The sequence below is a fragment of the Lepidochelys kempii genome, chromosome 3 (genome assembly GCF_965140265.1).
Source record: "Lepidochelys kempii isolate rLepKem1 chromosome 3, rLepKem1.hap2, whole genome shotgun sequence".
In the NCBI taxonomy this organism is placed as follows: domain Eukaryota; kingdom Metazoa; phylum Chordata; order Testudines; family Cheloniidae; genus Lepidochelys; species Lepidochelys kempii.
The window spans coordinates 183,391,683-183,680,040 of record NC_133258.1 but is presented as its reverse complement, the minus strand read 5'-3'; the positions used below and the strand labels follow the sequence as shown (position 1 = coordinate 183,680,040).

At 43.1% G+C, this 288,358-nt stretch overlaps 1 protein-coding gene across 1 annotated transcript; it reads right to left on the bottom strand.

The window, feature by feature from the left end:
* Positions 1-86,149: 86,149 nt before the first annotated feature.
* On the bottom strand, positions 86,150-246,513 carry LOC140908333 (follicle-stimulating hormone receptor). Its single transcript, XM_073335303.1, has 10 exons — positions 246,329-246,513; positions 183,450-183,521; positions 146,602-146,676; positions 146,080-146,154; positions 123,683-123,754; positions 119,917-119,994; positions 107,208-107,276; positions 107,034-107,108; positions 101,114-101,299; positions 86,150-87,383 (listed from the first exon to the last, which is right to left on the bottom strand). The coding sequence occupies exons 1-10, from the start codon at positions 246,511-246,513 to the stop codon at positions 86,150-86,152; spliced, it is 2,121 nt and encodes a 706-aa protein (XP_073191404.1).
* Positions 246,514-288,358: the final 41,845 nt, after the last annotated feature.

The following is a 288,358-nucleotide window of genomic DNA, read 5'->3' as shown; positions in this document are numbered from 1 at the left end:
TTACAACCACTTCATTCAGAAGCTCTAGAGTTCCCATGCTTTGGAACAGGGACTTGATATCTGGAAGGGAGGAGATATTCTGGTGTCAGATGTGCCTTTTGCCATTCATGTGAAAATCTGGCCAAGTTATAAGCCTCTGAAAAATCTTAGTTTGTGCATGCTCAGTAGAATTTGTTAGAGTTTGGCAGCTAAATTCTTCAAAGATTCCATCTGTGCTGAGCATGTTCCAGCCCTCACAACTCCTCCATGCTGATTGGATGGTGCATGCACCATCACCACAGAGACTGAGCATACTCCAGCCTGTGGTGGGGGGCAGGAGACAGGGCCAGAAACAGTGGGTGGCAGAAGATGGGAGGAGATAGGGACAGCAACAAGAGAGAAGAGGGGCAGGAGCATAGGCAGTGTGTGAAAATATTATTTGCAATGGCTGAGTAAAATGTAATAGCTGCTGTGCTATTAAGGATCCAGGGAGGGGGTGTTGGAGAATAAGGTTGCCCGACGCTCACATGCAGCAGTGGCTCCTGCCACAGTGGGCTGGTCTCAGCTCCCCCCTCTGTCCTGTTGGCTCTTGCTGCTCACAGATTCAGAGGAGGTTGCTACAGTGCCACATGATGCATGAGTCCATTCACAGGAGTACACTTCCTCCTGTCCTGGTCCTATCATAGAATATCAGGGTTTGTAAGGGACCTCAGGAGTCTAACCCTCGGCTCAAAGCAGGACCAATCCCCGCAGTTTTTGCCCCAGATCCCTAAATGGCCTCCTCAAGGATTGAACTCACAACCCTGGGTTTAGCAGGCTAATGCTCAAACCACTGAGCTATCCCTCTGTCCTGGTGTTGTTGGACATGGAGCTTCACCTGCCAGGCTGAGCATGCACATGTAGATGGTCCAGTCACAACTGGAGAAAAGTTGGTGAGCTGGTAGGTAGATTTGGCAGGGGCTGAGCTCCCTCTAGTCCTAACCACCTGCCTGCCTGAGGGCAGGAGCCAGGAATGGGGAGGATAGGAGTGGGGTATGTGGTAAAGCAGCAGCCATGGTGGGAGGAGCAGTGGGCAGGGATTAGGGCAGATGCTGGGCAGGGTCAGGACCCAGAGAGGGGGCAGGGAGGACAGAAGTAGGGGATGGAGAGGTAGAATAATTGGGCAGATGGGGATAAGCAGGTGCAGGGATAGATAGCAGGAGAGGGTGGGAGGGCAGAGACAGGGGAGGAGCTAGGGACAAGAAGATGCTGGGGTGGAGAACAAGGGCAGAAAGCACTAAACCACACTTCCTTTCAGAACCGGTAATTGCACTCATTATTCCTGAGTCTCAACATTCCTTTACTGTTTAGCAAATAGCCTTGCTGGTAAAATGTGTTTCCATCCCCCTTTAGAGGTAGGTCCCACAGAAAATAGCAGCCTACTATTACTACTAGTTACTCCTTTAGCTCAAGTGGTAGAGGATTCTTCTAAAGATCCAACCTCATGGATGACTCATTGGGGGAGGCAATATAGATTTACATGATGGAATTTTTATTTTTTCAATTTTTTTAGTTTTATAAAATGGACAACCTTAATTCTGGGATTTCCTAACTTTTGTCTTTGCTGTTCTATTAACACAGGTTTTTCTTTTTTTATTTTAATATAATGAAAATTAGTCTTTTGAGAGATGCCATTTTACAAGGTGAGAAGACCCACTGCTTACTGGATGATTGCTTACTGGATCTTAATCTTTTTATGTTAGCAATCTCCAATTAAAATTAAAATTTTCCCTTTACATTTACTATACAAGTAAGAGTAAATAATACATTGATTATAACAATGATAAGCCAGTATAATGTATTTGTGTGTGTTTCAAGAGGTTGACAGAGAATAGTTGACTTTGAAGATAAAGGCATGGAGAAAAGGGAGCAAGATTTTCTTTGCTTTGGATTGTAATACATTTTTTGCCTCCTCATGGGGCCTCTGATTGCCTGTCGCAACTCCCCTAGTGGGTTGTGACCTACCAGTTGAGAACACTGGCTTAGTTCACCTGATGGGCAGGCTTTGAAAGGGATTCTTGTGACAAGCAGAGGAAGCATGATCATCACATACTGTTTGCAGAAAAGGGGATTTTATCAATTAGACAGAATAGAAAGATCAATAAACAAGATTTCCATGGGAATTGATTTGCAGAAGATCAAATACAACATTTTAAAGTGCACCCACTGTACCCTAGTGGAGTCGTGTCACTTCTGGATTCCTGGGAACAGCCAGCTCACATATAAACCATCATTAAATTATGAGTGTTAATGGGACTTGCAAGTATGCATCCAGGGGGAAATATACTGGTACTCTCTGATCATTTATCTCATGATGGCAATGTCTAAACACACTGTATGTTTGACTACCGACAGTTCATTTTCATCTGGGATGTGCAAAACTGTATTTACAATACACCAATTTTAATTACAGATGGCACAGTGATTTTTAAAAAAAGGATACTCCATAATTGTCTGTCTCTCTCTGACCAACAGGATTTCCATTGGTTATCTCAGGATTGCTCTCTTAAGGAAGGAAATGTATAAGAAATATTGAAGAAGAGATTTAATTACTGAAAATGCATCAAAACTACCATATATTTCCATGACGGAAGCCCTCCCTGGAGGCATAAGTATCTGACAGAAAAATAAGCCTCTCATTAGTAAAGAATTACATTTATGCATAACAATATTCATTTTAATACAGTCAGAAAAGTATTGTTTTTCACACAACAAAAACTATGCTCAAACCCTAAAGTTATGAGAGGAACCCCACAAGAGGCAGTAAATTCACAGAACAGTATTAACGGCATGCTTCCAGGAGATGCTGACCACCATACACCCCTGAAGTCACTCAGCACCTCTGAGGATGATGTCCAATAGGTTAAAGTTAAAGTGATGCCTCATTGTGTCAAGGTAACAAACAGATGTTTAGGGCAGGATTCTTTGAAGTGCTAAATGCCTGCAGCTCCCAGTGAAACCAGTCTGGTATATTTGCTTTTGTAAGTTATTTCTCACCAGCCTGAGGCCCAGTCCTGCATTTCCTGTGCACCCGGAATTCCTTTTGACTTCACTGAGCAATTTGGGTCCACCGGGAATGTGGAATCAGCCTCACAATTTTTTTCCCCTGTAGCTTTAATTCGTATGACATTTCCTTGTATGTTTGTAGTTGTTTAGTTTAGATTGATGCAATTAGTGTAATTAAATGTAATTATGAATTTGGTGGAAATCCATGTAATGACATATTTACAATGTGTAATTCGATAATTACAATGTGTAATTAGCAATTACAAAATGTAATGCCATTATAAAAATCCTAATTAAACTTTGGGGAAAAAATAGTCTTGGAAAAAATCAATGGAACTTAAGGCACTGCTCTCAGTTTTGCACCTGCAGTTTCTTCAGCTGAGTTATTTTCCATTCACAGTGATGTAAGTGTGAGGATGATCAAGCCCCACAGGCTAGTAGGCCTGTAAATGTAACCTGTTCAGTCCAAAAAAGGTGGACATGGGGTCCTGGCCAGGAGATCAGTGACTGCTGCTTGGGATTCTCAAGGGCTCTCTGTACACTAGTCTGTTTCTGACCTAACTCACACCAATGTAAATCAGGACTACATCTGCTGTTGTAGTCCAGCAATGGAATGGAAGGAATGAGGCTCCACATGGGGTCCTGGCCAGGAGATCAGTGACTGCTGCTTGGGATTCTCAGGGGCTCTCTGTACACTAGTCTGTTTCTGACCTAACTCACACCAATGTAAATCAGGACTACATCTACTGATGTCAGTGGAGTACTACACCACCAGAGAAAAACTTGTGTGAATGTGTTCAGAATCAGTCACAGAGTCTTGAACCATGTCTGAAAACTAAGAGGAAGATTCTCAACTGGTCTAAATTGATGTAGGCATGTATGTATGTATGTATGCCAACTGACACCAGCTGAGCCCTGGTCTACACTAGGACTTTAGATCGAATTTAGCAGCATTAAATCGATGTAAACCTGCACCCGTCCACACAATGAAGCCCTTTATTTTGACTTAAAGGGCTCTTAAAATCGATTTCCTTACTCCACCCCTGACAAGTGGATTAGCGCTTAAATCAGCCTTGCTGGCTCCGAATTTGGGGTACTGTGGACACAATTCGACGGTATTGGCCTCCGGGAGCTATCCCAGAGTGCTCCATTGTGACCGCTCTGGACAGCACTCTCAACTCAGATGCACTGGCCAGGTAGACAGGAAAAGAACCGTGAACTTTTGAATCTCATTTCCTGTTTGGCCAGCGTGGCAAGCTGCAGGTGACCATGCAGAGCTCATCAGCAGAGGTGACCATGATGGAGTCCCAGAATCGCAAAAGAGCTCCAGCATGGACCGAACGGGAGGTATGAGATCTGATCGCTGTATGGGGAGAGGAATCCGTGCTATCAGAACTCCGTTCCAGTTTTCTAAATGCCAAAACCTTTGTCAAAATCTCCCAGGGCATGAAGGACAGAGGCCGTAACAGGGACCCGAAGCAGTGCCGCGTGAAACTGAAGGAGCTGAGGCAAGCCTACCAGAAAACCACAGAGGCGAACGGCCGCTCCGGGTCAGAGCCCCAAACATGCCGCTTCTATGATGAGCTGCATGCCATTTTAGGGGGTTCAGCCACCACTACCCCAGACATGTTGTTTGACTCCTTCAATGGAGATGGGGCCAATACGGAAGCAGGTTTTGGGGACGAAGAAGATGATGATGATGATGAGGTTGTAGATAGCTCACAGCAAGCAAGCGGAGAAACCGGTTTTCCCGACAGCCAGGAACTGTTTCTCACCCTGGACCTGGAGCCAGTACCCCCCGAACCCACCCAAGGCTGCCTCCTGGACCCAGCAGGCAGAGAAGGGACTTCCGGTGAGTGTACCTTTTAAAATACTATACATGGTTTAAAAGCAAGCATGTGAAAGGATTACTTTGCCCTGGCATTCGCGGCTCTCCTGGATATACTCCCAAAGCCTTTGCAAAAGGTTTCTGGGGAGGGCAGCCTTATTTCGTCCTTCATGGTAGGACACTTTACCACTCCAAGCCAGTAACACGTACTCGGGAATCATTGTACAACAAAGCATTGCAGTGTATGTTTGCTGGCATTCAAACAACATCCGTTCTTTATCTCTCTGTGTTATCCTCAGGAGAGTGAGATATAATTCATGGTCACCTGGTTGAAATAGAGTGCTTTTCTTCAGGGGACACTCAGAGGAGCCCATTCCTGCTGAGCTGTTTGCCTGTGGCTAAACAGAAATGTTCCCCGCTGTTAGCCACAGGGAGGGGGGAAGGTTGAGGGGGTAGCCACGCGGTGGGGGGAGGCAAAATGCGACCTTGTAACGAAAGCACATGTGCTATGTATGTAATGTTAACACCAAGGATTACCCTGAAAGAGTGTAGCCACTGTTTTATAAAATGTGTCTTTTTAAATACCGCTGTCCCTTTTTTTTTCTCCACCAGCTGCATGTGTTTCAATGATCACAGGATCTTCTCCTTCCCAGAGGCTAGTGAAGCTTAGAAAGAAAAAAAAATGCACTCGAGATGAAACGTTCTCCGAGCTCATGCTCTCCTCCCACACTGACAGAGCACAGACGAATGTGTGGAGGCAAATAATGTCAGAGTGCAGGAAAGCACAAAATGACCGGGAGGAGAGGTGGCGGGCTGAATAGAGTAAGTGGCGGGCTGAAGAGAGTAAGGGGCGGGCTGAAGACAGGGCTGAAGCTCAAATGTGGTGGCAGCATGATGAGAGGAGGCAGGATTCAATGCTGAGGCTGCTGGAGGACCAAACCAGTATGCTCCAGTGTATGGTTGAGCTGCAGCAAAGGCAGCTGGAGCACAGACTGCCACTACAGCCCCTGTGTAACCAACCGCCCTCCTCCCCAAGTTCCATAACCTCCACATCCAGATGCCCAAGAACGCGGTGGGGGGGCCACTGGCCAACCAGCCACTCCGCCACAGAGGATTGCCCCCCAAAAAGAAGGCTGGCATTCAATAAATTTTAAAGTTGTAAACTTTTAAAGTGCTGTGTGGGATTTTCCTTCCCTCCTCCACCACCCCTCCTGGGCTACCTTGGTAGTCATCCCCCTATTTGTGTGATGAATGAATAAAGAATGCATGAATGTGAAGCAACAATGACTTTATTGCCTCTGCAAGCGGTGATCGAAGGGAGGTGGGGAGGGTGGTTAGCTTACAGGGAAGTAGAGCGAACCAAGGGGCGGGGGGTTTCATCAAGGAGAAACAAACAGAACTTTCACACCGTAGCCTGGCCAGTCATGAAACTGGTTTTCAAAGCTTCTCTGATGCATACCGCGCCCTCCTGTGCTCTTCTAACCGCCCTGGTGTCTGGCTGCGCGTAACCAGCAGCCAGGTGATTTGCCTCAACCTCCCACCCCGCCATAAATGTACTCTCACAGATATTGTGGAGCACACAGCAAGCAGTAATAACAGTGGGAATATTGGTTTTGCTGAGGTCTAAGAGAGTCAGTAAACTGCGCCAGCACGCTTTTAAACGTCCAAATACACATTCTACCACCATTCTGCACTTGCTCAGCCTGTAGTTGAACAGCTCCTGACTACTGTCCAGGCTGCCTGTGTACGGCTTCATGAGCCATGGCATTAAGGGGTAGGCTGGGTCCCCAAGGATACATATAGGCATTTCAACATCCCCAACGGTTATTTTCTGGTCTGGGAATAAAGTCCCTTCCTGCAGCTTTTGAAACAGACCAGAGTTCCTGAAGATGCGAGCGTCATGTACCTTTCCCGGCCATCCCATGTTGATGTTGGTGAAACATCCCTTGTGATCCACCAGAGCTTGCAGCACTATTGAAAAGTACCCCTTGCGGTTTATGTACTCGGTGGCTTGGTGCTCCAGTGCCAAGATAGGGATATGGGTTCCGTCTATGGCCCCACCACAGTTAGGGAATCCCATTGCAGCAAAGCCATCCACTATGACCTGCAGATTTCCCAGGGTCACTACCCTTGATATCAGCAGATCTTTGATTGCGTGGGCTACTTGCATCACAGCAGCCCCAACAGTAGATTTGCCCACTCCAAATTGATTCCCAACTGACCGGTAGCTGTCTGGCGTTGCAAGCTTCCACAGGGCTATCGCCACTCGCTTCTCAACTGTGAGGGCTGCTCTCATCTTGGTATTCATGCGCCTCAGGGCAGGGGAAAGCAAGTCACAAAGTTCCATGAAAGTGCCCTTAACGCATGCGAAAGTTTCGCAGCCACTGGGAATTGTCCCAGACCTGCAACATTATGCGGTCCCACCAGTCTGTGCTTGTTTCCCGAGCCCAGAATCAGCGTTCCACAGCATGAACCTGCCCCATTAGCACCATGATGCATGCATTGGCAGGGCCCATGCTTTCAGAGAAATCTGTGTCCATGTCCTGATCACTCATGTGACCGCGCTGACGTCGCCTCCTCACCCGGGATCGCTTTGCCAGGTTCTGGTGCTGCATATACTGCTGGATAATGCGTGTGGTGTTTAATGTGCTCCTAATTACCAAAGTGAGCTGAGCAGCCTCCATGCTTGCCTTGGTATGGCGTCCTCACAGAAAAAAGGCGCGGAACGATTGTCTGCCGTTGCTCTGACGGAGGGAGGGGCGACTGACGACACGGCTTACAGGGTTGGCTTCAGGGAGCTAAAATCAACAAAAGGGGTGGCTTTACATCAAGGAGTATTTCAGGCAGGACTTCACAGAGGGTTCCAATAAGAAATGGTGCACCTAAGTTATTGTTCTTATTGGAACAAGGAGATTAGCCTGGCCTCTGATTGATACATGGCTAGATTTACCTTGCTGCACCTTCTCTGTGAGTGACTGCAGTGTGACCTAGAGGAATGAGTCCCCTAGACAGGGGAGGAGGCAAATGAGTACAAAACAAATCTGGTCTATTTCTTGTTTTGATCCACTCCATCTATCTTTTACATCTTTGGCTGGCAGCAGACGGTGCAGAAGGACTGCATGCCATCCACATCTCATGGCTGCTCAGCAGAAGATGGTGTAGTAGGACTGCTAGCCATCCTCATCTCTTGCCTGCCTGGCAGAAGATGATGCAATAGGACTGCTAGCAATCCGTATCGCCTGCCTGCTCACCATAAGACAGTTCAATAGGACTGACTGCAGGACTAAAGAGAATGACCTGGTCAAGTCACTCCAAATTTAGTCCTTGCGCCCATGTCTTCCCAGGCGCTCCCAGCCGACGTGGCCAGGAGCACCTCGGACATGATGAGGACGGCTACCAGTCGTACTGTACCATCTGCTGCCAGAAGGCAATGGGTTGCTGCTACTGTGTAGCAATGCCGTACCTCGTCTGCCAGCACCCAGGAGACATACGGTGACGGTTACCTGAGCGGGCTCCATGCTTGCCATGGTATGGCATCTGCACAGGTAACTCAGGAAAAGAGGCGCGAAACGATTGTCTGCCCTTGCTTTCACGGAGGGAGGGAGGGACGGGGGGCCTGACGATATGTACCCAGAACCACCCGTGACAATGTTTTAGCCCCATCAGGCATTGGGATCTCAACCCAGAATTCCAATGGGCAGCGGAGACTGCGGGAACTGTGGGATAGCTATCCACAGTGCAACGCTCTGGAAGTCGACTCTAGCCTCGGTACTGTGGAAGCACTCCGTCGAGTTAATGCACTTAATGCACTTAGAGCATTTTCTGTGGGGACACACACACTCAAATATATAAAACCGATTTCTAAAAAAACGACTTCTATAAATTCGACCTTATTCCGTAGTGTAGACATACCCTGAGATTCTGGCTCCAAAGGAGAATGGTTTTAAACTCAATGCCAGCTAAGCTGGCTTCCAGCATAGTTTGGCTTGCCAAAGTAAATAAGGTCAAACTATTTTCAGATTGGTATCAAAGATCATCTTTGCAGACAGCAGGTTCAAAGATGATTTTTCAAAACCATTTAAAAACAGTTTGGTCTTGTTGATATTGGCCCAAACAAACCAGTGTTTTAAACACAAATCAGATTTTTCAAACATGGTTGGAAAACCAAGTGTAGACAGGGTCATACATGGAGTGTAAAAACCAGTGAAGACTGTGGGGGGGATCTGACTTTACTGGGTGTTTATAGTAACTCCTTAGGAAAAGTGAGTAAACTTGCCATTCATAAACCTCCAACAATCCAGTGGGCAAATTCCATTAATGTTTGTGATAGCTAAATGAAAGCTCCATGGCCTGATGCCTTAGGGAGAGAAGAGAGCTCACTACTGTCACCTATTGGTGAAATGGGAGAGGAGTGGGCCAGAGCTGCTTAATTGCAGATGGTCAGGGGCTTCATTGGTGAGGGAGCTATCTGCTGGCGAGCAAAAAGTGAGTTGATTGAATGGGTCAGGCCTAATTTGCATTTCCATTTTGTGATGGTTTGGGGCATTTTGGTTAAAATTTAGTTAAATTTTGAGTTGGGGGCAGTAAAATGCAGTTGGCCTTGTTGGGAAATACAAGGATAAGACATTGACACTGAATTTACGTGGGGTCACCCTGACCAATACTGCTGTCAGGCGCAGTTGAGTAAGGCAGCATGGACAGACCTACAAGTGGGGGAGAGGGAGAGAGAAGATGACAATGACGACAATGAAGGACAAGCTCCTGCCTGCTGCTGGGACTGCCTGTTGGGTGGTGAAGTCTCTATCAAGGGGCTAGATGTCACGGATCACTCCCTAAGAGCTGAGCTTAGGGTGCTTAACAGTGGACAGTGTAGAGCAAGGACAGCTCAAGGCAGTAGTGGCAGTTCAGTGGCAACAGATGCAGTGGTGGCAGGCGCTCCAAGGTGGTAGGCAGTGCAGAGTGGTGGCGGCTGCAGCAGCTTTTCCAAGGCCATTGAAGGCACAGGGTGGTGGTGGCACCTTTGAAGGGATAGACAGTGCAGAGCAGTGGCAATCCTAGGCAGCTTGGACTGAAAATGCAGCGGGAGCAGCAGCTTACCCAAGGGACTTGTGTGGGCCTCTCTAAATCACACCAGCTGGGTTAGGTAGCATAGCCCCTGGAGCAGCCCAAGCAGCACCAGCCAGCTAGAATCATAGAATCATAGAATATCAGAGTTGGAAGGGACCTCAGGAGGTCATCTAGTCCAACCCCCTGCTCAAAGCAGGACCAATCCCCAATTAAATCATCCCGGCCAGGGCTTTGTCAAGCCTGACCTTAAAAACTTCTAAGGAAGGAGATTCTACCACCTCCCTAGGTAACGCATTCCAGTGTTTCACCACCCTCCTAGTGAAAAAGTTTTCCCTAATATCCAACCTAAACCTCCCCCACTGCAACTTGAGACCATTACTCCTTGTCCTGTCCTCTTCTACCACTGAGAATAGTCTAGAACCATCTTCTCTGGAACCACCTTTCAGGTAGTTGAAAGCAGCTATCAAATCCCCCTTCATTCTTCTCTTCTGCAGACTAAACAATCCCAGTTCCTTCAGCCTCTCCTTATAAGTCAATTAGAAATCCTTCAATTTCTTCTAAATAGGCCAGCTAGCTGTGAGTGTGAAGCTGGGAAGTGGTCAGAACGCACTGGCCACTCTCAATGGCCAAAGGAGGACTGAAGTTGGGACTACTGTTAAGACACCCTAGTGGTTGGGAGTCTTACATCGCTGAGTTTGTTAATTGCTGGTTTTCCCAAATTCATTTTGCTGGCTTCCTCTGCACCCCTCTTTCCCCCAGTAGAGTTCATTGTTGTAACCCCTGACTGAATGCTTGCGAGGGGGAAGAATTATGCATTGGAGCATGCAGGGTGGTATATATACTTTCCCAGGTTTCTGCTTGGGGCTCAAGCCAGTGTTAGTTATCTCTTTTTGAAAACATCTAGAAAATTGAACTGGGCCCTTTTTTTGCTGCCATCAACACTTGGCAGAAGGGTTACGTAAAAATGAAAATATTCTGTGCACAGATGGAAGAATAAAGTGCATAATTTTGCTATAAATTAAATGTGGATGTCACAAAAAAAAAAAAAAAGGACAGGTTTTCACAAACTGACATGCAGAGCTGCTCCTTTAAAAAGCAGTCTGCTTTCTCTGGCTGTGAAGCAAGTCAAATCACAGTGAAGCAAGTCAAAGGGAGACAGCTAAAACCAGAAAGACTTGGATGCCTGGGGAGGATTTAGAGTAAAAATAAATACAAGTAATTGAAATGGGAGGGAAATCAGCAAATTTGCTGACAGAAGAAATACATGCTAAATAAGGATGTGATAGGAACTATCAAAAATAGGAGTTGCATTTACAAGAGAAATAAAAGTCCTTCAAAATTCTGCCGCAGAAATAAGGTTATCAAGATGCCTTTGTCATTAGAAGAAAAGGAATATTAAAAGGACTAAGTTCAGTTTGAATAAAAAAGATAAAGTCAAGTAAACTGGCACAGAGTTTATCTATCGTTGGGTTTGCAGTAATAAAGTCAGTGAGGGAATAAACGGTGTGATTTACAGGCAGTAAGCTTCTGTAAAATTTACAAACTGGTGTTATAAAATGTCACTTTTTATGATGCATTCTACCCAGGCTGCATAAATAAATGGCAGTGCAATGGAAAGAGTAGCAAAGACAAAGCAATATGCTGTCCTACATGGCTACCTTTTGTTTTCTCTTAGAACAGTAACTGGGATTTATCGTAAGATGATGTTGCTGCTAGATTACAGCCATTATATTTTCTGTTTGTGTGTGTGTGTATTTGGTGTTTGGGATATTACCAGAAACATTCTAAACTTGTTTAAATAGGACATACTTCCTAAGTTTCACATGTTCACTGTACAGCTATTTTGATTGAGCTCCTACACACGGTGAATAGTCGGTTCATATTTTTGTTAAAAATTTGGTTACAAATATGACTAAAAATGAATTTGCCCAAGGCTGATATTTTACCTGTGAACTCTTCTTTCCTATTCTTCCTTGGCCAAAATCTATTCAAAGCTTGGCCCTATGGGCCCTGGAGGTCTTGCAGGCCTAGGTCCAAAATACAAACCTTTCCATGGGGCTTTGAGCCCTCTTAGCTTAAGTTTTTGTAGATTCCTCTGGACTCCAAAAATCCTGCATAGGCCAATTAGGTCCCAACTAGAGCTGCATGAACTGTTTGTAGCACACTCCGGAAACTCAGCTGGTGTCAAGTTTATTATAAATGCGAGCTGGGTTTGCTGAAAATGTCACTAAAGCCTTTTCAGTGAACCTGGACTAAGTTTTGAGCAAACTTGGGCATTTTGGATGGCAGCCAGGTGAAGCTTGGTGGTTCCAGATGGTTTCAGCCAGAAAGCCAGCTGCACGTTGGTGGATTGTTTGAACTGAAACTCAGAGCAAAACTAATAGATCCATACCACCACCTCCGTCCTAACTACTCCAAAAGTATGAACCCCAGCTGCAAGCATTGTATAGGTCTTGTTCTCATTAGATCTTCATGTGCTGTGAGTAGCAGTGGAAATGCAGAAGAGATCTGTAACTGTATTAGTGGAGGAGAGAGATGGCAGAGGGAGATGTGCATACCTGAAGGGGGTAGGGTTATTGTAGAGTAAATTCAGAAAGATCAAGTTTTCAGTGCTTATCTGAATCAGACTTACAAATCTTTCAAGATTCCCCCATTGCTAATTACTGGACCCAGTGTACTCAAGGCTCTAGGTGCTGGTGGCAAAGAGCTTGTCAAAAACAAGGAGGCATCAGAACAAGCTTCCTACAACCCTTCATTTCCTGGTGGACCTGGAGCTGGTCAGCAAAGCCCTAAAAATGGGCAGAGATGGCCCAAGAAGGAATGGAGCCAGGGTGACCAGGAAATACCTTGACTTGGAACCTCTTCCAGTAATTTCCACTGACAGAGCTCCAACAGAGTCATGGCTAGATTGTCCTTTCCCAGTAAAATCCCAGTGGGAGAGTGGCAGTGGTTCTGCCTTATGACCTTTCTTTGGGGTGAATCCCACCTCTGTACAGCTGCCCTCTAGGACATAGGGATGTATATCCCAATTGCACCCTTCCCTCCAACACACACACAGACCCAGGTCCGTTGCTGGGCAGACCTTGGCCCAATACTCCAGATTCATTGTGAAACCTCTGATGTTGTCCTACTTGGGCCTCTGCATCCTAGTCAGACCCTTCTGTCTTAGGGTACAGCTACAGTTTAAGCTGGAGGTCTGATTCCCAGCTCGAGGAGACATAAAAAAAAATAGAATGTAGCCACAGCTGCATGGGAACTGGGATAGGCTAGCTGTCCCGTCTGCATAGCATCCAAGACCCTATGCACATACTGGGGGCAGCTAGCCCCTCCCCCCACTAATGGCGTCACAGCTACACTCTATTTGTAGGTTTCAGAGTAGCAGCCATGTTAGTCTGTATCTGCAAAAAGAAAAGTACTCACTTGTGGCACCTTAGAGACTAACAAATTTATTTGAGCATAAGCTTTCGTGAGCTACAGCTCACTTCATCGGATGCATTCAGTGGAAAATACAGTGGGGAGATTTATATACACAGAGAACATGAAACAATGGGTGTTACCATACACACTGTAACAAGAGTGATCAGGTAAGGTGAGCTATTATCAGCAGGAGAGCAGTGGGGGGAAAAAAAACCTTTTGTAGTGATAATCAAGGTGGGCCATTTCCAGCAGTTGACAAGAACGTGTGAGGAACAGTGGCGGGGGTGGGGGTAAACATGGGGAAATAGTTTTAGTTTATGTAATGACACATCCACTCCCAGTCTTTATTCAAGCCTAAGTTAATTGTATCCAGTTTGCAAATTAATTCCAATTCAGCAGTCTCTTGTTGGAGTCTGTTGGTGTCCCTGATGTCTGAGTGTCTCCAAGGTCTCTGGCTCCTCGGCCTGTGCAGCTCCTGGCAGCTCCAATCCTTCTTGGGTGTATGCAGGTGTGTGGGCATCTGCCTGGGTCTCAGTGCCTCTGGCTCCTGCAGTCTGGGGCTTCAGCAGCTCCCAGGCTGGAGCCTGCAATATGCGTCCTCCCTCTTTGGCAGTCAGTCTCTACTGAGCTGAATTGCTCTCTTTTATTCCTGGTCTCCAGTGGGAGCATGCCCAGCAGGGCTGAGGGGGGGTGGCCTCCTCAGCCCATAGGATGGAGTTAAGCCTTGCAAAATTAGTGTGGGGCAAGCACACCCCATCACGCTTCGCAACAAACTATCAAACTTTATTTATGTTGTTTAGCTTTTATATATTCAGCATTTTTTCTGTCTATAGCAGAAACTCAGTGTTGTTTCTATGCATGAAGATGTCTTCTTTTCAGCTTGGGAACACCCTTAATGTCAGTGGATTAAAGGAGTGGTGCTAGAAGTCCTGTGGTCCATGGGTAGACTCTTCTTTAACTCTTGCTAAGGCATTGGCCTCACAGAAAAGCCTGAGATAAACTATTATAATAATAAACTGCCTTGGGGAATAGGAGAAACTAAAACAGCAGCTCAGAAATATGGCTGGGATTAACTGGGGTTTGATGGTTTGATAGAGTTTGAGGTTCACTGTCCTGACACCATGCACCCTCTGCTACCAAATTAAAATTCATTTTCACTCGGTTTCCAGGTTTTTATTTCTACACAACTATTTTCATTAACATACAAGCCTGTAAGCCCACAGAGGCATCTTTCCTTTTAAGCCTTTTATGGATGGAACAGGAATATGACCATGTGATGATCAGTGCAGCATCCAGTATGCTGTGTGGACAGCACACAGTGCTGGACACAGTTACAAAGGCTACAAGTTTTCATGTGCATAAAGCTGTCACATGAGATTTCCATGACAAGCTGGCATGAAATTCAAATTATGGGCAACTATTGCTTTCCATTCTGCTGACTATTTATTGGGAATCACACTAAATCTGAGCTCCAGGCCATATCTATATCTTAACTTGACCTGACAGACAGAACCCATTGCAGGGTGTCAACACTATATACCACACAGAACATTTGGAGAAAGTGAGAGGTCCTGAGGAAAAATACTTTTCAAGGTTTTCTACAAAAAGAGGAACACCAGCCAAGAAAAGCTCAGGAGGGAGAAAACTGGCTCAGATTTACTCCCAAAATGTGTGCGATTGAATACCAATGTGCAATTAATAATAAAAAAGTGTTTGGTGTATTCTCCATGTATCGCAACTGAGCATGGTTACGCTAGTCACTTGTATTACTATTATTATATATTGTTTGTATTGCAGAAGCACTTAGAAGTCCCAGTCATGGCCCAGGACCCCATTTTGCTAGTCGCTGTTCAAACACAGAAAAAAAAGACAATCCTTGCTGCTTTGGGTTCATGTCGCTTGCAAAAATAGACTGAATTTGCCACTTTTGTTTCATATAATTTAAATTTAATGTAATTTAAACCATTTCCCCCTTGAAGTGATTTAATTTGGGGAGAAAATCACAACTTTTTTTCTAGTGAAAGCAAGGCCCATGCTTGGTATTAAGAAGAGAAGAACATGCCCCAAAATTTAGGCTGGCACAAGGGGATGCCTTATATATGATATAACCAATATATTTAATTGTTCATTCCAATTTCTCTTACTCTTCCCTTCTCTAGTCTTTCTCATATTAGCTGTCTGCTATGCAGAACACAAACTCATAAGCCTTGCAGTGTGAGTCAAACTATTCAATCCATCTTGTTTGAGTGGATTTGAAATTAGATAAAACAAGTTTGTCTATCCCCAATAAATGTGTTTCAGCATAGTATTATTAAATTATTTTTAGCAAATGTGATGTTAAGGCCACTGTATCTTTTGAGATATTTTGCAGTGTATGAGGGGGTGTGGACTCCCTTTGAGATTGACAAGAAGACCATGCCTGCCCCGTTGGAAGCGGTGGGACAAAACAGGAAGTCCAAAAGGTGGGCCCAGCAACCCAGTTGGGCTAGAGTCGCTGAGGGGGACAGATGCTCCCCCACCCGCTGTTGGACCGGGAATCTGAATCATAGAAGATTAGGGTTGGAAGAGACCTCAGGAGGTCATCTAGTCCCCTGCTAAAAGCAGGACCAATTCTAACTAAATCATCCCAGCCAGGGCTTTGTCAAGCCAGGCCTTAAAAACCTCTAAGAATGGAGATTCCACCACCTCTATAGGTAGCCAATTCCAGTGCTTCACCACCCTCCTAGTGAAATAGTTTTTCCTAATATTCAATCTAGACCTCCCCCACTGCAACTTGAGACCATTGTTCCTTGTTCTGTCATCTGCCACCACTGAAAACAGCCTAGATCTATTCTCTTCGGAACCCTCCTTGAGGTAGTTGAAGGTTGCTATCAAATCCCCCCTCACTCTTCTCTTCTGCAGACTAAATAAGCCCACTTTCCTCAGCCTTTCCTCATAAGTCATGTGCCCCAGCCCGCTAATAATTTTTGTTGTCCTCCGCTGGACTCTCTCTAATTTGTCCACATCCTTTCTGTAGTGGGGGGCCCAAAACTGGGTGCAATACTTCAGATGTGACCTCACCAGTGCTGAATAGAGGAGAATAATCACTTTCCTCAATCTGCTGGCAATGCTCCTACTAATGCAGCCCAATATGTCGTTAGTCTTCTTGGCAACACGGGCATACTGTTGATTCATATCCAGCTTCTCGTCCAGGTTCTTTTCTGCAGAACTGCTGCTTAGCCAGTGTGTCCCCAGCCTGTATCAGTGTATGGGAGTCTTCCATCCTAAGTACAGGAGTCTGCACTTGTCCTTGTTGAACCTTATCAGATTTCTTTTGGCCCAATCCTCCAATTGGTCTGGGTCACTCTGGACCCTATCCCTACCCTCCAGCATATCTACCTCTCCCCCCAGTTTAGTGTCATCTGCGAACATGCTGAGGGTGCAATCCATCCCATCACCCAGATCGTTAATGAAGATGTTGAACAGAACTGGCCCCAGGACCAACTCCCAGGGCACTCCACTTGATACCGGCTGGCGACTAGACATTGAGCCGTTCATCACTACCTGTTGAGCCTGACAATCTAGCCAGCTTTCTATTCACCTTATAGTCCATTCTTCCAATCCATAGTTCTTTAACTTGCTGGCAAGAATACTGTGGGAGACTGTATCAAAAGCTTTGCTAAAGTCAAGGTATATTACGTCCACCGCTTTCCCCATATCCACAGAGCCAGTTATCTTGTCATAGAAAGCAATCTGGTTGGTTAGGCATGACTTGCCTTTGGTGAATCCATGTTGATTGTTCCTGATCACCTTCCTCTCCTCCAAGTGCTTCAAAATGGATTCCTTGAAGACCTGCTCCATGATTGTTCCGGGGATTGAGGTGAGGCTGACTGGTCTGTAGTTCCCTGATTTCTCCTTTTTCTCTTTTTTAAAGATGGGCACTATATTTGCCTTTTTCCAATCATCCAGGACCTCCCCAATTGCCACGAGTTTTCAAAGATAATGGCCAATGGCTGTGCAATCACATCAGCCAACTCCCTCAGCACACTTGGATGCGTTAGATTCAGCCCCATGAACTTGTGCATGTCCAGCTTTTCTAAATAGTCCTTACCCTGTTCTTTCACCACTGAGGGCTGCTCACCGCCTTCCCATACTGTGCTGCCCAGTGCAGTAGTCTGGGAGCTGACCTTGTCTGTGAAGACTGAGGCAAAAAAAGCATGGAGTACTTCAGCTTTTTCCACATCATCTGTCACTAGGTTGCCTCCCCCATTCAGTAAACGTTCCACACTTTCCCTGACCTTTTTCTTATTGCTAACATACCTATAGAAACCCTTCTTGTTACCCTTCATATCCCTTGCTAGCTGCAACTCCAATTTTAGTTTGGCCTTCCTGATTACACCCCTGCATGCTTGAAAAATATTTTTCTCCTTAGTCATCTGTCCATGTTTCCACTTCTTGTAAGCTTCCTTTTTGTGTTTAAGCTCACCAAAGATTTCTCTGTTAAGCCAAACTGGTTGCCTTCCATATTTGCTGTTCTTTCTGTACAACAGGATGGTTTGTTCCTGTGTCCTCAGTAAGGCTTCTTTAAAATACAGCCAGGTTTCCTGGACTCCTTTCCCCCTCATATTAGCCTCCTAGGATATCCTGCCCATCATTTCCCTGAGGAAGTCAAAGTCTGCTTTTCTGAAGTCCAGGGTCTGCATTCTGCTGCTCTCCTTTCTTCCTTTTGTCAATATCCTGAACTCGACCATCTCATGATCACTGCTGCCCAGGTTGCCACCCACTTCAACTTCTGCTACCATTTCTTCCCTGTTTGTGAGCAGTGGGTCACATGGGCAGAGGGAGAGGGGGTGCAGAGCTACAGGGGAAAGAGGATGGCTGAGGGGGGCACAGAGACACATGGAGACAGGGGTACAGAGACACATGGAGATGGGGGGAGGGGGTTGGTTGAGGGGTTGCAGGGACACATGGGCAGAGAGAGAGGGGGTGCACAGCTACAGGGGGAAGGAGAATGGCTGAGTGGGGGCACAGAGACACATAGTGATAGGGAGAGGGGCTACACAGACACATGGGGACAGGGGAAGGGGGTAAAGAGACACATGGGGATGGGGGGAGGGGTGTCTGAGTTGGGGGTAGAGGGACATTTATGGACAGGGGGTGCAAGCACACAAGGGGGTACAGAAACACATGGGGACAGGAGCAGATGTCCCTGACTGAATGGGAGATACTAGGGGTCAGCCAGGGACTGCAGGGGGAAACTCTCTAACTATCCCTCCCTGCCTGCCAACCAAAAAAATCTGTTCCATACTTTTCCCACCCATACCCAACAACCTTTCTAGTTCATATCCAGGCTCCTTCCCAGCAATTACTTCCCTCTCCCGCAGCTCCTCAATTACCCCTGACTCCCAGAAGCCTTTGCACTGCTTCTGAGGGATGCAGGAAATATGGTTCTGTAGTGTAGTTTAAATGAATTATTACTCACAGTTCTGTATTAATATGCTTACTAAGGAGTCTATTTGTCAAAAAACATTTCCTGAATCTTTTTTTATTTTCTGTATTGTTACAGACATACTTGCTGACAGGTATTTTGAAACAAATTATCAAAATAATTGAAACTGTTGTGATTATGTCATGTCATTTTGACAAATAAAATATGCAGAATTTTGCAGAATTTTAAAATATTGTGTGCAGAATTTTTAATTTTTTGGTGCAGAATTCCCCCAGGAGTAGAGGATTCAGACTGCTATTGTTTAAATGGAAATATTTTTTCTAACTAGCTTTGCAAAGACACAGAGAAAAGAAATGTTACTGTGTTTTATTTGACAAAATGCCCCAGTGCCGAAGTCCCCTCCTAAAACATGACAACTTCCATGCTTTGCCTAGGTTCAGTTTTATTTTTTGTAATATATATAAATAAACTAATAAGTGTCAAGGGAGTGGCAGGAGACACAGTACACTGCACTGTACATCTCAATGGGGTTCTCTTTTGCTTTGTTTTCCAATAGCATATTTGCTGTCAGGATGACAGATTTACTGGTCAGGTTCCCCTCATCCTCTCAGAAAACATTAGAAAAGTTGACAACAATATATTCCTATGGGGTATGTGCCAGAGCTACATCTGAGGAAGTGAGCTGTAGCTCACGAAAGCTTATGCTCTAATAAATTGGTTAGTCTCTAAGGTGCCACAAGTACTCTTTTTCTTTTTGCGAATACAGACTAACACGGCTGTTACTCTGAAAGCTACTCTTATAGTTACTCCCAAGGCTATGCAGAATTGCCTCAGGATCACCAGTTTGTTAGCAAAGTAGCCAGCAAGCAATTCACTTGGGACAGCAATGACGCAGACTCAAAGGAGCAAGGGATGGGGGAAGCACCGATTGAATACACATATCGGAGAGAAAGGATGTAGGTGTTCCAGATCCCTGTTGATGCACCAGGTTTGTATTGCAATGTCATATCTTCCTGCAGGACCTACAGATACTGGAGGAACAACTTTCCTGTGTTTTTAACTACATGGTTCATATCACAGGAAGCTATTGTGTTTAATGTTTCGTGGAGGCACATAGGACTATTGAGTACAGCAGTCATGAATTGCATGAATAGTAGTCAGTAAAAGACAGCAGTGTTCATAATCTCTGTGTAACACTGTTCATACATTATGCTTCCTGGAGATCCAAAGGGACTTTCTGACAAACATGTCATGGGCACATGGGAGGAAGGTGGCCTTTCAGCTAAAATGGCATGTAATGAAGGCTGTTACTGGAGGAAATGGGAAGAAGTAAACTTCTAACTTCTACTAAAGTTTCTACTAAACTGGGAGGAGTGGTAGATACGCTGGAGGGGAGGGATAGGATACAGAAGGACCTAGACCAATTGGAAGATTGGGCCAAAAGGAATCTGATGAGGTTCAATAAGGATAAGTGCAGGGTCCTGCACTTAGGACGGAAGAACCCAATGCACAGCTACAGACTAGGGACCGAATGGCTAGGCAGCAGTTCTGCGGAAAAGGACCTAGGGGTGACAGTGGACGAGAAGCTGGATATGAGTCAGCAGTGTGCCCTTGTTGCCAAGAAGGCCAATGGCATTTTGGGATGTATAAGTAGGGGCATAGCGAGCAGATCGAGGGACGTGATCGTTCCCCTCTATTCGACATTGGTGAGGCCTCATCTGGAGTACTGTGTCCAGTTTTGGGCCCCACACTTCAAGAAGGATGTGGATAAATTGGAGAGAGTCCAGCGAAGGGCAACAAAAATGATTAGGGGACTGGAACACATGAGTTATGAGGAGAGGCTGAGGGAGCTGGGATTGTTTAGCCTGCAGAAGAGAAGAATGAGGGGGGATTTGATAGCTGCTTTCAACTACCTGAAAGGGGGTTCCAAAGAGGATGGCTCTAGACTGTTCTCAATGGTAGGAGATGACAGAACGAGGAGTAATGGTCTCAAGTTGCAGTGGGGGAGGTTTAGATTGGATATTAGGAAAAACTTTTTCACTAAGAGGGTGGTGAAACACTGGAATGCGTTACCTAGGGAGGTGGTAGAATCTCCTTCCTTAGAGGTTTTTAAGGTCAGGCTTGACAAAGCCCTGGCTGGGATGATTTAACTGGGAATTGGTCCTGCTTTGAGCAGGGGGTTGGACTAGATGACCTTCTGGGGTCCCTTCCAACCCTGATATTCTATGATTCTATGATTCTAAGTACATTTAAGGAAGAGATTAAGCCTGATTCTCCACTTACTTGCTCCATGTTTGGTCATTGAGATCTATGCCAGGTGAGTTTAAAACAGTACCAGATGAGACAAGGAGTATTTTACACTCTCCCTGCACTCATTTTGCACAGGTGTGGATGACTCTACAAGACACAGGGAAGTGGAGAATCAGACTCACCAGGTCAGATATTCAGCTGATGTAACTCAGCATAGTTCTGGTGAAAATACAAATCTTCTGGGTAGCAGAGTAGCTGAAATAGCTAGGAGGGCTTTAAATAAGCATCTAAATGGGAGCGTTCTAAATGGATTAACACAGTACATATGCTCAACCATATAACTCGGACACAAGGAAGCGTGAATATAAGGAATCAAGGCATCAAGGGATGTAAAGAGAAGAAATTCTTCAGTTGTCTACCCATATGAGAAGCCTGGGTAATAAACACTATTCAATATTTTTATCAATGATCTGGAAGAAAATATAAAATCATTGATGGTAAAGTTTGAAGATGACTCCAAGGTTGATGAAGTAGTAAACAATGACAGGGACAGGTCAGTTATGCAGACTGATCTGGATTGCTGGATAAGATGGGCTCATTTGAACAACACATATTTTAACACAGCCACATGTGTTACACATCTAGGAATAAAGAATGTAGGTCATATTTATAAGATGGGGGATTGTATCCTGGAAAGAAGTGACTCTGAAAAGGACTAGATGTCATGGTAAATAACCAGTTGAACATGAGCTTCTAGTGCAATGCCGTTGCTAAGTGGATGAATACAATCCTTGGATGTATATGAAGGGGAATATCAAATAGAAGTGGTGGAGATATTACCTCTGTATATGGCATTAGTGAGACCATTACTGGAATGTGTGCCCAATGCTGGTGTCCACACTTCAAAAAGGGTGTTGAAAAATGGGAAAGACCTCAGAAAATAGCTACAGGAATGAATACTGGAATCATGCCTGAGAATGAGCTTCATTAGTTTCCCCTATACTTAGTTTATCAAAGAATAGGTTGAAAGGTGACTTCATCACAGTCTACAAATATCTATATGTGTAAGAGATGTCTGATAGTAGACAACTCTTTAACCTATCAGAAAAAACATAACAAAGATAAATTCAGCCAGATAAATTCAGATGAAAAATAAGGTACACATTTTTAATAGTGAAGGTAATTAACAGTTGGAACAACTATCTAGGGATATGGTGGATTTTTCCATAAATTTCAGTCATCAAGGTTAGATATTTCTGAAAGCTATATCTAACTCAAACATAAGTGATGGGCCTGATGTGGAGATTACTGGGTGAGGTTCTTTGGCCTGTGGTACAGGAGTTCAGACTATATGAGTGAAATGGTCCCTTCTGTTCTTAAAATCTATACATCAGTGAAAGTCAAGGGAGCTCTGCCAATTTAAATGGCTGAGGCTCTATTCCAATGAATGTAATAGTGCAACTCCCATGAGGTCATGAGTGCCCTCAAATTCCACCGGCCTTAATGGTAATTAAGGGTGCTCAGATGCCCAGAGAATTGAGCCCTTATGAACTGGCACTTCAGTTGTACTGCAGATTTCCTGTTTCTGAAATAGCATTAATTGATTTCTCATGCTTTAGTGCTTTAATTATGTTGTATAGGTTCAGCTTTGCCATTGCAGGGAAATACTACTTTTTTCTTACACACAGACGTGCTCAGCTTAGAATCAGTTTAAGGCTTCTTTACAATCTCAAGCCTTACAATAAAAGTATCTAGTTGGAGAAATTGTAGAATACCCTTTCAGCTTATTTGAAATCCAAGCCTTAGATATAATTTTTGAGGGAATCATTTTACTTTAAAATATCTTATTTGTAGTATATATTAAAATATGGTTTGCTGCAATCTAATTCTATACTTGCCAGCGCAATCTAAAAGAAGATATGATGCAATGAGTGCACTGACCCAATACATTCACCATCACCTTATCATACTTGTAAAAGCCAAATGAAACAAGTGTTTTCAATACTATGTAAATAAATATGTATTTTAATAACACCTAATATCAGGAGAAAGCACATTGGGAGCACTCTTGAAAGAAGAATAGCCTCAGTGCAATAGCTTTTGATAGCAAGGGCTCAAAAAACAAAATAAAAAACCCCAACAAAAACAAAAAAACAAAAAACCCAACATGCAAAATGAAGTCTGCAGTGTGAAATAAAGTTTCCAGCTCCACTTTGCTCTTTCTCCCTTATGAAAGGTTGAAAGTGGATAAGCATTATTATGGTATATCAGTCACATTGTGGTGGGACCTTTATTGCATAATATTAGCATTTTATACAGTACTGGCAATTTCCCTTCATACTGTTTATGTAGCACATCAAACTAGTGTCTGTTTTTCCTTATGTGAAAGGTATAATAATAATTTTTTAGAAGTGCAGGCCTTGAATAATGCATGTTCACAAAGTGCTCTCTGATACTTCAAAATTATCCACTTGTGATAGATATGTAGCTGTTAAATTTTCATCATAGAGAGATAGAGGAAGATCTTTTTCAGAGTGTCTCATAAACCTTACGATTACTCACGGTGAGCACTTCTCCCCACCCTTGTCTTGAAATTATACAGGTGCCTCTTGTGATTAATATATAGTGTAGGGGTGAATGGAGAACAAATTATAGGTACACAGATAACTAATTTGCAAAAAAGTCAAGAGATTGGCCTGCATCACAAATTTCAGATCAAGATCTGATCTGTTGCAAAGTTTAGGAGTGTTTGGACTCTGCGTTTTGATTCAGCTCATTATAGAGTTAAGGTCAATGCACAAAGTTTGGATCCAGGTCCCACCTTCTCCAAAATTGTTGTTATATTTATAATTTGTACAGCACCAAAAATATGCATAGTGAGTAAATGCATCATTATGATGTGGTGTGTGCGGTGACATTACTGAAAAGGCCCTACTAGCTATTCTAAACATTACTTTGGATAATCCATGTCCCCACTTATTCTCTGATGTGGATTGACAGTTGATACTGTGATTCCATTTTTGGAACTTCAACTTTTTGGATGGTACTTCTGCAAGTCCCAGAAAACCTCTGTTATAACATACCCACTCCAGATTAGAAGTGAACAGATGACCTTATGAACTGAAGGGGATTGGAGGATTCAGGAGATGTGAGCCCAATTTTCAGCTCAGCCACTGACTTCCTGTGTGATCTTGGGCAAGTCATTTAAGTTACCCTGTGCCTGTATTCACTGTGGGGGAGGGATAGCTTAGTGGTTTGAGCTTTGGCCTGCTTAAACCCAGGGTTGTGAGTTCAATCCTTGAGGGGGGCATTTAGGGATCTGGGGCAAAAATTGGGGATTGGTCCTGCTTTGAGCAGGGGGTTGGACTAGATGACCTCCTGAGGTCCCTTCCAACCCTGATATTCTATGATTCTATGATCTGTAAAATGGGGTATCCCTTCTTTGCTCTACAGGGATGCTGTGAGGATAAAGTCCATTAATAATTGGGAGGTGTTCAGATATTAGGGTGATGTAGGTCACAAAAATTCTACCTTGTTTGTAGTTTTGTGAGGCTAGACACTCCTCACCATGGTTACCCACTAACCATCAGAAAACACTTCAAATAAATAGGGAAAAATCAAATGTAAGACTATTTTTTAAAAGAAAAATCCTTACATAACCTAAATATTAAGCACAAGCTTCTTGTGGCCACACTACCTCATCAGCGTCAGAATATAGCTCTGCATCCTTAGAAGAACAACAGTCTTTGGTGCACTAATACATCATTAATGTGTCTGCTCCTTGCTCAATGAGATCACAAAAAGAAAAGGAGTACTTGTGGCACCTTAGAGACTAACCAATTTATCTGAGCATAAGCTTTCATGAGCTAGAGCTCACTTCATTGGATGCATACTGTGGAAAGTGTAGAAGATCTTTTTATACACACAAAGCATGAAAAAATACCTCCCCCCCACTCCCCTGCTGGTAATAGCTTATCTAAAGTGATCACTCTCCTTACAATGTGTATGATAATCAAGTTGGGCCATTTCCAGCACAAATCCAGGTTTTCTCACCCCCACTCCCAAACCCACTCTCCTGCTGGTAATAGCTTATCTAAAGTGACCACTCTCCTTACAATGTGTATGATAATCAAGGTGGGCCATTTCCAGCACAAATCCAGGGTTTAACAAGAACGTCTGGGGGGCGGGGGTAGGAAAAAGCAAGGGGAAATAGGTTACCTTGCATAATGACTTAGCTACTCCCAGTCTCTATTCAGGCCTATGTGAGATCACAGTGATCTTGCAGGGAGCCTCTGTCAGACACTACAAGAAGATTACTCTCCAAGAGGAAAGGCCTGCTGCTTTATGGCTCTCTGGTATTGCAAAGCAGACTTAGCCCTGATCTACACTATGAGTTTATGTCAAATTTAGCAGCGTTAGATCGATTTAACCCGGCACCTGACCACACAACGAAGCCATTTTTGTTGACTTAATGGGCTCTTAAAATCAATTTCTGTACTCCTCCCTGACGAGGGGATTAGCCCTGAAATCGACATTGCCGGGTTGAATTTGGGGTAGTGTGGATGCAATTCAACAGCATTGGCTTCTGGGAGCTATCCCAGAGTGCTCCATTGTGACCGCTCTAGACAGCACTCTCAACTCGGATGCACTGGCCGGGTAGACAGGAAAAGCCCCGCAAACTTTTGAATTTCATTTCCTGTTTGGCCACCGTGGCAAGCTGATCAGCACAGGTGACCGTCCAGATCTCATCAGCAGAGGTGACCATGGAGTCCCAGAATCACAAAAGAGCTCCAGCATGGACCGAACGGGAGGTACTGGATCTGACTGCTGTATGGGGAGATGAATCCGTGCTATCAGAACTCTGTTCCAAAAGACAAAATGCCAAAATATTTGCAAAAATCTCCAAGGGCATGAAGGACAGAGGCTATAACAGGGACCTGCAGCAATGCCGCGTGAAACTTAAGGAGCTCAGACAAGCTTACCAAAAAACCAAAGAGGCAAATGGCCGCTCCGGGTCAGAGCCCCAGACATGCCGCTTCTATGATGATCTGCATGCAATTCTAGGGGGTGCCCCTACCACTACCCCACCCCTGTCTGTGGACACCTACAAGCGGGGAGTCTCATGCAACAGGGATGAGGATTTTGGGGATGAGGAAGATGAGGAGGAAGAGGAGGAGGATAGAGCACAGCAGGCAAGTGGAGAAACCATTCTCCCCAACAGCCAGGAACTGTTTATCACTCTGGAGCCAATACTCTCCCAACCCGGGCTCCCGGACCTTGAAGGCGGAGAAGGCACTTCTGGTGAGTGTACCTTTGTAAATATAATATATGGTTTAAAAGCAAGCATGTTTAATGATTTAATTTGCTCTGAAGACTTGGGATGCATTTGCGGTCAGTACAGCTACTGGAAAAGTCTGTTAACGTGTCTGAGGATGGAGCAGAAATCCTTCAGGGACATCTCCATGAAGCTCTCTTGGAGGTAGTCCCAAAGCCTTTGCAAAAGGTTTCTGGGGAGGGCAGCCTTATTGCATCCTCCATGGTAGGACACTTTACCAAGCCAGGACAGTAGCATGTAGTCTGGAATCATTGCATAAGAAAGCATGGCAGCGAATGGTCCCAGTGTTTTCTGGCATTCAAGCAACATCCATTCTTTATCTCTCTGTGTTATCCTCAGGAGAGTGATATCATTCATGGTCACCTGGTTGAAATAGAGGAATTTTATTAAGGGGACATTCAGAGGTGGCCATTCCTGCTGGGCTGTTTTCCTGTGGGTGAAAAGAAATCATCCCCACTGTTAGCGACGCAGTGGGGGAAGGGGTGAAGCGATCATCCCAGAGAATTGGGTGTGGGAGGGGGGTTAGCTGGGTTTGTGCTGCACGTTAACCTGAAAATATCAGCCCTTCCTTTTAAATGGCCAATGTGTCTTTTTCAATTTTACTCTCCCTTTTTTCCTCCCAAAGCTGCAAATGTTTCAATGCTGCCACTAGCATCTCCATCCCAGAGGCTAGTGCAGATAAGAAAGCAAACAAAATGCACTTGCAATGAAATGTTCTGTGAGCTCATGCAGTCCTCCTGCCCTGAAAGAGCCTAGCAGAATGTGTGGAGGCAGAAAATGTCAGAGTACAGGAAAGCAGAAAATGAACGTGAGGACAGGAGGTACACGTGAGAGGATAGATGGCTGGAGCAACAGGAGAGGTGGCAGCAGCGTGATGAGAGGAGGCAGGATGCAATACTGAGGCTACTGGAGTATCAAACTGATATGCTCTGGCGTATGGTTGAGGTTCAGAAAAGTCACAGACCGCCACTGCAGCCCCTGTGTAATCAACAGCCGTCCTCCCCAAATTCCATAGCCTCCTCACCCAGACGCCCAAGAACGCGGGGTGGGGGGGACCCTCTGGGCACTCAACCACTCCACCTCAGAGGACTGCCCAAGCAACAGAAGGCTGGCATTCAATAAGTTTTGAAGTGCAGTGTGGCCTTGTCCATCCCTTCTCCCCTCCTCTTCCACCCCACCCGGTGCTTCCCTTCTCCCCCACCCCTCCCGGGCTACCTTGGCAGTTATTCCCCTATTTGTGTGACAAATTAATAAAGAATTCATGAATTTGAAACAGCAATGACTTTATTGCCTCTGCAAGTGGTGATCGAAGGGGGGAGAGGAGGGTGGTGGGCTTACAGGAAAGTAGAGTGAACCAAGGGGGCAGGTTTTCATCAAGGAGAAACAAACAGAACTGTCACACCGTAGCCTGGTCAGCCATGAAACTGGTTTTCAAAGCTTCTCTGATGCACACCATGCTCTGCTGTGCTCTTCTAATATCCCTGGTGTCTGGCTGTGCGTAATCAGTGGCCAGGTGATTTGCCTCAACCTCCAACCCCGCCAAAAACATCTCCCCCGTACTCTCACAGTTATTGTGGAGCACACAGCAAGCACCAATAACAATGGGAATATTGGTTTCGCTGAAGTCTAACCGAGTCAGTAAACTGCGCCAGCGCACTTTTAAAAGTCCAAATGCACATTCTACCACCATTCTACACTTGCTCAGTCTATAGTTGAACAGCTCCTGACTACTGTCCAGGGTGCCTGTGAAGGGCTTCATGAGCCATGGAATTAAGGGGTAGGCTGGGTCCCCAAGGATAACTACAGGCATTTCAATATCCCCAATAGTTATTTTCTGGTCTGGAAAGTAAGTTCCTTGCTGCAGCTGTTCATAGAGACCAGAGTTCCTAAAGATGCAAGCATCATGTACGTTTCCTGGCCATCCCACGTTGATGTTGGTGAAACATCCATTGTGATCCACCAGTGCTTGCAGCACCATTGAAAAGTACCCCTTTTGGTTTATGTACTGGCTGCCTTAGTGCTCCAGTCCCAAGATAGGGATATGCGTTCCATCTATCGCCCCACCACAGTTAGCGAATCCCATTGCAGCAAAGCCATCCACTATAACCTGCACATTTCCCAGAGTCACTACCCTTGATATCAGCAGCTCAGTGATTGCGCTGGCTACTTGGATCACAGCAGCCCTCACAGTAGATTTGCCCACTCCAAATTGATTCCCAACTGACCAGTAGCTGTCTGGCGTTGCAAGCTTCCACAGGGCTATCACCATTCGCTTGTGAACTGTGAGGGCTGCTCTTATCTCAGTATTCTTGTGCTTCAGGGCAGGGGAAGCAAGTCACAAAGTTCCATGAAAGTGCTCTTACACATGCAAAAGTTTTGCAGCCACTGGGAATCATCCCAGACCTGAAACAGCAGTCCCACCAGTCTGTGCTTGTTTCCTGGGCCCAGAATCGGTGTTCCATGGCATGAGCCTGCCCCATTGCCACCAGGATGTCCAAATTGCCAGGGCCCATGCTTTGAGAGAAATCTGTGTCCATGTCCTCATCACTCTTGTCATCGCGCTGCCATCACCTCCTCACCTGCTTTTGCAGGTTCTGGTTCCGCATGATAATGTGTGAGGTGTTTACAATGCTCATAACTGCCATGGTGATCTAAGCAGGTTCCATGCTTGCCGTGGTATGGCATCTGCAGGAGAGCATAGTTGAAGGGGAAGTGGTGGTTGGATGACCAGTTTTTCAGACCTACTGTACTGTCTGCTGCCAGGACACAACAGCTGAGTGGGCTGCATGCTTGCCATGGTATAGCGAGACAAGAGCAGCTGAGCAGAGTTGCAGTGGAAACAGCGGATGATGACGGTCATAAAGAGGACCTGCAAGGTGGATTCATAGCACTCGATGACGACGGTTTGCAGCCCTACTGCACCATCTGCTGAAAGCAGTATGGCGCCTGCACGGAAAAAAGGCACAAAACGATTGTCTGCCGTTGCTTTCACGGAGAGAGGGGCGACTGATGACATGTACCCAAAGCCACCCGCGACAATGTTTTTGCCCCATCAGGCATTGGGAGCTCAACCCAGAATTCCAATGGGCAATGAATACTGCGGGAACTGTGGGATTGCTACCCACAGTGCAACTCTCCAAAAGTCGACGCTAGCCACAGTACTGTGGATGCACTCCGCAGACTTAATGCGCTTAGTGTGGACACACACTATTGACTGGTTAAAATTGCTTCTTAAAAATTGACTTCTATAAATTCAACCTAATTTCATAGTGTAGACATTCCCTGAGGCTGGGCTGACATCTGTCGTAAAATAGTAGCTATCATGTTGCATCATGCATCATATATGAATGATGTATAATATATTTAAAAGATTTCTCTTGACGTGACTCACTTAATGACATTGAGCCCTTGCAGCAGTCTGGCAATGGCAGGGGTGGTGCTGGAGGTGTGGGGGGCTTGTGAGGGCTATAGCCACCTGAAATTTGTCTTAGCCCCCTCATACCCTCCTCGCAGTGCAAAGATCAAACATTATTCATAAGTAAGGGTGGTATTGCTACCCTTACTTCTCCCCTGCTGCTGGAGACAGCGCTGCCTTCAGAGCTGGGCGGGCAGAGAGCAGCAGCTGCTGGCTTGGCACCCAGCTCTGAAGGCAGCGCTGCTGCCAGTACCAGTGGAAACCACCCTTACTTCTGTGCTGCTTCTGGTGGCAGCGCTGCCTTCAGAGCTGGATGCTTGGCCAACAGCTACTGCTCTCTGGCGTCCAGCTCTGAAAGAAGAGCGGAGAGGACAGTGGCTGCTGGCTGGGCACCCAGCTCTGTAGGCAGCAACACCACCATCAGCAGCTCAGAAGTAAGGGTGGCAATGCATACCATGCCATCCTTACATCTGCAGTTCTGCGCTGCTGCTTTCACAGCTGCCAGCAGCCACTGCTGTCCAGCTGCCCAATTCTGAATGTTGACGATGTCCAGGGCTGGCCTTAGGGGAAATGGGCGAACGGGGAATGGAGGGTGCAGCTCCCTTTACAGTGACCCTTCCCCTCATGGCTGAGGAGTGATGGGGGAAGGAAGTGGGGAGGGGCGTGAGGAACTTCCTGCACCCAGGGGAGGTTCCCAGAAGTGGGTCTGATCTGACCCCAGGAGTGGCACATGTAGGGGAAGAGGAAGTTCCATCCTTCCCCAGCCTGACTGGGACTAGCAGCTGGAGCCTGGCACACAGTAGGAGCCTCTGGCTGGGGTGCCCCCAGCCCTGCCCCTCCCCAGCTCTGAGCCCAGGACTTAGAGTTAAAGGGGCCTTCAGAGATGCTAAGGATTGGCTGTCCTTAAGAGTGAGATTTACACCCCAAAGAGTGAGATTCAAGGCCAGAGAGTGAAACTTTTCAGGTGGAGTGTTAGGTCACTGCTTAAGACAGGGATTCTCATCTTTGGTCCTTGGTGACATCCAGTAGTCCAGGTTTTTAATACAACTAGCACATAATAGTTTGTTTTAGAATTTAAACTTCTTAATATTGCATATGAAACACTTAAATGTCCTAATTCATACTAAAGTCTAGGGCACGTGAGAATTCTATATGTAATGCAAACCAGTGGATTTGATTAAAAACAATTTATTTTTTATCACCTTGTCATGGTGATCATCTATTTGGAAAACACTTTACAGTACAAATATTATTTGTTTTGTATATTATTGCTCATATTACATTTGCAGCAAACTAAAGTAATCAGATTCCAAAATAAATAAATGCAAAATAAGTTAATTAAAATTAAATAATTAAAATAAAACACAACCAAACAATACATTTAATGAATGTAAAAATAAATAAAGTAATTAAATTGAATTTAACTAATTTGAAGCTAACAAACCATAGGTAAAGAATTCAGATTCCACATTTCTTTTAATATCAAATTTGGTTTCAGAGTTTATTCATGTGCTTTTTTACATTGCTATGTGCCCTCCTTTCTGTTTTTATAACTTCTTTTGGTAGCTCAAACTTGAAACATGGCTCAGGATTTGCCAGCTTCACTTGGATAATAGAGGACAGTATCCCATCTAGTCCAAGGTTTGGACTGAATGGTGTCTTATTCTTTCAAACAAGACTGAATACTCTTCTCCGGCATTTGAGTAGGTGTGATGGGATGGACTAGGCCCAGATGCTCCATGCTAGAGGCCTCAGGATCCTGCTACACCCTGTCCCAAAGAGGGCAGAAAAGAAGTCCACCAAGCAGCTTAGAGTGGCTGCAGGGAAAACACCCATACAGAGGGGCTGCAGGAGTGGCCAGCCAGGGGCCAGAAGGGCAATATAAAAAGGACCAGCAGAGACAGAGTAAGTCAGTTGCTGCCTGGAGCTGGAAGAGAGAGAACCATGTTCCTGGCTGGCTGAAAGAGCAGCAGGATCCTGGACAGCTCAGTGCAGGCAGGACTGGGGAGCTAAGAAGGAGTTCCTAACTGGTTGCAGGAGTGAGCAAGGACTCAGCCCAGGGACAGTGTCTCCAGTGGGGAAGTGCTGGAGCTGTGGCTCCATACCAGGGCCGGGACTATTTAAAGACTGTATACCCTGGAAGAGGTTTGTGCTGTTCTACCTACATACAGTGTGTGTATGACTCAGTCAGAGGTCTGAGTAATTGAAGACTGGCTGAAGAAACCATTGACCAAAGGGGTGCTTGCAAAAGGCGGGTATCACCCTATTCCACAGACTGAGTGATTGCAGGCCTGCACTCGACCAATGGGGTCCTCATGAGAGGAGGGTGCCACCCCGTTACAGCACCACAAACTGAGAGATTGTTAGGCCCACACTCAAACAAGGGGGGCACTCACAAGAGGTGGGTGCCAACCTCATTACAGTGGGGTAAAACTAAGGCTATGGCTACACTAAAAGGCTTTTAGTGACACGGCTGTGCCGCTAAGAGGTGCTGAGTGTAGCTGCCGTTTGTCGGCAGGAAAGAGCGCTCCTGCCGACAAACCACTGTTCACACCAGCGCTTTTCGTCGCTAAAACTTTTGTTGTTTGTGTGTGTGTTTTTTTAACATTCCTGAATGACAAAAGTTTTGCTGACGAAGTGCCAGCGTAGACAAAGCCTGTGACAGGGGTCAGCAACCTTCAGCACACGGCCCATCAAGGTAATCCACTGGCAGGCTATGAGACATTTTGTTTATGTTGATTGTCTGCAGGCACTGCCCCTGCAGCTCACAGTGGCCGCAGTTCACTGTTCCCAGCCAATGGGAGGTGCCGGGGCGGGGGGTGCCTGCATACGGTCAACATAAATAAAATGTCTTGTGGCCCGCCAGCAGATTACCCTGATGGGCTGTGTGCCAAAAGTTGCTGACCCCTGCCCTAAGTCAAGTCTGGCAACTCTGGCCAGTAATGGGAACTTGAGAAGACCACTGGGGCTTTTGACATTGCTAAGATATACCCACACAGTGTTCATCTTGTATTGCACAGTAGTGCTGTCTGTGTCAGTTTGTAGTGCTGCCTCATCCCATATACACTGAGGGATAGCTGATTTTTGCATCAACAAACTTCTCTTGCTGCTTCACTATCCCAGGTGGAGAGAGATTGAACATGCGCTGGCATCTGCCAACAATGTACCCAACCTGTTCAAAAGTGCAGTTTTCCCTAATCTCAAAGTTCACAAATGCTGTCATCTTCAACATTTCATCATTCAAAGGTAGGTTCTCACATGCATACTTGGCTATACTAGTATAGAATGCGCTGGCTGCACAAAAGAATTTCCATTTTGCAAGAGATCTAATATCCCCTTGCTCTTCCAACTTCTGCACAACCTGTTTTGTGACCAAATCTACAAGCACTGTTTGTTGTCTCTGTCAGCAACTGAGTAAAAATATTTTAAATCTTTATATATTTAGTCAGAACAAGTGACATGAGCTTAGGAATGTGTGTGAGAGTGAGAGAGCATGCTTATGAATTAGTCTTACACCTGAAGAGTGGGCCTTGGTATGTGTGTGTTGGGGAGGAATTATGTATAATGCCACTCCCCAAATATTCTGTCTAGCCCACCTCAGCCCACCCACCAGGAAGAGGTTGGCACTGCCCCTGGGCAATGGTTCCAAATTATTCAAAGGTTTCTTAGTGTGTGTGTGTGAGTGTGTGTGTGAAACAAAGAGGCAAGCTTCCTTGTAATCATTTCTTTTTATGATCATGGGTTGAAATAATCAAATTCAGTAACTCTTCCTCTTTCCCGCCCCCCACCTCTGTTGGTGTAAAATACTTTAAATCAAATTCAAAGCCATGTAAAACTCTCCTGGTTTCCAGTTCCTGATCACTGTAAGTTGAATTTTCTTTGAGCTTTTGAACCTCTATATCATCAGTTGAAATTGAAATTGGACTAGTTTTACTGTATCTGGAGCTAAGTTCCCCCTAAGCTGTGTGGCCGCACAGTAGCCTATTAAATGTCATGTGGGAGTTCAGGGCTGCAGCAGGGAGATATGCCTCTTCTCCAGCTCTGGACCTGCCACGGCCAGGGGAGAGGCATCCTTCCCTGGACCCCAATCCAGCCCCTGACCTACTGTGGCCGGGGAGAGGTGTCCTGGCCCCAACCCAGCCCAGCCCCAGACCTGCTGCGGCCGTGGGAGAGATGCCCCTCCCACTGCCCTCACCTAGTCCCAGCCCAGAACTGTTGCAGCTGGGGAAGAGGCGCCCTACCCTGGCCCCAACTGAGCCCCGGCCCAGACCTGCCATGGCCGGGGGAGAGGTGCCCCTTTCTTCCAGCCCAGGTGCCTCTCCCTCCCAGCCCAGGTGCTGCTGTGGGGAGAGAGAGCTCAGGGAGTCCTCTCTCCCCATCATAGCCCTGGGGCAGCCTGCCCCCCTAACCCCTCATCCCCGGCCCCACCCCATAGCCTGCACCCCCACCTGGAGCCCTCACTCCTCCACACCCTAACCCTCTGACCCAGCCCTGAGCTCGTCGATCCCAGCCCTACCCGAGAGCCCACACCCCAAGCCTCTACCCCAGCCCTGAGCCCCCTCCCACACTCTGAACTCCTCGGCCCCATCCCGCCATATGAATTTTGTTATGTGCACCAATATGGAAGTGATTTATCACACATCAGCTCCATATTGATGCACATAACAAAATTCATTCTGCATGTGTGGGAAAAATTTGACAGAACACTGATCTGGAGAAGCACAGATTTCTGGTGGCAGAGTATGGTTTACTTGTTTCAGGGTAGATTCAGGTTGATGTCTAAGACTATGTCTACACTAGAGAGCTTACAGCAGCAAAGCTGTACCAATGCAGTGGCACCGCTGTAAGATCTTTTGTGTAGCTACTCTATGCCAATGGGAGACAGGTCTCTCGCTGACATAATTAAACCACCCCTAATAAGCAGTGGTAGCTATGTTGGTGGGAGAAGCTCTCCCACTGACATAGCGCTGTGCACACTATCACTTATGCTGGCAAAACTTATGTTGCTCAGAGGTGTATTTTTTCACACCCCTGAGTGACATAAGTTTTGCTGACATAAGTGGCAGTGTAGACATTGCCTAAATGTCTCATAGCAAGTCTTTTGGTTCCTGGTAGATCAAACCTACTTACATCCATGTGATCAGGATGGATAGTCATGATGCTAGTTGTGGTTGGGGGTTCACAGTGAACCAGATTCTTCACTTCTTTGCAGTCATTTATACCTATGTCAAATAGGTGTAAAATGCTACTAAATCAGAATTCTCCACTCATTTACACCAGTGGTGGCATTAAACTAGTCATACAGAGGCAAATAGCTACACAAGGCGAGAACCTGTGAAGAATCACTATGGTTAATAATTCCAGTTTCCAAAAGAAAGCAATAGTGTAACTTCTAATTAGTTTTTACAAACAGAATTATTATTTTTGTAAATATCTAATGATGCAATTAAAGAAGGAAGGAGGGTTTTCTGAAAATTATTTCTGGCCTTAGTTGTAAGTTCAGCTAGTAATTTCACCTCTAGATAGAAAATGTAGTGGAGAAGGACATTGTTTTCCATTTGTCTATAAGGCACCATAAACATAAGCAATATTAATAATCTCGTACTTGACTGTGCTGTCCAAATTTCTCAGCTTATAATTAAGGCCTCAAATACAGTCACAGCAGCAGAAGCTCTAAGGCATTTTTATTCCTTGTATGATGGCTAGCATTAACTTCATCTCCAATTCCATCTGTATAGTATCTTGCCAATCCACAAAACCTATTATTTTCACACAGTTAAGGCCTCTTGCATGTCTCAGGAAAGACTGAATAGCAGAGACAGTGTTGTACTGCGTTCCTGTATTACCAAATTTCATTATTTTTTTTGCAAAATGTAGGGCAGAGCATTTAGTAGGTAGTATTACCAAATAACAACCTGACCACTACTATTCAAATAAATGAACAGAGAACATGTGGTGTTGCAGTTGTTAAACTTCTCCCTAATTCACAGAATTCCTCAATTTGCAATGCAATAGGTGTCTTACTCTAACAGAGCAGGGAATTGCTGTAAATTCATTTTGCAGGCCAGAATTCCCAGCCATACAGGAAACACAGCAGGTGCTAAAGTAAGCAGCAGCAAAAGCCTAAGAAATTTTCAATCCTCAGTGACCCTGTATCTGGCTGTCTCGCTAATAATTGCATTTTTAAATGGAAAATATTATTTTATTTTGCAAGCCTGAATATCCTGCCTGCTGTTAGATCACACATAAATAACTATTTAATAATCCTTGCAAAACAATAATAATAGTAATAGATGGTCAGTAATAATAGTAGCAGAGGTGGCCTTTCATGTTTGAAAAAGCCTCACAGGCAACATTCCTCAGAAAGGGGACATGCCATGAAGCAGAGTTGAGGATTGTGGCTTCATCATTGCCTTCCTCCCACTCATGCAGTTCTGCCTCCAAATGTCAGAAGATGTTGCATTAGCCTTAACATCCCTAACTAGCCATTGAGGAAGCAGGAGTAAGATGCTGCTGAAGTGGCCAACAGACGTGAGTCTGGGGATGTCTTTGTGTCACTGAATGAACAAGACATTATCTTGTATGACACAGGGGGGATGTAACTTTGGGTGGTAATACTGCAACAATGAGGACCTGGAGTGCACATCAGAGTCTGAGGAAGGAGTAGCCAGAGCTTCGCGAACCAGCTGAGCGGCGCCGAACCAGCTGAGCAGCGGGGGACAGCAGAGCAGCACACAGCAGGAGTTTGCCTGGGATTGGTGAGTATCCGAGTGTGTGTTTGCTGGGAGGGCAGTGTGAGAGCCTGAGCGAGTGTCTGATTGGCTGGTAGCCTGCAGGGGGCGGGCACTGGGGCTGTCTGTTTGTTTGTTTCAGGGGAGCCTGGCTGTTTAAAAATAGCCAGAGCTTTGCGAACCAGCTGAGCAGCGGGAGACAGCAGAGCAGCACACAGCAGGAGTTTGCCTGGGAGTTCGCCTGGAGTGAGCCCAGTGCGGCTTACATCTTGCCAACTTCTCTGAGGAAGCTCATAGTAAGAAGGTGGTATGGAAGGGAGGGGTTCAGCTATTGTGACCTGCACTGGATGTGCCATGTTTGTCTTTCTTCCACAGGACAGAAGCGACTTTGTGTGTACAAAGTGCAAGCTGGTCTCCATACTGGAAGAGAAGATTGAAGGTCTGGAGCAACAGATAACGACCCTGTGTTGCATATGAGAAACGGAGGATTTTCTGGACAAAAGTCAGGATATGCTTCTACGGGCACAAAGCTCTAAAGATTTAGAGCAGGTTGCACAGCGGAGCCAAGAGGCCAGTGAAGAAGCTTGGCAACATGTGACCTCCAGAAGAAGAAGGGGGAATGTCCGGGTTCCAGCAACGCGGACACAGGTAACTAACGGCTTTCATGTTCTCTCCACAGGTACCGTTGCGGAGAGTGGACCAGATGATATGTCTGGGGGGAGAAAGCAGAAGGAGACTCCGCTGGTTGGAAGGCATGAGATGCGCTGTCCTGAGATGGGGGGTTCTACGACCACCACTCCCAAGAGAAGGAAGCGGGTGGTGGTGGTCGGGGACTCTCTACTCCGGGGGACTGAGTCATCTATCTGCCGCCCTGTCCGGGAAAACCGAGAAGTCTGCTGCTTATCGGGGGCTAAGATTCGTGATGTGACAGAGAGACTGCCGAGACTCATCAAGCCCTCGGATCGCTACCCCTTCCTACTTCTCCACGTGGGCACCAATGATACTGCCAAGAATGACCATGAGTGGATCACTGCGGACTACGTGGCTCTGGGAAGAAGGATAAAGGAGTTTGAGGCGCAAGTGGTGTTCTCGTCCATCCTCCCCGTGGAAGGAAAAGGCCTGGGTAGGGACCGTCGAATAGTGGAAGTCAACGAATGGCTACGCAGGTGGTGTCGGAGAGAAGGCTTTGGATTCTTTGACCATGGGATGGTGTTCCATGAAGGAGGAGTGCTGGGCAGAGATGGGCTCCACCTTACGAAGAGAGGGAAGAGCATCTTTGCGAGCAGGCTGGCTAACCTAGTGAGGAGGGCTTTAAACTAGGTTCACCGTGGGAAGGAGACCAAAGCCCTGAGGTAAGTGGGAAAGCGGGATACCGGGAGGAAGCACAGGCCGGAATGTCTGTGAGGGGAGGACTCCTGCCTCATACTGAGAATGAGGGGCGATCAGCAGGTTATCTCAAGTGCTTATATAGGAATGCACAAAGCCTTGGAAACAAGCAGGGAGAACTGGAGGTCCTGGTGATGTCAAGGAATTATGACGTGACTGGAATAACAGAGACTTGGTGGGATAACTCACATGACTGGAGTACTGTCATGGATGGTTATAAACTGTTCAGGAAGGACAGGCAGGGCAGAAAAGGTGGGGGAGTAGCACTGTATGTAAGGGAGCAGTATGACTGCTCAGAGCTCCGGTATGATACTGCAGAAAAACCTGAGTGTCTCTGGATTAAGTTTAGAAGTGTGAGCAACAGGAGTGATGTAGTGGTGGGAGTCTGCTATAGACCACTGGACCAGGGGGATGAGGTGGATGAGGCTTTCTTCCGGCAGCTCGCAGAAGCTACTAGATCGCATGCCCTGGTTCTCATGGGTGACTTTAATTTTCCTGATATCTGCTGGGAGAGCAGTACAGCGGTGCATAGATAATCCAGGAAGTTTTTGGAAAGCGTAGGGGACAATTTCCTGGTGCAAGTGCTAGAGGAGCCAACTAGGGGGGGAGCTTTTCTTGACCTGCTGCTCACAAACCAGGAAGAATTAGTAGGGGAAGCAAAAGTGGATGGGAATCTGGGAGGCAGTGACCATGAGTTGGTTGAGTTCAGGATTCTGACACAGGGAAGAAAGGTAAGCAGCAGGATACGGACCCTGGACTTCAGGAAAGCAGTCTTCGACTCCCTCAGGGAATGGATGGGTAGGATCCCCTGCGGGACTAACATGAAGGGGAAAGGAGTCCAGGAGAGCTGGCTGTATTTCAAGGAATCCCTGTTGAGGTTACAGGGACAAACCATCCCGATGTGTCGAAAGAATAGTAAATATGGCAGGCGACCAGCTTGGCTTAACGGTGAAATCCTAGCAGATCTTAAGCATAAAAAAGAAGCTTACAAGAAGTGGAAGGTTGGACATATGACCAGGGAAGAGTATAAAAATATTGTTCGGGCATGTAGGAATGAAATTAGGAGGGCCAAATCGCATCTGGAGCTGCAGCTAGCGAGAGATGTTAAGAGTAACAAGAAGGGTTTCTTCAGGTATGTTGGCAACAAGAAGAAAGCCAAGGAAAGTGTGGGCCCCTTAATGAATGAGGGAGGCAACCTAGTGACAGAGGATGTGGAAAAGCTAATGTACTCAATGATTTTTTTGCCTCTGTTTTCACGAACAAGGTCAGCTCCCAGACTGCTGTGCTGGGTATCACAACATGGGGAATAGATGGCCAGCCCTCTGTGGAGAAAGAGGTGGTTAGGGACTATTTAGAAAAACTGGACGTGCACAAGTCCATGGGGCCGGATGAGTTGCATCCGAGAGTGCTAAAGGAAATGGCGGCTGTGATTGCAGAGCCATTGGCCATTATCTTTGAAAACTCGTGGCGAATGGGGGAAGTCCTGGATGACTGGAAAAAGGCTAATGTAGTGCCAATCTTTAAAAAGGGGAAGAAGGAGGATCCTGGGAACTACAGGCCAGTAAGCCTCACTTCAGTCCCCGGAAAAATCATGGAGCAGGTCCTCAAAGAATCAGTCCTGAAGCACTTACATGAGAGGAAAGTGATCAGGAACAGTCAGCATGGATTCACCAAGGGAAGGTCATGCCTGACTAATCTAATCGCCTTCTATGATGAGATTACTGGTTCTGTGGATGAAGGGAAAGCAATGGATGTATTGTATCTTGACTTTAGCAAAGCTTTTGACACGGTCTCCCATAGTATTCTTGTCAGCAAGTTAAGGAAGTATGGGCTGGATGAATGCACTATAAGGTGGGTAGAAAGTTGGCTAGATTGTCGGGCTCAAAAGGTAGTGGTCAATGGCTCCATGTCTAGTTGGCAGCCGGTGTCAAGTGGAGTGCCCCAGGGGTCGGTCCTGGAGCCGGTTTTGTTCAATATCTTCATAAATGATCTGGAGGATGGTGTGGATTGCACTCTCAGCAAATTTGCGGATGATACTAAACTGGGAGGAGTGGTAGATATGCTGGAGGGCAGGGATAGGATACAGAGGGACCTAGACAAATTGGAGGATTGGGCCAAAAGAAATCTGATGAGGTTCAATAAGGATAAGTGCAGGGTCCTGCACTTAGGACGGAAGAACCCAATGCACAGCTACAGACTAGGGACCGAATGGCTAGGCAGCAGTTCTGCAGAAAAGGACCTAGGGGTGACAGTGGACGAGAAGCTGGATATGAGTCAGCAGTGTGCCCTTGTTGCCAAGAAGGCCAATGGCATTTTGGGATGTATAAGTAGGGGCATAGCGAGCAGACCGAGGGACATGATCGTCCCCCTCTATTCGACATTGGTGAGGCCTCATCTGGAGTACTGTGTCCAGTTTTGGGCCCCACACTACAAGAAGGATGTGGATAAATTGGAGAGAATCCAGCAAAGGGCAACAAAAATGATTAGGGGTCTGGAACACATGAGTTATGAGGAGAGGCTGAGGGAACTGAGATTGTTTAGTCTGCAGAAGAGAAGAATGAGGGAGGATTTGATAGCTGCTTTCAACTACCTGAGAGGTAGTTCCAGAGAGGATGGTTCTAGACTATTCTCAGTGGTGGAAGAGGACAGGACAAGGAGTAATGGTCTCAAGTTGCAGTGGGGGAGGTTTAGGTTGGATATTAGGAAAAACTTTTTCACTAGGAGGGTGGTGAAACACTGGAATACGTTGCCTAGGGAGGTGGTGGAATCTCCTTCCTTAGACGTTTTTCAGGTCAGGCTTGACAAAGCCCTGGCTGGGATGATTTAATTGGGTATGGGTCCTGCTTTTGAGCAGGGGGTTGTACTAGATGACCTCCTGAGGTCCCTTCCAACCCTGATATTCTATGATTCTATGAGTACAAAATAGTACGCATTGAAGGAAGAGGCTGAAACCATGCACCATAATGAATTTCACTACTGTACCGCCAAATGCAAGGGAAGCGGCTGGCAGCCTTCTTTCCTGAAGACTACACCTGTGGATCTGAAGGGAGCAGGATGACCATGTAAGACCCCCCCAAAGACTGCATATGTAAGTGGGCTGGCCAGCCAGCCTCCCACCACTAAAGATGTTTGGAAGGTTGTTATTATGATTTATTTTTTCTATTACTATAGTGCCTAAGATGACTGGGGGAGAGGATACAGGCCTTCAAGTTTACCCAGAAGTCAGCCAAATATAATTGGGAGAACAATAAAGGCCTGGTGGTGGATAGTGGTCATGCTTTGGGGTTAAAACTAGGCCAAACTTAGTAGCTTCAGCTGAATTTAACTTTGAATGCTTAGGCTCTTCTGAATCTGGAGCTTTAGGTATAACCAAAAAGAAACAGAAGCACCGGCTATGAAATGAAACCAGCAAGGTAAGCATAGCTCTGTCTGCCAGTGAGACCTTTCCTGCTAACTATCCTTACAGGGAATGGAAGAGTATCAGGAAATACCAGCAATGCCTTTTTCTTCTTGCTGTTGTATTGTATGGTTTGTTCCTTTAGTGAAAAAACAAGTGCTATTTTTGCTAGTAACTTTGCAGCTGGGAGCTGTCAGTCTTGTACATTTTGCAGTGGAAGTAGCAGCATTTTGCTGAGCTTTGTGCTTTTGGCTGTCAAAAGATAAAAATATTCTCCAGAGGGTCTAGTAATTACACCTAACAAGCTGCATATTTTATGCTTTGTAATGCATCTCCCTTTTAAAAAATGTACTATTGCATTTAATCGAGCAATGTAGTAATGTTTCTGGTCTGTGTTGACGAGAGAGCTTGCATATACTCCCTCCCAGGGATTTCACATAACAATGATAACCTCTCCAATAATAACTCCAGGAACACTGGAGGGTTTGTTGGTTTTGTTGCTGTGACTGACCATGGTTTTTTAAAATTGCAACACCACCACTACCACCAACAAAAGCAGTGTTTTTGTGTCCAGACATTTCTCAGAACACTCAGAGAAAGCATATCTATGCCCCACTGTGGCTCCTAAAAAAGAAACATGAGAATGCTGGGTGGATATATGACGCTTAAGCATTAAATTAATGCTGTTCTACTGGAGAATAATAAAGCATTTAAAATTCTAGACTTAAGTTGGAATGATATACATTAAGCATAAAATATGATTTTATTTTTAAGGAGGTTTCATCCTAGTTCTCCCAAATTACCCCCATATACAATTTGATGTCACTGAATCAAGTGTGTGAGGATAAATCCTTTTTGGAGAGGATCATCTCTACGAATGATGCACTCCTAAATCTTGCAAAGTTCCACAAATATTTCCCCTCCTTTAAACCATCTCTTCTGATCAGCACTCACCCTGTAGACCACCAACTTTTGGCCATGGAGAATTGGGTACAGCTCACTTCAGAGCCCTTGCAACAAAACTTTTCAAGTCTTGTCTGTTCTTAAAAAGTGGCCATGCTTGATATTGGTGGGAGTTGAGGGCACTAAGTACCTTGTAGGAGATGTTCAGCACCTCTTAGCACTGGATCCTTAAATGGTAGTTCCACTTGGGAATATAATGCCTGATGCAAAGCCATTGAAGTCTACGGGAGTCTTTCCATTTAATTAATTGGGCTATAAATCAAGCACCCCCTTTCCCCCCAAACACAACCCCTAAGATGTTTGAAATAATTTGCATCCTACTTGAGAGGCAGAAAAATTTTGCAGCTCTTCACTGATCAACACAGAGTTTTGCTGAGAATGTGAATGTGCTCAAATGTCTATCTGGGCAAGAAATAAAATGGCCTATTATCTTGAATTCTAATTTAATTTTTCCTTCTAAGTTCATGCACGCCCTCCCTGCCATCAGATTCACAGTTTCCTCACTGATCCTCTGCTTGCATCCCAGCATTTTCAGTGCCTTTGCCTTCTTAGCTGCTGATATTATCTCCAATATAAATTCTTCATAGTCCGCATCAATGTTCTTGGTGACCTTATACTCAAGGTCCATTTCATTCACTTCCTGTGCAAATGCCTCTTTGTTGAAGTGCCATTTCACTTCGGTTTCTGGCTTCTCTTGACTCGATCTTCATAGCCATTATCAATGCAGCGTTTTGAGCACAACATATGATGATCTGAGCCTGTCCAAATTATTTGTTCTCCTATTATTGCTACATTATTGAAGATTCTTCTGGTATCTATCAATACATAATCAATCTGATTCAGTGTGACTCCATCCGGGCTTTTCCATATCCACTGCCGACGTTGATTTTTTTAAAATATCGTGTTCATTACCTGGAGATGGTTTGCCTCTGCAAATGCAACCCCAAGATGAAATTTGAATTTGCTCCAAGATGAAATTTGTCCTTTTTTGGGTAGCAAACTGACAAATTTTAGGCTGTGGAAGCCAGAAAATATGTTAAGGTGAACACACTTTACAAAGTAAATAATTGCAATAAGAATGAGATGGCTGGTTTTGCTGGTAAGTGAGAATTTTCTGCCAGGCTCTTGTAGGGGTCATTGATATGTGGTGATATAGGGCTCATTGTTAGATCTGATAAGAAGCATATTGCTTGTACAGATCTCTTAGTTCCTGCCAGCTCCAGGAAGGAGAGATACAGTACAGAAATAGAATGTGGGTATCTTTCACACAGCACAGCAGAAACCACCACTCCCTACCTCACCTGCACTGTGCTGTCTTAGCCTGGTCATTTGTTTGTTCTTATTCATTTTTTTATTCCTTTCAGATGATGTTAAAAAGTATAAAGCAAAAAATGCAAAATGTTTCCTATCCAGAGGGAATTAAATTAGTATATACAGAAAAAGGAATAGAATTAAAAAATACAGATTGTCCAAAGTGTTAGTTGTTTTGCTGAGGAAAGCATATGCCTTCTACTGCATTTGTAATGATTTGCACCTCAGTGCCCAGGCTCTGCTCAGTTTTTTGTGAGTGCCCAAGGGAGAGTGGATGCAAAGAACCTCCCAAACTTACTCCCTTGAAAAAGCCAGGGCACTATGTCCTTTCCCTATCACCCACCAGTCAGGGTGGAACGTGTGCTGCACCTTCTAACAAAGTGCCACAGTGGCTGTTCTCCCTTTGCACTGCTCAGGCCTCCAGGAGACATTGCATACCCTTTTATTTTTTTCCAAATATCAGGCACATTTTCCCTCCACTGGTCTGCTGAGCTACTATAGGTAGAAGCACTGGAAAATTCTGCTGTATAGTTCCTGGCTACTTTACTGACTCCATTGAGCATTGTTTTCAGTATACAGTAGTTTATTCATTCTCACCCACCCAGGAGAGATTTCAGGGGAGACAGAGGCACCATGTACCTTCCCCCCAACACACACAAGCACATACCTGATCATGGATTATGGAAGTTCCCATTGGCAGTAAGCAGAGAACAGTATGAGTAACATCATTACCACTCTGATTGAAGGAATCTTTAGACATAAGAACCACCTATTGGTCTAGGTATATTTTTACCATACTTGTGGTGATACGTTTTCTGTTGTTCTTCTTAACAAAGAAAGTTTCTCTGTGTGGGCATGTAATTTTGCATTTTACACATGGAAAAAATAGAGATTACAGTTTGCTTCAATAACATCTCTGTAGCTAAATTACTTGGCTCAGTCTGCAGCTGTGCGTGGGAGAGAGTGGTTTGGAATTTCATACTTTGAATGATTCATTTTGAGATTTGCCAGGGAACAACGCTGGCAAGGAAACTCCCCATATTACTAAATCAAAGAGCGCAGTGGCTGCACAGAAAGGCACAGGACTGACACTGCACTGTGATGGATGGCAACCACCCACAATGTCTGTTTAGCTAGGAGACAGCGTCATGCCAAAGATACTACCTATTAGATAGAGCCATCAGTAGTGGTTCTTACTGGGACCATCCTGACCACTGCTGATGTGATGGCAATACCTAATAGGATGATTTAAATGAAATGGCCAGACCACCTGTACAGAGCAGGTGATGGGAATACAGGACCCACAGCACCAGGGCCATGGCACAGTGACACAGCCATGTTTCCTTTTGCCTATGCTCCCACATTTTCCTCCTGAGGCTGGTGGAGTGGGACATCTCAGGAAAAGGGCTGAAGGGAGATTTATCTTGCAGTCTCTGCATGTCCTTTTCTCCTACAGTTCCCCACAGTGGAGGAACAGGCAGTACATAGGAATCTCCAGCACCACACCTGTGTCTCCTGGCCTACACCCCCATTTCTGCAGCTCACACACACAAGCATGCCTGCATGCCTCCATCCAATGGAAATGGTGTATTGGGCATGCTTCTCCTGACTTCTGGCCATGGGGAATGGTGGGACAGACCCTGATCCCATGAAGTCAATGACAAATCTTCCATCAATTTTAATGGGAGCTGGATGTATCTTGCAGACTTCCCCTGATGTTTGGGTGCACTTTAGGCCTGATCGTCTTAGGTGCTGAGCACCTACCTCTTCCACTGACTTCAGTGGCAGTTGGGGGTATCTCTGACATCATGTCATTTGTGTACAGATTGCCCAATAGACCCTGTGCTGCCAGGGCATGATTGGCATTTGCACTCAGATTTTCCTTGCCATGAACTCTGTTGTATTCCCAGAGGTAAAACATTTGAATTTTATTTTGAATAATTTTGCTCATGGGAAACAAATCTTATAAAAAGTTCTGAAGTTTTAACTAAAACTCTAAAACTTCTCTCAGCTGCTGCTGTCACAACCCTGGCTTCTATGTCCTTCTCTGAACCCGAATCTCCAACATGAAAAACTCACGTTGTGTTGCCACAAAGCAAGCCTAGAATTTATTATTATTATTATTTTACTATTATAAAGTGACTACTGTGAAAACTAATCATAATAAATTCCTCTGGGAGGTAATAGTCTGAATGTGATTAAAGAAATTTGGGAAGCACACCTGTAAGGGAACACTTTTAATCCGCTCACATGTGGAATCAATCACCGTATCTCCAAGGACCACATTACTTCCTCTGCATGGTCCTTGGGATAGAACAATAGACTTATAGCAATATACTGCCAGCATGCCTGCATCACAAGAGAGAAAGAGATGGTTGCTATGGAAAGGGCTGTAGTTTTGTAAGCACAGTACATAAAAGTGAGTGTGTGGTGTTCTGGCAGTGTTGTGGTGCTCGTTGGGGGTTTGTTTTGCTGTGGGTGGTGGTGTTTTGGTTTGGTTTGTGTGTCCCAGACTAACAGGACTTAGGTGAGAAAGCTATGACAGACACAGAGGCAGCAGTGGTAGTGACCCAAGTAGTGGAAGACACTATGAAGATGACTGAATGTAGAAGCTGTGGCATGTACATGATCCCGGGGGTGGGGGTGGGGGTACCTGAAAAGAATTTCATCTGCATGAAGTGCCGCCTGTTAGAGCTGATGGAAGAGAAGATCCTAGATTGGAGATGCAGGTGGAGACTCTGGTTGAGTTTAGAAGGGGTTCGAGCGGATGATGGAGCAAAGACATGAGGAGGCTGAAGGGAAAAGCTCAGAATTGCAGATGGAAGCAGGACTGAAGAACTCTGAGAGAATACTGCTCGGTGAGGAAAGTGGACAGTGGAAGCATTTGACTAGGAGAACTAGGAAGAGGAAAAGATGGGGCAGTGAAGGAGAAATAGAGCTCAGGAACAGGTTTGCAGAGTTAAAAAATGAAGAAGGGGCACAGCAGGTGGTCACTGAAGGTGAGAGGGCATGGAAGAAGAGACGAGCAGATAGTCCTATTGGAAGAGGGCAAGAGCCAATGGAGATAACAACACCAAATATGAGCCCCAGGAGGATACAGGATGGATTGCAGAGGATTGCAAGGGACAATAGGAATCAAGAGGACTTGCGGCCAGATGGAACAGGTGATAGACTGGAGAATCGCACCATCACCAGGAAAAGGCAGGTCTACGTGACTGGAGACTCATTACTGAGAAGAATAGACAGGCCTGTAACAAAAGCTGATCCGGAGAACAGAAGGGTGTGCTGGCCGCCGGGTGCTAAGATATGGGATGTGGACCTGAGGCTGAAGAGAATCCTAATGGGAGTGGGAAAGAATCCACTGATTATCCTTCACGTGGGAACAAATGATATGGCTAGATTCTCACTGGAATGTATCAAGGGAGACTATGCCAGGCTGGGAAAGACGCCAAAGGAAATAGAGGCTCAGGTGATCTTCAGTGGGATTCTGCCTGTTCCTAGAGAAGGGCAACAAAGGTGTGACAAGTTTATGATGCTCAACAGATGGCTCAGGCAGTGGTGCTATAAGGAGGGTTTTGGGATGTTTGGCCACTGGGAAGCATTCATGGACAGAGGACTGTTCTCTCGGGATGGACTTCACCTGAATAAGGAGGGAAATAGACTTCTAGGATGGACAATGGCACAACTGATTAAGAGAGCTTTAAACTAGGAATTTGGGGGAGATGGTTGGGAGATGTCCAGGTAATCTCCATGCCAGTTATTCTCTTTGAGAGGGAAGAAAATGAAGTAAGAAAGGATACAGCCGTGGGAAGCAGAATGGACATAAGGTGGTATCCAATCCAATCCAATTGGTAATATTGGCTGTAGAATGTCTGTGCCCAATCGGGTAAAGAATGTGAGCGAGGCGAAACACAAAAAATTAAGATGTTTGTACACTAATGCGAGGAGCCTAGGTAACAAAATGGAGAACTAGAGCTACTGGTGCAGGAAGTGAAACCAGATATTATAGGGATAAGAGAAACATGATGCAATAGTCGTCATGACTGGAGTACAGGTATTGAAGGGTATGTGCTGTTTAGGAAAGACAGAAATAAAGGCAAAGGCGGTGGAGTAGCACTGTATATCAATGCTGAGGTAGACTGTAAAGAAATAAGAAGTGATGGAATGGATAAGACAGAGTCTGTCTGGGCAAAAGTCACACTGGGGAAGAAAGCTACTAGACCCTGCCCTGGGATAGTGCTTGGGGTGTGCTATAGACTGCCGGGATCCAATGTGGTTATGGATAGAGACCTCTTTAAAGTTTTTAAAGAAGTAAATACTAATTGGAATTGTGTGATCATGGGAGACTTTAACTTCCCAGATATAGACTGGAGGACAAGTGCTAGTAATAATAATAGGGCTCAGATTTTCCTGGATACGATAGCTGATGGATTCCTTCACCAAGTAGTTGCTGAACCAACAAGAAGTAGTTGCTGAACCAACATTTTAAATTTGGTTTTGGTGAGCAGTGAGGACATCATAGAAGAAATTATTGTAAGGGAAAACCTTCTTGAGCGATCATGAGCTAATTTGAGCTAATTTGAGTGATCATGAGCTAATTCAGTTCAAACTAAATGGAAGGATAAACAAAAATAGATCTGCGACTAGGATTTTTGATTTAAAAAAGGCTTACTTAAAAATTAAGGAAATTAGTTAGGGAAGTGGATTGGATTGAAAAACTTGTGGATCTAAAGGCGGAGGAGGCCTGGAATTACTTCAAGTCAAAGTTGTAGAAACTATCAGAAGCCTGCATCCCAAGAAAGGGGAAAAAATTCATAGGCAGGCGTTGTAGACCAAGCTGGATGAGCAAGCATCTCAGAGAGGTGATTAAAAAAAAGCAGAAAGCCTACAAGGAGTGGAAGATGGGAGGGATCAGCAAGGAAAGCTACCTTACTGAGATCAGAACATGTAGGGATAAAGTGAGAAAGGCCAAAAGCCATGTAGAGTTGGACCTTGCAAAGGGAATTTAAAAAACAAAAGTAAAAGGTTCTATAGCCATATAAAGAAGAAGAAAACAAAGAAAGAAGAAGTGGGACTGCTTAACACTGAGGATGAAGTGGAGGTTAAGGATAATCTAGGCATGGCCCAATATCTAAACAAATGCTTTGCCTCAGTCTTTAACAAGGCTAATGAGGAGCTTAGAGAGAATGGTAGGACGACAAATGGGAATGAGGAAATGGAGGTAGATATTACCACATCCGAGGTAGAAGCCAAACTGGATCATCTTAATGGGACTAAATCGGAGGGCCCAGATAATCTTCATCCAAGAATATTAAAGGAACTGGCACATGAAATTGCAAGCCCATTAGCAAGAATTTTTAATGAATATATAAATTCAGGGGTTGTTACATATGACTGGAGAATTGCTAACATACTTCCTATTTTTAAGAAAGGTAAAAAAAGCGATCCGGGTAACTATAGGCCTGTTAGTTTGACATCTGTAGTATGCAAGGTCTTGGAAAAAATTTTGAAGGAGAAAGTAGTTAAAGACATTGAGGTCAATGGTAATTGGGACAAAATACAACATGGCTTTACAAAAGGTAGATCATGTCAAACCAACCTGATCTCCTTCTTTGAGAAGGTAACAGATTTTTTAGACAAAGGGAACACAGTAGATCTAATTTACCTTGACTTCAGTAAGGCATTTGATAACGGTTCCACCTGGGGAATTGTTAGCTAAATTGGAAAACATGGGGATCAATATGAAAACTGAAAGGTGGATAAGGAACTGGTTAAAGGGGAGACTACAATGGGTCACACTGAAAGGTGAACTGTCAGGCTGGAAGGAGGTTACTAGTGGAGTTCCTCAGGGATCGGTTTGGGGACCAATCTTATTTAATCTTTTTATTACCGACATTGGCACAAAAAGTGGGAATGTGCTAATAAAGTTTGTGGATGACACAAAGCTGGGAGGTATTGCCAATACAGAGATGGACTGGGATATCATACAGGAAGATCTGGATGACCTTGTAAACTAGAGTAATAGTAATAGGATGAAATTTAATAGTGAAAAGTGCAAGGTCATGCATTTAGGGATTAATAACAAGAATTTCTGTTATAAACTAAGGATGCATTACTTGGAAGTAACAGAGGAGGAGAAGGACCTCGGAGTACTGGTCTATCACAGTATGACTATGAGCCACCAATGTGATATGGCCATCAAAAAAGTTAATGTGGTCTTGGGATGCATCAGGCGAGGTATTTCCATTAGAGATAAGGAAGTGTTAGCACCATTATACAAGGCACTGGTGAGACCCCATCTGGAATACTGTGTGCAGTTCTGGTCCATGTTTAAGAAGGAAGAATTCAAACTGGAACAGGTACAGAGAAGGGCTGCTAGGATGATCCAAGGAATGTAAAACCTGTCTTATGAAAGGAGACTCAATGAGCTTGGCTTGTTTAACCTAACTAAAAGAAGGTTGAGGGGAGATATGATTGCTCTCTATAAATATATCAGAGGGATAAATACCATGGAGGGAGAAGAATTATTTAAGCTCAGTACCAATGTGGACACAAGAACAAATGGATATAAACTGGCCATCAGGAAGTTTAGACTTGAAATTAGATGAAGGTTTCTAACCATCAGAGGAGTGAAGTTCTGGAACAGCCTTTCAAGGGAAGCAGTGGGGGCAAACAACATATCTGGCTTCAAGACAAAGCTTGATAAGTTTATGGAGGAGATGATATGATGGGATAGCCTAATTTTGGCAATTAATTGATCTTCAACTACTAGCGGTAGATATGCACAATGGGCTGTGATGGGATAGGATCTGAGTTACTACACAGAATACTTTCCTGGGTGTCTGGCTGGTGAGTCTTGCCCACATGCTCAGGGTTTAGTTGACTGCCATATTTGGGGTTGGGAAGGAATTTTCCGCCAAGGCAGATTGGCAGAGGCCCTGGGTTTTTTTTGCCTTCCTCTGCAGCGTGGGGCACGGGTCACTTGCTGGAGGATTCTCTGCACCTTGAAGTCTTTAAACCACAATTTGAGGACTTCAATAGCTCAGACATAAGTTAGGGGTTAGTTACAGGAGTTTAAAGAAGAAAAGGAATACTTGTGGCACCTTAGAGACTAACACATTTATTTGAGCATAAGCTTTCGTGAGCTACAGCTCACTTCATCAGATGCATTCAGTGGAGTTCCATCCGATGAAGTGAGCTGTAGCTCATGAAAGCTTATGCTCAAATAAATTTCGTAGAATATCAGGGTAGAAAGGGACCTCAGGAGATCATCTAGTCCAACTCCCTGGTCAAAGCAAGACCAAACCCCAATTTTTGCCCCAAATCCTTAAATGGCTCCCTCAAGGATTGAACTCATAACCCTGGGTTTAGCAGGCTAATGCTCAAACCACTGAGCTATCTCTTAAATTTGTTAGTCTCTAAGGTGCCACAAGTACTCCTTTTCTTTTTGCGAATACAGACTAACACGGCTGCTACTCTGAAACCTTACAGGAGTTGGTGGGTGAGATTCTGTGGCCTGCGTTGTGCAGGGGGTCAGACTAGATGATCATAATGGTCCCTTCTGACCTTAAAGTCTATGATTCTATGAAAAGCGCTGCAAGGTCAAAAGTTCTTCTGCATAATCAATGTACACTTTCCTGAAGCATGAAAATGCATTGGCTATATAGAAACTGTTAATTCAAAATAACTATCATTTTAATTGATTTATAAATGACAACCATCGCCTGAACCCTTGGGAACCTTCTGTTTAAAGAAAAAAAATGGCATTCAGAAAATGGAGGCCAAAAGAGATCTTTGCCCCTCAGACACATGAGAGCAATTCCCAGTGGAACAAAAAACTTGAAGGTTCTGAGTAGCTGCTTTTCCCACTGGCTTTTGTTTACTTCGATCCTCAGGGCAGGAGCTCAGGAGCTCTTTCACTTCTGGGACGACTGGGTCCAAGAGTCTGAGTGCAGAACTGAGACCTCTGTAGAAGAACCTATATATCCTGTCCCTAAGGTTGCCCAGAGGTCAGTTAAGAGCTTGGACCAAACAAATGCATTTTATGTTGCACCCTGAAATGTGCCAGACTTTATAAATGTAAAACAAATATAACTGCTACATGTTGATTGCAGAGCCACTGGCCATTATCTTTGAAAACTCGTGGCGAACCGGGGAAGTCCCGGATGACTGGAAAAAGGCTAATGTAGTGCCAATCTTTAAAAAAGGGAAGAAGGAAGATCCTGGGAACTACAGGCCAGTCCGCCTCACCTCAGTCCCTGGAAAAATCATGGAGCAGGTCCTCAAAGAATCAATCCTGAAGCACTTGCATGAGAGGAAAGTGATCAGGAACAGCCAGCATGGATTCACCAAGGGAAGGTCATGCCTGACTAATCTAATCGCCTTTTATGATGAGATTACTGGTTCTGTGGATGAAGGGAAAGCAGTGGATGTATTGTTTCTTGACTTTAGCAAAGCTTTTGACACGGTCTCCCATAGTATTCTTGTCAGCAAGTTAAGGAAGTATGGGCTGGATGAATGCACTATAAGGTGGGTAGAAAGCTGGCTAAATTGTCGGGCTCAACGGGTAGTGATCAATGGCTCCATGTCTAGTTGGCAGCCGGTATCAAGTGGAGTGCCCCAAGGGTCGGTCCTGGGGCCGGTTTTATTCAATATCTTCATAAATGATCTGGAGGATGGTGTGGATTGCACTCTCAGCAAATTTGCGGATGATACTAAACTGGGAGGAGTGGTAGATACGCTGGAGGGGAGGGATAGGATACAGAAGGACCTAGACCAATTGGAAGATTGGGCCAAAAGGAATCTGATGAGGTTCAATAAGGATAAGTGCAGGGTCCTGCACTTAGGACGGAAGAACCCAATGCACAGCTACAGACTAGGGACCGAATGGCTAGGCAGCAGTTCTGCGGAAAAGGACCTAGGGGTGACAGTGGACGAGAAGCTGGATATGAGTCAGCAGTGTGCCCTTGTTGCCAAGAAGGCCAATGGCATTTTGGGATGTATAAGTAGGGGCATAGCGAGCAGATCGAGGGACGTGATCGTTCCCCTCTATTCGACATTGGTGAGGCCTCATCTGGAGTACTGTGTCCAGTTTTGGGCCCCACACTTCAAGAAGGATGTGGATAAATTGGAGAGAGTCCAGCGAAGGGCAACAAAAATGATTAGGGGACTGGAACACATGAGTTATGAGGAGAGGCTGAGGGAGCTGGGATTGTTTAGCCTGCAGAAGAGAAGAATGAGGGGGGATTTGATAGCTGCTTTCAACTACCTGAAAGGGGGTTCCAAAGAGGATGGCTCTAGACTGTTCTCAATGGTAGCAGATGACAGAATGAGGAGTAATGGTCTCAAGTTGCAGTGGGGGAGGTTTAGATTGGATATTAGGAAAAACTTTTTCACTAAGAGGGTGGTGAAACACTGGAATGCGTTACCTAGGGAGGTGGTAGAATCTCCTTCCTTAGAGGTTTTTAAGGTCAGGTTTGACAAAGCCCTGGCTGGGATGATTTAACTGGGAATTGGTCCTGCTTTGAGCAGGGGGTTGGACTAGATGACCTTCTGGGGTCCCTTCCAACCCTGATATTCTATGATTCTATGATTCTATGATTCTATGATTATTATTTTGCATGTTTTCATTGTGTATCACACAAATATCTTACCATTATTTTGTTATGTACAGAAAAAAAGGTACACATGCAAGGGCTAGGGTGTGTCTGTTTTAATTCCCACTCTGAAGAGGAGCAGACTGGAGAGGGGAGATGACAGTATTTTTAGTCTCAGTCAAGGGTGAAAGAACAAGTTAATCCATCACTGCATCACAGGATGGAATACTGCAAGGGCAGAGGAGGAAAAATACTTACTCAATGCCATCTTTTGGAATCTCTCAGAGAAGAAGGGATAAACCACTGAAGTTCATCCCTAGAAGACCTTGAGGTTGAGTCCAGAAAACTTAATGATCAGAGTATAAAAAATGCTGAAAGATGTAATGAAATCAGCATCTTATCAAGTTGTACTGTTAGAAGGTGATCATCAGTTATAGATAACTCTATCATCTTTGACCCAGCACTGGATGCCATGGAAATCTAGGAAACCTGGTTCTTGCTTTAAGTGAGCAAGGGAGAATTTCTATTTATTGCTATGATGGGTTCATGTTGGATCCTCCGCATAACTGTGGAATATTACCTTAAAGGGGCACAACTAGAAATCTGGGTGAGTGCTCATAAGTCAAATGCATTTGGTCATCTTGTTTCCCTAGTTCTGAGGAGACACTGGCCCACACCACAAAATCACCACGTAATTTGTCAAAATTCTTCATAAGTGGCAGCTGTAGAAAGAGAACAATTGGAACTTCGCACTAAGTAGAACCTGGCTTAGTCTTAGCTCACTTTACATATTGTACCATTCTCTATCTCTCATTTTTATAGTTACCAAATTAACCACCAATTCTAAAGAAAGTGTATAAAAGAAATAATTTCTGGAGAGAAAATTGGATCTTAACCCACTGCATCCCACACTTGGCATTGCAGAAATATTTCTCATTTCCAGAAAAGCCTGTTGATACTAACAATTTATAAGAATCATAGAATCATAGAATCATAGAATATCAGGGTTGGAAGGGACCTCAGGAGGTCATTTAGTCCAACCCCCTGCTCAAAGCAGGACCAATCCCCAACTAAATCATCCCAGACAGGGCTTTGTCAAGCCTGACCTTAAAAATATCTAAGGAAGGAGATTCCACCATCTCCCTAGGTAACGCATTCCAGTGTTTCACCACCCTCCTAGCGAAAAAGTTTTTCCTAATATCCAACCTAAACCTCTCTCACTGCAACATGAGACCATTACTCCTTGTTCTGTCATCTGCTACCACTGAGAACAGTCTAGATCCATCCTCTTTGGAACCCCCTTTCAGGCAGTTGAAAGCAGCTATCAGATCCCCCCTCATTCTTCTCTTCCGCAGACTAAACAATCCCAGTTCCCTCAGCCTCCCCTCATAAGTCATGTGTTCCAGTCCCTTAATCATTTTTATTGTCCTCCGCTTGACTCTTTCCAATTTTTCCACATCCTTCTTGTAGTGTGGGGCCCAAAACTGGACACAGTACTCCAGATGAGGCCTCACCAATGTCGAATAGAGGGGAACGATCATGTCCCTCAATCTGCTGGCAATGCCCCTACTTATACATCCCAAAATGCCATTGGCCTTCTTGGCAACAAGGGCACACTGTTGACTCATATCCAGCTTCTCATCCACTGTAACCCCTAGGTCCTTTTCTGTAGAACTGCTGCTGAGCCATTTGGTCCCTAGTCTGTAGCGGTGCATGGGATTCTTCCGTCCTAAGTGCAGGACTCTGCACTTGTCCTTGTTGAACCTCATCAGATTTCTTTTGGCCCAATCCTCTAATTTGTCTAGGGCCCTCTGTATCCTATCTCTATCCTCCAGCATATCTACCTCTCCTCCCAGTTTAGTGTCATCTGCAAACTTGCTGAGGGTGCAATCCACACCATCCTCCAGATCATTTATGAAGATATTGAACAAAACCAGCCCCAGGACTGACCCTTGGGGCACTCCACTTGATACCAGTTGCCAACTAGACATGGAGCCATTGATCACTACCCGTTGAGCCTGACAATCTAGCCAACTTTCTATCCACCTTATAGTCCATTCATCCAGCCAATACTTCTTTAACTTGCTGGCAAGAATACTGTGGGAGACTATGTCAAAAGCTTTGCTAAAGTCAAGGAACAACACATCCACTGCTTTCCCTTCATCCACAGAACCAGTTATCTCGTCATAGAAAACAATTAGATTAGTCAGGGATGACTTGCCCTTGGTGAATCCATGCTGACTGTTCCTGATCACTTTCCTCTCCTCTAAATGCTTCAGAATTGATTCCTTGAGGACCTGCTCCAAGATTTTTCCAAGGACTGAGGTGAGGCTTACTGGCCTGTAGTTCCCAGGATCCTCCTGCTTCCCTTTTTTTATAGATTGGCACTACATTAGCCTTTTTCCAGACGTCCGGGACTGGTATTGTTTAGTCTGCGGAAGAGAAGAATGAGGGGGGATTTGATAGCTGCTTTCAACTACCTGAAAGGGGGTTCCAAAGAGGATGGATCTAGACTTTTCTCAGTGGTAGCAGATGACAGAACAAGGAGTAATGATCTCAAGTTGCAGTGGGGGAGGTTTAGGTTGGATATTAGGAAAAACTTTTTCACTAAGAGGGTGGTGAAACACTGGAATGCGTTACCTAGGGAGGTGGTGGAATCTCCTTCCTTAGAAGTTTTTCAGGTCAGGCTTGACAAAGCCCTGTCTGGGATGATTTAGTTTGGGATTGGTCCTGCTTTGAGCAGGGAGTAGGACTAGATGACCTCCTGAGGTCCCTTCCAACCCTGATATTCTATAATTCTATGATCATAAAACTCAGAAGATTATGGTACACATGTATTTGTCTTTGTTAAAATTGGTAAATTCCCATAATGTAATTAACAATTTCAATAATAATTTATAATTACAGTAATTGGACTGGACTTTATCTCCATGAGCCTATGAACTCTTCTGGAGGAACCATATTCTTTGGTTACAAAAGTCCCTTCCAAATCAGGAATCTAAACCCTGTCGGGTTTCTCTGTGCTAGGCAGATGTGTCTCCATTTTGGTCTTCATTATGACCTTCTGGGTTTAGTTTCTCTGTGTGTCTATCTCTTTGCTTCTGAATGGAACTGTGAACAGGCTCCTGGTGAGGCATCCCTCCCAACAAACTTTCCTGCACTCTAATTATTGCACTATTTGAAAGCCATTAGCTCAGTGTTTGCTTTCAGAACTGAAGTGTCTCAAAGTTGGCACCACTCCTCAAAGACTAGTCTTGCTAAAAGACACCACAGTAGTGCAAAAATGAGAATGGGAGGAAAGTGAGGGATGAGAAAAGGAGAGAGAGCAGAGCTGCTCAGGAAATGAAAAAAAAACATTGCATGAAATATTTGGAAATTTTGAATTCGTTCCCATTTCTCAAGGCTCATTTCTCTGTGGCTTTTGCGGTACATGAAAATGTATATCCATTTAAAAAATCCAGAATGTGATTGTCCTCATTATTAAAATGGTTATCAAAGTATTTCACTTACCAAAAAAGCCAGTTTGTGGTAACTGAAAAATGTCTAACTATTTCATAAGAATTTCAAGATAATTTTTGATAAAAATATTGACAAAAACCTTGCAAAAAATTTCAAAAAAACAAAAAATTGGGTAAAAGTCAAGTTTTTCATAAAAATGTTTTTGAAAAAAGATCATACTTCAATTTGAAAAATTTATTGTGCACTGGGGTCAGAGGAGAAATGTAGCAAAATGTATCAGGAAGAGATTGGACTTGAAATGGCAACAAAAGGAAATGGAAAAGGTTGGTGTGTACATGGTGGAGTGAGGGGTATGAGAGAGAAAACATTAAGAGAAAGTACAGACAAAGGCGGTGGAGAGAAACTGTTTCTGAAAGTGGAGAATGTGATGGACTATATGAGAAAGGAGGCCAAAAAAGGAGTGAAGTATCTGAACTAACTAGATGACTTCAAAACCTTAGACAATAACAACTCTCCAGCAATCAAGGCCCTTTTGTTCCTCCTCAGCACAATAATAAATAAATGGAATAAAAAACTATGTTGCTTTTAGCTCTTAATATTATTCCCCTACTACACACATACATACAATGTACAGAATAGGCAGGAATGCATGGAGGACAGAGCCTGCAAATGCTACAAAGGTCAGGTTTCTGTGGGAAACTCTGACTCAGTCCCTCAGATTCTAGGCCAAATGTCCACAAGATCTCCTAGCCCTGGTCTACACTATGAGTTTAGGTCGAATTTAGCAGCATTATATCAATTTAACCATGCACCCGTCCACATAACAAAGCCATTTTTGTCAACTTAAAGGGCTCTTAAAATCGATTTCTGTACTCCTCCCCGACTAGGGGTTTAGCGCTGAAATCGACATCACCAGGTCAAATTTGGGATAGCGTGGACGCAATTCGATGATATTGGCCTCCGGGAGCTATTCCAGAGTGCTCCATTGTGACCACTCTGGACAGCACTTTCAACTCAGATGCACTAGACAGGTACACAGGAAAAGCACCGGGAACTTTTGAATTTCATTTCCTGTTTGGCCAGGTGATCACGCAGTCCCAGCATTGCAAAAGAGCTCCAGCATGGACCGAACGGGAGGTAGTGGTGATCACTGTAAGGGGAGACGAATCCGTGCTATCAAAACTCCTTTCCAAACGACAAAATGCCAAAATATTTGCAAAAATCTCCAAGGGCATGATGGACAGAGGCTACAACAGGGATGCGCAGCAGTGCCACGTGAAAATAAAGGAGCTCAGGCAAGCCTACCAAAAAACCAAAGAGGCAAATGACCGTTCCAGGTCAGAGCCCCAGACATGCTGCTTCTATGATGATCTGCATGCAATTCTAGGGGGTTTCCCTACCACTACCCCACCCCTGTCTGTGGACACCTGCAAGGACACCCTGTGGAGTCTCATGCAACAGGGATGAGGATTTTGGGGATGAGGAAGATGAGGAGGAGAAGGAGGATAGTGCACAGCAGACAAGCGGAGAAACTGTTCTCCCCAACAGCCAGGAACTGTTTGTCACCCTGGAGCCAATACTCTCCCAACCCGGACTCCTGGACCTTGAAGGCGGAGAAAGCACCTCTGGTGAGTGTACCTTTGTAAACATAACATTGTTTAAAAGCAAGTGTGTTTAATGATTAATTTGCTCTGAAGACTTGGGATGCATTTGCGGTCAGTACAGCTACTGGAAAAGTCTGTTAACGTGTCTGGGGATGGAGTGAAAATCCTCCAGGGACATCTCCATGAAGCTCTCCTGGAGGTAGTCCCAAAGCCTTTGCAAAAGATTTCTGGGGAGGGCAGCCTTATTGCGTCCTCTGTGGTAGGACACTTTACCACACCAGGCTAGTAGCTCGTAGTCTGGAATCATTGCATAAGAAAGCATGGCAGTGAATGGTCCCAGTGTTTTCTGGCATTCAAGCAACATCCGTTCTTTATCTCTCTGTGTTATTCTGAGGAGAGTGATTATCCCAGAGAATTGGGGGGGGGGGCGGTTTAGTTGGGTTTGTGCTGCACGTTAAGCTGAAAACTGCAACCCCTCCTTTTAAATGGCCAATGGCTTGGTATAGGAAAGGAGGGCTCTGCTGTTTGAAACCATTCCCATGTTATGGAGGTTGAAGAAGCCAAAAGACTGTGGCTTACCATGTCTGCCTGCAAGCTGAATTCTGTTGCCCTGCCCTGCGTGTGTGATCTCTCACACCAAACCGGCAGGTCCTCAATATAAGAGGCAAAATGCGACTTTGTACCGAAAGCACATGTGCTATGTAATGTTAACAGCTTGGTTCACTGTGAAAGAGTCTACCCATTGTTCTCTAAAATGTGTCTTTTTAAATACTACTCTCCCTTTTTTTCCTTCCACAGCTGCAAATGTTTCAGCACTCCCCCATCATCTCTATCCCAAAGGCTAGCGCAGATAAGAAGGTGAAAAAAACGCACTCGTGATGAAATGTTCTCTGATCTCATGCAGTCCTCCCACACTGAAAGAGCTCAGCAGAATGCGTGGAGGCAAACAATGTCCAGAAAAGCAGAAAATGAACACAAAGGCAGGAGGGACGAGTGAGATGAGAGGTGGTGGGAGCAAGATGAGAGGTGGTGGCATCGCGATGAGAGGAGGCAGAATGCAATGCTGAGGCTACTGGGGGATCAAACTGATATGCTCTGGCGTCTGGTGGAGCTGCAGGAAAGGCAGAAGGAGCACAGACTGCCACTGCAGCCCCTGTGTAACCGCTCGCCCTCCTCCCCAAGTTCCATAGCCTCCTTACCCAGACACCCATGGATGCGGTGGGAGGCCTCTGGGCACTGACGACATGTACCCAAAGCCACCCGCGACAATGTTTTTGCCCCATCAGGCATTGGAAGCTCAACCCAGAATTCCAATGGGCAATGGAGACTGCGGGAACTGTGCACCCACTGTGCACCACTCCGTAAGTCAATGCTAGCCACGGTAGTGAGGACGCACTCTGCCGACTTAATGTACTTAGTGTGGACATATGCAATCGACTGTATAAAATTGATTTCAAAAATCGACTTCTATAAAATCGACCTAATTTCATAGTGTAGACATACCCTAATTCAAGAACTTTGATTGAGCAGCAGCAGCATAGTGGACTCCTGCTTATATTAGCTTTGGCTACTAGTTACTCTCTGGGAGTCTTCTAATTATAGAATAATAAAGCTGTAGGGGTGGCAGGGACTTCAAGAGGTCATCTAGTTGGGGATTTAGTTGGGGATTGGTCCTGCTTTGAGCAGGGGGTTGGACTAGATGACCTCCTGAGGTCCCTTCCAACCCTGATATTCTATGATTCTATGATGATTCTATGATGTAGTTCATCCCCCCATAACACAGTGTAGCCAGTGCTGTCACAAAAGCTTATGCTCAAATAAATTGGTTAGTCTCTAAGGTGCCACAAGTACTCCTTTTCTTTTTGTGGATATAGACTAACACTGCTGCTACTCTGAAACTTATCTTTATTTTTTTGTCTCAGAACTTAACAACACACCACAGTGTAGGTGTGAAGAACAAACCACATGGCAGGAATCCCTGGCTTCATCTTTGCTCCCTGGTGACATCCCCTTAATATCCATGTAGATGTTTTGCAGAAAAACAGAGGAGGCTACGTGGTGCTGGAGAAAATATTCAGCCTTCTGTCTTCTCTCCTCCTTGCAGTCCTTTGTACTCTGTCAGGCATTCCCTGGTTTTACTCTCTACATACCACACAGCAGAAGGCAGATTGCAGGCCCAGTTATTTCACATGTCATAGACTGCAGCTTACTCTCATACTTTGTATGGAGAAGACTAATTTTGTAAACATGCTAAGGGCTTAGTCCTGTTTTCCAATTTATAGAACGTGTTGCTGGATACCTTGGGAAATCATTTAGTACACTTATATGCACTAGTTCAGGAGCTGATTTGCCAAGATACACAGCACTGATAATATTGGGGTTTGGAGACCAGAAATGAGATTGGTTACAAAGAAATAAAAGGTAAAACACAAGCTAATACCTAATTTAACAAGCTAAGTAAACTTCAAGCAAAAGGGTTTCTCTTAGTACATGCTTACAGCAGTGTGGCTGGATACTGTCAGCCAGGACCCCTGGGTTGGAAGAGACCTCAGGAGGTCATCTAGTCTAACCCCTGCTCAAAGCAGGACCAACACCAACTAAATCATCCCAGCCAGGGCTTTGTCAAGCCGGGCCTTAAAAACCTCTAAGGATGGAGATTCCACCACCTCCCTAGGTAACCCATTCCAGTGCTTCACCACCCTCCTAGTGAAATAGTTTTTCTTTATATGCAAACTAGACTTCCCCCACTGCAACTTGAGACCATTGCTCCTTGTTCTGTCATCTGTCACCACTGAGAACAGCCGAGCTCCATCCTCTCAAATCCCCCCTTACTCTTCTCTCTGCAGACTAAACAAACCCAGTTCCCTCAGCCTCTCCACATAAGTCATGTGCCCAAGCCCCCTGATCATTTTCATTGCCCTCCACTGGACTCTCTCCAATTTGTCCACATCCTTTCTGTACTGGGGGGACCAAAACTGGACTCAATACTCCAGATGTGGCCTCACCAGTACTGAATAGGGGGGAATAATCACTTCCCTCAGTTGTCTGGCAATGTTCCTACTAATGCAGCTCAATATGCCATTAGTCTTCTTGGCAACAAGGGCGCACTGCTGACTCATATCCATCTCATATCTACCTCTCCCGCCAGCTTAGTGTGAACTTGCTGAGGGTGCAACCCATCCCATCATCCAGATCATTAATAAAGATGTTGAACAAAACCGGACCCAGGACCGACCCCTGGGGCACTCCACTTGATACCAGCTGCCAACTAGACATCGAACCTTTGATCACTACCCGTTGAGACCAACAATCTAGCTAGCTTTGTATCCACCTTATAGTCCACCTTATAGAGGAGGAAGGGGGAGTGCTCGGTTTCTTTGAACAATTATTAATAGGCCTTAGGTATTTACTCTTGGAGATATTCACACTTGTGCACAGAGCCAGCACAGGGTCAACACATGGCTTGTGCATCACTTACGCCCTACTTTTAAGACCTTAATTTTCACTAAAGTGGTGCATAGGCTTTATGCTAGCTCTCTGAAGACGGATGCTTTTTATCTCCAGTGCAGAACATCACAAAAGTTCCTATGCACTACATAAACCTCACTTAAGAAAAGTGGGGTTTAAGTGTTGCATTGAGGTCTTCAAAAGACTTCTGCACTGGGGTGAGTTTTAACCTTCTTGAAAAATGGATTTCTTGAACTTGCTACTGTTTCATTTCAAATTGCAGAAAGTTGCTGTCAAGGTTCCTCCCCCACTCTGAACTCTAGGGTACAGATGTGGGGACCTGCATGAAAACCTCCTAAGCTTACTTTTACCAGCTTAGGTTAAAACTTCCCCAAGGTAAAAATTAATTTTATCCTTTGTCCTTGGAATATCCACTGCCACCACCAAACTCTAACTGGGTTTACTGGGAAACGTAGTTTGGACACGTCTTTCCTCCCAAAATCCTCCCAACCCTTGCACCCCACTTCCTGGGAAAGGTTTGGTAATTTTCATAGGTGACCACAGACCCAAACCCTTGGATCTGAGAACAATGAAAAAGCATTCAGTTTTCTTACAGGAAGACTTTTAATAGAAATAGAAGTAAATAGAAGTAAAGGAATCACCTCTGTAAAATCAGGATGGTAGATACCTTACAGGGTAATTGGATTCAAAACATAGAGAATCCCTCTAGGCAAAACCTTAAGTTACAAAAAAGACACACAGACAGAAATAGTCATTCTATTCAGCACAATTCTTTTCTCAGCCATTTAAAGAAATCATAATCTAACACATACCTAGCTAAATTACGTACTAAAAGTTCTAAGACTCTATTCCTGGTCTATCCCTGACAAAAGAAGCCTACAGACAGACACAGACCCTTTGTTTCTCTCCCTCCTCCCAGCTTTTGAAAGTATCTTGTCTCCTCGTTGGTCATTTTGGTCAGGTGCCAGCGAGGTTACCTTTAGCTTCTTAACCCTTTACAGGTGAGAGGATTTTTCCTCTGGCCAGGAGGGATTTTAAGGGGGTTTACCCTTCCCTTTATATTTATGACAGTTGCAGAGAAATTTCATGTGGTCTTTTTCCTCATCGATTCATTGTTTTCAAAATTACCCCAGTATTTAAAATAACAAATATTTTAAAAAAGATTTTAAAAGTCCCCACAGGATTGCCCTAAGACCCTTTCCTCCTCTTGACTAGCTGAGGTTCACAGCCCCTGCAGTTGATTGATAGCAGCATATGTGTCTGTTGGGAAAGGAGACACTAGATTGGGCACTGGAATTATCTCCTACCTACTTAAAAATGCTACAGGATCTTTAATTGCCTGGGGTGTAACTAGAAGCCATTTAGACCTGGCAAGAAACTCAAGACTAGAATTAACATGGGACAGTTATAAGACAAAAAATGTTTACTAATTAATTATTTCTAAAGAAAGAACAGACTGAGACATTCCTGAATAGTTCTCTGTCTGCTGGAAACTAGTGAACACTCTTGTTCATGCTGAGATATTTAGGGATCACTCCCTCCACTACTGAAATACTGCCATTGCTCGGGTGAAAGATGGCTGGAGTGAAACAATGCAACACTTTGCAAGAGCTTAGGGTTAGGGAGGTAGTAAAAGAGTAACAGATCCAGTTGAAACAATAGTGAGAACTTTAGGGAAGTAAAACATAATTATACATCTTGTAATTTGGCCACTTTGCCCTTAGGATGACCCCGAGCAGTCAAGATCCTAATCTTGTGTTGTCTGAAAGACAGGACTTAAAACAGCCTTTCTCAGGGGCACAAGCAAGCCACACAGGGGTTGTTGGTTGGAGGATGGGGATGCCAGGGACAGAATAGGGGCTGCTGGTTGAATGGGGATGCCAAGAGTAATGGATTGTCAAGGCTAATTCCTCACTCTGGCACTTTGAGTGCAGAAGGTGGGGGCCCACAAGGATTTTAAAAATTAATACTGGCCACTACAGGGTTGTATTAAACTCCCAAAGTTACAGCTTTTCTCAGATCTTGGATTGATAGATGCTGCCACCACCCAAGTTCAGAACACCTTTGAGAGCCCAGGAAGGCGCACTTGGAAATTCCTTCCTGTGGGGTACCCTCAAGCCCTTTCATCCCCCCCTCTGGGGAAGAGCTGAGAAAGAAAAGAAAAAAAAGGAAATCAGCTGTTGCCACCAACTAATTAAACAACATGTGCACAAACCTCTTAAGACACAAAAATCCAATTCTGTTCTAAAAAAGGTAAATTTAATTAATAAAAAAGAAAGAAAATACATCTGGGAACTCAAGCTATTGCTAGATTTTAAAAGAGCAACTACAAGGATTAAGCACCAAGAATAGCTTTCTTGAGGTCCAGCTTAAAGGTTACAAGCAAAACAAAAGCACCTGGGGTTAGCATAGGGGAATCCATACACCATAATGAAATAAAAGAGATAAACCTAACTGCATCTTCCTTGACATTCCTGATCTACTTACATATCTGGGGAAAAAACAACGAGGAGGCCTTGTGGCACCTTAGAGACTTAGTGCTAACAAGGCCCAATTCAATGACTCCCCACTTGGTAAGGCAACTCTCATCTTTTCATATGCTGTAATATATATACTGCTTACTGTATTTTTCACTCCATGCATCTGATGAAGTGGGTTTTAGCCCACGAAAGCTTATGCCCAAATAAATGTGTTAGTCTCTAAGGTGCCACAAGGACTCCGCATTGTTTTTGCTGATACAGACTAACACAGCTACCACTCTGAAACCTGTTACATATCTGGGGTTTTAAATGAGTAGTTTCTAGGTATGATACTGATGATTTTTTTCACACCTGGCCCAAGCTTCTTACAGCATAGCTGCTGCCCTGTCCCCTCTCCCCAGGAGAACAACCACAGACAGACAAAAGGGGAGTCTTGTTTCAATTTTAAAAAGTTCTAGCCTTCCCACTGGCTCTCTTGGCCAGGTGCCCACTCACTTCGTTTTACCTATGCGTAGCAGTGAGACTTTTTAACCCTTTACAGGTAGAGCAATTAGAGAACAGCTACTAAGAGGGATTTTATAGCCACTAGCTGGTTGGGTGTCCATAAAAGGGAGCTATCTGGCCTTCCATTTATCACAGGGAGCTAATGGTGAAACAGGGGTCTTGGACTGTTGGGTGAGTAGGGTTGGTAGTGCAGGGCCTGGAGGGGGTTCCTGGGGCAGCTATGTGTTTGTGTGTGAGGGGAATAGTGGTTTGTGCTGTGTGTTTATAGCAGCTGAGTGGGGTGGTTGTCTGTGACCAGGTGGGGTTGTGATGGGGGAACCTGTCACAGAGAGGTTTGTGGGGGAGTGCTTCTGGGTGAGGACTGGCTGGGTAGAGCAGCAGGATTGGAAGGTTCCTAGGACAGGAGAGACTAGTGCTCTCTCCCCGCCTTCTGTCTCTGCTGCTGTGGGTTCTACTGCCTCAGCATTCCCCCCTGCTTTGCTGCTGTTCAGTCAGAGGCATCCCCGGGGCCTGCCTGCTGTTCTGATGGACATGCAGGATCCCAGGGGGTAGGTAGGCAGGCAGGTGCAAGAAGGCTGCTAGGTGCATGAATGCCCTGTAAACTGTGTGACCCTTGGTAGTCCTGGCTCTCTTGAGGTGCTCCATTCAACTACTGATCCAGCCTAACCCTGTTTAGTTTGTCAGGTCAGAAGGAATCATAGCACAGCTTAGTACTGGGGATGGGGGGTATCAGGTGTGTCACAGACTGGTGTCTTTGCCTAGTTTAAACAGACTTTGTGTATGGCACCTAATCCTCCACATGGACAGCTGCCAAAGGCGCCTCTACTAATCACTTTGTCTGAAGGATGGGCCTCCCTAACCCCCTTCCCTGAAGTAGTAGCATCAGAGATGAGATCCAGTCTCGTGGAACTTGAAGTTAAAGTTTCAGAATCTGAGATGCATGAAAACTATTTGGAAATATCCATGATAAGGTAAGACCCTTTATCAGTAGGCGGCTTTGATTTCTCTCTCTCTCTTTCTTTTTAATTATAGCTATCAGAAAAATAATCACACAAAATTAGCCTAAAAATGCACAGATCTGCAGGAAAAAAAAAAGATTTTAGGGAGGCATCTTGTTACTATAGCAATATTATAAACAGTATAAAGTGCTGCAGCAGAAATGGATATTTAACAAAGCAGGGTTATGGAAAAAATCTTCTTACTAAAGCAATTTATTAACTTCACTGTTGCTGAATGTGCAAGGTAGGCTGGCAGCAAGCTGTGTTAATGCTGCTGGCTCTACAGCACTTGGTACTGTGGCAAGACTCAGGACTGGTCATTAGAAATTTGGGTTCTAGGACTGACTCTCCCACACCCTTCTTATACACCCTTGAGTAAATTATCTATATTTAAATTTTCAAAAGTTCTCTCTATTTTTGGGTAATTCAGACTTTGGTGTCCAGTTTGACACATTTGGGTCTTGTCTGTGGTAGAGAAATTGGGCATGCTTACCACATTTGGCATGCTGGTAACATGCCATGTGTCCTCACACATGAATGCTTCCAATGGAGACGAGGTGACCATACCAATGTTTAGATTAGACTTTGACCAAGACTAAGTACCATGTGAATCTCCAACATTCCAGCTTTCATTGGTGTAGGACTGGTGTGGCTAGAAAGCATGGGCTTAAGTATATAGTCATTTCAGGACCATCCCCCAGGGAATAGGTCACTGCCTAGGTGACCGGTCTGATCTGCCATCTGCACTCAAGTTTGGTGGAAGCCACTTACCTGCATAAATAGTGAGGAACAAGCTGTGAAGCTCATTTGTGTGCTATTTTGCCTGCATTAGCATCTTCCATATGGATTTCCATTAATAGCAAGCATATCTCAGAGGAAGCAGGAAGCATGCTACCAGCTGGTGAGAGGCAGACCTGTGGCCAATCAAAATTTTTCCACACTGATCAGTTCTCTCAGTCTCATGGTCTGGTGTTGCAATGCCAGGGCAAGCTCACCAAAAAGATACAGAAGAGGTTCCATCCTCATTCTAACGTGATGCAGCTACTACTGGTGATCTCAGGTTTTAAGATCAACTTGACCTCCATCACTCTGTGTTCATGTTTTGGACCCCAAAGTGTTGCTCCACCTTGTGACCCTAATCCTCAATCAGAATCAGTCAGTCCATGAAGGGGGGTGATCCTTGCAGCAATAAGTCCTTTTTCTGATGGGCTCAGGCTCTGGCTTCTGCAGATACTATTGGAACACCTTCCACCATCTCTCTCCTTTTTTAAAGCTCTAGACTATCCTTTCTTCCTGTGCAACAGCTGAGCATTCATCCTGACCTCCATTTTGAAAATAGAATTGGGCATGGTGCTTGTTCCTAGGGTCCTATTAGAGTGCACCATAGAATTGTGGGAGAGTTTGACCTCTTCTCCCACAATCTCTCTGGTGTCCCTGAAAGTCTTCAGAAATATGCTACAAATGCTTGTTGTAGGGAGCTGTGTTAGGGCCTGTAGTCAGAGGGCAGAGCAAACACAAGGTGCTGTCAAGTGCTAATGTGGACATGGCTGAGGCAGAACAGCACCATTAGAACTCACATCCCTGCAGCGTTTCTAGTTCAATTATAACAGTTCCATTCTCTAGTGTATAGAACTTTAGGGTGCCCAACTTAAAGCCTGAGTTTCAGAGAAGCAACAGCTTCTGTACAAGTCAATAAGAGCTATGGGTGCTCACTTCTGAAAGTCAGACCCTGACTGTTTACATTTTTATGCCCCAAAGTCATGACACCTAAAATTAGGGCTAGTTTTGACATTCAGAGGATAATGATGCTTGCTCACAAACCCTTGCTCACAGGATTGTCTGAGGTATTGAGAAGCACAGAACAAAGGTGTTATCTAGGTGGCAAATTCATTTTTTAAATTTGACTATTAATAGAATGCATCAGTGCAGACTCTGGACCTGACGATGAGCAGCAAATATATTAAATGAATGGAAAAATGATGTGTAGGCAATGTGCGACTATGCAATAAACGACACCTGAACGTGAAAAAACAGAACATGGCCTCCTTAAAACCTTCTTCAGCAACTAATGAGTGTCTCAGTTGTGACCACATTGGAGTCACGGGATTAGAACAAGTGAAAAGATGCCACCTGCCAAGCAGCAGTGAGAACTGATATTGCTATGGGTGTTTGAGGGAGGCTGAGACAGAGTGAAAAGCCATTACAACACAGTGGTGTGGTGGAGAGAAGTACAGTCGAAGGAGACATAATGGAAGCAGATAGAAGAAACAATCAGACAGGGCTTACAATCTAGGGTAGAAATAATCCCTGGATTAGTGCAGAGCCTGGCACAGGTGCTGAGAGGGGAGTGTCTGTGCCTCTCCATGAGCTGCAGTCCATAGAGCACATTGGTGCAGTTTGAGGGCTGATCTAACTTGCCCCCATTCCAGCAGCTGCCCTAGCCCTATGAGCCTTGCATTAGCAAGGAAGCACTGGATGCAGAACCTCACTGGCCCTGCTTCCTGACTGCTCCAGACCACTCCCAAACCTGCCTCTGACACACTCTGGACTATCCTGTGCCTTGAGTGGGTCTGTGGAGACCAAGCAGAGCCAGCAAGAGGCTGTTCCAGAGGCTATTTATCAGGTAGGGCATACAGCTATTTGTATCTCCTTGGTGTTAGCTGTATGGGGATTAAAAACTATTTAAATACTTAAAATAGACAGAGACAGACCCTAAAAAGCTGGCACATACAGTGCAGTGCACATAGAAGCAAGAAGGGCATTCTGTACTGCCATTTAGTATTGAGGAAGGTACCCTTCACCATGGGATCTGGGTGAATTTTACATAGGAATGTTTTGTCTAGAACATAAACTAAGTACAGAGAGCATGTACCCCATCACCTGCTCACAGCTATACAGCTTGAATGGACTAAGATGAGATAAACCTAACCTGGGGGATCGAATGCTAGGGGTGCCTGATTACAACAAGAGCCTGGATAATGGGAATGGGGCCAAGCTTGAACTTGGACATAGCAAGAGTAAACTAATAACATGAGAACTACTCAACTCAAGCCCCGCCACCCTGCTCCATCAAGCCTCTCCCAGCTAATGCATATAGCATGGCAGGGCAGAGAGGGAACAGCAAACAGCTAGCTGGGGTCTAGGCATTTAGGGCTTTGTGGATTATTAGCAGCACCTTGAAGGGTACCCAAAAGGCAATGAGGCAGCTAGTGCAGAGTGTGGGGCAGATATATGTCAGCATATGCATTCCCATCTTTTAGCTAGATGTGGTGTATGCACCCACCCACATGGACATAGCTCAAACTTGCCCTCCTTCCTGGAGTTTGCCTTTGTTGCTAACATACATAACAATGAAATAGAAAGCTTGGCTTAAGCTTTTTCACTATGTTCAATGAAGGTCTTGGCAGGTTTCTTCTACTTGTTTTCTGCATCAGAAGAGGCTCCAATTCTTCGTATAGCCTTAGATGGAACTAATAGGAACCTGCTGGCATGAGTCAGCAGAAACAGCTCCATGATACAGCATTATACCACAAGCCACTGGGGTGACTTAGGAGAAAAACCTCACATTCCAATATACAGTCCTAGAATCTGCCACCCTTTTATGAAGTGTAATATGTGCTTGTCAGTGCACCTTGCTCATTTTGCATTAGCTAACTCTTCCATGTGGTCTTTCCAATTAGTCCCAGGTACAGCTTGTTGCAGTGATTCTTCCTGGGAGGTTACAAAGTCATGGCTGACAAGTGACATGATCTTCACCAGACAGAAAAGGGTGCACTTTTTTGATAAGCTGAAGTAAAGCACTCCTCAGTGTTTAGCTCAGAAAACATATTTTTAATCACATTCTGCATCAATTCCCTTAGAAAAACAATGTTTTCTGAAAAGGTCCTTGTCATAAATATAAAGGGAAGGGTAAACACCTTTAAAATCCCTCCTGGCCAGAGGAAAAATCCTTTCACCTGCAAAGGGTTAAGAAGCTAGGATAACCTTGCTGGCACCTGACCAAAATGACCAATGAGGAGACAAGATACTTTCAAAAGCTGGGAGGAGGGAGAAAACAAAGGGTGTGTCTCTGTCTGGGTGATGCTTTTGCAGGGGACAGAACAGGAATGGAGTCTTAGAATTTAGTAAGTAATCTATCAAGATATGCGTTAGATTATTATTTTTTTAAATGGCTGAGAAAATAAGATGTGCTGAATAGAATAGAATGGTTGTTCTGTGCTGAATAGAATGGATATCCCCAACCACATCTAAGGGCCCCTTTGGTGTCTCTACCAATTATTGAAATCCCATTTGAGCGAATAGCTATGGACCTAGTAGGGCCATTGGAGAAGTCAGCCAGGGGTCATCACTACATTCTGGTAGTACTAGATTATGCCACCCGATATCCCAAGGCCGTATCCCTATGGATCACTATGTCCAAGACCATAGCCAAAGAATTAGTCCGGATTTTTTCCAGAGTAGGGATACCTAAAGGGATCCTGACAGACCAAGGGACCCCCTTTGTGTTTAAGTTAATGAAGGACCTACGTAAAATGCTCCATATACGGACCCTCCAGGACGTCAGTCTTTCATCCCCAGACCGATGGTCTTGTTGAATGCTTCAATAGAACATTGAAGAACATGCTATGGAAAGTGGTTAGTCGTGATGGGAAAGACTGGGATGCCCTGCTGCCTTACTTGCTGTTTGCTGTACGGGAGGTTCCCCAAGCTTCCACTGGATTCTCCCCATTTGAGCTGTTATATGGTTGCCACCCCAGTGGCATATTGGACATGGCCAAAGAGGGCTGGGAAGAACAGCCAAACCCTGGGACAAACATCATTGAACATGTATTGCAAATGAAAGACAGGATAGCCCAAGTTGCCCCCCTTGTGCGCAAACACCTGGAGAAGGCCCAAGGGGCCCAACAGAAATACTAAAATCACCAAGCAATGACCTGGAAGTTCCAGGTGGGAGACCGGGTAATGGTGCTCAGACCTATGGCAGAGAGCAAGCTCCTGGCCAGGTGGCAGGGGCCACATGAGATAATAGAAGCCATAGGAGAAGTTGACTATAAGGTCCGACAGCTGGATCGCCAGAAGCTAGAGCAGATCTACCATATAAACCTGCTGAAACCATGGCAGAATAGAGAAGTGCATGTATTTGTGCTAGGGGCACCATCCCCTAAAATCAACCAGCCTGACCAAGTGGGAATATCACCGGAGTTGACTCTGGAGCAACGATCTGCAGGGATCACCTGATTAAACGCAACCAAGATGTGTTCTCAGAAAAGCCAGGTAGGACTACTGAGGGTCACCATCACATCCTCACAGAGCCTAGAGTGAAGGTGAACGTCAAGCCATACCGGATCCCGGAGGCCAAAAGAGCTCAGGAAAATGCTGGCCTTAGGGGTCATTGAAGAATCTCATAGTCAATGGTCAAGTCCAGTGGTTTTAGTGCCTAAGCCAGATGGCAGCATGAGGTTCTGCAATGACTTCTGAAAGCTGAATGAGGTGTCCCAGTTTGATGCGTACCCTATACCCTGGATAGATGAGCTAATTGACAGATTGGGAAAAGCATGGTTTATGTCTACCCTTGACCTGACCAAGGGCTATTGGCAGATCCCCCTGGCCAAGGCCGACAAAGAGAAGACAGCCTTTGCAACTCCAGAGGGACTATATCAGTACACTGTCCTTCCCTTTGGGTTGCATGGGGCACCCGCTACTTTCCAAAGGCTCATGGACAAACTGTTGGGACTGCATGGCAAGTACGTGGCAGCCTACCTCGACGATGTTATCATATATAGCCCCGACTGGGAGACACACTTGGAGAAGGTGGAGGCAGTGCTGGATACCCTGAGGAAGGCAGGGCTGACGGCAAACCCCTCCAAATGTTCACTCGGGCTAGCTGAAGCCAAATACCTCAGGTATATAGTGGGGAGGGGTGCAGTGAGGCCCCAGCTCAACAAGTTAGAAGCTATACAGAAGTGGCCCCGACCACTCCGAAAAAAACAGGTCAGGGCATTCCTGGGACTAGTGGGGTACTATAGATGGTTCATTCCCCACTTTGCCACCAGGGCATGCCCATTAACGGACCTAACAAAAGCTCGGGGCCCAGACATAGTAAGATGGACGACTGCTGCTGAAGACGCTTTTTCAGATCTACGGACGGCCCTCTGCACTGACCCCATACTCGTGGCCCCAGACTGGGGGAAGGAGTTTATCCTACAAACTGATGCCTCTGATGTAGGGCTGGGGGTGGTACTTTCACAAATGGACAGGAATGACGAAAAACCCGAACACCCCATCCTCTTCCTCAGTAGGAAGCTCCTGCCTAGGTGGCGGAAATACGCCGTTGTCAAAAAAAATGCCTGGCAGTAAAATGGGCAGTAGAAAGCCTCCGCTACTATCTACTAGGATGGATGTTTACCCTTGTCACGGACCATGCCCCTCTGCAGTGGATGCACCAAAACAAAGACAAAAATGTGAGAGTAATGAGATGGTTCCTGTCACTTCAACCCTTCCACTTCAGAGTACAACATAGGTCTGGAATCCAACATGGCAATGTGGATGGCCTGTCGAGAGTGCACTGTTTGCTGACCCAAGTAGCCCAGCCCTGTAGTATTGAGCAGGGGGTGGGATTTGTGGTAATTCCAGGACAAACAGCTACAAAGTGGGGGGTTAGTAATTAGTCCCAGGGGGTTAAAAGGTCCCTCCCTATCCACTGAGGAGAGATACCAGGGGGCAATAAGGTTCAGCTGGAAAAGGAGTTGCTAGGGAACCAATTAGGTTCAGCTGACTCAAACTACTTGAGACCTTTTTAAACCCTCCCCTGGGTGGAAGGAGGAGGAGAGTGAGGGAGTGAGAGGAGTAGTAAAGCTGCCAGTAGGCTGTTTGGATGAAGACACCAGACCTTCCCAGTAGAGAGGCTGCACTCGCTCCCCAGAAAGGAAGGAAAACAAGCACAAGGGACTGACTGAGGAGAGGAGTAGCAGGACCCTGTGCCACCTATAAGGATCTGCCTTGCCCCAAACCTGAGTCTCCAAGGCTAAAAAGGACTGAGCCTGCTGAGGAGAACAAGATATTTTGCCACAGAATGGAGACTGACCACATTTAACTAACTGGGAATTCTCATGACATGGGTGAGTCTCCAGCAGGCATTGATCTGGCATAGCTGGCTTATATGCCCCAAGCATTCCCCTCTCTATCTCCGACTGCAAGGGACATGTCAGGGAAGGGAGGAAATGTGACCAGAAGGCACTGCAACTCTGGCCATCTTCAGCTGGTGGATGGTCTCTTGGGGCCCATTGCCAGCTGGCACAGGTTACAGCAGCCCCTGGGCCCTTCTAACATGAGCCAGAGATTGGCAGAGAATCAGTTCCATCATGGTCCCCCCCCACACACTTCTTCTCTGAACTTAAACTAAGTGAAGCAGAGAATCTAGTCCCTTGTTTTTAAAAAAGGTAGAGTCGAGAAATATATATAAGCAAAACTGTTTCTAAGTAAAGCTCTTTTTAAAGGTTTCAGAGTAACAGCCGTGTTAGTCTGTATTCACAAAAAGAAAAGGAGTACTTGTGGCACCTTAGAGACTAACCAATTTATTTGAGCATAAGTTTTCGTGAGCTACAGCTCACTTCATCGGATGCATACTTTTAAAGGATTTCCATGAGGAAAAAGATGTTCTTATTCCATGAATGAAAGGATTAAACCAGCTAAAACAAAGATTTTGGTGCAACTATGTCATCTATTTCCTAACTTTCCCATTTATGTTTCTATGTTTTCTTAGTGTTTCACAGCAACTATAGAGAGAGTTATCTTCAGAAAAAAGCCTTTCATAGAGTGAATTCCTTCAGTAGGTCTCAATGACCCTGCCTGTGGAGGATATGATGGATAAATGGAGCTACAGATAAGTGATAAGGTTTATTATATACTTCATCAGCATATCTGTCTTGAGCTGTGCACTTGTTCTCATGACATTTTGTTTTTTATATTAATTTTCATAAAATAGATTTCAGAAATAGAAGTGTAAAGTAATTTAAAGATAACCCATATAAGCAGATTATTCAGTGCTGAGAAAGTCTGCTCCAGGTACCAATAGGCTGTTGATATCATTCCCCACTATCTTGACTGAAATGTATTTTATTATTTATTAGTTATTTTTCTTAAAATAAAATTTAAAAAATGTAGGCTTTGTAATAACTACTATCAGGGCCAATGTTCCATACAGACAGGAAGACACAGAACACGCCGTTTGATCCATCTTCCAATTTCAGAAATCACTTAAAATTTGTATGCAAAGATTTGAAGTACACCAAAAGGGAAGGAGAGCTATGGGCTATATTGTGTGATGTTCCAATGTCTTGTTCAGAGTTTCTTGTTTCGAAAGTATATCTTTATGTTGGCTAGATGGACCCTGATCCCGTGAACATGTTTGCAAGTGCTTAACATGAAACATGTAAACAGTTCTACTGAAGTCAGTGGGACTACCCATGTGTTGAAAGTATATGTATCAGAATTTGCAGGACTGGGACCCTAGAATGTATATTTGCTTGTTTAGAGTATTTTTCAGAGGAAGGAACCTTTCATTTATTCTTGTCTTAAAGTCAATACTGTTGGCACAATGGGACTAGATTCTGCTACCCTTACTCATGCTCAATGGTACCTTATTCCCTGGCTGGTCTCGTTGATTTCAATAAGGCTGTTTATGTTTATGTTTATAGTTCAACATAAGTGTGGTAGAATCTGGCCGATAATAATTATTAACAACTACTTCCAAACCAGGGCTGTATGAAATAGTCACAACAAAATTTCACCTGAGTTTCAAGGTTTTTGTAATGTTGTGAAAATTGTCTGGTTTAGCTAAAAATTTGCAACATTCTGCAGGATTTTTTTCTCCAAAATTAGGACTTATTAACAATAATGGGTCAGAATGTGCCAAAAATCATCCTATTTTTAAAAGCCGCAATCTTATATTTTCAAAATTTCAAAACTCAGAATTTGCATTGAAATGTGGGGAAATCAAAATGTGTGAACCCATCCATTTCATGACAGGAAGATTTCTGGCCCCAAAAATGGCTTAGAAAGAATTGCAAATATAGTGTTAAAATAGCCCTTTTTAAGACAATCAGATTATAACATTTTAAAAAGCTGATTGGTCTAACCTCAGGAATTTAGACATATTTGCAAAAAATTCTGTAAAGAGGTATGGTTTTATTGTGGTTCCACTGCATGTGAAAAGTGATGGCACTATTCTTTATAGCTAACTTTGGATTATTGTTACTGCTTAGCACTTATATAGAACCTTCTGTCTGAGGATCTCAAAGCAATTTACAAACATTAATTTACTCCCACTATATACCTGTTGACATAGGAATTTTCTCTATTGCCACAGCTGAGAAAACTGAGAGAAATGTGAAAGAGACCTGTCCAAGATCACACAGACAATCTACAATAGAAAAGAAAACCCAGATTTCCTGTTTTCTTGTCTTGTGTTTTAAACACAAGACCATTCTTTCTCTCTTCCGAGAAAGTTATTATGAGAATTCTGATTATATAGTCAGTGAAGCTCCTGGTGGACTGTATGTGCACATAAAGCATTGACCAGTCAAGCTGACTATTCTGCAAAACTTGACTAATTTTCCTTTCTAGAGCATTTAGATATATTATATAAAATATGATATATATAAATGGAAGGAAAAAAAGTAAACTTCTATCCTATTCACAAAGGTGTTGGGATCCCCTGATACTCTCTTCTGCTCAGTTCCCAAAAAGTCAGTTTGACTGTGGAATTCATGACTCAGGTACTTTTATATGACATGCAGCAAAATATGGCCAAACTGGCCAGCCTCAGATGCAGGAGGTGGATGACGGGTACATCACAAATCCAAAGTTATACAACAAAAGTTTTCCTTATATACATATTTACTAAAACCTGTATTTCTGTCAATACATTGCATCACATGCTTCATGATTGACTTGGTAACCTTTCTGAACCAACCGCTGTACATTATGCACTGCCCATGTATAACCTGATCTTTACATTCCAGGTTTATCTTGTCCATTGTCTCTAGTACCAGGGTGTTTCCACTTATTTTAGCTAGACTAACTCCAGCATAATGCATGTTACATCCGTAATCTTTCATTCACCTTCCCAGTCATGTCCACTGAGCAATGAGGTCTTATGTCAAGTTACTCAGATCAAGTTAGGCCTACATTCCTCTCCTTTTGTTGTTCTTGTCTTTTATGTCAGTATTTGTTTCTTAACGCTATAGTCCAGTCTTTCTGGCTTGCTTTTTCAAGTTTACTACCCAACAACACATCCCCAAGACCACAGTCTTTATCATTATTTGAACCACCATTAACATTAAGCTCAAACTAAGAATCTGGGGCTGAAAGTTCACATTCTCTGGTATAGCCCACCAGGGTATTTCCACTGCCAATACAGTATTGTCCCCAGTTTCTTGGTACGCGGCTATGAATTGGGCAATGGGCACCAATTGCTCTATTTTTCTCAGTATTAAATAAGTGGTGTTAATAGAAAAGTGAGGTATGGCTACAAAGAGCTTGTTAGTCTCTAAGGTGCCACAAGTCCTCCTTTTCTTTTCTCTTGGTCAACAGTAATTCCCATTCAGTGTTGTCTGTCATGTTCTCCATCATGATCTCCTTGTTCTTTACACTTGGCCACAGGGCATGGGTCCCAATCTAAGTCAAGGAAATGAAGTTCAGACAAAATCCATCCAGGCTCCCCTGTCTCAACCAAAAAGCTGTGGTTTCCCAAAGCACATACTGTGTCTCGGAGCTGTACCACCACTTTCATTCACTCCTTAATGACTAGTTGGGCCCAACCTCCCTTGCCTGTGGACCGGTTCATTTGTGCAGAGTATGGCCCATCTGTTCTTTATTTCTTTACAACAAGATGTGTTTATGTAATCTCCTCCTTGTATTGCCATTTTCACACTGGGAAAATGCTATGTATACATCCCATTCTCCATTGTATCCAGATTGTTAACATATGCCAATTTTTTTAGGATTTCCTGTCCATCTAGGAAGAGCAATCATTATTGGCACAGTCATATTATTAATTTCATATGTTGCCCAAGGTCCAGGACCTTCTAGCTTTCAAATTGCAAATATTCTTCCCCAATAATGTGGTCCAGATCAGCGTGCTGTTTAATAATCTTGACCATTCGCTCCCCACCACATCCTATTCCCTGGAATATCTTGCCTCTGAAGCTGGATTCCACTCAAAGAATCTTGGCTTCTGGCACTGAGACTGATGTCTTATTTGACCCGCACCTGTGCTCGACTCTTGCTAACAAATCCTCCAAATCATTGGGATCAGGGGGCCAATAGTAGAATATACTCTTTGCATTCTGGGGGCAGCACAACTAACGATATTTCAGTATGCACTCAGTCGCCTCTCATTAATTTATTAAGTGCATTTCGCTCTTGCAGATTCCACTGCTGAAGGAGACAATCTGCTAGTTCGCTCAGACCTCCTCTGGGAGGAGCTTCACGTTGAACACCTCCACTTGAGGTGATCTCAAATTACACAGCACCCTTGCCTAAAGCTGAGTCTTCAAGGGTGTGCCCTAAAACCCATCACACGCTCCCCAGGATCTCTGCAATAACTTGTCTCAATCCTGCATAATTAATGGGTTCATTTCCTTCAAAGTCATTCTGTGACATTATCTAAATAAAATATGATCATGTAGATCATTGTTGCTACCAAAAAACAAAACAAAACAATGAGGAGTCTGGTAGCATGTTAAAGACTAACAGATTTATTTGGATATAAGCTTTCATGGGTAAAAAACCCACTTCTTCAGATGCATGTAGTACCAATTACAGATACAGGCATAAATATATGTTGTCACATGAAGAGAAGGGAGTTACCTTACAAATGGAGAACCAATGTTGAAGGCCAATTTAGTCAGGGTAGGTGTAGTCCACTCCCAATAATTGGTGAGGAGGTGTCAATACTAAGAGAGGGAAGATTGCTTTTGTAGTGAGCCAGCCACTCCCAGTCCCTATTCAAGCCCAAATTGATGGTGTTAAGTTTGCAAATGAATTGTAGCTCAGCAGTTTCTCTTTGAAGTCTGTTTTTGAAGTTTTTTTGTTGAAGTATGGCTCCTTTTAAATCTGTTATTGAGTATCCAGGGTGATTGAAGTGCTCTCCTACTGGCTTTTGTATGTTACCATTCCTGATGTCTGATTTGTGTCCATTTATCCTTTTATGTAGAGACTGTCTGATTTGGCCAATGTACATGGCAAAGGGGCATTGCTGGCACATGATGGCATATATCACATTAGTAGATGTGCAAGTGAATGAGCCTCTGATAGTGTGGCTGGTGTGGTTGGGTACTATGATGGTGTCACTAGAGTAGATAAGGGGACAGAAAAGGCAACAGTGTTTGTTACACAGATTGGTTCCTGGGTTAGCATTTCTGTAGTGTGGTGTGTAGTTGCTGGTGAGTATTTGCTTCACATTGTGGGGCTGTCTGTAAACGAGGATTGGCCTGCCTCCCAAGGCTTGAGAGAGTGGGGGATCATTTTCCTGGATAGATTGTAGATCGTTGATAATGCACTGGAAAGGTTTTATCTGGAGGCTGTACGTGATGGCCAGTGCTGTCCTGTTATTTTCCTTGTTGGGCCTGTCCTGTAGTGGGTGATTTCTGGGTACCCATCTTGCTCTGTCAATCTGTTTCCTGACTTCCCCAGGTGGATATTGTAGTTGTAAGAATGCTTGATAGAGATCTTGTAGGTATTTGTCTCTGTCTGAGGCATTGGAGCAAATGTGGTTGTATGTTAAGGCTTGGCTGTAGACAATGGATCATGTGATGTGCCCTGGGTGGAAGCTGGAGGTATGTAGGTAAGTATAGCAGTCAGTAGGTTTCCGGTATAGGGTGGTGTTTATGTGACCATCACTTATTTGCACTGTAGTGTCCAGGAAGTGGATCTCTTGTGTGGACTGGTCTACCACTATAATTGCAGAAAATATTGTACAAAGTATGTCAAGTGAGGTGTCTATGAAAATGTTATGATTTCCTAAATATGTTGATTATGCTATTTGTATGCATGTATCATTTTTGTATCTGAACTATGTACCTGTATTTGAAATGTTTGCTCATGTGGTAAGGTACTTATCCTGCACATCTTGAAGGGACTATTTAAGTTAAATGGCTCATCAAGAAACATTTAACTTACAATGGACCATGGAAGATGCCTATCTATCCTTAATGGACTTTTCTGTGATAGCCTCTACTATGACTAAGCATAGCATTCTCTGAGATGCTCCCAGTTCCATGCATAGAGCCAGTTAGACAGGCAGAACTGCAGAGTCTCAGTGTGTGGATGAGACGATAGTGTAGGAAGGAAGGGTTTACATTTATTAAGAACTGAGGAAACTTTTGGGAAACAGGGAGCCTATACAGGAAGGATGGGCTTCACCTAAAACAAAATGGAAACAGATTGCTGTCACTTAACTTTAAAAAGGTCGTAGAGCAGTTTTTAAACTAAGGACTGGGGGAAAGCTGACAGGTGCGGAGGAGCATATGGTTCGGACATCCCTGCGGGGAGGATCTATTAATAGAGAATCTCTATGTCCTAGTGAGGACAAGAGGATGGAAAATGATAAAATATAGGCAGGGTCTGATCAGAAACAGTCAAATAAAAAAGAGTCCCATTCAATTACATTGTGTAATGGCAGACAGCTAAAAGCAGACAAGATTTTAAAGTGCTTATATACCAATACTAGAAGTCTAAATAATAAAATGGGTGAACTAGAGTGCCTTGTATTAAATGAGGATATTGATATAATAGGCATCACAGAAACTTGGTGTAATGAGGATAAGCAATGGGATACAGTAATACAAGGATACAAAATATATCAGAAGGACAGAACAAGTCATGCTGGTGCGGGAGTGGCATTATAGTTGAAAGAAAGCATAGAATCAAATGAAATAAAAATTGTAAATGAATCAAACTGTACCATAGAATCTCTATGGATAGAAATTCCATGCTCTAATAATAAGAATATTATTAGGGATATATTACCCTATATATTATTATTAGGGATATATTACCGACCACCTGACCAGGATGATAGTGACTGTGAAATGCTCAGGGAGATTAGAGAGGCCATTAAAATAAAAAACTCAATAATAATAATGCGGGATTTCAATTATCCCCATATTGACTGGGTACATGTCACCTCAGGACAGGATGCAGAGATAAAGTTTCTTGACACCTTTAATGACTACTTCTTTGAGCACCTTGTCCTGGAACCCACCAGAGGAGAGGCAATTCTTGATTTAGTCCTAAGTGGAGCACAGGATCTGGTCCAAGAGGTGAATATAGCTGGACCACTTGGTAATAGTGACTATAATATAATTAAATTTAATATCCCTGTGGCAGGAAAAACACCACAGCAGCCCAACACTGTAGCATTTAATTTCAGAAAGGGAACTACACAAAATTGAGGAAGTGAGTTAAACAGAAATTAAAGGGTACAGTGCCAAAAGTGAAAACTCTGCAAGCTGTGTGGAAACTTTTTAAAGACATCATAATAGAGTCTCAACTTAAATATATACCTCAAATTAAAAAACATAGTAAGAGAACCAAAAAAAGAGACACTGTGGCTAAACAACAAATAAAAGAAGCAGTGAGAGGCAAAAAGGCATCCTTTAAAAAGTGGAGGTTAAATCCTAGAGAGGAAAATAGAAAGGAGCATAAACACTGGCAAATGAAGTGTAAAAATACAGTTAGGAAGGCCAAAAAAGAATTTGAGGAACAGTTAGCCAAAGATTCAAAAAGTAATAGCAATTTTTTTAAAGTACATCAGAAGCAGGAAGCCTACTAAACAACTAGTCAGGCCACTGGATGATTGAGGTGCTAAAGGAGCAATCAAGGATGATAAGGCCATTGCGGAGAAACTAAATGAATTCTTTGCATGAGGATGTGAGGGAGATTCCCAAATCTGAGCCATTATTTTTAGGTGACAGATCTGAGGAACTGTCCCAGATTGAGGTGTCATTAGAGGAGGTGTTGGAACAAATTGATGAATTAAACAGTAATAAGTCACCAGGACCAGATGGTATTCACTCAATAGTTCTTAAGGAACTCAAATGTGAAATTGCAGAACTACTGTACCAGATGACTGGAGGATAGCTAATGTGACACCAATTTTTAAAAAGGGCTCCAGAGGTGATCCCGGCAATTACACGCTTGTAAGCCTGACTTCAGTACCAGGCAAACGGGTTGAAACTATAATAAAGAACAATATTGTCAGACATATAAATGAACATAATTTGTTGAGGACGAGTCAACATGGTTTTAGTAAAGGGAAATCATGCCTCACCAATCTACTAGAATTCTTTAAGGGGGTCAACAAGCTTGTGGACCAAGGGGATCCATTGGATATAGTGTACTTAGATTTTTCAGAAAGCCTTTGACAAGGTCCCTCGCCAAAGGCTCTTACGCAAAGTAAGTTGTCACGGGATAAGAGAGAAGGTGCTCTCATGGATTGGTAACTGGTTAAAAGATAGGAAAAAAAGAGTAGGTATAAATGGTCAGTTTTCAGAATGGAGAGAGGTAAATAGTGGTGTCCCCCAGGGGTCTGTTCTGGGACCAGTTTATTCAACATATTCATAAATGATATGGAAAAAGGGGTAAACAGTGAGGTGACAAAATTTGCAGATGATACAAAATTATTAAAGATAGTTAAGACCGAGGCAGACTGCAAAGAGCTACAAAAAGATCTCTCAAAACTGGGTGAGTGGGCAACAAAATGGCAGATGAAATTTAATATTGATAAATGCAAAGTAATGCACATTAGAAAGCATAATCCCAACAATATATATAAAATGATGGGGTCTAAATTAGCTGTTACCACTCAAGAAAGATCTTGGAGTCATTGTGGATAGTTCTCTGAAAACATCCATTCAATGTGCAGTGGCAGTCAAAAAAGCGAACAGAATGCTGGGAATAATTAAGAAAGGGATAGATAATAGGACAGAAAATATGTTGCTTCTATATAAATCCATGATATGCCCACATCTTGAATACTGTGTGCAGGTGTGGTCGCCCCATCTCAAAAAGATATATTGGAATTGGAAAAGATACAGAGAAAGGCAACAAAAATGATTAGGGGTATGGAATGGCTTCCATATGAGGAGAGATTAATAAGACTGGGACTTTTCAGCTTGGAAAAGAAATGGCTATGAGGATATATGATTGAGGTCTATACATTATGACTGGTGTAGAGAAAGTAGATAAGGAAGTGTTGTTTACTACTTCTCATAACACAAGAACTAGGGGTCGCCAAATGAAATTAATTAAATTTCTTCACACGATGCTGTCAACCTGTGGAACTATTTCCCAGAGGACGTTGTGAAGGCCAAGACCACAACAGAGTTAAAAAAAGAACTAGATAAATTCATGGAGGATAGGTCGATCAATGGCTGTTAGCCAGGATGGGCAGGAATGGTGTCCCTAGCCTCTGTTTGCCAGAAGCTGGGAATGAGCAACAGGGGATGGATCACTTCATGATTACCTGTTCTGTTCATTCCCTCTGGGGCACCTGGCACTGTCCACTGTCAGAAGACAGGATACTGGGCTAGATGGACCTTTTGTCTGACCCAGTAGGGCCATTCTTATATTATGTTAAGCATGCACGGACATGTGACTTGCCCATATAACTCCAAACACCATCTTGTTCCTTGTAATTCTCCACAGTGAGAACAATGTGTTTCTCTTCACTTGGCTGAAGCTACAAAAGGCCCTGGAAACATCTCCATTTTGTCTCTTTCCTGCTTAAATCTCTGGACTATGGACTTATACTAATAGAAGCATTCTAATTACAGGACTGAGGACCTGCCAATGATTGGAAGCAACCAGAGACTTAACAAGTTAGCAGTTTATTCCATCGCTCCCACAAGCCTGATCCAAGAACTTTGCAATTATTGTATGTATTTGATTCCTTTAACCAATTTTAACTCTTACCTTTTTTCCTTTTTATAAATAAACCTTTAGATATTAGATATTAAAGGATTGGCAACAGCATGATTATTGGGTAAGATCTGAGTTATATATTGACCTGGGTATGTGGTTGGTCCTTTGGGATCAGAAGAACCCTTTTGTTTGATTAAATTGGTTTTAAATAACCACTCATCATTAAGTCTAGTGTCTGGGTGTTGAACCCAGGACTGGCATACCTAAGGAGGATGCATTTCTGACTTCTTGTTAGCCAGTGTGGTGAGCCAGAAGTTTACTTTTGTTGCTGGTTTGATATATCTCATGGAAGAATAACCACTAGTTTTGGGGTATGTCTGCCCTTTTTCTCAGCAGCTTGTCCTGAACTTGGTATTCTCAGTTGTAATCCTGGAGGCACAGTGGCACACTCCCTTCAACATGCACTGAGTAAACTTATTCCATCTATCCCTAAGAGGGTGTCCGAAGACCTTTACAAGGGATTCCAGCTCCTAGATGCAAAGGGAATGGGTCTCAGTAGTAACCCTTGTAGGAACCTGCATGGGTCCTGCTGCACAATTACATCCCCTAGTTATGCTATGACCTGTGGGAAACCCTCTAGGATCCCTCACAGCTTTCATTCTTTTCCAAAAATGTCTCATTAGGTTATACCACATGTATTTTGTATATCTCTTTTTGCTCCTCCAGCCATTTCTTTCCTTTCTAATTTGTGGACCTGGACTGTCAAGTTCTTTACCTGTTGATTTAAGGCTCCAATTCCCAATATTAAACTTTGTAATAACAGCTTTTCCCCCCCCCTTTCTAAATTTTCTATCCAGCACTATCTGTTGTAGTTCCTTTTAATGGAACCTTCCATTACCTTCCTTGCCATCACACTCTTTGGGAGATGACTGAATTCAGCTTCTGTTTTTTAGGACAACAGTTTAATCAGCCTTGGAAATAATGTAGCTGAAACTGAGTGAAATCTAAGTACCTTTTTTGCACCAAATGATGTCAATTTTATCTGTGGCCATTACACAAAATACTGTAAAAGATGTTCATTTGGAAAAAAAACCATATAGTTTGAATACATACTTCTGGTGCAATAACCTTAAATGATAGTGTAACACCCCTCTGGGTAAAAAAACATATTTTATCTCATGTATTAAATTCTGGCAGTTTAAGCTCCTTGGTAGATTTTTCTGAAATACCATTAGAAAGGAAATACCCTGAAATTAGATGAACACTATCCACTATGGTTTTTTGAACAGTCAAAACATATATTACTTTATGGGAGGCTTCTCTTTCTTGCTTAATAATCCTACTAGGCAAATTAGAAGGCTGGATAAGGACAGCAGCTTTCTGCTTTCCGAAAGGGGAAAAATACCCAACAAAAATAAAATGTTTTATGCAGATCAAATTCATAGGTTTTCTAAAAAAAATTAAAATCTTTGTCTCTGCTACTAAACAGAATAATAAAGCAGAGAAACACCTTTCCATGGCTGGAGATGGAACACTGGATAATGTGGGCCAGGGCTCTGAGGTGGCACTGAGCTTTCCCTCTCTCATAGGTCTTTGGCTGGCTGGTTTTTGCTCACATGCTCAGTGATCGCCATATGTGGGGTCAAGAAGGATTTTTCCCCCAGGACAGACTGGTAGTGATTTTCATCTTCCTCAGCTGCATAGAGTGCAAGTCACTTGCCAGGATTATCTGGGTATAGCTCACTTAATCATATTGCTGCCATTGCAGGGGCCTTGGGCATAGATGCACCTTGGTCACTCAGATTCTCTCTCTCTGTGGCAAATAATAGCCTGGTGTCTTGTGGGCTGTAATACTTTGGTCTAATTTTGGTTGTGAGATTTAGTGTGTGGGTATTGATTAGATAATCTGGGGTGGTCCCTTCTGGCCTTAAATTCTATGAACTCTGGGCAAATTATAATCTCAGAAAGACTAAGGTGTTGAACCTGCACTACACAGATACAAAGTTTTGCAGTTATAAAGCAGGACTTGGTGCATGAGCGGAACTTGCTCTTACGTAAATAAGAACACTGATGTGTGGTTGCTAAATTAATCCTGCCAAGTAGCAGGGGAAAAATTTAAGAAGAAATGTAGAATTAACCACCTCATTAACAAGATGAGGATTGCACCTAAGTGTAGGTCTCCCAACATGTCCAGTCTCCCTTATTAACATTTCACACTTGTGAGTAAGGAACCAAGTGCAAAGTGGACTTGAGACTAACTACAGCTCAGTGTGGAAGATAATATACTTACTACTGAGAATTTTCAAAAGGGATCCATGATTCTGGGTGTCTCAAGACACCTTGAAGGGCCTGATTTTCAGATGGCAGATATCCAGCACTTTCTGAAAATCATGTCTTTTTAAGGTTTCTTAAGTTCGGCAGTCAAAAATTAAGGCACCTAAAATCACTAATTGCTTTTGAAAATGTAAGTTCTAGTGCTTAACCGAGCTTGTACCCTTAGCTTCTCCTTGAACTTGTTCTGGAGAACAACCATCTTGCATTCACTCTTGAGCACTGTTTCATGTACCAAGTGCTGAATAATAACATGAGAGGACTCGATGTTTCAAAAACAAATTTTGCTCTTTATTAAGAGAAGTACATACAATGATGCTGCAACTGCAGCTTGCATTCAAATCATGTGCATACAGATTGGCTGTTGCCTCCTCCAAACTCTGTCCTCCTGCAGCCTGTGCTCTTCCCTCAAGTTCAATGCAGCTTGCTACAGGTGCCCACAGGGATTTGCAGGGTCAAGGTGTTTGTCCATTCACGTGTCAGAATCTGGTGGTACAAAGTCACAAATACTCTTAATCACCAGATTCAACCAATGTTTTTTTGAAATGAGAGCGACTTCTGCAACTACATTCAGCTCATTTTAAGGAAAAGTGCATCAATCATTTGCTAGTGGACTTTTATGTGCACACTGGGACACTTCCCACCACATGGATTTGGATCAGAAATGGACCAGTACTGACTTGAAGGTGCCTTTTAGCCTACTGCTTTGATGATGGAAACAAAAACAATGTGGACCAAAATCTCCTCTTCTGATATCATTGTGCGGGGGTAAGTGAAATAATCTTGCACTTTAGCTCTTGTCAGCTGAATGTATAGTATGTCAAGTTATTGTACCCTTAACAAGACCTCTAGTATGTTTCTCAGAAAAACATTTTAATTCTGTATTTTTTTCTTTCAGCCATTGATTGTCAACACTGACTTCTCAAACACAATGCATTACATAGCCTAGCACAACTTTAGAAAAGTGTGGGGAGAAAAGACATTCTCCAGAGTTTATGTAATTCTTGAGAAATTCTTCAAAGACAGTGTTAACTGAAGTTTTGTTGGTTTCCTTCAAGAACTGAAGATGATATGTCACTTTTGCTGGCTGTTCATAAAAATAAAATATACAGCAGAAAATCAAAATGTTTTTCCATTTAAAATATAACTTTACATGTTATGTTAAAATCATTTTACAAATTCACAGTTAAAAACAATCATGCTGCCATATGCGTAAATCCACACGAATATTTCAGTTCAAGTGATTCAGAGGAACTAATGAATAAATAGTTCCATCACTGGTTTTAGAAGCTGGAGTACAATGGCCATTTCTCATATGCGAATTATGGACAGATGAGGAAGTCTCTGTTCTGTAAATTTGGGCTTGCATTTCGCAGCAACCAAACTTGCTCAGTAAAATGAAGAAATCCCTGCGGAAGGTCTTTGTGAAAATCGCATACAAGAAAGGATTGGCACATGAATTGATAGGATAGAACAAAACTAGGAGGATCTTGGATTTGGACACAGTGATGAGAGGAAGCTTGAGTGATGCCGATATTGCAAAAAAAGATATTGGTGCCATGCACAGAAAATCGGTGAAGATCAGTATCGCCATGCGCTTGGCAATTTTGGTGTCACTGTTTGAAGAGATTACATTAGGGTTTCTCACTGTGAAGTAGATGCAGATGTAACAGGCACAGATGATCATAAATGCAAGAACATTCAGTACTAAAAGGAATATGATATAAGCCTGGGAAAGGGGTGTTTCTATATCCATGGGCAAGCAAATGCTGACTTTCATGTAGCTGCTGACTCCAAATATGGGAAGAAGGGCCACAGTGAAGGCAAACATCCAACCAAAAATCATAATAACCATGGCATGCCTAAATCGAACCTTGCGGTCCAGTTGCATGGCATAGGTGATTGTATGCCATCTTTCCAGAGTGATCACAGTCAGTGTGTAAACTGAAAGTTCGCTTGCAAACACAGTGAAAAACCCTGCAGCACTGCATCCCGCACCAGTCTGCCAGTCTATGGCATAGTTGTAATATTGGCTTTTGGTCTGTATATCAACAGATGCAATCAACAACAGATAGATGCCTATACATAGGTCTGCAAATGCAAGATTGCACATTAGAAACCGAGGGACAGTGAGTTTATACTGACTGCTTATTAAAATAATCAGCACAACGATGTTCCCGGTGATAGCTAGAATGTTGATAAACCATATCAGGACTCTGAGAATATTGTATCCCATGATATCTTCACAAGGATTGAAGGCATCAGGCTTAGGAGAGCAAGCCACATGGACTACTTCATTACATAAGCCGTAGTCAAAGTCAAATTCATTTTCTAGTGAGTCAAAAGCTATGTAGTCATTGGAAATGTAGTCCTCAGCTGCAGATCTTCTGTGCATCCTGTCCACAGGCTGCTCATCAGCATCTTGCATGACATCAGATTTATTACATATTGGATGCAATGCAGAACTGGAATGGAAGAACAGAATTTAGTTAGTGCCTAAAAAATACAGCAGAAGAAATAGAAGAAATAAGAGATATCATGCAGTTCCCATTAACAGTTCTGCCCCTCTTAACTGATTATTTACCCCAAGTCAAGATTTGAGGCCCCAGTCCTGCAAATCTTATGCACATGCTTAACTTTACAGAGATGATTAATCCCATTAGTTTTAGTGGGATTACTGTCATGCATAAAGTTAAGCATGTGTAAAGAAAAGGGTTTGCAGAGGCAGGGCCTATAGGTGCTAAAGTATAGCCTGGGGTGAAACCACATAAACAATGACAAAATATCATTGCAAAACATAGAGCTGGTTGAAAAATGGGGGAGAGAGGGATAATGCAAAAAAAAAAAGAGAATGTTTGTTTTAGTTTTTCATTGAAATTTTCCAATAATCTCTTTTTATGCAAAGGGACTGAAATATATATTCTCTTCCCAGAATTTGGTGTGCATCTCAAGAAACAAACCAAGGAAGCCAAGGGGTAGGGAGGGTGTATAATGGTCCAAAAGAGGGTGCCAAAAGTAGACAAATGAGACAAGATGCTCCAGCTAAGCACCTTACATTCACTACCATCTTTTCCTCAATTTATGCAGACTTGACCAGCACAATTAATTACAGGTAAATTACTTCCTCTGCTTATAGATAGCAGATTTGCATGTCTGCTAGTAAATCATTTTGCTTGTATTTTCTTAATACAGCTGAATACAAAACTTGTTCTAGCACCCAGTAAGAGTACTTATGTGGTTAAACATATTGCTGAATCAGGGTCCTAGATATCCCCAAAAAAGTACATGTTACTGTTCTACTCTTCTAAAGCAAGTCTTCCTTTATTTATACAATTCATCAATCTGCTTTCTTTGTCTCAAAATATATTCTGAATCCACTCCAGATTAATTCAACATTAATACTCTGTTGAATATGCTTAAGAAACAGTATGGAAAAATTTAAGAGTGAGGGCTCAGTTATTTGTTTTCCTCTCAGTCTGTCTCAACACACAAATACACAATTTTATCTTATGGTTCCTTTCACAACAGGATGGGCAAAATTTGAAGAACGCTGTGCAAACAACATTCAAATTATATGATTTCATGCTGGCCTTTGAGGAGGGTTTCATCAACCAAGTATTTGAATCCAGATTTAAACATTCTGTCCTGAAAAATCCTTTTTTTGTTATTATTATATATTGCAAGGGATCCATTCTAGTTTTCAGTGTGAAAGAGGGGGTACATGTTAGCTCTGCATATCCCAATTTAATTTTTCCCCCAAAAGCAAAAACTTATTTAGCATGAAAAAAGATCAAATAAAACTGCCAGTCACTCTGTAAGATTGAAATCACAGACAATTACAGTATTTCATGGTAAAGACTGAGAGTAAAAAGTTCAAAGTACCTATTGACCGTGGCAATTAAGTATAATTTTCAAAAGTGACTTAGGGAGGGCCTAAGGGTCCCAGTGGGACTTAGGAACTTAAGTCACTTTGGCATTTTTGAAAAAAAAATTACCCAGTGTCTGGAATTATTTTCTGTAATTTTTCATCACCCCAGTGCCATAGAGTAACTGATCATTTTAGTTATCTTTCATGGTAATTAAAACTCTGCTTTTTTTAAAGGAAAGGGATTTGAATTGTTCTCTGAAGTTGCTCTTCCTAAAGTATTCAGGGGCATGTCCATAGTGGAAATAGTTTATAAAGTCAACAATGTCTTGAAAACTTAACTATAATTACAAATCAGTAATTTTCCTTTGCACAGTACCATTCATAGCTACCTGTTCTTGTACAATGAAGAGCAAGAGTAAGTTTCTCTTAGAAGGCACTGATTTCCTTAAAGGAATTTGAATTGAGGCACAGTCAGATTAAGTAACTTGCTCAAGGTACAAAAGCTAGCATCAGAACTAGGATTAGAACTCAGAAATTCCTTTTTCCAGCCTTGTACTCAATCCACCAAATGAAACTGCCCAAATAAATGGGAAGAAACAACTTAGTAAATACTCCCCCTAGAAGCAGAGAAAATATATCTGTGTTTAGCAACACTATAATACACAGAATATGAACTGTTCAAAACCACAGAGCACAAATGAAGAAAAGAAAGCCAACGATATTGCAAGGCAAACAAAGAGGATAGCTGGGCCTTGAGCTCAGAAATAGACTCAGTAGAATAAATGGGCCAAATCTAGATTCCATACAAGACACTAACTCTAAGTAATTCAGCTTACTGAAAAGTGACAGCGTGAGGCCTGGTCTAAACTACAGGGTTAGGTCAACATAAGTTGCCTTGCAATTGACCTAGCTACGCAAATGTCTTCACTTAAATTTGGCTCCTGCCAATGTAAGTGCCTCTCTATGTCCATTTAGTAACACCACCTTCCTCAGTGGTGTAGATTTATAGTCAATTAGGGCTACACAGTCTGAGTGTAGATACTGTGTTTCTTACGTTGACTGTTATTGGTCTTCAGGAGCCATCCCACAGTGCCCCACACTGACAATACAATCAATACAAGTGCTCCTGCTGGGGATACAAACCACTGTCACAAAGCGTGCACACACACAAGTTTTTTAATAACTGTAATGGCTGTAAGTTAGGTCAACACAATTTTGTAGTGTAGACGTCCTCTAAAAAACAATTTCAAATGTAAGAAGAAAGTCATATCATCATGATTCTTTGAGAAAGAAGCTAATCTTTACGTCAAAAGAATCAGAACGATGGCTGAAGTTCCTGTTGAGAATTGTCAGCTTCAGGGACACATAGATAGGAGGAAATTTTTTTTTTTGAATCACAGATGAAGGAGGGCCTCCAACACAACCTGCAAAGCAAACCTTTATACAAGTTAGTTTAAAATGTAGTGTATCTTTTATTAGATCAACAGCAGACTTTTTAGTACGATGATTCTATAGACCATAATTTTTAGCCATAAGCTCTCAAAAAATTAGATCTTAGGGCCTGAGCTTATGGGCCAACTGAGCCATGTGTTGTGCAAGACCAGGGAGCTTGGGTGGGAAGGACAAAGGTGACTTATCTTTAATTCATCTTTACAAGTCCTGGATACTAAGCCTGGTCCATTTTTGATCCCCTACACAAGTTAGAAAAGCCACAGGGCTCCTGTAACTTACATTAGTTGCCCATGGCCCCATGGAATCAGGGATCACTGAGATGTGGGGGTGCTTTGCTGGGAGAGAGGATAGTGTAGGAGCCACTGTGGCAGCTTTCACCACCTAAAGATTCTCCAGTAGAGCAGATTCCTCAGAGTGTTGCTTAAGTGCTGTTAGGGTAGTTTTGAATCAGTGGAGCAGCCAGATGCGGCTGAGGATCTGACCCTGAACATCCTTTGAGGGTTTTCGTATGATAACCATAAGGCTCAAACATCCTTAAAAATGGATAATCCAGGTTATCAGGTAGATAATGTTTATTCTCCCTGACAAATCACATCCTAGCTCTAATCTTGAAAGAGAAATAATAGTCTTTGGATAATGTATGATGAAGTCAAGTGACACCAGTACTCTCATCATGATGATGAATAATCTCCCTTCCACTTATCAAGAGTAGTCCTTGATCAGACAATCATCACAGTGGGGTTGAACATGTCATTAAGGACTCTTCAAAACAACTGAACAGTCCTGAGTACACACAGAGCTTGTGTCAGACACAGAAATGCTTTGACATGGAAGCAGGTGTATTTGCTACATCCTATACCGGGGTGGGCAAACTTTTTGGCCCAAGGGCCAAATCTGGGTATGGAAATTGTACGGCGGGCCACAAATGATCACAAAATTGGGGGTTGGGGTGCGGGAGAGGGTGAGGGCTCTGAGTAGGGGTGCGGGCTCTGGGGTGGGGCGAGGGCTTTGGGGTTGGGGCGTGGGAGGGGTCCGGGGTTCAGGCTCTGGGTGGCACTTACATCAAGCAGCTCCCAGAAGCAGCAGCATGTCCCTCCTCTAGCTCCTACGCAAAGGCACAGCAGAAAGCTCTGCGTGCTGCCCCATTCACAGGTGCAGCCCCTGCAGCTTCCATTGGCTGCTGTTCCCAGCCAATGGGAGCTTGGGGGGCAGTGCTTGGGGGGGGCAGTGTGCAGAGCCCCCTGGCTGTCCCTATGTGTAGGAGCTGGAGGGGGGACATGCCGCTGCTTCCAGGAGCTGTGTGGAGCAGGGCAAGCCCCTGACCCTGCTCACCAGCTGGAGCACCAGAGCGGGGCAAGCCCCAGATCCCAATTCCCAGTGAGAGCTTGAGGGTTGGATTAATATGTCTGCAGGGCCGGATGTGGTTCCCAGGCCGTAGTTTGCCCACCCCATCCTATACCCAATATCTAAGCTAATTTGCATGCAAATTACTTTGAGGTTCAGATTCAAAGTATATCACTATTCTCCTGAATTAAAACTTTTCTGTTTTAAATCTCTATAGCCCAGGCTAGTTCTTAAGTCACCCAGTTATTTCAATATAAGGATGGGACTTCAATAGAATCCCTTCTCCATGATGCCTCTGCTTGAATGACTTGCTACAGATAAGCTTTTCTTGACTTCTCAGTAGCTTAATTAAAAATAAACAATCTGGATAAAGTTTTGAAAATTAATGTGCTCCATTTTTTTTAAATGATAAGAGTCTTGCTTTTGAAAGAGGGAATAGAGGCTAGAAAGAAGCAAATGCCACTAGCCACATACCTTAGATATAGGCCTGGTCTACACTGCAGGGTTAGGTTGCTGTAAGCTGCCTTGCATCGACCTACCTGTGGAAGTCTCTTTATTTAAATTTGGCTTCTGCCGATGTAAGTGCCTCTTTGTGCTGATTTATGCTGTGTCTACACTACGGAGTTAAATCAACATAAGTTACATTTTTCAGAGTAACAGCCGTGTTAGTCTGTATTCGCAAAAAGAAAAGGAGTACTTGTGGCACCTTAGAGACTAACCAATTTATTAGAGCATAAGCTTTCGTGAGCTACAGCTCACTTCCTCAGATGCATATCGTGGAAACTGCAGCAGGCTTTATATATACACAGAGAATATGAAACAATATCTATTCCCACCCCACTGTCCTGCTGGTCACTTTAGATAAGCTATTAAAGCTATTATTATAAGCTATTTGCAATTCACCACCCTCTGCTGCTGGGAGCTGTGGGAATGGATCGTGGTGCATTATCGGGACATCCTCACCGTCCCATGGTGCAGTTCTTTCTGTTCCATCATTCCATGGGTTTACAACTTTGTTTCACACTGTTTTTAACAGCCCATGTAAACTGTGCACCCGCCATCTCTGACTGAAAATGAGGATTCTGAATTGCTGACCACTCTTGTGATGAGTGTGATGAACACAATGTGACTGGTCCTGCAATATTTCATGAGTTCTGAATCAAAAAGTGAATCAGTGGTGCCTTCCCTGCTGTGTGCCATTGAAAGAAATAATTCAAGATTGCTGCTGGCATTCAGAGAGCACCTGCACATGGTGGACGTCAGTATTGGGCTCGGTGGTATCACACCTTGATGCATGTATGGGATGATGAGCAGTGGCTGTAGAACTTTTGGATGTGCAAATGCACCATCCTGGAACTGGGTGCAGAGTTTGTCCCAGCACCACAATGCAAGGACACCAGAATGAGAGCTGCTTTCACTGTGGAAAAATGAGTGGTGATTGCTGTGTGGAAGCTGGCAACTTTGGTGTCAGCCACAAATCAGTTTGGAGTTGGAAAGTGCATTGTGGGGGAAATGGTGATGCAAGTGTGCAGGGCCATTAATCACCTCCAGCTATGAAGGACTGTGACTCTGGGTAACATGCAGGAAATAAATGATGGCTTTGAAGCAATGGGATTCCTAAACTGCAGCTGGGTGACAGATGGAACGCATATCCAATTTTGGCCCCAAACCATCTTGCAATGGAGTACACCAACCAGAAGGGTCTTGCAGGCACTGGTGGATCACTGGGGCTGTTTCACTAACTTCAGTGCAGGGTGGTCAGGGAACGTGCATGTGTGCATCTTTAGGAACACTGGACTGTATAGAAAGCTGCACGCTGGGACTTTATTTCCAGACCAGAACATTCAAATTGGGGATGTGGAAATGCCCATGGTGCTCCTTGGAGACCCTGCATATGCCTTCCTCCCATGGCTCATGAAGCCTTACATCAGGAACCTAGATAGCAGCAAGGAGTGCTTCAACAACAGGCTCAGCCGGTGCTGAATGATCATTGAATGTGCCTTTGGCAAATTAAAGGTCACTAGCCCTGCCTTTTTTCGCAGGTTAGACCTCAATGAGGAAAATATTCGGATAGTCACAGCAGCCTGCTGTGTTCTGCATAACATTTGCGAAGCAAAGAGGGAAAAGTTTCCCCAGGAATGAAGTGCTGAGATAGATCAGCTGGCTGCTGATTTTGAGCAGCCAGATACCATGGCAATTAGAGGGGCACAGTGGGACACTATTAGAATTAGGAAGGCTTTGAAGGAGCATTTTGACAATTATTCCCAGTAATGTGTCTTTATGTGATGCATTCAGCCAGGCAATGTTTGCTTGCTCCCTTGAATGACTCCTGTTGTGCTTGCTTCCTGAGCATTAATTGTACTGAGCAAATATTCCTGCCTGTAGTCACTATGTTTGAATGTCAGAACCAACTAACATGTATAACACAAATAAAGACTCATTTTATTTCAAAGACTAAAGTTTAATAGCAGGACAATACACAAACATTTTGTCAAACAGGGGACATGGTAATGAGGCAAAGTCTCTCGGTTATTGTTCTCACAGCTGCTGGTAACTCCTGCTTTCATTATGAAACCAGTCCCTAGGGGTGGAGTGCACAGAGTACTGCAAGGGACAGGGACCATGTGAGGAATGTGGTGGGGGAGTTTGAGGAGGGCATGGAACAGAGTTCTGCACTGGGTGCAGGGGGAGTTGTGCACAGGTGTGATAAGTTTGCAGTGTAATGAGAGACTTGAGCACCTCTGTTTGGCCCTCCTTTCCAGGTTATCCAGCCTGAGTCTTTCATTGATTGTGTCTCTCCAAGTTCTTGTTTCACTATCTGCTGCATTTGTTGACTGCAGCAATTCGCAAAACATCTCCTTACTCCTCCTGGTTCACTGCCTTATCTGGTGGAGGCACTCCACCAGTGTGGAGGACTGGGTCCTCAAGGAGACAACTCCAGAAGCCAAAGACACAATGAACAGAGACAGTATTGTGAATTCGCTCACAGCTGTGAATCACAAAAGTTACATACACTTCTTTCTCATTGTCCCTTTGCTAGCACACAGCTTGGTGAGAGTCTGAAATATGGTGAGTTTGATGGTGGGGGAGAGTTGGGAAGGGTGAATGGGCAAGAAGGGACAAAGGGTTGTTTGTGAAGAGGGACACTACATACGCCTAGGGAGAGTATTCTGAACGTTGGCACCCCTTTCCAGGTGCCACTTAGGGTAATCAAACCAATATCTCCCTCTTGAGGGAACCCAGAATGCAAAGGTGCATCTCCTGCATGTGTGCGGCTTCAGACCAGGTCAGTATACTGCTCGTCTGTGTGCTGCTTTGGTCCCTGCAGAAATATTTGCTGGTTGCCATGGCAAAGTTTCCTACAGGGAATAAACAAGGCAACTCTGCCAATGGACCTTTGGCAGAGGATTGCAGAATACCTAAAGGAAAGTTTCCTAGAGATCACTATGGAGGATTCCCAAGACAAACTTTTCCACCAGCCCCCACTGCATAGCTGCATAGGCTCATTTGTTAATTTCTGTTCCTTATCCCTCCTCTACCATATAACGAAGTACATGGGAGCTCAATCTCTTCTCACAGTGCAGTATCAAAGCAAAATGCATGCTTACCAGAGCTCGCATCCCCTGCTTCATGCATGCTAGAGCTGGACTGCTGGGACTGGCTAGGCCCCTCCAGAGTCAAAAAGAGGTCCTGATGTACCATTCCACTGGACGACCCTGTCATGTGTTCCACATCCTCCTCCAACTCGATTTCGATTTCCTCATCTACCTCTTTGTCCTTGGGGTTGACTCCATTGGCCGCTACCTCTAGTCCCCCCCGAAGTGTCCACAGGGCTCTTGACGGTCAAGACGGGGTCACCACCGAAGATGGCATGCAGTTCCTTGTAGAAGCACCATGTTTTCGGCACTGCACCAGAGCAATGGTTAGCCTCCTTTGCCTTCTGGTATGCCTGCCTCAGCTCCTTGATCTTAGCACAATACTGCTGCATGTCCCTTTCATGCCCCTTCTCTTGCATCCCACTAGCAATGAGTCTGTAGGTATGAAATTTCCTACAGCTCGAGTGAAGCTGTGACTGCAAAGCCTCCTCTCCCCACAGACCCAGCAGATCCTACAGCTCCTGATGTACTTCAGGTGGGAGCTCATCCACAGAAGAAAAGCTGGCACAGTTAGCTGGGAAGATGCTGTGTGAACTGCACATGCTGAGTAAACAGGAAGAGGAATTTTTAAAGTTCCCAGGCCTTTAAATGGGGGAGGGGCAAATGGCTACGTACTTTCAGGGCAGCGATTTCAAACTGCTGACCAGAGTAGTCATGATGGGCATTGTTCCTGGAGGCTAATTAGAGTTACATAAGCAAGTGCACTGTTTACACTGACACTGCATTGATCAAGCTTTGTCACAAAAAGCTCTATGTCTCTCTTTGAGGTGGTTTTATTTTGTTGGTGTAGCAGGAGAGTTAAATCAGTGGGAGGAGCATTGTAGTCTGTACACCTCTACTGTTTTGTTGATGAAAGCTAACTTTTGTCCACAAAAACTGTGTAGTGAAGACAAGGCCTTAATAACACCACCTTCCTGAGGTGATACAAAAGGTTTTGAGCTGCTGTATTTTGTCTCCAAGCACAGCACTGAAAAAAATACTGCTTTGCTGTCATTAACTGAAAAGGGGAAAAATCAAAATAAAATTTATTAAATTGGTAAGAAATAGGGTGGCAGCAGTAGACCATAACAGTAAGATGCATGTTTTAACAAGTACAGTAACTCCTCACTTAACATTGTCCGGGTTAACATTTCATTCTTACATTGCTGATGAGTTCAAGAACATGGTTGTTTAAAGTTGCGCAATGCTCCCTTATAATGCTGTTTGGCAGCTGCCTGCTTTGTCCACTGCTTGCAGAAAGAGCAGCCCGTTGGAGCTAGCTGGTGGGGGATTGGAACCAGGATGGAGCAGCAGTCCCCCTATCAGCTCCCCTAAGTTTCCTGTGCAGCAACCACCAAGCACGCTATCAATTGCCAGGCAGTTCAGCTGACTCTCCCCATACTGCCATGTGCTGCTCCTGCCCTCTGCCTTAGAACTGATCCCATGCGCCTCCTCCTTGCTGTGCAGAGGGCAGGAGGGAAGAGGGGTGCTAATGTCAGGGTGTCCCCCTCCCTCCCGCACCCCACTCCTGCACCTCATCTCCACAGAGGAGAGGGGGAGGGGGAAGGGACACAACAGGGCTCAGTATGGAGGGAGCTTGCTGGCAGTAGCTGCTGTCTCAACTTGCTGATCTACTTAAAAAGGCAATGTACTTAGAGTTGGGTCAGTGTACTTAAAGGGGCAATGTGTGTGTGTGTCTCTCTCTCTCTCTCTCTCTCTCTCTCTCTCTCTCTCTCACACACACACACACACAGTGTGTGTCTCTGTCTCTCTCTGCCATGCTGTTTCTCCTCCCTCATTGGTGCTGCCTTGTAGAGTGTGATGCTAAAATCACAACATGTTAACTCTTGAGGGCTCAGCAGAATGCTAGTTCATTTAGCAGTAAGGCATTCCCTGGGAAATATCCCACCCTCTGACTCCACCACCTCAACCAAGCTTAAAAAAATTTCCCTGGAACCTAACCCCCCCCCCCCGCATTTACATTAATTCTTATAGGGAAATTGGATTCGCTTATCATTGTTTCGCTTAAAGTAGCATTTTTCAGGAACATAACTACAACGTTAAGCAAGGAGTTACTGTAAGTATATATTAAAGAAATAAGTTGATGGTTTATATTTTATAAGTCTGGTAATTTTAAGGGTGCGGTCAATGTTGGCACACAGCCAAGGACAGTGAGCTGGTAGTTTTAAACAGTTCTGCCAAGGACTGGTATGTTGGTAGGCAGATTGTGGACTGAGGTGAGGTAAAGGTCACTCCAAAACCTGAAGGGAGTGGTCAGTCAAGCATGGTGCAGGTTTTCAATCAGGTCTGGCTTTGATTGACAGATGAGTTCAGCGGTTGTGATTGGTTCATAAGAACAGACCAATCAGGGAAGGCTTAAAGATGATTGATGGATGGGTTTGCTAATCATAAAGATTGAGGAAACAACCAATCAGAATAGACCAAAATCTGTATATAAGGCAGAGAGCTGAGAGGCTTGAGTCAGTCAAGATAAGAGCAGGCACAGAAGCAGGAGAGGAAGAAGGAAGATCAGAAATGAGCTGAAATCACTGAAGAAGGGAAGAGCTGTGGCAGCAATAATAGTTCAGAAGTAGCCATGACAGAGCAAAAGAACCATAGACAGATGAGAGGGAAAGAAGACTGCAGAGAAGTAATTATGATGACCATAGTATAAGGAACCAATAGGATGTATGAGTGTGTATGCTTGAGATAATGAAGTTGGAAGTTTGTGCATGTATGTTTATTATAGGGCTGTTGATTAATAACAGTTAACTCATGTGATTAAGTCAAAAATTTAATTATGATTAAAAAATTAATTGTGATTAATCGTGTGATTAATCACACTGTTAAACAATAGAATACCAATTGAAATGTATTAAATATTTTGGATGTTTTTCTATATTTTCAAATATATTGATTTCAATTACAACACAGACTACAAAGTGTACACTGCTTACTTTATATTATTATTTTTGATTTGCTCTGTAAAATGATAAACCAAAGAAACAGCATTTTTCAATTAAGCTCATCCAAGTACTGTAGTGCCATCTCTTTGTCGTGAAAGTGCAAATTACAATGTAGATTTTTTGTTGTTACATAACTGCACTCAAAAACAAAACAATGTAAAACTTTAGAGCCTACAAGTTCACTCAGTCCTACTTCTTGTTCAGCCAATAGCTAATACAAACAAGTTTGTTTACATTTACAGGAGACAACACTACCCACTTCTTATTTACAATGTCACCTGAAAGTGAGAACAGGCGTTCGCATGGCACTTTTGTAGCCAGCATTGTAAGGTATTTACGTGCTAAATATGCAAAACATTCATATGCTCCTTCATGATTTTGTTGGTGTTGGTTCAGCAGGGGGTTAGACTAGATGACCTCCTGAGGTCTCTTCCAACCCTAATCTTCTATGATTCTATGCTTCAGCCACCATTCCAGAGGACATGCTTCCATGCTGATGATGTTTGTTAAAAAAATGTGTTAATTAAATTTGTGACTGAACACCTTGGAGCAGAATTATATGTCTCCTGCTCTGTTTTACCCACATTCTGCCATATATTTCATGTTATAGCAGTCTTGGATGATGACCTAGCACGTTATCATTTTAAGAACACTTTCACTGCAGATGTGACAAAACGCAAGAGGTACCAATATGTGATTTCTACAGACAGATGCTGCACTTGACATAAGGTTTAAGAATCCGAAGTGCCTTCCAAAATCTGAGAGGGACGAGGTGTGGAGCATGCTTTTGGAAGTCTTATAAAACCAACACTCCGATGGGGAAACTATAGAACCTGAACCACCAAAAAAGAAAATCAAACTTCTGCTAGTGGCATCTGACTCGGACGATGAAAATGAAGATGCGTTGGTCTGCACTGCTTTGAATCATTATTGAGCAGAATCCATCATCAGCATGGATACATGTCCTCTGGAATGGTGTTTGAAGCATGACGGGACATATGAATCTTTAGCACATCTGGCATGTAAATATCTTTGCGACGCCAGCTACAACAGTGCCATGTAAATGCCTGTGGCTGTATACCGGCCTAAGTTAGGTTGACATAATTTTGTAGTCTAGACATAGCCATTTTCTCTGGAGCCACACTAAACCACAAATTATCTTCTGTGTGAGAGAGACAAGTTCTATGATGATGTTGAGCAAATATTTGCGTTTCTTAAGACAAGGAAATATATCTTAACAAGGAAACACTTTTTCTAGTGGGAAAATTAACTGAACTTTGAGAGGTCAGTGAGAAGAATTTTAATGCAGTTCTGCTCTCTTTTGCTTTTGTAGCACTGCCTCATTTTTAGCTCCAAAGGTATTTCCTTCGTCATGAGGGACAGTTCATGCTGGAAACACCACAACACAACACAGACATGGGCATCTCTAGCTGCTGTATTACAAACACCAAATAACTGGATATTGTAGCTGATCATGAAACCTGACTAAATCCTTCTTTTGCGGGAAAGAAAAACTTAGAACTCATTAATCACCAAGTAAAGAAATTGAGTCTATTCCTATTTCCACTGAAATCAATGGCAAAGCTCCCATTAGCTTCAAGGTGGCAGGATCAGACCCATTGTTGTTTATTAACCACAGAAGCCTGGTAACTGGAGATGTAGGTGAAAATATCACCATCTGATAAACTTTCCTACCAAAGAGTCCAGTATTCTGGAGTCACTCTGGGTAATGAATAATGATTTCTGCCAGATTTTCCCCTTATTATTATAGCCTTAACCATTAAATTCACATTCTTAAGACAGATAGCACTTTAGTGTCTGAAGGTGATATTTATTATCTACCAGCACAAGGAAGGCCAAATGTTTTTCACTGCCTGATAAAATTAGTATTAATATAAAGTATAAAATTTAAATTAGTGTAGTAGTCTAAGGGCTTTGTCATTTTTATTTTGCTTTAATTTTCTGTCAAGCCCTACATATAGGCCATGTCTAAACATAGAATTCTGGACAACTAGAACGTGGATTGTTCTGACATGGCAATTCCTATCTTTTTAAGGATGTCCATCAAAAGAAAAGCTTCCATCAATATCAAGTGTTTGCATGGATCCTGAACACCACCTACAGCTTTATCAATTATATAAACTGAGGGGATTTATGGGTTGATTAAACTAATTAATGTGCAGAACTTTAAGAATACCTGATGACATGAAAATACTTGATGAGACCCCGTGAAGCCTCAATGCATCCTGCTGATGGCAAGTCAGAAGCAACAAGACAAACCGATTTAAGAGCCTGAAAAGATCACCCCCATACCTGACTTCACTGGAATTCCTCAGGGTACAGGTAGCAGATCCCATTTAAGGATCAGGGATTTAAACATGTGTATCAATGCATACATATCAGGGGCATTTAAATCTGTGGATAAATACAGTATCCCTACAACATTTATGTTAGTGCATGATCAATATGTGCATTTGTGTACTACCTTGGGTCCATTATTTCCATCACTCCTTATGACCATCCTGCTGAAGTCAAAGCCAAAACTCCTACGGACTTCAATGGGTTCAGAATTTCACCCTGTTGTCTCTCTGACTGCCTCTCACAACAGGTTAGAAAGTTGTTTCACCTGCAAGGGCTTCATTGTGGCTCCTGAAGGGCCCACCCCAGCAAAGCTCATTGGGCCTTACTGAATGCACTGCAACTAACTAATGTTAATGGAGGTATGACCATTTACACCAGCAGATTATCTGGCTCCTAATATGTACTTTGCTCTCAGAATATACAAATGTATGTATACATAAATGTATATGTATTATAAATCTTTGAGGGAACACTCCATACCTAGCTTTAATCTCTTTTCCATGGATTAAGTTTAATTATTTGATTCACCATCAAAAGTCAGAAATGCAAAGAAAAATGAAATTACTCACATTTGTCTTTTCCAATTTGTGAATGCACAGCAATGGCTAGGATACGTGAGGTTAGCCTCAATCAGTGCAACAAACTTCTCTAAGGCAGGCAGTTTTTTTAAATTGTAGGTAGATCGTGCTCTTAGCTTCTTAATATTTTCTAATCCATAGGCGGGCAGGAAACTGATTCTTGTCTTTGAAATATCCCTTAAAGACATATAATAATCTCAGCAAAAAGGTAAATTAACAACACTCTCCCGCCCCTCAATTTAGAGACAGTTTTGGCTCCTGCACATTATAAGAGACTAGTGATCGCAAAGAAGCTGTCTGGACAGCCACATTGAAAACAGGATCAGAGGATGACATTGTACTTTCTCATTTCGTATATCTGATGTCTGCCTTGGAAAGATTCTAAAAATCACCGATGTGGAACAAAATAAGAGAAGATTGGGACAGGTACAGTCATCAAAGACAATCATGGCTTGGTCTTTGAAGGGGGAATGCATGCTTAACAAATAGGATTAATTTCCTTGAGATGGTGATAATAAGAATCAACAAGTATGAAACAAAAGACCACATAGCTAGGCTTCAAGAAGGCTTGCAACACAGCAGTGCATAAAAAAGAAAGAAAGAAACTGCTTATAACATTAGAAAGCAGCTATTGATGGTGAAATCCTAGACTGGATAAAAAAATTGCTTTAGTAACCAAAGTTGAAATATACCAGCACATGGATACAAATCAGGTGGAAGGAAAATGCTAAGAAGGGAAGATCAGTAACGGACATTAAGTCCAATCTTTTTGAAACTATACATCAATGAAAAGGAGGAGGAAACAAATACAGAAGTGTGCCTGCTTGTAGATGATGAAAAAATGATTGAGTGGGTCAATACCAAAGAAAAAAAGAGAGACTGGGTTTAAAGTGGGAGACCCGAGCTGATGTTCATTGAAGACTACTGTTCAGTATTATAGATTCATTAAAAATAGAAGACAAATAATCTACAATCTGTAGTAGCAGTAAAGGATCTGGTACATAACAACTGAAAACCATTAGCTCTTTGGGAGGCAGGGTTTAGAAAATACTAAAATGCACCAATCAGTGAGGAAGATTATTATGGCACTATACAAAGGGCTGATGAAATCACACCTGAATTATTATTATGGACAATCCTGGACACCTTATTATGGGAAGGAAAGTGAGGAACTGGAACAAAATGCAGAAGGCAACAGATAGGATGATAGAGGTTCATGGGGGGGTAACAGCTGTGTGGAAAGGTTGGGAAAATTAAGTTTTGTGTTCATTAAAAATGAGATTAAAGAGGGACAGACTTCAAATTTCTAGGAGTGAAAACAACAAAATATTTCCAGAGGGTAACAGGTTCGAAAAGGAGAGAGAGAAGAGACTGAAGCTAAGAAGAGAGCGAGCATTACAGAAAGTGCAAATAAATGCATTTATGTGGAAGGCAGTTACTTTGTGAAATGGACTATCAAAGGTAGTGATGGAGGCTGTAATTATGAAGTTATTATGAAAAGAACTAGACAGGCAATGAGAGGGAAAATATTCTGTGATGCAAACACAAAATCCTTCCTTGTGCTGCACAGATACAGGAAGGAGATCTGTGGTCCTTCACCTGCTGTCAAGGAGCAGTGCAGGATTTCTCCCCAGTGTTCTAAAGAGTTATAGCTGGCATAACACATCTCATATGGGGCACTGTCTGCTAATGAGGGGGCATGCCTGGCTGGGCCACCTGCCTACTGTATATGCTGTGTCCATCAACATGGGAAAGCAGGGGAGCATGCTGCTTCCTTTAACAACAGCAGTAAAATGAACCGAGCAACATGTTGTCCAGTGCTTCCTGCAGTGCCAGGTATGTGCCCCACATTGCTCTGTTCTCTGTCTTGTGTTATCAAAGAAAAGAACTTGCCCTAATGAAGTGGATGAGCTGACCTAATTTGGAAGCATAGCTTTTCTCCATCCTCAAAACATTCAGTCTCTATTTCATTGATAACTTTCCTATATCATGGCAATATTTCATTTGATATAAATTGCACATCTAGTGGCCACCAACTGTTGGGGAGATCAAATGTCAATAATAAGTTTCCTACAATTGGTGTGAATGACAGTCACATTTAGAGTCAACTTTTCTGTGAAGGGCAAAACAAATACACCTGGAAAAGAATCACACCCAGAAAAGTTTGCATCTGAGCTCACAAACAGCGATTTGGTAACTGCACCCCTAACTACATTTGCTTAAGCAATTACCCGAGTTGCATGAGCAAACATGGGTTTTGGTGGTAGCAATTTCTGTGTCCAGATTGCACCTCTGGCTGGAAATGTAGAATGACAGTGATGAAGCGACTTGATGCTGAGTGTTGCAGAGCCTAACTTTTAGGCACATAGAAAATCACTCTACTGATACACTGCAATCAACAAAGTCTGTGATAGGCACCCAAACTCCTATATGATGAATGGGATGGATGCCTTGGAATGAGATCAATGAAGCCAGAATGGTAGGCAGCAAGCCACCCAAGCCAGCCAATGGGAGATGACGGTCAGAGTGGTATGTGCTAATCCCCCCATCCCCCATGGAGATAGGATTGCATCTCTACCACCTGAACTCTCTCTGCTTCACAGTGCACAAACTGTGGAAGAGAGGTGTTTGGCCTCCTATATTGAGTGTGGGATCCAAATCAAAACAACTGGGGTCGAGCAGGACCTCCCTGATAATATTTAACCCAAAGGTTAGGGTACTCAGTCAGGATGTGGGAAATCCCCAGTTCAAGTCCTTCCTCCACCTGAGGGGGAGAAGGAATCTATGGCTCACAGAGAGGTAGGGATTGGGATACCCCTCAAGAGCCTCCTGTGACTCATCGACCTGGTAGCAACAAAGGAAGCTTCACTGCTAATGCCATGAAATGGCTGAATGTTGACGCTAGAAACATTCAGCTGGAAATAAAATGCACATTTTTAACAGTAAGGATGATTATCCATTAGAACTTACTTAAGGATGTGAGGGATTCTCTATCATTTGAAGTCTTTAAATCAAGATTGGATGTCTTTTTTAAAGATATGCTCTATTGCAACCAGACGTTATGGGCTTGATGCTGGAATTACTGGGTGAAATTTTATGGCCTGTGCTATACAGGAGCTCAGATTAGATTATCACAATGATCCCTTCTGATCTTAACATCTATGACTCTCTGAACCTTTTACATTATTTCAATATTTTAAGATGTAAGATACAAGGAGATGCTAATTGCCAACTAGATACTGTTTCAGACAAGAGACAAAACAACAAGATGTACCATCTAATAAAATCTTGCAGTCTGCACCACAAATTTGATATGAGCAATTCTGTTTTTCCCAGCATAGATGTTGTCATAAATATAAAGGGAAGGGTAAATCCCTTTAAAATCCCTCCTGGCCAGAGGAAATATCCTCTCACCTGTAAAGGGTTAAGAAGCTAAAGGTAACCTCGCTGGCACCTGACCAAAATGACCAATGAGGAAACAAGATACTTTCAAAAGCTGGGAGGAGGGAGAAAAACAAAGGGTCTGGGTCTGTCTGTGTGATGCTTTTGCCAGGAACAGAACAGGAATGGAGTTTTAGAACTTAGTAAGTAATCTAGCTAGGTATGTGTTAGATTATGATTTCTTTAAATGGCTAAGAAAATAGCTGTGCTGAATAGAATGAATATTCCTGTCTGTGTGTCTTTTTTGTAACTTAAGGTTTTGCCTGGAGGGATTCTCTATGTTTTGAATCTAATTATCCTGTAAGGTATTGATCATCCTGATTTTACAGAGGTGATTCTTTTTTTACTTCTATTAAAAGTCTTCTTGTAAGGAAACCAAATGCTTTTTCATTGTTCTAAGATCCAAGGGTTTGGGTCTGTGGTCACCTATGCAAATTAGTGAGGATTTTTACCAAACCTTCCCCAGGAAGTGGGGTGCAAGGTTTGGGAGGATTTTGGGGGGAAAGACGTTTCCAAACAACGGTTTCTCAGAAACCCAGATAAAGTTTGGTGGGTGGCAGTGGAAGTCCAAGGGCAAAGGGTAAAATAGTTTGTACCTTGGGGAAGTTTTAACCTAAGCTGGTAAAAGTAAGCTTAGGAGGTTTTTATGCAGGTCCCCACATCTGTACCCTACAGTTCAGAGTGGGGAAGGAACCTTGACAGATGTTATTACAGGTCAATCACTTCCATAAGTGAAAACATATTTCTGGTGTACACTATGGTGACAGATGACTGGAAGACCTTTCTTTCACGATCTCAGTCAGGATAAAAAGGCAATATACCATCCATATAACTGTGGATGCACTACTAATAGAACAGAATAATTCCTGTACAAATAATTCAGTGTCTGAATTTGAACTATCAAATGAATCTGAACTACAGCCAAATCAATTCGCTAAACCATCAGAATATAATTGTATTGGCTTCAGCTTGAAAAGGTAATGCATTAGTTTTTCACTACAGGAAACTATGTTCCCCCCTCCCAAAAGAAACAGCAATTGTGTTGGTGCTAAGAAGATGCTTCAATAAGAAATTTATCCAAAAGTTAAAGGCATGTATATGGACTGGTAGCTATCCAGTGTTGAAAGTGGGAGGAAAAAATATGGAGGAACTTCTAAGGTAGTGCTTTATACTAGGTCTTTATTGAGCATCCCAGCATGGAGGGAGGGTATGGCAAGCACAGATATAAGCACTACAGAAGAGTTCTTATCTGATTTTGAAGTTAAATGTTCTATTTTTCTCTCTCATTTTTATATTTTCTAGCCACTCTAACATCTTTTCTGCCACTGAAATAATAAAATTTCCTTCCCACAATTCTAAGGGCAGCTGTTGCTAATATGGGCTAGGGGAGGGCACAAGGAGCTTGGCAACACCCATGGGCATTGCCACCCACAATTACAGCCTCCCCCCGGCTTTCTCACTTGAGTAACCCACGCCTCTCTCCTGCCAGCCTGAGGCATGCTGGATGTGAGCCCTGAGGGAAGAGAGACAGATACATAGATGGGCTGGTGCTGAAAAAGGAATCATGCACTTTCTGTTGCTGCTCACATGAAATTGTGAATAGAAGCATGAGCAATGGCTCACACTTGCAAATAAGTCTCAGAGCTGTACTAAACCTGGGCCTGAGATAATGTTACCAGCTGCCCTCTGCTTCCCAGTGTCAGCCATGTATACGACAATTAATAAAATAAAGTGTTACAATAAGAAGTAAAAGCAGTTGAGCACAGTATTTTAGGGGGCACACAAAGAGTTGATAACAGTGAGTACTGCTGCAGGGCACTTGATGACAGCTTTGAGGTTGTAGAAAATTTAGAAGTGCATTGTTAAATGCATTAAAAAGAACGGACAGAGATCTGTGAGAATTCTACAGCTATGGAACCTTTCTGCACAGCTTACTTTCTCCTAAATAACATGTGCAGAAAAGAAGAGACTAGTGAAATTGTGCAAGGTGCAGGGTACAATTTTCAGCTTTAGACCTAGACTCCAAAGATGTAAGGGTAGATTTTCAGCTGGTTCAAGTTGTCCTAGCACCATTGAAGTTAATGGAGTAGGACAATGTCCAACCGCTGAGGATCTCCCCATTTTGGATTGGATCAAAACAACAAAGGAAAATAAGCAGTGTCTCATTTTGCATAAATTGCATTATAGCCACTTTCTAACAGAGGTTAATAAAAAGTGGAGATAAACATGGATTCAAACTCTCCTAAACGTTGTGCGGGAGTATGAAATCTGAACCTGATCCATATCTATAAAATCTGAACCTGGCTCCAGATCCACATTTTACATCTAGAAACAAACCTCCAAACCTGAACACTCTTGAATTTTTGGGTATTTGAAATTCAGATCTGCCACCAAATTTTAATTTTGTGTCTAGAGCCCATCTCTAATAGAGAGTTAATAATGAGGAAAAGAACATCTGGCTGTTACTTACAGAACAACTGGGCCATTGGCTCCTTGAAAAACCTCATTAGGTAATTTTTCTAGATTGTGATTATCACTAAGATTTCTGTAAAACATAACAAGACAATCAGGGATAAATAACTCTGCTACAGTTACTATTTCCCAGTAATTGTTTTGCTGAATACCAAATAATAAGAATAGTTACAGCTCATCCAAGTAGGTTCCATTAAATGCATGATTCTGAATTTCCCGAATTCCATTTTTATTCAGTCGTCTGCAACAAAGAGACACATTTTAAAACACTGATTACAAAAAAACTATGCTTGTTTTGAAGCATCAGTAGAATTACTGGGTGATATAAAATTAGTTAAACAAATAAATGGTGATCTCTAGGATTAACAGAAAGCTATTATAAAATCCCAGCCACTGTTGTTGGGATAAATTGGATTAAATGTGCTGGGCCAGGTTCTGCTTTCACTAATACTGATGTAAAACCAAATTAGCTGCAATGAAGTCAAAGGTGATCCTCCAGATTTATACCAGAGTAAGTGTGATCAGAATCTTTCTGATTGTTAGCATTAAAGCCATACAAACTTTGCATTTGCAACGTGCTGTTCAAACCTTGGGCTAACTGCTGCTCATTACTGCAGAGAGGAGCAAAATGCAACAGGAAAGACTCCAAAGAGGTGGAAGGGGAAGAGCAGGAGCTTCACTGAAAGCATTCACTTGCCTCCAGAAACTGTGAAGGACTCACTGACCCAGTGCTGCAAGATTGGGGTTCAGAGGCTTTGGCATGGAGAAATAGCTGGGGAATAAAAAAGGGGACTCTCAGGAGCCATCAGACTTTTTAGCAATCTCTTCTAACAGGCAAACTTCTCATGAAAATCTGCTGGCACATTAGTGCTGCTGGGACCAGCAGTAACTCCCCATCTGTGCCCTCTCTCCCCCTCTGAGAGATCATAGAATCATAGAATCATAGAATATCAGGGTTGGAAGGGACCTCAGGAGGTCATCTAGTCCAACCCTCTGCTCAAAAGCAGGACCCATACCCAATTAAATCATCCCAGCCAGGGCTTTGTCAAGCCTGACCTGAAAAACGTCTAAGGAAGGAGATTCCACCACCTCCCTAGGCAACACATTCCAGTGTATCACCACCCTCCTAGTGAAAAAGTTTTTCCTAATATCCAACCTGAACCTCCCCCACTGCAACTTGAGACCATTACTCCTTGTCCTGTCCTCTTCCACCACTGAGAATAGTCTAGAACCATCCTCTCTGGAACTACCTCTCAGGTAGTTGAAAGCAGCTATCAAATCCCCCCTCATTCTTCTTTTCTGCAGACTAAACAATCCCAGTTCCCTCAGCCTCTCCTCATAACTCATGTGTTCCAGACCCCTAATCATTTTTGTTGCCCTTTGCTGGACTCTCTCCAATTCATCCACATCCTTCTTGTAGTGTGGGGCCCAAAACTGGACACAGTACTCCAGATGAGGCCTCACCAATGTCGAATAGAGGGGGACGATCACGTCCCTCGATCTGCTGGCTATGCCCCTACTTATACATCCCAAAATGCCATTGGCCTTCTTGGCAACAAGGGCACACTGCTGGCTCATATCCAGCTTATCGTCCACTGTCACCCCAGGTCCTTTTCCGCAGAACTGCTGCCTAGCCATTCGGTCCCTAGTCTGTAGCTGTGCATTGGGTTCTTCCGTCCTAAGTGCAGGACCCTGCACTTATCCTTATTGAACCTCATCAGATTTCTTTTGGCCCAATCCTCCAATTTGTCTAGGTCCCTCTGTATCCTATCCCTGCCCTCCAGCGTATCTACCACTCCTCCCAGGTTAGTATCATCCGCAAATTTGCTGAGAGTGCAATCCACACCATCCTCCAGATCATTTATGAAGATATTGAACAAAACCAGCCCCAGGACCGACCCCTGGGGCACTCCACTTGACACCGGCTGCCAACTAGACATGTAGCCATTGATCATTACCCGTTGAGCCCGACAATCTAGCCAACTTTCTACCCACCTTATGGTGCATTCATCCAGCCCATACTTCCTTAACTCGCTGACAAGAATACTGTGGGAGACCGTGTCAAAAGCTTTGCTAAAGTCAAGATACAATACATCCACTGCTTTCCCTTCATCCACAGAACCAGTAATCTCACCATAGAAGGCGATTAGATTAGTCAGGCATGACCTTCCCTTGGTGAATCCATGCTGACTGTTCCTGATTACTTTCCTCTCATGTAAGTGCTTCAGGATTGATTCTTTGAGGACCTGCTCCATGATTTTTCCGGGGACTGAAGTGAGGCTGACTGGCCTGTAGTTCCCAGGATCCTCCTTCTTCCCTTTTTTAAAGATTGGCACTACATTAGCCTTTTTCCAGTCATCCGGGACTTCCCCCGTTCGCCACGAGTTTTCAAAGATAATGGCCAATGGCTCTGCAATCACAGCCGCCAGTTCCTTTAGCACTTTCGGATGCAACTCATCTGGCCCCATGGACTTATGCACGTCCAGTTTTTCTAAATAGTCCCTAACCACCTCTTTCTCCACAGAGGGCTGGCCACCTATTCCCCATGTTGTGATGCCCAGCACAGCAGTCTGGGAGCTGACCTTGTTCGTGAAGACAGAGGCAAAAAAAATCATTGAGTACATTAGCTTTTTCCACATCCTCCGTCACTAGGTTGCCTCCCTCATTCGTTAAGGGGTCCACACTTTCCTTGGCTTTCTTCTTGTTGCCAACATACCTGAAGAAACCCTTCTTGTTACTCTTAACATCTCTCGCTAGCTGCAGCTCCAGGTGCGATTTGGCCCTCCTAATTTCATTCCTACATGCCCGAGCAATATTTTTATACTCTTCCCTGGTCATATGTCCAACCTTCCACTTCTTGTAAGCTTCTTTTTTATGCTTAAGATCTGCTAGGATTTTACCGTTAAGCCAAGCTGGTCGCCTGCCATATTTACTATTCTTTCAACACATCGGGATGGTTTGTCCCTGTAACCTCAACAGGGATTCCTTGAAATACAGCCAGCTCTCCTGGACTCCTTTCCCCTTCATGTTAGTCCCCCAGGGGATCCTACCCATCCATTCCCTGAGGGAGTCGAAGTCTGCTTTCCTGAAGTCCAGGGTCCGTATCCTGCTGCTTACCTTTCTTCCCTGTGTCAGGATCCTGAACTCAACCAACTCATGGTCACTGCCTCCCAGATTCCCATCCACTTTTGCTTCCCCTAAGATAAGGGCAGTGGCAGAGGAGTGGAACTAGCTGCACATCAAGGCAGTGGGAGGCCACTGGGTGGAAATAGTGCAGAATTTGCTAAGATAGATGCTGAGTTTCTAATGCACCTGCTGCCTTCACAGAGTACATCCCCTATATGCTCCACAGCCCCCCTACTCTCATGTTCTCCCCTCTGAGAAAAGAATTAGGCAGCAATTCCATGAGTTTAAATTCATGGAGTTCTCTGATGAGTTTTAACTGTGGTTCTTTAACAAATTAACGTTTAATGTCCCTATCCCATGCTCCCTCCATGATCCAAAAAATTTACATTTGGGTCAGTTATATTTATCATTTATACAGTATGGTTTTTCATCTCCTTTATTGTTACTCTGTACCACTCACCCCCTCTGGCACTGAATGACCGCCCTGACTAATGGCACGAAACAAACAATTAAATTAAACTTTCAGAAAACCTACACATTTTACTTCTCGTTCACAGTGAAAGCATGCGAACGACCCACTAATCTAAGGTTCAAGATGGTGGACTTAGGTTAACAAGAAAATCAATTATAGGCCTGGCTGGAAAGATTACCCTTTTGACCATGAAAGACAAATGTACATGGCTCAATGTCTGCAGTGTGTGTTAGATCAGATCATGGAAACTGTCTCCCATCCCATCCACTCACAGGTGCTATTAGAAATGAGTGAGCCAACACAGAAAGGCAAGATAATCAGATGCTGTTTTTACCATCTGACATATTTATTATCTTACATCATTCATATTAGTTAGCATCTGCCACTTTGACCTGGAGGAAAAATACAGCCACCATTTCAAGCAAAAAATATATAAAAATTATATGTTCACCTTTGAGCTAAACCCTGGAGTCCTCAGTCACTTTTTACTCAACTGTCACATAACCAACCTCCCAAACCTCCCAACCTTTGGCCCAAATTCTTCTCTTATTTAAATCAGCACATATCCTGAGCAACTTCAAAATAAAATGGAAGTCTTGCCTGAGTAAGCTGAGTAAACATGACTTAAAAGCTCTGGGATTTGTCTTCTTGTGTTTATGTTTGATCACTGTATTGGTACATTTACAGTATAAGGGCGAAATTCACTCCTGTGCAGAAGGCCAGCACAAAGCCTACAGCACCACTTAAGTCTCATTTATGCTGAATTGTGAATGTTTAAGGCGGGGCATAGATTTTGTGTTGGGGTGAATTTCAATCTTATATATTTTTAGGCATTCTTAACTGACTTTACATAAAATTTCAGTTTGCCTTCCCCCTCAGATCTTAAGATGTGGTTTGACTTTTAGCTCTAAACACACTATTAACTTCTAGGGAGAAATCCTAGAACAATGAAATCAATAACGATTAGTGGGTATTTAAAAGGATCTGACTGAGAAAGCTGTTGAAGCATAAAAACGACTGGAGAGTGTAAGTGATTCACATTATGCCTTTCCTTTTTGAAAACATCCTTCTGATAATATAATTTTGGGGATTTTTTCTTTGTGAAGTATTTCCTCAACAATGCAGAATGTTAATTAAACATTAATTAACATTAAAAATACAATAAAAGAACTAAAAAAGAGCCACCGTGGCTTAACAACCATATAAAAGAAGCAGTGAGAGATAAAAAGGCATCTTTTAAAAAGTGGAAGTCAAATCCTAGCGAGGTAAATAGAAAGGAACACAAACACTGCCAAATTAAATGTAAAAATAAGAACATAAGAATGGCCATACTGGGTGAAACCAAAGGTCCATCCAGCCCAGGATCCTGTCTACCAACAGTGGCCAATGCCAGGTGCCCCAGAGGGAGTGAACCTAACAGAAATGATCTAGTGATCTCTCTCCTACCATCCATCTCCACCCTCTGACAAACAAAGGCTAGGGACACTATTCCTCACCCATCCTGGCTAATAGCCATTAATGGACTTAACCTCCATGAATTTACCCAGTTCTCTTTTAAACCCTGTTATAGTCCTAGCCTTCATAACCTTCTCAGGCAAAGAGTTCCACAGGTTGACTGTGCGCTGAACGAAGAAGAACTTCCTTTTATTATTTTTAAACCTGCTGCCCATTAATTTCTTTGGTGGCCCCTAGTTCTTATATTGTGGGAACAAGTAAATAACTTTTCCTTATTCACTTTCTCCACACCACTCATGATTTTATATACCTCTATCATATTCCCCCCAGTCTCCTCTTTTCCAAGCTGAAAAGTCCTAGCCTCTTTAATCTCTCCTCATATGGGACCCGTTCCAAACCCCTAATCATTTTAGTTGCCCTTTTCTGAACCTTTTCTAATGCCAGTATATCTTTTTTGAGATGAGGGGACCACATCTGTATGCAGTATTTAAGATGTCGGCCTACCATGGATTTATATAAGGGCAATAAAATATTCTCCGTCTTATTCTCTATCCCCTTTTTAATGATTCCTAACATCCCATTTGCTTTTTTGACTGCCGCTGCACACTGTGTGGACGTCTTCAGAGAACTATCCACGATGACTCCAAGATCTTTCTCCTGATTAGTTGTAGCTAAATTAGCCCCCATCATATTGTATGTATAGTTGGGGTTATTTTTTCCAATGTGTATTACTTTACATTTATCCACATTAAATTTCATTTGCCATTTTGTTGCCCAATCACTTAGTTTTGTGAGATCTTTTTGCAGTTCTTCACAGTCTACTTTGGTCTTAACTATCTTGAGCAGTTTAGTATCATCTGCAAACTTTGCCACCTCACTGTTTACCCCTTTCTCCAGATCATTTATGAATAAGTTGAATAGGATTGGTCCTAGGACTGATGCTTGGGGAACACCATCAGTTACCCCTCTCCATTCTGAAAAATTACCATTTATTCCTACCCTTTGTTCTCTGTCTTTTAACCAGTTCTCAATCCATGAAAGGATCTTTGCTTTTATCCCATTACAACTTAATTTACGTAAGAGCCGTTGGTGAGGGACCTGGTCAAAGGCTTTCTGGAAATCTAAGCACACTATGTCCACTGGATCCCCCTTGTCCACATGTTTGTTGACCCCCTCAAAGAACTCTAATAGATTAGTAAGACATGATCTCCCTTTACAGAAACCATGCTGACTTTTGTGCAACAATTTATGTTCGTCTATGTGTCTGACAATTTTATTCTTTACTATTGTTTCAACTAATTTGCCCGATACTGACGTTAGACTTACCGGTCTGTAATTGCGAGGATCACCTCTAGAGCCCTTCTTAAATATTGGCATTACATTAGCTATCTTCCAGTCACTGGGTACAGTAGCTGATTTAAATGACAGGTTACAAACCATAGTTAATAGTTCCGCAATTTCACATTTGAGTTCTTTCAGAACTCTTGGGTGAATGCCATCTGGTCCAGGTGACTTGTTCCTGTTAAGTTTCTCAGTTAATTCCAAAATCTCCTCTAGTGACACTTCAATCTGTGACAATTCCTCAGATTTGTCACCTACAAAAGACAACTCAGGTTTGGGAAACTCCCTAACATCCTCAGCCATGAAGACTGAAGAAAAGTATTCATTTAGATTCTCTGCGATGACTTTATCGTCTTTAAGTGCTCCTTTTGTATCTCGATCGTCCAGGGGCCTCACTGGCTGTTTAGCAGGCTTCCTGCTTTTGATGTACTTAAAATACATTTTGTTATGACCTTTTGAGTTTTTGGCTAGCTGTTCTTCAAACTCCTTTTTGGCTTTTCTTATTACATTTTTACATTTAATTTGGCAGTGTTTATGCTCCTTTCTATTTACCTCACTAGGATTTGATTTCCACTTTTTAAAAGATGCCTTTTTATCTCTCACTGCTTCTTTTACATGGTTGTTAAGCCATGGTGGCTCTTTTTTAGTTCTTTTACTGTGTTTTTTAATTTGGGGTACACATTTAAGTTGAGCCTCTATTATGGTGTCTTTGAAAAGTGTCCATGCAGCTTGCAGGGATTTCATTCTAGTCACTGTATCTTTTAATTTCTGTTTAACTAACCTCCTCATTTTTGCATAGTTCCCCTTTCTGAAATTAAATGCCACAGTGTTGGGCTGTTGAGGTGTTCTTCCCACTAATGGAATGTTAAATGTTATTATATTATGGTCACTATTTCCAAGTGGTCCTGTTATAGTTACCTCTTGGACCAGATCCTGCGCTCCACTCAGGACTAGATTGAGAGTTGCCTCTCCCCTTGTGGGTTCCTGTACCAGCTGCTCCAAGAAGCAGTCTCTGCATTTCGTCTTGAGGTGACATGTACCCAGTCAATATGGGGATATGGAGATAATTGAAATCCCCCACTATAATTGACTTTTTAATTTTGATAGCTTCTCTAATCTCCCTTAGCATTTCATCGTTAATATCACTGTCCTGGTCAGGTGGTTGATAATAGATCCCTACTGTTATATTCTTATTAGAGCATGGAATTACTATCCATAGGGATTCTATGGAACATGTGGATTTATTAAAGATTTTTATTTCATTTGATTCTACATTTTTTTCACATGTAGTGCCACTCCCCCGCCTCCGCATGACCTGTTCTATCCTTCCGATATATTTTGTACCCCAGAATGATTGTGTCCCATTGATTGTCGTCACTCCACCAGGTTTCTCTAATGCCTATTATATCAATATCCTCCTTTAATGTAATAAGAAAAGCCCAAAAGGAGTTTGAAGAACAGCTACCCAAAAACTCAAAAGGTCATAACAAAACGTTTTTTAAGTACATCAGAAGCAGGAAGCCTGCTAAACAACCAGTGGGGCCCCTGGATGATCAAGATACAAAAGGAGCACTTAAAGATGATAAAGTAATCCCAGAGAAACTAAATGAATTCTTTGCTTCAGTCTTCACAGCTGACCAAAGACCAAAGCAGACTGTGAAGAACTTCAAGAAGATCTCACAAAATTAAGTGATTGGACAACAAAATGGCAAATGAAATGTAATGTGGATAAATGTAAAGTAATACAAATTGGAAAAAATAACCCCAATTATACATACAATAAGATGGGGGCTAATTTAGCTTCAATTAATCAGGAGAAAGATCTTGGAGTTGCCGTGGATAGTTCTCTGAAGATGTCCACACAATGTGAAGTGGCAGTCAGAAGAGCAAATGGGATGTTAGGAATCATTAAAAAGGGGATAGAGAATAAGACGGAGAATATCTTATTGCCCTTATATAAATCCATGGTAGGCCGACATCTTAAATACTGCGTACAGATGTGGTCCCCTCATCTCAAAAAAGATATACTGGCATTAGAAAAGGTTCAGAAAAGGGCAACTAAAATGATTAGGGGTTTGGAACAGGTGCCATATGAGGAGAGATTAAAGAGGCTAGGACTTTTCAGCTTGGAAAAGAGGAGACTAAGGGGGGATATAAAATCATGTGTTGTGTGGAGAAAGTGAATAAGGAAAAGTTATTTACTTATTCCCACAATATAAGAACTAGGGGCCACCAAAGAAATTAATGGGCAGCAGGTTTAAAAATAATAAAAGGAAGTTCTGCTTCACACAGTGCACAGTCAACCTGTGGAACTCCTTGCCTGAGGAGGTTGTGAAGGCTAGGACTATAACAAGGTTTAAAAAAGAACTGGATAAATTCATGGAGGTTAAGTCCATTAATGGCTATTAGCCAGGATGGGTAAGGAATGGTGTCCCTAGCCTCTGTTTGTCAGAGGGTGGAGATGGATGGTAGGAGAGAGATCACTAGATCATTACCTGTTAGGTTCACTCCCTCTGGGGCACCTGGCATTGGGCATTGTCAGTAGAAAGGATCCTGGGCTGGATGGACCTTTGGTCTGACCCAGTATGGCCATTCTTATGTTCTTATGATCTTTTTAGTTGGTCTATATTGGCTAAAATGTGCAGCAGTGATCAGATATGCCTGCCAAGGCTGGAATATGGAATACAAATAACATAGTGATGCTGGGGGCTTTACATGATGTAGGATCTATTTTTTTAATATAATAAACTTCGTTCCATAGATTACTATTTCTGATATAAATATTTCACAATAGTGCAAGTGAAGGAACATTAAGGTTATGTGGGGATGGAGGCAAATTTGGGTTTAAAATGAGGTATTTCTTTCCTATGGAGAGATATGCAATACTGCGAGGTATACCAGAAGAAGATCTTATTAAAGGTATACCAGAAACTGAATAAACTAAATACTATACTTGTCATAAATATAAAGGGAAGGGTAACAACCTGTATGTATGCAGTATCATAACATCCCTCCTGGCCATAGGTACAGAATCCCCCTACCTGTAAGGGGTTAATCAGTTCAATTAACCTAGTTGGCACCTGACCAGAAGGACCAATGGGAAAGGAAGATACTTCCAAATTGGGGAGGGAGGGGGAAGATTTTGTTTGTGCTCTCTTTGTTGGTTCTCTCTCAGGACAAAGAGAGAGACCAAGCAGGTAATCCAGCTCCTTCTGAAATGATACATCTAAAATTACAGAAATTGTAAATTATAGCAAGGAAATGCATTAGATTATCTTTTGTTTTAGCTTGTGAATTTTCCCTATGCTAAGAGGGAGGTTTATTCATGTTTTTGTAACTTTGAAGTTGAGCCTAGTGGGGAATCCTCTGTGTTTTAAATCTTTTTATTACCCTTTAAAATTACCTTCCATCCTGATTTTACAGAGGTGCTTCTTTTACTTTTTTCTTTATAATAAAATTCTTTTAAGAACCTGATTGATTTTAGTGTCCAAAACGTAAAGGGTCTGGTCTGTACTTTTATTAAAACCTATTGGTTGGTATATTATTCTCAAGCCTCCCTAGGAAAAGGGATGAAGGTGTTTGGGGAGATATTTGGGGGGGGGGGGTAGGGCTCCAAGTGGCCCTCCCTGAATGTTTGTTGAAATCACTTCGTGGTAGTAGCAATATCATCCAAAGACAAGAAAAGGAATTTGTGCCTTGGGGAAGTTTTGAACCTAAGCTGGTGGAATATAAGATTAGGGTGTCTTTCATCCGGGTCCCCGCATCTGTATCCCAGGGTTCAGAGTGGGGAGGGAACCCTGACAGTACTTCATTCCTGGAAGAAATTAGCTCTACTTTCTGTATAAAAGCAGAGTAGCTGCAATGAAGTCAAAGGTGTGTAAAAGCAGCTTTCTCCTATTTTAATGTGGCCCATCCATGATATTCCCTGTGGGTGAAATTCACCCGTGTAGAGGGCTACCATGGAACTATGCACAATTTTAGGGGATGTTGATATGAATACTTAGTTTGTGGCAAGCTGCAGTGTAATCTACCTTGTTCTATCCTGCCACACAATAACTGTCTGTGTGGACTCTCCTGCCATGCAATAATAGTTCTGTAGTGCACTTTTAATCTATTCCTATTTCAAAGCAGGGAAGATCAAAGTGCACTATTAATCTTTTAGTGCACTGCAGCAGGGTCCACATGGATACTCAGTGTACAGGCAGGATTTACACCCCAGTTTTCTGCAAACTAAGTGTTTGTGTAGACAAGCCCTAAGGGCTACCTCTGAACTCCATCAGCCTCATATCCCAAAATCATCCCATGTAGCAGCATGAGACCATCTTACCCATCTTGTCTTCATGTTATGGGTCACAGTCCAAAAAAAAAAACAACCTGAGATCCACTGGTCTAGTTAAGTGAGAATGGGGCTGGGAGTCACAGACTCTTGAATTCTAATCCTAGCTGTGTCATTGGTTCATTTTGTGGCCTTGGATAGATCACCTAACCTGTGTGTCTGTTTTCTCTCTATAAAATAAAAATAGTGGGCTGGATTTTCAGCTGCACCCATTGTCCATTGGATGCAATTTTTTGGTAAGGCAACTTGAAAAGGAACATCAAAGGTTGATGTCCAGGTTTGTCATCTACTTTTTCACTCTTCAGAGAATACTGTCCACATTTAGTAGATTGGGGATGGATGGATAAATGGTGGGGTAGACTAGTGGTTCTCAGCCAGGGCTCCGGGGCCCCCTAGGGGACCTCTAGCAGGTTTCAGGGGGCTTCCAAGCAGAGCCAACATTAGACTTGCTGGGGCACAGGCAGAAAGCTGAAGCCCCATCGCATGGGGCTGAAGCCCAGGTCCCTGAACCCCGCCACCAGGGGCTGAAGCTGAAGCCTGAACAATGTAGCCTCGTAGGGGCCCCTGTGGCATGGGGCCTCAGGTAATTGCCCTGCTTGCTACACACTAACCCCAGCCCTGGCTTTTATATGCACAAAACCAGTTACTGTGACACAGGTAGACCATGGAGTTTTTATAGCATGTTTGGGGCAGGGGGGGCCGCTCAGGAGGAAAAAGGTTGAGAATCTGTGGGGTAGACAATGGAGGGGTGATAGTAGTTAATCTTGCTATAGTTCTATTTTCAAATATTGAGGCTCTTATCCTGCTTCCATCCTAATCAGTAAGATCAGAATTGGTCCCTTGCTGCATGACCCCTGCTTCCTGAATTTGAGTCAAGCTGCAGGGAGTAATGGGTAAATTTTCCAAACTAGGCATTTGCCTAGGTGGAATGAAAGCAGCTTTTTAGTAGAGCAAACAAACTTTCAATGTTCCTATAAAAGGGATCAGGAAACCCAGCTTGTTCATTAAAAAACATCATTGTTAAGTCAAATGAGAAGTCATCTAACTACACAGCATGAAACTGCATTGTGAAGTGGCCTGTAACAATACATTAATTTATGTACAAGTATACCATATTTTACACATATCTACATGTAATTTGCTTGAATAATGAATGTCTTTGAATGATGTATCTTACTGCAAATATGGATGAGCTATGCGTCCTTTGGAACACAATTTGTATTATGTGGAACCATCATGGTCTTTAACCTTGGTACCATTAATTATTAAATTTTCTCTATGGTCTGCTCTGATTCTAAAATACAGAGCTGACATGAAAAGGCCGGAGGGAGAGAGCGATTACTGAATATTGAAAGTATAAAAGAAGACAGGAGATATTTCTTAGTTAGGAGCTTTGCCCATTTGCAAACCCATTTAAATATGGAGGGGAGGGGTTTAAAGTGGGCTCTGGGTTCAATTTCTACTTAGGAAAAACTGGGGGGGAAGGAGCAGAAAGGGGTCAGAGAGAAGAAGCCCAGTGAAAAATGAGGGTGTCAAATGGAATAGAGCACAGACAGAGTGAAGAATAAACAAAGGCTGTGTAAAAAGAGCAGTGATAATAGGGGAGATGGAAAAAAAGAGGCTACCTAATGATTCTCTGCTGTCCTGAGTTTATACTTGGAGGAGACAGCCATCAGGCTTATTGGTTCCATGATGCTCTGCTGGCCCTATTTGTATGCTTGCCAGCTTAACTTTTGGGGGGCAGTTCTATCCCTGATGCACAGCACATATATAGCTCTCGCTGTTGCCCCATCCCGCTGGCTTCCTCCCATCTGTTTCCTGTATCTACATGTTGTCTCCTGTTACATACTTTGACAAATATGTAGGACAAGAATCATCTTTTTGTTCAGTGTGTGTCGCACTGGGGCTCCAATCCCTGCCTGGTGTCTTGAGGTGCTGCACAAAACAAATATTTAACAACAAGACAGGTTTCTTCCAGCCAGAATTTGTTATAAATGAATTTCATCTTCTTGGGGTAAAAAACCCCACATGGGTTTGAATTACAGGCTAAAATTAGTTTTGCAAAACTATAAAATAGCACTCAACAAGGTTTCTCAGGCTCTATTCTGGAGAAGATGTAAACTAACGTGATATTTGCCAGTTCTTACTCACATAATGACGCTTTCAGAACTCAGGCCCATGAAGGAATTCCTTTCAATTGTACGTATATTTATATTATCTTGAATATCTCTGAAAAAGAAAGTAAAGTAAAAATTAAAGAGTTTTGTAGCTCTGTGATCCTTTAATTTCTTTGACAGGAAATGATGCTTCAAACACCAAAATGATTTTTCTTCATATTAGATCTGAGAAAATATTTTACATGTAGGTTTCCTGAATGATATCACTAAGTTTGTCCAAGTACTGCTGGGGAGTGAAATGGGAGTAATCACTTCCATACCATTGCTTTTTGCTTTCTAGATCCAGGAAAGAGACCAAAGCCCTGAGGTAAGTGGGGAAGTGGGATACCGGGAGGAAGCAGGAGCACACGAGAGGGGAGGGCTCCTGCCTCATACTGAGAAAGAGGGACGATCAGCGAGTTATTTCAAGTGCCTACACACAAATGCAAGAAGCCTGGGAACCGAGCAGGGAGAACTGGAAGTCCTGGCACAGTCATAGAATCATAGAATCATAGAATATCAGGGTTGGAAGGGACCTAAGGAGGTCATCTAGTCCAACCCCCTGCTCAGAACAGGACCAATCCCCAACTAAATCATCCCAGCCAGGGCTTTGTCAAGTTTGACCTTAAAAATATTTAAGGAAAGAGATTCCACCACCTTCCTAGGTAACGCATTCCAATGTTTCACCACCCTCCTAGTGAAAAAGTTTTTCCTAATATCCAACCTAAAGCTGCCCCACTGCAACTGAAACCATTACTCCTTGTTCTGTCATCAGCTACCACTGAGAACAGTCTAGATCCATCCTCTTTGGAACCCCCTTTCAGGGAGTTGAAAGCAGCTATCAAATCCCCCCTCTTTCTTCTCTTCCGCAGACTAAACAATCCCAGTTCCCTCAGCCTCTCCTCATAAGTCATGTGTTCTAGTCCCCTAATCATTTTTGTTGTCCTCCGCTGGACTCTTTCCAATGTTTCCACATTCTTCCGTCCTAAGGACAAGGACAAGTGCAGAATCCTGCACTTAGGAAGGAAGAATCCCATGCACCGCTACAGAGTAGGGACCGAATGGCTCGGCAGCAATTCTGCAGAAAAGGACCTAGGGGTTACAGTGGACGAGAAGCTGGATATGAGTCAACAGTGTGCCCTTGTTGCCAAGAAGGCCAATGGCATTTTCGGATGTATATGTAGGGGCATTGCCAGCAGATCGAGGGATGTGATCGTTCCCCTCTATTCTACATTGGTGAGACCTCATCTGGAGTACTGTGTCCAGTTTTGGGCCCCACACTACAAGAAGGAAGTGGAAAAATTGGAAAACCTCCAGTGGAGGGCAACAAAAATGATTAGGGGACTGGAACACATGAGTTATGAGGAGAGGCTGAGGGAACTGGGATTGTTTAGTCTGCGGAAGAGAAGAATGAGAGGGGATTTGATAGCTGCTTTCAACTCCCTGAAAGGGGGTTCCAAAGAGGATGGATCTAGATTGTTCTCATTGGTAGCTGATGACAGAACAAGGAGTAATGGTCTCAAGTTGCAGTGGGGGAGGTTTAGGTTGGATATTAGGAAAAACTTTTTCACTAGGAGGGTGGTGAAATACTGCAATCCGTTACCTAGAGAGGTGGTGGAATCTCCTTCCTTAGATATTTTTAAGGTCAGGCTTGACAAAGCTCTGGCTGGGATGATTTAGTTGGGGATTGGTCCTGCTTTGAGCAGGGGGTTGGACTAGATGACCTCCTTAGGTCCCTTCCAACCCTGATATTCTATGATTCTATCTTAAGCAAGACAATATCAACAGTATGCACTTAGGGTTGGATCCTACGACCCTCAGACCCATGAATAATACTGCCACAACAAATAATTAAAGAAGTTGCAGGATTGGCCCCTAAACTAATGTAGAAAAGAGTGGTCTTTTTTGGCCCTGATTCATGAAGGTACTTAAGCATGTAAGTAATTTCTCCACTAATGTCAACTACTTGTGCTTAAAACTAGGCCAGGCTAAACTGGGGCTTCTGACAGTCTATTGCATTGACAAGTATTCATTTCAGTCAGTTCCACAGTAATATATTTTTGACTGATATATAAAATGATATACTCATACACATTTCTGTTACTTGCTCAAAATACAGTTCCAAGCAGTTATACAGTATCACTCATAATTTAGACAGGGAGAATTGTTGTTTTCATGCTGTTTTTAATGCAAAGCAGTGAACATAATGAATTGCTTGCAATGCCTGAAACCTATTGCAGCTCTAAACTTGTCTCATTCTGAACGCTGTATATGGCCATGATACTGAATTATCTGATAGTTAAACAGGGGCCTCATTCTGCAAGTGTAACTCCGATTGAAATCAACAGGAGCATCAGTAAGTGAAATTCACACCTGTACAAAGAGCCAGGACAAGGCCTTATAACATTTATACATACATACACACACACACATGCGTGCACGCACACACACACACCACTAAATTCCCACTTATGGAGTGAAATCCTGCCCCTCTGAAGTCAACAGGAGTGTTGCAATTGACTTTAAGAGTGCCAGGATTTCAACCAACATCTATTTTGGGACTTAAATGGTGTGTAGGCCTCATGCTGGCCTTCTGCAAAGGGAGGAATTTCACCTCAGGCAAAGAACCCATGATTCACTAGCACAGGTCGATCCAGAGTAACTAAGTCTGAAGATGATTACAAAGCTTCCTAGAAAAAAGGTTACATAGGTCCTTGCATGCTGTACCTGCTATATGGATTCACAAAGAGCTAGAGTGCAATTCCAGAAACTCCATACTTGACAAAACACAGTACCAATATATTTGCATAGCAGTACCCAAAATAGGTGGTGGATTAATATTGCTGAAGATTAATGTCATATAAGATTTAAATCTAAGCAAGAGTAATTGAAACATACCCCAGCTTTCTATTAATATACCTCAACGCCAGCCACCTGTAAGGGTAAAACAAGAGTGCCTATTCATTCCCTGGCTGTTCTGCTTGTGACTGCCAACTAGGGCTGCTGAAAAATTTCTATCAAAACTGTGTTTTTGATAGTGAATTCCTATGAAAGTCAATTGCAAAATTCCTACTGACTTCAAGGGGTCAGGATTATCAAAGCTGGTTTTTGATGGAAAATTTGGGTTTTTGACTAAATGAAAATTTTCACAGAGAGTGCCTGCTTTCCATGGAAAGTGTTGACTTTTTGTTGGAAGAAAAGAAAAGAAAAGAAAAATGTTTGTGTTTTTGGTTTTTCAACAAAAAGTCAAAATTTTCCATGGAAAAGTTTAAATTAATGATTTGTTCTCCATTTTTGTTGAAATTTTCTAAGGGAAAAATTATCCTATTTTCCAACCACCTCTGTGGCCAACACGGGTGTTGACTGCAGTGATTTTTTGTGACCTGTCCACTGGGAAGTGGATTGAGACCAACTCATTTCACACTGATCATAGAACAGTCACCAGATGACAACAAATTTCTGTCTCTACCAGCCTGGCTTGAATATAAATTGGTGACTTAAAAGTTAAAGGCTATTGTCGGTCCCATGAACCAAATGAAAAGTTCTCTGTCACACGCCATATATCAAATCTGGTATAGAGAAGTCACAGGAACAATCAAATAATGTAAAACAAATGATCAAAGCACACAAGATTACAACTGGTGATGAAGTGACAAAGTCACTAAACAAATGCAAAGGAAAACGTGTCCAAGATCTTATTAGAGAAGCAGACCATTCGAATGGAGATAACAAAAAGTTAAAAGCAGCCAATATAAACTTACAATAAAACTTTCTGGAGAGATTGTAGCTTATGTACAGTAGGTAAAAACTTAATGCCAGTGTTTGATATTGACCTAAAGAGGGAGAGAACAAATGAAGATTATTAGCTGTGGCTCAAGAATAAAATAAAACTAACAAAGAAGAAATACTGGAATAAAATTGGCAATCATGTAGGGTATAATTAATCCGTGTGCAGAAGGCCTATACACCAGGGAAGCCATACTTATGTTGTATAGTATGGGTGGGATATTCAAAAGTAGTGGCCTAACCATGAAGTCAGGAGTAAAACTCTCACTGATTTCAATGGGAGAGGAGTAAGGGCAATGCTGACTGCTTTCTGAAATGCTACTCTCAGGACTTAAACTGGTGTTGTCTAGGGGCCTTTCACTGATCCCCTGCACAGGGGTGCATTTCAGCCTTCATTTGTTAGGTTTCAGAAATGTATTTTGCTTAGATGTCAGTTCATCAATAGTGTTTTAGTTCAGCAACTGAAAGATCCAGGTTAGGGATTGATTTTAGGATACCCAAAATAAAATGAAAGAAGGGCATGCCTATTATACAGATTGGGGGGACCTAAGAATCAAGAGTAGAAAGCACTCGATTTCTAGTTTTACAACTTTTATTGATTTAATAAAGACATGAACTACCAGACTGAGAATAATTAAAGTACCTGACCTTCTGGAGTGAAGAAAGATTCTGTCATGGTGTTTGTTTCTCCACTATCTTTTAAGCTGATTAATCACAGTGATACAGAATAACATATTTTTATAATATGCGTTTGTAAATATGAACTAATTTTTAAACACAATTTTTAATCTTCACTTTAGTGGAATTGTCATTTCCACTGGAAAATGCCAGGTTTCTTGCAACAGGGGTTGTGGTTGAGGCCTGTGAACATGCTCTTCAGAGTCCAAGACAAATTAGCTGGCAGACTTGAGTAGGACTCAAGGGCTTGTCTATTCTTATGGCTAGATCAGCACTGCTGCGATTGATGGCAGAGTGCTCTCCCATTGACTCTTGTGTTTCAGCTCCCCAAGAAGAGTAAGGTAAGTAAGTGGGAGAGCATCTCTCGTTGACACAGTGCAGTGTAGACACCGCTGTAAGTCAATCTAACTTAAGTCGACTTATGTAACTGAAGTAGCATAACTTAGGACGACTTACAGCTGTAGTGTAGACCAGTCCCCAGAAGTCCACAGGTTTTATTTGGCAAGGGTTACCCTGCCACAGTCTACTTAGATCCTTCAGGCTAGTCACAGGTGGCACAGAAAAGCCCTATGGTCTTTTGCAGCAGAACAAAGAACTAGTCCCATGGAGAAAACAAACACAATAATCCTGTCCCAGGCCTACCTTTCTCTGGGGAGACTCTGGCAATCAATCTTAGGAGAGGTACTGAGCATGCCCTTTCCTCTTATTCAGCTTTCCTCTTTCCTTTTTAACTGTCCCCCTTACTACCTGACAGCAAGTGCAAATGTGGCAGGGCAGGGCCGAGTGGGCTCCGAGCAGCTGGTTAACCCTTGCTGGCCCAGGATGGGGATGACACACCCCAACACAAGGCAAAACCAGAATATTACAGAACACAATACTTTTTTTGGCTCATAACATTTTATCCAGTTTGATAACATTGATGATATATTGATCACCTATAAACAGTGAAAGGACAGTGCCACAGGTATCAGCAAAGCTGCCTGGGCTTCTGGCTTAGGACAGATGCGTTACCAGACAAAGAGAAGAGCGGACTTCAGTTAAGGCAAATTGCCTGTATGTATCTACTATGTGAGGTGGTATTGGAGGTAACCTTGAACTGAGAATACTGTTTTTTTGTTTTGTTTTGTTTTTAAAGAAATATATTAGTGGTATATCGAATGTTTTGGGTATGTCTACATTAGACACTTCAAGAGGTTATTCTATCACTGTAATAAATCTACCTCTTTGAGTGGCAGTAGCTAGGCTCATAGAAGACTTCTTAGGCTTAGGTTGGCTTCATTACATTGCAGAGGGTATGACATTTTTCACAGTCCGGAGCAATGTAGTTAAGCCAACTTAATGTCGTAGGCTAGACCAGGCCTTTGTATTAGCATCTACACAGAATAGTGGTCTTCTGTTATTGGATGTAATTTTTTTTGCACACTTACATTCTTGAATAATTAAATGATGATGAAAAACTCTGGCTGAGACGCTGGAAAACATAACGAGCATTCATATAATGTTCAATGTGAACCTGAAATGTTCCTGAAAAGTTGTTAAAAGACCCTTCAGGTATTCATGACCAAACGCGGAAATCTAAACAGGACATCCAAATCCCACATTTGGGCATTTAAATTGACACTTAGGTCCATAAAATGGCCATTTACACGCCTAAGTGTTGATTCAAGCTCTCAAATGCGGAATATGGATACGCTATTTAGACATGATGAAAAATGGGTTCCTTGGCGGTCTCATTTTATAACCACAAGCCTTTGCATTACATGAAAGAACATTTAAAGGGATGGCACTGAATATGCAAGAATACACCTCGGGGACAATTTCTTAAATGTCACAATTACTTCGTCTTGGGAACAGGCATGCTTGTACTGGATAAAAACAACTCCAACTTGTCACAAGTGATCAAGAAAGTGCAACAAAATGTACTTTGCAAAACTAACATATACTGATAAATCGAAAGGCATTATTAATGCAGCAGGTGAGTCATTACAAGATTTTTATTTTTAATGTACATCTTGCAGTGCTGTACCCTGAATAGACTTAGCAAAACAACCATTAAAAAAGGTAGAAAGACACTGCCTCTATCACCTTCCTTACAGTACTTAAAGTTCAATCCCTAAATAAGCTGAGAATTGTGTGGGGTTTGAGCTCCACAGCTGCCTTTGATTTTTCAATGAGAGTCCTATGGCTACAGTTCCATGCAATTGTTTAAGGTGTTAAATGTGAGAATCACTTATATTTAAATACAAATTATATCATGCATTTGTTTTAATAACATCTGTGCTGAGGCAGATAACAACCTGTTGCCAGATTGCGTAGGGGTATAGTAGGGCAGAGGGGAGGGAATTAATAGCTTTCCTCCCCACATCACACCCCATAGCTTAGCTTGGTCCTTGTGTTCAGACAGTGCAAGGACTACAGTACTCTCGCACCACCACCATCACCACCACCACTAGGTCCCCCAAAGGGTGGGTCATGTTGGTCAGCAGAGCTTGCACCCCACAAGTGGGAAGAGGAACTTGTAATGTCTGCATGATACAGCAGTCACTATCCTTCTGTTTTCCCAAAGGTATTGGGCAGGATTCTGTTCTCACATCAGGTATGTGTAACTCGACTGGTTTTAATGGCATGGGATTATGGAGTATAAAATTTAGAAAATCGTAACACTTTTATTAAATCTACAGGTGGTGCAGTGTGTGGAGTGCACTGGTGGACAGGACAATGATTAGAAACAGGAGAGACTGTTTTTAGCAACTCATGTGGCAGAAAAACTAAAAACACTGGTTAAAGCATAGTTCTGTCGGGCCTCACTCTCTCTTTTGTACTCAGACAACAAATCTCTAGAGTGGATAATCTTGTAATCTTGTTAGAATGTAGATAATCCCATTTACTGGATATCCGTCCTGCAGGACAGTGTTGTCAATATATTTACCATGTAATATATATGTTCTGTTGATGCTACCTTTAAACAAGTGTCTCCTTTAATCTACATTATAACTGAATCCCATCTACCATACATATAAATAGCTCTGTAGCAGCTCGCTTCTCCTCAGATTGTCAATGGCTACATTCCAAAGTCATAGTTGTCTTTTAAAAAAGATTACACAGGATGGAGTGTTTTTTCCAAAAAACAAAACACCCACCCACATCTCTCTTGGGTTTTCTGGCACTCATTTGCAGATATTGAGCCAAATTCCACTCTTATTTATGCAACCATAGGAGATGCCCCATGAAATTGAGAGCATGGTTTAACTTATTAACTTATTGTACATATTTGTTAAAGGAACCAAATTCTTAAGTCAGAGACAAAGATGAGATTTCTAAATATTTCATACTGGTTTATATTATAAACATACATATATATATATATATATGTGTGTGTACACATACATATCCTAATAAAATAAACAAACTAAGATCAGAAGTTAGTTTTAAATGCAGAAGCCATTTGAGATATAAGTCAAGAATTCAGCAGTTAAGAACACACTCAAATAACCTTTCAGAACAAAAAGTCAGATCGGCCAGATCCTCAGCGGAAGCAAATTGACATAGCTCCAGATCTGGCCCTGTATGTTACATGCAAATCCCAAAAGATAGTTACATATAATGTGGATGAAAATTTCTAAACGAAGTGGGAAAACCTCAGACATTTTGGTTGGAGTGTTTCAATTCTAATTCTTGAAAATGATCCAGTGGAATGTCAGTTCTATAATGAAGCTCTAGCAGGCAAACACGAACCAAGTAATTTGGTATATGCTAACATTCCACAGGAAGGTGCGTAGTGTGTAGGGAAGATTACCATAAAACTCTCAGGGGCAGACTGAGCCACTTAGCCACAGTCCTGAGTTGGAAGAACTGCAGAGTCACCATCCCTCAGGGGGAGCTTGTGGAAGGGATTGTACCTCAGGGAAACATAATTAATTTCGTTTGAAGCTCCTTAAGGTATCTTTCAGGTGGTGCAGCCTGCTCCTTTACAATGTGCTCAGCCCAGTCCATGGACTGGTACAGTCAGAGCTGTATAGTCAAAGTGCTTTCCCAAGTGCAAGGGCTACAAATGACCTTGAACCTAGAGCAGAGCATGCATATAGGTGGGGAATGTCTCTTTGTGCCTGCCTGCATTCCCTTCCTCCCCTGAGGACACACTTAAGGACCAGGGGTTATGTGGAATTCAGTGTTAATCATCATTATGCTGTACTGTATCCTTGTAGCAAGGCCAAAGATCTCTGTATTTAGGAAGCATGCTATTAATTGTGTGTGCCAGCTCTTCCAAGAAGTCATGTCCTGCATGCACAAACACAGTGATGGAAAGCCTGTGACAGTAGGTTTGCCATCTACAAAGCAAACTAGTTTACGCATAACCTGAACATTGTTTCCACTTTTTCCTGAGACCTAGTTATACAGCCACAATCATGTTCTGAAAATGTTATATTTAAATACTGTTTTCCTTTTAAATTGAAATAATTCAAGGTGGGAGCTGGACATACCCACTGTAACAGCATCATAGGACCTAGATTACATATGTGAACTAATTTTGGAAAGAAAAGAGAGGTTTGAAAAGGCATTATGACATGCCAATGTATAATACCTCATCTTACTATCCTTCCCCCATATGACAGTTAGATAAATTATCTTGTACCTGTGAAAAGGTCAACAAGTTACCATTTTGAAACAGACTCTCTCTCTTTGGCATGCATATACCCAAGAAAGCCAATTAACAATTCTGTCTCTGCTTGAGAAAGACTGGTGAGGAAGTTCATGGTGTGTTTTTTAGTTTGATGATGTCTGACCCAGAAAAGTTTATTATATTTGAGTACAGGATTTTTTCTCAGACTTTTTTCCAGTGATAATATAGGATGTTAATGGGCTGCAGTGGACTCCATTACTGCACGTGGGGATGTACTTCTACCAGAGCTGACAGGCAATACCATATTAATATTCGGTACTTAGAAAATGTAATTATCCCATAGGTTGATGGGAGCACTGAGAAATCTAGCCATCACTTCTTCCCTAGCCATAATAAAGAGCTAGTAATAGTATTCATATGTTTGAAGAATCTTACAGAAAACCCCTTAAGCAGCATACTGCAAAGTTCATTAAATTGATGGGCTACTGCTATTTTAATACTTTGCCCAGTGTCTCTCCATCTCATGCATTGACAATGTTCTGTGTTTTATATTGTCTTCTGCAAACTGACAATAAGTACCTATTTTTGCTTTAGTTTTTTTGAACTGGGTTTTGACGATCCGATCACAGACAACGTACTGGCTGTGGATCTCAGAACACACGATTTGGCATACTGAACAGGCCAGTAACCCATTTAGTCTGATATCCTGTCATTGACATTGACCAATATCAGAACCTTCAGAAGAAGGTACAAGACTCGCAATAATGGGCAATTATATAACAACCTACAATTTCTTCCTAGCTTCTGATGGTTAGTCTGAGTTATGTTATGGTGCGTGAGGGTTTGTTACTCCCCTTACAATTTTTCTCCTATTTTATGAGTTGTGGATGTTCTCCACATATATAGTCATATACATGCCCAATCCTTTTTTGACTCCTACTAAGCACTTGGCTTGAATGGAATCATATGGCAGGGAGCCCCACAGATTAATTATGCAGTGAGTAAAAAAAGTATTCCCTTGTCTCAGTTTTAAATTTCTTGCTTTCCATTTTCATTGACTATCCCCTTGATCTTGTATTATGAGAAAGGGTAAACAGGAGAAGCTGATTTACCTTCTTTTTATCAGTTGTTCTTTTGTACATTTCTATTGTGTCCCCTCTGAGCAATTTCCTCCCTAAACAAAACTATCCCGATCTTTTCATCATTAAAATAAATGTATCTCTGTCCTCTAAAGAGAGGTTGAGAAAAAGGCAAATGGTAGCCTGTGAAACAGTCAAGAGCATGGAGAATGTTGGGGAGAACGTTCATCTAGAAATGTGCCAAGGAAGGACATCTGGGTATCATTGTAGGCATAGGAGGGCATAAACAGCTTGAAAGTATAAGGGTCCATCACCATCACAGCACTCATTCTTTCTCTCTTTCTCGTTCTCAACAAATGACTATTCCAGGGTGGATACATATTAAATAGACACTGGGCTAGAGAGAGGAGGTGGGAAGCCTTGAGTCCAGTGCTCTGAGGCTACCTACCAGATCAAGCCCCACATGGAACTTGGGCAACTGAATGTCTATCTTCCCCAGGTTTGCAAATTGCTCAGAGATTTAATGGAAGATAGGCTACAGTGGGGCAGAAGTGTGCATACCACAGGGTCCAAAACTTAGGGTGCCTAGGAAACTTTGACAGCAGAAAGTTAGCGTGAGTTTATGTACCGACAGGGCTAGACAGAAGCCAACCAGGAGTTTTGTGGATCGCAGTGGTGCTGTGCACAGGTACTTAGATGTCTAACTCTGGAGTTTAGGTGCCCAAGGTGCTTTGTGAATTGTACCCAGGCAATTAGAAATCATCAGAACTGGTTGAACAAATCGTTATGTAAATCAGCACAGCTCCATGCTGCTACAGTGATTTACACCAGCTGAGAATCTGGACCAACATTCATACCAACTTTTGGCAATTTCTATTGAGTAATTATTCAAGTTTATAACTGAATAATACTGCAAGGTTTGGCATTTTAGCAATCAAATAACTGTTTGGAAATATCTTTCCCCCCATTAAACTGTAGTAAGCACTGTCCCAAAGGTGCTGTGGAGGGGAACTTTAAGGAGAAATTGAACAAAGGTTTAGGGAAAATAAGGGAAAGGAACACAAAGAGATGGAAAGGAAAAAAGGAACCAGAATGTGAAAGAGCTGTTGGCAGGATTAATACTAGTGACAGGTCAGGCTATGACAGCTATGTGGAGAGAGAACAAGCACAACAGTCAGTGCCCTATAGTGAGCAGGGAATTGGGTGGGTTTGATAGCTTTGAGTTCAGTTTCCACGCATTCATAAGTGTGGATGTTTTCTTTGTTACACATGACTGTCTTGTAGCTATCTCACTTGGGCCATAATTCAGCGCCCTTTGAAGTCAAAGGAAAGAGTCCCAATGGTGCCAACATATAACTGGGCTGGGGAGGCTTACCCTTTCCTTGAGCATCCTATTTCATGCATTCCTACTTGGAAAAAGAGTGAAAACAGTGTATTGATATCTATGCAAAGACAGATGCTTTTCTGTTTCCATATATCAGTTAGTTATATTTGAGAAAATATGCTGTTGTTCACTCTTTTTTGTAGGCATTGCTAGTCCTGCCAAGTAAACTATATTTGGCATAGGCTATGCATTCTTTGCTGCTTGTTGTGAGGATTTTATTTAGGGTAAACAATGACAGACTTTTGCACCTATGTAGCCGTCTATAGTCAAACATAAAGGTGTAGTAGTTCATAGAGTATGGGGTAACATTCAGTCTGGCAGCCAAAGGAAAAAGGCATGTGAATTCTACTCATGACAACTGGAATATCATTCATTTTCCCCATTGCCAAGTAAATATGCCTTTACCCCACAAGAAGATGTTTGCATTGTTATTTCCCAGTTAAACACCCTGACATTCAGTTAGTCAAATTTCATTGTGGCTTCAGCTAGTTTTTGTACAGCAGACACTCAGCCAGACTCTAGCCAGGTTACAGCCCCATTGCTTCTCAGTGGCAAATGCCCAGCACAGCACAGCATCCCACTGGAGAAGGGGAACTCTCTGCTGGAACACTGCGCAGCATCAGGCCTGTGCCTCTGCCTACTTCCTTGTACAGAAGTTGGGGATATGGTGTGATGGAGGCTGTGCTCTGCTACAACAATCCTCCACTGCGGCAGAGTCCATTACGGTTCCTCTATCACTGGCACAATTCAGAGCTGCTTGGCTGCAACTGGAAGTGGCTTCGAGGCTGCCTCTGGCCCTTTGGATTAGGGAACTATAAATTGCTTCATGACACGTGCCCCCACCTCTTGCACTGAGTGAATTTAGTTCTAGAACTTCATCTCCACTCATTAAAGGAATGCTGCACAACAGCCCAGCAGGGGCATACTATGGGGACAGAGAGGACTCCAGCAACACACAACTCAAAAGAGGGGATTTTTTTTTTAAAATATCTTGGGTCAGATCAGATCTATAAGATGTCTAGTGAACTGAAATGCACAGAATAGACAAACTTCATTAGCATTACATGAAGGTCCAAGATCTTAATTAGCAGACAATTGTGATGGCATTGCTCCTTAATGACAAGAAGCTTGCAACAAAATATCAGTGATACGGCTAACCTTTAGAGGAGAGCATTCTGAAGCTCCAGTGGCAGAATCACTGTGTCTGATTCCCTTCTCACACCATTGATTCCTATAGAGTTACTACTGATTTACATCACTGTGAGAGGCAGCTCAGGGCCCACTATTTTATTAAATCAGTGGTGAATCCCAGCAGGTGAAGATTCCTCACAGTCTGAAAAGGTGTTTATTTAGGGCTGTCGATTAATCGCAGTTAACTCACGCGATTAATTTAAAAAAATTAATTGTGATTAAAAAATTAATAGCAATTAATCGCACTGTTAAACAATAGAATACCAATTTAAATGTATTACATATTTTGGATGTTTTTCTATATTTTCATATATATTGTATTCTGTGTTGTAATTGAAATCAAAGTGTATATTATTTTAATTCAAATATTTGCATTGTAAAAATGATAAACAAAAGAGAGTATTTTTCAATTCACCTCATACAAGTACTGTAGTGCAATCTCTTTGTCATGAAAGTACAACTTACGAATGTAGATTTTGTTGTTGTTACATAACTGCACTCAAAAACAAAACAACGTAAAACTTCAGAGCCTACAAGTCCACTCAGTCCTACTTCATGTTCAGACAATCGCTAAAACAAACAAGTTTGTTTACATTTACGGGAGATAATGCTGCCCACTTCTTATTTACAATGTAACCAGTAAGTGAGAACAGGCATTTGCATGGCACTTTTGTATCCGCCAATCCACATCTGAGATTTCCTGGGAAAGGTCAAACTAAAATGTAAACAAAGGCATCGTCTGAATCATTCATGGACATGTGACTTGCCCAGGTGGCTACAAACTCCATCCTGTTGCTGTGATTTTGCACAGGAGAACAAAGGGGTTCCACCCACAAGAGAAAGAATATAAAAGGCCCTGGAAACCCCTCCCCCATTTTGTCTTCAGCTGGCTTAAGAGATGGCCTCTCCACACCAAAGAGATGCCTGAAAGAAACTGGAACAAAGGACAGTAACTATGGGAGTGTGAGTGATTGCTGGACCCAGACTAGGAAGGAATCCAGTCTGTGAAAGAAGCTTATTGGAACATCTCTGGGGGTGAGATTTCATCAGTAATCAGTTTCTTAAATTATTAGGCTCAGACTTGTGTATTTTGTTTTATTTTGGTTGGTAACTTACTTTCTTCTGTCTGTTATTACTTGGAATCATATAAATACTACTTTTTATATTTAATAAAATCATGTTTGCTTATTAATTAACCCAGAGTAAGTAATTAATATCTGGAGGAGCAGACAGCTATGCATATCTTTCTATCAGTGTTATAGAGGGCAGACAATTTATGAGTTTACCCTGTATACACTTTATACAGGGTAGAATGGATTTATTTGGGGTTTGGATCCCATTGGGAGCTGGGTGTCTCAGTGCTAGAGACAGGAGCACTTCCTAAACTGTTTTCAGTTAAGTCTGCAGCTTTGGGGATGTGGTTCAGACCTGGGTCTGTGTTGGAGCTGTGGCATGTCTGGCTCAACAAGACAGGGTTCTGAAGTCCCAAGCTGCAGGGGAAATGGGCTCAGAGGTAGTCTCAGCATATCGGGTGGCAGTCTTAACTTGTCACAGTCCCCTGTACTGATTTACCTGCATTCTGTCATATATTTCATGTTATAGCAGTCTCAGATGATGACCCAGCACATGTTGTTCATTTTAAGAACACTTTCACTGCAGATTTTACAAAACACAAAGAAGGTACCAATGTGAGATTTCTAAAGATATCTACAGCACTTGACCCAAGGGTTAAGAATCTGAAGTGCCTTCCAAAATTTGAGAGGGATGACGTGTGCATCATACTTTCAGACGTCTTAAAAGAGCAACACTCCAATGCGGAAACTACAGAACCCGAACCAACGAAAGAGAAAATCAACCTTCTGCTGGTGGCATCTGGCTCAGGTGATGAAAATGAACATGCGTTGGTCCTCACTGCTTTGGATCATTATCGAGCAGAACCCATCATCAGCATGATCGCATGTCCTCTAGAATGGTGGTTGAAGATGAAGGGACATATGAATCTTTACCGCATCTGACATGTAAAGATCTTGCAATGCCTGCTATAAAAGTGCCATGAGAATGCCTGTTCTCACTTTCAGGTGACAATGTAAACAAGAAGTGAGCAGCGTTATCTCCTGCAAATGTAAACAAACTTCTTTGTCTGAGAGATTGGCTGAACAAAAAGTAGGACTGAGTGGACTTGCAGGCTCAAAATTTTACATTGTTTTATTTTTGAATGTGGGCTTTTTTCTACATAATTCTACATTTGTAAGTTCAATTTTCATGATAAAGAGATTGCACTACAGTACATGTATTTGGTGAATTGAAAAATACAATTTCTTTTGTTTTTTTACAGTGCAAGTACTTGAAATCAAAAATAAATATAAAGTGAGCACTGTATACTTTGTATTCTGTGTTGTAACTGAATTCAGTATATTTGAAAATGTAGAAAACATCCAAAAATATTTAAATAAATGGTATTCTATTATTAACAGTACGATTAATTGTGTGGTTAATCACAATTAAACATGATTAATTGTTTTAATAGCTATTAATTATGTGATTAATCCCAATTAATTGTTTTAATCACTTGACAGCCCTAGTTTACTTATCGGCTTGACAAGTATGATTTAACAGGGCTGCCTAGAACACTAATGTGACCACAGAATGCTGCAAAAGCACTTCCAAGCTGCTCAGCAGGACAATCTTGCACCTGCACTGCACAATGAGAAGGCCCATTAAACATCAGACACCGAGTCATCTTTCAGCTGCCTTCACAACTGGAATAAGGATTTATTTACTGATACTCATACAACTGGAATTTCTGGTAATTCCCTGTGAAGATTATTTCAGTTTAACATAATTGTGGGACTGTTACAGGAACTTGCTCATAGAGTGGAATGTGGGGTTGGAGTGCAGATAGGCCATAGGATCTGATACTGAAAGGTACTGTGGGCCTTGAAACATAGAATCATAGAAAATTAGTGATGGAAGAGACCTCAAGAGGTCATCTAGTCCAACCCCCCACTCAAAGCAGGACCAACCCCAACTAAATCATCCCAGCCAGAGTTTTGTCAAGCCAGGCCTTAAAAACCTCTAAGGATGGAGATTCCACCACCTCCCTAGGTAACCCATTTCACTCTCGTAGTGAAATAGTTTTTTCTAATATCCAACCTAGACCTCCCCCACTGCAACTTGAGACCATTGCTCCTTGTTCTGTCATCTGCCACCATGGAGAACAGCCGAGCTCCATCCTCTTTGGAACCCCCCCTTCAGGTACTTGAAGGCTGCTAACAAATCCCCCCTCACTCTTCTTTTCTGCAGACTAAATAAGCCCAGTTCTCTCAGCCTCTCCTCATAAGTCATGTGGCCCAGCCCTCTAATCATTTTTGTTGCCCTCCGCTTGACTCTATCCTATTGGTCCACATCCTTTCTGTAGTAGGTGCCTCAAAACTGGATGCAATACTCCAGATGTGGCCTCACCAGTGCAGAATAGAGGGGAATAATCACTTCCCTCAATCTGTTGGCAATGCTCCTACTAATGCAGCCCAATGTGCCATTAGCTTTCTTGGCAATAAGGGCACACTGCTGACTCATATCCAGTTTCTTGTCCACTGTAATCCCCAGGTCCTTTCCTGGAGAACTTCCACTTAACTAGTTGGTCCCCAGCCTGTAGCAGTGCATGGGATTCTTTCATCGTAAGTGCAGGATGCTGCACTTGTCCTTGTTGAACCTAATCAAATTTCTTTTGGCCCAATCCTCCAATTTGTCTAGGTCACTCTGGACTCTATTGCTACCCTCCAGCATATCTACCTCTTCCCTCAGCTTAGTGTCATCCGTGAACTTGCTGAGGGTGCAATCCATCCCATCACCCAGATCATTAATGAAGATGTTGAACAAAATCAGCCCCAGGATTGACCCCTGGGGCACTTCACTTGATACTAGCTGCCAACCAGACGTCGAGCCGTTGATCACTACCCATTGAGGCCGATGATCTAGCTAGCTTTCTATCCACCTTATAATCCATTCATCTTGGACTATACTGTAATTCTTTAACTTGCTGACAAAAATACTGTGGTTGACCGTATCAAAAGCTTTGCTAAAGTCAAGGTATATCACATCCACCGCTTTCCCCATACCCACAGAGCCAGTTATCTCATCATAGAAGGCAATCAGGTTGGTTAGGCATGACTTCGATCATCACCTCTTCCTTGGCTGAACAAGTTTGTTTTGTCTCTAAAACAAAATTGAGTATGCTGGCAGAAGAAGATTTCATACCACATTTTAATGAAATCAGTGAAAAGAATAAAATTCACCACTTTTTGTTCTACTCGTGAAACTTCTTACAATCTTTATTGACTGGAAGCACAGCTGCAATTCGAGTGCAAAGATTGTGCTGTGCCAAGAGGAGACAAGGTAACTTTTACAACAAATAATAGAAAAGTTACTAGTGATAAACCCTTCTCTTTTTATGTTCCCGAACATTCTGGCACTTAATGAGATTATTTCCTCTTGTCAATTACAGCAGTTATTTTATTAGGTAAATATAAGTTGATCTAATATAATGAAATGACTGGAGATAATTCACCATCTTTCACAGTACCACATATTAAAACTAAGGTATAAGAGTCTATTCTTTATTGATTTTGTACGTACGTAGCCCTTTTTGTTCATTGTTTTTCATATTTCCTCTCTATTAATAACTTCTTCTATTTGCCATATATAATGTAGCTTCTTTCATCCCAAGGAAATACACATTTAAGACTATGGGAACATAAGGGTAGCCTTACTGGATCAGATTAGTCCACTATCCTGTCTCCTACAGCAGCAAGCATACAATGCTTCACATGAAGGTGCAAGAAACTCTGTAGTATGCAGACATGGGATGATCTATCCCCATGAAAGTCTCCTCTTCCTAACAAAAATTACCATAGGGCCTGAAGTATGAGGTTTCATATCCCTTCCAATGTTTAGCAGTAATTATGACAACTCTCGATATTCTTGTTATCCATATATATTTCCAGCCCCCCTTTGAATTATCCTAAATTCTTGAACATACCCATATCATGTGGCAATGAGTTCTGCAGTCTAATTAGACACTGCATGAAAAAATATTTGCTTTTATCAGTTTTGAATTTGCCACCTTTCAATTTCATGGCATGGCCTCTTGTTCTTCTGTTATGGGACAGCAAGGACAGAAGGGAGGACAGAAGCTCTCCATTTACCTGCTCCAAACCCTTCAGCATTTTATATACTTTTATCATGTTCCCTATTTCTCTCTTTTCTAAGGTGAATGCTGTCAGAGCCAGGGAATGAGGGGTCCTAGCTGGCAGGGCCTGGGAAAGAAGCAGAACCAGAAGCTTTGAAGAAGCTGCCCTTGGGCAAGCACATCAGTTTGGGTTTTGGCTTCAGGAGTGATGGAGATAACACTCCAGGGGCACCAGCAGCAAGGGGTGGGGCTGTTTTCCAGCTTCCTTAGCATCTGGAGGGGGCCAAATGTGACCTGTACTCTCAGTACTGGCTACAGTCCTCTGTGCCATGCTCCACTGAATGGCCACAGGGAAACAGTGGAAGTTTTGGGGAGGAATGATGCACTAACCAACCTGGCGGATGGCAAACTCTTTTCTGTTCTATGTAGGTTCTTATACCCACCCCCTCATCATCATTGTCTCTGAGAACCTAAAAGGATGTTACCCTTTTCACTTGGCAGCCCAAAGGAAGGCAGTGAGATTGTGAAACTGCTCATCCACCAGGGACCCTTAAACTCTAAAGTGAACAGAATGCTCTTTGAGAGCAGAGAACTCAAAAAGTACAACTCCTACATCAATCCCAAGAATAAGAGTAATGAAAGCACACTGCCCCATGCTGCCCAGCACAGCCATACAGGTGAAGGTTCTCCTGGAGGAGCTGATTGACTCAACTGATTCTGAAGTAAAAATATCACTGCCTGAAGTTTTATCTTGGAGTTTTCCATTCAACTGTCAGCCAAGACAAAGCAGCCTTAGCTTGAGAGATAAAATGATATCATAGTCCAAACTGATGTTCTAGATTTCTTCTATGTATATTTCATATGAACATATACCACTAATCATAATCAATAAGTGCAGTGAATTATTTTATAGTGAAAACAAATATTCTTATTGTAAAAGAAACATGAGAATAAATGATGATAAATTGAATAGATTATTCCAGCAGCCTGTGATTTCTTTTACAGTGATAGGGCTAGTCTTTTCCATTGTGAAAATTCTAGTGGAAAATTTTCAACTGGTTTCAGTTGGCACAATAATTTATACTAAAGAAGTAGGTAGATTTTGAATTATAGGGGTGAAATCTGGGATCTCGTGGTCAGTAACAAAACTCCCATTGACTTCAGTGGAGCCAGATTTTCACCATAAGTATTTAAGTTCTACATTGAGAAGATGCAAATGGGTTCCAAACAAATAACTGTGCACGCAAAATATGCAGTAGATATTGGCATGTGCAGTTACTGGTTTTGTATGTGCAACTGTATATTTTTGGATTAACTATCACTTTGCACCTCCATTTGCATGTTTTGGCCTAAAGTGCACTTTTGAGGCACAGCCATGCATATGAATTGGTGTGGTGTTGGGGGTGGTGTGGAGCCATACTGACCTAGTGGGACTTCAGGGATGCACAATCCTCCCCTGAGCTCTCTGATGCATGCTGGCAGGTGAAGGGGACGTGTTGCTTTGTTTGACTACATAACTGATAGAAAACATCCTCTAACTAAAAGGAAGTAAGAGAGGGGTGGAACATGGCTCCACCCAGTATATGCTGAGTAACTCAGTTAACCTCTTGATGACCCCTTTACTACAATCTGTGTGATCAAAACATAGGCTCCCATCCTTCAAAATGTAATCCTAAATGTTTACATAAAAGCAGTTACGTTTTGTCCAGTTGGGATTTTTCTAAAGTGCTGGCCAGTCAATGCTTTCTGTCCTTTTCCTGTCTTGCTCTCGTGTCTCTTTCTCCTTTCTCATATTGCCTCCATCTAACATGTTTAGTAGAAAGAGAAATCTTAATAGCTCCTCTAGTTCTCTAGTGAAAGGTGCTTGTAGAAGGAAAATAAAATCCAGATTTGGCAGCGATACCAGAAACAACCTCTTCTCTTTCCAAAGGTACTTGGAAATGACAGAAAGATGTTCTAGTCTGACGCTTTGCTTATCAAAGAACAGTTTGTCCTTCCCAGCTCACTGTGGACCATACAATCTGCTAAAATACATAGCAAAGTATCTGGTAAGAAGAGACACATCTCCTTTGCTAAGCCCCTCAGCTGGGAGTTTGTAGAGACAACACAGCCTGAAATGAAACACAGCATTATGTTGAAAGACAGCAGACTGACAAGGTTTCCTTTTCTCACTCCATAATGTAGGCTTGTGGTTCCAGGTGGCTGCTGAGCTTGTACTAACACGCTTAAATTCCACATATTGCAGTTATCCCACGGTTCCTTCCTACTGCCATTCACAAGCTGAAATGCCAGAACCCCAAATAGACAGGAGAAATTGAAAAATTACTAAAGGGGGAAAAATGACAAAATTTCATCAGGATTTCACTGAATACATGACAGCACAGAAAAGAGGTGTCATCTTCTGTCTCCAGATTCTTCTATCCACCTGACATATGCCACTGCTGCTGGATATGCTGGTAGCTGATTTATTACACTGTACTCCTGTGGCTAAGGCATGGGTTCTGGTTAGAAGAGTGAGAGGCACAATGTGACTTCCACTATTTGTTGAAGAGTGTGCTAAAGTCTTAGAAATATCAAACTCCAGGTGTGTCATTTTGATGGATGAACTAGATGAGAAAGTATTCTACAAAGGAGATCCATTGAAGCAAATGATGTTTACAAAAGTGTAATCCTCTGAGGCTTGTTACTGTTTTAAAATGCTTTCCCAAGCTTTAACTCATACGGAAATGAGTTTAAATATGACTTGGGTCTTGGAACTTGAAAAGGAAAGCACAGATGGAGGATAGCATTCAATTAACTAATCATACAAGTATGGCTAATGCTTTCTCTACCACCCTTGACTCTTTTGACCCTTTCCTCTATGCAAAGTCTGCCTCACAATTCCCCAGCATCCATATCCTCAGCTCCTGTTCCATGTCACTGAATGCCTCTGCAGAAAGTCCGATGAGCAGGTGGATTTTCTCCACAAATCTGTTTTTTTTTTCTTTTTAAGTTCTGCAGTCTTCCATATCACCCTTATTCTCCTATGCCCACAAGTACTGTCACCTTTTGGCTACTTTTGATTCCAGTTTCAATCATCCTTCTCTGCTTTCTGTGCAAGATCTTCTCTTGAGGGAGTCAGGAAGATAAAAACCTGCTATAGCCTTCCTCTTGCTCCTCTTCCCCTTGAATACTCTCCCCTTTCTTCCTTCTTACTGCCATTGACATTTCTTGTCAGGTTTCCACCACCTCTGATTCCTTTATCCATTCCAAAGACTCTTTCCCCTTCTGTCTCTTAACCTCCCTTGCTAACATTCTCTCCCTTACCTTCCTCATTAACCTTTGGTTCCTGTAAACAAATGCAAGCATCTTTGTTCTTCCCCCACTCCTGAAAAACTGACCTCTCCATCTTCATCCTTGAGTTCATCTTCATTATTTGCCCCCCCCCACTTCTCACTTCACACCTTTTTTGGGGCAGTGCCTTGTATCATTCCCCTTCTGATTGCTGGCTATGGGGGAAGGGCATCCCTTCACTCTAATGCTCTGGCTGCAATAATGTCCCCCGAGGATAGCTGTGTGAAAGTTAGAGCAGGCACCAGGGAATTACATTGGCCCCAGGACTGGGGGAGCACAATTAAGAAAGAAATGCTTTCAGCTGTATTTCCATTATTGTAGTGGGACAAAAACAGGACTGGATCTCCTTTCATTTGCACCAGTTTCATGCTGGTCTAACTCCATTACAATTACTCCTGATTAACATCACTGGGAGAGGAGAATCAGGCTTTTTGCATGCACGTTAAGGTTGATCTAATTTATGCTGACTATCGTCAGTTACAAGGAGCTGTTTTGGCAGTTGGGAATCACTGGGCTTAAGGGAATTCTGGCCAACCTCCTTTTCCAGATCTGTTGTACCAACTGCCAGGAGTGGGAGGTGAAGCAGGAGATACCCAAAGGAATCCTCTAGTGGGTGTCTAAAAGGCCTCCAGGGCAGGTTCTGGGCCAGGAAATAAGTGGGAGGGGCTGATTCCACAAAGAGTGGCACTAGGTTCAGGAATTAATAAAAGAATACTGTCTTTTTAGGAAAACACTGTGATGAGCTTCTTCTGTTGGTCCTGGGGCCGGTTTTGTTCAATATCTTCATTATTGATCTGGAGGATGGCGTGGACTGCACCCTCAGCAAGTTTGCAGATGACGCTAAACTGGGAGGAGTGGTAGATACGCTGGAGGTTAGGGATAGGATACAGAGGGACCTAGACAAATTAGAGGGTTGGGCCAAAAGAAATCTGATGAGGTTCAACAAGGACAAGTGCAGAGTCCTGCACTTAGGACTGAAGAATCCCATGCACTGCTACAGACTAGGGACCGAATGGCTAGGCAGCAGTTCTGCAGAAAAGGATCTAGAGGTTACAGTGGACGAGAAGCTGGATATGAGTCAACAATGTGTCCTTGTTGCCAAGAAGGCTATCGGCATTTTTAGCTGTATAAGTAAGGGCATTGCCAGCAGATCGAGGGACGTGATCGTTCCCATCTATTTGACATTGGTGAGGCCTCATCTGGAGTACTGTGTCCAGTTTTGGGCCCCACACTACAAGAAGGATGTAGAAAAATTGGAAAGCATCCAGTGGAGGGCAACAAAACTGATTAGGGGACTGGAACACATGAGTTATGAGGAGAGGTTGAGGGAACTGGGATTGTTTAGTCTGCAGAAGAGAAGAATGAGGGGGGATTTGATAGCTGCTTTCAATTTCCTGAAAAGGGGTTCCAAAGAGGATGGCTCTAGACAGTTCTCAATGGTAGCAGATGGCAGAACAAGGAGTAATGGTCTCGAGTTGCAGTGGGGGAGGTTTAGGTTGGATATTAGGAAAAACTTTTTCACTAGGAGGGTGGTGAAGCACTGGAATAGGTTACCTAGGGAGGTGGTGGAATCTCCTTCCTTTGACGTTTTTAAGCTCAGGCTTGACAAAGCCCTGTCTGGGATGATTTAGTTGGGGATTGGTCCTGCTTTGAGCAGGGGATTGGACTAGATGACCTCCTGAAGTCCCTTCCAACCCTGATATTCTATGATTCTGTGTCACTACCTGGGCTGCAGGCATTTGAGGTTAGGTGGGAGCAGGGCATGGGGTGTGAACAAGGAAGAGATTTAGAAGATGGTGCTGCCAGTGACTCAGGGATTCAACCCTTGCCTCATTCATTTGGATACTTCTGATGCTATACCTGATGGAGCAAGAGGTAGGTGTCCTATTCATCTTATTAATGGCACACCATAATAGTAGAGATGGAACTTTGGCTACTGAATCTTGCCTTAGAAAAGTAAAATGTTCTGACCTGAGTATAACTGATTCTACCAACTGAAACTATATGCTAGAGCAAAACCTTATAATTTCTTATCTTAAGGGAAAAAATCTAATTCCCAATTTAATTCAAAACTCTGAACAAAAATGAAAAGTGGGGGGAGCTTGTCAGTAGAATTCGAGCTGGCAGAGGTTCTCTGGATTCTATAGATTAGATAAACCTGACAGAATAACTGACATTAGTAGAATGAAACAACATCATAACAAGGTCTAAAAGCTACAAAATGAAACAGGAAGATAACACTTATTAGGGGTGCGGAGCAGCAGGGTATGCGAAAGGGTTGCTGAGATTAAACTATAATTTACTGAATGAAAAAGAGCAAAATCCAGCTGGCTGACAATTACAGCAACTAGACATGATGGGAAGGGAATGTAGTGTAAACCTTATTTAAAAATCAATAGATAATTTTCCCACGTGTTGCAATATGAAAGGCCAGAAGTTAAGGTAAAGGGAAAAAGTACCTGCCCACAAACACTATTTGGAGAAAATAAAAATCAGATCAACAAATTTACTCTTAGTTCTGTAGTTTAAGCACATTTAATGAGTTTTTTAAAAATCACTTTTGGTTTCTCAGTGAAGTGTGTAACATTCTGATGAACTACACTAGTTTTTCATCTATGCTATCACCTGATCAGCATGAAATAAAATCACAACCAAGACTATATTGGTGCAACATTTGTAAATATATAACTACAATGCAATAAAGATAATACAGAAATCACAGAGTACAGCAGCTCAAGCCATGTATTTCCATTTACCAGGGTTTAAATAATGAATGTTTGTGCAGCTTTAAATTGCCACAACTCAGCCCAAAGTCTATGATACCATCTGCTGGACAGAACTTAGCAGTGGCTTATGAGGCAGAAAGTCCATTAAGGGGAGGCTACTGCTGCCTCAAATGTCCACAATTACTTCGCTGTTCAGGAGGCCAGTGTAGCAACCAGAAAATGGGCATTAAAAAGACCTGTCCAGGGGTATGTTGACTCAGCTGTCAGCAGATATCTAAAGTGGTATCCATGTAAACAGGGATCAATTTTGAACAAGTGATGGTGCTGTCCCAAGAGCCAACAAAAACCCAAGCTCCCATAGAGGAGAAAATTGAGTAGGTGTACAAAGATGATATTACTCAGTGCTTAAGATGCTTGCAAGAGCTTTTCTTTATTACGGTCCAGTTCCAACTGACTATGTATAACAAGAGCTTCACACCAGATCATGATTGGTATCAGGGACAGACAACTCAGAGAGAGACTACTAGAAGATCCCAAAATAACCCTTGAGAAAGCAATTAGCATTTCCAAGCAAAATAAGTCACCTAGTCCAGACTGGAGTTTATGGAGGGTGGACACTGCTCTGACACTGTGGACATGGTAAAGAATTCATAATACTACAGGAAAAGAGACCTAAAGCAGAAAGGCTTGTGGAGCTCAAAGCTGGAAACCACCAAAGACAGAACATGGCACTGCACACACTGTGGCAAACAACACAAGCCACAAAAACCCATGGCATATGGAAAAAGATGCAAGAACTACAATGGATTACAACACTTTGCAAAAGCTCTGCTTTATTCTAAGTCCAGTCCCAACTAGCTGTGCTAAACAACAACAAGAGCTTCTCAGCACCCTGCCCAGACTCTCTTTAAGGGCTGAGCTTCCCAAACAGACACAATCCCACAACTGTAAGAATGATTTGATGTCTAGTGAATGTGTCCTTCAGTGACTTGTGAGGATCAAAACATTTTGCTTATGACAAAACAAGTTCAGAGGTACTTTAACAGGGTAATAATGAGCTATCTACTGGTACCTCTCAAGGTTCACAGCACTTGGAGTCTGATCCAAATCCCACTGAAGTCAAAGAAAGTCTTTCCATTGACATCAGTGGGCTTTAGATCAGGCCCTTCATTGACCAGATAATTTTAATCGCCTGTCCATATTGCACATTATATTTTTCTGGTTGCAACAATGGGACCAAATCCATTCAGGAGAGCCCAACCTGACAAGGAAAGGGTAACTTTTCATGTATGTCTGTGCAGATGCCTTTAAGGATTTTTTCTATCTAGTAACCAGTTGTAATACAGAATTTAGTGGCCTTGGATTTCTAAAATTAGCTCGCTAACTCCCTATTTACACTCCTAACTAAAAGAAGTCTCAGCTGAAGATGTATTGTGCACCCACAATGTTTACTGAAGTAAATGGGAAATGTGCCTGCTCAGTTTCTGAAAGTCAGTCCACTTTTACCTAGGAGCCTAAACAATGGTTTAGGTGTCTAAACGTAGACACCCACATTTGAAAACTGTGGCCAGTGGGACTGCTTACATGAGTAAGGCAAGCAATTTTAGGCTTTTATCTTTAGGGGTGTGGGTTAGGGCATGAAAAAATTAATGTGATATCCTGGACTATCTCTGGCTGTACATCAAAGATGACCCAGGGATCTTATTTAAATTTGCAGCCACTAAACACAATTACTGTTAAATAGAGTCCATTGGATTTCATTTGTTTTCTAATACACAGCTGTGGAGAGATCATCAGTCAGATTATGGTCTCATGCTAAAAGATGCAAGAATATTTTTGGATTATACTTCATTTTAAGGGCAAATTTAATTATCACTGAATTATGATGACATCCCCATGGGAGCAGATATGGCAACTGCAGTAGTGCAAGCGACATTCACAATGAGGAGCGCTATTTAAATGAAAATAAAATTAAGCTGAATACCAAATGAACTCATATTAAAAGGATTTAATCATCCAATGCCATGTATAAATGAAAGCCATTGCTGAAACACTGCCATTGTTGAAAGGAAGCAGAGTGAAAATGTTTATGAACATTTGTATAAAAGATAATTGAAATACATTCATATTGTTTCAAACAATTATCATAATTACAAGTAGAAAAATTCTTACAGATATTTGAGGCTTGGAAGATTCTGAAAGGCGTCTTGGTCAATGTATACAAGGTTATTTGCTTTTTCAATTCTTCTACAAAAGGAGAAAATAAAACATTACAGCAAATGGATCAGTGCCTTTTTAAATAGATCCAGGGCTTTTTTTAGATAGAGGAGAGCAATAAATTTGGGGGCATTTCTGACAGGGGATAACTCTACATGCCTCCAAAGGAGCAGCCAGTCAGAACCTAGCAGAGTCAGAATCCCAGCCCTCTACCTATTTTACCATATTGCCAATAGTTGAGGAAGTGTTTTAGATCAAAGAGTGAGAGTGTTGAGGGCAAGAGATGAGGGAAGCATCTGGTTGAAAAAAGAAAGGGGCAGTGGGAAGAGAAGGACGTAGACAGATGAAAAGAGAGATCCCAAACATACATGTGTGCATTTGAATTTTTAAAGTACATCTGAACCAAACCCTTTGATATCTGGCCACCACTAGTCTTTAGATTTCTATCCTATGATCTTATGTTGCTCACTTACTTACATTTCATGTAGTTTGGGAAGGTTGGAAAACACATTAGCTTCTATGACTTCCAAGGCATCATTCTGGGAGATCTCTCTGTGGAGAAAAGAAGTTGAGATATTTCATGCAATGCTACAAGTGAAAAGATAAACCAAAGAAGTATGGGTATTTGGTGAAGAATGATACCTAGAATTTATATGGCACCTTTCATCCACAGGCCTCAAAGTACTTTATGAAGGAGGTAAGTATCATTAGTCCCATTTTATAGATGAGGAAACGGGCCCAGAGAGGTGAAGCAGGCATGTGGCAGAGCTGGGAACAGATGCAGGTCTGCTGAGTCCCAGTCATGTGCTCTATTCACTAGACCATACTGCCTCCTAAAGGTATTCTAAATTTTGACAGGTGCCTGCACATATGAAATTACAGTGCAGGATCTATGGGCCACAGACTGTTTACTGGATCTCACTGACTTTCACTGGATCTCACTGTTTACTGGATCATCACTGAATGTTAATATTGATTTAGCCAAAACTTTCATAACCTTGTGATGGGGAGACGGGAACTTTAAATGTAACAGCTCTGAAGAGGTAGGATTTTTGATTCCATAGTAACACATACTATGATTTCGTCCTGGTGTAAAATGTTCAGCTTACTTTAAAAATGTTATAGCAAACACATTTCCAGAGTTCTGCTGTCAGAAGGCAGGAAGCCACAGAGGTGGTACAGCTCTCCCGTCCCCAGCAGAAAAATGTGAAGAAAGCTCCACCTAATCTAGCTCATGATATTTATATGTGAGTGATGCCTCTTATGTATAGTTTCAAAATCGCAGAACAAAAATGGGTACAGTTTTCTTTTATGAGCTGAAACTGCAGCTGTGCCAGAATACATGCAGCTGAACACCACCCTTTGCTCCACTTATCTCTGGGGAGTTTCAGCCCATGGTGTAACTTAGAGTAGCCACAGGACTGCTTTATATTACACCAGTTTGTTATGGTCACCAAAAGGCTACCAGAGAGAAATTGCCATACTGCAACATGCTCTGGCCAAGCCCTCTATGTTGAGGGGCATCAGGAGAGGCAGGCTAGAGCTGGCTATTCCAGAGGGTTACCAATCTGCCAGTTTAGAGATCAGAACAAAGGATCCATTTCTCAGGCTTGGAACTGGTGCATGAAGTACATTTTGAGATTCGGATATAACTCACTAATGGGAGGACACACCGGCACACAGCTGCCAAATGAAGCCCTGTGAAATGGGTCATATTGTATATTGGATACCCCTGATTTATGGTTATTTTGTTCTTTTGAAATTAAGGTAGCTATTGCAAATGGATTCATACAAGGCCCAAAGTAAAAGAGTAAGAGACAGTAACTATAGGTAAGAGATCAATTATAAAAATAGTTAAAAACTAATATATATGAAATATCCCTCTTTGTTTTGAGCAGCCACTGAACTATGCCTACCAAGTAGGCTGCCCATTAAAAAAAAAAAATCTTGCCTGCCTCTTTATTATGTATTTTGTTTGTTTGTATTTAAATAAAAAAACACCACTTTTTTTAAACATTAGCAATTCAGATCTTGTCTACTCTCAAAAACTCTACAGTGACTGGAGAACAAATGAATTTATGGTATCCCAAGAGACTGACTGATGAACAATTGAGAAAGGACATGATTTTACCCACACTGCAATGGTAATTGCATTTATTTAGCTGAGGGCTTTATTGCTACAGAATCCTCACCTCACATACCAGCTCCTCCTTATTATTTATTTATATTACAGTTGCACCAATATGCCTCAGCTGAGTTTGGGGCTCCACTGTGATATGAATTATAGGAACATATAGTAAGAGACCCTGCCCCAGGGATCCTACAACCCAAATAGACAAAACTTTGGAGGGAAGACAGAGGCACAGAAAAGTGAAATGGCCATCAAGGGTTAAAATCAGTAAGTTAATGACACAGCTGGGAACAGAAACCAGGTGAGTCCTGATCTACTGTCCTAGCCATTGGATTATGATGCCTCCAGAGTTTACTATAGTGTACAGAATTAAATCCAACCAAAATATTTTCCATTCCATTCTCATCTTCTCACGATGACATATAAAATACGCATGATGAGTAATCACCTTTTATTGTATATTTATATGATACTGCAAACTGCTTGCTCAAGTACACTTTAAAAGACTGAATGAAACCAATGTTGTTTGAAGCAGCCTTTTAAGAGTTCCTTTTATTAATTATTAATTTATTATATTATTATTATTATTTGTGAACAGCACATTTGCTGCTTTGGGCAATCTAAAAATCTGTCATCTACAAAAAGGCAAATCCACAGAAAACGCAGAACATTTTACACCTCCAAATGAGATTAGTCAGGAGAAGTCCATGCTGCAAAACAGCACAGAGACAAGGGCTGCAGATTTATTTGCCCTTTGTGATGTAGGTTTTTTGCAGGGTACAATAAAGGCACTGAGATACAGTAATCTATACTATATGAGCTCTCCAACAGATGCTGCTGCTGAGGTTAATAATGTTTCATGAGTTGACCCAATAAAATGTGTGAATCCAGTGCTGTGACAGGGCTGGAAAGTCTTATCTGGCATATATTTTGGGTATGTTTTTAGAAGAATGCTTATTTATTAAATGGTTCTGTGCCAGAAGTATGCTTTTGACTTTGGGAAATTACAGAGGGTTTTGTGTTACTTTTAAGAAAACTGTTTAAAGGAGGTCAGGCTAAAGCTTGGGCTAAGCAGTCCACAATGTTTTCAAAAGGGGAGAGGAGACTAAATGATTAAAAAAAGAAAGGAAAGGAAGGAAGACAGAAATCTCTGGTTTTCTTTTAAAATATTATTTTAAAAAAAATCTAACCACACCATTTGCACAAAATGGGGTTTTGTTCACCAAATGTTTGGGGAATAAATATTCACATTCACATGCATATAACGGTATTTGTGTGCAAGAAAGAGTATTTGTTATTAGTTATCCACTGTCTGTCATTTGTTATTCTCCTGTTTAAAATTTTAATTCAACCAGGTAAGGATGAGAAACAACAGCACGATTTAGGTGACCAATCACACCCCACGAATAGCAAATGGAAGTGAGCAGTTTGCAAACAGCGCAATTGATGATGTTTGTTTTCACTAATTGATGAATAGTGATTAAATTAGTCACACTCCTAATCTGTTGATGGACAAAACACAAACATGTAACAATTGTTCTCTTGGCTGACACCGGGGATTGAACAGGGGAATCTCAAGAACTAAGAGTACGTAGCGCTAGACCTTAAGTGAAAGGACCGTCTGAAAACAACCACCTCCTTTGTCGGTCAGGCACTGATGAGAACAGGTAATACACTAATAGCATATAATAGTGAGCTATGAACAGAAAAAAGGACTACATTTACTGGATAATTTATGTGCAATAAATAATACTATCTATTTTAGTACCAGCAATCATTGCAAATCCAGATAGGAATTGAGGCATCATTTCTGATTTATACAAGTTTTTGCATAGGTATGTGCAGACAATCAGGAACAATTTCCAAAATATCAAAGGGGAAACAAACTAAAGCCCTGTTCTTGCAAAGCACCTACATGCATGCTTATAGAATCATAGAATATCAGGGTTGGAAGGGACCTCTGGAGGTCATCTAGTCCAACGCCCTGCTCAAAGCAGGACCAATCCCCAATTTTTGCCCCAGATCCCTAAATGGCCCCCTCAAGGATTGAACTCACAACCCTGGATTGAGCAGGCCAATGCTCAAACCACAGAGCTATCCTTAGTTTGCACTGTAAGTTTAAGTACACAAGTTGTTTCATTGAAATCAATAGCACTACTCATAGTCTTCAAATTAATCATGTGTATTAAGTGCTCTGTTGGATCAGGGCCTAAACCAAGAAAGAGAATACAAGACAGATGTTTGTCAGAAGACATAATGCACGTGTGTTTCTATGATTCTATTACTCAGGTACTTTGCTATGATTCTATTATTCTATGTTACCAAATGGGCTCAAAATTATGTTACTAGCTATGGACTATTACATTCACGTTGGCAATACAAAGGCACTCTCTTGGCTGAAAGACTATATTTGTCTGGCAGGTTAAAGCCTCAAAAGTCTTTCAATTCCAGCATGTTTCAAGAAAGAAGTGTCTCTTCTGTGGTGGACGTTTGTATTTTGTAGGAAACGGGTTTTACTTGCCTCTCCCAAAAGCCCACATCTTCACAATCATCTTCTCCAAACCAATTAATAGAATCATAGAAGATTAGGGTTAGAAGAGACCTCAGGATGTCATCTAGTCCAACCCCCTGCTCAAAGCAGGACCAATCCCCAACTAAATCATCCCAGCCAGGGCTTTGTCAAGCCAGGCCTTAAAAACATCTAAGGATGGAGATTCCACCACCTCCCTAAGTAACCCAGTCCATTGCTTCACCACCCTTCTAGTAAAATAATTTTTCCTAATATCTAACCTAGACCTCCCCCACTGCAACTTGAGACCATTGCTCCTTGTTCCGTCTTCTGCCACCACTGAGAACAGCCAAACTCCATCCTCTTTGGAACCCCCCTTCAGGTAGTTGAAGGCTGTTATCAAATCTTCCCTCACTCTTCTCTTCTGCAGACTAAATAAGTCCAGTTCTCTCAGCCTCTCCTTATAAGTCATGTGCCCCAACCCCTAATCATTTTTGTTGGCCTCCGCTGGACTCTCTCCAATTTGTCCACATCCCTTCTCTAGTGGGGGGCTCAAAACTGGATGCAATACTCCAGATGTGGCCTCACCAATTTCGAATAGAGGGAAATAATCACTTTCCTTGATCTGTTGGTATAGGGGCAAGTTTGCAGAAGATTGGCGAGGAGCTAAGTGGTGGACTGAGTATGTGACTGGATGTAAGCGGAGGATGCAGGCAGTTTCAATTAACTTTGTCCAACAGACCCTGCCAAAAGACATTGTAGCATAGCTCAGCATATTTTTGCCTGTAAACAATTCAGTTTATGTAATAAGCATAAATCGTACATACAAGAATGTAGCCAGCTGTTGACCCCATCTAACCCTGAGATAAGCACGGAGAATATAGCACTGCAGAGGACTTCCCCCAGTGGAATCCTGCCTGGTCAACTGCCCCGAACGGCCAGAGTCCCCTGCAGCCCCTCCGCGCATCCTAGGGGCTCCCCGTGCAGATTGGAGTATAAGTTCTTCCTTCCTTCAATAAAGCATAGTTTACTATTCTTAGGCCTGAGTGTCCTCCTTTCACTGGTATCTTCCCCCCCAGCCCTTGCGGGCACAGTTGGCAATGTTCCTACTAATGCATTTCAGAGTATGTGACTAGATTAATTTATTGCCACTTATCTTTTATTTTGTTACTTTTCCTCTTTGTTTTGATGGTTTGTCTATAATAATTTAGAAAATTTTGGTCAGAAAAAAACCAAATGTCAAATTATTGAAATCCTCCAGGAAATGGAATTACCTTTCTCTGCCCAACTCTTGTGTAGTGTTATTTGTTTTCACTGTGATGGCTTCACTCTTTATAATCAGATAATTATCCCTTGCATCCCATTCCCCTTTTCACATCCTGTCCCAATATTTCCTAACCTAATTCTCAAATAATTGGCTCTAGATATTGCCAAACATTCAAAAATCATGAGTCAGAACTGCTCACCCTCCCCCACAAAAGAATGAGGTTGATGTTTAAAAAAGAGAGAGTTATAGATGATTCTTTTTATTTGCATTTGGGTTGTTGAGCTGCTAGGGTTCACGCAAGTCACATTTTCCAGTTATCCTCTACAACTATGAGAGCTGAGATTCTCATGAATGCTCCAGGAGCTGTGGCTTTTGTAAGAACACCAAATATCATGAGACACAGGATAGAATCACAAGAGTAGACAATACTGACTTAACCAGGAGATCTTCAGTGATCTAAAAATTAAAAAAAAAGAGTCCTACAAAAAGTTGAAACTAGGTCAAATTACAAAGGATGAATATAAAAAAATAACAAGTATGTAGGGACAAAATCAGAATGGCCAAGGCACAAAATGAGATCAAACTAGCTAGAGACATAAAGGGTAACAAGAAAACATTCTACAAATATTTTAGAAGCAAGAGGACGACCAAGGACAGGGTAGGCCCATTACTCAATGGGGGTGTGGGGGGGAATAATAACAGAAAATGTGGAAATGTCAGAGGTGCTTAATGACTTCTTTGTTTTGCTTTTCACCAAGAAGGTTGGTGGTGATCGGATGTCTAACATAGTGAATGCCAGTGAAAATGAGGTAGGATCAGAGGCTAAAATAGGAAAAGAACAAGTTAAAAATTACTTAGACAAATTAGATGTCTTCAGGTCACCAGGCCTGATGAAATGCATCCTAGAATACTCAAGGAGCTGACTGAGGAGATATCTGAGCCATTAGTGATTATCTTTGAAAAGTCATGGAAGATGGGAGAGATTCCAGAAGACTGGAAAAGGGCAAATATAGTGCCAATCTAAAAAAAGGGAAATAAAGATAACCCAGGGAATTACAGACCAGTCATCTTAACGTCTGTACCCGGAAAAATAGAGCAAATAATTAAGGAATCAATTTGCAAACATCTAGAAGATAATAAGGTGATAAGTAATAGTCCGCATGGATTTGTCAAGAACAAATTGTGTCAAAGCAACCTGATAGCTTTCTTTGGCAGGGTAACAAGCCTTGTGGACGGGGCAGGGGGAGTGGCAGATGTGGTATATCTTGACTTTAGTAAAACTTTTGATACTGTCTCACGTGACCTTCTCATAAACAAACTAGGGAAATGCAACCTAGATGGAGCTACTATAAGGTGGGTGCAAAACTGGTTGGAAAACCATTCTCAAAGAGTAGTTATCAGTCGTTCACAGTCATGCTGGAAAGGCATAATCAGTGGGGTCCTGCAGGGATCAGTTCTGGGTCTGGTTCTGTTCAATATCTTCATCAATGATTTTGATAATGGCATAGAGAGTACACTTATAAAGTTTCTGGATAATAGCAAGCTGGGAGGGGTTGCAAGAGCTTTGGAGGATAGAATTAAAATTCAAAATGATCTCGACAAACTGGAGAAATGGACTGAAGTAAATAGGGTGAAATTCAATAAGGACAAATACAAAGTACTTAATTTAATAAGGAACAATAAGTTGCACACATACAAAATGGGAAATGACTGCCTGGGAAAGAGTACTGCAGAAAGGGATATGGGGGTCATAGTGGACCACAAGCTAAATATGAGTCAATAGTGTAATACTGTTGCAAAAAAAAAAAGCGATGTATTAGCTGGAGTGTTGTAAGCAAGACACGAGAAGTAATTGTTCTGCTCTACTCCGTGATTAAGCCTCAACTGGAGTATTGTATCCAATTCTGGACGCCACATTTCAGGAAATATGTGGACAAATTGGAGAAAGTCAAGAGAAGAGCAACAAAAATGATTAAAGGTCGAGAAAACATGACCTATGAGGGAAGATGGAAAAAATTGGGTTTGTTTAGTCTGGAAAAGAGAAGACTGAGAGGGGACATGATAGCAGTTTTCAAGTACATACAAGGCTGTTACAAGGAGGAGGGAGAAGAATTGTTCTTCTTAACCTCTGAGGATAGGACAAGAAGCAATAGGCTTAAATTGTAGAAAGGGAGGTTTAGGTTGGACATTAGGAAAAACTTCCTAACTGTCAGGGCGGTTAAGCACTGGAATAAATTGCCTAGGGAGGGAGTGGAATCTCCATCAATGGAAATTTTTAAGAGCAGGTTAGACAAACACCTGTCAGGAATGGTCTAGATAATACTTAGTCCTGCCATGAGTGTAGGGAACTGGACTAGATGACCTCTCGAGGTCCCTTCCCATCCTATGATTCTGTGATCATATAGGAAGAACAGTACAAAAGAATGGCATCTAGTTTTTTATAGCAGTACACATACATACAAACACCATTAGGGGAAAGTTCTATTACTAATTCTAATACATTACACGAAGTAGTGAAGTTGAGAACAGCAGGTGCCTCATATTGGCACAGTATACTCTCAGAAGGAAAACTGAAAACCTCTTACTCTTCTGATTTGGCTGTAAAACTAACTTCCCAAGTTTATGAGCAGACTTTGAATATTCACCAAAGCTGAACATACAAGTGTGTCACCCCCACATTAGTGAAAATAAATCACAAGAGATTTTTTTTAACCATTTCAGACATTAGTTCATGTTTTCTTAATTAATCATTGTGACATAAAAGAAGGAGTTGATTAAGAGTGGCCAGTCTGGTGCCTCTTAAGCCAATCATGGGAAAAACAGTATATATGAATAAATATATTAACAACAACAATTGCAAACTTGTTGCACAAAGATTTTTTGTCAGATGCCAACCTTATGTTCTTTCTACAAACATCTCTAAAGCAGTGGTTTTCAACCTGTGGTCCGTGGACCCTGGGAGTCTGCAGATCATGCCTAATATTTCCAAAGGGGTCTGCACCTCCTTTTGAAATTTTTTAGTTGTCTGTGAATGAAAAAAACATTGAAAACCATGGCCCTAAAAAGCCTTCAGCCTCCCTTAGTCTGAGTAACACTTTCTCTGCGCAGTGCCTATTTCTGGCACAAGGATTCCCCTTTTGTTTGTTCTCTACAGACTCATTTTCTCCCTCCACAATAATAAGTAATTATTCTGGTCTTTTCTGCCTTATTTATGACTTGTTCCTGCAAACATTTATACACAAGCTTAACTTTAGGCTCAGTGAGTAACTTTAGTGAGTTATCTCACTGAAATCCTATTGCATCGATATCTACAGAATTGGGGCATTTGGTTGTAATCTCCTTCAGAGAACGACCTCTTCTTTTATTCTTGTAAAGTGATTTCCACATTTATGCCATTATATTATAATACACAGACACAATAAAATCCTAGCAAAGAGCTAGTGTGCATTTCAAAGACTTTGGGAAGAAGGAGGACTATAATGATGACATACAAACTGCAACACTGCACTTGGGACAAAACTGTGTCCAGCCGTCACCCAGAAACCTGGGACAACTAAACACACCTCCTACAGCATGCCCTTTACAGGCAGAACTTCCCCACTCACAAGCACTCCGAGACTTCATACAAACAAAGAAACCTTTATTAGAGGAAAAGGGACACAATCAAAACCTGGGGAAAACACAGTAAAAGAAATATATATGTAATGAAAGAGGAAAATACATTCCCCCTCCCAGTAACTTGGCAGTAATGTATCTAAATCCCTTCCCTCCTGCCAGAGAGAACATTCCACAGGTAATAGTCCATTGACCAAACCTCACCCACCCACCAAACCCACGCTCAGTTTGGATCTGCAAGTAGCACTAGTCCAAGAGTCTCCTTGTAGGGGTGTCTCCCGTCTACCACCTAGCTTAGTGAGCAAACTTTATTAAGGGGCTGGGTAGGCGGGAATTTACCATAGTCCACTGACCTCTGTTGCTGTCCTCTGCATCTCTTGCTACAGAGTCTCTGCACCATCTCTCACAGCAAAGTCCTCACTCTTTGTGGTCTCCCACAGCACAGTACACATGGGAGGACAGTCAGGAACACTTAGGCTCTTTGAACAGAGTCCTCACTGCTTAGAAGCAGGTGTTTTGCCACAAAGCAAAACTCTGTCCCTTCTCTGGGAGCACACTACTCGCCCCCCCCCCCCCCCCCGAATCCACATTTATACCTAGTTATGGTGACTCCCAAAGTGTCACAAGAGGAATTGTGGGTAGGTAACTTATACAAGTGAAGTTCTCCAGGACAGCACTTTTCTCTTTTCAAGACTTGAGGGAGTAGAAAGCTCTTTCCCATCTGGAGCTTCTGGCAATAGGGTTTACAGAAAGAGTTGCTTGCTTATAGCACTGAACAAGAAACTTTATTAGAATACCGAACACAGCACTGTCCCCAGTGTTGCCATGTCTCATTCCCTGCTGCACAGGACATTTCCCAACCCACTCCTGACTTTCCGCTACCGATTTAAAGAGAGACTCCAATTATGGTATCCTTACATCACACCAACCTGGTAGAACAATGAGGTTTTCTATAACATTTTGAAAAAAAAAGACATTTTTCATGAGAAACCAATAAATTTGATGTCAACAATTTTGAGAAAATTTTAATTAAATAAACCCATTTTTAATCAAAAATAGTTTTTGTTAAAAAAATTCCTATTAGCTCTAATAAATAACTGCAATTGTCTGCATTGGAGAAAGTAAAATCAGCACTTAATTTGGGCTGTGGGAGATTGTACATGTTGTGGTAGTACACACAGAGCCCAACTGATTTCAGTGGTTTGGGGTCTGTATTTACACTGACATTCTTAACTTTAGAAAATGGCACTCTTTTCTGGACCATGACCCCCTGCTTTTAAAAAAATAAATAAATGAAAGCTGCTGCATCGTTTTTGTGGAGAATCCCTTGAGATTTAGGCTGTGTCTTCACTAGAGACCTTACCGTGGCACAGCTATATCGATGTAACTGTGCTGCTCTAAGATCTCTTGTGTAGCCACTCTATGCTGATGGGTGAGAGCTCTCCCATCAACATAATTAAACCACCCCTAATGAGCAGTGGGAGCTATGTTGATGGGACAAGCTAAGACATGATCTTAGTAAAGCTCAGTTACCCAAAGTACTATACACACACATATTCAGAAAAGCAAAATACAACTCAGCAGATGAACTATGGGAGCAGTTGAGTTTTCAGATTCTCAGGAATGTTTTATGCATGCATGTGTTTTAGAAAAACACTGCATGCCTAATTAAAAAATAAAGGCTAATTGCTACATCATCCATCCATGTTGTCGAAAATAGTGATACATTCCACACACAAAGAGCTACCCATATACTTTGAGACTAGGTAACTTATTTTAGATTAAGGAAAACGAAGAACAAATATAAAACTCCAGTATATTTCTCATGCTGTAAGATCATTTTCAATTAATTAACATCCCTCCAGAAAGGTGGCCCTTTTAAATTTAAAGTGTACGTACACAAAAGACAAAAACAGAAATAGCTACGTACTCTTCATTCTTTGATAGAATAAAGTAAAGGTTAAAGTCTTTATGCTACTAATCAATTAGCTATGGGGACATTATGCTTTTTTTACAAGCTTGGTTCCCATTCAATATTAATGTACAGCAGAGCTCCAAAATGGTGCAAAACCCTAAAAAGGTGCTCTTCTTTTGGGGGGAACAGTGACTTGATTTTGATTTAGCTTAAACACAGTCCTAATTGATTTAAGATAAATCAATATAGGGCAGGTTTATATTGATTTCAGAGTGTCCAGACAACCTTTTGTAGTGATTTAACTAAATCAATTTTAAATCCCACCTTTAATTAAACCAGTGAAATTTAGCATGTATGCCAGCCCTGATTTGCAAAAGAGGGTATCTAAGGCATTTAATTCGGAAAATACATTAAAGGCAATTTTAAGTTGACAACAGTGACTGCATTTTTGCTCACCTACTGCTGTAAACTTTGCCAGCCTACAAGTGCATTTAAGGACTTGAGTGGTATATAGGACTTTATGTGAACTTTTTGCAACAGCATACAGTAAGTTCAAGTATTTCTGCTGTTCAGTACAATACCATCTACAAGACAGACATGTGATCCTGCTGAATGCATTTAATCTCTCAGTTCTCTCCACTTCAAGGAGAACAGCAAGCTCATATACCATGTGAGACCACTAATTTGTTATAATTTAGTTTTTCTTATAAACAGGTGCTCACATACTTAGCATGAGTGGCATGTTTTTTGTGTGCATGTATTTTTAAATGTTTTTTGGCAAGGGAAGGAAGTGGCAGTTCTGTGCTCAATAGTGACAGAAATACCCTTTTTGTTTGTGCTCATATTTGAAAAATAATGTAAAGTGAAGGTATTACTTGTGACAGGAACTGGACCAGCAGCCCTGGAGACTGAAGTCCTCCATTTATCCCCAGAAGAGGCAAGGCCGAGCCAGTGACAGGGCAAGCTTCCGATAATGCCTCATTAGTATGATTGGAGCACACTAATGGGTGGGAGGCTAGCCTTTCAACCTTTGGCCAACAAGGTTGCCAATTCGTGTCAATTGTGGCAGTGAGTTGAGATATGGACAACTGCTCACTAGGCATTCCTGCTTTGAGCAGGGGGTTGGACTAGATGACCTCCTGAGGTCTCTTCCAACCCTAATCTTCTATGATTCTATGAATTGGATTGAGATCATCAACTCATTTTACACAGGCCACTGTGTAATTTTCCATCAGAAAATAAACTTTATGGCCCAGCAACCTGAGCTGTATTTGAGAAGGTGACTTAGAAATGCAAGACTCTGTATTCCATTATCTCTTACCTAAGTTATCTGTCATTTATCAAACTTATTCTAATATGTTTTGTGTATTTTTTTAAAAAACCCTTTTTTATCCTTTAGCTCTAAAATTATACATAAATTAAAGAACAGAAAAATAAAAGAGTAAAAATGAGGATGGAGGGAAAATGTGGTAGCAAAGGAAAAACTTCCTTGTTGCATATTACAACTTCATATGAATTTGAATGAATTATATTTTTAATTTGTACAGTCTAGCTGCATAAGTGGTTTTCTAGCAGTATTGTCTCTTTAAATATATGACTCCATCCAGAATTGCCATCGTAACTTGCTTTCTAATTAGCCTTCCATCGCTAACCATCAATACAGTTAGACAAGGTCAGCGCTGGAGTAAGCCCTATAGATTTTTTTAAAAGCCTATAGAGAGTCAGTAACAGCAAGAAAGAAGCAGACTATTGAACAATCTCTACTCAAGGCTGGATACTATTCCTTTATTACTTGCTGTCTGTGTAAACAAAAAGACATGTCCAAAGGCAGAAGGCTTTTAACCTGCCAACAACTACACAAGATATGGAGATGAGAAGTGTAATTAAGATTTGCACTTTTAAAAGGAGACATCTCCCTTTTATTATGCTGGGCCTGATTCTGATCTCACATTAGCATAACTCAGGAGTAACTACTAAAATCAGTGGAGTTACACTGTGTAATTCTAATGTAATGAAATCCTCTGTGTTTGGAGGATTTAACTCTAGGGAGTGTGACACTGGAGAGCTTCTGTCCTCACTGCATCATAGCACTTATATATTTCTTGTCTTCAATATTGACCTCTTTGGGTGGCTTTCCTTTTTGTGACCAGGAGCAGTTGCTATCACTGGCATAATATTCTACTCACATTACAGTGATTCTTCCTGTTGCTGATATGCTACATCTCATCCTGAAAGTACAGCACCTGGTAACACAGTAGTCTGAAAACATATGGTCTTAACCTATGTCTACTTTGCAATTGGGGTATGTTTTTGCAGCCTGTGTAGACATACCAGAGTTAGCCTTAATCTACCTAGTTTAGGTACCAACATCAGTGAAGTTGTAACAGTATGGGCTTCAGGATAGGCTGTAAAAGTTTGCCTGGGACGCTGGGTCAGGGTTCTCTCTAATTTTCCCCATGTGTAGACATAATTTTGTTATGTGCACCAATATGGAGGTGATGTGTGGCACATCACCTCCATATTGGTGCATATAACAAAATCCATGTGGCAGAGATGGGGCCGAGGGGTTCGGAGTGTGGGAGGGGACTCAGGACTGAGGCAGAGGGTTGGGGTGGGGGGAGGTGAGGGTTCTGGCTGGGGGTGTGAGCTCTGGGATGGGGCCGGGGATGAGGGACTAAGGGCTGGGGCAGAGGGTTGGGGTGCAGGGGAGGTGAGGTGGTGGATCTCCTTCCTTAGAAGTTTTTAAGGTCAGGCTTGACAAAGCCCTGGCTGGGATGATTTAATTGGGGATCGGTCCTGCTTTGAGCAGGGGGTTGGACTAGATAACCTCCTGAGGTCCCTTCCAACCCTGATATTCTATGATTCTATGAGGGCTCCATCTGGGGCTGCGGCCTCTGGGGTGGGGATGAGGGGTATGAGGTGTGGAAGGGGGCTCTGGGCTGGGGCAGGGGGTTGGGGTGCAGGGGGGAAGGGCTCCCGCTGAGGGTAAGGGATCTGGGGTGGGGCCAGAGATGACAGGCTGCCCCGGGGCTATGGCGAGGAGAGAAGACTCCTTCCATCTCTCTCTCTCCCTGCAGCAGCACCTGGGTTGGGGGGGAGAGGCGCCTTTCCCCACCGTGGCAGCTTTGGGGCTGGGGCTGCAGGATAGGCACCTCTCTCCCAGCTGCAGCAGATCTGGGGCTGGGTAGAGCATCTCCCCTCGCTGCAGCAGCTCCAGTGTTGGGTGCTTAATAAGCCGCTGTGTGGCCACGCAGCTTAGAGGGTACTTAGACCTGGGTACTTACTCAGGTAGGTTGCTCACACTACTGAGGCTTTGCTGCTATTGGTTTCTCAACTAACTTGAATCTTGCTAACTTGGTTATGTTAACATGCACTGCAATCACTCCTGTGATTATGATACAACTATACTGGTAGAGGCTTTCCTTGTACTCTAGGTTCCATTAATATGAAAGAGGCAACTTGTACAGCCAGATATCATGAATACATATGGTAGCTGGGAACACATGGAAAAATAGACTCGCTTTTAAAAAATGATGTGTGTCTAGGTTCAGATTTTAAACGCTGGGGAGAGTTCCATTGAGAGCCTTTCAAGAAACACACCTTATAATACGAAAGAGAGCAAATACTGCATTCTGCTTCTAAAATCTTTTGTTTTGGTGATTAAAAATTTGGGAACAATTCAACAGGAGCCATAGAAATGGTCGAATTTAGGACATCCTAGTTAGTTTTCCAGTGCTTGAAAGATTTTTCACATCTGGCCGACTCTTTAAAGCCAGTTCTGAAAACACATGTGCTTAACTTTAAACATGCAAGTGGTCCCACTGTATTCAGTGTGCTGTTAGAATGCTTAAGCACATGCATAAATCTTTGCAGGATTGGGGGTTCAAAGTCTGAGGCCTGAATCTCCTTTCACTTATATCAGTCAAATATCAGTGTAAGTGAGATCAGAATAAGGGAATTCACTGCCAAAAAGTATTAGTTAAAGATTTCATGAAGGACATTTCATAACTAATTATAATATAATGTCCCTACCTTTAAAGAAGTAGCTAGAAAAATGCTTGGAATTGTGGACTGTTAAACCTCACTTCAGTTCCAGGTAAATTGCTAAAAGTGATAATTAAAAATAAAATTATAAAACATGTAGATGAAGATGATATGATGAGGATAAGCCAGCATGACTTCTGTAAAGGAAAATCATGCCTCTCTAATCTACAATAATTCTTTGAACAGGTCACACAGATTCTGGAGAAAAGAGAACAAACTGATATATTTTATATGGACTTTCAGAAAATCTTAGAGAGAGTCCTTCAAAAGAGGGTAAGAGATAAGAAACAGCAGAGATAAATGAAGATTTTTCAACATGATCAATGTTTAACAGAATTGGTACTCTTATTAATTTATATATTTATTAATGATCAGGGAAAGATAGAATGCACAATTAGCAAAATATGCAGGTGTGACGCAGCAGGGAGCAGGGTGGACTGACCGGGGAATGCCGTCTTGGTCTGCTGGGACTGCCTGCATGGGGATGGGAGAGCAGGGGATGACTCCACTGGAGTGACAGGTTTCAGAGTAGCAGCCTGAGCCTGTAATCTGAGTTGGGAGGGGGTTGGACCCAGGTGACACCTTTGCCTGGGAAACTGGAGGAGGAGCCGGCGGGAAGAGGAGTGAGACTGGAGGAGGGGGGTTTTGGTTTCAGTTTTTTTGGTCGAATGCAGGGAACCCCAAGGCTGGGATCTAAACTCCCTGCCCCCCAGAAGGACTTGACTGAGTGGTCCTCGTTGTACCCACAAGCTCTGTTTTAGACTGTGTTCCTATTGTCCAATAAACCTTACATTTTACTGGCTGGCTGAGAGTCACGGTGAATCCCAGGAAGAGGGGTGCAGGGCCTGGACTCCCGCACACTCTGTGACAGCAGGGGACATAAAATTATGTAGGTAAGCCAGGTCTAAAATTCAGAGAGTGGATTAAATTCAGTGTCAATAAATGCAACTTAATGGATACAGAAAAGAATGATTTAGACTATAATATTCATGCACATTGATGGGGTCTAAATTAACCGTATCTACTAAGGAAAAATATGCCTTTCACAGTGGACAGAAAACTGAAATCCTCTGCTCAACATGCTGAAGTGGGCAATATTCAACAATGTTAGACTGTATAAAGAATAGAAAATAATTCTCGAAATATTCTAGCACCACTATGTAAATCAACTGTATGCCACTCTGTTTAGTTTTGGTCACTATCTCAGAAAGCATTTAGCAGAAAAAGCAGAGGTTCAGAGAAGTCTAACAAAAATGATGAGGGGTCTGGAGAGACCTTTGTATAAGGCAACATTGACAAGATTTGTGTGTGTGTATGTGTGTGTTTAGCTTAGGACCTGATTCAGCAAGATATTTAAGCACATGCCTAACTGTGAGTAGGACTAGTGACTTCAGTGGGGGGGGGGTCCTTAAGGCTTGAGTCTGTAAAAAAAAACAACAACAAGCAGTCTGACCCCAGTCAAGCAAAGCACTTTATCATATAGAATATTAGGGTTGGAAGAGACCTCAGGAGGTCATCCGAGGGTGCTAAAGGAGTTGGCGGGTGTGATTGCAGACCCATTGGCCATTATCTTTGAAAACTCAAGGCATCGGGGGAGGTCCCGGATGACTGGAAAAAGGCTAATGTACTGCCCATCTTTAAAAAAAGGAAGAAGTAGGATCTGGGGAACTACAGGCCAGTCAGCTTCACCTCAGTCCCTGGAAAAATCATGGAGCAGGTCCTCAAGGAATCAATTCTGAAGCATCTAGAGGAGAGGAAAGTGATCAGGAACAGTCAGCATGGATTCACCAAGGGCAAGTCATGCCTGACTAACCTAATTGCATTCTATGATGAGATAACTGGCTCTGTGGATGAGGGGAAAGCAGTGGACGTGTTATTCCTTGACTTTAGCAAAGCTTTTGACACGGTCTCCCATAGTATTCTTGCTAGCAAGTTAAAGAAGTATGGGCTGGATGAATGGACTATATGGTGGATAGAAAGTTGGCTAGATAGTCGGGCTCAACAGGTAGTGAACAATGGCTCCATGTCTAGTTGGCAGCCGGTATCAAGTGGAGTGCCCCAAGGGTCGGTCCTGGGGCTGCTTTTGTTCAATATCTTCATTAATGATCTGGAGGATGGCGTGGATTGCACCTTCAGCAAGTTTGCAGATGAGACTAAACTGGGAGGAGTGGTAGATATGCTGGAGGGTAGGGATAGGATACAGAGGGACCTAGATAAAATAGAGGATTGGGCCAAAAGAAATCTGATGAGGTTCAACAAGGACAATTGCAGACTCCAACACTTAGAACGGAAGAATCCCATGCACTGCTACAGATTAGGTACTGAGTGGCTAGGCAGCAGTCCCGCAGGAAAGGACCTAGTAGTTACAGTGGAGAAGAAGCTGGATATGAGTCAACAGTGTGCCCTTGCTGCCAAGAAGGCTAATGGCATTTTGGGCTGTATAAGTAGGAGCACTACCAGCAGATTGAGGGACATGATCATTCCCCTCTATTCGGCATTGGTGAGGCCTCATCTGGAGTACTGTGTCCAGTTTTGGGCCCCACAATACAGGAAGGATGTGGAAAAATTGGAAAGAGTCCAGTGGAGGGCAACAAAAATTATTAGGGAGCTGGAGCACATGATTTATGAGGAGAAGCTGAGGGAGCTGGGATTATTTAGTCTGCAGAAGAGAAGAATGAGGTAGGATTTGATAGCTGCTTTCAATTACCTGAAAGGGGGTTCCTAAGAGGATGGATCCAGACTGTTCTCAGTGTTACCATATGACAGAACAAGGAGTAATGGTCTCAAGTTGCAGTGGGGGAGGTTTAGGTTGGATATTAGGAAAAACTTTTTCACTAGGAGGGTGGTGAAGCACTGGAATGAGTTACCTAGGGAGGTGGTGGAATCTTCTTCCTTTGAGATTTTTAAGGTCAGACTGGACAAAGCCCTGTCTGTGATGATTTAGTTGGGGATTTGTCCTGCTTTGAGTAAGGGATTGGACTAGATGACCTCCTGAGGTCCCTTCCACCCCTGATATTCTATGATTCTAGGAGCTAATCCAGGGGTCTCAAACACGTGGCCCATGGGGTTCTTTCATGTGGCCCGCCAAGCTCCCGCATGCCCCCCCGCTCTTCTGCCTACCCCGTGGTGCCACGAGCCCCACACCGCTCCCTGAAGCGGCCAGAACTGTTAGGATATAGATATTCAGGCCTGTCTGTAAAGGCCTATACTTTAAGAATTTAGGTATATGTTTATCATTTAGCTAGTTATAGAGGTATAAAAGAATCAAAATCACTGTCTGCTGGTGTAAGGGCCTTCTCTTACTGTGATAGTCTGAGGCCCTGTTCTTAGGCTAAGATCTTGTGGCTCCGGCTGCTTCCTGGAGCAGAGAAGAGCAGAGTGGCGCAGGGCCAGGGCAGGCAGGCAGCAAAACTGCCCTGGCCCCGGTGTGCGCTGCTGCCACCCAGGAGTTGCTGTAGGTGAGCTGCGCCGGGCCAGAGCCAGCACCCCAAACCCCTCCTGCACCCCACACCTCAACTCCCTGCCCACCCCCTGCCGCATTCCACACCCCTCCTGCACCCCAACTCCATGCCCTGAGCCCCCTGCCACACCCCACACCCCTCCTGCAGCCCAACCCCCTGCCCGGAGCCCCCTGCCACACTCTGTACCCCGACCTTCTGCTGCACCCCTCCTGCACCCCACACCCCAACTCCCTGTCCTGAGCCCCCTGCAGCACCCTGCACACCTCCTGCTCTCCCTGCCCTGAGCCCTCTGCCACACCCTGTACCCCAACCCCCTGCCACACCCCTCACCCCTCCTGTACCCCACACCCAAACTCCATGCCCTGCCATATCCTGCACCCCTCCTGCACCTCAACTCCATGCTCTGAACCCCCACCGCATCCCGCACCCCTTCTGAACCCTCTGGGGGCTGGGAGGGGCGGAGTTGTGGTGGGGACTTCAGGGAAGGGGTTGGAATAGGGACAGGGAAGGGGTGGGAAGAGGTGGGGCAGGGGCGGGGCCTCATGGAAGGGGTGGAGTGGGGGCAGGGCTGAGGCAGCAAGTGGGGGGTGTCAGTGATGTGGCCCTCAGGCCAATGCACTAGTCCTCATGTGGCCCTCGTGGTCATTTGAGTTTGAGACCCCTGATCTAGTCCAATCCCCTCATCAAAGCAGGACCAACACCAACTAAATCATCCCAGCCAAGGCTTTGCCAAGCTGGGCCTTCAAAACCTCTAAGGATGGAGATTCCACCACCTCCCTAGGTAACCCCTTCCAGTGCTTCACTACCCTCCTAGTGAAATAGTGTTTCCTAATAGCCAACCTAGACATCCCCCACTGCAACTTCAGACCATTGCTCCTTGTTCTGTCATCTGCCACCACTGAGAACAGCCGACCTCTATCCTCTTTGGAAGCCCCCTTCAGGTAGTTGAAGACTGCTATCAAATCCCCCCTCATTCTTCTCTTCTGCAGACTAAATAACCCCAGTTCCCGCAGCTTCTCCTCGTAAGTCATGTGCTCCATGCTTAACTTTAAGCACGTGAATAGGCCCATTGAGGTCAACAACAGTACTTAAACATATGCTTAAAGTGTTTTGCTGGATCAGAGCCAGAGTTAGTGTTCAGTATCTGGCAGAATGCTGCCCTTATAAGAAGGGACACACAACATAATAAAAAAAGGATAGAGAAGGAAATTGGGGTTATCCTATTTATCTTTTCTCATAATAAACTATTTTTTATAAACATATAAATCTTCATGCTTTAGGACACAAACCAGCCACAAAATGATGGGGAATTAGAGGAAAAAAACCTCTCCCTCTCGACAGGTAATTCCCTAATGGTTCAATACAAGGCTTCATACTTTTATTGGAAGCAACTGGTATTAGACATTGTAAGAAACAAGATCCTAGACTAGACAGACTTCTGGTCTGTTACTCTATGTCAATAAGTAAGTTCTAATAAGCTGCTGAATATATTTTAAAGTGCACAGCCAGTAGTATTTGTCAATATTTTACATTATTCTCCTGTTAATTTGTAATTTCAAACTCATATTTGCCTTGTTAAACATGTCAGACTGCTTTCATTCTAAACCATAACAACTAGAATTTGTGCAAGTTAGCCAAGTAAACCTTAAAACATATTCTATTCTTAAATGTACTTTTTATATTTTATATTTTATTATTTATTAGGTATAGATTACCAGCAATGTGCCTGGTGCTTTACAGACAAAACATAATGTACCTGTCCCACAGGGACTATGTATGCTAGGCATATAAGGCAACTGAACAGTTACCATCTGTGATGCCTGCACCAGATACTGAAAATAAAGTGCGAAGACAAAATACCAAACACAGAGGTGCTGGAGCACACAAGACCGACACATTTAGAAACCATTATTAAGCAGATGAGGTTGCAATTGCTTGGTCATATCAGAACAACGGGAGGAGACAATATCCCCAACAATATTTTATACAGCGAGATTTGTGATGGCTCTAGAAAGCAGGGTCTCTCTTTCTGGCAGTACCATGATGTGTGTAAAAATTATATGAAGTTGTCCAACATCAATGTAGAAAGCTGGGAGGAGTGTGCAGAATCCTGTCCAATCCAGAGGCAGTATTTGGCACTGAGTGCAGCTCAGAGTATGGAAGCAAAGCGAGAAAGAAAAAAGCAGCGTGCTATATCTTGGATTCCAACTCAGACAATACATGGATCTGTGAAACTTGTAACAAGCTGTGTCACTCTCAAATTGGGCTTGTCAGCCATAAGCAGATTATGACTAGCCCTCTTACGCGTACACCATGATCTAGGTGACTAACAGTTGCCTAGACCTGTCCCAAAAATCTAAACAAACTAACTATTTTATGAGTAAGCTGTTCTGAGATTGGCTAAAGTGCACAGCGGGCTAATTTCATTCTTGCTGTACACTCATTGAAGTCAGTAGATGTACACGTAGGATGAATTTTGTCCAGTGAGTCTCTTTTATAGAACAATCAGAATACACCTTACTAATAATGGTAGAATAATTACCTGCCACTCCACTTAATCAGGTCAGAATTGAGAACCTGCTACCGCTCTGACCATACAGTACAACCTGTATTGGTCGGTGCCGAGTGCTGGGTGGCTGTTAATTAATGAAGAAACTTCAGGAAGTGCCAACAGCAGCAGCATATGAGTGCCTGAGAAGGGTAGTGGAACCCCTGATGGAGGAAATGCCATCAAAAGGCGGGTGAGCACATTCACTCAGTGTATTTGACAACGGCATCCATGCAGGTCAGATTCAGCCTTTCAGCTGTGGCTGACAACCAATCTAGGAGTGGAGCCTTGAAAGGCAGGCAGATGGAATATCTCCTCTGCACTGGCAACTCCTTCATCATAGCTGGTTCCAAATGTATCAACTCCCACCCTTCCTTTGGTCCAAACCAGTGAAGTCAGGAGGGGAACGCTGACACATGGGCAAAGCAGCACCTCCATATTAATTGCCCAAGCTATTGCAGCCACATTACATGGAGAAGGCACTCCATCCTTTCTGGTAGCATGGAAGGTGGCAGTTACGGGTTATAAACTCTCACTTGACTGATGTAGAGGAGGGTCACCTTGGACAGTGGGAGGAATTATTGCATTCCACTGGTCAGCCATGGCCCGCCACAAAGCTGGGCAGCCCCTGGACAGTTAGGTGGTGACCCGCCACTGTCTGTCTGCCTCATGGGGTGCATGGGGCTAGACCAAAAGTTGCAAGGAGGATGGAAACCTTGCACCCAGCAAAAATAAGAAACCAAGAACTTTCTGGCTTCGAAGCTGGAATGTCAGGACCATGTGCCAAGGACTGATAGATGTTGATGACCTACAATACACAAGCAGCAAACAGAAGTCTGCTTTACTAGACCGTGAGCTGTACAATCTCAACCTTGACATTGCAGCACTCCAGGAAACAAGACTGGCAAATGCTCGTTCTGTCCAAGAGGCCAATTATACCTTCTTTTGGCAAAGTAAAAGTAGCAAAGAAAATCATCTGCATGGTGTCGGTTTTACTTTGATAAACAAATGTGTAAAGCTCCTACAAACACCCATTGGGAAGTCAGAGCGTATTATCTCACTTAAATTTCAGGTGACCATCGGTTCTGTGAACATCATCAGTGCTTAAACTCAAATCTAGCCCGGAGGAAAAGGATACATTTTACAGCTCTCTGCATCAACTCATCAAAAGAATACCATCAACTGAACAACTTTTCCTCCTCGGTGACTTCAATGCAAGGATCAGCACAGACAACAACTCATGGCAAGACTGCCTAGGACATTTTGGCATCAGAAAGATAAACGAGAGTGGTCAACAACTTCTTGAATTCTGCGCTCAAAATCAAATGTGCGTTACCAATTCATATTTTACGGGAAAAGTGTCTTGGCGAAATCCATGATCAGGCCACTGGCACCAACTAGACCTTGTTATTGTCAGGAGGAAAGACCTACCCTCAGTACAGAACACTTGCACGTTCCTCAGTGCTTACTGTGACACTGAACACTCTTTGATTATTAGCAAAGTGAAGGTTACAGCCAAGAAATTACATATAGTGAAACCTAGGAGCAAACCCAAAATCAACACTACTAACACCAAAAATCAGAGGAAATGCCAGGAATTTGTGAAGGCTTCTGAACTCAGTATGCATAGGAAGTCACTACCAGAGAAGGAAGAGGAATTTTGGGAAGATTTAAAAACAACAATCTGTTAGAGAGCTTATTCCTTCACTCTCCCACTTCCCTGGTCCTTCTCACATGAACAGAGAGCAACAATACCCGAAGTCCGAAGGTGCAAACAATTCGATGTTTATTTCCAACTTACTTCCTGTTTGCCCCTAATTTATATAGTAATATTCTTAGCCATACCTTAACCAATCATTCTACTAAAATTTAACTAACCAATCCTAACATATTGTAACATGATTATGTAACCAATTATATCCCACCACCTTAATTAGTTTACACCCAGCAAAATTAATTATACAGCAGACAGGAACAATCACAGAACCAGACAGAGATTATACAGACAACCAATAGCAAAGTGGGAACTATAATGGCAAGACAATACAGAAGTGAGAATTTCACATCCCAGTATTGATAAGTGAGTTCTTGCCAGACAGGATGCTATCAAACTAAGTTTTCTTTTACATTTTCTAGGCACTTCCTTTTCTCTGGAGCTGATAGGCACTATCAGGACAGGATTGTATTCCTAACAGCCCAATAGCACCTTCTTTCCATGTGACTACTTTGGAATGTGAGGATGTGACCAGTCGCTTTCCAGCTTATGGCTGCCTCTGTCGCTTAGCCAAAGGCCTTAGCCTAAGAACAGGGCCCCAGACTGTCACAGTAAGAGAAGGACCTTACATTGGCAGACAGTGATTTTGATTCTTTCTTTTATACCTCTAACTAGCCAAGTGATAAAAATACGCCTAAATTCTTAAAGTACAGGCCTTTACAGACAGGCCTGAATATCTATATCCTAACACAATCCATGAAACAGCTTTAGCTACATTTGGGGGAATGTATTCAACATACACACAGGAAGGTGAGTATCCCCTATTCTGGCTACCTGTTTTTGTATTGTGAAGTTCGTAAAATAGGAACCATAAATGATGTTCTGGGTGATTTTTCTGTCAAACACACTTCAATTTTTACTGTCAGCTTTGTATTAGAACAATTAAATTATGACACTACTAAAAATTAAAACAAAACAGTCATTCTTGCTAAATAGAAGAAAACAATAGGAAAACATATTTGTATTTCTTTCTAAATATATTTTATCCAGGTAGCAAGTAGCAGTAGTAAAATACATAATCATATGGAAGTAACTATGAAATTAAAATAAAAAAAAATGGAAATATGTGCTTTAATTTACATATGCAAATACAAACATAATATTGCAATCAGGGCTTTCTTGTAGATTTTTTTAAAGTAAAAAATTGGAAAAAACAATAGTATTGACATTGTGAACTGATTTTATATTTACTCTATTCAACTCTATTTTTAAGGAACATTATTTTATTTTTAATACCGTTCACTCCAAAAATTAGCAAAAGCATGGAGATCAGGTTAGGTGAAGATGTTATGTATTTACTGAAACAATGAGGAGTCCAGTGGCACCTTAAAGACTAACAGATGTATTTGGGCATAAGCTTTTGTGGGTAAAAAAACCCCATTTCTTCAGATGCATGGAGTGAAAATTACAGATACCTATGTATTTATGGGGATATTATAATACTCTGACTGAAATCTCTGCTCTGGGACATCACTTGTGAGTTACTGGCACTGGTAATTAAAGAGCAGTTCACTTTTCCGTATGTCTGTGAGGAATGACAAAAGTAACACAAACTTCAAGGTCTCTCCCACAGATAGGCCTTGGCAAGAAAAGGCAGAATACCAGGTGGTGTTGTAGCACAAGCATTCTACAGATTAAAATTTTAAAAAGATAGTCTTAATCCATTATTGATTGCATTTAGAATACAGCACATATCCTTTATTCCCAGACAATAAACTTAATTAAGATAACAACATGCCACCTGTATTCCTACATGCAGAAAACTTAAGATAACTATCCTAAAAGGAGTATTTGCAGGAGCAGGAGACAGAGCATTATTGGTAGTGAGCCCACATCTTGAGAATTTAAGGTTGATCAAAATACAACTCAACCAAATCCAATCACATTGAGAAGCAGCAGCAAAATGAATCTCAGTCTAGGTTTTGCACTGACAGTATATTGTGGAACCCTTGAGAAAGTGGAGCATAGCCATTCACCCAGCCAAAATAGGAATAAACTTCAAAGGGGAGCATGTGGTGTCAGGGGAGGTGACGATTCTACGCTTATCTGTGTGTGTGCATGCCATACAGGACACTGTTTATCTAACAGAGCAAATACACTGCCCCTGTGTTTGTATGTACGTATATATATATGTATGTATGTATATATGTATAGTAGTAATGAACGCTTCCTTACATTGTTTTGCTATTGAACTACAGGCCTGAATCAGAGGTATCATAGAATCATAGAATATCAGGGTTGGAAGGGACCCCAGAAGGTCATCTAGTCCAACCCCCTGCTCAAAGCAGGACCAATTCCCAGTTAAATCATCCCAGCCAGGGCTTTGTCAAGCCTGACCTTAAAAACCTCTAAGGAAGGAGATTCTACCACCTCCCTAAGTAACGCATTTCAGTGTTTCACCACCCTCTTAGTGAAATAGTTTTTCCTAATATCCAATCTAAACCTCCCCCACTGCAACTTGAGACCATTACTCCTCGTTCTGTCATCTGCTACCATTGAGAACAGTCTAGAGCCATCCTCTTTGGAACCCCCTTTCAGGTAGTTGAAAGCAGCTATCAAATCCCCCCTCATTCTTCTCTTCTGCAGGCTAAACAATCCCAGCTCCCTCAGCCTCTCCTCATAAGTCATGTGTTCCAGACCCCTAATCATTTTTGTTGCCCTTCGCTGGTATGTTGGCAACAAGAAGAAAGCCAAGGAAAGTGTGGGCCCCTTACTGAATGAGGGAGGCAACCTAGTGACAGAGGATGTGGAATAAGCTAATGTACTCAATGCTTTTTTTGCCTCTGTTTTCACTAACAAGGTCAGCTCCCAGACTGCTGCGCTGGGCATCACAAAATGGGGAAGAGATGGCCAGCCCTCTGTGGAGATAGAGGTGGTTAGGGACTATTTAGAAAAGCTGGACGTGCACAAGTCCATGGGGCCGGACGAGTTGCATCCGAGAGTGCTGAAGGAATTGGCGGCTGTGATTGCAGAGCCATTGGCCATTATCTTTGAAAACTCGTGGCGAACGGGGGAAGTCCCGGATGACTGGAAAAAGGCTAATGTAGTGCCAATCTTTAAAAAAGGGAAGAAGGAGGATCCTGGGAACTACAGGCCAGTCAGCCTCACTTCAGTCCCCGGAAAAATCATGGAGCAGGTCCTCAAAGAATCAATCCTGAAGCACTTAGAGGAGAGGAAAGTGATCAGGAACAGTCAGCATGGATTCACCAAGGGAAGGTCATGCCTGACTAATCTAATCGCCTTCTATGATGAGATTACTGGTTCTGTGGATGAAGGGAAAGCAGTGGATGTATTGTATCTTGACTTTAGCAAAGCTTTTGACACTGTCTCCCACAGTATTCTTGCCAGCAAGTTAAAGAACTATGGGCTGGATGAATGCACCATAAGGTGGGTAGAAAGTTGGCTAGATTGTCGGGCTCAACGGGTAGTGATCAATGGCTCCATGTCTAGTTGGCAGCCGGTATCAAGTGGAGTGCCCCAAGGGTCGGTCCTGGGGCCGGTTTTGTTCAATATCTTCATAAATGATCTGGAGGATGGTGTGGATTGCACTCTCAGCAAATTTGCGGATGATACTAACCTGGGAGGAGTGGTAGATACGCTGGAGGGCAGGGATAGGATACAGAGGGACCTAGACAAATTGGAGGATTGGGCCAAAAGAAATCTGATGAGGTTCAATAAGGATAAGTGCAGGGTCCTGCACTTAGGACGGAAGAACCCAATGCACAGCTACAGACTAGGGACCGAATGGCTAGGCAGCAGTTCTGCGGAAAAGGACCTGGGGTGACAGTGGACGAGAAGCTGGATATGAGCCAGCAGTGTGCCCTTGTTGCCAAGAAGGCCAATGGCATTTTGGGATGTATATGTAGGGGCATAGCGAGCAGATCGAGGGACATGATCGTCCCCCTCTATTCAACATTGGTGAGGCCTCATCTGGAGTACTATGTCCAGTTTTGGGCCCCACACTACAAGAAGGATGTGGATGAATTGGAGAGAGTCCAGCGAAGGGCAACAAAAATGATTAGGGGTCTGGAACACATGACTTATGAGGAGAGGCTGAGGGAACTGGGATTGTTTAGTCTGCAGAAAAGAAGAATGAGGGGGGATTTGATAGCTGCTTTCAACTACCTGAGAGGTAGTTCCAGAGAGGATGGTTCTAGACTATTCTCAGTGGTGGAAGAGGACAGGACAAGGAGTAATGGTCTCAAGTTGCAGTGGGGGAGGTTCAGGTTGGATATTAGGAAAAACTTTTTCACTAAGAGGGTGGTGAAACACTGGAATGCGTTGCCTAGGGAGGTGGTGGAATCTCCTTCCTTAGACGTTTTTAAGGTCAGGCTTGACAAAGCCCTGGCTGGGATGATTTAATTGGGTATGGGTCCTGCTTTTGAGCAGGGGGTTGGACTAGATGACCTCCTGAGGTCCCTTCCAACCCTGATATTCTATGATTCTATGATTCTCAGGGGAGGAGGCAGAGAAGAGGAGGGACCAGGGTGGGGATTTGGGGAAGGGGTTGGAATGGGGGCAGGGAAGGGGTGGAAAGAGGTGGGGCAGGAGCAGGGCCTCATGGACTAGATGAGCAGTCTGAGGTATGAAGTTCAGCATGTATGATTCTTTGCTGTGAGTAGTTAGGAAGAATGTTTGTTAAAAGTGGCAACTTATTTTGTATGAATAGTTACTTTAAAAAGTTCCTGCCATTACAGCTATGTTGATAGACTGTTAGTGTAGATCATCATCAGAGTTACTGACCACATAAAGAATAGTTATAGGTGTTTATGTTTTATTAAAACCCCTCTTCACATTACAGTTTTTAAAAAGTTAATACATTGACTTTTAATAGCATAGTATATTACTCTTCATTTTTAAAATTTTTGACTATACTTTTATATCGTTGTATGAAAAGATTTCAGTGATGCGGCCCTTGGGCCAATGTACGAGTCCTCATGTGGCCCTCATGGTGATTTGAGTTTGAGATCCCAGGTCCAGAGGGACCATAATTGTCCAGAATGTCTCTGCTATCTAGAACCAGTTTCCAGGGGTCTCTGTTACATTCATGTTTTAAAAGTCCTCAAAATAATTCAAATTACTATTTTCTTTATTACCTGACCCACCACTACCAAAAGATGAGGTACACAATAAATTCTGAAGGAAAAATAAAAAGGACTGGTAACATTGCAATTTCCAAAACTGAAGCATTTTTGGTAGCACCAGACTCAGGCTGCCCGTCCTTGCCTGATGATGTATGTGTTATCCCTTATTTGGGACATACATCATAGAATCATAGAATAATAGAATATCAGGGTTGGAAGGGACCTCAGGAGGCATCTAGTCCAACCCCCTGCTCAAAGCAGGACCAATCCCCAACTAAATCATCCCAGCCAGAGCTTTGTCAAGCCTGACCTTAAAAATATCTAAGGAAGGAGATTCTACCACCTCCCTAGGTAATGCATTCCAGTGTTTCACCACATTCCTAGTGAAAAGGTTATTCCTAATATCCAACCTAAACCTCCCCCAATGCAACTTGAGACCATTACTCCTTGTTCTATCATCAGCTACCACTGAGAACAGTCTAGATCCATCCTTTTTGGAACCCCCTTTCAGGTAGTCGAAAGCAGCTATCAAATCCCCCCTCATTCTTCTCTTCCGCAAACTAAACAATCCCAGTTCCCTCAGCCTCTCCTCATAACTCATGTGTTCCAGTCCCCTAATCAGTTGTCTTGCCCTCTGCTGGACTCTTTCCAATTTTTCCACATCCTTCTTGTAGTGTGGGGCCCAAAACTGGACACAGTACTCCAGATGAGGCCTCACCAATGTCCAATAGAGGGGAATGATCACGTCCCTCGATCTGCTGGCAATCCATACATATACATCCCAAAATGCCATTGGCCTTCTTGGCAACAAGGGTACACTGTTGACTCATATTCAGCTTCTCGTCCACTGTAACCACTAGGTCCTTTTCTGCAGAACTGCTGCCGAGCCATTCGGTCCCTAGTCTGTAGCAGTGCATGGGATTCATCCGTCCTTAGTGCAGGAGTCTGCACTTTGTCCTTGTTGAACCTCATCAGATTTCTTTTGGCCCAATCCTCTAATTTGTCTAGGGCCCTCTGTATCCTATCCCTACCCTCCAGCGTATCTACCTCTCCTCCCAGTTTAGTGTCATCTGCAAACTTGCTGAGGGTGAAATCCACACCATCCTCCAGATCATTTATGAAGATATTGAACAAAACCGGCCCCAGGACCAACCCTTGGGGCACTCCATTTGATACCGACTGCCAACTAGACATGGAGCCATTGATCACTACCCGTTGAGCCCGACAATCTAGCCAACTTTCTATCCACCTTATAGTCCATTCATCCAGCCCATAGTTCTTTAACTTGCTGGCAAGAATACTGTGGGAGACCGTGTCAAAAGCTTTGCTAAAGTCAAGGAATAACACATCCACCGCTTTCCCCTCATCCAGAGAGCCAGTTATCTTGTCATAGAAGGCAATTGGATTAGTCAGGCATGACTTGCCCTTGGTGAATCCGTGCCCTTGGTGAATCCGTGGTTAGTCTCTAAGGTGCCACAAGTACTCATTTTCTTTTTGCGAATACAGACTAACACGGCTGTTACTCTGAAACCATGCTGACTGTTCCTGATCACTTTCCTCTCCTCTAGATGCTTCAGAAACGATTCCTTGAGGACCTGCTCCATGATTTTTCCAGGGACTGAGGTGAGGCTGACTGGCCTGTAGTTCCCAGAATCCTCCTTCTTTCCTACACTACATGTAATGTAGATGGGCACTATATTAGCCTTTTTCCAGTCTTCTGGGACTTCCCCAGATCGCCATGAATTTTCAAAGATAATGGCCAATGGCTCTGCAATCACATCCACCGACTCCTTTAGCACTCTCGGATGCAGCACATCCAGCCCCATGGACCTGTGCTCATCCAGCTTTTCTAAACAGTTTTCTAAATAGCCCCGAACCACTTCTTTCTCCACAGAGAATTTAGTGCAAGATTGTGCCACTATGCTGGGTCTGTGTGAAGTTGCAACTGATTACAACTGATAATCTTTGAAACAAGAATGCTAAATAAATAAAAAAAAGAACTGATTTTATAATTTTATTAAGATAATGTTGAAGTAAAAAGAAAATGGTACAGAGTTTAGGCATAGAAGTTTCTGGTTATCAGGGAATAAGGTACAGATTATCAAGGGGTGTGAAATTCGGTTTAGGAGTGGGTGGCATAAAGAAAACATAATCTGCAATCTTACTACTAGTGACACTATCCTGTGTGCCAAGTTGCAGCCATGGCAAGCATTTTACAGTCAAGGTAGAAATGCTTAAAACTAGGGAGTTTTAGGCTCATATTCAGCAAAGTACTTAAGCATGTGCCTAATTATAAGCACATAAGTGGACACATTGTCATCATGAAACTTGCCATTTAATGCCTTGATTCAGCAATCACTTGGTTTTAAACAATTTTTTTTGTTAAAAAATGCAGTTGTGTCTAATCCAAAGCCCACTGAAATCAGTGGAAAGAGTCCTCAACTTCAGTGAGTTTGGGATTCGGATCTTGTGGAATGAACATTTATGGGAGACTGGATAGCTCAAGTTTCAGCCAGGATGGAAGTTTCATAGAGTTTCATAGATATTAAGGTCAGAAGGGACCATTATGGTCATCTAGTCTGACCTCCTGCACAACGCAGGCCACAGAATCTCACCCACCCACTCCTGCGATAAACCTCTCACCTATGTCTGAGCTATTGAAGTCGTCAAATTGTGACTTCTTAGCACTGTGCAGCCGCTTAGTTGCCTTATATAAAATATTTGTGGTCTCAGTCATGTCTTGTTCCTAGAAGATCAATATAAATCACCATGAAATGTGGCGCTAATTGTCACTTTGTTGGTAGTCCCAGCAGAGAAGCTAAAGGACTGAATACGCCTAGTGACAAAATTAGCCTCTTATCCACAGATGACACCTCTAGACTACTGGTGAAGGACATTAGTGGGGAGATGAAGAGAAACCAGTGCTTGTATTGCCACTGTCTGTTCTACAGACAAGAGGACTTCGATCTTGAGGAGTGCTGATCTGCCAGTTTCCTTGAGCTCTGAGGTTTTCATGATTTTCAAGATTTAGGAGCACAACTCCCATTGTCCTCCAATATAATCTGTGCTCCTAAATCCCTCAGGAACTTTTTGAAAATCTTTGTTAGGACACAGATATTCAGGCCTGTCTATAAAGGCCTATACTCTAAGAATTTAGGTGTATTCTTATCACTTGGTTAGTTATAGAGATATAAAAGAAAGAATCAAAATCACTGTCTGCCGGTGTAAGGGCCTTCTCTTACCGCGACAGTCTGCAGCCCTCTTCTTAAGCTAAGGCCTTTGGCTAAACAGCAGAGGCAGCCATAAGCAGGGAAGTGAATGGTCATATCCTTACATTCCAAACTAGTCACATTGAAATAACGTGCTATTGGGCTATTAGGAATACAATCCTGTCCTAATAATGCCTATCACCTCCAGAGAAAGGGAATTGCCAAGGAGATGTAAAAGGAAACTTAGTTTGATAGCATCTTGTCTGGCAAGAATCCTCATTTCTGTGTTGTTCTATCACTGTAGTCCCCATTTCCCTATTGTTTGTTTGTATAATCTCTGTCTGGTTCTGTGATTGTTTCTGTCTGCTGTATAATTAAGTTTGCTGGGTGTAAACTAAGGTTAGCATTTCCCTCCCGACTTCAGGTCAACTATTTAGTATCAGGCCTAATTACCTCTAAACAGCTATGGTATCTGGGGTTAGACTAGGCATTGTCACATCTGCATTCAGCACTCCTGCCATGCTAAACTCTGGAAACATGAGGAAACTGCAAAGAGAACCTTCTTTTATATGCCTCAGATTTTCTCTCTTTCTAATTAAGAACTTTTCAGCCCACACTAAGTAAATAGCTTATAGTGCACCTAGGTCAGCAGCAGCAGCACACATACAGGAGTTTATAGGAACAGATAAATTCCTATTGGCTAGAAGTGGAACAGAAAAAAAGGTGTAACTGGTATAACTATTGTTTTTGACTGTATTCCTATTTACTAAATTAGAGTGGAGACACAGCAGAAGAGAAGCTTGAGAGCAGCTGGTGAGAAGGTCACCCGTTTCCAAGCTGGTTAGGCTGCTGTTTAGATCTCTCGTTCTTTGAAATAGCCTTCTGTGAGAAAATAAATTCCTTCATATCCCTAATTTTCTGCTAAATACAGGTATGATGGCCCTAATCAAAACTTTTTTTGAGTCTGCATGAGAGTATAAGACTTAGGATTCTTATCCAGATTTTCTGGAGGACCATCTATTTCTCCCCGCCCTAGTTTCCCAGAATACTTCAGTATACTGGCAGGCCCTCTCTCTGTGGCAGCTCCACTTCTAATAGCAGGTAAGCTGGTGTCCAAGGTAGGTAATTACCTGCTAAATTATGGGCCTTAAGACCAACCCCATTCGCAAAAGCACAGTCGCAAATGGTTCTGACAATCTCGCTAATAGACACATTGTAAATAAATTAAAATGGTCTTTTAGGCTGTGGGAAATCTGATTTTCCCTTACATGTCTCATTCACTAATATACACAGCAAATTTAGTCAGTCTCTTGATTTTTAATCTTTCAGTTCCATGTAAGCACAGTATGTACAGTATAGAAAAGTATCTAATTTGTATACATCAGGCAAACCAAATTTGACCATATTAAGATATCACATTATTAATAGCTGTTTCCTTTAAATAGCCTTCAGTTTGCTTTAATCTTCTTTTTTGTGCATGATCTTGTGTGAGAAAAGAGGCTTTCATTCAGAGTTCTATTTTTATATGCAAATATACCATTTGATTATATATATATTTTTGTCCCTGTGTTATCATGAATATTTGCAATGAATGATATATGGGTTATATTTATGATTTGTGAGCTATTTCATACTATACCTGCTTGCCTGCTCATCTGCATATACAACATCCCTGTTGATATTGATTTGTCTCATATACATATTAATCACACTTCTATTTTCAAAGATACTTTGTTATAAACAGTTTTTCCCCCAGAGTTATAGTAGCACAAAGATGTATTTTCAACTGAACTCATCTCCATATATAATTTTTTGTTAACAATAAATCACCACTTTGTTACAGCCACCATATTCAATATTGACACACATTATATAGCTCTGACATATGGCTTCTGAGTAATTAAAGACCATGTAAACAGTTTACAGCTCACTTTGCAAGCCACTTCACAGTCCAATGACTTTAATAATATTCTGCAAATACCAAACAAAAAAAGGAAACCAGCAGAGTCTGTGAGAAGCAAGTGCCAGCAAAACAAACTGCATGATCAGAGCTGGTTTTATTCCTAACTGGTAAACTCCATGACCATACAAAATGATGACTGTTTGCTGCATTCAAGCGATGAGCACAGTGCAGGAAATCCTTTGAAATAAAATTTAGTAGGTCAGATTAGCCATTGTGTTACTCCAATTTAATGCTCATTGAGTTCAATGCACTGATGTAAAGCAGCTGGAGTAAAGCAGGGGAGAATCAGGCCCTCTAACTGGGGTGAACAGATGTCTCAGGGTATTGCTATAAGGTTCCCTTCTATGGGACCATCTGCACCAATAACTTCTGTATACATGCCCCTTGACTGCAATACAGTTTTCCTCCCAACATGGTTTAATCTTGCTGTGTAGGTGGACCAAATTGTGTTTTAACTAGGGCTGTCAAGTGATTAAAAAAATTAATCACGATTAGTCTCACTGTTAAACAATAAAATACCATTTATTTAAATATTTTTCGATGTTTTCTACATTTTCAAATATATTTATTTCAGTTACAACACAGAATACAAAGTGTAAAGTGCTCACTTTATATTTATTTACGCTTACAAATATTTGCACTGTAAAAAACAAAAGAAATAGTATTTTTCAATTCACCTAATACAAGTACTGCAGTGCAATCTCTTTATCATGAACGCTGAACTTACAAATGTAGAATTATATACAAAAAATGCATTCAAAAACAAAACAATGTAAAACTTTAGAGCTTACAAGTCCACTCAGTCCTATTTCTTGTTCAGCCAATTGCTCAGATAAAGAAGTTTGTTTACATTTTCAGGCGATAATGCTGCCTGCTTCTTGTTTACAATGTCACCTGAGAGTGAGAACAGGCATTCACAGGGCACTGTTGCAGCTGGCATTGCAAGATATTTGCATGCCAGCTGCGCTAAAGATTCAAATGTTCATTCATACTTCATCCACCATTCCAGAGGACGTGTCCATGCTGATGACAGGTTCTGCTCGATAACAATCCAAAGCAGTGGGGACCAACACATGTTCATTTTCATAACCTGAGTCAGATGCCACTAGCAGAAGGTTGGTTTTCTTTTTTAGTTGTTCAGGTTCTGTAGTTTCCACATCAGAGCGTTGCTCTTTTAAGACTTCTGAAAGCATGTTCCACACCTCGTCCCTAACAGATTTTGGAAGGCACTTCAGATTCTTAAACCTTGGGTTGAGTGCTGTAGCTATCTTTAGAAATCTCACATTGGTACCTTCTTTGTGTTTTGTCACATCTGCAGTGAAAGTGTTCTTAAAATTAACATGTGCTGAGTCATCATCTGAGACTGCTATAACATGAAATATATGGCAGAATGCAGGTAAAACAGAGCCGGAGACATACAATCCTTCCCCAAGGAGTTCAGTCACAAATTTAATTAACACATTTTTTTTTAACGAGCGTCATCAGCATGGAAGCATGTCCTCTGGAATGGTGGCTGAAGTATGAAGGGGCATATGAAGCATTAGCAGCATTATCTCCCATAAATGTAAACAAACTTGTTTCTCTTAGCGATTGGTTGAACAAGTAGTAGTACTGAGTGGACTTGTAGGCTCCAAAGTTTTTCATTATTTTGTTTTTGAGTGCAGTTATGTAACAAAAAATATCTACATTTGTAAGTTCCAGTTTAACAATAAAGAGATTGCACTAAAATACTTGTATGAGATGAACTGAAAAATACTATTTCTTTTACCATTTTACAGTGCAAATATTTGTAATAAAAATAATATAAAATGAACAGTGTACACTTTGTATTCTGTGCTGTAACTGAAATCAATGTATTTGAAAATGTAAAAAAATTCCCAAAATATTTAATAAATTTCAATTGGTAATCTATTGTTTAACAGTGTGATTAAATTGCGAGTAATTTTTTTAATCATGTTTAATTTTTTGAGTTAACTGCAATTAAATTGACAGCCCTCATTTTAACTATGCTCCTGAACCATGAACATGAGCACGGATGAGGATCTCATCAGAACTAAAAGACCAAATAGTATTTTAAACGTGTTGAGAGCTACTGAGTTGTAATCAGGTACCCTAACATGGTGGTAGTTACACATTATGGTGCAGGTGGGACATACAGTATCAGTTGTAATTCAGCCCTTTTTTCATGATGGAAAGCTGTTACTATGTGACCACTGTTCAGTGACTTATATTGAAATGTGCTGATGGTCTGTGTGTAGGACCTAGTTTACATATGTCCACTTCCACAAAAGCACTTCTGGCATTAATTAGTATCCACCCTGGCAGTGTGAAAAGAGAGACAAACACTGAATGGGCCATGGAGTCTGGGCTGCACTATCACCCTTAGAGGTAGTCCCTCTACTACTTCATAGCTGAGGCTGCACTGGTGGGTTGTTATAGAGAAATGTGTAACTGCTTCGTAGTCAAAAAGTCAATTTATTATTTCATCCTCTTTTAAAAGAAAAAAATGTTATTTTTATGAAGAACCCAATCTAATTGCATGAAGTGAATTGGAAGCTTTTATATTGACTTCATTTCGGAGTTGAATTGGAGATAAGAGGGGAAACACATTTAATCAAAATCAAGTACACGTTATTTTGCTAAGGGTCTGAAGTCACATTACAGTGTGTTACAGAAAATTCAAAACTGCCAATCAAATAGACTTTTTTTTTCTTCCAATGGGACTTAAACATGCACTTAAAATTAAGCATATCCTTTAAGTGTTTTGCTAAACTGGGATGGTACCACCAACATGCTTAGAGTTAAGCAAATGCTTAAGTGCCTTGATGAATCAGGGAGTCTGCCAGTTTAGGCTCTGTGATACTTAGAGAACTGGACAAACAATACTACTGGGCAGAGGGATTTAGTCTCAAGAGAAAGTCAAAGGGTTGCATGTAAGAATGAACAACATGCTGGAGGCAATATTCTGGGAGCTGGGGCAAGGAGGATGGTGAGGAGCCAAGTAAGGAAACAGAGTAGATGATCACAATGGTCCCTTCTGATCTTATAAGCTGAGTCTATGACTTTCAACAGCAAAAGAACACTGGTCAGACTACTTGTTCTTTTTCCTCCAGTGGTGGAGGTGCACTGGGAACAAGGCTGTGTCAGAGAAATAGCGCAGAAACGGGTGCATTACACACCTGTTTACCAGATTAATTACACTCATAATTAATCAGACTGATTAATAACAGCTCAAGCCCTCTGTAATTATATGTGCTTATTCATCATGGTATCTGAACACTAATTACTAATTACTAATTACATTAATAGGAAGTGGACATCTCTATCCTGTGGATGGCTTTGTAAAATCTCAGCACAAATCAGTAACTTCCCTTGCTTCCCATAAAACATACAGCAAACTAGTCCAATTATTCACTGGTGAAAGGGAAATTGGTTGACCCATAGTTCTGAACAGCAGTGCTGATTCTGAGTTGACATACTGTAATGAAGCACTGTAATGAATTCTCAGATTGCCATGGACTTTTGCTATAACATTTTCCTCATTAATTATGCTGACATTGTGTGCTGATCTCAACCCTTGCCCAAACACTATTTCTTGCAGATGTATTTGTGACAATGTTGTTTTGGAATGCTGGTTTATCTTTATTGTTTCAATTTTTCACAGATCTGTAACTAGATGAAAAACATATCCCTGCAGTGCAGAGAGAGAGAGTGGCTTGCTTGCAGAACAGGACAGTAAAAGAATCTGCAACCCCAAATCACTGTTTAAAATAACAGGTTGGTTCCTAGTGAATGCAATACGTACATTTTCTCTAGGTCACCGAGTCCTGAGAAAGCTCCTTTTGCAACGACTCTCACCTTGGTGAGGACAAATCTCCTGAAAATAAAGAAAATTCATGCTGATTATTTATTATGTATATCACAATACTGCCCAGTGGCCCCAGTCAGGATCGTCGTTCCACTGTTCTCTGGATGGCACAAACACAGAGGCAGAGAAGATTTTTGCCCCAAAGAATTTACAATTTAAGATGTTGAGCTGTCATTGTCATCATCAGTATGGATAACTCCCCATGTAGCCCTTACGCTTTAACAGTTTGCCCTGAGCAAGGGGCAGCATGCTGTTGTGCTGCCACTGAAGCATCCCAGGAGGCCAAATGTCACTCAATGAGTCACAGTTTCCCTTTTGGTCTCCACTGCTTTGGCAGGGAGTAAACAGTACTGGGTCCACACCTGGGATAACTATACTGTCCAATGCTTGGTGAGGCAGGGGATGGAGACATTCCCCATCCCCTTCTGCCCTCTCCCGCCCACCTGCATGTGGTGGTGGAAGAAATGGTTCTGTGGGGCCTTATTCACCTTCTGTACTGTGAGTGGTGGGATAGGTCACTGACACAAGGCACTAAAGGGTTGCCTTATACTCCCTGTACCTTGCACACAAGTCAGGCCACAATCTGACCCTAAATAATAGAAGTGCACAGACAATAGGGTGTCCGGTAATATCTGCTGTGGATATAACTTTAGGAATCTATAGGGAATACTGTGTTTAACAGTTTGTGCTGATAATTACGCAGAGTATTCCACAGAATGGTGGTGGAACTAATGAGAACTTCAGAAAGTACTGCATGGTTCATGGAAGACTCTTTTCCACAAAAAAAATGTAAGAACATAAATGTCAGTGCACTGCTTTAGGCCCCTTCTACTAATGAAGGTTCATCTCTTTTAGCAGAGTAAACACAGGAAAATACAGAAATGTGCTGTAGTGCTTGACAAACAAAAAGGAGGGGTATCTACTGGTCCTTGGATAAATAACATTATCCTAATTAAAGGATTTTCCCCACAAATTTAATTATGTATAGTGGTGAAAAAATAATGAATTACTTATGCTAAAATTACCTGTTTATAAGGTTATTTAATACTACCTGAAAGGCCATTATGTGTTAGAAGCCAGAACAAGCAGCTGTGATATGGAGGGAATGAACCACACATCATACAGTGTGTTGGTAAAGGTTTCAGAGTGGTAGCCATGTTAGTCTGTAGAGACTAACAAATTTATTTGAGCATAAGCTTTCGTGGGCTAAAACCCACTTCATTAGATGCACAGAGTGAAAAACACAGTAAGCAGTATACAGCTTATATATACAGTATATATCTTTTACAGCACATGAAAAGATGGGAGTTGCCTTACCAAGTGGAGGGTCAGTGCTAACTAGACCAATTCAATTAAGGGAGAAGTAGCCTATTCTGAACAGTTGACAAAAAGGTGTGAGTATCAAAGGAGGGGAAATTACTTTTTGTAGTGACCCATCCACTCCTAGTCTTAAGTCAGGCCTAATTTGATGATGTCCAGTTTGCAAATTAATTCCACTTTTGCAGTTTCTTGTTGAAGTCTGTTTTTGAAGTTTTTTTGTTGAAGAATTGCCACTTTTAAGTCTGTTATTGAGTGTCCAGGGAGATTGAAGTGCTCTCCTACTGGTTTTTGAATGTTACAATTCTTAATGTCTGATTTGTGTCCATTTATTCTTTTGCATAGAGACTTGTCCAGTTTGGCCAATGTACATGGCAGAGGGGCATTGCTGGCACATGATGGCATATATCACATTGATAGATGTGCAGGTGAATGAGCCCCTGATTGTGTGGCTGATGTGGTTAGGTCCTATGATGGTGTCCCTTGAATAGATATGCAGACAGAGTTCGCAACGGGGTTTGTTGCAGGGATTGGGTCCTGGTTTCATGTGCTGTAATATTTATATTGCTTACTGTATGTTTCACTCCATGCATCTGATGAAGTGGGTTTTAGCCCACGAAAAAGTATGCCCAAATAAATTTGTTAGTCTCTAAGATGCCACAAGGACTCCTCATTTTTGTGTTGGTAAAGGAATTTATCCTTATTTCCAGAACTGCTGTTGGCAACTGAAATCACACTCAAACCCTTTCAGGTACAAAGACAGATGCTGGCCATAAAAGAAAAAAAAAAGGACCTTTTTAATCAAAAAGCCACACACAGGTATGTCAAATATGCAATTCTCTCTCTCAGTCTATTTTTCCCCAGGAATGACATCTAATTGTTTCTTGAATTACCACAGAGGTTTTGTCTCAACAGCCTCACCTAATAGCAATTCCTTGCTTTTATCATCTCAGGGCCAAGAACTGTTTCCTAATGGTTGTTTTAAATCTGTTACCTTTTCATTTCCATTGATGTTGCCTTATTTTAATATCTGTACAGGGCTGGAAACAGGAACTTAGATTGATATTACCTACTGTACACCATTGCAGTTTATACCTATCTTTTAATAATCTGCACTTCAAGGCTAGAGAGACTTTCTATCCCATTGTTCACATCAAGTATTCACAGAATCTACTGTCCTCATTATGCTATGTAATTAGTCTAGAATTTCCATACGATGATCTTGTTTTAATTAAAATCTCAGGTAAGGATATTATCTTGCTGGAATTCCACTATAATGAATTTTTACTATGTAGCTGCATATCTTTGGTGGAATATGGCTCCTCATTTAGATCTCTGAATTTAAGTAGTTCAATATTTAAATACCTTGGGTGAAATTCATGTCTGGTTTAACTCCATTAACTTCCATGGGGTTATACCAGGAATGAATTCGCCGTCTCATATTTTCATTTAGTGAAAGATGATTGATTAAATCTATTTTGGACTTCATCATTCTCCTATTATTAATTATTATTATTATTAATTGAAACTGTTCAGAAATTGCTTCCATACACAGTGTCGCATAAGAATTGAGGCACTGAGATCATTATGCAAATGTTGAAGGATTAAAGAGCTTCCAGAAAAGGCCTAACCTGGATTAGGCAATTTGTAAAGCTTTCCCCAAAACACGGTGAAGGTAGTTCATTCAAAGCTATGTCTGGACTTTCATAGTTCAGCTAAATACAATATAAGCCTCCAAAATACCCAGTACGCTTAGTGTTACATAGCTGAACCAATTAGGGAACTGTTTAGCTTTGATCTACTTTGAAACCTGTTCCAAACACCATTTTGTAGCAATAATTCCTTGACTAGGGATCCCTAGAAGGCATGTTCAGTATGAACAGCCATATATATTTTTGCCAGTATATAGAAATGCTCTAAATCAAATCCTCTTGATATGGATGCAGAGCATCAAGATGTGTATATACCTCTAATTAAGAGCTGGATTCTGCTACTCTTTAGTTACCCATGGTTCATACAATTACACACATGTAACTACATTCATGTGAGTAGGCCCATTGAACTCAGTGACACTACTCATATGAGTAAAACTACTTGTGTGGATATAAGTGTTTGCAGAATCAGGACCTTACTTTGCAACTTTAATCTGAATAAGTCATTTTGTCAAGTAAAGTGCTACTCAGTGTGAGTAAGGATGCCAGAATCAGACTGTTCTTTAATGTATTGGAGCTGTTAAAATTTAATTGGTGTTTAATAGCTAAATCTTGAACATCACTTAGAAAAATTTAGGACCAATTGTTCAATAAACCAATGTGCCTAACTAGGCTGTAATAAAGTTAGTCTTATTGATGCAAATAACATTGAAGGCATGTCTACACTGCAAGAAAATACCTGTGGCCGGCCTATGTCAGCTGACATATCTACATAAAATATAACCAACGACCGACCACTTCTTTAGTTTTTTTTTTTAGAATAATTTTAGTAGGGTCACATCTGACTAACATAAGTAGATGTTATGTTACTTAAGCTTAAGCATTTTTATGCCAAAACACAGAATAAGTCATAAGAGTCAAACTAAAAGATTAGAAAGGTTTATATACAATGGAAAGAAGCACATCTCTAATCACTGTACAACAGCCCTAGCCTGTGGGTGTTTTTATTTTGTGTTTATTTTTAGTAGCTGTATATGTTTTTTTCAATACTTAGTTGATTTTTATTAATTGCATTGTATAATAGCTGTGTGTGCAAATTGGATTATATATTTGTTTAGTGAAGTGTCTAATTTGCAATTTAAAAGTTTATATGAATAGCGTCTACACACTAATGGCCATAGCTCAAGCCCATTGGAGTGAACGGAAAGACTCCCAATGACTTCAAAGGATTTTTGGATCAGAAAAGAAATGGAACAATATAAAAAACACAATAAAACTTGAGTCTTGGGCACAATTTATCAGAGTTCTGTTTCCTAATCCAGTTTCGTCTTTCAGTACAATCAGTGACGAGTAGCCAAGTGTCCAGGTACTTGTTGTACTTTTTTTTTGTTAGGCAAATCATGGTGTCTAACCTCCATATACAGACTATCAGTCTTGCAAGTTGGAAGACACCTCTAATAGGTCATCTGGTCCCCTTCTGGGGTTTTATGGTAAGATTTTATCAGTAAGCCAGATTCTGATTTCACTTACCACGGTGTAAGTTTTAAAAAAACTCTAGTGACACTAAAGCTTTTATTATTATTTGTATTATGGAAATGCCTACTGGCCTCAACTGAGATTAGAGTCCCATTGTGCTAGGCATTGTACAAACACAGCAAATATCCCTGCCCCAAATATATTACAATCTACATAGACAAGACAGGCAAATGTGGGAGGAGAAATAAGCACAGAGAGGTGAAATGATTTGCCCAAAATCACACAGCAAATCAGTTAATTAGCCATAAATGGTTCTCCAGGGTCCTGACTCCAGGAATTCCAGATTTACAGTATGTAACATAACTGAATCTGGCACATTATTCCTAAACCATCCCTAATATACAGTATGTTTCTCTATCAAGCCTTAAATATCTCCACTGATGGTGACACTGCAGTCTGCTGTGGAAGCTTGTTTCATTGCATAATTGTTTTTTTATAGTTAATGTTCTAATATTTAACATATATTTCCTACTCCAGCCTAAACCTGTTTTTGCGACTAATAAGGATAATTGATTTCTACTCTATTTGTAACATCCTTTTGTGTCTTTATGTACAATTATGTCTCTCCTCATACTTAGTTTCTTTGCACTGAATATGCTCAGGTCTCTCAATGGTTTTCCCAAACCTTTTATCATTTTAGTTACTTTCCTATGAACTGAAGGTCTGTCTTTTAGGAAAAATGGATGCAACAGTGTTCCATTTAAGGCCTGATCAGTGCAGAGTGGAAAAGAACCTTCACTTGTTGATTTATTCAGGATATAATACAGATATATCTAGATGTAGTTATTTAAAACATTTCAGAGGCACTATTGATAAGAATCTAAATGCTGTTCAATAATCAATATACAACTTTATGTCACAATGAAAGAACAAACAGCTCAAGCACACAACTAACTAGAACCAGAGGATCTGGTGTAACCAAAATGCCGAAGCTACAGGTAAACCACCCAGCCAATGAAAAAGTTACCTGACACAGAAGATGGGAATTAAAAGGAGGTAGCAAATGATCATGAATAAGCTCACCTAAACACATGAGGCATGCCTCATGCTCTGAAGGCAGCAATCAAAGGATTCTATTGAACCTTCTCCTGGAGAAAGAGTTTTACAGCTGAAGATCCTCAGGCATGACAGACAAGAGATAGATGGTGTCAAGGACAGGGAAAGGGGCAGTCTTGTCTAATGGTTAGAACAAGAGCCCAGCCAAATGGTTAGAGCTGAGAACAGGAACCGGGAACCAGAGCCAGAGCCAGAAGCTGGGCAAAGGCACAGGGCCAGAACAGATGGGAGCGGAACAGGAACAAGGCTAGGAACAAGACAGTCACAGAAGAGATCACAGCCAAGGCAGAAGTGTTGAGTAGCTGCTGAGCTTAAATGCAGACCTGTTGTCTCCTTGCATCCAGTCCATCAGGCAATTCTGCCACTGCCCAGCTGGGCTTATTAACTGGCCTGAGAGCTGAGCTGACTAGCCCCAGCCTCAAGTGAGAGAACTCAAGTTCACAGTTCCTGACAGAAGGAAAAGCAGAGGCACAGAGAAGAAAAGTGAATGTCCCGACCTCCACCTGGTCCAAACTGAACTAATGATGGAAAGCAGACCCATCCCAGCATATAACAACTCTCAAGAAGGAATAGAGGGCAAGAAGTAATCATGCAAACACCTGGGACCTATATTATGAATAAGTCTTTAAAAAGCAGATAAATCAGAATGCAACAAAACTGGCATTTCAGGGCCAATTTTTTTTAAGTACCAAAGTTGGATATGCAAACCATGCATGGGTGCATAGACAAGTATTTGTGCATGCAAAACATGTAGTTTATGCACCAATAGGCATTTACACATGCAGATATATGTTTTGTGTGCACTGTTAACTGTTTATGCCTGAATGCAAATATATTTTGCATGTCTAACATAGACACCTAGTTTGGAGGACTTGGTCCTAAAATATCTTCTTGGCTGGCACCTGGAAGGCCATTTAGGCAAAGGCCTTTACCTAACCATGAGCTAGATTCTTATCCTTACTTCACAAAGTAGCTAAACTGAAATCAAACTACCAAATCCTATAGCAACTATTTCCAACAACTGCCAATAACCTTGTAGAATGAAGGACTTTCGCTTATTATCATAAGTTATATTAGCAAGAAAAGATTAATCTCTGCATCATAAAGCAAACATGAATTTAGGTCTTTCAAAATACTCTTTAAAACTTATTTTACTGACCTATTTAAAAGTCACATACAGTTAATCAGAAAGCATATGTGTTGTAGAATTATCTTCCTTGGCTCATGTAAAATGCAAATTCATGATGTTAAAATGAACTACATAAAGCATGTACCTAAACTTTAGAATTTAAGTAAAGTACCACAATAAAAAGAAAGAGCCAAGACTCAGTGACCATAATGCCAAATCACCAGATTCCGTTCCAAAGAAATAAATATGATAGAATTTGAAGAACATTTTACTTCAATTTCTGAGGTAATAGACTGATGTTATCACCTTCTAATCCTCTGCAGAAATGTGTATTTTGTCAGAAAGAAAGATTTACTGAGAAATTTAATTTCCTCTCTTTGCAAGTTTTCCCTCCGCTTTGTGCTCCAGCACAAACAACAACAAATGAGTCTCCACTTTACAACAAAAGCCATGAACCCTTTTCTGTACACTATTTCTTTCTCTTGCTAATATGCAAAAAAGAAAAAAAACTGTTCCAAATTGTTATATTTTTTTCTTGATTGACCACTGGAACACTTTACTTTTTATGTAACAACATTAGGAAAATAGACGTGATGGACAAGAGCCACAAGTGATGTAATTCAGTGTAGCTTCATTGATCTGGCTCTAAGCTTATGATCTTATTTCCACTGAAGTCAATGGAAAATTCCTTTGGGCCCAATTCTGATCTCACTCAAACTTGTGAAAATCATGAGTAACTCTACTACATTAAATAGAGTGAGATCAGAACCAGTCCTACTGACATCGATAGGATTAAGGTCGGGGCAATGAACATAATTTTGCTAGAAAGGCCTATAAGTACAAATACATTAGCATAAGGATATTTTCCTCAACAGTATAGGAAAGGACCAGTATTTTCAGTAAGAAAAATACCTTATTAACAAATGTAATGTGACAAGTCCTGCTGCTCCTATGGTGAAGTAGGTTTTCGGGTCCAAGAAGCCAGGGCTATGATTTTGGATTGGAAAGTCATATGATCAATTTAGAGGTTTTTATTGGAGAGTGTTTGTTGTTTTTGGCAATGCCTATTAATATGTAAAAAAATCATTCAGCACGTGTTCTAAGTTTCCCTTTAAACCAACCATACAAACCCAACAGGAGTCTCTGAACTTCATTACACCATCAGTTTTTAAGCAGAACTCAACACTGATTTGAAAATCCTGTCTAGTCATGGGTTAGCAGTGGTCCCTCTCTGTCTGAATCATAGAATATCAGAGTTGGAAGGGACCTCAGGAGATCATCTTGTCCAACCCCCTGCTCACAGCAGGACCAATCCTCAATTTTTGCCCCAGATCCCTAAATGCCCCCCACAAGGATTGAACTCACAACCCTGGGTTTAGCAGGCCAATGCTCAAACCACTGAGCTATCCCTCCCCCCCGGGATCAGTCAGTGCAAGATCACTCCACCTCACTACATCACTGAGCTTCGCCCACGGTCAGGGAATTAGCAGAGCACTGCACAGACAATGTCTCCAGCCTGCAGTCCAGGCAGAGCTGCAAATGAATCTCTGGGCACCAGGCCTTCCATCAGGACAGGGCTGCAAACAGTTTAAGGTCTACAGTCTACAGTCAGGGCAGGGCCGCCAAGGTCCATGAGCCCAGGCCCTCAGTCAGGGCAGGGCAGCAAACCGTTTATGGCTCTGGCCTATAGTCAGGGCAGAGCAGCACAGGGGTCTGGCATCCTAGCTCCAGCAGATGGCCGACGAACACAGGCCTCTTGGCCTAGAGAGGGGATGGGGTGGCAGGGGAACCCGGTCTCACCTGACTCCACTGGGCCCCAACCCAGAGCCCTAACGGTGGCAGAGTATTTCACCACTGGGGAATCCAGCCACAACATGCTGACTGCAGTCTTCCAGCTCAGGTTCAGGCAGGAAGTATTTATCACTTTCAGCAGCTGCAGTCCAACTGAACTCCAGGACCCACCCTTTATACATCCTGTCCCACCTCCTGACTTCCAGTGGGAGGGGTGAGGATGCTCTAGCTCTGCCCACTCATATTCAGAGCGTGGTCCCTCCCCCTCTTGCTCAGTAGAAGGCCACTCCATCTCAATGCATCCTGTGTTCCCAGTTTTTCCTATAAAGCTTATTTTATTGTAGCCATCTCATGCCTCAGTCCTCCAGAGCTAAATTGCTCAACCCAAGGAAGGGCTTCAGGAAGCCCTGAAGACAGAGGAACCAGCATCCTTCTCTTGCAGAGAGTGTAGCATGCAGCATGTGCCCAGTGGGTCCACAATCTTGCACATCCTGAAGCACTGGTTGCAATTAGGAGATCTAATAATTTCTAATTCTGAAAAGCTCCAAGTTCTTGTTATAATTTTCCAAGATCAAAATAGCTCAGAATGGTTGTTTCTGATGTTCTGTTAATGTTTGTCACCAGAAATTAGCTTCTGGAAACAACCCGGTAAATGTAAACTGGTTTCAGTGAGTGCTGAGGTACTCAGCACTTTTCAGAAGAGAGGGTAGCACTTACTAGTATCAGGCTCCCATTTGGCCATTTTTCAAAATATGTGTTTTAGTTTTCTTTTGCTAACAAATGCATTTATTTATGTTTATGTGTAGGTCAGTAGACAGTTTCCCAGACTGTGGTCTACAAAGCACTTGCTGGTTGTTTGCAGCCACAGAGTTGCTAGCCTCTCAAGCATCTAAATATCATTAATTAGGTCCTAAGAACCCATGCGACTAGCTTTAAAATGATGAGATTTAAAAAAAATAATACATGCTGGGGTTTGTGACTGACTGTACCAGACTCTGAGGACCCTTGCTGGAGGCCTCATGGCCCTGCCACACCTTGCCCCAGAAAAGGGCCATGGAGTGGGTCCTCTAAGCTGCCTAGAATGGGTGTGTGGGACACAGCCAGTTGGAGCCCAGCAGGCTAGTATAAAAAGAGCTGCAGGGCCAGAGTGAGAGCAGTTCCTTGCGGGAGCTAGAGGAGTGTAGACAGTGTGCCTGGCTGCCAGGACCTTGGACAGAGCAGTGCTGGCAGAAGCTGGAGGGAGCAAGAAGAAGCCCTGGGCTGGTTGCTGGGACTCCATTAGTAGGGCCCTGCATGGATACAAAAATGTGTATCTGCATCCAACTCGCGATCTGCAAAAATTGTTTGCGGATGCGGATATCCATGGATTTGAAGGCCTCTAAACAACTCCAACAGGTCAATGCGTAGCAGCGGTAACAGTGATGCTGGAACCAGGGGGGTAGGGCCCTCCCACTTTTGAAAAGTGGGGGAACCTGGCCCATCCACTTTTCACTGGCGCTGACCCTGCCCCTTTCCCCTCTTTTTTCCCCCCGAGGATCCACCATCCCTGTCATAAATATAAAGGGAAGGGTAACCACCTTTCAGTTTACAGAACTATAAAATCCCTCCTCGCCAGAGGCAAAACCCCTTCACCTGTAAAGGGTTAAGACGCTAAGATAACCTTGCTGGCACCTGACCAAAATGACCAATGAGGAGACAAGATACTTTCAAAGCTGGACGGGGGGGGGGGGGGGCAAAGGGTCTATTGGTCTGTGTGATGCTTTTGCCGGGACCAGGTCAGGAATGCTCTTCAGAACTTCTGTTAAATTAGTAAGTAATCTAGCTAGAAATGTGTTAGATTTTCTTTTGTTAAATGGCTGGTAAAATAGGTTGTGCTGAATGGAATGTATATTCCTGTGTTTTGTGTCTTTTTGTAACTTAAGGTTTTGCTGAGAGGAATTCTCTATGTTTTGAATCTGATTACCCTGTAAGGTATTTACCATCCTGATTTTACAGAGGTGATTCTTTTACTTTTTCTTTAATTAAAATTCTTCTTTTAAGATCCTGATTGCTTTTTCATTGTTCTTAAGATCCAAAGGTTTGGGTCTGTCTTCACCTATGCAAATTGGTGAGGATTTTTATCAAGCCTTCCCCAGGAAAAGAGGTGTAGGGCTTGGGGGAATATTTTGGGGGGAAGACGTCTCCAAGTGGGCTCTTTCCCTGTTCTTTGTTTAACACGCTTGGTGGTGGCAGCATAAGGTTAAAGGACAAGGCAAAGTTTGTACCTTGAGGAAGTTTTTAACCTAAGCTGGTAAGAATAAGCTTAGGGGGTCTTTCATGCAGGTCCCCACATCTGTACCCTAGAGTTCAGAGTGGGGAAGGAACCTTGACAACCCCTCCTCCCAGGCCAGTATGGAACCCAGCCGAGGAGCTAGGGCAGCTGTGGGGAGCTGCGATGGACCCTCCACCTGCCCACAGTTTGGGGTAGGGTGGGGCTGAAAGCAGCTCCTGGCCCATGTTCCCATCCCCAAGACTCTCCTTATGGCCGAGGGCAGGTGGAGGGTCCATAACTCCATGCTGGCTCCCTATAGTTGCCTGCGTGGCTTTCCCCGACCCAGTTCCCCCACCGCCCCCACTTCTCCCCAGAAACCTCCTTCCCCAATGCCTGCTCTACCCCCACCATACCTTGTTCTGTGATCTGGGTAGGAAGGCTACAATCCTGGGCAGTGCCTCCTTTCCAGAGTGGGGGAGAGCTTGGACATGCCTATGCAGCTGTGGGGGGCTGTAATGCATGCAGACTTGGCCCCAGGCACAGAGTGGCAATAACTACTTTCCCTTCATTGCACAGGCCCTTGCCAACGCCCTAGTTTAAATTACAACACCACAGCTCTTTCAAAATGGGGCTTGGTTCACTCCCTTCTGGGAGTTATTGTTTACCTCCTCTGTCAAAGCAACCTGGGGACTACAACTCCCAGAATGCCCAACAGGCTAGCTGCATGATTCAGAGAGCCGAGCTGGAGCCTGCAGGCTGCATGACAGCTGCTTTTAGGATGACCAGACAGCAAGTATGAAAAATCAGGACAGGGAGTGGGGGATAATAGGCTTCTATATAAGAAAAAGTCTCTAATATCGGGACATCTGGTTACCCTAGCCGCTCTGTTCTGGTGAATCTGTGCTGCAGACCCCTGCATGGAAACAAAATGTGTATCCGCTTCTGAGCTGCTATCCACAAAAAAGGTCTGTGGATATAAAGCAGATACCCACAGATTTGCAAGGCTCTATCCATTAGGACAAGGCCCTGATGTAAAGATGAAGAAGGTTGCTGGGCTGTGGGGAAGTGGCCCTGGAAATCAAAGCAGCAGTGTGGCTTAGATAAAGGGTCATGGCTGCTATTTACACGGTCCCTTGAGTAGTGTGCTCCTCATTAGCCACTGGGGGAAGTGGTCTGGACTTTGAGGCATCCCAAAAGGGGAACTGAACCCTTTAGTGGCCCAGCAAGAGAGCTAGGGCCTGAAAGGCCCAAAGAGGGTGAGGACTTTTGCCTCCAGGAGGGAAGTCCGGAGTACAGCTTGATACCAGGGCCAAGTCCATTGATAGATTACAATACTAACTAAGGACCTAAGCCCAAGGAGGTCTACGGTGAGAGAAAGTGCAGAGACGCACGCACTCAACCAGTGGTCACTCACTAGAGGTATGTGAATCCCATTACAGGTTTTTTTAAATTTTCCTTCTGGTTTCAGAGCCTACAGGTGCACTCATGTCATGTTTAGAAGCTTTTTTCCAAAACCATGAAGGATGAAAACTTACTTTAAAAAAAAATGAGAGCTGAGAGTCTCACGAAACCTCTTGATTCCAGGAGCTAGAAGGGAAAAAATATCAAATATCACATGGCTCATGATAAAATTATGAGAATTGGCAACACCACTGACAGCTGAAGCTCTGCATTCTAGGCTTGTTTCAGCTTTAAATGGTCTGAAGGTAAAGTCCTATGTACAGCACATTATAGTAGCTTCACTTCAAAGTGACAGATGTGTGGACTAGAGCCAAATATTAAAAACAACCACCAGCAGCTTTACAAAGCAGGATGAGAATCTACCGAGGTCACGGTAGTGGGCAGAGGTCAGAGTTTCAAGGAGAAAATAGATAATATAAATTTTTATGGAGAAGAGTGAAAAATATTTCTTCAGTGAACTTCCCAAGATAGACTGACAGACCAAATAAATGTCTTACTCTTACATATTGTTTTTAAATGAGCAAGACAAAGTTGGTCAGATAATACCTTTAAGTCTAGGGATGGAAGCAGAATGTCTGAGCTAAATAGAAATTGGGAAAGATTGTTAAGTGGAAGGGGTAACATATGTTGGAGGCAGTCACTTGAAATGAAGTGGGCAATCAGATTAGTTTGTTATACATAAAGGATCTGAAGCAGACAATTAAGGGTAGTACATAAGAACATAAGAATGGCCATACTGGGTCAGACCAAAGGTCCATCCAGCTCAGTATCCTGTCTGCTGCCAGTGGCCAATGCCAGGTGCCCCAGAGGGAGTGAACCTAACAGGTAATGATCAAGTGATCTCCTGGCATCCATCTCCACCCTCTGACAAACAGAGGCTAGGGACACCATTCCTTACCCATCCTGGCTAATAGACATTAATGGACTTAACTTCCATGAATTTATCCAGTTCTTTTTTAAACCCTGTTATAGTCCTCGCCTTCACAACCTCCTCAGGCAAGGAGTTCCACAAGTTGACTGTGCGCTGTGTGAAGAAGAACTTCTTTTTATTTGTTTTAAACCTGCTGCCCATTAATTTCATTTGGTGTCCCTTAGTTCTTATATTATGGGAACAAGTAAATAAATTTTCCTTATTCACTTTCTCCACACCACTCATGATTCTATATACCTCTATCATATTCCCCCTTAGTCTCCTCTTTTCCCAGCTGAAAAGTCCTAGCCTCTTTAATCTCTCCTCATATGAGACCTGTTCCAAACCCCTAATCATTTTAGTTGTCCTTCTCTGAACCGTTTCTAATGCCAGGCTTCCCACGCAAACAACTGATTTGTGGGAAGCCGGGGAGGGGGGGGCAGAGAAGCAGAGCGGGGCGGCGCATTCAGGGGAGGAGTCGGAGTGGAGGTGAGCTGGGGCTGGGCATGGGGAGCTGCTGGTGGGCGCTCTGCACCCATCGAATTTTCCCCGTGGGTGCTCTAGCCCCAGAGCACCCACAGGGTCGGCTCCTAAGGCGCCACTTTTGACTGGTTGTTAAATTTAGAAGCCCTTTTAGAACCAGTGCGAATCGGCTCCAGCTCACCACTGCCTCTATTATGCTGTCTTTGAAAAGTGTCCATCCAGCTTGCAGGGATTTCACTCTAGTCATTGTACCTTTTAATTTCTGTACCTTTTAATTTCTGTTTAATTAATATCCTCATTCTTGCATAGTTTCCCTATGCATAGGAGGCAGCGTGGTGTTGTAATGAGTCATAAAACCAGTGTCCCTGTTAAAACTTTGTCTAGCAAAATTATGAATTTAAGTCCCCAGGCTTGCCTTTTGAAGGGATTGTGCAGGTTTCCCTTGAAGACAAATACTGATGGAGTGATCACTTTGAGAAAAGTGTTCACCCTTGGGTGATATGGTGTTTTTTTCTCACCATTTTTTCCTGTGGAGATTCATTTGAGAGCATACTGATAATCTTGTTTCACCCACATAGTTATTGGGGCATTTGATGCACCGGAGGTACACCATATGTTGGGATAAGCATGTGTAGGCCCCATGAATCTTGCAAGGAGCTTTGTATGGGGTATTGTTTATCACAGCAGTGGAGATATGTCTGCAGGTTTTGCATCCGTTCTGGTAGGATTTAGTGCTGCTTTGACTTGGTCTGAGGAGTTTGCTTCTGGTGATGAGCTTGGGGAGGACAGAGGGTTGGTTGAAGGCCAAAAGAGAGGGTTCATGAAAGATTTCTTTCAGGATATGGTCCCCATCAAATACGGGTTGTATATATTTGATGATACAACATATGGGTTCCAGTGTGAGGTGGTAGGTGAGAAGTAAGTGGTGTTCAGTCAGTGAGTTTCTTTTTCCTGTATTGAAGCAGGTTCTTCTGGGCTATTTGGGTGGCCCTTTCCATGATGTGATCTATTTCTCTGGAGTGTCCTTGTTTAGTGAAGGCAGTTTTAAGTGTGTTAGCGGTGTAACCTGGACTTCCTCTTGGAGCAAAGTCTTTGGTATCTGGTAGTGCAGGGCTGTAGATAACAGATTTGTTTGGTGTGCCTGGGGTGGTTTCTGGTCTGTGGCGGTAAGTGTGGTGATTCCTGGGTTTCTCATATATAGTTGTTTGTAGGGTTCCATTGTTTAAGTTAAACATTGTGTCCAAGAAGTTTATGCTGGTGTGGGAGTGTTCTAGAGAGAGTTTGATGGTTGTGGTTGAAGTTGTTGTAAAAATCTAAAAAGCTCTTCTATCCAGGGGATGAAAATATAATTGTATCTTAGATATGTCATTGCTTTGTGGTGCATTTTTCCATAAAATCTGCCTTGAGGTGGCCAATGAAGCAGTTGGCATTTTGGGGAGCCATCCTAGTACCCCTGGCTGGTCCCATGGTTTTGACAAACTGTTTGTTGTTAAATGTGATGTTGTTGTGGGTGAGGATGAAATGAATGAGTTTGGCAATGTGTTTTGGATGGATTTCTGAGTGCTGTGCATTATCTTGTATGTGTTTGAGGAAAGCAGTGATGCCTTCCCAGTGAGGGACATTCGAATACAGGAAGGTGACATGATAGCAAGGATGCTGTTCTGAGGGAGGTTGTTAATGTTGTGGAGTTTCTGGAGGAAATCAGTATTTTGCAAGAAGTTGGCCCTTTGTGTGGTAAGGGCTGTTGATTAAACAATAACTCACGTGACTAACTCAAAAAATTAGTAACAATTAAAAAATTAATTGTGATTAATCACAGTTTTAATCGCACTGTTAAACAATACCAATAGACATTTATTAAATATTTTGGATGTTTTTCTACATTTTCCTATATATCATACTCTGTGTTGTAATTGAAATGAAAGTGTGTACTATTTTTTATTACAAATATTTGCACTGTAACCATGATAAACAAAAGAAATAGTATTTTCAATTCACCTCATACAAGTAGTGTAGTGCAATCTCTTTGTTATGAAAGTGCAGTTTACAAATGTAGATTTTTTTTGTTACGTAACTGCACTCAAAACCAAAACTATGTAAAACTTCAGAACCTACAAATCATAGAATATCAGGGCTGGAAGGGACATCAGGAGGTCATCTAGTCCAACCCCCTGCTCAAAGCAGGACCATTCCCCAACTAAATCATCCCAGCCAGGGCTTTGTCAAGCCTGACCTTAAAAACCTCTAAGGAAGAAGATTCTACCACCTCCACAGGTAACTCATTCCAGTGCTTCACCACCCTCCGAGGGAAAAAGCTTTTTCCTAATATCCAACCTAAACCTCCCCCACTGCAACTTGAGACCATTACTTCTTGTTCTGTCATCTGCCACCACTGAGAACAGTCTAGATCCATCCTCTTTGGAACCCCCTTTCAGGTAGTTGAAAGCAGCTATCAAATCCCCCCTCACTCTTCTCTTCTGCAGACTAAATAATCCCAGTTCCCTCAGCCTCTCCTCATAAATCATGTACTCTAGCCCCTAATCATTTTTTGTTGCCCTCCACTGGACGCTTTCCAATGTTTCCACATCCTTCTTGTAGAGTGTGGGCCAAAACTGGACACAGTACTCCAGATGAGGCCTCACCAATGCCGAATAGAGGGGAATGATCACGTCCCTTGATCTGCTGGCAATGGTCCTACTTATACAGCCGAAAATGCCGTTAGCCTTCTTGGCAACAAGGCACACTGTTGACTCATAGCCAGTTGCTTGTCCACTGGAACCCCTAGGTCCTTTTCTGCAGAACTGCTGCCTAGCCGTTCAGTCCCTAGTCTGTAGCAGTGCATGGGATTCTTCCGTCCTAAGTGCAGGAGTCTGCACTTGTCCTTGTTGAACCTCATCAGATTTCTTTTGGCCCAATCCTCTAATTTGTCTAGGGCCCTCTGTATCCTATCCCTACCCTCCAGCATATCTCCCACTTCTCCCAGTTTAGTCTCATCTGCAAACTTGGTGAGGGTGCAATCCACACCATCCTCCAGATCATTTATGAAGATATTGAACAAAACCGGCCCCAGGACTGACCCTTGGGGCACTCCGTTTGATACTGGCTGCCAACTAGACATGGAGTCATTGATCACTACCCGTTGAGCCCGACAATCTAGCCAGCTTTCTATCCACCTTATAGTCCATTCATCCAGCCCATACTTCTTTAACTTGCTGGCAAGAATACTGTGGGAGATTGTATCAAAAGCTTTGCTAAAGTCAAGGAATAACACATCCACTGCTTTCCCCTCATCCACAGAGCCAGTTATCTCATCATAGAAGGCATAGAAATCCACTCAGTCCTATTTTGTGTTCAGCCAATCACTAAAACAAACAAGTTTGTTTACATTTATAGGAGATAATGCTGCCCTCTTCTTATTTACCATATCACCAGAAACTGAGAACAGGCATTTTCATGGAACTTTTGTACCTGGTACTGCAAGGTATTTACGTGCCAGATATACTAAACATTCATATGCCCCTTCATGCTTTGGCCACCATTCTGTACGACATGCTGATGACGTTCGTTAAAAAAATAATGTGTTAAATAAATTAGTGACTGTACTCCTTGGGGGAGAATTGTATGTCTCCTGCTCTGTGTTTTACCCACTTTTTGCCATATATTTCATGTTATAGCAGTCTTTCTTCGATGATGACCCAGCACATGTTGTTCATTTTAAGAATACTTTCACTGCAGATCTGACAAAACGCAAAAAAGGTACCAATGTGAGATTTCTAAAGATAACTACAGCACTTGATCCAAGGTTTAAGAATCTGAAGTGCCTTCCAAAATCGGAGAGGGATGAGGTGTGGAGAATGCTTTCAGAAGTCTTAAAAGAGCAACACTCCGATGCGGAAACTCCAGAACCCAAACCACCAAAAAAGAAAATCAACCTTCTGCTGGTGCCATCTGACTCAGATAATGACGATGAGCCCCTGGAATGGTGGTTGAAGCATGAAGCGACATATGAATCTTTACTGCATCTGGCATGTAAATGCCTTGTGATGTCGGCTACAACAGTGCCATGAAAATGCCTCTTCTCACTTTTAGGTGACATTGTAAACAAGAAGCAGGCAACATTATCTCCTGCAAATGTAAACAAACTTGTTTGTGTGAGTGATTTGGCTGAACAAGAAGTAGGACTGAGTGGACTTGTAGATGCTAAAATTTTACATTGTTTTATTTTTGAATGCATTTTTTTGTACATAATTCTACATTTGTAAGTTCACCTTTCATGATAAAGGGATTGCACTGCAGTACCTGTATTAGGTGAATTGAAAAATACTGTCTTTTGTTTTTTTACAGTGCAAGTACTTGTAATCAAAAATAAATACAAAGTGAGCACTGTACACTTTGTATTCTGTGTTTTAATTGAAATCAATATATTTGAAAATGTAGAAAATACGCAAAAATATTTAAATAAATGGTATTTTATTAATGTTTAACAGTGGGATTAATCAATTTAATCACGTTATTAATCACAATTAATCTTTTTAGTTGCTTGACAGCCATAGTGGTAAGTGATTTAAAGATGGTTTCTATTTCTTCAATAAGAATGCTTTGGCAAGATACGATGGGGCTTCATGGGTTCCCTTATGTGTGTGTCTTGGAAAGCACGTAAAAGGTCCATGGGTGGGTTTGTGGGGGGGAGGTTATAGAGTTTTTCTTGGACTTGTTTGGGCAAGTATTTGATGGTATACTTAAATTCCTGTTGAACTGTGGCATGAGGTCTTCCTTGAGTTCTTTATAGTAGGTGGTGTGAGAGGGTTGTCTGTTGGACTCATTGATAAGTCATCATGATTAAGTACTAAGACAGTGGCCCCTCTGACTGCAGGTTTGATCTCTATCTTGTGGTTGGATTTCAGGGACTGTACAGCTATCCTTTTGATGGCAGAGAGATTGTGGTAGATGTCATGTTTGAAGATTTCACAATCAATTTTTTCCTCTGAAGCAACTAATGTAATGATCGGGGGGGAGGGATAGCTCAGTGATTTGAGCGTTGGCCTGCTAAACCCAGGGTTGTGCGTTCAATCCTTAAGGGGGCCATTTAGGGGATCTGGGGCAGAAATTGGGGATTGGTCCTGCTTTGAGCAGGGGGTTGGACTAGATGATCTCCTGAGGTCCCTTCCAATCCTGATATTTTATGATCCATTGTCTATCTTGGCTAATCAATAAAAATTACTTTAAGGAAATTAACAGTTAAAAATTCAGAAAAAGGAATTTCCTGCCAAGAATCTGGTGTCTTTTCCTTTTTATCTTAGAGGACAGGAGAAATTAATCTGAATATGTTTTTGCATCTTTTGTCTTCAATAGAATCAAATTTCTACCATTTGTACTGAGTAGACTGGGCAACTTTAGAAAATGGCTACATTTTCTGACCAAGAAACAAATCTCTCCCTTTCTGGCATATTTTGGTTAAAACTTTCCTGTGTCTTTAATTGTCAAAAAGAAAGTAATAGAAGTAAAATACTAACTGAGAAGGACCAGTTCCTCAGCTGGTGTAAATTGTGGTAACTCCACAGAAATCAGAGCCATGGTGACTTACGCCAGGTGAGAATCTGGCCTGAAGAATTTAGATCCATTCAATCATCCTTTGCCACCAAAGCATTAGAAAGTGATCCAAGCATCCTAAACATTGTCTTCCTAGAGCAGTTGAGAAATATTTTATGCAAGCTCTAACAATTCTGAGATTTTTTACTGTAAAGTCCACACAAATGCTGAAAATCTACTCTAAAATTATTTAATGGGAATTAGGTACCTAACCTGATTAAGTGCTTTTGTAAATCCCACCTGCATATTTAGGTATCAAAATCCTTTGTTGATCTGGCCCCCAAAGCATCCAGTTCTGCCATATACCTTACTTCTCAAGTAATCCCACTGAATTCCATGGTCCTACTCACTGAGTACTACTCAGTGGGATCAATGGGGGTAGAATCGGACCCTAAATGTTAAAGCTCCCCCACATGATCCCTCTCCCCCCCACACTTTTTAATTTCAATATATTATTTTTATTCCTGTAGCACCTAGAGGCCCCAGCTGAGAGTAGGAACCCACTGTGACAGTTACGACACAAACACATAGTCAGAGACCATTCCTTTCCAAACAATCTAAATAGACAAGACAGTCAAAGAGTTGAAGAAATTATCCCCCATATTGCAGATGGGCAACTGAGACACAAGAGAAAATCCTTGTCCCATGAAGGTCAATAACAAAGCTCCCATTTACTTCAATGAGACCTTGACTTCACCCCCCAAAATTAAGTGACTTCCCAAGGTGTCAACGCTGAATCCCCACTCTGTCACTCCAAGTGCAGAAAGTGGGAGCCTGCAAGGATTCTGAAAATTAATACTTGCCACTCCAGACTTATATTAAACTCCCAAGGTTACAGCTTTTCTCTGACCTTTGCTTGGTAAACGCTGCCACCACCTGAATGAAAAAAAAAAACCCTTCAACCCAGGAAGGAGCACTTGGGAATTCCTCCCTGTGGGGTACCCTCAAGCCCTTTCACCCCTCTCCAGGGAAGAGCTGAGAAAGAAAAACAAAGGAAATTAGCTGTGGCCACCAGCTAAATAAACAACATATGCACAAACCTCACAGGACACCAAAAATCCAATCCTGTTCTTAAAAAAGGTAAATTTTATTAAAAACAAAAAGAAAGAAAATACATATAGAACTTAGGCTTTTGCTAGATTTTAAAAGAGCAATTCCAAAAAATTAAGCACCCAAAATAGCTTTCTTGGGGGGTTCAGCTTAAAGGTTACAAGCAAACAAAAGCATCTGGGGTTAGCACACAGAAGATCCACAAGCCTTCAACAAAAATAAACCTGATCATATCTAGCTAAACATTCTGATCTACTTACACCTTTGGGTTGCTAAAAGTAGTTCTAGATATGATCTGATGATTTTCATATCTGGTTCAAACTTTACACAGCATTCCTGCTGCCCTCTTCAGCCCAGAGAGCAACAGACAAAGGGAAAAGTCTCTTTCCCAATTTTAAAAAGTTCTACCTTCCCTTTGGCTCTTTTGGTCAGGTGCCCACTCCTTTTCTTTTACCTGTGGCTTGTTAACCCTTTACAGGTAAAGCAAGCGGAGAACAGACCAAGAGGGATTTTACAGCTAACTGGCTGGCTGGGTGTCCATCAAAGGGAGCTACTCCCCACCACCACTCCCTTATGTATCTCACAAGGTCACAAAGGAAGTTCACAGCAGAGCCAGGATTTGAGCCCAGATCTCCTGAGTCTCAGTCCAGTGCTGAAACTACAAGACCATTCTGCCTTTCTATTGTACCTTCTTTCTTGTCTTCTTAATTCCATCAAAATGCAAACAACTTGTTTACAGTTTTAGCAACCCAGAAAGGAAATACAAACCATTGAAAACATTAAACTTTTACAAGATCTACTGTAGTATAATTCATAACATACAAGGCATTACATTGATGTGCTAACTCATACTCAAGTTATAATAAATAGGTACCTCTTCAGATCTGGGAGTTATAGAGATAGAAATCTCCTACATTAATTAAAATTTTTCTCTATATGCTCTATTAGATGAAGCATTATAAAAACAAAGTGAATTTTTAGAGATGGGATGAAGCCATTCCTACTTCTTTGCAGATCTGAATGTAATAAAGACAATTTGTGCAGTTCTTTTTAAACTTATTGAGATTATTATGTAGCTTGTGAAAACTGCTATTGAATCTTCAATAGTGGCCCCTGTTGCACAGTATGCACACTGTCCTATTTCAGGGTGAGGTATTTTCTTTCTTTTTGTTTTTAATAAAATTTACCTTTTGTGATATCACCACGACTGCTGTCTATCAGACGATCCTTAGGCTGAAGGCAGCATGGCTCAGTGGTCAGGGTCAAGATGGTTGCCCCCAGGCAAAGGGCCATGTGGCCTAGTGGCCAGTGTCCACAGAGACCTGGGCCCTGCCCCTCCACTGGGTCCTGGCCTAGGGCCCTGTCAGCAGTGAGTGTGGTCATCACTCAGTCAATGGGGATCCTACTGCAACACGCTGACTTTCTTCAGGTGGGAGATACCACTCATCTCGCCTCTCTGGGCCACTTCCTACCGTGAGTCTTGAAGCTGGGGTCTGTTTGTTGTCGGAGTCTCAGAGTCCCAACAAGCTACCTGCGCTGGGGAGTTCAGACTCCTGTAGGCTGGCTGTAGGCAACCAGTCTCCTGTCTGGGCCTTAGGATCTCTGGTTCCTGCAGTCAGGGACTGAAGCAACTTCTGGGCTAGAGCCTCCAGTAAGCGTCCTTCCTTCCCAGTGGTAAGCCTAGAATGAGCTGGGCTGCTCCCTTTTATACTGAGGCAGCAGTTGGAACATGCCCAGCATTGTCTGAGGTGTGGGACTTCCACTGCCCATTATGCGGGGTTAACCATATCTCGGCCTAAGGCGGGGAATGCCCACCCTGTCACAACCCCCTTAAAAACTTTTTGCCCATTTTATCTTTTTATAAGTAGATAAAAAGATATTAATAGTACCAGTGGTATTTCCAGTCTAAGTGTGAGGAATATTGGCTCACACCAACAGCGAACTACTGAAAGGAAACTTTTTAAGGGCATCCGATGTACATGGCACATAACTGATGTATATATCTTTAGTTTCAGTCCTGAGCTGGTATTTCATCAGCACAGTGTGCCTTAGATATTAACATTATAGTATCAGGCTATGCAATAGAACAAACCTATGTTGAGATGACAAATGCAGTCCTATCCTACACTGGTATCCATAGTATTTTCTTCCAGAAAAGCTATTTTTTCCTTTCCAAGAAACCTGCTTAAGTCAGCTAACTCATTACCCAAGTTTCCCTGTCACCGGGCCTCTCAGGAGAGACTGAGAGGAGAGGCTGAAAAGAAAGCATAAAATTGCTGTGAACAGTGAGTGCCTTGGCACTGGTAAAATGTTGTGCTGCGCAAGTCATCTCTCAAGCAACACGGCTTTAAGCTTATTCTTTGTATTATTCCCCAAAACATGGTCTGTTCAGTCTCAACACTGATACACTTTTCATTTCAGGACAAAGCATCCACTGTCCTTAATAACATCACTCATCTACCACTGCACTCCAGATAGCCTCTGTTCAAGGCCAGACATGCAGGCAGTTAAAAATAAAGCCATAAAAACTTTTCAAATACTTTAACTTGAATTTACCCACATGAGGGTAGAGAGAGTGTGTGTGGGGGGGTGGAGGGTTCTGGGTTTTTTTTGGTTTTTTTGGTTGTTTTTTTAAGGAAAGGAAAAATAAAGGTTGTAAATCTTAGAGTCAGAAAAGGAATTATGTGATGCTGCTGATTTAGCTCAATCTGGGCCAACTTAAACTGAGTGCAGTGGAGCAGATTCTCAGCAGATGTAAACTGTCCAAGCTCTGAGGGTCTGTCCTACTGTACTTGTTTTGAGTTGGCTGAGGCGGAGGTAAAGATGAAAAGAAATTGACTTCAGTAGAGCTATGACAATTTACAGCAGCTGAGGCTCTGGGTCAACTCATCTCACAAAGAAAACATCTCACAAGTGATTTTTATCTCTAGATTTAGATATAGTGAGGCCCAAGCTTGTAATCTACTATCTATCTATCTATATACACACAATATATGTTTATATTTGTTAAATTAGTGATGTAGATTAGAACCTTTAGCCTTGCTGTATCTAAATCTAGAGCAAAAATCACGTCAGATGTTTTCTTTGTGAGATGAGTTGAGTGACTCCAGAGAGGTGGTGAGAATCCTTCACCACCTATCAGAATCCTCCTCCTATCTGTGTGTCTGACCCAAATGCTAAAGCCTGTATTTTAAAGGGCTACAATTGGTAATTTTATTCCAGTTCTTCAGATATTTGATCTCATTCAAGCTTGGTTATTTCATCTAAAAGTATATTTAGTTCTTTTACCTCTGTTTCCTTGTATAACTCATTGGAATCAACAGACTTTGCTTAAGGGAGTTCTGCAGTTCTCAAGGCATCAGAATCCTCCCTTCTTGGCTGCCGGGTGGCAGTACAGCCATTCTGTTCTTATCCTCTAGAACCACTGCACCCATTCACTCCCTGATGCAGGACTGGAGATTGGTCAGTGGATTCATGTAGTTGCAGGTCAACTGGCCACTCCCCCACCCTGCTCCCAATACTCCCTGCACCATTACAGTAGATTGAACCACCACAGAGCAATGCTTAAACTGTCAGCACTTGGAGGAAGGAACTGTCTCTGTTGTGTTTCCACAGTGCCTAGCACCATGGGGCTGAGGTCTCTTGCTGCTGCAATACATGATCAAGTGCTTCTGCGGGTAGAGAAATTGTAGATACCTTACCCAGTTCTACATCTATGAAAAAGAATCACAATGGTTCTTCTGTAGCTGAGGTCTCCTGGAGAAGATGGTTTGGCCCTTTGACAATGATATACCTATAAAAAGGCACATAGCAAACTGAACATGCAGTTATCAATTGCATGTACTATTTTCAGAGCCATGCTCAGAAAAATATTTTGTATAAAATAAGAAGCACAAGTGACTGAAACTATCCTGTATTTGTTACTAAGAACCAGAAAGTAGTGAGTGCTTGCTGTATAGAAAATTATATAATATGAACACAGATTACCACCCATGATACCATTCTTTAATTAAACAACAAAAAATTCACACCCTCTTCTTCAAGGTTTCTTCACATGGACCTCCTAAAAATATGAGGCTGTTGATAAGAGGGCATCATCCTTGACAATACATCTTGTTGTCTGCAGCCATTTTAACAGTGTCAGGCCATTAAAAACTTGAGATTCATTCACCACGAGCAAGTGTTCCGACACCCACACACATTTATTATAAGATCACATGAATACTTCCCTGACAGACAAAAGGATCATTACATAACCACTGGGTATTTTATTCTTTCACAGTGTGTGTTTTACTTTGTGTTCTTTTTGGTAACCTGTGCCAACCCTATGAATCCAAACAGGGTTATGGAAAATGTCTAAAAATTCAGCTGACCATTCTTCTTTCCAGGTATTGTCTTTGTCAAAACTCCGCCCACCCCTTTGATGCCAAGCAAGAATAATCATCCACCTCAAACACAGCTGGTCACTTTGACTCTTTCACTGTTGCAAGAATGTGTCAGGAAAATCTTCTCTTCCACATGAGGGAGAGAGCATCTCTCTATTCAGGACATCAAAGGAAAGTGAAAAATGCTTTGTGCTTAGAGTTTCTACATCTAAGGACTCAAGGACCTTCTATGTTGGCTCATCTATCCAAAATGGGATTTTTATTGATTTCAGTAAAAGCTGTCCAATTACAAAACTCTGAAGTTCTGTGTATCTTACTGTACGTAAAGCTTCCTTTAGGAAGCAAAACCAAAGGCATAAGTTGTTGTTGACCTTTACAATTATCACTGTTGGGCAATATACCAAGTGCCTCCTCTCTATCACTTTATTTTGTTGGACAAAATTATTAGCAAATTAGTTCTACTCTTTACATCCTTTTTCACATGGGCAGCAGGTATCCCCAAACAGCCAGGCATGGCCTTGCCCATACTCCGCCTCCCCCTCCTGCTTCCACTCTGTGGCTCCCCCTGTGTGGTGGCCCCTGCTCAGGCTGCCACTCTGGGCCCACTCTACCTGCCTTGCACTCCAGGGCTGGAGGGGCTGAGGCCATGCTGCCCATTCTCCCTGTGTTCTAGGGCTGAGGGCGCTGGGACCGTGCTGCCCGCCCTCCCGGTGCTCTGGGGCTGGGGAGCTAGCCTGGGGCAGGGACCAGCGGCCACAGTAAGGGGGCTCTGGGCTCCAGCAGGGGGCCACAGGAGGGGCGGGGCCTTGGGCAGAAGGGGTGGGGCTTGGGGCTAGCTTCCCACAGCTGGCATTTCATATGCCACCCATGCTTTTTCCATCTATATCCTCACAGCTCCTATATCAACGCTGTTTAATGAGACAATCCTGTTAAAGTAGATGAAAAAAAAGGATACTCCCTGCCAATTTCTTTAATTAGCATGCAGATGATAATCAGCACTAGGGGCCCACAGTATGTTTGGTTTCATTTGGATAAGCAGACACAATCCAGATGTTTGTTTCTATCTTTAGCAGGATATCCAATGCTCCAAATCATACAGGAAAGTTTTCTGGTGTTCATTACTGACTAAACCAAGAAAATTCAGAAGCTCTTGCTTAAAATCAAAGTCCCTGTTGTTCCCTTCTAGTTCTGCTGCAGTATAGGAGTAAATCTGGGATAGGGTCTCACAAGGGGAGGATAAGCAGTTCTGTAGCATGCACCACCCTTCTTTCAAACCAATTCACACCAGGTACATCAGAAGGCTGCAGATTTGACATAGCTGGTGGGAAGTGTCAGGGGCTGGACATACTCTGAGGCCATCATCCCATGGGTGTTTTCAGAATAAGTTATGTATACATTTTATGTTGCTTCCTTTTCTGCAGAGTAAAACCTCACTGAGGGGCAGGCTTTGGAGTGGGCTCTGAAAAGGAGACTAAGGGAGCATAGCACAGTATCAACAAGGAGCCATACTGTCATAGGATAGGCCCTGAAAAGAGCAAGAAAGCACTAGGCCTCCAAACCCACTACCCCAGGCCACTATGTTCTTTCACCACACAGGTTGGGCCATCTGGAGATTTGGAGGGTCAATGCCATTGCCTTTTCTACAGGAGATAAAAGGTGACAATCATCTGCACAAAACTCCAAGTGTTTCCTGACTTGCTACCAGGTATTCTTTCCTGCACTGTGGATGGTATGGCCCAAAGACTTTTATCCAAACCTTTTTGAGAATCTCAGAAATTCAATACACATTTTGGGCAAAGATCTAGCATAGTTCTTTCTTTAACCGAACATGTCCCATAGCTGCTGGGCAAGTCACACTCCTCCTGTCCATAAATCCTAATAGCCACTGGGGCTGTTCTCCTTGTTGTTCAAGAGTTAAAGAATATATAGGTATAGATTTTCCTTTGCCTCATAAGCAGTTATGTGATGAGCAACACTTGTTGGGATTAGGTGTGAGGAGAGGTCTCTTTTTATAATGTTGTGGGAAAATACATCTTGCTTTCAAAAGGAATATCTTCTATTCTAGGGATTTGGGAGTGACGGATTAGAGAGTGCATGCTGCTGGGGGAAAGGATGGAGCAGTTGTGTGTTTGGAATCAAGTACTTTAGCTATGTGCTCCAGCATAGGAGGAAGAGAAGGGGAAAAATTCATATCAGATTCTCATAATACTTAGCTCTAGAACTGTTAAAAAAAAACCAACCCAGATTTTCCCTTTGGCAGGAAATGCTGCCATTTTGAAATTTCAAACTGGAAAAAAAGTTTAAAAAACCAGAAAGGTTTGTGAAATGAATTTCAAAAAAGTCATGTTTGAAGGATTTAAACACATTTTTCCATTGTGAATCAACATTTTGAACATTTAATTTCAAAGTATTATTTCAAAACAATGTTCATATTAATTCTCCCAATCGGAATATTGAAAAGTTTCATTACATTTGACATTTCCTGACTGAACTAGACAATTTCAACAAAACTACACTTTCTGACAGAGAAATTTTTATACTGAAAATTTCCAGCCAGCTCTACTTAGCTCTTAGAATCATAGAATCATAGAATATCAGGGTTGGAAGGGACCCCAGAAGGTCATCTAGTCCAACCCCCTGCTCAAAGCAGGACCAATTCCCAGTTAAATAATCCCAGCCAGGGCTTTGTCAAGCCTGACCTTAAAAACCTCTAAGGAAGGAGATTCTACCACCTCCCTAGGTAACGCATTCCAGTGTTTCACCACCCTCTTAGTGAAAACGTTTTTCCTAATATCCAATCTAAACCTCCCCCACTGCAACTTGAGACCATTACTCCTCGTTCTGTCATCTGCTACCATTGAGAACAGTCTAGAGCCATCCTCTTTGGAACCCCCTTTCAGGTAGTTGAAAGCAGCTATCAAATCCCCCCTCATTCTTCTCTTCTGCAGGCTAAACAATCCCAGCTCCCTCAGCCTCTCCTCATAACTCATGTGTTCCAGTCCCCTAATCATTTTTGTTGCCCTTCGCTGGACTCTCTCCAATTTATCCACATCCTTCTTGAAGTGTGGGGCCCAAAACTGGACACAGTACTCCAGATGAGGCCTCACCAATGTCGAATAGAGGGGAACGATCACGTCCCTCGATCTGCTCGCTATGCCCCTACTTATACATCCCAAAATGCCATTGGCCTTCTTGGCAACAAGGGCACACTGCTGACTCATATCCAGCTTCTCGTCCACTGTAACCCCTAGGTCCTTTTCTGCAGAACTGCTGCCTAGCCATTCGGTCCCTAGTCTGTAGCTGTGCATTGGGTTCTTCCGTCCTAAGTGCAGGACCCTGCACTTATCCTTATTGAACCTCATCAGATTCCTTTTGGCCCAATCTTCCAATTGGTCTAGGTCCTTCTGTATCCTATCCCTCCCCTCCAGCGTATCTACCACTCCTCCCAGTTTAGTATCATCCGCAAATTTGCTGAGAGTGCAATCCACACCATCCTCCAGATCATTTATGAAGATATTGAATAAAACCGGCCCCAGGACCGACCCTTGGGGCACTCCACTTGATACCGGCTGCCAACTAGACATGGAGCCATTGATCACTACCCGTTGAGCCCGACAATTTAGCCAGCTTTCTACCCACCTTATAGTGCATTCATCCAGCCCATACTTCCTTAAGTTGCTGACAAGAATACTATGGGAGACCGTGTCAAAAGCTTTGCTAAAGTCAAGAAACAATACATCCACTGCTTTCCCTTCATCCACAGAACCAGTAATCTCATCATAAAAGGCGATTAGATTAGTCAGGCATGACCTTCCCTTGGTGAATCCATGCTGGCTGTTCCTGATCACTTTCCTCTCATGCAAGTGCTTCAGGATTGATTCTTTGAGGACCTGCTCCATGATTTTTCCAGGGACTGAGGTGAGGCTGACTGGCCTGTAGTTCCCAGGATCCTCCTTCTTCCCTTTTTTAAAGATTGGCACTACATTAGCCTTTTTCCAGTCATCCGGGACTTCCCCGGTTCGCCACGAGTTTTCAAAGATAATGGCCAGTGGCTCTGCAATCACAGCCGCCAATTCCTTCAGCACTCTCGGATGCAACTCGTCCGGCCCCATGGACTTGTGCACGTCCAGCTTTTCTAAATAGTCCCTAACCGCCTCTATCTCCACAGAGGGCTGGCCATCTCTTCCGCATTTTGTGATGCCCAGCGCAGCAGTCTGAGAGCTGACCTTGTTAGTGAAAACAGAGGCAAAAAAAGCATTGAGTACATTAGCTTTTTCCACATCCTCTGTCACTAGGTTGCCTCCCTCATTCAGTAAGGGGCCCACACATTCCTTGGCTTTCTTCTTGTTGCCAACATACCTGAAGAAACCCTTCTTGTTACTCTTGACATCTCTGGCTAGCTGCAGCTCCAGGTGCGATTTGGCCCTCCTGATAACATTCCTACATGCCCGAGCAATATTTTTATACTCTTCCCTGGTCATATGTCCAACCTTACACTTCTTGTAAGCTTCTTTTTTATGTTTAAGATCCGCTAGGATTTCACCATTAAGCCAAGCTGGTCGCCTGCCATATTTACTATTCTTTCGACTCATCGGGATGGTTTGTCCCTGTAACCTCAACAGGGATTCCTTGAAATACAGCCAGCTCTCCTGGACTCCTTTCCCCTTCAAGTTAGTCCCCCAGGGGATCCTGGCCATCCGTTCCCTGAGGGAGTCGAAGTCTGCTTTCCTGCAGTCCAGGGTCCTTATCCTGCTGCTTACCTTTCTTCCCTGCGTCAGGATCCTGAACTCAACCAACTCATGGTCACTGCCTCCCAGATTCCCATCCACTTTTGCTTCCCCCACTAATTCTACCCGGTTTGTGAGCAGCAGGTCAAGAAAAGCGCCCCCCCTAGTCTTATCCAACACTTTTCATCCATAGGTTTCAGAGTGCTTTATAAATGGAAGTAAGGATTAAATCCGCATTAACAGATGGGGGAAAACTGAGGAAAAGAGAGGTGAAGTGACTTGCCCATGGGGACACAACAGAGCTAAGAACAAAACCCAGGACTCTTGATTCCTAAATGTAGGGCCCTGTCCACTGGACTACACTGCTGTTGTTGATGTTTACTTTATTGGATTAATATTTAGAGCTAGCTTCTGCTTGGCCCTGGGCTTGAGGGGGAAAGGGGTGGAGGAAGCAAAGGGCTGGGCAGCAATAAATCCAGGCAGAATGTCAGTTCATTCACCCCTGCATTCAGGGGTGCTCTCTAATTCAGGAACTGTTCTCTAATTACTCCCATGAGTGGTATGGTTCCCAAAGGGGGTGTGGAGAGGTAGAGAATGGGGAGTCATGGCTCTGCATGGGCTGGCCAGCAGAAGTGACTAGATGTACTATTTTTAAAGGAGTGCAGCAGCTGGCATTCTTCTGCTGCATGCAATGTAGCTTTGGGAAGAATTCTGCCCGAGAATGCCTCTTGTGCTAGTTCCTGGGGCACTGAAGCTCTGCACTGCTCCACTGCAGGGCTGAGCCTGCAAGACGGTAGGGCTGTCCTGCCATGGACTCAGCGTACACTGTTGATATATGCCACTGCTATATGTCTTCTTAGGGAAGGGATTTCTGTTTCAGTGGTGCACATTACACATATTGCACTAGTGTCAAGAATGATTCTTTCAAAACATTTTAAACTAAGTGTGACAGGGTATACCAGACCCTCTCTGGCCCGTGCTGGAGGCCTCATGGCCCTGCCATACCCAGCTCCAAAAAGGAAGTGGAGAGGGGCACAGCCAATCGGGGCCGAGCAGCCTAGTATAAGAAGTGCTTCAGGGCCAGAGGCAGTTCAGTTCTGTGCTGGAGCTGTAGGAGTGTGGATAGGGTGTGGCTGGCTGACAGAGCTACAGAACTGGACAAGGCAGTGCTGCCAGAAGCCAGGGAGCGCAAGAAGGAGCCATGAGCTGGTTGCTTGGATTCCCTCAGGACAAGGCTCTGAGGTAAGGGTGAAGACAGCGTGGGGCTGTGGGGAAGTGGCCCAGGGAATTAGAGAAGCTGTGTGACATAGTTAAAGGGACACAGTGGACAGCTGCTACCTACATGGTCCCTGGGTTGGGACCTGGCGTAGTGGGTGGGTGGGTCTGGGTCCCTGCAACCCCCATTAGCCACTGAGGGAAGTGGCCTGAACACTGAGGCACCCCAGATGTGGAAGTGAACTATAGTTGCACAGCTGGACAGCTGTAGCCCAGAAGCCCAAGAGGGTGAGAACATTGTCTCCAGGGAGGGAGCCCTGGGACACTGCTCTGGGATAGAGCAGTGCCCCATCTGAGAGAGGAAAAAGTGCAGGTACACACACTTGGCCGAGGGGAGGCTCATGAGAGGTGCGTGTACCCTGTTACACTGGTACCAGAAGTGTAGATTTTGGGGCTGACCCCTGAAACAAGGGGTGAGTGGAAGCGTTGATAAGGCTGCTGGTCCAGCACCAGCACAGATCTACTGAAACCCAGAGGGCACTAGTTGAAGCGCAGCATGAAGCTCAGCGGGGTGCTCAACAACAGCAGGCTGTGTTAGTGCAGGTACTTCAACTCCAGCAGCACTGACAGCAGCAGGAATTCCAGGAGGCATTGTTGCAGCGACTAAGTAGCTCGGCAGCCTCCTCAAACCAGTTGAACTCTGGGCCAGGGATACCACTGGCCAGCTGGGGCTGCATCATGATCCAGAGGCCTACTTAGTCACCTTTGAGTGGGTAGCCACAACCGATGCTTGGGATAAAGATACTTTGGCCACTTGCCTGGCCCCATTCCTGTCTGGGGAAGCTCAGGCATCTTACTGGGCCCTCGATGACGAAGTGGCGAGAGATTATTGGACAGTAAAGGCTGCCATACTCAACCATCTGGGAGTATACCCAGAAACCTACTGATGCAGGTTCCACTCAGAGCTTTTTCCCCTCAGGGACTTGTCCCCCGGGCCGTAGCCCAATGCCTTAAAGACCTTGCCACCCAATGGCTATGCCCTGAGGTCTACATGACTGCCTCAGCTGATGGACGACACCCAGTCTGAAGGGGGAGAAACACCTTCTGATCCAAGAGACCCTGTCCAGGAGGTTCATCCTCCCAACATAGATTCAGCCCATTTAACCCAGACCTATGACTTCATATGTGGGCAAAAGGAAGATGACACAGACATATGCCCGGATAGTGGTGATTGACGGGACTGTTACTCAGGAGGCCCAAGCTGCTCAGTTTTCCCATTTTGAACTAAAAAATTATATGCTTTATCGAGTTGACCTTGATCCAAAGACAAGGGAGGGCTGCTACCAACTCCTGGTGCCCCAGAAGGCCTTACAGCTGGCTCATTCAATACCATCAGCCAGCTATCTTGGCTGGGGAAAAAACATTAGCCTGCTTATTGGCTTGATTCTTTTGGCTGGGGATCTCTAAGGAGGCCGCTAATTTCTGTGTGTCCTATCCAGATTGTCAGCAGGTTGCATCAAAGGGTTCAGGACGGGCTCCTCTCATACCTCTACTAGGAATGCCCTTTAAGATAGGGATTGAGATTGTGGGCCTCCTAGAGAAAAGTGTCTGGGGCCACAAACACATACTGGGCATGGTGGACTATGCCACACTGTATCCAGAAGTGGTTTCCATGCTCTCAACAGCACAAACTGTAGCAACAGAGCTAGTTCAACTCTTCTCTCAGGTGAGCTTACCTACTGAAATCCTGACTGACCACGGGACAAATTTAATATCCTGGTTCTTAAGAGGTGTGGACACTTCTCAAGGTTAAGCGTTTCAGGACCTCTGTGTACCACCCCCCAAATGGATGGCCTGGTGGAGAGGTTCAAACAAACATTGGAAAACATGTTGAAAAAAAATGTATAAATACGGGCCTTGCAATTGGGACCAACTTCTGTCCTATCTTATGTTCCCAGTATGAAAGGTACTGCAGGCATCAATGGGATTTTCCCCATTTGAGCTGCTTTATGGCTGGTGACCCTGAAGGATACTGGACCTTCTTAAGGGAACGTGGGAAGAGCAACCTTTCCGAGCCCAAAACGTAATTCAATATGTGTTACAAATGCGTGAATGAATAGATCAGGTGGCCAGGTTTGCCAGAGGGAATCTGGAATGGGCCCAACAAACCCAGGCTCACCACTATAATAAAGGAGCTCAGGAGAAAGTCTTCCAACCCAGTGACCAAGTCTTGCTATTATTACCCAGCTCCGAGAGTAAGCTCTTGGCCAAGTGGCAAGGGCCCTAGGAGGTCAGAGGACAAACAGGGGATGTGGACTATGAGATATGTTGCCCAGATAAGAGGGGGGAAAAACAAATTTTCCATGTAAACTTGTTAAGAGCATGGAAAGCACAGGAGGACCTATTTATAGACACTCCCCTCCCCCGCCCCCTCGTGGGACCTGCTGGATGATTTGGGACTAGAGGTACAATCCCCAACAGGCACTTCAGATGTACCCATAACAGAATGCCTCCCTCCACACCTGCAATGGCAGGCCAGGAACCTTCTGGGATACTTTGATTTCTTCTCCCAGCCGGGTTGGATTCATCTCGTGGCCCATCAGATCTGGATGAATCCGACTGCCAAGCCCAAACACAAGACCTACTGAGTTCTCAAAAAGCTCTGTGAGACTCTAGAACTAGAGGTTCGGGCAATGCCAGGGGTTATTGAAGAATCCCAAAGCCCTTGGTGCAGGCCAGTGGTCCTGGTAACCAAACCAGAGGGCACCACCTGGTTCTGTGTGGATTTCAGGGCCCTAAATGCAGCCTCACTGTTCGATGCTTAATCCAGGCTCTGAGTTCATGAACTCTTGAATTGGCTTGGAAAGGCATAACATTGGACTTAACCAAGGGGTATTGGCTAATACCCCTTACAAAAGACTCCTGGGGAAAAAACTGCATTTGCCAGCCCCCTAGGGCTGTTCTATTTTATAACTATGGCCTTTAGATTACATGGGGCGCCAGCCACCTTCCACTGCCTGATGAATCAGGTACCCTGTCACCATGGGCAATTTGCAGCTGCCTATTTAGACGATTTAGTGATCTTCAGTGAAGATTGGTGGTCACACTTAACGGACATAGCATCCGTTCTGCAGTTAGAGAGGCTGGGCTCACAGCAAACCCAAAGAAATGTAAAGTTTGGTATGCAAGAGACCAAATACCTTGGGTATCTGTTAGGGAATGGGAAGATACAGCACCTACAAGATAAAACTGAAGCTCTAGAAAAAACTCCAGTTCCAAAACCACAAAACAGGTCTGGACCTTTCTAGGCCTGGCCAGCGATTACTGTCGGTTTATCCCCCATTTTGCAACACTAGTGGTACCAATGACAGACCTGACCAAGATGTCGGCACCAAAATGGTACTGTGGACACAAGAATGCCAGGTGGCGTTTCAAAGCATAAAAGACATTTTTGGGCAGCAGCCAGTGTTCCAATGCTCTGACTTCCTTACCATTTATCCTGTACACAGATGCATCCACTGCAGGGTTGTCCCAGAAGTTCCAAGGGGCAGAATATCCAAGCCTCTACCTGAGCAAAAACTTCAGCCGTGGGAGATTAGGTTCTCAGCCAAGCACTCTTGTTCTATGGTGATCGGCTGGGCAGTGGTGGTACTGACTACCTACTGGGAGCTGCATTCAAACACTTCACAGACCACGCTCCTTTGAAGTGGATGACGTGAAAGACACAACCCTCCCGGATTACACTATGGTATCTGGTGTTTCAATGTTAAGCCTTCAGAATAGGACATCGCCCAGGATCCCAACATGGAAATACACATTTCTTCTCCCGAACAGGGGTCGACACTGTTTTCGGGGAGACACCCCAACCCCAATATTTTCTGTGGGGGAGGTATGTGACAGGGTATACCAGACCCTCCAAGTTCAGAGAGTCCTCCAAGCTGCAAAGAGTAGCTGTGTGGGACAAAACCACACTGGGTCCCAGCAGTCTAGTATAAGAAGAGCTGCAGGGCCAGAGGCAGTTCATTTCCGTGCTGGAGCTGTAGGAGTGTGGATGGTGTGTGGATGGCCGATGGACCTACAGAACCTGGACAGGGCAGCGCTGCAAGAAGCCAGGGAGAGCAAGAAGGAGCTGTGAGCTAGTTGCTGGGAGTTCATCAGGACAAGGCCCTGAGGTAAGGGTGAAGATGGCATGAGGCCACAGGGAAATGGCCCAGGGAATTAGAGAAGCCATGCGACATAGTTTGGACTTCAGGAAAGCAGACTTCGACTCCCTCAGGGAACGGATGGCCAGGATCCCCTGGGGGACTAACTTGAAGGGGAAAGGAGTCCAGGAGAGCTGGCTGTATTTCAAGGAATCCCTGTTGAGGTTACAGGGACAAACCATCCCGATGAGTCGAAAGAATAGTAAATATGGCAGGCGACCAGCTTGGCTTAATGGTGAAATCCTAGCGGATCTTAAACATAAAAAAGAAGCTTACAAGAAGTGTAAGGTTGGACATATGACCAGGGAAGAGTATAAAAATATTGCTCGGGCATGTAGGAATGTTATCAGGAGGGCCAAATCGCACCTGGAGCTGCAGCTAGCCAGAGATGTCAAGAGTAACAAGAAGGGTTTTTTCAGGTATGTTGGCAACAAGAAGAAAGCCAAGGAATGTGTGGGCCCCTTACTGAATGAGGGAGGCAACCTAGTGACAGAGGATGTGGAAAAAGCTAATGTACTCAATGCTTTTTTTGCCTGTTGTTTTCACTAACAAGGTCAGCTCCCAGACTGCTGCGCTGGGCATCACAAAATGCGGAAGAGATGGCCAGCCCTCTGTGGAGATAGAGGCGGTTAGGGACTATTTAGAAAAGCTGGACGTGCACAAGTCCATGGGGCCGGACGAGTTGCATCCGAGAGTGCTGAAGGAATTGGCGGCTGTGATTGCAGAGCCACTGGCCATTATCTTTGAAAACTCGTGGCGAACCGGGGAAGTCCCGGATGACTGGAAAAAGGCTAATGTAGTGCCAATCTTTAAAAAAGGGAAGAAGGAGGATCCTGGGAACTACAGGCCAGTCAGCCTCACCTCAGTCCCTGGAAAAATCATGGAGCAGGTCCTCAAAGAATCAATCCTGAAGCACTTGCATGAGAGGAAAGTGATCAGGAACAGCCAGCATGGATTCACCAAGGGAAGGTCATGCCTGACTAATCTAATCGCCTTTTATGATGAGATTACTGGTTCTGTGGATGAAGGGAAAGCAGTGGATGTATTGTTTCTTGACTTTAGCAAAGCTTTTGACACGGTCTCCCATAGTATTCTTGTCAGCAAGTTAAGGAAGTATGGGCTGGATGAATGCACTATAAGGTGGGTAGAAAGCTGGCTAAATTGTTGGGCTCAACAGGTAGTGATCAATGGCTCCATGTCTAGTTGGCAGCCGGTATCAAGTGGAGTGCCCCAAGGGTCGGTCCTGGGGCCGGTTTTATTCAATATCTTCATAAATGATCTGGAGGATGGTGTGGATTGCACTCTCAGCAAATTTGCGGATGATACTAAACTGGGAGGAGTGGTAGATACGCTGGAGGGGAGGGATAGGATACAGAAGGACCTAGACCAATTGGAAGATTGGGCCAAAAGGAATCTGATGAGGTTCAATAAGGATAAGTGCAGGGTCCTGCACTTAGGACGGAAGAACCCAATGCACAGCTACAGACTAGGGACCGAATGGCTAGGCAGCAGTTCTGCAGAAAAGGACCTAGGGGTTACAGTGGACGAGAAGCTGGATATGAGTCAGCAGTGTGCCCTTGTTGCCAAGAAGGCCAATGGCATTTTGGGATGTATAAGTAGGGGCATAGCGAGCAGATCGAGGGACGTGATCGTTCCCCTCTATTCGACATTGGTGAGGCCTCATCTGGAGTACTGTGTCCAGTTTTGGGCCCCACACTTCAAGAAGGATGTGGATAAATTGGAGAGAGTCCAGCGAAGGGCAACAAAAATGATTAGGGGACTGGAACACATGAGTTATGAGGAGAGGCTGAGGGAGCTGGGATTGTTTAGCCTGCAGAAGAGAAGAATGAGGGGGGATTTGATAGCTGCTTTCAACTACCTGAAAGGGGGTTCCAAAGAGGATGGCTCTAGACTGTTCTCAATGGTAGCAGATGACAGAACAAGGAGTAATGGTCTCAAGTTGCAGTGGGGGAGGTTTAGATTGGATATTAGGAAAAACTTTTTCACTAAGAGGGTGGTGAAACACTGGAATGCGTTACCTAGGGAGGTGGTAGAATCTCCTTCCTTAGAGGTTTTTAAGGTCAGGCTTGACAAAGCCCTGGCTGGGATGATTTAACTGGGAATTGGTCCTGCTTCGAGCAGGGGGTTGGACTAGATGACCTTCTGGGGTCCCTTCCAAGCCTGATATTCTATGATTCTATGATTCTATAGTTAAAATGAGACACAGCAGACAGTTGCTACCTACAGGGCCCTGGGCCTGGATCCCCGCCACCCCCATTAGCCACTGGGTCTGGACACTGAGGCACCTCAGAGAGGGAATTGAACTATAGTGGCCCAGCTGGAGGGCTATAGCCCAGAAGCCCAAGAGGGCAAAGAAATAGTCTCCAGAGAGGGAGCCCTGGGGCACTGCTCTGGGATAGAGCAGTGCCCTATCAGAGAGAGAGAGAGAGAGAGTGTAGACACACCCACTCTGCCAAGAGGGCACTCACGAGAGGTGAGTGTACCATGTTACAGTAAGTTTTTTAATGCTTCAGAAAGATGATGGCTTGGCAACACCAGGAACTGAATCATCAGTTTATGTGCAGAGCAAATGTATACTTAGTACTGTTACTCTTCGGAGTGCTTCACAAACATGAAACAGTTAATCCTCTGAACATCCCCATGGGATAGGTGAACAACCATTAGTCAATAATTTACAGAATTGTGAAACAGAGGGGCCAGGGGATCTGTATGGGCCCCATAAGTCTAAATCATAGCTAGGAGTATGAGAAGGGAGGTATGGACTTCCACTTTTTTGCTCATACCTCAGCTCTCTTTCAAGTACAGCACTGCAGTACTAGCATTCTTAGTCCCTGTTGGTTGGAATTATCTCGAGGGGAAGGTGGTGGGTCAGTTTTTCAGGGACCGTGCTGGGGAGATGGACCCATATGGATTTTTATTTATCAGAATTAAACTTTATTAAGAGTCTCTCCCTCCTCTTCTTCCTGCATCCCCCTCTTTGGTTTGCCTCTCCCTGTCTCTTTTCTGATCCTTCCCTACAACTTTATCTCTGATGCAAAGCTTTTCCCATTCCCACTAAAGAGCGTGTTACTATTTCTGTGTCTGTTTCTCCCAGAGTCTAATTGCTCTTTTCCCTCGATCTCTTTTCCTCCCGAGTGGAGTTCTTGCCCTCCTGATCCTCTGTTTGTTTTCTCATTCCTTCTCTCATCTTTCTCATTCTCAGATTCTTGCCCTACATCATCTTCCATACTCCCTCCTCAGTTTGCTCTCCTGATAATCTCTTGTTCTTTCCCTCACTTTCATTCCATTCCTTCTCTCATGCATTATTCACTGCTGCCCATACCACATGTATCCACCTAGTCTCTCCAGCACACGATTCCCTCCCTCCCATTCACATACAGTTACATGTGCCAGTGCTTTCTCCCTTGGGACACATACACAGGCGCACCCCTCCAGCTCAAACACTGACACTGACTCCCAGTACACATACATGTGAGTACATATGCATGCTGGCACACAGACAGACACTCATGGGAGTTCTCCCTTGCATTGCAGCCCCTTTGTACTGGCTAAATGAGTACAAAGGCCTCCATGGAGAAAAGCCATGGGGCAGAAGGCTCTTATGGGGGTTGGCATTATGCCTCTCCATTCATGGTCCCTATTGCAGAAGGTATTCCAGTCCAAGAGGTTTAGAGAGGGGTCCTGCCTCCTGGTTATTCTGCAGCATTGCAATGGCCCATAGAAGCCACTGCAGAGAGGTGCTACCCTCACCCATACTGAGGATGGGAATCTTGGTTTTTGAATAAGGGGTTCAGAAGCACTGTTCACCCTTTAACACCTTAAAGATGCGACTGCTGTATAGAATCTTGCACTTTCTCCTTCAAGCAAAGCTGACATTATGATTTTATCATTTATAAACACAAATCAGGGGTGAAGCTTTCAATTATTTATTTGTATCCAGGCTCCATTCCAAAGGTTTCCCTGAAATGTCCTCAAGAGGAACCTACCTTAGTAAAAATGGATGCCACAACCTCAAAGCCTTGCTTTACTTTAATTAAAAGAAAAAAAATGAATACTTCAGTGTACCACATCCATCCTGCTAGGTCCTTTATATGATCTACTTCATAAAAGTAAGAAGGATGAACTGCCACAGTCCAGAACATTTTTTTATTCAGCTGTTTTTTCACCCAAATCACTTTAATCAAAACCACTTCTCTTGTGAGGATGTCTGCTTTACTCTGGACACATTAAGCTCCAGTACATGATCCGCTGCAAATTGCTTGAATCTGACATGGCCACAGCAGTTTCTTTTAATCATGAATTAAGTGCTTAAAAGTCAGGTATTGACTACATGAAAGGCAATCCCCTGCTCAATTCACAGCTTGTAGATAGTATGAACTCAGCCTCTCATATCTCACACACATGCAAAACACACCCCAATCCAAAAACTCTGCACCCAAGAAGAAATTATAGTACATTTACCTCCAGTACTGTAAGGGAGACATTCCTATAACCTCCTGGAATTTCTTATGGGGTTTGTGCTTCCGCTGGATTGTGCTCAATCCTTACTTACAAGTGGTGAGAACTGAGATTATGCCTATGTTTGAGAGTGCATAGATATTCCACGTTAAGGATGGGGTTAGCTGTATACAAAGAGAACTAGGCAGAGAACCTGCCCCAGCTTGGAGAAGCTGTGCAGCCTGCCCTCTGGAGGTCAGGGGGAGCCATGCTTAGGCCCAGGGAGGACACAGGGTCAGGATGTAAACCCAAACTGGAATCAGGAAACAAAGAGAAACTGGGAATGGGATTGTCCTGCTGGCACACTAAAGAGTGTGTTACTTACCAGAGATTAGGGGCTTGTCTGCATGAACATTTAGTTCACAGCAAGCTGGGGTGTGAATCTGCCCCACACAAGCTGGTAGTGTAATAATCGTCCATGTGGACCCTGCTGACCGGCTCTAACAATTCCTTGGGGCACTTTGATATAGTTCCATTTCCAAGCACAAATCAAAGAACACTAAGGAACTGTTAGTGGGTGTCAGCAGGCTCCACGTGGACAATTAATGAGCAGCAGGCTAATGCAGGGCAGATTCACACCCCAGCTTGCAGTTCATGTAGAAAAGTCCTGACTTAAGTCTGTTTATTTCTCTCCTCCTACCAGTCTAGCTGAAGAAATTTTTCTTGGTTTAGCATTTTACACACTCTTTTTGAACCAGGCTGAGGAAACGCCATAGTTTAGACTCTCTATACTTCGGAGCAGGATCCAGAACTCTGTTCAGAAGGCTGAATGCCTTAAAGTGGTGGAAATGGAACATTCCCGCCCCTCCCACCCTTCCCTTTGTTTTTGCCTTTTTGCTGATAAGGAGGCCATAGCTTCACTTACAACCGTTCTAAATTTTACTCCAATTTCAGCAAAGCTTCTGATTTGCACCGAAAGGCTACATTAGAAATTCTGAGTGAATTTACTTGCCATGAAAGTCAACCACTAACAAGCACTGGCTTAAAGCAGGCAGAGCATGCCTAGAAGGTGGTATAGGGTGCCCTATAAACTTCTGCCAAAGTAACTCAATCCTGATCTCCAGCACCCATTCCAGGCTTTTGGCCTAGTTTCCAAAGGGAAATGCAGGGCAAAGTCTGCAACACTCCAAGAATTTCAACTCCCTGAGTGTGCCTTCAAAACAAGTAAGGTTTAGGAAAATCTGGATCTATAAGCAAAGATCTGGATGCATGTTACAGCATTGGTCTAACTAAAGCAATATAGTGTGCACTAACAAATTACTGTGTATTTGTATATCCATCTATGACTGTGATGCCTTTTTTTAAGGAGTGCCCTGTACTGGGTCTGTTTTTTGGCAGGATCCCATTGTAAACAAGCTGAAATGCTTTGGCTTCATATCATACCCGAGATACATTTTTTGCTTAAATACACAATTCATGGTAGTTGCTATCAACATATATTTAAATATGATCAAGGGCTGTATCTGTGCTACCCAGGGTATGGCAGAAGCAAAGAAGTGCCAACAGCCTAAATCCTCATTGGGATCCTTATTGGCATAGCTCAAAATAGAAATATTCATGATATCTTTCCTTGCCTGTAACATATTGACTAGTATGAATTTTAAAATACAAAGTAACATTTCAATGCTTACTAGTTTAAGAATTTTATCAGACTTGTGTTTAGTAAATGAAGAAATCTAGCCTTATTTTCTGTATGATTGATTACAGCATATGATTGTGGCACTTTTCATGGGAAATCAGTCTGAAGTCTTTAAGGAGAAAGGTTACAGAGTAACAGCTGTGTTAGTCTGTATTTGCAAAAAGAAAAGGAGTACTTGTGGCACCTTAGAGACTAACCAATTTATTTGAGCATAAGCTTTCGTGAGCTACAGCTCACTTCATTGGATGCATACTGTGCAAAGTGTAGAAGATCTTTTTATATACACAAAGCATGAAAAAATACCTCCCCCCACCCCACTCTCCTGCTGGTAATAGCTTCTCTAAAGTGATCACTCTCCTTACAATGTGTATGATAATCAAGTTGGGCCATTTCCAGCACAAATCCAGGTTCTCCCCCCGCCCCACCACACATACAAACCCACTCTCCTGTTGGTAATAGCACAAGATCAAATCTGCACAGACACACCCCTAGAACCCCGACCTGGGATATTCTATCTACTACCCAAGATCCATAAACCTGGAAATCCTGGGCGCCCTATCATCTCAGGCATTGGCATCCTGAAAGCAGGATTGTCTGGCTATGTAGACTCCCTCCTCAGGCCCTACGCTACCAGCACTCCCAGCTACCTTCGAGACACCACTAACTTCCTGAGGAAACTACAATCCATCGGTGATCTTCCTGATAACACCATCCTGGCCACTATGGATGTAGAAGCCCTCTACACCAACATTCCACACAAAGATGGACTACAAGCCATCAAGAACACTATCCCAGATAATGTCACGGCTAACCTGGTGGCTGAATTTTGTGACTTTGTCCTCACCCATAACTATTTCACATTTGGGGACAATGTATACCTTCAAATCAGCAGCACTGCTATGAGTACCTGCATGGCCCCACAGTATGCCAACATTTTTATGGCTGACTTAGAACAACGCTTCCTCAGCTCTCGTCCCCTAATGCCCCTACTCTACTTGCGCTATATTGATGACATCTTCATCATCTGGACCCATGGAAAAGAAGCCCTTGAGGAATTCCACCATGATTTCAACAATTTCCATCCCACCATCAACCTCAGCCTGGTCCAGTCCACACAAGAGATCCACTTCCTGGACACTACAGTGCTAATAAGCGAAGGTCACATAAACACCACCCTATACCGGAAACCTACTGACCGCTATTCCTACCTACATGCCTCCAGCTTTCACCCTGACCACACCACAAGATCAATTGTCTACAGCCGAGCTCTGCGATACAACCGCATTTGCTCCAACCCCTCAGACAGAGACAAACACCTACAAGAGCTCTATCAAGCATTCTTACAACTACAATACCCACCTGCGGAAGTGAAGAAACAGATTGATAGAGCCCAAAGAGTTCCCAGAAGCCACCTACTATAGGACAGGCCTAACAAAGAAAATAGCAGAACGCCACTAGCCGTCACCTTCAGCCCCCAACTAAAACTCCTCCAACGCATTATCAAGGATCTACAACCTATCCTGAAGGATGACCCAACACTCTCACAAATCTTGGGATACAGGCCAGTCCCTGCCTACAGACAGCCCCCCACCCTGAAGCAAATACTCACCAGCAACTACATACCACACAACAGAACCACTAACCCAGGAACGTATCCTTGCAACAAAGCCCGTTGCCAACTGTGCCCACATCTCTATTCAGGGGACACCATCACAGGGCCTAATAACATCAGCCACACTATCAGAGGCTCATTCACCTGCACATCCACCAATGTGATATGCCATCATGTGCCAGCAATGCCCCTCTGACATTGGGCAAACTGGACAGTCTCTATGTAAAAATAAATGGACACAAATCAGATGTCAAGAATTATAACATTCATAAACCAGTCGGAGAACACTTCAATCTCTCTGGTCACACGATTACAGACATGAAAGTTGTGATATTACAACAAAAAAACTTCAAATCCAGACTCCAGCGAGAGACTGCTGAATTGGAATTCATTTGCAAAACTGGATACAATTAACTTAGGTTACCTTGCATAATGACTTAGCCACTCCCAGTCTTTATTCAAGCCTATTTCCCCTTGTTTTTTCCTACCCCCCCCCCCAAGACATTCTTGTTAAACCCTGGATTTGTGCTGGAAGTGGCCCACCTTGATTATCATACACATTGTAAGGAGAGTGATCACTTTAGAGAAGCTATTACAAGCAGGTGAGTAGGGTGTGGGGAGGTATTTTTTCATGCTTTGTGTGTATAAAAAGATCTTCTACACTTTGCACAGTATGCATCCGATGAAGTGAACTGTAGCTCACGAAAGCTTATGCTCAAATAAATTGGTTAGTCTCTAAGGTGCCACAAGTACTCCTTTTCTTTTTAAGGAGAAAGTAACAGAGCAACTTGTCTTCAGTATATCACAAGGCGCAGATGGTATTAATCCAAGAATTCTTCTTATGGAAATAAAATGTGACATTGTGGGAGATACGAGTCAAGAGATGAAAGAGGCAAAACCAGCCCTGATATCCTCTCAAACAGAAAACTCCCAATAATTTTTAACTGACCAACGTATTTGGGATTGGTCCAAAGGATGAAGATTAGATTCTGATTTTTGCTCACATACTGTACTTAAAACAGTTAAGCACATGCCAGTTTGGAAAAGAACACTGAAGAAGGCATTTCCAGAGGAGAGGTGAGCAGGGATTATCCTTTGAAACAGGTGGGATGATAGTGTGTGTATATACAATCAATTATCTGTAACTGTGAGGAACAGGGCTTACAGGCATCAGTCTTTCCTGTTTTTCTGTGTTTTTGTGTGCAGAGATTTCAAACTAGAGATGGGTCATTAGGGTTGTCAACTTTCTATTGGCACAAAACCAAACAGCCTACCCCCGCCCCGCCTCTTCCCCATGGCCCTGCCCCCACTCACTACATTCCCCTTCCCTCGGTGGCTAGCTCTCCCCCACCCTCACTCAGTTTCACTGGGCTGGGGGTTGGGGTGTGGGTGGGGGCTCTAAATGGGGGTGCAGGTTCTGGGGTGAGGCTGGGGATGAGGGGTTTAGGGTGCAGGAAGGGCTCCAGGCTGGGGGGTGGGACCAAGGGATTCAGTGTGCAGTAGGGGGCTGCAGGTTGAGGTAGGGGGTTGGGATGCAGGAGTGGGTGAGGGCTCTGGGTTGGGGATGAGGGATGCAGGAGGGAGCTCTGGGTTTGGAGGGCTCAAGGCTGTGGGTTAGGGTGCAGGAGGACGTACGGACTCTGGGGTGGGGCCAGGGATGAGGGGTTTGGGGTTGGGGTGTGGGCTTACCTCAGGCCGCTCCCGGTCAGCAGCACAGCAGGGTTAAGGCAGGCTGCCTGCCTGCTTTGGGGCACCGCACTGTGCCCTGGAAGTGGCCAGCAGGTTCGGCTCCTATGCAGGGGGTTGCGGTCAGGAGGCTTCGCATGCGCTGCTCTTGCCAATGGGAGTCCAGAGTGGGTGCTCCTGGCAGGGGGCCAGCACGTGGATACCTGTAGCCCCCTGCCTAGGAGCCAGACCTGTTGGCTGCGTCCGGGGTGCAGCACAGTGTCCCAGGACTGGTATTGACTAGCCTGATTTAGCTCTTCAGCACTGCCAACAGGACCTTTAAACAGCCTGGTCAGCAGTGCTGACCGGAGCAAGCAGGGTCCTTTTTAGAAAACCAGACATCTGGTCACCCTAGATGAGTCCCAGGTAAATTTGTAGAGCTAGCTGAAGTTCTTTTGCACATGAAGTTCCTTTTGTTGGAAAGAGAATTTTTTTTTCCAAAGTGAAACTTTGTGTGAAAACTTTTATACTGAAATTTTCCCAGTTTTTGACCAGCTGTAAAAAATCTGGATCCAGATTACGAACACTTTGAAACTAGAGGGTGTCTAGATCTGGAGGTTTAGTTTAGTCCACTGTAGGAAAACTCTGAAATCTGGATCCTTTATTATCTCTGCTGGGGTTTTGGTTCAGGCCACTCATTTATTACAAATGCACGGATCATTTGCTTTGGAACATGTGCACAGTACATGACATTAATATTATGAAAATACTATATGAAACAACAACCAAATATTTTTTAAAAATTAAAAATATTTATAGATGCCTCCCCAAACAAAATATGAAGTACCAGCCCTGAATACACTTCAACAATAAAATATAGTATAGATGCAGAGACTTTTGGCAGGCCACATGCCATCCCAGAGGTGGGAGAACAGTGCAAGACACCAATCACCACTGTTAGCTTCTGTTCAGTCTGGTTAAATAGCTGGCATGAATTATGTGGGTTTTGTGCTCAGAAATAGTACATAAGATATCCTATCATTGTTGTGGCTGAATTATAGATAAATAGTGAAGAGTGAATAATACCCTTATAATAACAGAACAAACACGTGACAGATGTTAGTTGCATTGTTTAATACACTACTAGAAGGTGCTCAGATACTATGATGACGAACACTGTATAGGAACCTATATACAACTGTAGAATGGCCTTCATTCTTTCCAACAGCTATCCAGAAGCCTTTCACATATCTGACTTTTCTTTTATATCTTCAGGGACATAATTTTCTGTCAAATGTTCAACATTAAGTTTAAATCCATAAGTGGTTTCTATTGTGATCCAATCTGTGGTAGTTTTCATAAAGTTTTATGGCAAGCAGTGGCCTTGCCAGCAGATATACAACTCCGTCAGCTCCAGCAGAAACAAGAGGTTGACTATATTCTGGCTAAAACTCCAGCAAAATAAGCAAAATACCAATTATAATTCAAGGGCAGTGTAAATTATTTCATATTCAGACAGGAAGAATTGATTTTCCCAGCAGTGTCACTTATATTGTAATGATTATTGGATGTAAAACAACAAAAATGATGGGGGGAAAAAAAACAAAATTAGATTGGCTGGAGATCAATGGCTTATCTGGGCTGCTCACCTGGAAGGCAGTTAGTAAAACCATATTCAGTATTGAGTATTATGATATTTGGAACTTCCCCTTCCCTCCCCAATATTTTTTACTAGAATTTCAAAATAGAGAAAAAGAAAAAAAACAACCACGAACCCACCCCACACATTACCAGCAGGAATAGAAATGTAGAGCTGTAAATCTTGTCATTCTAAGGAAGGTTGTTTAATTTAAAAAATCAAGAACTTGCTGCGACAGAGAATAATTAAAGGGATCTAATTTGTAGAAGCATTTAGCTTTCATTATAATGTTTTCTTCAGCCTATAGACACAACCATTGATGACTCATGTGAGAATATTGCTGGCACAACTCAGCCTCTTGTGTTAGCCTAGATGTCGGTGCTGATTACCAAAGATAATACAGTAAAAATTATAGCCTCTATTAGGGCCTGATCCAAAATAGAATCAATAGGAGACCTTACCTGGAATACAGTAAGTTTTGGATAAACTCTATGCACTGTATACAAGCTTGAATATTAGAGATGGGGCTTAGCCATTTAATGACATAATGTAAACCTTTTTACCTAAACATCCTGAGCTGGAATATTTTAACTTGTAATATCACTTTATATCAACAGTTTATACCAAAAACTGTTGACCTTACATTCTTATTAGACTGTATCCACAATCAGCACATGAACTGTACATTAGGTACTGTACATCTTATCTAACTGATAGTCTTTGGTGCAAAAGGCTCATACTCAACTGGGCCTCATTTTGCATTGGGAATTCTGGTTTTTCATTAATACCTGCAAAAAGGAAAGACTGACACTACCATTCTTGAAATTTCTTTGAAGTTTCATGTATATATACATATCAAGAAACAAACTTTTTTCAGAGGTTTTATGAAGTTTCATACCTTGTCTGAATTTCCGCCTCTAGTTATGATCTCATTATGCAGGGATATATTTTTGCCCTGTTTTATGAGGTGAATAGTTTGCTCAAGAGTTAAATGATTAACTGGATTTGCAAAAAGAATGAGAGAGCTGTGTATTTTTGTAGTTGATTACTCACTTGAGAAAACATACTGTCTAGGTTAGTATCTAAAGTTTTCTGAATACATTAAGTAGAATTAATTTACCATCTCTGAACTCTTGGGGTAGTCTTAGTGCTCAGCAATTCAGTACTTTTATCTAAGTTTCTTTTTTATTTTACAGCTACATGCAATTTGTTGCTGGAAATACCTTAGTCAAATGGTAGCTACAGTAAATATTACTGGAGAAGGTCATTCCGTCTCTGACTATCTCAAAAGAAAACAAGCTATACTTTGCTGTACTAAGAAATTGAACATAGCACTGTGAGCCTGTCACTTATAAAGGATGTTTATTTCCTAGTGTCTTGCTTATCACGCTGCAGTGTTTAAGAGATTGTTACTACTGCAGCAGTTCAGTAGTCTTATTGTGCGAGTGTCATTGTTATTACAATTTACCAACCCAATATTTAGGTCACCTGTTCTGAATTATTTAAGGCTATTAGTACTCAGAGGAAACACTGAAGTAAAGAATAGAAAGAGAATAACTTAATTGTCTAAGTTGGCTTTGTAGGTGTTCATAGAATATCAGGGTTGGAAGGGACCTCAGGAGGTCATCTAGTCCAACCCCCTGCTCAAAGCAGGGCCAATCCCCAATTTTTGCCCCCGATCTCTAAATGGCCCCCTCAGGAATTGAACTCACAACCCTGGGTTTAGCAGGCCAATGCTCCAACCACTGAGCTATCCGTCTCCCCGCACTGAGCTAGCCATCTCCCCCGTGTTCTTTTAATCTTTATACCTCTCTATTGCTCTCTTTCATTCAAGGTCAACTCTACAAATACACAGACTGTATCTGACTACCCATTTCTGCTGGCAAAGCTAGCACCTGATGTAATGAGTATTACTGTTTCAGTATTTGGAACGGGGGTAGGGCGAGAACAGTGCTTATTGGTTGACTTGGCACCTTTTTGATAGTGCATTTCAAGTAACTATCATCTTAATTTAAAACTGAATTTTTAAATGAGTGACAAAGAAAAAAACCCAAGAATTCCAGGATTAATGCACCAGCTGAATTCATCTTGGAAATGTGTGGTGTTAGTCTGATCGGTACAAGAGGTGCGCCTATGAATTCAGTACAAAGCTACATTATATAAAAAGAGGGACTTGTCAGCTGCCTTGACCTTATACTGTGAAAACAGCCACAGTGATGCAGTAAAGCCAAAACCCTACTTGGAAGGACCATATTTAGGCCAGCGTGGAGTCTGGGTGCTCTGCCTTCATGTGACTCTACAGAGTGCATACGCAAGAATAGCATATACTGTACAGGTTTCAGAGTAGCAGCCGTGTTTTTCGTGAGCTACAGCTTATGCTCAAATAAATTGGTTAGTCTCTAAGATGCCACAAATCCTCCTTTTCTTCTTGTATATACTGTACAGAAAAATAAGGCCTGATCCAAAGCCCATTGAAGTCCACTTTTAAGCAGAAGGGATTGAGAATTTAATCTATTGCTTATAGATGTTTGATACTAGCATATTGTGGTTTAGAATAGTTTCTAAAATGAGCATGGTGGAGGCACTAAAGCTAAAGAGTGAGGCACTGACAGTAAAAAGAAAAGACTCCCATCTCGCCAAAGTAAGTTCTAACAAGCACTCCATGGATTGTAGAAAATCTTCAAGGAGACTCCCTGGTGGAGCTCTGAAGCAGCCCCTGCCTTATTCCCTATTTCTGCTGATAACCGCCACTGTGTTCCTTCAACTTGGAGGACATTAAGCAGCTGAATCTATACCTAGAACCAAGGCCATTCTTTGGCAGCCTGAAAGGGAAAAAAGATTCAAAACCTTGAACAAAAATGTGGCCTCCCTGTTTCCCAGTGTGTGAAAGCATTTCTCCAAGACTGTGTTCATGTCTCTGCCAGACAAACATAATGGCAAGCATAAAGTGTTGGGATCCCACAATCCTTAAACTACAGGGCAGTCCCCTTCCATACCGGGCCAGTGGTATGAGTGGAGGCCTTTAAAACTATTGATTGATAGGCATTTCAATGAGACTATTTCTGTAAAGCACCCAAACCAAGTCTCTGGATCCAAAGACCCTCTAACTCTGCAGGTGAGGTGTTCAAAAACCCAATCTAATTTTGCAGATTGATCCCATATATGTTCTTGCACACATGCACATGTAAAACAGCAGTAGCTGGTGTAAGAGTGACATGAGCCAGAGAAAATTAGACTTACTGTGCTATATAAATATACCGTAGATATCTATTTCCACATACAGTTCATCTATTTATGAAGAGATATAGCAGAGGGGGGAGAGAGAGAGGCACAGAAAGAGAGAAGCTAAATTTAGGCAAAAGTATCTCCTATACAATGGCTAAATCTGTCAATTTAGTAAGCTAACTGATCTATCAAGTTATCTGTAATTGAAATGCCTGCAAAAAAAAAAAAAACCCTCTGCCTCAGCTGTCTTTAAATTTACTAAACTGTAACAGTACTCTGAAATGTTGCTCTTCTAATAAAATGACAGAAGCTGATATAAGTATAGAAATGAAGAAGGAGGAAAAGGTGATGATGCAGAAGTATCATGTCAAAATAAATTTTAGGAAAAAAGACAAGAATATATGCATCACTTGGACATTACAAATTTAAGCTATAACTTTGTACTATATTATTTAGGATACACAAGACAGCAGGTTTCAGAGTAACAGCCGTGTTAGTCTGTATTCGCAAAAAGAAAAGGAGGACTTGTGGCACTTTAGAGACTAACCCAATTTATCTGAGCATAAGCTTTCGTGAGCTACAGCTCACTTCATCGGATGCATACTGTGGAAAGTACAGAAGATATTTTTATACACACAAACCATGAAAAACTGGGTGTTTACCACTACAAAAGGTCTGTATTCGCGTGACCCGAGAGATTGAAGTGTTCTCTGACTGGTTTATGAATGTTATAATTCTTGAGGTCTGATTTGTGTCCGTTTATTCTTTTACGTAGAGACTGTCCAGTTTGACCAATGTACATGGCAGAGGGGCATTGATGGCACATGATGGCATATATCACATTGGTGGATGTGCAGGTGAACAAGCCTCTGATAGTGTGGCTGATGTTATTAGGCCCTGCGATGGTGTCCCCTGAATAGAGATGTGGGCACAGTTGGCAACGGACTTTGTTGCAAGGATAGGTTCCTGGGTTAGTCGTTCTGTTTTCGACTTCTCCAACTCAAGGAATATTTCCAACACACCTCTGAACACCATACTAATCCACAGAGACCTTCCTACCAACACTACAAAAAGAAGGATTCTAGGTGGACTCCTCCTGAAGATCGAGACAGCAGACTGGACTTCTACATAGAGTGCTTCCGCCGACATGCACGGGCAGAAATTGTGGAAAAGCAGCATCACTTGCCCCACAACCTCAGAAACAACTCTGACATTATAATCAAAAAGGCTGACAAAGGAGGTGCTGTTGTCATCATGAATAGGTCGGAATATGAACAAGAGGCTGCTCGGCAGCTCTCCAATACCACTTTCTACAAGCCATTACCCTCTGATCCCACTGAGAGTTACCAAAAGCAACTACAGCATTTGCTCAAGAAACTCCCTGAAAAAGCACAAGATCAAATCCGCACAGACACACCCCTGGAACCCCGACCTGGGATGTTCTGTCTACTACCCAAAATCCATAAACCTGGAAATCCTGGGCGCCTCATCTCAGGCATTGGCACCCTGACAGCAGGATTGTCTGGCTATGTAGACTCCCTCTTCAGGCCCTACGCTACCAGCACTCCCAGCTACCTTCGAGACACCACTGACTTCCTGAGGAAACTACAATCCATCAGTGATCTTCCTGATAACACCATCCTGGCCACTATGGATGTAGAAGCCCTCTACACCAACATTCCACACAAAGATAGACTACAAGCCATCAGGAACACTATCCCCGATAATGTCACAGCTAACCTGGTGGCTGAACTTTGTGACTTTGTCCTCACCCATAACTATTTTACATTTGGGGACAATGTATACCTTCAAATCAGCGGCACTGCTATGGGTACCTGCATGGCCCCACAGTATGTCAACGTTTTTATGGCTGACTTAGAACAACGCTTCCTCAGCTCTCGTCCCCCAACGCCCCTACTCTACTTGCACTATATTGATGACATCTTCATCATCTGGACCCATGGAAAAGAAGCCCTTGAGGAATTCCACCATGATTTCAACAATTTCAGCAATGCCCCTCTGACATGTACATTGGGCAAACTGGACAGTCTCTATGTAAAAGAATAAATGGACACAAATCAGATGTCAAGAATTATAACATTCATAAACCAGTCGGAGAACACGTCAATCTCTCTGGTCACACGATTACAGACATGAAAGATGCGATATTACAACAGAAAAACTTCAAAACCAGACTCCAGCGAGAGACTGTTGAATTGGAATTCATTTGGAAATTGGATACAATTAACTTAGGCTTGAATAGAGACTGGGAGTGGCTAAGTCATTATGCAAGGTAACCTATTTTCCCTTGTTTTTTCCTACCCCCCCCCCAGATGTTTTTGTTAAACCCTGGATTTGTGCTGGAAATGGCCCACCTTGATTATCATACACATTGTACGGAGTGATCACTTTAGAGAAGCTATTACCAGCAGGAGAGTGGGCTGGGGGGAGAGAAAGCCTTTTGTAGTGGTAAACACCCATTTTCTCATGGTTTGTGTGTATAAAAAGATCTTCCGTACTTTCCACAGTATGCATCCGATGAAGTGAGCTGTAGCTCATGGAAGCTTATGCTCAGATAAATTGGTTAGTCTCTAAGGTGCCACAAGTCCTCCTTTTCTTTTTACAAGACAGCAGGTATGCACTCCATGCTGCTAAGTGTAAAGCTTTTCTGTGATGAGAAAAATTATAAAGGCATATGAAGGTACAATAGGTACTTTAAAAAGCCCTACAAATATATTGTAAAAGGAGTGTAGACTAGAGATTAGTGCACTGACTGGGTTTTTGTTTCACCTCTGCTATTGATTTGTGTGTGTGTGTGTGTGTGTGTACCCTCCTGAAAGTCATTTCTCCTTTGACTATAGGGTGACTAGGTGTCCAGTTTTCGACTGGAACATCTGATCAAAAAGGGATCCTGGCGGTGCTGACTGGGCCATTCACTGTCTGGTTGGCAGTGCCACGCAGAGGGACTGGCAGGCTCCTGGGAAGCAGCCGGAATGTCCCCCTCTGGCTTCTATGCATAGGGGCAGACAGGGAGCTCCACATGCTGCCCCTGTCCACAGGCACTGCCACTGCAGCTCCCATTGGCTACAGTTCCCGACCAATGGGCACTGTGGGGGCGCCAGTTGGTGCAGGGGCAGCTTGCGGAGCCCCCTGGCTGCCCTTATGCATAGGAGCTGGAGGGGGGACATGCCACTGCTTCCAGGAGCCACCTGAGGTAAGCACCTCCTGGAGCTGCACCCTTCCCACGCCCCAACCCCCTACCCCAGACCTGATCCCACCTGCTGCCCTCCAAACCCTTCATCCCCAGCCCGGAGCACCCTCCTGCACCCCAAACCCTCATCTCTAGCCCCATCCAAGAGCTTGTACCCCCAGCCAGAGCCTCTCTCCCCCTCTCACTCTCACAGAACTTGGGAGGCAGGCCAGTCCTTGCTTACAGACAGCCCCTCAACCTGAAGCAAATACTCACCAACAACTACACACCACACCACAGAAACACTGACCCAGGAACCAGTCCCTGTAGCAAACCTCGTTGCCTACTCTGTCCCCATATCTACTCTAGCAACACCATCAGAGGACCCAACTACATGAGCCACACCATCAGGGGCTCATTCACCTGCACAGCTACAAATGTGATTTATGCCATCATGTGCTAGCAATGCCCCTCTGCCATGTACATTGGCCAAACAGGACAGTCTCTACATAAAAGAATAAATGGACACAAATCAGACATCAGGAATGGTAACATACAAAAGCCAGTAGGAGAGCACTTCAGTCTCCCTGGACATTTAATAACAGATTTAAAAGTAGCCATCCTTAAACAAAAAAAAACTTCAGAAACAGACCAAAGAAACTGCAGAGCTACAATTCATTTGCAAATTTAACACCATTAATTTGGGCTTGAATAGGGACTGGGAGTGGCTGGCTCACTAAAAAAGCAATTTTCCCTCTCTTGGCATTGACACCTCCTCACTAATTATTGGGAGCGGACCACATCCACCCTGACTGAATTGGCCTTGTTAACACTGGTTCTCCACTTGTAAGGTAACTCCCTTCTCTTCATGTGTCAGTATATTGATGCCTGCATCTGTAATTTTCACTCCGTGCATCTGAAGAAGTGGGTTTTTTTTTACCCACGAAAGCTTATGCCCAAATAAATCTGTTAGTCTTTTAGGTGCCACCCAACTCCTTGTTGTTTTTGCGGATACAGACTAACACAGCTACCCTTCTGATATCTTTCTCAGAGTGTGTTTGTTGGAGCCCTGAAAGCAATAATGCACTATCTATGTCACATGATGAAATAGGAGGCAAGGAATCCGAGATGAATCTGAAGTTTGAAGTTAAGATCCAGATCCTAATTCTGCCAAACCATGGAGTGACAGGGAGGGGGGATGAGTAAAAGGGTGAGAGGACCGGTCCATCTCCAGATAAATATCCGGAGCTGTTACAGAGGGCAACTATGACACATACTTCAAGCAGGTAAATAAAGAAAGCCGGTCACATTCTTAACCTGCCAGCTTGACAGTCTTCCTCTAAATTTTTTAAAAGGTATTTTTAACTATTTTCCCTTCTCCACCCATTTTGTCAAGAGAATATTTCAGTTACAAAAAAGACAGCACCTCCCTCCTCTCCTTGCACCCTCCCCTGGTAACTTTATCAAATATGAAAAAAAGAAGTGCCAATATAATTGTTCTTCTATCTCCTAGGTCACCAGCTTTAAAAAAAAAAAAAAAAAAAAACGGTTTCTCTCTCTCTCCCCCCTACTAAAAGAAACCAAATGAGGAAAAAGCAAAGCTTTTGCCTCATCCCCATCTTGCAGGATTCTCACTTTCATGCTATGTTTGGAATGTGCATATAGTACATCAGAAGCTCTTTTATCTAGCTCAGAACAAAACTGTGTCCTCCTCTTTCTCCCCCATTCCTCTCAATAACATTTTCATTCCTTAACAACACTGATGTTCCCAAACCCAAAGTTTCCTGAGCTTCATTTAAAAACATTTCAAAGCATTACAGTAAATAGTGTTCCCTCCCCCACCCCTGCCTCCCTCCTCCTCCAGAGAATTTGAGCAGAGAGTTCTGTTTCCAGAAACATTTTGTGATGTTCCTATCTGAGTTTAATAACTGATCGTTCCATCTGTCTGGAGAGTTTGTTTTTTGGGAAATTAGATGAGATACACAGCATTTGTCCCATTAGAAAACAGTATGCTTTCTAAGCCTGAACTTGAGAAACGTTTTTGTTATTGGGCCTGGGATGCTTCAGACATTGATATTCCAAATTATTTTCTGGAATTGGATGATTCTTCTAACACTTCTGCCAGTGTTTGTACAGAACGGGTTGTGATGCTTTTTGGCCACATACATAAATGGAGAGTTCTTTGTTTTCTGCTCTTGATTCCACAAGCAATGGACCTGAATCCTGGAGACTAGAAAGACAAATATTGGAAGAGATTGAAAGGAAAAAAAAATCAAGTAAATTTCCTGCAACTCTTACGCATGCATGGATTTCAGTGCCTCTTCATGTATTGGTATATAATGCCTGCATCTGTAATTTTCACTCCATGCATCTGAAGAAGTGTTTTTTTATCTATGAAAGCTTATGCCCAAATAAATCTGTTAGTCTTTAAGGTGCCACCAGACTCCTTGTTGTTTTAGTGAAGCAATATGTATAAGAACAAAGGCCAAGGTGTTGCTATGCCCTGTGTTACAACGCCTATCTGATTTAGGTTTCAGAGTAGCAGCTGTGTTAGTCTGTATTCACAAAAAGAAAAGGAGTACTAGTGGCACCTTAGAGACTAAACCAATTTATTTGAGCATAAGCTTTAGTGAGCTACAGCTCACTTCATCGGATGCATTCAGTGGAAAATACAGTGAGGAGACTTATATACACACAGAACATGAAAAAATGGGGTGTTGTCATACACACTGTAAGGAGAGTGATCACTTAAGATGAGCTATTACCAGCAGGAGAGTGGGGGGGCGGGGGGAGAGAAGAAAACTTTTTGTAGTGATAATCAAGGTGGGCCATACTACAAAAGGTTTTCTTCTCTCCCCCCCGCCCCCCCACTCTCCTGCTGGTAATAGCTCATCTTAAGTGATCACTCTCCTTACAGTGTGTATGACAACACCCCATTTTTTCATGTTCTGTGTATATAAGTCTCCTCACTGTATTTTCCACTGAATGCATCCGATGAAGTGAGCTGTAGCTCACGAAAGCTTATGCTCAAATAAATTGGTTTAGTCTTTAAGGTGCCACTAGTACTCCCTTTCTTTTATCTGATTTAGGATTATCAATGGGATTTATGCTCCCAAGGGCCTAAATCCCTTTTGAAAATGAGATTGAGGATTCTAAATCACTTTTTGCAATGCTAGATATTATTTAAAAATCTGGCCCTTAGCAAGGATTGCAGGATTGGATTCATATTTATATGCTTGAGTAAAGATGGCTCAATAGGACTCCTTATTAAAGCTAATGTAATTGCAAGGCAATCAGGAAGAATAATTTTCTATATTCTCAGAACTTGTGTGAAATCCAGGCTTGAATCTGACCTATGACTTGATATTTTAATGACCTAAATTTTATTGCTACAGAGAGCAGTCTAATCAAACGAGAGGCAAAGGGTGTAAAATAATTTACATGTTTTATCTGTAAAGGTCAATTTCTGAAAAAGAATGTGACCATTTCTACTAAGGTGTTTACCCGTCAAAGGCAAAACCAATATACTGCATTATGAAAAATAGCACATACTTTTTACAAGATATTTTTTGGCACAAGGATTAATCATTACTAACAGCTGCTATTAAGAGTTAGTGGTCTTCCACAATGAACAGTTGATAGGGGCCTGATCCTCAACTGGTGAAAATGTCAGTTTAAGTTAACTGTGGACTTGTCCCAAATACTTTTAGATTTTCAAAGCGGTTACGCTGTTCACTATTTAGTGTTTCTACTTTAGCTAGTTTTCCTAGAAACTGTTTTCTTATTTCTAAGAAAAGGAAAAAACAAATAGATGAAAGATGATAAATATTTAATTTGCTGATGCTTTTCCAATGCACTTCTAATGACCCCTACAACATGTCAAAATAATTTGAACCTTTCAGCATCACAACTTAAACTAAAGGAATAACCCCATAGTTTGTTGCAGTAGTAGTGTGCCTAAGACCTGATACCTGCCACTCCCCACATCATTAGGGCCCAGTGTAGGCCACCAATAGGTTGGAGGTGTGGGGGGCAGCACAACACCTGCACAAAAGACAGATAAGGGCACAAGAAAACATATGACTAGCATAAAAGGTATTAGGCATAAGCAGAAGACAGACAGAGGGTTAAGGCAAGGGCTACCTAAGTGGTTGAGCTGGGTTAGGTGCCTAACTCCAGGAGAGGGTTCACAGCTGAGGATCCTGAGCAGAGAGAGGTATATCTCTCTAGTCCATCACTAGGTGCACCAGGTCAGCTAGTTAAGTACTTAAGACCCAGGGTATGGGAGACTCAGGTTCAAATCCCCACTCTGTCCAAGAGGAGCAGGAATTCGGGAGGTGGGAGACCTTGGTTTAAGTTCTTGCTTCTCTCAGAGTATGGATTTGAATCTGTCTCCCATATCCTGTGAATGCTCTAGGGCTATTGGCTATAAAGGGCCATCACCTGTAGGTAAGGCAGCCTCAAAACATACCTACTGGATCAAGCCCCAGAGGCTTAATAGGCAGAGGAATGCCTAATTTGTGAATCTGCTGGGGTTTAGGTGTGAGCTAGGCATCAGGTGGCAGCATGCATACCCACTGACGGACACTTGGATGCCTAAGGAATTTAGGTGCCTACAGGGTTAGGCAGCCCCTAAGCAAGGTTTGTGAGGATTTAAAGGCCAGATTCTGAAGCCTAAAAATGGCAGTTAGGCACCTGAATCTCTTCGTGGATCTAGCCTAGAGTGTCTAGCTTGGGACCATTAGGTGGTAGGCTACCCCAGGGTTATATATTGCAATGCTGAGTGGTGCAATGCCTGAGTAACTTTGAGGATCTGGGACCTAAATCCCATTGATAGCAATGGAAGTTAGGCATTGAGGTGCTTTTAAAAAGCTCACTAGTGCCTATCTGCATTTTTAGGTGCCTAAATATTTTTAAAAATCTGGCCCTTAGGTCTTGCAATGCTAAAAGCCAAGCCCTGAGTCCCATTGTCCACACCTTAAAGTTAGTCTAGTTTAGTAGTGTGTGAATTTAAAGTGAAATAGCTATTCCAGAGAAGACTCCATGTAAAGACACTTTTATTCCACATTAAAGAGTGCCTTTTTCTGGTTTTGCATAGTCCACGTCCAAAAGAGATCAAGCTAATTCAGAACAAGGAACTATTATTCCAGACAAGTGTCCGCACATGAAGTTATTCCAGAATAGCTGTTCCCAAATAACTCTACGAGCTTGTCTACACTTATCGAGGGATTGATGCACGGTGAGCAATTCATTGCCACTCAAAGACCCACTAAATCAACTGCAGATTGCTCTCTCATCGACTCCTGTATTCCACGGGAACAAGAAGAGTAAGGGAAGCCAACAGGAGAGCATCTCCAGTTGATATAGCACAGTGTGGATGCCACAGTAAGTAGATCTAAGCTATGTCAACTTGAGTTATGCTATTCACATAACTCAGATTGCATAGCTTAGATCGATTTTCCCCTGTAGTGTAGACAAGGCCTCAATGCAGATAAATCCTCAGGCTATGTCTACACTTACAGTGCTGCAGTTATGCTGCTGTAGCACTTCAGTCAAGATATCCACCACAGCAATGAGAAGGGTTGTTCTGTTGATGTATCATTTTCTATGTTGGGGGTTAGATCAGCATAGCTACAACTTTTAGGCATGTGTATTTCTCACACCTCTGAGAGACACAGCAGATGTAAGTTGTCAATGTAGTGCCAGCATTCAGTCTCTTTCAACAATGGGACTTAGGGTAACATTGTCAAAAGTACCTAGAACTTTACATGCACCCATTCTAACTACAAACAATGTTCACATTTTGATATCATCAGGATTTCCTTTGCCAAAGTATCTTGGCTACCTCTGAGGGCATGACAGATGTGATTAATGAAATTTAACATTAAACAAGAACAGTCAATGAACACTAAGACATGCTGTTTTCATTTCCACAAGATCCTCTACGATGCTGACTCAGAGTCAGGAGAAGTTGCAGAAATAATATATATTGTTGAAGAATTTGTGGCACAGGAAAATGAATGCTGAATGCATGGTTCTTCGCCATCTGGGTATGAATTCATATTCTACTCAGATGAATTGGAGGTTGGATTCTATCTTCTATCTTGCCATTGCAAGTCTCTCAGGCTTCCTGGCTCCCTTTCCCCTCACCACAGCTTAGCTCATGCTCCATCTACCTTTGACCTCATAGGTCTCTCATCCTGGCTGTGTTTCTGCATTGGACCTTCATATTGTATGCTCACATCTCATACACTGTGTACTCTGGGAAACTCCTCTTAGGTACAACTTGCTGTGCCAAAATGTAGTACCTGCATGGGGCTTTTCACATTCCAAACAATAACTAGTTTATACAACATTGTGCAGTAGGCAACTTATGACTACCAACATTGTACAACTGAAGAAACTGAAGCATGGATTCACCAAGGGAAAGTCATGCCTGACTAATCTAATTGCCTTCTACGAAGAGATAACTGGCTCTGTGGATGAGGGGAAAGCAGTGGACGTGTTATTCCTTGACTTTAGCAAAGCTTTAGACACGGTCTCCCACAGTATTCTTGCCATCAAGTTAAAGAAATATGGGCTGTATGAATGGACTATAAAGGTGGATAGAAAACTGGCTAGATTGTCAGGCTCAACAGGTAGTGATCAATGGCTCCATGTCTAGTTGGCAACTGATATCAAGCGGAGTGCCCCAAGGGTCAGTCCTGGGGCCGGTTTTGTTCAATATCTTCATAAATGATCTGGAGTGAATTGCACCCTCAGCAAGCTTGCAGATGACACTAAACTGGGAGAAGGGGTAGATACGCTGGAGGGTAGGGATAGGATACAGAGGGCCCTTGACAAATTAGAGGATTGGGCCAAAAGAAATCTGATGAGGTTCAACAAGGACAAGTGCAGAGTCCTGCACTTAGGAAGGAAGAATCCCATGCACTGCTACAGATTAGGGACCGAATGGCTCAGCAGTAGTTCTGCAGAAAAGGACCTAAGGGTTACAGTGGACAAGAAGCTGGATATCAGTCAACAGTGTGCCCTTGTTGCCAAGAAGGCCAATGGCATTTTGGGCTGTATAAGTAGGGGCATAGCGAGCAGATCGAGGGACGTGATCGTTCCCCTCTATTCGACATTGGTGAGGCCTCATCTGGAGTACTGTGTCCAGTTTTGGGCCCCACGCTTCAAGAAGGATGTGGATAAATTGGAGAGAGTCCAGCGAAGGGCAACAAAAATGATTCGGGGTCTGGAACACATGAGTTATGAGGAGAGGCTGAGGGAGCTGGGATTATTTAGCCTGCAGAAGAGAAGAATGAGGGGGGATTTGATAGCTGCTTTCATCTACCTGAAAGGGGGTTCCAAAGAGGATGGCTCTAGACTGTTCTCAATGGTAGCAGATAACAGAACGAGGAGTAATGGTCTCAAACTGCAGTGGGGGAGGTTTAGGTTGGATATTAGAAAAAACTTTTTCACTAGGAGGGTGGTGTAGCTCTGGAATGTGTTACCTAGGGAGGTGGTGGAATCTCCTTCCTTTGACGTTTTTAAGATCAGGCTTGACAAAGCCCTGTCTGGGATGATTTAGTTGGGGATTGGTCCTGCTTTGAGCAGGGGGTTGGACTAGATGACCTCCTGAGGTCCCTTCCAACCCTGATATTCTATGATTCTATGAGTGTTGTGACACACTGCACCCCCTCGCCCAGAGTTACTGCTTCTGCCCCATACTGGGCTACGGGCAGCCCCATCCCCCACCCCCAGTGAGGCTACGGTGAGGGGCAGCAATAGTGGGGGAAGAGGGTTAGGGGGAGTCCTCCTCTCTGGCCCTAGCCCCGGGGCAGCCTGTCTGCGCCCCAAACTCCTCAACCCTGGTCCTGCCCCATCCCAGAACCTGTGCCCGCAGCCAGAACCCTCACCCCCTGCACCCCAACCCCCAGCCCAGACCCTGCACCCAAACTCCCTCCCAGAGCACATCCCCCACACCCACTCCTCCTGCCCCAGCCCAGCCCCCATACCAAACTCCCTCCCAGAGCCCATCCCCTGTACCCCAACTGCCTGCCCCAGCCCAGACCCCACACCCCAACTCCCTCCCAGAGCCCACGCCTTGCACCCAAATGCCTTCCCAGCGGCCACCCCCTGCCCCAGCCTAGAACCCAGCACCTCCCCCCTCCCACACCCAAACTTCCTCCCAAACCCTTAGGGAGGTGGGGTGTGTGTGTGGGTGCATGTGCGTGAGAGAGAGACGTGGACCTGTTCTGGCACCACCAAAAATTATGCAAACCTGCTGCCCCTGTTTAAACCTGCAAATGACTCGTGCCCATGCTGAAGAGGAAAGTGAAAAACATGAACAGTACTGTATCTCTGCTCTCTCTCACAATCAGCACCTGAGTGAAAAGCAGCTGACAGAAGCTGAGCCCAGGCAAAAAGATATGATGCCAGTAGAAAGAGGAAAGCGTTTGCCTCTTTTATAGCACCCCTCATTACAGATTATTACTATTACTATTACTACTGTGGATCCTTTTGGACTCCTAGGTGCTGTTGAAGAAATGCAAGGTTAGAGAAGAATCTAGTTATGTTGAGAATCTGCAGTGCTAGTTGGAGTGCAGAGTTAAATCAGTACATCTGACCCATAGCAAAGTGTGCCTTGAGCAGAAAGATGCCATTTATACAGTCTCTTTTCTAACACATCATGGACCTTTAAGGCTAGTTCTGACACTAGTTCTGACACAGTTCATAGTGAGGGTCTAGTTCTATGCTCATTTACACAGATGTATATTAGGGATGACTATGGGTAACCTTACTGAACCTGACCTTACTGAAATCAATTAAAGTTTTGTCCTTGATTACAATGGGGACAAGATTTCATCAAGGGATTTAAACTGGTGGAAGTGAAAAGACAGTCTGGCCTGTGTTTCTAACTCTCATGGCTATTTTCAGAGTAGCAGCCGTGTTAGTCTGTATTCACAAAAAGAAAAGGAGTACTTGTGGCACAAACGCTTATGCTCAAATAAATTTGTTATTCTCTAAGGTGCCACAAGTACTCCTTTTCTCATGGCTATATAATTCGATGCTTTCTTCTTGAAATTTTATTTATTTACTGTTTTTAAACATACAAAGACTTTCTCCAAATAGCCTGTTTGACCCACAGGGTCAATAGTCATTCTGAGAAGCTAGCTAATTAGAAATCCCCTGATAACTCCTTAAATGGCTGACCACTCCTTAACAAGCCCCCACTGTAACAGGTGTGTATGTTTTAGGGTTCCATTTCCTTATTAAAGTAAGGATATACTGATTTATGTAGTACCTAGTTGGCAGATTCTAGCCATGTAATCTAAAGAAACAAATCACAATTAGCTATCTATACTTGGAGTGTGGTTCACCCAGGATTTAGGCCACCCAAATTGTACATGGATTATTTTCCCTCTAGTTGGTTGTATAATGATTTAAATATTCACTGCCTTCCTGTAGTTAATTTAGTCATTTTTTCAAGAGTCTCACTGCAGTCTATTGCTTTTATTTAAGCTGAGTGCCTAACACAAATTTTGACCACTCCTTCTGTTGATTAAAAATAAAATCCTTTGTGCTCAAAAGCTGTGGGGTAATTTTAGCATAACAGATGTAAAATGGTTTGTAAGAGCTAGCTAGTGAACCATCAGCTGTGTTATTCTGCCTTGGCCCTTCCATCCAAACTGGCTGCTATAATTACTATTAAAGGATTTACCCAGGTATGCTCATTTTACGTTAGGTTTGTGATATTAGCCGATAATGGGTGAAGGTGCTTTAAAGCAAAGAAAGAGAGAAAACACCTTGGCTTATTTTAATGGTCAATATTAGCTTTGAGAATTATCTCACTAGTCTTGTCACCATATTGGAAGATATCTGATGTCTAGTACTGTACATGTCATCCTATGGGAAACAATTCTAAAAACTATAAAGCAATTAGCTGAGACAATGCTAAATCTTTGCTTTATTTATCATCATGAATGCAGTCAGCATTTCAATGAATGATGAGAATCACCTTTTTATTCAGAAATTTTTGGGGGGTGTGGGTGGGAGGGACTGATAACCCTGTAAAGTGCTGCATGACTGCACATGAAAACCACAAGTTCCTTTTTGGCAAATCAACACTTCTCTAGAGAGTTACTACTGTACAAACAAAATGTTTCCAAAGTTCCTTATGGCAAACAAAACATGGTACATATTCCACTCATTTTCAGTTATGCTAAAGCAGGTTGTAAGGAAAGCTTAGATTCCTAGATGCTAGGATAATACTAATAATAAAAAAAATAGATTCCTTTTGAAGCATACACTTTGCAATATTTAACTGATCTTTTCTCATCAAAGGTGTTAAAATAGAGATTAGAGTAACAGAGGCTCTTATTATACAGAATATTAAGGTTTTGAGGGGGATATGGTGGTTTAATGAGTGTGACAGAGTTCTCTGCTTTTAAAACAGCTGGTATAAGTCTCTTACACAAAGCCCTGGACTCTTCCAAAACTGAGCATGTTGACTTGCCAAGCAGCAGTTTATTTTGCAAGGTAACAGCAAAGCCGCTGCTTGAAAATTGCAACAGCTCCCTTTCCTTACTTACAGTTCAGTGGAGTTTCTGGGAATGTCCCGAGGAATCTGGATCACTTTGCTTTCCTGACAGATGAATATTCTGTCAGAGCACTGACAGAGATGATGCTGACATCCAAAGCAACCACCCAGGAAAACCACCAAACAGATTAAAAAAAGAGACATGTTTGTCTTTACATCTGTGCTCTCCTCCCTCATTTTAAAGGAAGGCTCTACAGCCTTCTACTGCATGACTAAAAATGACTCCTCTAATTGAAGATCCGCCTTAAAAGCTGAAGTGAATCATGTGATTCTTAGGGGATGACTTCTTTGCAAGTTTCAGTTCATGGCCTGTGCTCCATAAGCATTTTAGGGAAGGTGTGGAGAGGAACTGTATACTAACAGGAACTTGTTATGTGATAAAACTTACTTTATGTTTCAAGTTGTGTGGATGAAACCACAGAACCTTAACAATCTAATTAAAGTGTTTTAAATATTTTGCATATTTACACTGCAAAAAGTTCTCTTTCTACAGCTGTGTTTTACATGTACAATATTAAACAATAACTAGTAGAGACCAAGAACTTTTACCTGTTATTGCTGGATCCCTCTCTCCTTACAAATGCTGCCGTGTTTATATTTGTATGCTGTCTTTCCTAGTCAAGGACTTGAATTCTTTGCTAGTACTTTGTGACTTCCTGTGGCAAGCACACAAGAATTCTATGGTGGATTTTACTGAATAGGGTCTTGACTTTAAAAGGATGCAGCACCCAAAACCAAAGCAAAATACACATTTTTAATTAACACTCTTAGGGCACAGTTTGAGCACATTTGTTGGCTTGTGTCTTTGGAGAAACCCTGGTGAGAGTAAATGGCAGTAAATGGTTCCTGATGAACAAGGTGTCAATTTAATCTTCACCAGGGGTGAAAGTAAGGCGGCATGGGCTGGTATGGCATACCGGTAAAAAGTAGCTGCCAGTACCAGCCCTTACCACTGATTTTAAAGTGCTGCCACAGCAGAGCTTTAAGGATACTGCTTAAACCGCTGCCACAGTTGCACTTTAACTTCACTGCCCCTTTTGTGCCCCTTTAAATCACCGCTGGACCCGCTCAGGTGGCGCAGGCCAGGCAGCACAGATGGGCCGGCAGGGATGCTGACCCCAGCCCCATCCCTTCTGCCTGAGGCCCCGCCCTTTCCAGGAGAGCCAGAGCTGGCCCCGTACTGGTAAGAGCTCCATTTCACTTTCACCCCTGATCTCCACTCCCCTATGGAATAACAGGGGAAGGGCTACAAGAACAGCTATCTGGGAGACAGAGGAGGAAACGTCTCCTGGAAGGCAAGACTCCATAAAGACAAGTCACAGGGCTCTATCTTAGGGAGTTTGTCCGTTTACTTTACACTCATGTTAAATTATTTTTCTGTCCTGTTATAAAATAAGAATCCTTGAGGAAGAGACCTTGCTAACTACAACTGTTTCCTTTCACTGAGTCATTCTACCAACTTACACCAGCTCATGTCCACAAGAAATAGGAATTTAGACCTCTCCCTCATTTTCTAATTGAAACTCTGGAACTAAAATTAAAAGGCCACATCCTGTGGTCTCTTTCTCAGTCCTCTCTCAAACAAACTGCCATTGATTTCAATGGCAAATTCTATATTACTTCACTGAAGCTGGCTTGAGTAAAGACTTAGGGATTTGGCCAAAAGTCAATAGGACTAACTAAGATTAGTAAGATTTTTCTGTGTTGAATTTCTAGTTCTTGAAGCCTTTCAGCTGAAATTGCTGTTGAAAGTACCAAGATATCAGAGGTTTCTGTGGGGCAGAAGAACATGTAGTCAAAGAGAAATGTCTTAATCTTTTATGTTGAAACTTATTTATATCAATGATCAATATATTCACTACATGAATATGCAAAATATTTTGTAAATGCAATAACACTATGTGAACATGCCCATTAATTAATACCCATAAGAAGGCATACCAATGCAGGTCTCAATTTGATTAATTTTGGGTCCATAAACCCAGCTACATCTATTGTTTGGTCATGGGAGAAGCCATATATGCATATGAATTGGGATGCAGGAAATTAAATTTAAACCATCATCATGGGACACACAAGCATTTTCCCAATTATTGAGTTTTAAATCTACAGCAATCAAGATATAAATCAAACTTTGCTTTACCAGTATTGCCAACTCCAACTGTTTAAAAATAATCAGTTAAGCCCCACAAAATCATCAGATTTTTTAGAGAGATGGATTCTTCTGTTTAACTCTTGAGGATTAACATTTTCAAAATTTTCTTTGCAATCATGAAGATTGCAAAGCTTTTTATTTTTAAAATAAAAGCTGAGATTTTCATGAAATATTATGAGTCTAGGAGGCAGGACTTTAAGAAAAAACACCATGTGCAGTGAGACTCAGTAAAATGATGAGGAGTACTTGTGGCACCTTAGAGACTAACAAATTTATTTGAGCATAAACTTTCGTGATCCATAGCTCACTTCATTGGATGCAAGTTTTACTTTGTGTAATGACCCATCCACTCCCAGTCTTTATTCAAGCCTAAGTTTATTGTATCCAGTTTGCAAATTAATTCCAATTCAACAGTCTCTCATTGGAGTCTGTTTTTGAAGTTTTTGTTGAAGAATTGCCACTTTTAGGTCTGTAATTGAGTGACCAAAGAGATTGAAGTGTTCTCTGACTGGTTTTTGAATGTTATCATTCTTGACATCTGATTTGTGTCCATTTATTCTTTTACGTAGAGACTGTCCAGTTTGGCCAATGTACATGGCAGAAGGGCATTGCTGGCACATAATGGCATACATCACATTGGTAAATGTGCAGGTGAACGAGCCTGTGATAGTATGGCTGATGTGATTAGGCCCTATGATGGTGTCCCCTGAATAGATATGTGGACACAGTTGGCAACAGGCTTTGTTGCAAGGAGAGGTTCCTGGGTTAGTGTTTTTGTTGTGTGGTATGTGGTTGCTGGTGAGTATTTGCTTCGGGTTGGGTGGCTGTCTGTAAGCAAGGACTGGCCTGTCTCCCAAGATCTGTGAGAGTGATGGGTCATCCTTCAGGATAGGTTGTAGATCCTTGATGATGCATTGGAGAGATTTTAGTTGGGGGCTGAAAGTGACGGCTCGTGGCGTTCTGTTATTTTCTTTGTTGGGCCTGTCCTGTAGTAGGTGCATTCTGGGTACTCTTCTGGCTCTGTCAATCTGTTTCTTCACTTCAGCAGGTGGGTATTGCAGTTGTAAGAATGCTTGATAGAGATCTTATATCAAGTGTTCTTACAAGAAAGTAAAACTATTTCCCCTTGTTTATCTTCCTCCCCCCCACTGTTCCTCACACATTCTTGACAACTGCTGGAAATGGCTCAACTTGATTATCACTGTAAAAGATTCCCCCACCCCCAACCCCGCTCTCCTACTGGTAATAGCTCACCTTACCTGGTCACTCTTGTTATTTGTAACACCCACAGTTTCATGTTCTCTGTGTATACAAAATCTCCCCACTTTATTTTCCACTGCATGCATCCGATGAAGTGAGCTGTAGCTCAAGAAAGCTTATGCTCAAATAAATTTGTTAGTCTCTGTCATAAATATAAAGGGAAGGGTAAACACCTTTAAAATCCCTCCTGGCCAGAGGAAGAATCCTTGCACCTGTAAAGGGTTAAGAAGCGAGGATAACCTCGCTGGCACCTGACCAAAATGACCAATGAGGAGACAAGATACTTTCAAAAGCTGGGGGGAGGGAGAAACAAAGCCTCTCTGTCTGTCTGTGTGATGCTTTTGCCGGGGACAGAACAGGAATGGAGTCTTAGAACTTAGTAAGTAATCTAGCTAGATATGCATTAGATTATGATTTTTTTAAATGGCTGAGGAAATAAGCTGTGCTGAATGGAATGGATATTCCTGTCTTTGTGTCTTTTTGTAACTTAAGGTTTTGCCTAGAGGGATTCTCTATGTTTTGAATCTAATTACCCTGTAAGGTATTTACCATCCTGATTTTACAGAGGTGATTCTTTTTACTTTTTCTTCTATTAAAATTCTTCTTGTAAGAAACTGAATGCTTCTTTTCATTGTTCTTAAGAGCCAAGGGTTTGGGTCTATGGTCACCTATGCAAATTGGTGAGGATTTTTATCAAACCTTCCTCAGGAAGTGGGGTGCAAGGTTTTGGTGAGGATTCTGGGGGGGAAAGACGTTTCCAAACAGCTCTTTCCTGATAATAAACCCGGTTAGACGTTTGGTGGTGGCAGTGGAAGTCCAAGGGCAAAAGGTAAAATAGTTTGTACCTTGGGGAAGTTTAATCTAAGCTGGTAAAAGTAAGCTTAGGAGGTTTTCATGCAGGTCCCCACATCTGTACCCTAGAGTTCAGAGTGGGGAAGGAACCTTGACAGTCTCTAAGGTGCCACAAGTACTCCTGTTCTTTTTGCAGATACAGACTAACACGGCTGCTACTCTGAAACCTGTCAATAAAATGATGGGAGCTGGCAGCACGTGATTACCCTCTGCATTAGAGCCAGTCACTGATTCACAACTCACAAGAATCACCTAAGAATGAAAGGAGTTTCTTAAGCGTACTAGAGTTGATACAAAATTTTCAACCTTTTCTCTTATGGGACAAACTCTGCTCTCCTATGTGACTTTGAAGTGGGAGTTGCGCCATTGAATTCAGCCAAGTTATTCTCAAATTACTTCAGTGAAGGCCACTGACTATATTAGTTTACACCAGCTGAAGATCTGGCTCTAAAATAGTGGTACAAGGACACGAAAAAAATATAATCACTGACTTTTAATACAGTCCCAACATCAATTAGACTCATTAACCATTGCCTTAAAATAGTAATCTGTGACCAAGCAACTGTGTATGAAAAAAGAGTGAGGTCTGAGAAAAAGCAGCAAACTAAGTAAGAGAATAAAGCTGTTTACAGCTCTTCTAAATATCTTCACTGATCATCATGGCTAAAAATAAATTACATCGTTATTTAAGGCACTTAATCATAGAATATCAGGGTTGGAAGGGACCTCAGGAGGTCATCTAGTCCAACCCCCTGCTCAAAGCAGGACCAATCCCCAACTAAATCATCCCAGCCAGGGCTTTGTCAAGCCTGACCTTAAAAACCTCTTCAGAAGGAGATTCCACCACCTCTGTAGGTAACCCATTGGAATTTTGGTAACCCACATGGAATTTTGAACGTTTTGTTCCCCTTTTAAAAGAAGTACTAGAGTGCTATCTACCAAATTTTAGGACTCCCTCAACAGAAGAGCGATACACCAGCCAGTGTATCCCCTCATGGCTTTGTATGGCACAGCTGGCTCCTCTTCCCTGCTGCTCCCTCTCCTCAGGAATTCCAAACGTGTGGTGGTCCCTATGTGACTCAGCCTCTGGCCAGGTTATATTCAGTCCCATCCCTTAAACTTTAAGGCTTAAAGGTAACATAATTCCATAAACAACAGTCCAGTGATATTATGCCAAGTCTTCAGCCTGACTCTGGGATCAGTGGTTTTACACCTCTTATCTTAGGTGCTTTCATGCCACCTTTCTTGGTGGCTGGTAGGGGAACACAGGCCCTCCCTCTACACTAGGGACAGTGTAGTAAGCAGCTAAGGCAGGGGTGGACAAACTTTTTGGCCTGAGGGTTACATCTGGATATAGAAATTGTATGGCAGGCCATGAATGGTCATGGAATTGAGGATTGGGGTGCGAGAGGGGTGAGGGCTACGATTGGGGGTGCAGGCTCTGGCGTGGGGCCAGAAATTAGGAGTTTAGGTGCGGGAGGGGGCTCAGGGCTGAGGCAGGTGGTTGGGGTGCAGATTGGGGGATGAGGGCTCTGGCTGGGGGTGCGGGCTCTCGGGTGCGGGAGGGTAGGACCAATGGCTTCAGAGGGCGGGAGGGGGGGCAGGGGTGGGGCAGGGGGTTGGGATGCTGGAGGGGGATCAGGGGTGCAGGCTCTGGGCAGTACTTACCTGAAGGTAACCTTATCTGATGAGGTTCAATAAGGATAAGTGCAGGGTCCTGCACTTAGGACGGAAGAACCCAATGCACAGCTACAGACTAGGGACCGAATGGCTAGGCAGCAGTTCTGCGGAAAAGGACCTAGGAGTGACAGTGGACGAGAAGCTGGATATGAGTCAGCAGTGTGCCCTTGTTGCCAAGAAGGCCAATGGCATTTTGGGATGTATAAGTAGGGGCATAGCGAGCAGATCGAGGGACGTGATCGTTCCCCTCTATTCGACATTGGTGAGGCCTCATCTGGAGTACTGTGTCCAGTTTTGGGCCCCACACTTCAAGAAGGATGTGGATAAATTGGAGAGAGTCCAGCGAAGGGCAACAAAAATGATTAGGGGTCTGGAACACATGAGTTATGAGGAGAGGCTGAGGGAGCTGGGATTATTTAGCCTGCAGAAGAGAAGAATGAGGGGGGATTTGATAGCTGCTTTCAACTACCTGAAAGGGGGTTCCAAAGAGGATGGCTCTAGACTGTTCTCAATGGTAGCAGATAACAGAACGAGGAGTAATGGTCTCAAGTTGCAGTGGGGGAGGTTTAGATTGGATATTAGGAAAAACTTTTTCACTAAGAGAGTGGTGAAACACTGGAATGCGTTATCTAGGGAGGTGGTAGAATCTCCTTCCTTAGAGGTTTTTAAGGTCAGGCTTGACAAAGCCCTGGCTGGGATGATTTAACTGGGAATTGGTCCTGCTTCGAGCAGGGGGTTGGACTAGATGACCTTCTGGGGTCCCTTCCAACCCTGATATTCTAGGATTCTATGAAGTAGCTCCTGGAAACAGTGGCATGTCCCTGCCTCTGGGTCCTGTGCAGACACATGGCCAGGCAGCTCTGCACGCTGCCCCGTTTGCAGGTACCACCCCTGCAGTTCCCATTGGTTGTGATTGCCAGCCAATGGGACCTGCAGGGGCAACACTTGGGGCAGGGGCAGAATGCGGAGCCCCCTGGCTGCCCCTACACGTAGGAGCCTGAGGGGGGACATGCTGCTGCTTCCAGGAACCACACAGAGCCATGGCACTTGTGGAGCAGGGCAAGCCCCAGACCCTGCTCCCTGGCAGGAGCTCAAGGGCCAGATTAAAATGTCTGAAGGGCTGGATGCAGCCCCTGGGCCATAGTTTGCCCACCTCTGAGCTAAGGCCTACTTCCTCAGACTGCCTCTGCCTCCCTGGTCTACTTCCTACTTCAGCACCTTCTTGGGCTCACTCCTCCACAAACTCTTAGAATATCAGGGTTGGAAGGGATCTCAGGAGGTCATCTAGTCCAACCCCCTGCTCAAAGCAGGACCGATCCCCAATTAAATTATCCCAGCCAGGGCTTTGTCAAGCCTGACCTTAAAAACTTCTAAAGAAGGAGATTCCACCACCTCCCTAGGTAACGCATTCCAGTGTTTCACCACTTCACCCCTTCACAGACTCTGCAGAATTCTTTCCTGCTCTTTTAACAAGCAACATCTCTCAGAATTTCTCCCTGGAGACTCAGCTTCTGTCTGCCTCTCTCAAAGTTCTTTGTGTGTCATTCTCTCTTTCCTTAGGACACCAACCCAGGGCTGCCTCCCTGCGGCCTTACCCTTTTGTCAAGGTTCTCTTCATACAGGACCTTGCTCCCCTCCATGTGGCTCCCAGTGTTTCTCATGGCCCTTTGCCACAACTCAATTCTTGAGAAAGAAGCCCAAGGCCTACTCTCCCAAGAGCCTTCTGCCTCCTTTCTACTGCCTTGAAGTCGCTCCTCTATTAGTCACCTTGCTATTCTCAACTAGGACTCCTTAATTCTGCCATGTAGCAGGTCCTATTCCTAAATTCTGCTTGGCCCATATTCCAGGTGCACAAATGGCTCTCTGACTCTAGCTGATTCTTTCTCTGCAAGTGAAGGATATACACTCAATCACAGCCTTTTTTTTTCCATTACAAAATTTTACAGTGCTAAATAGTTTATTTTAAAAGAAAGATTCATAGAATCTTAGAAGATTAGGATTGAAAGAGACCTCTGGGGGTCATCTAGTCCAACCCCCTGCTCAAAGCAGGACCAACACCAACTAAATTATCCCAGCTAGGGCTTTGTCAAACCAGGCATTAAAAACTTCTAAGGATGGAGATTCCATCACCTCCCTAGGTAACCCATTCCAGTGCTTCACCACCCTCATAGTTAAATAGTGCTTCCTAATATCCAACCTAGACCTCCCCGATTGCAATTTGAGACCATTGCTCGTTGTTCTGTCATCTGCCACCACTGAGACCAGCCAAGCTCCATCCTCTTTGGAACTCCCGTTCAGGTACTTGAAGGCTGCTATCAAATCCCACCTTACTCTTCTCTTCTGCAGACTAAACAAGCCCAGTTCCCTCAGCCTCTCCTCGTAAGTCATGTGCCCCAGCCCCCTGATTATTTTCGTTGCCCTCCGCTGGACTCTCTCCAATTTGTCCACATCCTTTCTGTAGCGGGGGGCCCAAAACTGGATGCAATACTCCAGGTGTGGCCTCATCAGTGCCAAATATAGAGGAATAATCACTTCCCTCGATCAGCTGGCAATGCTCCTACTAATGCAGCCCAATATGCCATTAACCTTCTTGGCAACAAGGGCACACTGCTGACTGTTATCCAGCTTCTCATCCACTGTAATCCCCAGGTCCTTTTCTGCAGAACTGCCACTTAGCCAGTCGGTCCCCAGACTGTAGCGGTGGTTGGGATTCTTCCGTTCTAAGTGCAGGACTCTGTACTTGTCCTTGTTGAAACTCATCAGATTTCTTTTGGCTCAATCCTCCAATTTGTCTTGGTCACTCTGGACCCTATCCCTACCCTCCACCATATCTATCTCTCCCCCCAGCTTAGTGTCATCTGCAAACTTGCTGAGGGTGCAATCCATCCCATCATCCAGGTCATTAATGAAGATGTTGAACAAAACCAGCCCCAGTACCAACCCCTGGGGCACACCACTTGATACTGGCTGCCAACTAGACATCGAGCCATTGATCACGAACCGTTGAGCTGGACAATCTACCCAGCTTTCTATCCACCTCATAGTCCATTCATCCAATCCATACTTTTTTAACTTCCTGGCAAGAATGCTGTGGGAGACTGTATCAAAAGCTTTGCTAAAGTCAAGATATATCATTTCCACTGCTTTCCCGATATTCACAGTGCCAGTCATCTCATCATAGAAGGCAATCATGTTGGTCAGGCATGACTTACCCTTGGGGAATCCATGTTGACTGTTCCTGATCACCTTCCTCTCCTCCAAGTGCTTCACAATGGTTTCCTTGAGAACCTGTTCCATGATTTTTCCAGGGACTGAGGTAAGGGTGACCAGTCTGTAGTTCCCCGGGTTCTCCTTCTTCCCTTTTTTAAAGATGAGTACTATATTTGCGTTTTTCCAATCGTCCAGGACCTCCCCCGATCTCCACGAGTTTTGAAAGATAATGGCCAGTGGCTCTGCAATCACATCAGCCAACTCCCTCAGGACCCTCGGATGCATTGCATCCAGCCCCATTTACTTGTGCGTGTCCAGCTTTTCTAAATAGTCCTTAACCTATTCTTTCACCTCTGAGGGCTGCTCAACTCCTCCCCATACTGTGTTGCCCAGTGCAGCAGTCCGGGAGCTGACCTTGTCCGTGAAGACTGAGGCAAAAAAAGCATTGAGTACTTCAGCTTTTTCTACATCATCTGTCACTAGGTTGCCTCCCCCATTCATTGAGGGTCCCACACTTTCCCTGATGTTTTTATTGTTGCTAACATGCTATAGAAACCCTTCTTGTTACCCTTCACATCCCTTGCTAGCTGCAACTCCAGTTGCATTTTGGCCTTCCTGAATACACCCCTGCATGCTCAAGCAATATTTTTATACTCCTCCTTAGTCATCTGTACAAGTTTCCACTTCTTGTAACCTTCCTTTTTGTAGTTAAGCTCATTGAAGATTTCACTGTTAAGCCAAACTGTTCACCTGCCATATTTGCTATTCTTTCTGCACATCAGGATGGTTTGTTCCTGCGCCCTCAATAAGGCTTCTTTAAAATACAGCCAGCTTTCCTGAACTCCTTTCCCCCTCATATTAGCCTCCCAGGGGATCCTGCCCATCAGTTCCCTAAGGGAATCAAAGTCTGCTTTCCTGAAGTCCAGGATCTGTATTTTGCTACTCTCCTTTCTTCCTTTTTGTGAGTCTCCTGAACTCAACCATCTCATGGTCACTGCTGCCCTGGTTGCCACCAACTTCTACTTCCCCATATGGCCACCCACTTCTACTTCCCCATATGGATTCCTCCATATGGAATTTTATTACATTTTTTTTTATTTTTCTGTCCAGATTCTAATGATTGATTGTTAAACATTCAAATTGATAAGCGGGATGGGAATTATATATATTATACTTAATATATATTATGTTATATTTGTTAATACTTGTTAATTTGTTAATACTTGGTCAGGTCCTAATAATTTAGGGCCTGACCTTAAACTTCTTATATTGGCAAAAATCCCAGTCAAGTCCATGGGAGATTTGCATGACTAAGGATCACAGGATCAGTACCTTAAAGCCAACTCCTAATAAGTACAGAATACTTACAGCTTCCTTTGGAATTGTAGGTGATCATTATGTTCCAAGGTCTGGATTGCTTCCTTTTCATGGCTAAAACTCATGGAAAAAGTAGAAAATTCTAAAGTTTCTCCCAAATCCCTCTACTGGGAAGAAGAGCGTGCTACACCTTATGGAACACCTCTGGACCTTAAGAATATATACAGATCTGAAAAAAGAACAGGAGTACTTGTGGCACCTTAGAGACTAACACATTTATTTGAGCATAAGCTTTCGTGGGCTAAAACCCACTTCACCGGATGCATGCAGTGGAAACTACAGTAGGAAGATTTTATGTACACAGAGAACATGAAACAATGGGTTTTACCATACACACTATAATGAGAGTGATCAGATAAGGTGAGTTATTTTTATGTTTATTTTTCCCCCCTACTGTTCCTCACACATTCTTGTTATCTGCTGGAAATGGCCCATCTTGATTATCACTACAAAAGGCTTTTTTTCTCTCCAGCTGGTAATAGCTCACCTTAACTGATCACTCTCATTATAGTTTTCAGAGCAGCAGCCGTGTTAGTCTGTATTCGCAAAAAGAAAAGGAGTACTTGTGGCACCTTGTCTCATTATAGTGTGTATGGTAACACCCATTTTTTCATGTTCTCTGTGTATATAAAATCTTCCTACTGTAGTTTTCACTGCATGCATCCAATGAAGTGGGTTTTAGCCCATGAAAGCTTATGCTCAAATAAATTTGTTAGTCTCTAAGGTGCCACTAGTACTCCTGTTATTTTTGTGGATACAGAGGAACACGGATGCTGCTCTGAAACCTGTCATTATGCAAGGCACTGAATTTAGCCGTGTCAAGGTTCCTCCCCCACTCTGAACTCTAGGGTACAGATGTGGGGACCTGCATGAAAAACCTCCTAAGCTTATCTTTACCAGCTTAGGTCAAAACTTCCCCAAGGTACAAAATATTACCCCCGTTATCCTTGGACTGGCCGCTATCACCACCAAACTAATACTGGTTACTGGGGAAGAGCTGTTTGGACGCGTCCTTCCCCCCAAAATACTTCCCCAAAACCTTGCACCCCACTTCCTGGACAAGGTTTGGTAAAAAGCCTCACCAATTTGCCTAGGTGACTACAGACCCAGACCCTTGGATCTTAAGAACAATGAACAATCCTCCCAACACTTGCACCCCCCCCCCTTTCCTGGGAAATGTTGGATAAAAAGCCTCACCAATTTGCATAGGTGACCACAGACCCAAACCCTTGGATCTGAGAACAATGAAAAAGCATTCAGTGTTTTACAAGAAGACTTTTAATAAAAAATAGAAGTAAATAGAAATAAAGAAATCCCCCCTGTAAAATCAGGATGGTAGATATCTTACAGGGTAATTAGATTCAAAACATAGAGAACCCCTCTAGGCAAAACCTTAAGTTACAAAAAAGATACACAGACAGAAATAGTTATTCTATTCAGCACAATTCTTTTCTCAGCCATTTAAAGAAATCATAATCTAACACATACCTAGCTAGATTACTTACTAAAAGTTCTAAGACTCCATTCCTGGTCTATCCCCGGCCAAGACGACTACAGACAGACCCAGACCCTTTGTTTCTCTCCCTCCTCCCAGCTTTTGAAAATATCTTGTCTCCTCATTGGTCATTTTGGTCAGGTGCCAGCGAGGTTACCTTTAGCTTCTTAACCCTTTACAGGTGAGAGGAGCTTTCCCCTGGCCAGGAGGGATTTCAAAGGGGTTTACCCTTCCCTTTATATTTATGACAAGCCGTATGGAGTGGAAATCCATCAACTTCATGAAAAAACTCATACAGATACAGACAGACATCATCTCCCTTTCCAAATGCAAACAGATGGACATCATACCAAAAGAACTGAAGCTAAAAAATCCATTACAATCTACATACCACACAGACTGTGCTGACAGATTGTGCCATACACTCTCAAAGAAACTGCGGAACCACCTGATCAACATCCTATACAGGAAACAGGGAAAGATTAAGAATGAGCTCTCAAAACTGGATACTCTCATAAAGAAACAACCTTCCACACAAACTTCCTCTTCGCTGGACTTTACAAAAACTAGATAAGCCATTTACAACACACACTTTGCTTCTCTACAAAAGAAAAAGGACACTAAACTACTGCATGCCACAAGGGGCCACAACAGTGGTTCCCTTAACCCACCCAGCAATATTGTTAATCTATCCAGCTATACTCTTAGCCCAGCAGAAGAATCTGTCCTATCTCGAGGCCTCTCCTTCTGCCCCTCCACCTCCATGAACATGAAACAGTTCTGTGGGGACCTAGAATCCCATTTTCGACGTCTCTGACTCAAGGAATATTTCCAACACAACTCTGAACAGCATACTAACCCACAGAGACCTTCCTACCAAGACTACAAAAAGAAGGATTCTGGGTGGACTCCTCCTGAAGGTCGAAACAACAGACTGGACTTCTACACAGAGTGCTTCTGCCAACGTGCACGGGCTGAAATTGTGAAAAAGCAGCATCACTTGCCCCATAACCTCAGCCGTGCAGAACACAGTGCCATCCACAGCCTCAGAAACAACTCTGACATCATAATCAAAAAGGCTTACAAAGGAGGTGCTGTCGTCATCATGAATCGGTCGGAATATGAACAAGAGGCTGCTAGGCAGCTCTCCAACACCACGTTCTACAAGCCATTATCCTCTGATCCCACTGAGAGTTACCAAAAGAAACTACAGCATTTGCTCAAGAAACACCCTGAAAGAGCACCAGAGCAAATCTGCACAGACACACCCCTAGAAACCCGACCAGGGGTATTCTATCTGCTACCCAAGATCCATAAACCTGGAAATCCTGGATGCCCCATCATCTCTGGCATTGGCACCCTGACAGCAAGATTGTCTGGCTATGAAAACTCCCTCCTCAGACCCTACGCTACCAGCACTCCCAGCTATCTTCGAGACACTACTGACTTCCTGAGGAAACTACAATCCATCGGTGATATTCCTGAAAATACCATCCTGGCCACTATGGACGTAGAAACCCTCTACAGCAACATTCCACACGGAGATGGACTACAAGCCGTCAGGAACAGTATCCCCGATAATGTCACGACAAACCTGGTGGCTGAACTTTGTGACTTTGTCCTCACCCATAACTATTTCACATTTGGGGACAATGTATACCTTCAAATCAGCCGCATTGCTATGAGTACCTGCATGGCCCCACAGTATGCCAACATTTTTATGGCTGACTTAGAACAACGCTTCCTCAGCTCTCGTCCCCTAATGCCCCTACTCTACTTGCACTACATTGAGGACATCTTCATCATCTGGACCCATGGAAAAGAAGCCCTTGAGGAATTCCACCATGATTTCAACAATTTCCATCCTACCATCAAACTCAGCCTGGACCAGTCCACACAAGATATCCACTTCCTGGACACTACTGTGCTAATAAGTGATGGTCACATAAACACCACCCTATACCGGAAACCTACTGACCGCTATTCCTACCTACGTGCCTCCAGCTTTCACCCACACCACACCACATGATCCATTGTCTACAGCCAAGCTCTACGATACAACCACATTTGCTCCAACCCCTCAGACAGAGAAAAACACCTACAAGATCTCTATCAAGCATTCTTACAACTACAGTACCCACCTGCTGAAGTGAAGAAACAGATTGACAGAGCCAGAAGAGTACCCTGAAGTCACCTACTACAGGACAGGCCCAACAAAGAAAATAACAGAATGCCACTAGCCGTCACCTTCAGCCCCCAACTAAAACCTCTCTGGCGCCTCATCAAGGATCTACAACCTATCCTGAAGAATGACTCATCACTCTCATAGATCTTGGGAGACAGGCCAGTCCTTGCTTACAGACAGCCCCCCAACCTGAAGCAAATACTCACCAGCAACCACACGCCACACAATAAAAACACTAACCCAAGAACCTGTCCTTGCAACAAAACCCGTTGCCAACTGTGTCCACATATCTATTCAGGGGACACCATCATAGGGCCTAATCACATCAGCCACACTATCAGAGGCTCGTTCACCTGCACATCTACCAATGTGATATATGCCATCATGTGCCAGCAATGCCCCTCTGCCATGTACATTGGCCAAACCAGACAGTCTCTACGTAAAGGAATAAATGGACACAAATCAGATGTCAAGAATTATAACATTCAAAAACCAGTCGGAGAACACTTCAGTCTCTCTAGTCACTCGATTACAGACCTAAAAGTTGCAATATTACAACAAAAAAAACTTTAAAAACTGACTCCAACAAGAGACTGCTGAATTGGAATTAATTTGCAAACTGGACACCATTAAATTAGGCTTGAATAGAGACTGGGAGTGGATGTGGGAGTGGATTTAAAGAATCCTTATTGAGGTTACAGGGACAAACCATCCTGATGTGTAGAAAGAAAAGTAAATATGGCAGGCAACCAGCTTGGCTTAACAGTGAAATCCTTGCTGCTCTTAAATACGAAAAAGAAGCTTACAAGAAGTGGAAGATTGGACAAATGACCAGGGATGAGTATAAATACATTGCTCGGGCATGCAGGAGTGAAATCAGGAAGGCCAAATCACACCTGGAGTTGCAGCTAGCAAGAGATGTTAAGAGTAACAAGAAGGGTTTCTTCAGGTATGTTAGCAACAAGAAGAAAGTCAAGGAAAGTGTGGGCCCCTTCCTGAATGAGGGAGGCAACCTAGTGACAGAGGATGTGGAAAAAGCTAATGTACTCAATGCTTTTTTTGCCTCTGTCTTCACAAACAAGGTCAGCTCCCAGACTACTGCACTGGGCAGCACAGCATGGGGAGAAGGTGACTAGCTCTCTGTGGAGAAAGAAGTGGTTCAGGACTATTTAGAAAAGCTGGACGAGCACAAGTCCATGGGACCAGATGCGTTGCGTCCGAGACTGCTAAAGGAGTTGGCGGATGTGATTGCAGAGCCATTGGCCATTATCTTTGAAAACTCATGGCAATTGGGGGAGGTCCCAGATGACTGGAAAAGGGTTAATGTAGTGCCCATCTTTAAAAAAGGGAAGAAGGAGGATCCTGGGAACTACAGGCCAGTCAGCCTCACCTCAGTCCCCGGAAAAATCATAGAGCAGGTCCTCAGGGAATCAATTCTGAAGCACTTAGAGGAGAGGAAAGTGATCAGGAACAGTCAGCATGGATTCACCAAGGGCAAGTCATCCCTGATTAATCTAATTGCCTTCTATGATGAGATAACTGGCTCTGTGGATGAAGGGAAAGCAGTGGACGTGTTGTTCCTTGACTTTAGCAAAGCTTTTGACATGGTCTCCCACAGTATTCTTGCCAACAAGTTAAAGAAGTATGGGCTGGATGAATGGACTATAAGGTGGATAGAAAGCTGGCTAGATTGTCAGGCTCAACGGGTAGTGATCAATGGCTCCATGTCTAGTTGGCAGCCGGTGTCAAGTGGAGTGCCCCAGGTGTCGGTCCTGGGGCCAGTTTTGTTCAATATCTTCATAAATGATTTGGAGGATGGTGTGGATTGCATCCTCAGCAAATTTGCAAATTTGCTAAACTGGGAGGAGTGGTAGATACGCTGGAGGGTAGGGATAGGATACAGAGGGACCTAGACAAATTAGACGATTGGGCCAAAAGAAATCTGATGAGGTTCAACAAGGACAAGTGCAGAGTCCTGCACTTAGGATGGAAGAATCCAATGCACCGCTACAGACTAGGGACCGACCTAGGGATTACAGTGGATGAGAAGTTGGATATGAGTCAATAGTGTGCCCTTGTTGCCAAGAAGGCCAATGGCATTTTGGGATGTATAAGTAGGGGCATTGCCAGCAGATCGAGGGACGTGATCATTCCCCTCTATTAGACATTTGTGAGGCCTCATCTGGAGTACTGTGTCCAGTTTTGGGCATATGAGGATATGGAAAAGTTTTGGGCACAAGAAGGATATGGAAAAATTGGAAAGAGTCCAGCGAAGGGCAACAAAAATGATTAGGGGTCTGGAACACATGACTTTTGAGGAGAGGCTGAGGGAACTGGGATTGTTTAAGGAAGAGAAGAATGAGGGAGGATTTGTGTTGTGACCTGCACTGGATGTGCCATGTTTGTCTTTCTTCCACAGGACAGAAGTGACTTTGTCTGTAAAAAGTGCAAGCTGGTCTCCATATTGGTAGAGAAGATTGAAGGTCTGGAGCAACAGATAACGACCCTGCGTTGCATACGAGAAACGGAGGATTTTTTGGACAAAAGTCAGGATATGCTTCTACGGGCACAAAGCTCTAAAGATTTAGAGCAGGTTCCACAGCGGAGCCAAGAGGCCAGTGAAGAAGCTTGGCAACATGTGACCTCCAGAAGAAGAAGGGGGAATGTCCGGGTTCCAGCAACGCGGACACAGGTAACTAACCGCTTTCATGTTCTCTCCTCAGGTACCATTGCGGCGAGTGGGCCAAATGATACGTCTGGGGGGAGAAAGCAGAAGGAGACTCCGCTGGTTGGAAGGCATGAGATGCACTGTCCTGAGGTTGGGGGTTCCACGGCCACCACTCCCAAGAGAAGGAGGCGGGTGGTGGTGGTCGGGGACTCTCTACTCTGGGGGACTGAGTCATCTATCTGCCGCCCTGACCGGGAAAACCGAGAAGTCTGCTGCTTGCCAGGGGCTAAGATTCGCGATGTGATGGAGACTGCCGAGACTCATCAAGCCCTCGGATCGCTACCCCTTCCTCCTTCTCCACGTGAGCACCAATGATACTGCCAAGAATGACCTTGAGCAGATCACTGCGGACTACATGGCTCTGGGAAGAAGGATAGAGGAGTTTGAGGCGCAAGTGGTGTTCTCGTCCATCCTCCCCATGGAAGGAAAAGGCCTGGGTAGGGACCGTCGAATCGTGGAAGTCAACGAATGGCTACACAAGTGGTGTCGGAGAGAAGGCTTTGGATTCTTTGACCATGGGATGGTGTTCCATGAAGGAGGAGTGCTGGGCAGAGACGGGCTCCACCTTACGAAGAGAGGGAAGAGCATCTTTGCCAGCAGGCTGGCTAACCTAGTGAGGAGGGCTTTAAACTAGGTTCACCGTGGGAAGGAGACCAAAGCCCTGAGGTAAGTGGGAAAGCAGGATACCGGGAGGAAGCACAGGCAGGATCGTTGGTGAGGGGAGGGCTCCTGCCTCATACTGAGAATGAGGGGCGATCAGCAGGTTATCTCAAGTCTTTATATACAAATGCACAAAGCCTTGGAAACAAGCAGGGAGAACTGGAGGTCCTGGTGACGTCAAGGAATTATGACGTGATTGGAATAACAGAGACTTGGTGGGATAACTCACATGACTGGAGTACTGTCATGGATGGTTATAAACTGTTCAGAAAGGACAGGCAGAGCAGAAAAGGTGGGGGAGTAGCACTGTATGTAAGGGAGCAGTATGACTGCTCAGAGCTCTGGTACGAAACTGCAGAAAAACCTGAGTGTCTCTGGATTAAGTTTAGAAGTGTGAGCAACAGGAGTGATGTAGTGGTGGGAGTCTGCTATAGACCACCGGATGAGGGGGATAAGGTGGATGAGGCTTTCTTCCAGCAACTCGCAGAAGCTACTAGATCGCACGCCCTGATTCTTATGGGTGACTTTAATTTTTCTGATATCTGCTGGTGATATACAGCGAAGCATAGACAATCCAGGAAGTTTTGGAAAACGTAGGGGACAATTTCCTGGTGCAAGTGCTAGAGGAGCCAACTGGGGGCGGAGCTTTTCTTGACCTGCTGCTCACAAATTGGGAAGAATTAGTGGGGGAAGCAAAAGTGGATGGGAATCTGGGAGGCAGTGACCATGAGTTGGTTGAGTTCAGGATCCTGACACAGGGAAGAAAGGTAAGCAGCAGAATATGGACCCTGGACTTCAGGAAAGCAGACTTTGACTCCCTCAGGGAACAGATGGGTAGGATCCCCTGGAGGACTAACATGAAGGGGAAAGGAATCCAGGAGAACTGGCTGTATTTCAAGGAATCCCTGTTGAGGTTACAGGGACAAACCATCCCGATGTGTCGAAAGAATAGTAAATATGGCAGGCGACCACCTTGGCTTAACGGTGAAATCCTAGTGGATCTTAAACATAAAAAAGAAGCTTACAAGAAGTGTAAGGTTGGACATATGACCAGGGGAGAGTATAAAAATATTGCTCGGGCATGTAGGAATGAAATCAGGAGGGCCAAATTGCACCTGGAGCTTCAGCTAGCAAGAGATGTCAAGAGTAATAAGAACGGTTTCTTCAGGTATGTTGGCAACAAGAAGAAAGCCAAGGAAAGTGTGGGCCCCTTACTGAATGAGGGAGGCAACCTAGTGACAGAGGATGTAGAAAAAGCTAATGTACTCAATGCTTGTTTTGCCTCTGTCTTCACGAACAAGGTCAGCTCCCAGACTACTGCACTGGGCAGCACAGCATGGGGAGTAGACGGCCAGCCCTCTGTGGAGAAAGAGGTGGTTAGGGACTATTTAGAAAAGCTGGACATGCACAAGTCCATGGGGCCGGACGTGTTGCATCCGAGAGTGCTAAAGAAATTGGCGGCTGTGACTGCAGAGCCATTGGCCATTATCTCTGAAAACTCGTGGCGAACGGGGGAAGTCCCAGATGACTGGAAAAAGGCTAATGTAGTGCCAATCTTTAAAAAAGGGAAGAAGGAGGATCCTGGGAACTACAGGCCAGTCAGCCTCACCTCAGTCCCCGGAAAAATCATGGAGCAGGTCCTCAAAGAATCAATCCTGAAGCACTTGCATGAGAGGAAAGTGATCAGGCACAGTCAGCATGGATTCACCAAGGGAAGGTCATGCCTGACTAATCTAATCGCCTTCTATGATGAGATTACTGGTTCTGTGGATGAAGGGAAAGCAGTGGATGTATTGTTTCTTGACTTTAGCAAAGCTTTTGACACGGTCTCCCACAGTATTCTTGCCAGCAAGTTAAAGAAGTATGGGCTGGATGAATACACTATAAGGTGGGTAGAAAGTTGGCTAGATTGTCGGGCTCAACGGGTAGTGATCAATGGCTCCATGTCTAGTTGGCAGCCGGTATCAAGTGGAGTGCCCCAAGGGTCGGTCCTGGGGCCGGTTTTGTTCAATATCTTCATTAATGATCTGGAGGATGGTGTGGATTGCACTCTCAGCAAATTTGCAGATGATACTAAACTAGGAGGACTGGTAGATACGCTGTAGGGTAGGGATAGGATACAGAGGGACCTAGACAAATTGGAGGATTGGGCCAAAAGAAATCTGATGAGGTTCAATAAGGTTAAGTGCAGGGTCCTGCACTTAGGACGGAAGAACCCAAGGCACCGCTATAGACTAGGGACCAAATGGCTAGGCAGCAGTTCTGCGGAAAAGGACCTGGGGTGACAGTGGACGAGAAGCTGGATATGAGTCAGCAGTGTGCCCTTGTTGCCAAGAAGGCCAATGGCATTTTGGGATGTATATGTAGGGGCATAGCGAGCAGATCGAGAGACGTGATCTTTCCCCTCTATTCGACATTGGTGAGGCCTCATCTGGAGTACTGTGTCCAGTTTTGGGCCCCACACTACAAGAAGGATGTGGATAAATTGGAGAGAGTTCAGCGAAGGGCAACAAAAATGATTAGGGGACTGGAACACATGACTTATGAGGAGAGGCTGAGGGAACTGGGATTGTTTAGTCTGCAGAAGAGAAGAATGAGGGGGGATTTGATAGCTGCTTTCAACTACCTGAGAGGTGGTTCCAGAGAAGATGGTTCTAGACTATTCTCAGTGGTAGAAGAGGACAGGAGAAGGAGTAATGGTCTCAAGTTGCAGTGGGAGAGGTTTAGGTTGGATATTAGGAAAAACTTTTTCACTAGGAGGGTGGTGAAACACTGGAATGCGTTACCTAGGGAGGTGGTAGAATCTCTTTCCCTAGAAGTTTTTGAGGTCAGGCTTGACAAAGCCCTGGCTGGGATGATTTAATTGGGGATTGGTCCTGCTTTGAGCAGGGGGTTGTACTAGATGACCTCCTGAGGTCCCTTCCAACCCTGATATTCTATGATTTGATAGCTGCTTTCAACAACCTGAGAGGGGGTTCCTAAGATGATGGATCTAGACTGTTCTCAGTGGTAGCAGATGACAGAACAAGGAGTAATGGTCTCAAGTTGCATTGGGGGAGGTTTAGGTTGGATATTAGGAAAAACTTTTTCACTATGAGGGTGGTGAAACACTGGAATGCGTTACCTAGGGAGGTGGTGGAATCTCCTTCCCTAAAAATTTTTAAGGTCAGGCTTGACAAAGCCCTGGCTGGGATGATTTAGTCGGGGATCGGTCCTGCTTTGAGCAGGGGGTTGGACTAGATGACCTCCTGAGGTCCCTTCCAATCCTGATATTCTATGATTCTATAATTCTATGATTCTATGTGTCATTACACAAAGTAAAACTATTTCCCCATGTTTATTTTCCCCCCTACCGTTCCTCCCATTTTCTTGTCAACTGCTGGAAAGGGCCCTTCCTGATTATCACTAGAAAAGGTTTTTTTTTTCTCTCCTGCTGGTAATAGCTGACCTTAACTGATCACTCCCGTCCCAGTGTATATGGTAACACCCATTGTTTCATGTTCTCTGTGTATATAAAATCTTCCTACAGTAGTTTCCACTGCATGCATCCGATGAAGTGGGTTTTAGCCCACAAAAGGTTATGCTCAAATAAATTTGTTTGTCTCTAAGGTGCCACAAGTTCTCCTTTTCTTTTTGCAGATACAGAGTAACACGGATGCTACTTTGAAACCTATACAGATCTGAGAATCAATAGGAGCCCAGGGCCTCTCATACAGATGCAGTTCTGTTAATCTCAAGAGATTATAAAAAATCAGCAGTCAGACCCCCTAAAATCATGAGTTAAGATTTTTTGGGTTTTTTTTTTTTTTTTTTTTGGTCTGTCTTGATTTTTGAACTCCCTCTACCCATCTCCAGCATGTGTGGGGGACAATTAATGTTGTCCACTCTCCCAAGTTTATTTGCTAAAGTTATTTTGGCCCCTGCTTCAGGAGCTCTCATTCTCACACCTGCCAATTCTCTGCCCTTAGCCCCCATAATTTCACTCCACCCCTCCCCAACCTCACCTCTTCTCCTCCAGGGGTTCTTCATTCCCCTCTCCCAGGCCTAAGAGGCTGCAGGGGGTCACCTCTCCCTTTTCCGGGGGCTCTTCACCTCCCTCTGCCCCTTCCCAGACCAGGTGTTGCAGGGGAGGGAGGAGCACTCGCACCACCTGTCCCCACTGCACACAGAAGGGGAGGAAGGAACTGAGCCAGCCTGAGCTGCAGGGCTCTTTGGTCCTACCTCCACAGTACTGTGAGAATGGCTTTGGGTTGCTGAGAACTCTTCCTGGAGTAGCACCGATTAGTTGCTCAGCCAGTGCTTAATTTGTGCTGGGTTTGCCAGGGCTGGGCCCTAGCACCTCTAGGTTTGGTAGTTCATAGCCCTGGCACCACTGAGCTTGCTGCATCAGTTATGAATGTAAAAAAATTGCTTGAGCCCCCTCACTTCTTTCATTACAAACTAAACACTGCCCCAGAAGATGTATACGTGGGCAGGTGGCCAATCAGAAAGGGTCCTCTCTGCCAGGCAGGGATCAAATTTGCTATCGGGATGGAGCTTCTGGTTTCAGCCCCAGCCAAAATCCCATCACTCACAAAAAGTTATGACACCAGGCAACACTACAGATGCCTTGTGCCAGCTAAGTTCCCAATGACTCCTTATTCACTCTGTGCTAGCTTACCTCCAACAGTGCAAGGATAATATACATTCAATCCTTATCTAGTCTGCTCTCACCACTCACAGAGAGCCACCTCTGCAGAGTCTTAAGGAGGAGCAGGGAATTGTACTGTGGAGATGGCTGACCCACAATGTACTACATAAGAACAAAACCTAACTGAGGATTTGGCATCTATATAATAAATGAAGGGATATCTTCCTCAATAAATGTAGCCACTAAATCATCTCTGAATTTCTATTTTACCATTAACGTTTATATATATATATATTTAATTTCCTTAACTCTAGCTCCTGTCTGAGGAGCTGGCTCCTTCATTTATTTACTGATGGATTTGCACACTTGGTGGCCAAATTCTCAGCTAGTGTGAACTGGCACACACCAATATGCACCAGCTAGGGATCTGGTCCTAGGAGTGTGAACTGTCTTCCCCGGTGGGCAAATAGAAGCTGCCAAAAACGGAAGCAGCTTGGCAATAAACAAGGAGATGAATAGTTTAATTAAATATGACAACTAAGCTAAATATTTATATGGGTTACATAATTAGATTTCTGCTGGGGTAGACAGAAGTTAAGGAGAGGACTCAGCATTGGCCTAACTCTGCTCTGGTTGACTACAGTGGAAATAGTTGGGCCAACATAGAATGTTTTTGCAAATCTCACCCTAGCTGTATGTACGTATGTACATACAAACATAAACCCCTCCCTGAACTCTCTCCTCCAGTCCCTAAAACTGCCATAAGTACTCTTAGCCAATTATTCATGGAAGAGGCCCTACTTCCACATAGAAGGGGGACTTAGTCATTTAGACTTAGACACTGACCTTGTGACCCTGATGGAGGCTTGTCCACATGGTCTGAAATAAATGGGACTCCTTGCTCCACCACAGACCTCAGACTATGCAGACAGGACTTCAAAGGCCTGGCAGGGGTGGGAATTATGCTACAGTGGTGGCTAAAACCTCTTCTATCTGGAAGTGAGGAGATCCATACATGGATGACCATGTTTTGCCTCACAATAACTGTAGATTTTTTCAGGTCATGTCCTGCTCAGCAAAGCTGATGATAGATAATCATCACCGAGATACTTGTGACATCAGCTTGTGAGTGGACACTGATGCTAATGTATCTATCAGCCCATTTAATTTGAAGAATTTTATTCATACAGCATTGATATTACTTCTCCAGGACCTTAAAATGTCTCCTATATGTTGTCACATGTTTGAACCTCATACATCACAACAGCTTTGTAAACCATAAGTTTGGTTTTAATTCTGATGTCACAATCTTCAAACACCCTCTTTCTCAGATGACCAAAAGCTTGACTTGCACATTTCAGCCTGTACTGGATTTCTTTGTGTCATAAATATAAAGGGAAGGGTAACCACCTTTCTGTATACAGAACTATACAATCCCTCCTGGCCAGAGGCAAAACCCTTTCACTTGTAAAGGGTTAAGAAGCTAAGATAACCTCGCTGGCACCTGACCAAAATGACCCATGAGGAAACAAGATACTTTCAAAGCTGGAGGGGGGGAACAAAGGGTTTGTCTGTCTGTTTGATGCTTTTGCCGGGACCAGGTCAGGAATGCTCTTCAGAACTTCTGTTAAGTTAGTAAGTAATCTCGCTAGAAATGTGTTAGATTTTCTTTTGTTAAATGGCTGGTAAAATAGGTTGTGCTGAATGGAATGTATATTCCTGTTTTTGTGTCTTTTTGTAACTTAAGGTTTAGCCTAGAGGGATTCTCTATGTTTTGAATCTGATTACCCTGTAAGGTACTTACCATCCTGATTTTACAAAGGTGATTCTTTTACTTTTTCTTTAATTAAAATTCTTCTTTTAAGATCCTGATTGCTTTTTCATTGTTCTTAAAATCCAAGGATTTGGGTCTGTGTTCACCTATGCAAATTGGTGAGGATTTTTATCAAGCCTTTCCCAGGAAAGGGGGTGTAGGGCTTGGGGAGATATTTTGGGGGGAAGATGTCTCCAAGGGGGCTCTTTCCCTGTTCTTTTGTTTAACACACTTGGTGGTGGCAGCATAGTGTTAAAGGACAAGGCAAAGTTTGTACCTTGAGGAAGTTTTTAACCTAAGCTGGTAAGAATAAGCTTAGGGGGTTTTTCATGCAGGTCCCCACATCTGTACCCTAGAGTTCAGAGTGAGGAGGGATCCTTGACACTTTGTCAATGTCAGCTGTCTGTGACAGGTGGCTTCCAAGATATTGGAAATGCACAATTTTCTCTAGATGGTTATTGTGGATCTGGACTGCTGGTGCTAGGAGCTGCACACCAAGAGCTTGCTGATAGAGAACCTTTGTCTTCTGGATGTTAAGTGTCAGTCCCATTTTCTAGTATGCTTCAACAAAGATATTGATGATCTGTCTCTGAGTGAGCACACACTACAGCATCATCAGCATACTGAAGTTCAGTTACTAGAATTGGTGACGTTTTGGTTCTGTCCTGAAGAGATTACACATCTATATAAGATGAGAAACAAGGAGGGGAAGTTAACTGTAATTTTTTAAAATGTAATTTGACTTTTCAGTGACTGACCTCTTTGTCTTTGTTCCACGTGAGCCTTGATTCAGCAGACCACAGTAGCGTATGAACTTTCCTATTGAAGCCACACTACAAATGTGCTTAAAGTAAAGCATGAGCGTTAGGGCAGGTCTACACTACACATTTACATCGGTGCAGCTGCACCATGTCTGGTGAAGACGCTCTAAGGTGTTGGAAGAGAGCTCTACACAGGGGGTTAAAGTCATTATAATTACATCACTCAGGGGTGTGGATTTTTTATACCCCTGAGTGATGTAGTTATTCCAAAGTATGCAGTGTAGACCAAGCCTATGTCTAGTCTGAAGGTATAAAAATATCATTAAAGACATTTTCTAGTTTAACCTTTTTCATGCATGTTGAAAATTAATAGTTTAAAATACATTTAAATGGTCAGACATTGTTTACCGCCTCCCCCCCAGAGTTTTGTATACAAATAAAACAACCCCCCCCAGATGCTGGACTGCTTAGTGAAAGTACTGGTTTCACACCCAATCAGCTCTCTTAGCTACAAGCTTGCACACAGCCTTTTGTCAAACAGCAAAAATGTTAAATTATACACTAGAGGGAGCTCATTCACCCTCAGGAACAGAAACACTGAATCCAGCAAAGGAAAAATAACAAATTAAAAAAAAATTATATTGAGTTGCACAGACATGCCCAGTATTAGAGATCAAATTTACTTCATTGTTTTTGTCAAGCTTTTGATTACATAATTGTCTATGACTAACCTGCCTATTAAATAGTGGTTTTGCAGATGATGGAACAGTGAACAGGTCACGCAGGAACACACAGACTAAGGAGTTACATTTATCTTGCCAAAAGCCTACATTTCTGACCTCTCCCCACTCTTCCAGCTTCTTATGGCTTAATTACTAGCTAATATAAATGGCTCTCCCTAAATGTTGAGAACAGAGCTAGAGGAGCTAGGCTGCATCCCCCTTCAAATGTTTTTCCTGACTGACTTTTACTCAGCCAAGGAAAAGCCTGCCTTCATGTAAAGATTTTAGAGGATTCTTTAACTCTGCTTAGTGGATTTCCCTAATTTTATTCTCAAGAGTGGGATTCAGGATTTATGCAGCTGAAATGCACCAGGGCTGGGATAGACTAAATTCATATCCTCAACCCAGAACCACAGAATCAGAGCAGTGCCCCTTCCAGTGCTAGCCCAACCCTGCTACATAATCATAGAATCATAGAATATCAGGGTTGGAAGGGACCTCAGAAGATCATCTAGTTCAACCCCCTGCTCAAAGCAGGACCAATCCCCAACTAAATCATCCCAGCCAGGGCTTTGTCAAGCCTGACCTTAAAAACTTCTAAAGAAGGAGATTCCACCACCTCCCTAGGTAACACATACCAGTACTTCCCCACCCTTGTAGTGAAAAAGTTTTCCCTAATATCCAACCTAAACCTCTCCCAATGCAACTTGAGACCATTACTCTTTGTTCTGTCATCTGCTACCACTGAGAACAATCTAGATCCATCCTCTTCGGAACCCCTTTTCAAGTGGTTGAAAGCAGCTATCAAATCCCCCCTCATTCTTCTCTTCCGCAGACTAAACAATCCCAGTTCTCTCAGCCTCTCATCATAAGTCATGTGTTCCAGTCCCCTAATCATTTTTGTTGCCCTCCACCGGACGCTTTCCAATTTTTCCACATCCTTCTTGTAGTGTGGGGCCCAAAACTGGACACAGTACTCCTGATGAGGCCTCACCAATGTCGAATAGAGGGGAACGATCATGTCCCTCGATCTGCTGGCAATGCCCCTACTTATACATCCCAAAATGCAATTGGCCTTCTTGGCAACAAGGGCACACTGTTGACTCATATCCAGTTTCTCGTACACTGTAACCCCTAGGTCCTTATCTGCAGAACTGTTGTTTAGCCATTTGGTCCCTAGTCTGCAGCGGTGCATGGGATTCTTCCATCCTAAGTACAGGAGTTTGCACTTGTCCTTGTTGAACCTCATCAGATTTCTTTTGGCCCAATCGTCTAATTTGTCTAGGGCCCTCTGTATCCTATTCCTACCCTCCAGCGTATCTACCACTCCTCCCAGTTTAGTGTCATCTGCAAACTTGCTGAGGGTGCAATCCACGCCATCCTCCAGATCATTAATGAAGATATTGAACAAAACCGGCCCCAGGACTGACTCTTTGGGCACTCCGCTTGATACCAGCTGCCAACTAGACATGGAGCCATTGATCACTACCCACTGAGCCCGACAATCTAGCCAGCTTTCTATCTACTTCATAGTCCATTCATCCAGCCCATACTTCTTTAACTTGCTGGCAAGAATACTGTGGGAGACCATTTCAAAAGCTTTGCTAAAGTCAAGGAATAAAACATCCACTGCTTTCCCCTCATCCATAGAGCCAGTTGTTAGGATAAAGATATTCAGGCCTGTCTGCAAAGGCCTGTACTTTAAGAATTTAGGTGTATTCTTATCACTTGGCTAGTTCTAGAGATATAAAAGAAAGAATCAAAATCACTGTCTGCTGGTGTAAGGGCCTTCTCTTACTGTGACAGTCTGAGGCCCTGTTCTTAGGCTAAGGCCTTTGGCTAAGCAGCAGAGGCAGCCATAAGCTGGGAAGCGAACAGTCACATCCTCACATTCCAAACTAGTCACATTGAAATAAGGTGCTATTGGGCTGTTAGGCACTATCAGGACAGGATTGTATTCCTATCACCTCCAGAGAAAGGGAAGTGCCTAGAAAATGTAAAAGGAAACTTAGTTTGATAGCATCCTGTCTGGCAAGAACTCACTTATCAATAGCTGGGATGTGAAATCCTCACTTCTGTATTGTCTTGTCATTATAGTTCCCACTTTGCTATTGTTTGTCTGTATAATCTCTGTCTGGTTCTGTGATTGTTTCTGTCTGCTGTATAATTAATTTTGCTGGGTGTAAACTAATTAAGGTGGTGGGATATAATTGGTTACATAATCATGTTACAATATGTTAGGATTGGTTAGTTAAATTTCAGCAAAATGATTGGTTAAGGTATAGCTAAGCAGAACTCAAGTTTTACTATATAGTCTGCAGTCAATGAGGAAGTGGGTGGGTGTGGGTGGGAGGGGGTGGGCATGTGAGTGTGTGAGATGGGAACAGGGAATGGGGGTAAGAAAATTGGAATCATGTTTTGTTAAAGGGGGAAATGTGAACAGGGAATGGGAGTAAGGAAGTTGGAATCATGTTTGGCTAAGGGTAGGAATGGGAACAGGGACAGAGGTGTAAGGCTCTGTGGTGTCAGAGCTGGGAAGGAGGATACTAAGGAAGGAAACTGGAATCATGCTTGCTGGAAGTTCACCCCAATAAACATTGAATTGTTTGCACCTTTGGACTTCGGGTATTGTTGCTCTCTGTTCATGCGAGAAGGACCAGGGAAGTAAGTGGGTGAAGGAATAAGCCCCCTAACACTAGTTATCTCGTAATAGAAGGCAATTCGATTAATCAGGGATGACTTGCCGTTGGTGAATTCATGCTGACTGTTCCTGATCACTTTCCTCTCCTCTAAGTGCTTCAAAATTGATTCCTTGAGGACCTGCTCCATGATTTTTCCAGGGACTGAGGTGAGGCTGACTTTTCTGTAGTTCCCCAGATCCTCCTCCTTCCCTTCTTTAAAGATGGGCACTGCATTAGCCTTTTTCCAGTCATCCGGGACCTCTCCCGATCGCCATGAGTTTTCAAAGATAAAGGGCCAATGGCTCTGTAATCACATCCGCCAATGCCTTTAGCACTCTCAGATGCAGCGCATCCAGCCCCATCGACTTGTGCTCATCCAGCTTTTCTAAATAGTCCCGAACCAATTATTTCTCCACAGAGGGCTGGTCACCTCTTCCCCATACTGTCCTGCCCAGCGCAGCAGTCTGGGAGCTGACCTTGTTTGTGAAGACAGAGGCAAAAAAAGGATTGAGTACATTAGCTTTTTCCATATCCTCTGTCACTAGGTTGCCTCCCTCATTCAGTAAGGGGCCCACACTTTCCTTGATCATCTTCTTGTTGCTAACATACCTGAAGAAACCCCTTCTTGTTACTCTTAACATCTCTTGCTAGCTGCAACTTTGAGTGTGATTTGGCCTTCCTGATTTCACTCCTGCAGGCCTGAGCAATATTTTTATACTCCTTCCTGGTCATTTGTCCAATCTTCCACTTCTTGTAAGCTTCTTTTTTGTGTTTAAGATCAGCAAGGATTTCACTGTTAAGCCAAGCTGGTTGCCTGCCATATTTACTATTCTTTCTACACATTGGGATGGTTTGTCCCTGTAACCTCAATACGGATTCTTTAAAATACAGCCAGCTCTCCTGGACTCCTTTCCCCCTCATGTTGTTCTCCCAGGGGATCCTGCCCATCAGTTCCCTGAGGAGTTAAAGTCTGCTTTTCTGAAATCCAGGGTCTGTATTCTGCTGCTTTCCTTTCTTCCCTGTCTCAGGATCCTGAACTCGACCATCTCATGGTCACTGTCTCCCAGGTTCCCATCCACTTTTGCTTCCTCTACTAATTCTTCCCGGTTTGTGATCAGGAGGTCAAGAAGTGCTCTGCCCCAAGTTGGTTCCTCCAGCACTTGCACCAGGAAATTGTCCCCTACACTTTCCAAAAACTTCCTGGATTGTCTGTGCAGCACTGGATTGCTCTCCCAGCAGATATCAGGGTGACTGAAGTCTCCCATGAGAACCAGGGCCTGTGATCTAGTAACTTCCATGAGTTGCTGGAAGAAAGCCTCGTCCACCTCATCCCCCTGATCCGGTGGTCTATAAAGGACTCCCACCATAACATCACCCTTTTTGCTCACACTTCTAAACTTAATCCAGAGACTCTCAGGTTTTTCTGCAGTTTCATACTTGAGCTCTGAGCAGTCATACTGCTCTCTTACATACAATGCAACTCTCCCACCTTTTCTGCCCTGCCTGTCCTTGCTGAACATTTTATATCCATCCATGACAGTACTCCACTCAGGTGAGTTATTCCACCAAGTCTCTGTTATTCGAATCACATCATAATTCCTTGACTGTTCCAGGACTTCCAGTTCTCCCTGCTTGTTTCCCAGGCTTCTTGCATTTGTATAGGCACTTAAGATAACTCGCTGATTTTCCTGCTTTCTCAGTATGAGACAGGAGCCCTCCCCTCTTGCACTCTCCTGCTCGTGCTTCCTCCCGGTATCCCACTTCCCCACTTACCTCAAGGCTTTGGTCTCCTTCCCCCGGTGAACCTAGTTGAAAGCCATAGCTGATACCCAGGCTATGGGCTGGAAAAGCAGTCACAACCCCTCTGCCCATCTCTACCAGATGTTTCCATATAAACACTTTTTTCATTTCCCTGCCCTCAACACTGGTTTGTGCTGGGGCCCCACAGAATGACATAGGAATGTGTGGAAGCATTTCCACAGCCCTATCCAGGGACTAAAGTTCCTCCCAGTGCCCTCCCAAGGGTTTTTCCATAGGATGTGGTTATCTGGCACAATGTAGGGACAGGCTGCAGGATTGGCCATATAGATATAAAGCAATAGATAAAAGGGCAGATTTTTAGAGTCTTTCAGCACCCAATTCCCACTGGAAGTCAATGGGGATTCAGCATCTACCTGCCATATGTGCCTTCAGAAATTTCCCCTGCAATGTTTAAAATGCCAACAGAGACCACACCCTTTGTCAAAAGTCCACATTCCCAAATTCTTTAGAGCAGGCTTACAATATTTAACTCAGCTACTAACCCAAGTCAGGAACAATCTTTTAACACACAAATAAAACATTCATTTTCATCATAATGATAAGAATGGGATAGTAACATTTCCCTGACAATCTCACGCAACTGTTTATCCTCCTGAAGTTCACAAACCTAATATCCAGGAAGCTTTGAAGTATAATATCCACTTTAAAGCTCTTATTTATTGAAATATAAGAGATCTTAGATGCACTAAAGAACAATTCATTATGAAATAATATAAATTAGATTAAAGAAACAGTCTAATGAAACCTTCAAAACATGTAGAATCTTCTACTGAGCAGATAGACGAGACTGAAAAAGCATAAATACTTTCTATCAAGCACTGAAATGCATCAGAAAAAATTAGCCTTATACCTCTGGCCCAATAGACTGGCTATAAACTATATTAACAACACACAACTTGGCCAGTGAAATTAAAGTCCATTGAATTTCTCTCAAATTGGATGAACGTCAAGCATTAAAATATATCAAAGATGCATCAATGGAGATATTTTAACAGCACACCATATATCATTTAAACTTTCTACTTCTTACGTCTTTACTTTCAAGATACTATGCAATGTGTAAAAAATATCTCCTCTTTTCTTGACCTCATACTGATGAGGAGAAACCAGCTCTGCATGAGAAAAGGAAGAGTTCTGCACTGACTGATACATGAAAGACACTGAATAGCCTTCAGGAAATGCTTTTGATCCTGACATGTAATGAAATAAGGTAAAATGACAAATTAACATTTGTTAAGCTCTCCAAAGAAGATGCAAATGACTAACTAATCCCAGTAGCAGATTGAAGGAAATGAAAGCACCATGCAATAAATTCAGGTTATTTATATTGATAGAGGATGGTTAAAAATGACCCAATTGCTTTGTAAAGTGTTATAGTGTGTTGCACACTTCTTACCATCATGATAGGTGAGCTAAATAAACCACATAAGTGCTAACGAGGGCACTAACTGCCACTACCTATTTTGCAACACTATGGAAAGAGAAACTGAATATCAACTATTTGTTTTAAAGCATCCCCAGAAAGGCAGCTGATGATAATTTTGCTCTGGGGTTTCTGCTGTGAAACAGGAATTTTTAAAAATTTTCAATATATTCAATTGAAATATATATATTTATAAATATATTCAATTCAATATATTCAATATATATTTCAATATATTTTCAGTTCCATGAAGTAGTAATAGGCTCTAAATAGCTTATCTCTAAAACATTCATCCCCATGTTATATCACTGCTGTCCTACCATTCAGGGCCAGATTTGGATCTCTGCTACTTACGTTGAATAGTACTTTATTAGAATCATAGAAGATTAGGATTGGAAGAGACCTCAGGAGGTCATCTAGTCTAATCCCTTGCTCAAAGAAGGACCAACACCAACTAAATCGTCCCAACTTTGGCTTTGTCAAGCCGGGCCTTAAAAATCTCTAAGGATGGAGATTCCACCACCTCCCTAGGTAACCCATTCCAGTGCTTCACCACCCTCCTAGTGAAATAGTGTTTCCTAATATCCAACCTAGACGTCCCCCCACTGAAACTTGAGATCATTGCTTCTTGTTCTGTCATCTGCCACCACTGAGAACAGCCTAGATCCATGATCTGCCCATTTTGGAACCCCCCTTCAGGTAGTTGAAGGCTGCTATCAAATCCCCCCTCATTCTTCTGTTCTGCAGACTAAATAACCCCAGGTCCCTCAGCCTCTCCTCGTAAGTCATGTGCCCCAGCCCCCTAATCATTTTTGTTGCCCTCCCCTGGACTCCCTCCAATTTGTCCACATCCCTTCAGTACTACGGGGACCATGAGTAGTAGACCCCAATCCTGCAAGCGCATAATGGAACATGCGTATAGACCCCAATCCTGCAAGCACATGATTAGCTTTGCCTTCACTACCCATTTACTTAAACACTTGTAAATCTTTGCAGGATTGCGGTCATAATGAAATAACTTTTCCAAGTGGCTTTAATAAACTTTAATTCCTGTAATATTTCATGCCCCTATGAGAATTCAACTGTACTATTCCTCCCTGCTGAGGGCTTGTCGGGGAAAAGAAGTTGCCACTATTCCATAAAAGGAGGCATAGGAAGGAATCTCTGGTTCCTGATCTTCCTGCACATATTCCCAGCATGGAGGAAAAAAGAGCCGGGTCAGTCTGGTGGTAGTGTGCTCCCTTTTGAGAGTGAAGATATGACTTCTCAACTCTTTCCCTTACCCAACATTCCTGTGTCCCCTCTAACTGATGGGGGTGAAGTGAGGTCCTTCCATCAGTTCCAGGGCAAAGAGAGAAGTGCTAGTAAAACTCTGCATATAGTGAAGGAGAAGCTTCACACTGTCAAGACCTTCTATGGACTTCAATACTGTAGTGATAGGTGAACACAGACCCAAATCCTTGGATTTTAAGATTCCGGGGTGGGCCCATGCTGCGCTACACATCACCCCCGTCCAACCCCGGAACACCCACCCCCTCATAGCCCAGCACCACCCCAGGTCCCCCAGAGACCCACTCCACCAGGCCCTGCCTCCTGTCCACACTCATCAGGCCTGCTGGGAGGTGGCTGAGCTGCCAGTGCAGCCAGAGCTGGTCCTGGGGCGGAGAATCACTCCGGCCCCTCGGGAGTGGCACAGTCAGAAAGGCCAGGGCCTGCCCCAGCCAGTCTCCCTCAGGACCAGCCTGGACCCAGGAGTGGCCCAGACAAGTCCAGACCCAAACATGGCCAGAGCAGCCTGGCCTGAACCCAGGCAAGGCTCAGGGCGGCGCAGACCCAGGAATGGCTTGGCCCAGCCCAGACCCAGTTGCGGCTGGGGTGGCATGGACCCAGGTGTGGCTCGAGGCGGCGGAGACCCAGGAGTGGCCTGGCCCAGCCTGACCCCAAGCACCGACAGAGCGGCCTGGCCCAGCCCAGATTCAGGAGCAGCCAGAGCAGCCTGGCCCGGCCCGACCCCAGGCGCAGCTGAAGCAGTGTGGCCCAGCCCGGCCCTAGCTGTGGCCAGGGTGTTGTGGACCCAAGTGCACCCAGCCTGGACCCAGCACCCCTCCCCTGGCCCGAACCCATCGCCAGCCCGAACCTGCTTGGGCCAGGGAAGGGGCACCTATCCTGCAGCCCCAACCCTGGAGCTGCTGTGGTGGGGAGAGGCACTTCTCCCTCACAGCCCAGGTGTTGCTGTGGGGAGGGAGAGCTGGGGGGAGTCCTATCTCCTTGCCGTAGCCCTAGAGCCCTCTCCCACGCCCCAAACCCCTCATCCCCAGCCCCACACAAGAGCCTGCACCCCGAGCCAGAGCCCTCACACCCCTGCACCTCAGTCCTCACATATCACCTCCATATAGGTGCACATAACAAATTAATTCCGCACATGGGTGGGAAAAATTAGCAGGAACACTGCCCAGGATCGACCCCTGGGGCACTCCGCTTGATACCAGCTGCCAGTTAGACATTGAGCCATTGATCACTACCCATTGAGTCTGACAATCTAGACAGCTTTCTATCTACCTTATAGTCCATTCATCCAATCCATACTTTTTAAACTTGCTGGTAAGAAGCCGGTAGGTGGGGCCAGGGGGGTGGAGAGGAGCCCTCAGCCAGCTGGTGGGCAGGCCAAGAGGAGCAAGTGGTGAGTGTGTGTGGGGGGGGAGGGGGGGCTGGCAGGATCTCAGGGCACAGTGCAAACAGAGCAGGCTGGGGCCCCTTCTGAGCATGGACCCACTGCTAAAACCTACTGGAGCCCTATGTTGGAGTTGGGGGTGATGTCAGGTAAGATTTCTAGATTGCGTGTAGGTTCTTTTATTATTTTAATAAGTTTTCTTCTGTAGTGCTTTTACCTTAGGAATAAGTGTGCTTGCTTAGTAGGTGTTGTGTGTTAAACTTATAACTGCAGGCAATACACTGGTCACAGCCTTCAAAGATTAAGCAAAATGCAGGCACTAGCCTTTTAGGCAATCTGGCTTGCTGGGAATATCACAATGTAAGGCAGGGAGCTGTGGAGCATTAAAATTCCCCATCAGGAGGGATGAGATGCTGGTGTCTGGCCAAGAGAGATGACAGCTGAGGAGCCAGAAGCCTAAAGTGGGTGGCCTTGGTGGACCATAGAGGGGGAATACAGGCACAGTTACTCTGAAAATGTGACAGTTTAATTTGATCTCTAACTGCTCATTTATCTTTTAAAATAAAGAGTGTGTTCGATCAATCCATCCCTCCTTATATTGTCTTTGGAGAGTGCATATATGTGAAGAGATATTAATTTACCTATTTTTTAGCTAAAGTGAGTTATAAAGAGGTAACCTGACAATTGTGGTCCACATCCTTTGCTGGCCATCATTAGCTTCAATGGTGTTACGATGAGTAACAGCAGCTGAGGATCTGACCCACAGTTTCACTATATCGATACACCACTTTGTTAGTGTCAGGATTTCCTCCCCACTCTGAACTCTGGGATACAGATGTGGGGACCCGCCTGAAAGACCGCCTAAACTTAATTCTACCAGCTTAGGTTAAAAACTTCCCCAAGGCACAAATTCTTCCTTGTCCTTGGACGGTATTTCTGCCACCACCAAGTGAGTTAGACAAAGATTCAGGAAAAGGACCACTTGGAGTTCCTGTTTCCCCAAAATATCCCCCCAAGCACCTTCAGCCCCTTTCCTGGGGAGGCTTGAGAATAATATACCAATCAAATAGGTAAACAAGGTGAGCACAGACCAGACCCTTGGGTTTTTAGTACACTAAAAACCAATCAGGTTCTTAAAAGCAAAACTTTATTATAAAGAAAAAAGTAAAAGAAGCACCTCTGTAAAATCAGGATGGAAGGTAATTTTACAGGGTAATAATATTTAAAACACAGAGGATTCTCCTCTAGGCAAAACTTCAAAGTTACAGAAAACACAGGAATAAACCTTCCTCGTAGCATAGGGAAAATTCACAAGCTAAAACAAAAGATAACCTAACACATTTCCTTGCTATTACTTACAATTTCTGTAATTTTAGATGCATCATTTCAGTAGAAACTGGATTACTTGCTTGGTCTCTCTCTTTATCTTGAGAGGGAACACTCAGAGAGCACCCCCCCCCCCCCCATTTTAAAGTATCTTCTTTCCCCATTGGTCCTTCTGGTCAGGTACCAACAAGGTTAATGGAACTGATTAACTCCTTACAGGTAAGTGATTCTGTACCTGTGACCAGGAGGGATTTGATGTTACTGTATATATAAAGGTTATTACCCTTCCCTTTATATATATGACAGTTAGCATATAAATAAAGCACTTACTCAAACTATCAAGGTCATAAGCCTTTTCCTTTTAATATTTCTAATATTTCTGCACGCTATTGTATAATAGCAATAGCAGTGGAATATTCCAATATAGCAACTTCTACAAAGGGTGTGTGCGTGCCGCATGCACAGTTGCTGGAGATTTTTCCCTCAGTGGTATCCGTAGGACCAACTCTAGTGCCCCTTGGAGCCACACACTTATGCACTGGAATAATGCATATGCCACTGGCTCTGCACCCTCTCACTTCCTTCTTGCCAATAACTTTAACAGAGGGGTAGGAAGGTGGGTCATGAAATGGACACGAGCAACACATCTTGAAGAACAACAGTTACGAAAGGTTAGTAACCATTTTTTTCTTTATTGAGTGCTTGCTCATGTCCATTCCATGCTATGTGACTCTCAAGCAGTACCTCTGCTGGTGGGCTCAGAGTTTATGGATGTGCTGATGGCAGTACTGCTCTTCCAAAACTGGTATCTCATGGGCCTGCTGGGTGATGGTACAGTGGGGCATAAAGGTACGAACCAATGACCATGTTGCAGATCTGCAGATGTCCTGGATTTGTACTTGTGTGAGGAACACTGCTGACAAAGCCTGAGCTCTTGTGGAATGAGCGATGATGATGGCTGGATGTAGAACCTTCACCTGCTTGTAGCAAGCCCAGATACAAAGAAGGTTATCCAGGAAGAGATTCTTTGGGATGACACCAATAGCCCTCTCATCCTTTCTGCTACTGCTACAAAGAGTTGCATAGACTTGCAGAAGGGCTTAGTCCTCTCAATATAGAAAGCTAGGGCCCACCTAACATCTAATGTATGGAGCCGATGTTCCTCAGCGGTCTTGTGACAAGAAGAAGACAGGAAGAAAAATATCCTGGTTGTTGTGGAATTGTGACACTACCTTTGGTAGGAAGGCCAAATGGAGGTGCAGCTGGTCCTTGTCCTTGGAGAACACTGTGTAAGGGGTCTGACATTAGGGCTTTGATCTCAGAGACCCTTCTGGCCAAGGTAGTCACCACCAGGAAGGCGATCTTCAAAGGGAGAAGCAGTATGGGGTAATATGTCACTGGCTTGAAGGGAGGCCCCATGAGCTTTGACAGGATCAGGTTTAAGCCCCATGGGGGAATCAGGTCACGAACCTGAGGACAGAGTCTTTCCAGGCCCTTGAAAAACCTGACCGCCTTCTCAAGGGAGAACATCGGTCTGCCTGGAAGGCTGAGATGGCTGCCAAATGAACCTTAATAGATGAGAGAGCCAGATCTTGATGTTTTAGGTGGAACAGATAATCCAAGATAGACTGTAGAGAAGACCAGGATGGAGAAAGATTCTCTTCAGAGGCCCAACAAGTGAAACGTTTCCACTTGGCAAAATAGGTAGCCCTGGTGGAAGGCTTTCTGTTATCTAGCAAGAGTGTTGAACCTGTTGCAAGCAGGACTGCTTTTCAGGCTTCAGCCTTACAGCATGCCATCAGGTGCAGTATTTTGTATATATTACAACATGACATATTATAGTTGCAATCAAATACCATATTCCACAACATCACTGTGCTTTTAATAGTCAGAAGCAGATATAAAGAATAAAGTAAAAGGTTGCATGTCAACTGAAAACTCTACAGGCAATAAAACTTAACTGAGTGAAATGCAGAATGTTGTTTTTTAAAGCAGCACTTAGGATACACTGATAAAGTCACAGAAAGTCAAAAAGGATCCAACAATAACGTTAACTAAGACATATTGCCCATCCTGTCTGCACTATGGTATAATTTTAGCACATAAATAATAACATATTATATTCAGCATTCAACAGGAGAATAGAAGAATATATCGTATGTGCAATTCAATCAAGCTAACATTATAGTCAGAACCTTACCATTTGCAATTCTTAAGTTATTTTTAACTGTGCAACCTTAACACTATATTTATGTCATTTCCCTCCTATTAAATTGTTTAGGTTTCTTAAAAGGTAAAAGAGGCAGACAAGAAAGTACTCATTGTGCAGTTCTCCTTTCTGCCACAGACTTCCTGTGTGACCCTGGGTAGTTTATTTATCTCTGTGCCTCAGTTCCCCATCTGTAAAGTGGGTTAACAGCTCTTCCCTATCTCACAGGACTGGTGTGAGTACGTTTATTAGTATCTCTGAGGCACTCTGATACTAAGGTTACCAGACCAAATAAACAAACACTTTCATTAGATTAGAAGAAATCCAGTATCTTCACCAATGGATCTTGCCCTGAAGCTTGTGGAATTGACAAGTTAACTAGCAGAGCTTCTAAGCTTCTTGCTCAAGCATTTTTTAGCTCATGGATCTTACAGACTCCACCGGCATCATCAGCATAACTAAGTGTGGTGTGTATATTCCTTTAGAGCTTGATCCTGCACCACTAGAACTCATGGAGCTTTTTACTGTTGACTGTAATGGGAACAAGATCAAATCCACAACCATAATTATCTGCACACGCATGAACCTGTGCAGCACAATTTAGCAAACACCCATCAGACTTATTTTTTTCCCTAAAATTTGACAAAATATTATCTCCTCAATGAAAACGAATTATATGCCAAGCAATTATTCCAGTAGTCTCTGGAGACTTCAAGAGCATGGCCCCATTGTTCTAGCATTGTACAGAAAACATAGAACGAGTCCCTGCCCCCAATAGTTTGCAATCTATTAATGTCATTAAAATTTTAAAGATATGTATACAGAAAAAAATATACCCAGCTATAATAAACTTCTCAAAATATGCAAACCATTTTTACCTAATCTTAACTATATTTGAAACATTTAATATGAATGGTTAAAATGTAAATCAATTATATGTATTACACAATTTACAAAACACAATGTGTTTATAAAAATCCAACTAAAGAAAAATAAATAGATAGCAAATAAAAGCAAAGTTCAGAGCAGGGAAGATAGAGATGGGGGAGAAGGAAGTGGGGGAGGGACATCCATTTAATAGGATAATTTGGATACATGAAAACATCCCATATCTCCAAGAATTTTGGGGGGATATTTCTGTTATGGTATACAGTTCTTTCCATGGTGGCTGTCATAAATATAAAGGGAAGGGTAAACCGCTTTAAAATCCCTCCTGGCCAGAGGAAAAATCCTCTCACCTGTAAAGGGTTAAGAAGCTAAAGGTAACCTCGCTGGCACCTGACCAAAATGACCAATGAGGAGACAAGATACTTTCAAAAGCTGGGAGGAGGGAGAGAAACAAGGGGTCTGTGTCTGTCTATATGCTGCTTTTGCCGGGGATAGACGAGGAATGGAGTCTTAGAACTTTAGTAAGTAATCTAGCTAGGTATGTGTTAGATTATGATTTCTTTAAATGGGTGAGAAAAAAATTGCGCTGAATAAAATGACTATTCCTGTCTGTGTCCTTTTTGTAACGTAAGGTTTTGCCTAGAGGGATTCTCTATGTTTTGAATCTAACTACCCTGTAAGGTATCTACCATCCTGATTTTACAGAGGTGATTTCTTTACTTCTATTAAAAGTCTTCTTGTAAGAAAATTGAATGCTTTTTCATTGTTCTCAGATCCAAGGGTTTGGGTCTGTGGTCACCTATGCAAATTGGTGAGGATTTTTACCAAACCTTCCCCAGGAAGTGGGGTGCAAGGATTGGGAGGATTTTGGGGGGAAAGACATGTCCAAACTACGTTTCCCAATAAACCCAGTTAGAGTTTGGTGGTGGCAGTAGAGATCCAGGGACAAAGGATACAATTAATTTGTACCTTGGGGAAGTTTCAACCTAAGCTGGTGAAAGTAAGCTTAGGAGGTTTTCATGCAGGTCCCCACATCTGTACCCTAGAGTTCAGAGTGGGGGAGGAACCTTGACAGTGGCCAACTTACAATATCTATGCTTCAGTCTTCAATTGTTCATTGCTTTTTGAATTTCCATTTTTTGTAGTACTAGTCCTTTAGAAATTATTAGTGCTCTGCTAAGCTGGAGTTTTTCAGATTTATGGAGCTTCCAATTAATATCCATTAGGTATAAAATTATGTGTTTAGCGTGTAACACAATTTTATTTGATAGGAAAAAAATTAACTCTACAGTTAAGTTTTGACCAAAACATATGGGTGTAGGAGCATTCCCAGAGCATACGGATTAAGGGCATGGCTATATATAGAGCACTGGGAGTTAAACCAGCCCTCAGAGACCGCAGCAGGGAAAACGCTGTAGTGTGTTCACAGTGTCAGCTGCAAGCACAGTGGCGTGACCAAATTAGCAGCTCTTGCAACGCCACAGAGAGCAGTGCATTTTGGCAGCTATCCCAGTGTGCAAATGGCTGCAGTGTGCTTTTCAAATCACTGGGGTGGGGTGGGTGGAGTGTGACAGGGAATATGTTGTGTGTATGTGGGGGGAGAGACTGTGTTTTGGGGGTCAGAGAGTGTGTCAGCATGCTGACTTGTAAGTTCAGATTGTGGCAAAGGGAAGGGGGAAACCCCAACATCAGCCCCCACCCCTGCCTCTCTCTTTCACACACACACGCACAAACACCTGCCTCTGCAGCAGGAGCGTTCCACAGTGATGGTTTGCTTTGTCCCGGCTCACTATTACTAATCCACAAACTGTATGAAAGAATTATTTGTATGATGGTAGCACTTGAAGACTATCATAATTGAGTCCCCTCTGTGTTGGCCACTCTGAATTCACATATTAAAAGAAAAGCTCTTTGGGGCGGGGACTAGTCTAGAGCCATCCTCTTTGGAACCCCCTTTCAGGTAGTTGAAAGCAGCTATCAAATCCCCCCTCATTCTTCTCTTCTGCAGGCTAAACAATCCCAGCTCCCTCAGCCTCTCCTCATAACTCATGTGTTCTAGACCCCTAATCATTTTTGTTGCCCTTCGCTGGACTCTCTCCAATTTATCCACATCCTTCTTGTAGTGTGGGGCCCAAAACTGGACACAGTACTCCAGATGAGGCCTCACCAATGTCGAATAGAGGGGAACGATCACGTCCCTCGATCTGCTCGCTATGCCCCTACTTATACATCCCAAAATGCCATTGGCCTTCTTGGCAACAAGGGCACACTGCTGACTCATATCCAGCTTCTCGTCCACTGTCACCCCTAGGTCCTTTTCCGCAGAACTGCTGCCTAGCCATTCAGTCCCTAGTCTGTAGCGGTGCATTGGATTCTTCCATCCTAAGTGCAGGACCCTGCACTTATCCTTATTGAACCTCATCAGATTTCTTTTGGCCCAATCCTCCAATTTGTCTAGGTCCTTCTGTATCCTATCCCTCCCCTCCAGCGTATCTACCACTCCTCCCAGTTTAGTATCATCCGCAAATTTGCTGAGAGTGCAATCCACACCATCCTCCGGATCATTTATGAAGATATTGAACAAAACTGGCCCCAGGACCGACCCTTGGGGCACTCCACTTGATACCGGCTGCCAACTAGACATGGAGCCATTGATCACTACCCGTTGAGCCCGACAATCTAGCCAGCTTTCTACCCACCTTATAGTGCATTCATCCAGCCCATACTTCCTTAACTTGCTGACAAGAATAGTGTGGGAGACCATGTCAAAAGCTTTGCTAAAGTCAAGAAACAATACATCCACTGCTTTCCCTTCATCCACAGAACCAATAATCTCATCCTAAAAGGCGATTAGATTAGTCAGGCATGACCTTCCCTTGGTGAATCCATGCTGGCTGTTCCTGATCACTTTCCTCTCATGCAAGTGCTTCAGGATTGATTCTTTGAGGACCTGCTCCATGATTTTTCCAGGGACTGAGGTGAGGCTGACTGGCCTGTAGTTCCCAGGATCCTCCTTCTTCCCTTTTTTAAAGATTGGCACTACATTAGCCTTTTTCCAGTCATCCGGGACTTCCCCCATTCGCCACGATTTTTCAAAGATAATGGCCAATGGCTCTGCAATCACAGCCGCCAGTTCCTTTAGCACTCTCGGATGCAACTCGTCCGGCCTCATGGACTTGTGCACGTCCAGTATTTCTAAATAGTCCCTAACCACCTCTATCTCCACAGAGGGCTGGCCATCTCTTCCCCATTTTGTGATGCCCAGCGCAGCAGTGTGGGAGCTGACCTTGTTAGTGAAGACAGAGGCAAAAAAAGCATTGAGCACATTAGCTTTTTCCACATCCTCTGTCACTAGGTTGCCTCCCTCATTCAGTAAGGGGCCCACACTTTCCTTGGCTTTCTTCTTGTTGCCAACATACCTGAAGAAACCCTTCTTGTTACTCTTGACATCTCTTGCTAGCTGCAGCTCCAGGTG

Excerpts from the sequence above, each read along its gene's own strand:
- LOC140908333 (XM_073335303.1), bottom strand. The coding sequence starts at position 246,513 with ATGAGGGAGGAGAGCACAGATGTAAAGACAAACATGTCTCTTTTTTTA. Across the intron at positions 107,277-119,916 it reads AGTTCTGAAAGCGTCATTAT|ACGACTGAATAAAAATGGAA; the intron begins GTGAGTAAGAAC and ends TCTTTGTTGCAG. Across the intron at positions 87,384-101,113 it reads ACAAATTGGAAAAGACAAAT|TTCTGCATTGCATCCAATAT; the intron begins GTGAGTAATTTC and ends CTTCCATTCCAG.